The sequence below is a fragment of the Numida meleagris genome, chromosome 1 (assembly GCF_002078875.1).
Source record: "Numida meleagris isolate 19003 breed g44 Domestic line chromosome 1, NumMel1.0, whole genome shotgun sequence".
NCBI lineage: Eukaryota > Metazoa > Chordata > Aves > Galliformes > Numididae > Numida > Numida meleagris.
Genome location: NC_034409.1, coordinates 63,092,389 through 63,380,746, shown reverse-complemented (window position 1 = coordinate 63,380,746; position 288,358 = coordinate 63,092,389). Strand labels below are relative to the sequence as shown.

Genomic DNA, 288,358 nt, shown 5'->3' with positions numbered 1-288,358 from the left:
TCATGATTGAAGTGCATGAAAATGAGCTGCCTTTTACAGAAGCCATGCTGGATCTAGATTTGTTTGCTCCAGCAAGTATTTCTCTTTTTCAAATTCAAATGGCAAATCAAGAGGAACATTTGACTAACACTACTACTTATTTTATATGAGTCCCTTTAAAAGCTATCTATGCCTACAGCTTCATTTATAACAGTAATATCTCTGTTTAAGTGTACTATTTGGCACTGAAAACAGCCTGAATTGAAATTCAATAGAGCAAGTTCTGAGTTTGATCTGTCAGGAACCAATTTTACCCTTCTCCTCCTTGCTCTGTTGCAAGTACCATAGGTCACATACATCAACAACTCAATGTCTTGCCAGGTTCTTATGAGCTCTACTTGACATGGAATTAGAATCATAGAATGGCCTAGGTTGAAAAGGACCTCAAAGATCATCGAGTTTCAACCCCCCTGCTGTGGGCAGGGTTGCCAACTAGACCAGGCTGCCCAGAGCCACGTCCAGTCTGGCCTTGAATACCTCCAGGGACGGGGCATCCACAACCTCCTTGGGCAACCTGTTCCAGTGCGTCACCACCCTCTGAGTGAAAAACTTCCTCTTAATATCTAGCGTAAATCTCCCCTGTCTTTGTTTAAAACCATTCCCCCTTGGCCTATTATTATCCACCCTCATAAACAATCATTTCCCTCCTGTTTATATGCTCCCTTCAAGTATTGGAAGGCCACAGAGAAGTCTCCCCGGAGCCTTCTCTTCTCTAAGCTAAACAAGCCCAGTTCCCTCAACCTTTCTTCACAGGAGAGGTGCTCCAGCCCTCTGGTCATCTTGGTGGCCCTCCTCTGAACTCACTCCAAGAGCTCTGTGTCTTTCTTGTGCTGGGGGCTCCAGGCCTGGATGCAGTACTGCAGATGGGGCCTCACAAGAGCCGAGTAGAGGGGGACAATCACCTCCCTCTCCCTGCTGACCACTCCTCTTTTAATGCAGCCCAGAATGTAGTTGGCCTTCCGGGCTGCCAGCGCACACTGCCGGCTCATGTCCAGCTTCTCAACCACCAGGACCCCCAACTCCTTCTCCGCAGGGCTGCTCTCAAGGAGTTCTTCCCCCAGGTTGTATAAATACCTGGGATTGCCCCGGCCCAAGTGCAGCACCCTGCACTTGGCCTTGTTGAACATCATTAGGTTCACATGGGCCCACTTCTCCAGCCTGTCCAGGTCCCTCTGGATGGCTTCCTTTCTCTCCAGCGTATAGACTGCACCGCTCAGCTTGGTGTCACCTGCAAACTTGCTGAGGGTGCACTCGATTCCATCATCTATGTCACTGATAAAGATGTTGAAGAGGATAGCACCTGAGAAGACTGAAAGGAATGCACAACGGATAAGGCAAGGAAACATCCATCCTCCATGCATGCCTGCATTGAATTCTGCATACTGGGCCAAGATACCACAAACAACTGAGGCAGTATCCGCTGAGAATGGTAAGTCAATTCTAGTTCTAACTTTAGATAGTCTATTTCAAAGCTGGCCTCCTATGATGATGTACTATCTTTCAGTTAGGAACTGTTAGAGAAAGAACAAGAGCAGATTCCTTACTGAGAAGACTGAAGTCAGACAGAGCTTCAAGCAGCGCTTGGACTGAAATTAGTGAATGCATCCTATTAGCAAATAATCTTTTTACTAACGAAAGTTACCTCATAGTAAAAGCATACTATCATAGTAAAAGTCTGATGCAGACATTAAGAATCTAACCTGAAATGTGGAGGCAGTAGAACTCACCTGACACACCAGAAAGCTACACTGCAACAAAATTTACAATACTGTTAATACTTCTTAAATTTTGTAGTTTTAATCCTTGTATAGCTAGCTGTTCCTTCTATTCTTCTAAGCACTATGGAAGTTTTAAGCACATATTGCTGCATCTGAGAGAGACTTTTGCTCCTCTTGCCATTAACAGACTTCTGAAATATTTCTGACATCTTTCACTAAGTTCAGCTTGAGCGTCTTCCAGTTTCCAATTACTACTTTGAAGCTGTGAAGCAAGCTGTCACTGTGCAAAAACTAAATTAGTTTCTACCACTTGATTCTACTGCTACATTGCTTTCCACTTCTTCCTATAACTGTGGCCTCCAAAACAGTGCTCACTGTAGTAAGTTGATGGAACCTTGATCAAAATAGTAGGGCCTAACAGTCTTCAAAGAAGAGCTGCAGTGAGGTGGGGGCCAGCCTCTTTTCCCAGGTAACTGGTGACAGCACAAGTGATAATAGCCTTAACTTGAGCCAGGGGAGGTTCAGGTTGGATGTGACGAAAAATTTCTTCTCAGAAACAGTGTAAGATATTGGTAAAGGCTGCCAGGGAGGTGAAGGAGTCAACATCACTGGAGATGTTCAAGAAGTGTGTGGATGCAGCACTGAGGGACATGGTCTAGAGCAGTCATAGACATAGGTTGATGGTTGGACTAGATGATCTTAGTGGTCCTTCCAACCTTAAGGATTCTATATGTTGCAGGAAAAAGGGGAACATTATGTTACTGTTGAGACGTTTTTCATTTTGATCACAAAACTTCTGCACTTTAGAGTAAGACTGGGAATTCAGAATCAAGGTAACAATACCATGAAAGGCAATTTGATGCTGCAGGTAGTACTCTTGATGAATAAGACACTCTTGAAGACACTGTTTGGCTTGTCTCACTCAAACTAGAGAACACTGGTAAGCACACTGACAACTGAGAGGGAATCAAAGGTGCAGAACTTTCTACACTTCTACTTGTGTACAGTGTTATCTACCTATTATTATCTAAATATTTTATCCAAGTTGTATTTATAGCATATATCCAGGCTTCAGTCTTATGACAGTGATTGCCTTTCATAGTCAAGCTAGCTTTCCCCTCACACACATACAGATGTTACTACTTAAAATTACACACAGTCAAGCCTCTTGCTATGTTTAGGCCTCTATTTACTGAAAAACAGAGGGATTATAATATTATCTTTCCCTCTATAAAGACATCCCTGTTTCAAACTAAAAATGTTACAGGACCAGCCCACCATTATTACAGCATGGAAAAAGCAACCAGCTCTGAGGGTCCAACACAGAGCCTTAGAGCACCATCTAGATTCCCTCAAACAAGGAGATTGGCCTATAGAATTTAAATAGCATCTCACCACACAGAGGGAATGTTTTTTCCTCCCAATTTCCTCCCAAAGGATAGCATGTGCATGGTCAGATAACAACAAGCAAAAGTTTAAAGGCCATGCTAAAATATAAACTGAACCATAGCCACTACCAGAAGTAGAATTTTAAGAGAAAACTTTTCCAGTTACAGTATTTAATTTGCATCATTGCTGTCAACAAGGTGAAGGAAATTACCTTGTCAGGTCTTTGCTGACAAACTGGCAGGTTCTCCTGTTTAGCTTGATGAAAGCTAAACTGTACTCAATCTCCATAGTAACAAAAGAAACCAAATATCTGCAGAAAGGGATGGACAATCTACTACCATACTGGTTCAGTTTATATCCACACTGTAGAAACATTTCAGTGCTGGCTAAGTCACAGCTGGGCAACAGCAGCTAGAAGTTTCTGTCCTTGAATTGTACACTGTCACTCTCTGAAGTTTTCATCTTTCTTCTCAGAGCTTAACATCTGTTCAGGAGAGTTTCCAAGAAACATTAAAGCATATCTTTGCATCTCAGCTGGACATTTTCACCTGGCTTCCAAGCATGCTACCCAGTTCAAGAAATAGTTGGTCCTTAGCCATTCACTGCAAGATACACTGCTTACTAGGGTGAGTGTAAGTCAGAACATTTTTGATTTTTAACCTAAGGCAGGCTGCTTGCCTCCTAAACACACAAACTCTTCATTTTCTGCAAATCCAAGGAGTTTCTCATCAGATCTCCTACTAGAGATACCTAGAGTTTGTCAAGAAATCTTAATACCCCATTGACCAGTACCATGCTCTTTTTTAATGGAAAAATTTGCCTGTTGATGTTTGTAGCAGGTAGGCCTTCTGTCATCAGTAGGAAGAGACTATATGCTAACTTGCAGTCCTCAGCGAGAGACTCCTAATGCCATCTTAACTTGCCTCTGGAGAAGAAATTCTTGCTCTTCATCTGTAAGAAGGGGCATCCTAAGACTTACCTGCTGTCTAGAGTTAAATCAGACAACTTTTAGTAGCCATTAAGGTATGGAAGTCCCTTCACAGCTCTCTGAAAGACACTGATAACAGGCCACTAAATAAATGTTGCTTGCAGGAATTATCATTATAGATGTTTCTTCATTCTGAAGAGCAATACAGTGCCAGAAGCTGCCAAGCAGAAGTTGCACATGCAACTTCAGAAAAGTGCACAGTCTACTCATACTGCAGATCAAATACATTTGGAACTGGGGGCAAAGATACTCTCTGCTGCTTCCCAGGAGACCTTTACAACAGGATCACCAAAGATATGCGTATAGTAGCAGCCATATCATTAATTTGTTTGTACTCTAGCCCATCTAACAACAACAAAAAGGACAGCCAATAGCTACCAGGGAGGTGGTGGAGTCACCGGTCTTGGAGGCGTTCAAGAAACATTTAGATATTGTACTGAGGGACATGGTTTAGCGGGAAATATTGGTGATAGGTGGACAGTTGGACTTGATCTTGGAGAACTTTTCTAGCCTTGGTGATTCTATGATTCTACCTGAATTATAGTGTTGTTTTTACAGACGTATCTTAATATATTCCACATCCTGAAAGACTGGTAAGACTAGAAACTCAACAGCAAATTGCTAGGGTAATTTAAGATATTAATTTAACTACATATAACAAGAAAAACATAGCAGGACAACACTTTTTAATGCAGGACAAATAGTCAGCAGGTTAACTACTGGCCAGCCTGCACATGCAGTAAGTGATATGTAAGCATGAAATGGCACTCATCTGTTGCTTCTCTCCTGCATTCTCAAAGGATGCTGCATGCATTTCTTGTTCAGTAGAGTTCATCTTATGGCACAGATGAAACAGAGATAAGAAGAGAAGCTGAAACAACATGCTACAGCCTTAACTGCACAGTACCACCCAGTAAGGGCATAAGCTATATAACCTCCTTTCATCGTATATACATTTACTGAAGATAATTTTTAAAGAAGCAAATACACCTTCATTATTTTTGGACTGTAGTACTGACCCCAAAGCGGTGGGCTCTTACATCCCCTCTTGTGCTCCCTTGGTTTCTACTGTCACTATTAAAACGTGCTTTCAAAATTTCAAGATACATAAAGAAGATGTGTCAAAGTCACATATGGAAGACAACTTTTTTCAAACAAGCAAGCAAACAAACAAAACCTACAACCTCACCCACACTCACCTACACTCATCTAAAAGCCAAGTTCTTTCTCCAGCAAAAGGAGAACTAAATCCAGACTTCTAACAAATAGCAGAATTTCTTCTGTCTGTATCTCTTAAGCATCCCAGCTACATCAGACATTCACATACCTAAAAACTACTTCACAGAACACCGAATAAAAAACTAATGAAAATACAGCTTAAGGATACAGCTTAAATGAAATTTCAAACCCTTCACGAATAGGTCTGCTGTTCTTGTTTTGCCTCTAGCTACTAGCTCAAAGCTCACATAATTGCACTGCTATCTAATATTATATTGAAGATTCAGAGATGTAACAAAAATAAGACATTTCCTATCCTAGAAATAAGGGAAAGTAAGTGGGTTCTCTTCCTAGAGTTTGTGGCTTAAAGACAAGCACTTCACAACGGCTGATTCTAAGTAATGTTTAAGTCTTTGATTAGCAGTGATGTGTCATTCAGGTGAATTCACTTGAAAATCAACATTTTTATAGTTAACACTTGTGTAGTGAGGGTTTACAAATCCAAGAAATTATCCTTGATCTTTCATTAAAGTCAAAGGTGTTGGAGTTAAAAGGGAAGTAGGGAAGCCATGAGAAAAAAAAACAATACATAAACACAGAAACTAATTTTAGTTCAGAGTGTTTTTCCAGCAAAAACAAGCAGAATAAAAAAAAACAAAATGACAACAAAGCAATGAGTGATAAGTTTGTACTCCTTATTTGCAAACAGGTCATATCACCTGTTATATCATATCTACCCTGGGAAATTCCTGCTTCTCTATTTCTCTGTGCTCCACTGTCAAAATGGGTATAACACTTTTGCCTTGACTCATGAGCTTAGAGTAAAGACAAATCTACTTCCAAATGTAGACCAGCTGTGAAGCTTTGGTCATACACCTTAAGACAAAATGCTAAAGATTTTGTTGGGAGATGAGAGAATTAAAAGCAACGTGATAAAAAAGGCCCAATAACTTGGCCCTGGTTCCCTCTCATGATGATGTAGAACCAGCGAGTGAACAGAGGTAGATTATGACAGGCACACAAGATGTCTGAATTCCAGGAACACAATGATGTCAACATTAGAATGAATTGCAAAACAAATTTAGAAAGAAATTCAAGTGAAAAAAATAATCATGCATAGAGTGAAGTGTAGCTGCAACAGTACCATTTGCCCACTGCCTGCAGCAATACATGACACTGCAGGCAACACTTAGTGGGAGCAAGGTGTACTGCAGCCCCAGGATATTTCCAGCCTACCCCTCTGGCTGTGAGCTGGCAACCCTGCAGTGTGAGAGAAGACCAGTGTTGCTTTACACAAAGGCTACAGCAGACTCAGAGATTATTAAAGTGGCCTTGACACCAGAGAGGTACAAAATGCAATGATGTGCTGGCATGGATTACTCTGCAAATTGAAGGTGATTTTATTCAACCTATTAATTACCTAGATTGATGCAATCAAATAACATTCAGTGAAGGAAATCTGTTATAAATTTTTCAGAAGTACAAAACCTTCAGTGAAATCCCAGATCTACATCCTGGGCTGAAGGAAAATATTGTAATCGGAGTTACACATCACTTTTCCACAGTTAGCAGCTTCTTTATCCCGGTTTTCTTTGCAGTTAGATTTATTTGAAGTCAGAACTGTCTTAGCATTACTGACAAGCATATTACTAAAGGCCTTCTCTCCTTCCTTTAACCAAACAAACGCAGATTTGATATACGAGCCCTTGCAGTTTATTGATAGGAAACGAAGTGACAGAGTTGATGGAGACCATTCACTCCCTTCAAGTTGTCCAGCTAAGCAAAACAAAAGAAACTCCTATTTCTGCATCTGGGAAAAGGAAAGGCTAGTGTGAAGTGGCATTATCTTAGGCCACTAGAAGATACTATGGTATTTCCAGAGCAATGGCCAAACGCACGTCCACCTATCCATCATGTGTTTGATGAGCAGCAGGGGAGGTCCTGGCTAAGTGGCTTAGGGCAGGGACTGGCTTTGTGGTGCTCTGCAGGCCCCAGCACGGGTGGCACAGGTGTTCCTTAGGAAACCTAGCTGAGGAGCAGAGGTGCTGCACAAAATGGAGTGAGCAGATGTAGTGACAAGGGGTTGGGACATCAAACATCCAGGGAGAAGACTAGGAAATGAAATGCAAAGAGATGGCTGTCTTAACCATACTTACAGAGGCTAACTGCAAAACCAGTGGAAGAGGGACCTGAATGCTTCAACTTGACTGTAACAACACCCTGCTTGAGAGGACGGTAACTGGAAAAAGAATGGGGAAAGCCTTTCCAGTCTGCAGGTGGTTACATTTGGCTGGCAATCATCTCCTCCTGAACTGAGTGTTAACGTTCAAGATACTGAGCTGCAAAATATCCTTAGAGACATTTTGGCACAAATAGAATACCTTTTAGAAGGATCTTTCAGAATTTAGCATTGAGCATAACAAAAAGCAATCATATTATCACGGGGAACCTTACATATAAATTCAAGAGTCATACCTGACTTTTAGGGGGAAGGAGGGCGGGCATAGTTTAATTTTACTGTTTCTCAAGGAACTTTTTTTCACCATCAGTTTAGGAAGCTTTTCACTTCTCTTCAAAACAGGTAAGTATGTTCCCCTGGTTCTTCTTTGAATTCAAGGTTGATGATATATATTGAATTTGAGTGGTTCCAGTCAAATGAATCAACACATCTATACAAAAAAAAGAAAATGCAACCTCCCAGTTTAGAAGTCCTAATTCCTATCTCACACCTGACTCACTGGCAAATTACTTCAGAGAATAGGAACTTAATTTTTGCTTATGAAAAGTCATACCTATTCTCAAAGGAATGCCTTTATTTCTGTTGCCCATTTGTAAAGTCAGAATGTGCTGCACTGTATTGAAATGATCCGTACTTACTGTTTAAGAAAACAGTTTTTGAAATAGATCTAAATTAAGTTTAACCATCCCTCACACATCCCAGTCTGAAGGAGCACCCTAGCAACAACCTTTAGCATTTTGCAAACATTTGCTACTAATTATGGGTTCTTAGAACAATAATACATAGCTTCGTGCTTTCAGGAAAGAGGCCAAAAGCAGCCTCAAAAGTAAGCCTTAGCTTTTAATTTAAACCAGTGCCATACAAATTCTCAAATATACATTGCAAAATTTTCCCAAAACATTGCTCTGATTAATGGCTCTGAAAACTTGTAAAAGCTCAGCTGTCAAGCATTAAAACGTAGGCTGAGAAAAAGCTCATGTAGAGAAGCTAAATAAAAATCCTTTGAAACAGCTTCTCCCTGTACCTTAGAGAACAGCAGCACACAACAAAACTCCCAAGAGCCATAGGACTCAATACCAGTTCAAGGTTTCCCATACCTGTTTCTAGCAAGTAACTCAAGCCCCATGGCAGGGTGCTCTAACCTCATCTCTGAAAAATCCATCATCATCCATAATCCATCTGCTCAAATTCCTGTACATACAACTGTCCTCTCTAGCATAAGAACTCACCTATTACTGCTTGAGTGTCTTTTAGCTTTCCAGCTCCTTCATTCCCTGACAATAAGCAGACAAAAGAGACAAAATGAAGCAGGCACAGAAGAAACATTATCCTTTCTTGATTCCTGCTGTTTTCATTCTCAGATCATCATATCCTAACAAACACCCAAGCTGTACTTGAGCTCATCTGCCCTAGGTGACATTGCATGAGTGGGAGGGTTGGTTAAGATGACTTGTAGAGGTCCTTTCCAATCTCAACTGTTTTGTGATTCTTTGTTTCAAACCAGCCATAATTACAATAGAAATTCAGCATGGATAGCCCTTTTCTGAGAAGCAGAGTCAGGTATACTCAGCCACAATCCCTGTGATAATTAGTTGGAATACTTATCGCAAGATACTCTGGAAGATGCATCATCTGTTGAAGAACTATCAGCCAATAGGAAGTAGCTAAGTAACATGAGAGTGTTTTGTGTTTCTGTTGTTGTTTTGTTTTTCATTTCCTGCTCTTATCAGCCAGTAATGATTAACAGTTCCTAGATTACTTCTAGTAACTCAAATCTGTGGCCCCAATGTGATATCTTTTCAATTTTCTTGGGGAAGAAAGGCAGGCATTACAGAATTATTTTATTTATCTTCAGTGCACAAATTGCATTGGCTTAGAAATTTCTAACCTTATAGCAGGGAAGAATGACAAAAATGAATAAAGACACCAGATTATTGGCACACAGACTCCAGAACATTTCAATTATGGTGGCACAATTCTTTCTACTCACAGAAAATGAGAATATGAGAATTGTCAAGGAAGTTAAAAGCTCTATTGTTTGCTGAGGCTGGAGCCTGCTTCCAAGAGATTTAACAGTGGATTCCAGCATCACAGGCATTATAGTTCTCTATATGTTTAAAAGCCAAAAAGAGAATAGTGAAGCTTTTATAATGTGTAGGAAAATGGATGTTCTTTTCAGGAAACCAGCTTCTATGTCCCCTGCCGTGAGACTGAAGCCTGCTCATACAACTTCAAAACTATCACTAGAATAGACAAAATCACCACTGAATTTCTCTGGGCTTGGTGGCTGATTTACTGCTGTACATCCAGCATGACTCATGCAGTTTCCATCAGTCTATGCTGATGCCTGTCAAAGCACAGTGCCTCTAATATCCTATGGAACAGAGGGTTTAAGTCCAGTATCTCCCAGAGCTAAGTACCATGTGGCACAGCACTGCCCCAGCTTACTGTAAATCCAGTAAATGTGTGAAGGGTAGATGGGTGGAGGAGAGGACAGGAGGATCTGGAGGCAAAGAGACCCAGCTTTTGAGACTCATGTAAAGAAAAGCCCAGGCTTTAGTTCAAAATTTCAAGTACTGAACCTGTAACTGTTTGACAATTATACTGCTGGATTTTCTCATTTGGAGGATTTGGTTAACTATAGATAAGAAGGAAAACAAACAAACAAACAAAACCACCTCCTGTATCTGATCTTCCCCTAGGCAAAACAAAATCTTGGTTGTGAGTCTTCTGGAGCTTTGGGAAAATCTGGACTGCAATCCAAGTGCTGCAGTTTTGGCCAGCTCTCATCTAGAGCTAGCATTAACCTTCAATCTCCTGAGGTCTGGGATATCATGAGGTCACATAGATATTGAATTAAAAATTGATGGGTTTTAATAATTTCAAACTGATAGAAAAATAATTATTTTTTCCTTGTGCTGAAGGAAAACATGTACCGAAGAAACCAGGCTTCTAACCAAAGGCATCTTAAGATTACAAGAAGTTATAGGCTTTGTTTCATGAAACAAAAAGTGTGGTTTTAAATGACAAATATTTTTGCTTCTATAGCATACTGCAAAGTTGGCACAGATATTGTACTACTAAAGTTTCTTGCTGCAGCGCTTGGAAATTATTGGTATGTCTAACCTTTTAAAAGATGATGTTGATAAACTATTCAAGTCATGATCTTTGTGACAGTCAGAGAAGTGACCTTTTCAGGCCTAGATTTTAACAAATGCCACCAGTAAATGTACTGTGTGCAATTATTAAATCGTTAGGCAATGCAAAAGCTGAGACGGCACAGCTGTTAACAAGAGTGAAATACCCAGTGAGAAATACAAAAAGGGATAAAGTTTGCTGTCAGATGTGAATGATAATAATAATTAGATTTAAAACACACCTGATAGTACTCATTCTTTGAGATAGGTTAGTACTTCTTTTAATCTTTGGCACATTTTTTGGTTAAGCAAAAGCAGAGCTTCTGCTACAGCATGCTCTGTTGTTAATGCATATAACAACTTGCAGTTTACAAAGAACTCTTTCCTCTCCTGACGGTCTTCATCCTCTGTGGTTAAGAAAGTAGTGCTTCCAAACAGTCGGGGTCAGTATTCAAGTTGTGATGCTTCCTGTTATTTGTAGCTCATCATATGTCTCTTCCAGTGTTTCCAGGGACATTTTTAATTAACCAAATCCCACACCCAGTCAGCAGTAAGCACTAGTATGTGTTTTCCTGGTGTAATTCATGTGTGATCAGTTTTGCAGATGATATTAACACTGGAAATACAGACACTTATAAGGCTAAAGGCAACTGCGAAGCAAGCAGGTACCAATAAAGTCGTGGGAGCAAAGAGTCAGTAGAGATGGGTTACTAATGGTTGCAATATCTTTCCCTCAGAGGGAATAAAAATAAACAGCTCTGATACAAAGTAAGTGGGAGATAAAAACAAGCAAATGCACTAAACACTTTAAAAGGAATTGATTTCTAACCTGTCTCCTTCTTACTGTCCTCGGTTTGGTGTTACTCCTTTTTCTGTTGTTTTTTTTTCCTCCCAGAGCTAAGGAGGTAATGTTGCTGTAGTGCAGAGGATGAGGAATGAGAGAAGTTCTGTTTGAAATACCTAACCACTCTTTTCTACTGCAGCAAGTAAGGTGGGCTAGGATACAAATCAGAAGTAGTATGTTGTTCTCTGGGACAAGCACCAGTTTGAAGTATTGTTCGATTTATAGAAAAGGTTAAATTTCACACCCTTGTACAAATGAGGAGGTATTTTGCTAAGGAGGTGTACTGCTACGAGCATAAGAATCAGCATGAAACAATAGCATTCATAGAATCATAGAATCACAAGGTTGGAAAGGACCTACGAGATCACCTAGTCCAACCATCCTTCTGTCGCCATTACTACTCACTTATCTACTAAATCATATCTCATAGCACCTCATCCAGATGCCTCTTGAACACCACCAGGGATGGTGACTCCACCACCTCCCTGGGCAGGCCATTCCAGTACATGACCACTCTTGAAGAGAAAAAGTTTTTCCTTCTTTCACTGCTTCTTGCTGTGTCTGATTACCACTCATTACCATGTTCTTCATATTTTCTTTTGTAAAAGTGTGTACCGTAAGGAGAAAGAGCAGGGTCAGCAGATGACTCACATAAATGGTCTGCATTAAGGCGTATGGCATGTCTAGGAGCTTTTAAATGTCAAAAGCTCTCATGTTTTATTTATAAAGGAGTTTTAATAAGTATTTTAGAACTCTGTGGAAGTATGGTCCCAAAGCAACGTCATCTTTCCTAATTTTGTTCTCTGCACAGTAGACACGTTCCATAAACCCCAAAGAAATAAATGGCGCCCAAGTCCATATCAGAATATCCAAGGCATCGTAAGGTTTTGTGGTTCAATCTCCACAGTTGCCTCTGCAAGTCATCTGTTACATACTTTGAAAAGGAAATATGTTGAGGAAGTGGTGAAACAAAACATGTTAATCCCCTCTAAATTCAATACTATCAGTCAGCAGTTAGGAAAGGAAGGAAAACTAAGCAATATACTCAGATCTATGTAAGAATGTGAAGAGGAACAAGTTCTGTATTTTAGATTGGTTTTACATTACTAGCTATAGCTACCTGTGGGTGAATAAGGCTTAACCAGTAGAAGATCTGAAGATACCAGGAGCTGAGCCTCCCAGTGAGTATGAGAATAAATGCACTGAGATTACACAGACTTTCTTTAGCAGGTAGAATGTTAACCATAAATAAACGTATGTTGGTCGAATTTTCCCCAGACAGCATATATTTGTTCAAAGTGAAACAGTTCACAAAAATATATTTCCACACTACTTTTTCTCAGGGTTGGGGTGAGGAATATTTTTTCCCACATCTTTCAAGAGAAGCAAGACATCCAGTTAAGAAACTTTCAGAAGCAAATGTTTTAGTTTTATTAGTTGGAATATCTTTTTTTTCTAATCTTAAAAACTTTTTTTTCGCAACAATATTGAAAGGATAGAAGAAAACGTCTCACTGTTATTAATTTGTTTGACTGCTGCTGTAGAACCTTCTCTTCTGAAGTATTTTCTTTTTTGGTTAAGTTTTTTAAATAAACAACAACAATAACAAATAAAACCTTGATTTTCTTCTGTCTGTTGGAGAACTTCAATTGCCAGAACTTTGGATGGTTTATATATAGTGATCTTGGCTCAGCATAGTTCTGTATTCTAAGTGAATTGTTGAGATTCAAGTTTTTTTATATTTGATTTTATTATATGCTGATCAGCATGTTTAATTTCTAGAAATCTACCCCATTTGAACTCTGGAACGAGGTTAATGGAAACAGGACAATGCCGTGACGATAATGCACGTGAAAAGAAAAAGAGAAAAAAAATTCAAAGCTGTACGTAGTAAAGTATACAAGATTGTTCTTTGAAGATTTCCTATAATAACATCTCAACTATACACACACTTATCTGCATCAGCAACACTGCATGTTTTCACCATTCTAGTTAATACCTTACTATTATATTATGAAATATCTGTTGGTAATTCTAAAGGTGGGTCAGCTTATTTCTACTCTTGTAATTTCTCTTGTAATTTTTGCATAGGTAATGACTACTCTGTTGTCCCCCTTGAACTTCCAGCATGCCAGAACCTACAGAGTGTCACCAGAGTGGTGACTTATCACTGGGGAGAGTCTAGGATCCAGAGGTGGTCTGGGACCCATGAACCCAAAGGCTATAAATTCACAACTCAAATGCTCAAAGCCCTTAGTCAAAGGGCAGAGTAAACCAGGCTTGTAAATCCCTAGTTATGCTCTTTTGGGTTCCCACACCTGCTTCCATCTTTTTGCAACAGTATTTAGTATACATTTATCCCTATGGAGTTCCTCACTTTATTTTAAATGTGTTTTTCTTCATATGTCACAAATATTTAAATAATTCACCCATTGGATTCCTTAATAAATAGCCTATCAACAATGCTTAATCTCCCTTTGAGAGGTAAATTTCAAATAAATGACGATATGAAAGCTTACAGGTAAAATTATTATTTTGTATTTTTCCCTTCAATTGCAGTTCCAATTGCAGCAACAAAGCTGCATTTTTCCTACAGCAAGGTACTGCACTAAGCTGTGAATCAGCAACACTCTCAAACTACTCACTTGGGAAGTGAACCAGTCTGTGGACATGACTTGTAGGCTTCCATTAGCTTCAGTCGCAAGACTCAAAGATTTCATCTTCAAGATCTCTGACAACTTTTTTCTAAGCAGAGTATGAAGAAAAGCTGAATATAGAAATTAAAGTTTTTCAAAGATAAGAGATCATACATGAGTACTTTTTCAAAATAGGATAGATGAACAGAAGAAATAACCTTTTCAGCGTGTTTCCTGTGGATGTCAGATTTTTCTTCTGTATTTTTCTTTGTACATTATATTTAGGCTTACAGAATGAGACAAGACAGATTATGTTGGATCTCTTTGGTGTAACTTCTTGTGCCTCAGCATCTCAGTTTATGTCACCCGGAGCACTGGCTTGATTCATTGCAACAGTAGGCAGATACTGCTAGTGTCTTTATCCCCAGAACAGTATATATCAAAGCAGTATAACAATACAGTTTTATTTTAAAAGGGCTCCAAAAACAGCATCTTTACAGGATAGCTACCACTCACCTATCAGTACATTAGTTATCATGTTTGTTTGCTGGTGTATCATAGAATTGATCAAGTTGAAAAAGATCTTCAAGGTCATCAAGTCCAACCATAACCTAACCATTCTACCCTAACAGCCCACCGCTAAATCATGTCCCTGAGCACCGCATCCAAACGGTTTTCAAACACATTCAGGGATGGTGACTCAACCACCTGCCTGGGAAGCCTGTTCCAGTGCTTAACAACCCTTTCTGTAAAGAAGTTTTTCCTGATATCCAACCTAAACCTCCCCTGGTGCAACTTGAGGCCATTTCCCCTTGTCCTGTCACCTGTCACCAGTGAGAAGAGACCAACCCCGCTCTTGCTGCAATCACCTTTCAGGTGTTTGAAGAGAGCAATGAGGTCTCCTCTCAGCCTCCTCCAGTTCCGTTAGTCTCTCCTTGTAGGGCATATTCTCCAAGCCCTTCACCAGCCTTGTTGCCCTTCTTTGGACCTGCTCCAGCGCCTCAATGTCCCTTCTGTACTGAGGTGCCCAAAACTGAACACAGTACTCGAGGTGGGGCCTCACCAATGCTGCGTACAGGGGCAGGATGACTTCCCTAGTCCTGCTCACCGCACCATTCCTGATACAAGCCAGGATGCCATTGGCCTTCTTGGCCACCTGGGCACACTGCTGGCTCATATTCAGCCGACTGTCCATCAGCACACAAAGGTCCCTTTCCGTCAGGCAGCTTTCTAGCCACTCCTCCCCAAGCCAGTAGGGTTGCCTGGGGTTGTTGTGACCAAAGTGCAGTCTGTCCAGGTCCCTCTGTAGTACCTTTCTACCCTCCGGCAAATCAACACTCCCTCCCAACTTGGTGTCATTTAAAAAAAAAAAAAGTGAGGGTGCACTCAGTACCAAATTCCTCATATCTTAATTAGCAAGCCTGAGCAAAGGGATTGTCATCATGCAAAAAATAATCTTTTTAATGAAGCTCCGACAAAAGCCTCCTGCAGCAATGTCCTCCAAGAGCTCCTGCTTCCAGGACTCCTCAACTCAAATGCTACACCTTACAGTCATAAAGAAGGATTGTCACTTTTGCTGATTTGACCATCACCTCTTTCAGGAGTCACCAGGACCAAGAACTCATGTAGTTCAGACATCTCCAGCATGCGAGAGGAACCAAAAAAAAAATAGAACATCAGAAGATTACATAGCAATCAATCTGAGAAAATTTGCCTAACATAGGAAAAGATGACAGAACAAACTAGCATATACATTTTGTAATTTGCAGTGTGAGACAATAAAAATGTCATGCAGTTTCTGAGTGTTTGGTGCTTTGGCTACAAGGAATAGAGTGAGGGGGCAGGAGAACAGGGGTCATTTCTCATGTTTTTTTCCAGCAAGCTCCAGCCAAATGGTCTGCTCTGTGGGGAATCTTTCTGAATATGTCAGACTGCAAGCACATGCAAGGGTATGCTCCCACAGATGCTATTGTAAGACAGAGGCCTTTGAGACATGACTCAGTTATAGCCAAAATTGGTGTAAAATGTTCAATCCCAAGAACCTCAGTTCCTACTCAGAAATAAGCTGAAAGAAGAGAGTTCAGTGAAATAACTCTATATACTCAAGGTATGTAAATGTAAAAATTAAGGAAAATAAATAAAATTTAGGAACAGATTGTCAGATGTGTACACTGACACATCTTCACAGAAGTAAGAAAGCTAAGAGAATTCATTTAAGATAAATATCTCTCTCAATAGAACAGCAAACTAATTCAAGGCAGATCTGGAATAACATATCATAAGTACAAAAAGAACTGAAAAATAAAAGTTCAAAGTAAAAGAGAAGTTTGAAGTTAAAAAAGGGGAGAACGCAATCAACATTTACATGACCCCGGGATGAGGTGCTGGGAAGAGCATTCTCATATGCACAGTGCCACAGACGGAATGAAAAATAAGGTCCCTTCTTTGTAATTTTTCTGAACCACTCAGAAACCCTCTGAAGTTGGGAAATAATGTTTTTCCATGACAGCTGTGAAAAGAGGAATTCGCAAAACAGGTCTTTCTCACAGTGACAAGAAAAGAGCTACTGGACAGCGGGACACAGCATAGTCTCTAATGAGAGGAAGGAGCTATGAATTGTTAAAAAATAAAAATAAGGACCACTTTAATGGCTAAAGGGAAGTAACTGAGCAAAGATTAGATAAGGTTAAACAGAAGGAGCTGGGATCAATAGACTGCAGAAAACAAAGCAGATGTAATGTTCTTGTGAAAAAGAAGTGTTTAATGGCTTTATAGACTTATGCACCTTAAAAAGGGACTGAAGTGTGCTTCTGATGAATTGGTGCTTCCCCTCCCTCAACCCTCGTGGACCAATGGCAAAATGCTTAAAAGAGTGATAAGCTGAGATGCTTCTGAGCCATGTGTTGTCATTCCTGCAATATGCAATAGCAAATTTAAACTCTTTCTAAACAAGTTCTAGCAGAGCTACTAACATCAAATACAAATCGTTAAATGAGCAAAGACTAAAATATCTGCAAATGTCTTTCTTTACAGCAGTGACTTTTTAAGAAGTGCCCAGGACAGAAAGAAAAGCAGTGTGATGATGTTCATCTGGAGACATGTCAAACTGCTCTGTGGACATTTGAACCCAAACATTGCCAGAATTTAAAAGATCAGAGCTAACCTCAGATGTGTTCTAGTCTATTGTTATGTTTTATTCTGGATCACATAAACATCAGACAATTAAGTAACTACTTTACCATAAGTTTAACCCCCATTGAAAATACTGAAGAAAACTGCACTGGCTTGAAACAACTGCTTTAATCAGCCACAGGCAGGTGAGGATTTGGATTATGGGAAACATCCAAATGAAACCGGTTAATTCCAGCAAAACTCTTTACAGCTGGAAAGCTCTCTGGTGTTATTTTCAGGATTTCAGAGTTGCTGTCTATGAAAGCAATGTGATGACTGGACCAGAAGCTAATGCAGTGCATTGTGGAAAGGAGATATAATGATATTTGCATGATAAACAGGTGCATGAATGGAGCAACTTAGCTGAAGGTAATAAAGACTCCAGAGACCACCAGGTTTTTATGTGAGTATCAAATTGAAATTTCATCTTGTCTACTGCTTTCTGCAAGAGGAAAAAAGAAATAAAATTGTCTTTTCTCCTTCAATACACATCATCCTGCATGCTCTTTTTTTCCCCCTATATATCCTTTGGGGCTTGACTAAAGCACCTGAAATACTTTTATGAATCTGGCTGGAGTCAGTGATATTTACTAATGGACTTCATTGTTTAGAAATAACCATCAAAATTCATTAGAAATACACACCCTCACAAAAACAAACAAACAAAAAAAAACCAACACATGACATTGAGGGAGAATCTGTGCCATTTTCTAAGAGCCCTCCAGAAATATCTATTCTTACACATTTCCTAGGAGTAGCATTCACAGGAACCAGACTATCTCAAAGTCTGCAAAAGTTTTCTTTTAGTAACGGACTGCAGCTGTCAACTCAGGTGCTGTGCTTTGCCTGATCTCCCACCTACTGAGATCCTGAGCAGACACAGGTGGTAATCAGGAATGGATGAGATGCTGGCAACAAGAGCATCCATCACTTAGACAAAAGAGGAGCTTTATCATTGACTCACCAAGAAAATTGACCTTTTTTCTCCTTTCTTTCTTTTAAATTATTTTTCTGGCTTTCAATCTAACTCATCCTGTTGTTTAGAAGAGTCAAAAAAGTCCAGCTGCCTTCCTTGTTGTTATAAATGTATTCCCCCAAAGAAAACATCTTATAGAATGACATGGATGCTTTACTGTGACATGTCATAATGCAAAGAGTCTAGATATTGATCACTGGATTGAAGACAAGAACTCCAAGACCTTACCTGTTGCTGGTCTGGCTACATCATTGCTATTTTTCATTTTTCTCAGTCATAAGATGGGAAACTACCCAGCTCCAGAGCTGTTGCGATTTGGAATGTTCACTGAGTTCAGCTACACTACAAGACAGGGCCCGACTTAGTGTTGCACTCTGAGATGCTGAGCATCGCTTTTACTTTCAGCAAAAATACATACACTGCTGCAGCTGCAGCTACTGGGTCTATCCTGAAATGCTCACCCAGTCATTAGCAGGACAAGCTGCACACTGACCCTCCTCATATCAGATTAGGCGTGTGAAATATGATGTGTTTTTTTAATATTGATATAAAACTTTACATTACAAATCATATAGCATAGGCTGTAAAATATATAAAATAACAAAACACATAAAACACCTTCTAAATGTTAACATGGTGTGTGCCACATTACAATGATAGCATAAGCATTTTAGTATTGTAGCTGCATCGATTTTTTCAGATTATTTTATTTCAGGAGTTCTGTAGTATAAACAGCAAATATAATATGTCCACGAACTAGTCAGTCTTTAAAAGATTAGTCCCCTTAAGAGGAAATGTTTGAGATCTGCCATGAAAATATTCATAGCACTAGGTAATTATCAAATGCCTGGACAGAGTGAAGCATAGGGCTGTTTTCTTTGCACAGCTAGAGCAGAGGTCAACAGTAATCCATAACTTGGAAATAAGTGAATGGTTGAAAGGAGAGGGAGGAGGGGGCTGGAAGGGAGGTTGTTTGGTTTTCTTTTGCACAGGACATGCATTATTACATTTGAATCCTTAGAAATACTCAAGATGTATTTCAATACCCTGGGTAGATTTATAAACCAGGTTACTCTATCTGAAATCTAATCATCACAGATACTTTACTCCAAATGCTAGCTCAGAGATAAAGCATTGGAATAGCAGTTACAGAGTTTATGCCACAAGCAGGTCATATTATGCGCAGGCATCATAAAACCACATACCATGGCTGCTACTTTAATTCCGGTGAACGCATCTTTCATTCACTGATGCAGTTTCCAGATGCCATCACTGTCAGCTCGTTTCTTATTCCCTCTGTTCCTTCACCCTGGCCCTGTATGAATGGTTCTTTTTTTAATATTGTCAGGGGATTTCTGATAGTTCAGAAGTATACACACACCACACATGCTCCCCATAGCTCTACTATACATGAACAGCTGCTCGCAGAGACATAGAATAGGGGATGCACATGGGCAACACTGGCCTCTGCAACAAAGCATGCCAGATTGTTTCACTTTAGTAATGTCAGCTCAGCACCATTTGCAACCGCTTTCCTCTCTAATGGTGAAAACTGTGGGAAGGAAAGCAGGGACACTGTAAGGCAGAAGCCCATTGGATTTCACAGAGGAAACTGTCACCTTCCAATTCCATTTATTTCATTTTGGGAGGTTGGAAGGTACCAGTGCAAACAATAAAACAAAAATCCCATTTGAACACAGCCAGACTTCTTTGTAAACTCAATGAAAAAGTACATTTTTGAGCAGAGTCTAAAGTGACCATCTGTAAGCAGGGTCAGCCACAGAACCACAGCAAATGGCACACGTGTGCAGATCAAGAGCTACCAAATGGCCACATGTGATCTCTGTTCAAACTTCTTTTAATTGGTAGTGTGTAGTGCCAGAAATGTACAGCACTGCTGGATATCCATATCAAAGTTGCTTCAGGTCCTAAGACTTCATTGAAAAGTTAAGTTTATGGCATCTGTATTTACCAGAATTACTCTCCAAACACAAAGCATATCCAAACCAAAGAACTCTGTTGCCTTATTTACCTCAGCACTGAGGATTTCTGAAGTCTACTGAGATTATATATAGATGAATATACTTTATTATTATTATTCAGCATTTTTGCAATCCAAACTTTCTCTGGTAGATTCCCAGCTTCCAAAATCCAAAACGCCAAACTCACAACTACATTTTTTGACAAACAGTACCATGTAATTATGTGCTGGCAGTTATTCCAAAGTATTTTAAGTACCAGGAAATGTGGGAAGAACATAAATAGCGTAATACAAAAGAAAAATAATATAAATCACCCAGTGCATTTTTCATGTTAGCTGTGTGAAAGTGCTCCAGTGCTAAGTTAATCTGAAGCTGTTGCAAGATCTTCAACTAAGTGATGTGGAGTTCCATCAAGAATAACATGTCCTGTTACAGAACATTAATCAAGGTGAGACAAATGACGCACAGACTTAAATGTTATTCCTGTCTGTGACTGTCCCTTTCTACTTTTCATCTTCTGTCTTTTGGATGCAGAGAGTTTGTTCTGGCCAAGCAGAAGTTCTCTTTTCCCACAGCTTGCATTACTTGGGTGGAGACTGCAGAGTCCTTGCCAAGTGCCCTGAGCTCCAGGGATTTGCACCAAGTGCACCAAAGTTTTCCAGGAGGACATCACCTCACCATGGAGCTGTTTCCAGAATCCCACAGCAGCGTGAGATAAGAAGGTCCCTGACAACTGCTCCTTCGGCTTCTAAATATGGTTTGAAACAAGCTGGCTTTTTTTTCTGGAAGCCAAACCATCTGAATTTAGAATATTATCAGTAATTATGCTGTTAGTCATTTATCCTAAGCTTTTTTTAATATATATAAAGAACTACTTAAAATATCAGTAACTATACTTGGAATTGGTGGAAGAACAAATACTTTAGAAAAAGAGGAAACTGTCTGAATGGTTAAGGAGCATTTGGCTTTGTGTCATGGTTGTGAACATGACAAAAACTGTAATTTTTCATGATGGAGAAAACTTAAAATCTTGCAAGTCGTTCTTCCACACTTTAAATCACGTGAAACATGGACCAGTGTTATACTCTTCCCCTTTTCACTATTTCCTCTGCATTTTATAAAAAATTCTATATAACAAAGCCAAGCTGTGCCTTCTGCCAGCCTTGACACAGGCATAATCTCTTGGGCATTTTGAAAGTCAGAACATCTACCAAAAATAGCTAAGGGAGACTTGAATCATGAGGCAAAGAGATGAATGAAATCTCCAGGTAACTCAGCTTTTCAGCATGGTTGATTCCAACCACAAATTATCTTTAGCGGTGCTCAAAAATAACGTAGAGAGACTTGAAGTTGTAGAAGAACAGAAGGAAGAAGAAGAAAGAACATATATCCTGGAACTTAAAATTTGCCATGTAGATCTTCAGCCTGCACATTAACTTTGTGTTCTATCTCAGTTGCTATGTGGATCTGGGTTTCTTTAATTTAATTACTTGCATGTACTACAAACTATACAAAATCATCAGATATTAGAACACTGAAAGAAAACGACAAGAATTTTCTATTCTATTCTGTCCTCCTCTGGCTGCTGTGACAATGTTTTATCAGCGGTACTTAGAAATACTTAGAGGAAATTAAACTGAAGAGCTTGTGGTTGGGTCTCATCCGTACAAGACAGGAAGAGCAATGTTAGCCTAAGTGGCCCCTTTTGCTTCTTTCAGACGGCTCACAGAAACCCAGAAGGAGCTTCCTCTGACAACAAGGAACATCACTCATGCTGGGTGGCTTATTGCTGCTTCTGGTCCTCGCGCTCACACAAGAGCAGATGAATAAAGGTGAAGCTTGGCAGTGCCCAGGATTTGTTTCCTAGCATCACGATATGTCAGAAGACAGACAAACAGGCTCTTGTGCTTGCTACAGTGCCAAATGTCACAGACGGTCTGAGTAAATAGGGACAGGGTAAGAATTTCTGGATATAAGAACTCCTCTTCTTCAGTTTACACTGTAAGAGCAGAGTCAAATCCAGAGCAGCTCTAGCCAACTTAGGACTGCAAAATCTCCCGCACCTGCTCTTCAGCCACCCATAAAGTACCTGAACGGCTTCTTCTCAAAATTCCCATCATAAAAGAACCTTACATAAAACTGCCCTTTTCAGTAAAACACAAATTAACAAGCATCACAATTTCATCACAAAATCTGTGATGTCTCTGTGTCTCTCCTGCTCCTGCTATGTGGAAAACTTCTTATTTTGTCTATGTTCTTTACCCTTCCCTAATTGAAACAAAAACACCCAGTCCTTTGGAAAAAAATAAAAGAAAAAGCTCCATGTCTCCCTAGGGAAATAAAAACCAACACAATATACATGTGTTTTAAAAAATTACAGTGGTACTTCCTTTGAGGTTCTGCAGGACGATAAGCTAAAAAGAGCAGGAAGACAGCCAAGTTTTCTTACACGTTTATTCTAACTCATGAACACAGTGGGATAAACTGTACATTCTCTAGAGACACCCAAACATGTCATAAAATGGCAAATATAAAAGGTACAGATAAAATATTAACTTCAACAATTTTAACATTCCCAACGCAAACAGTTCTGAGTGGTACTAAAAAATTCCCATCTTTGAGAAAAACTATTGTTCATACAGGGCAGTTGCACAACACTGAAGTATCCCTTGTTATTCTTTTGGCTATTTGATTAAACATAAAGCACATGAATCCTCATGTTTCAGGTGAGACCCACATTTTAACCCTCCATGGCTGGGCACTGCTTCATTGGCACACATTTCTGCAGAACGAAAAGAAGAATCTACCAACACCTGTAACACTGTACAAGAGGACTCACAGTGGAGATCAAACCACAGAAGAACACAAATGCTTCTTCGTGTATATATGGTAGTAACCAAATGCAAAACAGAAGAAGGTTATTTGATCTGCTCAGTGTTCTTGAAATAAAAGCAGCTCTGGATTCAGAATTTGACTTACAGGCAGGCATTCAGGGATGCTCAAACAGTGGATTAATTTTAAATCTTTTGCAGAAAAGGTAAGATAAGAAACAATTTATTGAAAGAGGGGAAGTCAAAGCATGTTGAATGTTGAATTAAAAGTCTAAGTTGAGGAAAGGAAGAAAGCAATTTTGAACTCTAGTATAGTGATTAAGTGCCAGTCTAAACTATGAACACCTAGAGAATACCTGAAGTGCCAAACAACATCAAGTCTGTGGGCAAAGAAGTAAAAAACTAGGTGCATGGACAACCCATGCTGTAGAGCATGGAAAAACCTTAAAAAAATGATCCTGGAAAGCTGAGAAATCATTCTGAACCAAACAAATAGTGTAAGTATTGCAAACTGGTTACTCCAGATGACTTTCTGATAAAAAGACAATATTCCATCACACTTATTGTAGGATCTCTTTGCTAAGTGACATGCACACAGATGGAAAAAGAGAATTCACCTCGCCAGACTACAGCTGCACAGATCTTAGTAGCTTTGGCTCCATTTAAAGACCAGTGAAGGACAAACTTGCATAGGGTTTTATCTGCAGGACAGAGTCCAGCCACCTGCACCTGCACTCGGGCTGAGTCTTTGCATGGGGCTACTCACGCTCCTTTGCCTGCAGAAGTGTGTGTGAGCAAGTGAGATGCGTGATGTCTCAAAACAAGGAGGAGCACCATTGTGAACTGTTAATCTGTGCGGCAATTGAGTGGCATCAGCAGCATGAAAAGCCAGTATATGTAGGACCTTTGTTTTCCTATTCAGGGCCAGGAGCCAGATCCCACCCCAGCCAACGAGCATAGCTGTGAACTGCAGAAACACAGAGCTAAAGCCGGCTTAAAATAACACCCCTCCTCTCAGGAGCTGGTGCAACATCATTCCCCACTCAAAAGCTGTTCATGAGCTTTGAGAAAAGAGCAAAGAGTGTTTGTACAAACATACTGAACTTATTTAATGCTTTGACAACCTTTCTGAGAGGAAGGGCAGCAGAGTTCTGGAAGTGCTTCGCTATGTGCTTCAGGTTAGGGGTAAGCATAAGGAAAAGCTCTTTTTCCAAGGCATCTTTCTTTCTTCTGGGGATATCTTTGATCCATAATTCTTGGGGAAAAAAAGATACAAAAAGACACAAGGCATTCTTCTCCCTAAATACACTTTTCAATGCATTGTTTCAAACCTTTCTTCACAGCTTACTGCAAGACTGATAACGTCTGGATTTAAAATAAATAAGAGAAACAATCAATATATCTGATTTTTGCTCTTGCCTCTACTCTGCACTCCCCTGAAATGTGTGGAAGATGTGCCAAAATAACACAAAATTACTGCTCTTCATCTCATGCTCCCAGAAAGACAGGAAACACTGTGGTCTCATGAGAAGATTTTTTAAAAAACAACCGTGGCTTATCCTACAAAGAGCTCCATGGAAACGTCAATGGAACTCATTGCTGGAGTGTAGCCTAAAGCTGGGGTTTAGCTTTTTTTTTTTTTTAAATTTGTTCCTGTTTTATCCAAAACAGCCTACACATCTCTGGTACAGCTCTGCTGGCCTGTCAGGAGCTAAGCTGAGCTCTCCAGCTTCTTTTAAAACAAGATCCCAAGCAGCCATGAAATGGTAATGACTTTCAGTATTTGACCCAGTAACCTACAGGAGGAATGTAGGTAAAACTTTGTTGACTGATGCTGCATTATGTAAAGCCAGGATCAGATAAGTGCTGGTATTTTTTTCTATGCTTGCCATGATGAATAAAATCACACAAAGCTTTATTTCAAGATATAAATGAGGTTGGATTGAACAATTCCTGTAGCTCTTTTAAAAATTACACAGTTGGAAAAGAATTGTCAATCAATTCTGTAGGGAACAATGAATGTTAAACCTCATTCAAGACTGTTTCTGTACTGGCCTTATTTTCTTAGCAGAGAGTACATTCTAGTGCTTCACAAATCAGGTGGTATCTTTTTGCCCTGTGCTTTGAATGATTTCATCTCTTATGCATAAAGCCACAAGAGAATCCTGAAAACCTTTTCAACTTGTTGATCTGAAAGAGTGTTTGAAAACTGGAGAAGCCTAGGTATTTTATACCCTTGACTTCATTACTTCACAAAGTACAGCTACATGTGTTCTGTTTTAACCAATAAGTAGGCCCTGGAAAAGTGTAAATACGCCACTCAGTATGCAGGGCTTTTTCCCCTGTCTGCGACAAGATGTTCTGCCAACTAATTCACATTTGCATGACATTGTAATATTTCCATTAGCTTGGCTGATAGACATTTTGAGAGACTGAGTATGTTGGCAACATCCAAAAAATTTTTAAGAAACTTTGGCCTACATTGTTCTGAGGGGGAAGTAAGAAGACAAAACAACAACAAAATATTCAAGGACTGAAGATCTAAAGCAAATCATCATGACTTTGAAAAATGTGAATTTTAGTTTAGTTGGCCTCATGCTTTAGGTAGGAGAGCAATTCATTTTATTTTGCTTTTTATTTTCCTTGTCATGCTCAGCTGTTCTAAACGTTTTGAGGAAATCAACATTAGAAATGAAAAGGACATCCTGTAAAACTTGAGCATCAAACCAGAAGAGTTGGTCACAGTCAGTGTGAGTCCAACTCTCTATCACAGTTACTAATACAAAAGAGGAGTCAAACACTGAAAGCAGCCAAACGCTAGAAGGACAAGATAAAGGACAACAAGGAGACAATTCTGAGGAATTCCTACTTTTAAAATCCTAGGATTAGCTAGGAGTCTTTGTCCACAGAAATCCTACCCTAGGTGAGCAAATAGGGTCCACTAAAACAATTCTCATCCTTCAAATGATGAGATGCCAAAGAACCAGAAATCCATGCAGTAGAGAAACAAGAAATAAGGCAATATATACCTCACAGACTGAAACAAACAGGATGCTAAAGCCCCTACTGCTCTGATTAACAGGGGCCAGAGAAATCACACAGGGTCATGAGCACCAAGAGGAACAGCACTGTTCTGTTTGTACCCCCAGAGAAATTCAGCTATTGGTGGCCCTGAGAGAGTACAAATGCTGGAATCAGGAAATTACCTTTAGTTTGTCTTTTTTTCTTCTTCACTTAAAAAATAAACAAACATACAACAACAAGAAAAACCCACACCTAACTAAAATTGAAAACTTGGGTTGTAAGGATGGAGAAAATCATAAGTTCAGGGCAAGGAAAAGGACCTGGGCTGAAAACACCAAGGCATCCTGCTTCCTCCTCACTCACAGCTCCTGAGTCCATTGTTGGAAGGGAAAAGAACACCCCTCTCCCTTACACGTCCTGCTGTTGTTAGCCAACACTCCTACTTGCTTTAATGCACTGATTAAACACTGATTAAGGACCTCACAATTTAACCTTTAATTAGATCATCACCATCTTGCAATCAGCAAGGTGCAGCATTCACAATTCTAATCCTGCTCTGCACAAAGCTAACTTGGTCCTGCAGTGTATTTTGTGCATCAGTATTTGTAAGTGTGGGATGTTCTCAAAATTAATAAGTCTTACAGCGTGGGAGAAATGTTTTGTTTTTCTTCTGTAGGGTTACTCTGGAATAACTCTTGTGGCTTCTAGAAATGTTACACAGATGAGGAATTCAGGCTACCCTGTCTCATTAACAGGTTTTTTTTGTTTGGTCAGTTTTGTTTTTCTCAACACAAGGAACTGAATACTGATGCACATTCATAAAAAGCCTATTTTTAAAGCCCAAGTGTACAGTGCTGCAGGACACAGTTTACCTCCAAATTCTTGTGCCCATGTACTGCTCTATGTAACATTACAGAATCTCGTCAAGCACAACTAACCCTACTACACAGCTAGGTTTTTTGTAAGGTGGGCTGTTGGAGCTTGAATCCACATTTTAACTTAAGTAAGAATTTTAATGATCTACAAAGGCCTCTTCCCAGTAGAAGAAAGATTTATTTGCCTTCTTTCTACATAATCTTCAGAGACTTTGCACCCATTGTTACAGCAGATGGCAATGGGATGAATCTGCTGCAACTGCACTAAATCCACCCTCCCTTACTTAAGGAGTAGGAATAAACGTGTGACCTTAACGTGGCTTAAAACACCACGCAGAACAAACAAGCTCCAGAAGAACTCTAATTTGTGATCATGCAGAAACTTTTATAGGATGCAGATTAGAGGCTCATATTCTCATCACTGTAGGGCAATACAATGCCCATGTTAATTTAAGCCACTTTACCATTTGAGTTTGCAGTTCCTCATGATCTTGCTGCTAATTTGTTCACAGTGTTCTTAAGAATTGAAAACAAGCCTATCAGGGACCATTTCAAAGATCTTAACATTGTCATACCATTGACTCAGAGTAAGAATAGTTCCAATCTGTCTAAGCGCAGTCTTTAAAATCTGTAACAGCAATGGGTGACAAAGAGCTATGGCTAATGAGCCCCAGCCCACTCGAACATATGTTTGTTAGTAATGCAGACTAAGTGCCAGGATTTATAAAGTAAATTATTGTACAGCTATTTCTTGAGTATCCAATACTAATGACTTGGTGTGAAAGGAAATCATATGCAGAAAAGAAAATCAAGAAAAAAAACATGTTATTCATATCTGACTGTTTTTGTTTCTACCATCAACCAACCATTCTTTAGCATCAGCCAGGCTGTTTTTTGAGATAAACCTTTATTCCTGGACAGACTGCCAATGAGGTTCTGCGTTTGTGCCTGCCAAGGGGTGTAATAAGAGTAGAAGCATTTTGGTGCACACTGGAAACCAGAAAGAGAAAAAAAAGAACTTGCAACCCAAAAGAACATCTTTATACCCTTTAGATTCTGTACCAAAGTATTTTTAGACAGCTCATGGAAGATCCCAACTAATGATTTTCCAAATAATATGTAAATGAATTCACCACTCTACCCGAAGCATTGCAACATGGCCTGATATTTCACTAACTGTTCAGAAACCTCCTCTCCTGCAGTACAAATTTTGCATCTTCTTGGAAGGATTTCCCAGAAATAAATGAGTAAAAAATGTAGTTACAGCAGCACCCTTTTCACAGAGATGTAACACCCAACAGGGAAGCAAAGAAAAGCAGCATGAACAAAAGTGGAAAGAATACCTTACAGCGCTAGAGCTTCTTGGTGTGGAGCCCAAAGTACCATCGTCATAATTCAGCAAGCACCTACAACCAGAGTCACCCTTCTTATTTTTTTAGTTTTGTACTTGGAGGCTGAGTATCTGCTGCAAGAAGAGTGTGATCTGTCTCTTCCTTAGCTTAAAAATCACTCTAACTGCTATTGGAAAGACACATTTTCAAGTTAACAAGTTACCTTTCAAAACGATCCCACTGCAATCTTAAAAACGATTTACAGACAGGTAGTCCCAGCTCCCTCTGAGCTAATTTTAGGCATTTAACTAGAGTTACCCTTGCGTATCCTAGGAGATAATGAGGTACCTGCTGACAGCAGTTGAGATCTTAGTGGTACGAACAACTTTTTTCCCCTGCTGATTACAGTGAAGACTTAGGACAATTTTTCTCCTAAATGAAGTGCATCAATTATGTACCTAAAGTTAGGTAAGATGAATGCAGGCCTACAGAGCCTAACATTTAAAGAGAATCAGTGCAACTATGGTGCTTCTGAGGATGGATTGTTCTTTAAAAAGGCTTTTAGGCCTCATGGTGGGTCTTTAGGTAACCAGTTCCCACCAAATTCAATGGGAGTTGGTCCATAACTACCTTTAAAAGACCTTTCCCCTACAGAACATTTGAAAACTTTTCATCTGATTTTCAACTGTTTGGAGTGGCTGTGCACAACAACAGAGCAATTGTCTATCTAAGGACAACAGCTAAGAAATTACAGAGGGAGATGCAACTGGAGAAGAGAGAAAGCTGCCCTACTTTGTTAGATGTTCTGGCATGTCAGAGTGCCCTGGAGAATCCTGCTGGCTTTATTTGATTGACATGATTTATGAAGGTCAAGGAGCTGTGAGCAGCAGCCTCGGGTAGGTGCTATAGCTGACAGCGTTCCTCTTCAGTGAGGATGCAGAGGGGCACAAGGCAGTAACAATATGCAAACTGTGTCTTCACAATATGCAGATCTTGAGCCCTTTCTTAAAGAACATTTGATAAGGACTTGTGTATTTATTTGCAAGGCAAATATTTCCTTATTTTAATAAAAAGAATCTGCCTCAGTCCCAGCAAAACCTTTCTGAGAGGAAAGCAAAACAAAAAGCTTACAGGAGAAAGCCAGAAAAAGCACAAACAAAGCTGGCTGTTATTATTCGGCACACACAGTCCTGGGAGAGTTGAGAATTTACCAGAGAGCATCAGACCAGAGGACCAAGTGAAAGTGCCTGCCCCCGATATTCTCCCACATGTCATCAGAGAAAAAACATAAAGAACACCCACACCTTAATGAGCCTAGGGGATCTCCATTGCTGCATGCTGTGGGAAGAGGTACAATTACTTTCTCTCCCAAGACAGACAGTTTAGACCTGAAATATTTCAATTAGTTTAAAATATTGTTTTCACAGATAGGCGGACATATTCAGTAAGGAACACCAAACTCCAAATTTCCAGTTGCTTTCATCATGAAAAGAAGAAAACATCTGTAGCACCAATACTGATCCTTTTCTCATTACTACTGTTCAAAAAAATATTTTCCCATTGATATGAATTTCCAGTATATTTATTTCCACATGATCTTCCTCTTCCCCAACAGCAAGATAACATCATTCTGCTCAGAGAAGGGTCCTTCAACCTTAAAGATTTGAGTTGGGGGTTTCAGCAACAATAGCAGAGATGGAAGTGGAAAACATAGGCCAAATATGCTGAAGTCAGCAACTTCCTTCTTTGCCCACCAACTAACCATTTTGCTATCAGGTACAACTGTTATATCATTGATATACCATCATTACCTCCTTTTGGTATTTTCTACCATATCACTCCCTCTCTGATTGCAGAAGTATCTCCTGAATCATCACTTCTACAGGACTTTGTCCATTGAGTTGCAGGCCAAGGATTTGTACATTCAGAATGTCTCACAAGAAATGTAAAAATGGAGAATGAGAAGCAAAAAGGAATGATGACTACTAACATCAAAAGCATGGATGACCTAATCAGATCACCAGCGTTACTCATTTTTTAGAAAAAATCTGTGCCCACCTAGCAAGGTGTTGATCTGTGATCATACCTCAGCTGGACACTACTCATGTATGTGGTACAAATCTGGACTGGAGCTCTACTGGGTAATGTGTCCTAGGATCCACTGCAAGGCAATGTGAAAGGCTGACATGACAGCTTTGGGTAGCCTCTGCCAATATGTTTGTGAAAGTGATAGAACCCTTTCTAAGGAGAAAATCCACTTTATACGAAACAATTTGTCACAAACTTGAAAATATTCTGTTTCCTATTATCCAGCACAGCAAAATTGGACACATCGGACACATTCCTAAATGGGAAACAAAGGTGAAATGGGCTTCCCTTAAGATACATTTCCAGTTTAGTATTTATTAAATAATGTTCTTTATTCAGGCTGAGTCAAATTCCTGCATTCAGTCATGAAAAATTCTATAGCAGGCTTTCTGATCCTACAGCTGCAGTGTTAAAGGGTACTGTGGTTTGCAAGTACATGGAATATTAGGAAATGAAGTAGACGTATTTTATTCACAGTGGTGCCAGCAGTCAGGTCTAGAAAAGACAGCACTTCAGTACAAATCTATTGAATGTATTAAATAAATACTGAATTTTAGGACTGTGGTCCATTTTCTTTACTACATCATCTGATATCTGAGCCTAGCCTAGCAAACAAGAATACTATAGAGAATCAATGGTCCAGAGCAGATTATGCTTTTACTGCAAGAGTTAATAAAAATACCTAATGCCCTGTTCAGCTCTCTTAACCTCTCTGAACCTAATATTTCCCTTCCATAAAGCAGAGATAGCACGTATTATCTTTGCAAAGATCACTACGATAATGAAAAAAAATATTTTCCATACCTAATCCCTTTTCCCAGTGAATACTTGGGAAAAAAAAATTAGAAACCTCATGGATAAACAAGCTCAGTATAAGCTCAGCAACATTTTCTTTCATTATGGAACACAAAAAACATTAGCTCAAGTGGGACACAGGTTATGGCCTTGCTTCTGGTTTCTTCCTGTAAATGTACCGTATATTATAAATTCAAGGGAGTTTGGCTCTTTCTTGAGGTTTGTGGTGGCCTCTAGCGGTGGCCTCTAGCGGTGGCTATGTGAGCGGAACGTTTCCCTCTCCCGAATGCTCAGGTACTGAACGACGGCTGCGAACGAAGAATTTTTATTGTAAATTGTGTCTCCCAGTCTCTCATAAAGGAAAGGTGGAAAAGAGCAAACCAGCAGCACTTTCGTGTAGCTCACACTTTGAAATGAGAAATCTAAACTCTTTGAAGGTGAAGAAACACTGAAGGTAAGAGATGCCATCTGTAGAGATCTCTGAACAGGCTTGAAAAGTGGGCCCATGGTAACATCATGAAGTTCAGCAAGGCCAGCACAAGGTCTTGCACCTGCAGGGCAATCTCAAGCATGATAAAGGCTGGTCAGTTAGTGGATTGAGAGAAGCCCTAAGGAGAAGGACTTGGGGGTGTTGGTGGATGAAAAGCTCTACATGATCTGGAAATGTGTGCTTGCAGCCCAGAAGGCCAACAGTATCCAGGGCTGCATCAGAAGAGAGGTGGCCAGCAGGGCAAGGGTGGTGATTCTCCACCTCTACTCTGCCCTTGTAAGGCTCCATATGGAATGCTGTGTCCAGGCTTGGGGTCCCCAGCACATGAAGGTTGATCAGCTGCCAGAGATGGTCCAGAAGAGGGCAACAAAGATGATCAAAGGGCTGGAGCATCTCTGCTATGAAGAAAGGTTGAGGGAGCTGCGCTTGTTCATAGAATCATAGAACCGTTTGAGTTGGAAATGATCTTTATAGGCCATCTAATCCAATAATCAGAGCCCCAACCAGCCTGACCTTGAATGTTTCCAGGGATGAGGCATTCACCACCTCTCTGGGCAACCTGTCCCAGTGCCTAACCCCACTTATTGTAAAAATAAAAAATATATATTTCTTATATCCAGTCTAAATCTATCCTCCTTTAGTTTGAAATCATTTCCCTTTGTCCTGTTATAGCAGACCCTGTTCAGCTTGGAGAAGGCACAAAGGAGATCTCATTGTGGCCTTCCAGTATCTGAAGGGAGTTTAGGAGAAAAATGGAAAGAGACTTTTTACAAGGGCCTGTGGTGACAAGAACAAGGAGCAATGGTTTTAAAGTAAAATTGGGTAGATTTAGATTAGATATTCTGAAGAAACTCTTTACTTAGAGGGTTGTGAGGCCCTGGCACAGGCTGCCCAGAGAAGCTGTGGGTGCCCCATCCCTGGAGGCTTTCAAGGCCAGGCTGGATGGGGCCCTGGGCAGCCTGATCTGGTGGGAGGTGTCCTTGCCCATGGCAAGGTGTTGGGACTAGATTCTCTTTAAGGTCCCTTCCAAAGCAAACCATCCTATGATTCTATGAAACAATTTAATCTGTTCTATGTCCTTTGCAAGAAGAACATCTAAGCCCTGTCCTAATATTTCAAAGTAACCAAAAATAGCCCTTCTTTCCCACAGCTTCCCTCAAAGTCTTCAGGGTCTAGAGTTTTTAAGGTGAAATTCACTCTGGAAAAGTTATCTTAGGATGGACTTCAATATTGGAACAGTCTGAGAATGACACAACACAGAGCAGCCAGAAAAAGTGGTTTTAGTATCCAATTTTCTTCACAGAAGAAATGATCTTGAACTTCAGTCTTAATCTCATTTTCTAAATATTTATCAGGTTTCTTTAAAAACAATGACACTGCCCTCTGTTGGTAGAAGTACACTCCTTTTCCCCTAACATATAAGGGGAATCTTTGCACATACTACCAGACCTTAATGGTTTCTTTGCCAGATACTTTTCATCTTTTCTCTACTAGACTTTGCTATCCAAACTAGGAGTCTCTTTGCTACACCCCTGCAGAGAATCTTGTAATGGTTTCTTCTGTTCTTCCTCCTCCTTTCTTCCTCCTGACTTCAGACCCAAAGGAAAGACCACAGTCCCATGAGAAGCCCTAAAACTAACAGAGTGCTGATGTGAAGACATAGCAATAACAGCAGTAATTGCTTAAGATGCCACATTATCTGTGTTCGATAGATTTGACAGAATCCATTCTTGACGTACTTGCCAGCAGTAATCAAGCTTTGAGAGTGCTTATCAAAGGTGTTTGCACTAGACGTACTCAGAAAGGGCCCCTTGAACTATGAATATATTTGATACGTGGAGAGGTGTTTCTTCTTCTCATTATTTCAACAGCTGCTTCAAAACTCTCACTCTGCTAAGATTTTCAGTTTTAAATCTTAAAAGTAAAACAGTTAACAGTCAATTAAAATAATGATATCCTTTCATTCAGCTTTTTAGCTGAGTTCACCAAAGAGGCTAAGGCCTCAATGTGGGAATCCACAGAACAGTTTTAAATTGAGCACTTATGTGGACTGGGAAACTGAGGCACAGAGGGAAGATCACAGAGATGTGATATGACAAGGTAAGAAATAAAACCCAATTTTCCTAATTCCTAGGACCCTGTCCTAATTCTGGAACACATTTCTTTCTTTGCAAGGGGTATTTCAAAATGAATCATCAAATCCCACCACTGTTCTCATCTTTCACTGGACAGATGATATCCCATGTTGCTTTCATTATTGCTTTGTGCTATCCTTTGGCTCTCCTGTTCCACTCCAGCTCTCCTGGCTTGGCCCATAATCCCTTCAAAAGCACAGTGCAAGTATTATTCCTATTTCATGCAAAGCTTTCCTAAGTTTGTGGCAGGGAAAAGGCTGCAGAAAAACTGTATCGTGTGACTCCCAAATGAAACCAGCTGCCTATTATTTCCATGCCTGTAACTTTAGACCAAATTATGTGAGCTGGAAAGCTAATCTTTGGCCACTCTTTGAAAAAATGGAGTATTTTATAATCATTTTTATTTACATTTCATGCTAGTAGCATAGAAATTTGATTACAAATGTGACCTTGACATTTTCTCTTGCTCAACTATTTTGCTACTAAGCCAATTATAATAGTGACATAGGATATTCTAGTGTCTTTAAAGTGTAGCTGCAAAGTGTACTGACAAGAGGCTGATGGTCAGTGACAAACCACTATAGGTCATTGAAGTCCAGGTGCTTGTGACAACTGATAGCACTTGCAAAGCTCTCTTACAGCCACCCCTGCTTCCTGCAGGGTGTTGAGATGTCACACCAATCTCCATGCTATTACGGGCTGACTACGTCTAGAAATCATAATATCTAACTTAGAGGTAATTTGGAAATATCTATAGGGGTGAGTATAGATACAGCATTAGACTACACGCCAATACTGGCCTTAAGGGCCCACAGAGAGTAGCCAGCAGTCACTGATGCTACAAACTTATCTGTTAAATCATGACTGAATATTCTTCAGAATCTGTTCACTGAGGTAGAAACAGCACATCAGTGCTGAAAATGTCCTCTGAAACACTATGGCCAGTACTCAGCCAGGTGTAAGGGTAGGTAACTGCCACTGTCCCTTCAGTTAAATATGCATATATGCAGTCTTCTCTCGAGCCTATACATTAATAACACAGGTGCTCATCTTGCAGCTACCAGTGGGGAGTGCCTGGTTTCACCCTAAGCATTTCAGAATTGAATATCCTTCTTCACACTTCTTTATTCTAAGAGGGGGAACAGAGCTGGGAAGACATTGATTCAGATTTTTTCCCCTCATGTTCTGTCTGTCTTACACCCTTCATTTATTCTTAGTCATTCTGTCTATCTGGGGTCTCACACGTGACTGTGCCTGCCAGAGAACTGATACCAGTAAGTATATTTTTCAAAGTTAAGCTCTAGTGAGTGCGAATGCACGGAAGTAGCCACAACACTGCAGTATATCATGACTTTCACAATTAAAATTTCAATGCATTAGAAGCTGCATAATGTTTCTTCCTTGATTACCGACTAAAAAGCAAACTGCCATTCATATCTTCGACTGCCTGTACTCTTAAGTTCAAATGGGTTCTGTTTATGGCACATCAACATTATCCAATCTGCAAGTGAATTCTAATTGTTGAACTTTTTCTCTTTTCAACATTTCAAAAGCCACTAAAGTCTAATGGCCCGTGTATTCAACCTTCAAAAATGTAAAACAGCTTATGCAGCCTATTGAGAAATAGATAACTGTTTTCCTGAATAAAGCAACAGATTTCTTAGAGATAAAAGTAATACTTTCTTCCTTCAGAGAAACCAATAATAATGTTCCTAATAGTGTTCCATTGGAATATTGTGCAGCAAAATGTTTACCGCTAATATTATGGAAAATCTGAAGATCTAAAAATAGAAGGTGGCAGAGTCACTGTGCCTCAATGCCAGCCCTGAATTGTTATGGTCTATTCACACCCAGCATCTCAAGGCTTAGATTGAATCCCACAATGTACTTTCTAAAATAAAGTACATTCTAAAAGAATTTATGGTCAGGAAGAAAGCTGACTGGTGGTATGAAGTCTCTGTAAAACAAATACGTGCACAAATCCTGGTACTCTTCTAAGGGCAATGAATTCAAATCTACTTCCATCCAATTATTTCTTCATTTTCAGAGGGTATAGAGGAATGAAAGTATTCAAGCTTTATCTTAACTCTGTCAGATCTGCATAACAGAAAACGGCTTATAGCTTGAGGCAAAAACATACTTTCTTCTAGAATCTTTGGCTTCCTGGCTGCACATTTCATGAGCAATGTGCTTCCCACATCCTTGTCCTGCTTAAGTCTTTGCTTCAGTGAAACTTCAGCGTAATACCTTAGTGAAAGTGAAAAGACATTGACTAGCTAGTAGGGCAGGCATGCAACAAACTCTGTCTCCTTTGTCAGCTTGTAACTTCAGAAGATCCCTTTGGCTTTCCAAAAATAATTTTTATTTTTCACTTCCAAGAATATGCTGTATTTCTGACTTTCCATTCAAGTTCAGAACAATGGCAACAAAATCAAAACCACAAAAAGCTAGATCCTATACAACACTAACTGCACCATGTCTGCAGGTTTTGTCTTAGAGATAATTCAGAAGTCCCAAGTCCTCACGAGTCTTACAGATTTCAGTTTCCCAGATAACTTCAGAGTAGCAAGGGTTTTAGAGTTTGATTACTAGCACATGACTATCTTGACTATACTACATAGTGAAAGTCCGTCTGCGGTTCTAAATTAATTTATGTAAATTGGTATGTGTGTGTGTGTATTTACCTAAATGTCAACAGCTGTTAAATATGTAAACAAATCCTGCAGGGTGTAAATTATAGCATGCATCTGGGCAGAGTCAGTTGTGGTAGGTTTGCCTTCTGATTTTCTTTTCGACGTTGTGCAGTCACACTCATTATTTCTAAAAGGCTTTCTTTTATTATTATTGGTTGGTGTTATAGTATCACTTAGACTGAAGCCTTTCAGATGTTGTATGCAAAGACAGAAGTGTTCTATGATTATTTAAGAAAGGTGCAGTTCACACAATCAGACTGGGCTTCATGGGTTCAGCAATGCCCCAGTCAACCCATTCTACTGACTGAGCACCATGCAAGGAACAGAAGCGTGCTGGAGTTTTGGCAGGAGTTTAGCACCGTATAGTACCTAGAAGACATGCTACAACAGAGTTCACAGATTATTTTTATGGCTGTTTCCCAAATGGCTCTGTTCTGATATTTTTTAAGTACAATTTATTCAACTAATTAAAGTCACGTGGATCTAAAATTAATTTTCTTCATGCTATTTTTAAGCTTCCGAGGCAATCCAAAAATCAGAACTTCAGAAATAAGACTTAGCCTGAACTGATCTGTGATCTATCTTTTTATGTAAAACGTTAAGATCATGGTCAAACCCTATGTGATAATGTGAGACTTGTTCCTGATTTGGGGTGCAAGAAGCATCAGCCTCAGCTCCCATAAACAGAATTTACAGCTGATATTTACCATCAGAAGAACTGTAATGTGACCAAGCAGCAAATAATGAGTCGAGACAGGGTCGCCACCAAAGGCTTCAGCAATTTCCCATGGCATAATCAGAGGGCAGCACTGTGGTTTCCATCAGTGCAGACTCAATCCAGCATTTTCTCAGTTGACACAGCAGTGTGCAGCCATTATCATTGCACTCCTTGCAGCTGACATTTCATAGAGAAGAAAAGGTTGATAATAAAATTGAAGACTCTTACGCATCTGTCTAATCCTACACATCACTACAACATGTACTTGAAAGATTTCTTCTCAGAACTTATAATTGAGTGTTTTGAGTCTTTTTTTTTTTTTTTGTCCCAGATTATTGCCATTTTATCCTTTTAGTAAAACAAATAGAAACAAAGTTTAGACTGAGAAAGCTAGATGCCTTTGCAGCTTCAGTTAGTGTCTGTCTTAAACCAACCTCAATACAGGAAATTACTTTAATCCATGCAAGGTCAATGACAGTTTTCATTCTTTGGTGTCCCTATATGAACAGTAAAAATGTTGAAACAAGTAAGACTCCACAGAAACGGTGAGAGCTTTTCCTGTCTTGAAGAAAACTGAGGTTAATTCCAATTATTCTGGTGTCACAAAGGCATAGCAGAATATTTTCAACTTGGTTTTGATGGTATTCTGACATTTGGGAGTCCTACTTTTTCCATCAGTCATCTGTGAAGACATAAGTTATGCAAGTACCCAGGAGACCTTTGGCCCAGCCTCACAGCTGGTACCACTCAGAATACCACTGCCATCACAGAGAGAAGAGCTTTCTTCAACATATTTACAAGAGAAAATCTGACAAACTAAGTAAGATAATAACTATTTTACTGGTTTCCAGAATAGAGAATTAACTTCTTTCAGGCCACATTTCACAAAGACTACTGAAGCAAGCTGAAAAATCTCAGTTCCTCTAATAGCAGTAATTTCTAATCTGTACTTTTGTACACAACCTGAAAATGGGTTTGAATCATTGGGCTTCTCTAATTATTTCAGAGATTCAAGATACTGGAAAGAATAGGGAACAAAACTCACACTAGTTCTACTGCTTTACATATATCAGAGTTATTAATTTCATGCAGAGGCAACAAATTATAGAGGTCAGGAAACCTTGCTTCATTATGATATTTTTGGTTTGTCAGGCTGCAAGAAGTGATCCAGTTAATAAGCATGCTCAGCTAATAAACTTGATTTCTAAGCCTTAGCTCACCTTTAACACATAACAAATTAAGTGCTTGCAAGTGCCAAGTCATTCTGGTGTAGTGCTTTGCTGCTGAGCACAGCAAAGTTTACTATTTTTAACTTTCATATCAAACTGATTATTAAGAGAGGAAGCTTCTTACTACAAGTTACAGGCTACTGCTCCAAGTGAGCCCTCTCCACCAGCAATCAACCTGGAAAGAAATCAATTCCAACTGCACAGGAGAGCCACAGCTCTTCTTTGGTCCTGCTGTCTGAAGGAGCTAGGGGGAGCCCATATGACAAATTCCATCATATTGAGAGGATAAGAGTCCTGGGTCTATCTACTGCTAGTTTCAGAGGTAGCCTCAGTGCAACCAGATAGAGGCAGCATTTGACCACACTATTACTTAATCTGGAAACAAGTTGGTCTTGAGCTTAGGATCCCAGCCACAATAATATTCTTAGAGAGATGAATTCTCTTTCAGCTTGCTGGCTTTGTCTGGCAACTAGATGGAAGTAATTTTCTGCAATTTCACCTGGAGAAAAGCATTTCACTATTTTAGGCCAGAGATTAACTGGCAGTGATGGCTACACCGAAATCTTAACACCATCTTGATGCTGCATTCTCAGATTGTGTGGCATCTATATTACCTAAGAGAGGTTAAATCCAAAAGCAACATCTGGAAAGAGAACCTGGGGCTGTCTGGGCCCAACAGGGATTTGAGTATATTCTTCAGTCTACTGTGAGAGAATGTCATAGACTCTGTGCAGTTCCACATCAGCAAGATTTCAGATAAAATGCACAGCAATATTTACTACAAAAACAGTATATTACAGTATCAGAGCTTATAGTGTGGCTGACAATGGAAATCATAGTGTATTTCCTGAAGATTTGTAGCTTAACAAGAAAAAAAGCCATCATGCTGAAAGATTTTCAGACAACAAGAAGTGTCTGTTGTTCCTTGATATAACAGGGAGCTTGAAACCTCATGTTAGAAATTGGGAAGATTCATAGACCTTGAAAAAAGAGGTATCCACTGATCGTATGCCACCTCTTTATAAATAAAATGGACAAAGGAAGTCCCTTTAACAGCTATTAAGCCCTACATACTTTTATCATAGATAAATATGGTAGCACTGGTGAAATCTGCAAGATCAAGTGGGCATGGAAATGCCTTTCCTTTGTTGCTTTTTTGTCGTTTTTAATAAAGGTTTTAATAAAGATGTATATACAAGCCTTGCAGCTCTTCAATAAAAGCCTGAACCCACACTTTTCTTATAGACCTCAACTCCCCTGAAGTCAATGAGCAATTTTACAGAAAACAATCTTACGCTGGCTCCAAGGCAATGAACAATATTATCTAATATGTCTTTTCCCTCTTGAATCTCTGTGATTAAGTTTTTAATTATATCAGTTGGAGAATACATATGAACACAGGAGCAGAACCACTGACCCCAGCTCTTTGCTCTCCTGGTGCAAGAAGGGGGTGCACACTCCCCTTCAGTCTTGCACAGTGAGGCCTGGAAGGAAAGAGAGCTCCTGCACTCTCCAGCCACAGCCTTGGAGCCAGCCTGAGCCCATCTGCTGCTGTAGCACCATTTGAATTACTGGCTCCGTTATAGAACGGTGGCAGACAAGGCCTTAATGGCCAACAAGTCTGTTTGTTACCAGTAGTGCTAGAACCCAGATGTTCTCCTCCAATAGCTGGCAAATTGTTTTTCTTTTATTCTTTCCCCTTCTTCCCAAGAGAATCATCACAATAAATAATTTTGAAGCCAACTAAGTAAAAGATAAATAAAAAAAGATTAATTGTAAAAATAAGTATTTTCTATTTCAAGAGGGGATATCTGATAAATTAGGAGTGCCATTTACTAAAAATAAATTGAACTAGCCAATGACAGAGAGAAGCCTTGTGATCCAAATACCCACATACAATTTAGAATCATAGAATGTTTTTGATCTTAAATATAATCTAGTTCCAGACCCATGGATAGGGACTGTGGTACTTGAACATCAAATTCATAAAAGGCATTATGAAACACAGCGACTGTGAAAGCAGGAAAGTGAGCTAGCTGTTGTGAAAACCCAGCAGACATACCAGTTTCCCCATTCCTCAAACCTGCCTTCATGGTCTGCATCCCTACAAGCGCTGACCTCCTTGATGTCCTACCATCAGCCTGAGTCACCTCAGCACAAGCATCCTCAGCACATGGAGCTGTTCTGACTTCAGGCCAGTGGCAAAGTTAGGAATAAAATTTGGTTCCGTTTATGACTTCCCCCATATAAAAAGATTCAACTTGCATTACTTTTTTTTTTTTTTAAAGCATCTCGCTTACGTTTGTGATCAAAGATGTGCTCAAAGTTGATTTACATTATAATAAAGAAATGTTCTTTTTGCAATACTCTGCCTTTGAAGTTATCACTACTTTAGCCCCTATCCAACTCTATTAGCAGTGGCAATAGTTTCAACCAACAAATATTAGTAAGGAAAGCTGCACGTGGCTCTAAGTTCAATGAAATTAACACTTCAAATTTAATTGCAGATGCATTCAGTTAAAGAATTGACCAGACTAGCAATTTATCTCGGGGACTGATTCTTTCTAATGGTTAAATTACAGTTAATACTGCTATAAATAGCACAACATGCATACTTATGGATTTAGGACAGAAAATAAGAGGTACAAAACTGAAAAAGCAACTGATGGGAGATGGATTAGAGACATACACACACAAAGAAAGTGAACTCCAGACATCTATTTTTTTTTCTAGCAGTGTCTGGCAAGGCAGATAGTTTTCCTGTCATTTTCTTAAGCACTCAGAGGAGCAAAGCTGATAAAACATGAGAAAAATAATGATGAAAACGTGTTTGAGCAGTAAACCTGCTTGGACAACTGGTACTGCCGTCACTCATTTAACACATAGCCACCACAAAACAGGTACACACTGACTAACTTATAACAGAGACATGCAACTCTGTAGTTAGCGAGCAGCTAATGATGTAGAATCAGTGTTACAGCACGATTAAAGCATTGGCAAAATTACAGAGACCTTCTTTTCTGAGACTGACACATTACATGTAACACATCTTCCACATATCCCCCCTTGCGTCTTGGTCTTCCCATTACTGTGAGACAACTAAATGAGCTAAAACTACAGTGGGAGCACAGAACAGTTTGCATTAGGATCTCCTTCTCCAGCCTAACCTATTTGTTGAACACAGACGTAATCCTCTCTTTCTATCCTTTGCAATCATTTTAAATAGAAACTGGGAAAGAAATGTCCCCTTCAGAATGCTTGGCCAGAGGATGGAAGACAAAAGCAAAAAGAAGTCTCAGTTCCCTAACTCCTTCATGTCTACACTTCAAAGTCCAGCAGGCAAAGTTACAAAGAAGAAAACAAAATCATGCCATCGTTAGGGCAACATACTAAATAGCCAAAATAGTCACAGAACGTGAAATGTAAAGAAAAACCTATTTGCAGGTATGGCACTATAACTTACTCATCTTTCTAAAACCCAAGTTAAATGCAGAGAAATTGAAGGGTGTTACATTGAAAGCTGATAGCTCTCAACTGCTAATGTTATCTATTCTTGTAATGTTAATCTGCGTTCTCACAAGTCTATTCCAACAGATGGTGCATAACAAAAGATACATGCAAATCTACTTTAGGAATGGAGGTCAGCAACAGCATTAACTGGGAAAGAAATATTTCTACCTACCTATTCCATCTTCACTCAGTTGCACACCAATTAAAAGGCTAATCTACTATTTATCTACTATAAATTGAAAAGGGTAGTCTGTTCTCCGATACACGATTTTTGCAGCTATAGCTGCAAAGATTCAGCACTTAGGACATCCACAAAACCCATCACATGCACTAGATTTTACTTTTTTTTAACATATTAAGTTAACACACAGTATGGAAAAGGTACAGCTATTTTAGAATCTTATTAGAAGGCAAGGAGGGGGAAACAAAAAGATGCTTAGCTGAACTTCCAGGGTATACTCACAGTACTTGCAATCCTTGCTGCCACATGCTAAAATGGGAAGGACTGCGGGAAAGACCCCAGGTGGGGCTTGCCAAAGCCACTGAGGTTTATTTGTGCCCAAACTGCCCTGATGTCCAAACCTCAGATGTCTGTGCTCCCATCGTTTGGCTTATCCTAAGGTGACTACAAATGAACGAGTGATGTGTTGCCTCATATTTCTGAAACAGTCAATTCACTGTGTGGTATAGCACAGGAACACATGTGCTCTTCTGGTGTAGGAGTCTGAGTGCTGTTGTTGGAAAATAACATTTTTTTAATTGTGCTGCCTGAACAAAAACACCTGTGATACAATCTATGTTGTTTTTTCAGCTCTGGTGACTCACAACTGGGATTGTAAATGATGCATATGTTGAGGCAATTTGAATTTTCAGAGAAAAAAAAAGAAAATGATGCCCACTAGAGACTCAGGGCAGTAATTAATCTTTAGAAAACGCTCAGTATTTCAAGTAAATTTGATCTAGAAAATGACTAATTTGTCAGGTGTTTTCAAGACTCAGGGGACAGAAGAGAATAATAAGAGTCCAGAAAAAGAAGAAAAGTCACTGGCTACTTTGAGCAGAAAGACAAGAGAAGAATTTTTCTCCATATAACTCAAGTATGTAAAAACACACTGTACCACAGCCAGGCTCATAATATGGCCATCTCACCACTGTTATTTTTCATACTTGTGCATGTCAGACTCCCCGTCCTTAATTGCTTATAACCGGAGAGGAGAAAATAACAGCAACAGGTAAAGGGGGAAACAAACAAAAATAGGGTATCTAGTTTTGATGCTGCTGCTTTTAATTAAACCAGGGGAACAGCTTATGACAGAGATAGATTTCCATTGTGAGTAGGAACACAAGAGTTACTTGATGATCAAAGCGTTGTTTGATGTCATGCAACATATACATTCTTTTATCTGTATTTCATTATACTCCTAAAGAAATGCCAGGTGAACACAGGGCAGAAAAGGTGAAGGAGCAAAGCAGATGGGGCGACAGATTTCACTATTTTTTCAGGTGTCCTCTTGTGAAGTCATCTACACAGAAAGGTCCTTTGGCTGAAAGATCTTTTACAGTTGAAGCTGGGAAAGCTTTCAAAAAGGCATCAAAGAAGAGTCCCGTGGAAGGTAAAATAAAGGCTCCCACACAGCCGTGGCTGGCCACACGATGCCAGCAAGGCCTACGCAAAGGTCTACAGATTTGAGTGTGGTATTTGTGTGAAATAATGAAGACAACAAGGCAGAGAAACATCCTATGCCTAATCATTAGCAAACTTGACTAATATTTCATCCAGTGCTTGATACAATACCCTCATAACAATCACAGCATTTCCCATGGATTGCACAAATAACAGATCATTCCACAATACTTCACTGCATAATCTTCCCAGCAGTCTGTAATTACAAATATTAAGCGGTGGAAAGAATCAAGAGGAAAAAATGGCGCTGACAAATAGGATGAAAATAGACTATTTAGAGTGGCAAGAAAAAGGTTTGTATTCCTAGTGGATCAAGCAAGGACACCGATCCACTGATGGCAAATATCATTTAGACTGCAGCTAGCTAAGAACCATTTGCTATTTCATCTTCCTTACCCACCTACCCACCAACATTCATGACCTTTGCAAAGAGCCGGTAGTCATCATGTACAATTGATGTTATTATCATCAGAAAGGAAAATGAACAGATTTTTCTATTTTCTTTGTGTCTGATTGTAGCTTGAGAAGATTTGGACCAGCCTGAAAGAATGATCATAATCACATGCTGGCACATATTGTAAGTTCTTAGAGCAGCGTTGAAGTAACTGGCATGATTTTCAAGGGACAGACATTAGCAGTAGAGGAATCATTCTGATGCTGACCACTGTAAGGCAGACTGTATAAATATTACAAAATGATACTATGTGTGATCGCATACATGAAGAACAGGAACATGTGGATTTGTGAAGAGAGTAGTTTTGGGACTAATAGTGACATGGCAAGAATTTAAAATCAGTAAGACCATGAAAATGATTGGAAGGAAAGGAGAGAAAAAGATAAGATTCAAAAGTGTCAATAAAATAAAAATTTAAAAATATGTATTTGTCTGTATATTTTCATGTGACTATGAGTCAGCTTGCCATGGAAAGTCAGTGGAATGGAAAATGTAGTAATGTACACTGCAGGTAAGTTACAATAGAAAAATAATAAGCACCATTCTGGTGATGTGGTCAGTGCTTCAGAATCACATTAAAAGAGGCTCTATTACCTAAATAAAACACTACTCTCTGATAAATGTATCATACTCTGTGTATATTTTCTAGCCTGTACAACAAAACAGTTGAGTATTTTATATCAGCTGAGATTCCACTTTGCTTGTACATGTCAAATTAGCAATCCATTTTGTTTGCTTATCAGCAGTAGCGTACAGGAAATGAATTCCACACATAAAATCAGTTAATGTGAAATAAAAGAGACAGAATAACAAAGCTTTAATAAAACTGCACCCAGCATTTGGGGAAACTAATTATTTATGGAAAAGACAGACAAGCTTCTTCACAAGAATTCAGCAAAATAGCATTTATAATGTTCTGATAAAACATGAACAGTAGTGTTACATTCCTTTAGCTTACTGGAATGTCAACCAGTAACATTTCTCAGTCATTAGATTTTCAGCAGTAAGGAGGCTTGGAAGTGATATTTTTTTTAATTGATATAAGATGTTAATAGCAAAGTGGAAGTTTGAAGAAGACGCTAGTATTGATAAAGTTGCTAGCTTCACCACCAAGGCAAGGTCATATAAAAAGAGCCATCAAAGAGCTCTTGCAGTGCCATCCGAGGGCAGCCGTTCCATAGAGACAAATTATTCTCAGCCTTGCCAATTCTCAGACACACAATTGAGCCCTCCCATTCAGGTGTACTGAGTGTCAGGGAAATTGGCAGGGCACTAAGCAGTTAAAAATATTCAGATTATTTGCAGAAGACATACTATGCTTATTTCTTCTATGTTATTTCTTTTTTCCCTTGAGACACACATGATGTGATCAAGCAAGTGGCCTCTCTTTTACACAACAGACTTTTCAGTTGGAATTCCTAAAGTGAAAGGAAGAGAGTTGATTATCCTTTTAATAACAAAAATATAATTTTAAGATATAATGAATTTAATTTCTATGCAATGTTCAATATTTGACAACCATCAACTTCTGTTATGTAGGGAGGACACAAAATATCAGCATGAGTAATGGAAATTTTCTTCAGTAGCTGTAGATTTTGCACTGATTTTTAGAAGGAAAAAAAAAACAACTCAGTTGATGCTAGTAGTTACTTCTACTGGAACAAATATTGTTTGTGAAAGTTAGAAAAAGCATGCCATATCTCTTGACCTTCTTTGAAGGCACTACAGTGAGTTTATATTCATGAGGAGGTAAAAGTTAACTAATTTGGTGTAAAATTTCTGTGAAAAGTAAAACCTGTGTTGTTTTTATGTGGACTATCTAATTAGGATAAAATCTACAAAGGAGATGGGAATCTCTATTGAATCCTTGACAGAAATGAAAACTAACATCTGAGCTGCCTTAAATTTTACCACCCAAACATTCTGAAGTAATTTTTTTCATTAGCTAAAGGGTTTTTCTCTCTCTCTGCTCTGATCCATTGTTCTTTCATTCTGCCAAGTATGTCAGACATCTAATGGTTGGTATATTTGTGCGTATGCCTTGGTCAAGCTGTAATTCTAACTGGACTGACTACTTACCTTTGGGTGGCTCCCATTTTGAACTAGCTGTTGAAAAACAATAAGAAAATGTTCTTTGTACTTTGTTCAAAAGTTGTCCTTAAATGAACTTTAAAGGAATAGCTCTTCCCCCCTCCCTGCCATATCTGTCATTTTTATTTAACTTTCTTTGTCTTGTTTCAAAAAGACAGGCTATTCTAATCTCCTCTAGTAATACAAGCAGCCCTTCCTCATGCATGCTTCAACGTGATTCCACTTGGACTCCACCTTTCTAATCACTGTTGAGTAATCTGTATGTAGTGTTTCAGATAGAGACTTGCCATGCCTTGCAATGCCATTAATACTCCCACAAACTTCAATGAAAATACCTCACCTGACACATAACAGATATTATTCATTCCTTTAAAGCTAAATTGTACCACTGAGCATAGAACATATAGCAGAAGCGCAACCAGCAGTCACCAAATTAGAAGAGAACTGAGATTATAAAGTGTTCATTTAGAGAAAAGGCATTGATGCGTTATAAAAGCTTTAATTTTGATTCTATTCTCTCCAAAAGTTTCCTATACGTTCAAATCGTACTAGGTATGTTTGGCACATTATGGACAATAGAGGTACCATGATGTAACTCAGCAGTGATATGCTTTTGTGCAGCAAGTGAAAGAAGAGAGAGCAGATTAAAGACCAGACAACCAGAAGATTGGGCTGGTCCAAGCCATGTAATAAGCATCTTTGATGCCACAGTCAACTAATAAGTACCAGTCTGTACCTGATCCAAAACATACACAACTCAGTGGAATAATCTGCCCCAATTTCCATACTCATTCATCCAGGCCCAGGGAAAACTATGGCTCAGTCTCAAATAAGCCAGATAATAAATGCAATGCTGATGTTTAGGAGCTGTTTTATTTCAGTTTCAGGTACCTATAAATCTTTTTTTCAAGAAGTGTTTCAGGGAACGTCTGGATTCTGAAGTTAAGCAAAAATGAGAGTTTTGAAAAATATTATTGTAGCTCTGATGAGAAACTCCACTTAAGTCCTTTTTTCATTTCATGAAGATTTGTATATCCTGATATTATTAAAATACACAGGTGTGTTGTGCCCGAGACACCTTACAAGGGACTAAACTTCTCTTTATGAGGGCTTACTCTTTCAGTTGAATAGAAGTTTGATAAGAAGTTTGGTCCTTCTCTACACTCACTTCTTTCCTGCAGTTAAGACCAATACTTTTTGATTTAAGATGTTGCCAACTGGAATGAGAATTTGACTTAAGATCTCATATCTGTTTGCAAAGAAGTGCAGAAAGACAGTGAATCAGTGATTATCACAAAAAAAAAAAAAAAAAAAAAAAAAAAAAAAAACATGAAAGGATCACAAAATCACAGAATGGCTTAGGTTGGAAGGGATCTTAAAGATCATCGAGCTCCAAGCCCCTGCCATGGACAGGGCTGCCACTCACCAGATCAGGCTGCTCAGGGCCCATCCAACCTGGCCTTGAAGACCTCCAGGGATGAGGCAACTACAACTTCTCGAGGCAGCCTGTGCCAGGGCCTCACTGCTCTCTGAGTAAATAATTTCCTCCTAACATCTAACCTAAATTTCCCCTCTTTTAGATTAAAGCCGCTTCTCCTTGTCCTATCACTATCTACCTGTGTAAAAATTCCATCCCCACTCCTGCTTAAAAGCTCTCTTGAAATGCTGGAAAGTTGCAATAAGGTCTCCCTGCAGCTTTCTCTAAGCTAAACAATACTAACTCCCTCAGCTTTTCTTCATAGGAGAGGTGCTCCAGCCTTTTGATCATCTTTGTGACTTTCCTTTGGACCCGCTCCAACCGGTCCTGCGTCCTTGTGCTGGTGGCTCCAGGCCTGGATGCAGCACTCCAGATGGGGCCTCACAATGGCAGAGTAGAGGAGGACAATTCTCTCCCTGCTGGCCACCCCTCTATTGATGCAGTCCAGGATACTGTTGGCCTTCCAGGCTGCAAGCAGGCGTTGCTGGCTCCTGTCCAGCTTTTCATCCATGAGGATCCCCAAATCCTTCTCTGCAAGGCTGCTTTCAATGAGCTCTCCCAGACTGCACACATATCTGGGATTGCTCCTACTCAAGTGCAATACCTTGCACTTAGCCTTACTGAGCCACATTAGGTTCACATGTGATCCCACTTTTTGAGCTTGTCCAGGTCTGTCTGAATATCATCTCTCCTTTTTACTGTCAACTGCACCACCCAGCTTAGTGTCATCAGCAAATTTACTGAGGGTACATTCAGTCTCCAAAAGAGCTGGTTTTTATGCCATGCATGTTAAGTTCCCAAACAAAATAAGGCTGGGCAGTACTTTTACCTCTTCTTAGTCCATTCATTGTAGGAATCTTATTCCAGTATGAAGGACAGAAAGAAGGAAGTTGTTGATCCATGGTAGGAAACTGGAGATGCCTAAAAACACCTCAACACTCTCTCTTCAGTTACAGTTGAGGTACATCAAAACTCTGATCTGTGAACTACAAGAGGTTGATCTGTGTTTCTTAGCTCTTTGATGACCCTATATGCCTTGCAAGACACTGTGTGTGCCTGCCCTCCAGACTGTGTACATCAAAGCTTGGAAATGGTGATTCCCTGTCCTGCCCCCTAATGTAGAAACTGCACCAATCAAACCTCAAAACACATCAGAACTTCCTCGATGAAAGTCAGATAACTGATATAATGTCACTTGCTCTGATAGATACCAAATAATTACAGTAAAATAAAAAGTGGCCAAAATGAATGGCCACATGGAAGAGAACTCCATGGCAGAGAGGAGAGTATTTGCTTCCTATCGCTGAAGACACTGTGGCCAGTTTGCTAACAGAAATCAAGTGAAAATGCAATGGCAGTTAAAGGAAAAATCACCCTTCTCTCAATCTGATCATATTCTGATTTTGCAGAAGGCAAGGCTCTGGCTAGAATCTAGCCTGTCTGCACCTACTTTATAAAATACTAGAGCTTCTTTCACTTCTCATTCATGGAAATGTCATTTAAAAGATTCACTCTTTCAGCCATTTAATTCTTTAAGTTTCTCCATAGGTTGTGGCATATTGCACAGGCTCCTTTTGCCATAAACAAATCCTGACTTTTTCTAAACCAGGTATTCCTTAGCATGAAACCATCTTCTCCTTCAGGAGCCACCAGTTTGCAGACAGCTGTTGCATACTGGAAGGAAATCACTTTTAACTGGATTCTATGGCCCTGCAAGAAGTGACATTATCTGCATAGCCTATATGCAGCAATGAGTAGTTTACAGAGGAGGGAAAACACAAAAGCTAGAGAGTTCTTAACAATGCCAGGTATCAGAGAAATGCAGGATTTAAAACTCTGTCCAGATCTTTCACTTTCCACCTACCAAACTGAATCCCAGAAACACTAATGTTCATCCAGATCTGGAAATGGATTTCATAGATCAGGGTCTTCTCAGCTTTGCTGTAAACCATGCAGGTAAGAAATCTGTTTAAAATCTTGAACCTAAGGGGCTCCTGATGTTCCCTCTGTAGGGAAGGGTTTTTTTAAAAATGAGTTTAACAAATGACACTGCTGCACATCTGTGCTTACAGCTGCCATTAACAACGGCAGGGTTCCAGTGGCAGCAACACCTGTCTTACCATACTGTTGTCTTTTCAGGGCCCTTCCTCATCAATTCGCCTTCATAAACACAAGTAAATATGAAACAGTGGCTGTTTTTACAAATGGAAAATTCATCACAGAAACATAACTCAAAGTACAGGAAACCTTGCTGCTTTTACACATTGTTTCTTGTAAATAAGAGCTCCGTTGCTTACATAATTAAGACCCTTGGAGGCAGTGTGATTGGAATGAAAATTACGACCCTTATTTTTCTCTGTCTTTCTTCAGTATGCCCTGATACATATCTATTTCTGTTTTAGAATTCTTTATCCCTACTACTAATTCCATTTCCAATGGATGTCAGGTTGACAAATTTACATGAAGCTCTAACAGTACGTTTACTAAAACAGTAAGTTTCTGACACAGAAATGAAAGAATCAAAGACATAAGTAAAAAGAAAATAAATGCTGTGATTTTATTTCCTGGCAATAACTTTCATCAATTTTTATGCACTAAGATACACGGGAAAACCATGACAGATTTCTAAAAACATTAGCTAAAAATAGATACAGAGAAAAATTCCCAGGGAGTAAAACAGTGATTATGACTTCCTTCTTACCACTCTCAGCTTAATAAAGTATTAGTTAATACATTGTTGAAATATCACACACTCAGCCATTCCCCACCCTGTCCTGTCTGTCCTTAAAAAGATCTCCTCAAGCTTTATCCTGCTCAGGTAACTAACACCTGCACAGCAGTTCGTTTGGTTACAGACCGCAATCAGGCAGACTTGGTGCAGAGGGAGCTGATTCTGCTGTCACCTCAGCATGTGAGCAAATCTAAAGACACTGTTTTTTTTCTCCTTCATCTTTTATAGCTTTGTCCTAGATTGTATACAGGCTTTCTTGCATACTCCTTTCTGGCCTACATATAGTGAACAAGGAAGACTGCAGAATAATTTCGTGGCTCTAAGGCCTCTGTTACTTAAAGTATCATGGATTGCAGTATGCTATACCATTTCCTCCATAACACTGCATTGCATTGCATGTTTCCAAGTAATTTCACACAGTTAGAAGTGGGAGTCTCCAAGTAAGAGTAGGCCTCTTTTCCCAGCTAACAGTGGTAGGACAAGAGGCAATGGCCTCAAATTGCACCAGGGGAGGTTCAGATCAGGTATGAGGAAATATTTCTTCTAAGAGTGGTGAGGCATTGGAACAGGAAGGTGGTGGAGTCACTGTCCCTGAAGGTATTCAAGAACCGTGTGGATGTGGCACTGAGGGACATGGTTAGTGGGTATGGTGGGACGGATTGACAGCTGGACTGGATGATCTTAATGGTGTTTTCCAACCTTAAGGATGCTATGATTCTGTGACCTCCAGCCCTCCGATCCCAGGAGAAGGCCTCCATACTGCACGCAAGAATAGGCAGCTACTAGCAAATCTTTCTCTAAAATAGCCAAATATAAATAACAGTAGTCCTTAAAAAAGCTGTGGATGGGTACATAATATCATTTATCCATGATAAATTTGTGAAGAGCAGTGTTCCTCTTCCCTACCAATTAATGTAACTGAAGTTCTGTTCCTTCTAGCAGACCTAAACCTTGTGGTTCTTGGATACAAGGAACAGAAGGAGATTGTCATTATCATGTTAATGCAGCTATGATTATTTTATCCTCACATCACCTTTAAAAAATGCATCCACACACTTACTCAAATTTATTTAAAATCTTCAAATATAAATTACACTGTAATAAGTAACTATTTTGAAACTTCTACAATGAAAAAGTAACAGTGACAGGATGACATTTTTTTTAATGGTTTGCTTCTTCTCTTACCAACTCAGTTTTACAGAAAACGATTTTGTTCGTTCTCAGGCAAGTCACCATCTGAATGTAATGAATTATTTCTGAGGCCTCACAATAGGAACTGATACACACCACCAGGTACTTGTCCATCCTTATTCAGTAATTCTTTAAAATGTCTCTTAACTGCTCTTCACAGGACACATGCCAAGCAGACATCAAGCAACTGTTAACCAACCCCACTGTATAAAACAGACAAAAAAGTCTTTGCCCTTCTCCCAGCATTTTCCTATAATAACCAGTTTGTGAAACTCTATTCCTTAAATGCACCAGATCAGATTCTTTTTTTTTTTTTTCCAGTGGGATCAGGACTACCCTTAAGGAAGTTTTCCTCTTCTCTCTGGTATCACCATCATCCACAGTCATGCTGACCCTGAGGAACAAAACAGGACTTTAATGTAACAATAGCCAATTTGCATCTTGACACCCATTGAATCATTGAACCCTGATCACTGAAGAAGTTTTTACTACAGTCAGAAAACTAATGTGACTTGCTTAAAAGAAACAAAAAATTTACTCTTTGACCAGAAACGCAGACCAGCATTTAAGTACCTATCCAGTCTTACACAAAAATTCGTCACATGAATCTTACCAGTTTGCAAGTTTTCTCTGTGTCTAAACATATTGTAACCCAACCCTCTCTAAGCTGGAATGGAGCCAACCATAAGGGAAGAAAAAAACCACCACTCTAAACACTTCTATAAAAATGGAAAATTAGACATGTTAGACAAGTTTTACCACCATACTCTAAAACATTCCTGCACCTCTCCTCCCAGGTATTTTAAGCTTGAAGAGGTTTGCTTAGTAATACTGCTCTAATTTAATGGTAACAAAGCATGTGTTTTGATTTTCAGAAGAAAGTGGCTTTTGGGATAGCAAACAGGTTTTATTCCAGAATCCTCAATATTTCAGAAGAAAAAGCCTTTCTCCCAATCATAGGCTTCACACTTTCTGATGTTGAAGTCCTCTGCTTAACCGGTAAAAATAAAAAAAGTGAAATTGCTATAACATCTGGGATGTTTTCTTCCGCTATTTTATATACCATCATGATTGTGTGAGTATACGACAGCTTTGAGCTACAAATGAGCTCACAAACTGAAGTAGTTACAGGAAAAAAGTAGAGAGATTAAAAGTTGGAAGTAACTAATGTAGAGGAACAATTACACAATGAGATGAGATTGAAAGGGACAGAATATCCAGGAACTGGGCTAGGCATTAGACTTAGATATCAAAGAATAAAAGACTAGTGTAAATGAAATAGCAACTGCCTTGCTTACAACAATAAATGCTTTTATCTCTGGTTTTTCTACCATTTACTGTCTAGCAAGGATCATGCTACTCATGAAGTATTCCTGTAAGTTATCAGAAAAGCAAAACATACAGGGAAAAAACAGCAGTAGTCAGCATGTTATGAGCTATGTTACATGGAGATTTTGCACCATCTGCAGGTCCAGGGAGATATAAATATGCTACAGATTGTTATGGTTTTGTGATTTTTTGTTGTCGGTATTCCACATCATTACATCATGTAAGGTACGGGCAGTTAAAGAGTTAATTCCCCGGTTACTGTAAACTGCCTTTTTTGGTGTGGCCCTCTGAGGGGGAGGGGAGGAGGTGCACTCCCCAGGGGTCTTTGCGGGAGAGGGGGTGGTGAAGCCACGTGGGAGACGCGGGGTCGGTTCTTCCCAGCCTGGCGGAGAAAGCACGTGGTCCTCCTGCATTTTACTGTGTAAGATTTTCAGCCTGTAAACCCTCTATCGTAATTCTACTAGCCTCATTTTGATATATTTAGTAAAATTAGTTGTTCCTCCTCAGATCGGTGCTGCTGTTTTTGTGTTAGATCCGTCTACGGGTCCCCCTCTTCCCAGGTTGCGGCTCCGCGGCTTCTCTGCCGCTTTAGCCGCCGGACCGCCCGGGGGCTGGCTCTTATCGCCGGCGATTTTTTTTTTTTCTTTCCTTCCTCCTTTCTCGTTTTTTTTCTTTTGGGCCTGTCCCCCCTTCTCACGGACGCAGATCCTTAGACAATCCCGTGACACAGATATACTCATCAAATAATAAAATACAACAGCTGTGTGCATAATTTCCCATTCCAGCAATAATAGATTTTGTGTATTTTTTTGAATGTCGCATTTATGGGTACTGTATTTCTGGATGAGAGGCTGTTAGACCCTCTTGAGTACCCTCCAGCAAGATTCAAGCCGTGTATATATATAAAAGATTTTGAGGATTCCTTTATTCTTTAGCTGAGTAGACAGCATTATCCTGCTAACTTAGCATAGGGCACTTACTTTTTCTGGGCAATGTGGCAGTGGCCACAAGCTTTCTTCAGTTCTTATATTCACTGCTTGGAAATATTAGAAGAAAAGTGTTTTCTGTAACGAAAGCCTACAGCATATTCACCCTCATCTAAATGTAATCACCTTGTACTTAATTATGTATTGTTAGAGAGGCTTTCTTCACCAGGTACTATTTTATATTCTCAGTGTTTCTTGGCATGAGATGTTTTTGATGATTTAAGACTGAAAAAAAATACCAGTAATGGTACAATTTCTCGTAGAGTTAAGATGATTTCAGGTGAAGCACACTTTTTCTCAGTGTCAATTTGGAAAGGATTTTAAACACTACACAATAATATCTTCTTACTGTAAAAAAGAGGACAAGATGGGAAACCAAACAAATGTATCAATGTAATAATGCAATGAATATTCGTCATGTAAAAATCATTCAACATAATACACTAACACAAACATCAATATAAAATGATACAAGAAATTAAGTCAGTGGGGTTTGAAATTTTTCCTTGTAAGAGAGATATTCTTTAAAACATTAAAAGAGAAAAAACTTAACTATAGCTGACAAGAGAGCAACACAAATAGGGTATTTAAGTTGAAAGTTTGATGGATTTGGTTAAACCAATTATATATCAAAGTGCACCTTTATCTGATACATCTGCCCTGCTAACACGTTACAGTGCAGCAAATATAAACAAAGTAATTTACTGATGACAAAAGTTTGTGATGTTAAGATGTGCTGGACCTAGTACCAAGCGTATTAGAGGAAAATACTGCGTACTACTCAGCTGATGACTTCAATATGTGTTTAAAATACACAGTTGCTTTCAGTTGATTTTGAAACTTCTATTGATGTCAATAAGAAAACAATGTCAGGAAAAGATCTGTGATAAAATATGGTGAGTTTTAAGAGCAACTGTGCTTTTAGTTATTTATTTTTAAAGTTATGGCAACAATACAGCTCCTGCAGCATGTATTCCACCCACAGAGGAGCACCTATGAAGGACCTGCATCAAAATAGAAAGAAAAAAATTAAAAATATGTGCATGTTGTCTTTTGCATTGACCTACTATGTTTACTGCCCACATACATTAAATTTTTTGCTGTCTACTTTACAAACAGCACACACACATTTGCATATTCTGCGTTTAGTGTAGGTGGAAGAACTGCAAATTCTCTATTGGCTGCCCGAGGAGGTTGTGGATGCCCCATCCCTGGAGGTATTCGAGGCAAGGCTGGACGCGGCTCTGGGCAGCCTGATCTGGCGACCCTGCACTCAGCAGGGAGGCTGAAACTCAATGGTCTTTGAGGTCCTGTTCAACCCAGGCCATTCTATGATTCCATGATTGTTTGACGTATCAAATTATAATTTACATTTTGCCATGACTTATAGTTCTGCCAGAATTCTTGTACTGAATTTTTGCATAGTTTCTCATTGCCTCTGACTTAGTTTCTCTGGAGAGCTTGAGCAAAAGTGACTTGGTCATTCTGAAGCACAAAGATTGTGAAGAACAGCCAGTCTAATCTATGGTGAAAACTGTTCACCTTCTGAACATCTCTACCTCACTTAGAGCAGAATTTTAGAGAAAAGCCAAGCACTAGAAGAGTTACCCCCATTTTTGTGGAAATACACCCTGGTTGGCTAATTATTTGTTTTTAATAAATACAGAAGCACAAAGTTTAATGTTAACACACCTAGGTTCTGAGAAGCTAAGCAAGAAACTCAGACAGCAAAGAGTTAAGATTACCAATGGAAACGAAACAAAACATTGCCAAATTGCCAAAGCTAGTTTTTGGCTCCCAGGAAAGAAACGTATGTCAACCACTCACTCTGCAATTATAAATTGTCATGAGAGATATTTCTGGCATCACTGTTTTAAACAGATGACCTAAGTGTCTGGTCTTTCAGTTCAAACATCAATCCCAATCCCCTAGAAACAGGGAGGCTGTAATCTGGGCTTTTGCACAGCCCTTACACTCTTAATGCAGAAATTACTCATGTGCCATAATATCTAATTTCTGCTGCAACACGGGGTGGAATTTGGAAAACAACAAATTATCTCACTCACCCACACTGTTTATGCTGCGCACACTAAACTTTTAAGGTTTTGATCCCTAAAGATGTGAAGGAACTTCACTGGAGGAAAAAAAGTAGGGGGGAGATGGGAAGCAGTGGCAGCAGCCTGACTGCCTATTGGCTAACATAGAATTTAGAGAAACAAAACAACGAAATGCCAAAAAGGAAAAGGTTTATGATCTACATGGCAAATTGATTATATGGGACTATTTAAATCATCTGAGAAATATTTATACATCCTCACAATAGACAATGTATAAAGTAGACACAAAGTAGACCCTCAAGAAAGCCAAAAAGACCAAGTGTCAGCCTGTAGGCAAAATGTAGTGCGAAGTCCATTGTTTTGGTTGTCAAATCTAATTACTCCCGTTTGCAGGGGAAAATAAATGCAAAGTTAACAATACTGATTTCTGTAGCTCTCCAATATTAGAAAGCATTTGTGAACAAGTTGAAGAGTACTTAGGGAAGCCTTCTTGGGTCAGGACAAACACAAGACTGCAGTTAAGCATATTGCTCTGGACCTCAGTTTTTCATGCCACTTACAAACCTGATGTTAATAGTTTTCAAGCAAGGAAAGAAAAACTGAAAAGGAAAAAGAAAAAAAAAACGCAAAGTAAAGTAGTGACATGTTTCAAAATCATCATTCCATCACAAATTTGAAAATAATCATTCTACCACTACCAGTAATAATGTCAATGTACACATTGAAGCACTTGTAATTTTTTTTATTTGTAATAAAGTAAAAATGATGCCTACATATCTTTCTCTACTCTTTTCTGGAAAAATTCTGCAGTAGTATGCACTACATATGAATATTTATTAGAGGAAAATAATGGTGATACCCATATTTGAATTTTAATCTGAGATTTTGGATATTATTAACTTCCCTGGCAGTATTAAGAGGAATAATTCCATTTTCTCGTACTGAAAAAACTGCAAATGAACAACAAGTAAATAGAACTGAATTGTCTTTTGTAAAGACCTGAGCGAGACTGAGGGTATGCAGGCTACATGTGAAAGCTTACAGAAAGCCAGACAGACTTAAAGTGTCGAGGACCTCTTTGCCTTGAGTTCTGCCCCAAGTTGCCCAACTCCAGGGACAGATCTGCGGGCCCTGCCTATGTGCCTGCAGCCCTATAATATGGTTCTGTTACAGTCTCAGAGGTGTTTTGATTTAGTTTCACATTGTTTGCTCTGCTGAGAAAAGTTTTGGCCTTAATGGCTGAAAGGAAAAAAGTCTTGAAAACTGAAACCAAACGAAGCCTGTGGCAAGAGCATTGGCCTCCATCTGCAGGGTTGTGACAAGAGACAGGAGTGCAGGAGAGAGGACTATGTGCAGTTCCCCCAGCTATTGGCAAATTCCCTTTGGAGAAGTACTGGGAGACCTCCTGCATGTGTCTGCAGCACTCTGTGGCTGAAGGGTGTCCCCATGCAATGAGGTTGTCCCTGTCCAAGCCGCTGCCGTCAGGTTCATTATGTGAAGCAATGTTGAGGATACAAGCTGGATTCCTCTTGAATAAAACAGACCCAGAAAATGTTCTCCAGAGTCACTCCTCAAGCATCCTGGCTGCAAATTGCTGATCAGAGTGTGTGGGTATCAAAAATTTCAGGACAACAGTAGAGAAAACATTAAGAAGCACCAATGGAGTTCTCCATGTGAACCTGGAGGCAATCGCTGCACTGTATTTGAACAATTTCTCTCAATTCTCCACTGACTTGAGCAAGTGAAACATACTCTATGTCTAAAATGCAGTGGCTGTCGCCACCGCACCTCCTCCCACCATGACATGGCAGTGACATGGCAGCTGCTACCTGTTGCCACTAGAACACGGCTGCTGTGTCTCTATCCCACAGTGACACAGCTTGCAAAGATGCACTTGCCTCTTTTTACAATTAATAACTAATTAATTAAATAAAAGCATATGACTCATCACTGTTCTGGGTGGGGGTAAGTTAGGGTAGGTAAGGCTGGATTAAGTTGTGAAGAAAAGCGCACAGTTTATTGCTGTGTGTTGCTGGAAAGTGTTTAGCAATTGCATTGTGGCTCTACGTCGCGTTGTCATTGTGCTCTCATTGCCTTTTTTGTCTTCTGTCTTCAAACATATTATTTATTTCTTCCCACCTGGTCAGTTTCATATCCAGTTCCCTCCCTCATCCCACTTCAGTAGTCTGATCAAAGGACATTGTGGTCCTGAGTGGCTGCCAGGTTACAGCACACCAAAGAGCCCACTGGCGCCCAACCTCTGCTCCTCTGAGTGTCCTTGTGTGCTGGAAAATGATCAGAATGTTCATAAACGTGGAGAAAGGTTGAGAGTAGCCACACTGCTGACCACGGGCACGGAGCATACGCTCTGCAGAGCAGAGGTGAGGGACAGCGCTCCTCAGGCCGAGAGGTGCTGCATTCCTTGCCCCCCACATAGCTCAGGCATGCCTGTTGGCCTCACAAACAGGCTGAATTGCTGCAGAACACCCAGCAGAGGCACGGTTCCATAGATGAAGACAAAACAGCAGCAGATGGGTACTAACGGAATGTTTCTAATACTGCCATCCCAACCCTGCCTTCAGCCCGCACCTGGGGGGCACTGCTGAGGCGAGCTGCGCTGGACAAAGCCCCTGAGACTGGCTGAGGGGCACGGAGAGTCCCGGATTCAGCTGAAGAGGGGCTAACACTCCACAACTGGGTGGGCTGGAGCCGCTGCCATGAAGGGTAGCAGTGGGCCAGGCCAGGCCAGGGCCGCCATTGGGTGGAGCTGTTTCGTACCCTGTGACCTCACACTGATGCCTTAATGCTGTGGGCGGAGGGCAGTTGGTGAGCAGTTGGGGCTGCTGGCCTGCAGAGTGAGCTGCTGGATAGCAGTTGGCACTGCTGATTAGCAGTTGGCACTGCTGGTTTGCAGTGAGAGCTGCTGGAAAGCAGTTGGAGCTGCTGGAAAGCAGTTGGATCTGCTGGATACCAGCTGACACAGCTGGTTTGCAGTTGGTGCTGCTGGTTAGCAGTTGGAGCTGCTGGATAGCAGTTGGAGCTGCCGTATGGCAGTTTGTGCTGCTGGTCTGCAAGTGTGAGCTGCTGGTTAGCAGTTGGCGCTGCTGGATAGCAGTTTGAGCTGCTGGATAGCAGTTGGCACGGCTGGCAACCAGTTAGCACTGTCGTATGGCAGTTTGAGCTGCTGGTTTGCAGCTGGCACTGCAGTTTAGTCTCTGTGTTGGTTCTGGCCTTGATCAGCAGTATCTATGGCTGTACATCACTTAGTGACTGGTGAGTAGTTGTGGTTTTGTCACCATTCTCCTCTGCCTCTGTGGTAAATAGCTCGTATCTCAGCCCGTGGGTTCTACCTCATTTCCAGTTCTCTCCCTCATCCCACCCAAGGCGACAGAGAAAAGGGCGGTGTGGTGCTGAGCAGCATAGAGCCACTGGGGCCCAGCCTCTGCTCCTCTGCCTGCCTGTGTATGCAGGAAAGTGGTCGCAATGCAAAAACAAGGTTCTTCTCGGGCCCGGTTGTTAGAGGCCGAGGTGGTACACACCTTTGTAAAGTCAGGTCGTTTCTTAAAATAGAAAATAACCCCTCCAGTAAAACCTTAAATTGCAAGGCACCATCATGTATTGCAGAAGTGTAGGGAACGGTTGAAGAGCAAGTACAAAACTTAGCATCATCCCTTCACTGGGATGAGGATTTTGAAGGAAGTGCCAAATATTTGTCCAAAGTTTTCTTCAGTGGTAACTCCAGGTGGACTCAGGGTCTCTTTCTTGCCCCTTTACGTAGGTCTAACCAATGCACTTCCCCCCAGCTCCCTCCCCTCTAAGAGCTGTATCAGAGTATGATTTTCCCCAGTGGATAAGTAATACGTCCAGCATTTGGGCCTCAAAAGGACCTTCATGGCCTCTGCTTCTCGCTTTATTTCTGTGTGTTAATGGAAACAAACACTAGAAACGGGCATGCATAGGGTTTGGTTCTCGGATGGGCGGCTGCCCTGAGCACTGCTCTGTTACTGTACTGCCTATTATGTGAAGGTAGGGACACAGCAGTGACACGGTAGATGCTCAAACAACACTTGCTATTGTGACAGGGCTGCTGCCTGCCGCCCGGCTCTTCCGGGCATCTACTACGCCGCCTAGCTCTTTTGGACATCTGCTACGCTGCTTGCCTCGTCTTGTAATCTACTATGCTGCCTGCCTTTTCCTGGCATCTACTACACCGCTTGGCTCTTCTTGGAAACTACTACGCAGACTGGCTCTTGGAATCTACCGTGCTGCCTGCCTCTTCTTTGGAATCTACTGTGCTGCCTGCCTCTTCTTTGGAATCTACTACGCTGCCTGCCTCTTTTTTGGAATATTCCACGCTGCCTGCCTCTTTTTTGGAATCTACTACTCTGCCTGCCTCTTCTTGGAATCTGCTACAACACCTGCCTCTACTTGGAATCTACTGCGCTACCTGTATCTTCTTTGGAATATACTACGCTGCCTGCAGCTTCTTTGGAATATACTATGCCGCCTGCAGCTTCTGTGGAATATACTACACCTCCTGCAGCTTCTGTGACATATACTACGCCACTTGTATCTTCTTTGGGATACTCTACGCTGCCTGCCTCTTCTTTTGCGTGTACTACACTGCCTGCGTCTTCTTTGGAACACACGACGGCATCTGCCTCTTTGGAGTATATTACGCCTCCTGCCTCTTCTTGGAATATGCTACACTACCAGCACCTTCTCGGAACATATGATGCCATTTGCCTCTTCTTGGACTACACTGTGCCGCCTGCCTCTTCTTGGACTATACTTCGCCGCCTGCCTCTTCTTGCAATATACTGTGCTGCCTGGCTCCTTCTGGACTATACTGTGCAACCTGCCTCTGTTATGGAATATGCTACGGCACCTGCCTCTTCTATGGAATATTCTGTGCCACCTGCCTCTGCTATGGAAGACACTACACAGCCTGATGGTTTTACGTAAAGTACTATGCCAGCTGCTTCTGCTATGGAATACGCTACGTTGCCTGCCTCGTTTACGGAATATACTATACCACCTGCCTCGTCTATGGAATATACCAAGCTGCGTGTCTCCTTTTGGAGTACACCTTGCTGCCAGGCTCTTTCTGGAATATACCACGCTGCGTGGCTCCATTTGGAACACAGCATGCCGCCTGACTATCTTTGGAACATACCATGCCAGCTGGCTGTCATTGGAGCGTAGCATGCAGGCTGGTTCTCTTTGGCATATACCATGCAGCCTGGCTCTCTTTGGAATATGCCACACCGACTGACTCGCTTTGGAATACACCGTACTTCCTGGCTCTCTTGGGAATAGAGTACGCCGCCTGGCTCTCCTTGAAATAGAGTACACCACCTGGCTCTTTCCATTAAATTTGCAATGTCTCTTTGTTTACATAACTGTACTGCATTTTCCTTGTTGTATCATAGAATGGCATGGTTTGGAATGGACCTCAAGAATCGTCAACTTCCAACTCCCCTGCCGCAGGGGATTAATGAGGCCATTTTGTCCATCCCCTTCTTCAAACCAGATCGTCTCAGTTGAGGGATGGTATGCAACCGCATGCCATTTACTTGCATTTCCTCTGCTGGACCTATCTGTGTACCAGCCATCCTCTGAAATTGGATATTTTCCCTTATGTGTGGGACTCTTCTGTGGTGGAGTGACGGAAACCTCCTGGGGTGCATCGCCAGTGGTATGTCACTGGGTCAAGTATTTTCTGCAATTGTTCCTTCAGTGGTGAAGAGGACAAATGGCTGCGTTGTCCGGGATAGGTGACTTAGCGTGCTGCTGTTTGGGTTTGGGTCGCCTCTGGCTTAGGAATACGAGCCACTTATTTCTCCCACTCCTGAACTGGCAGAATTGTTGTACCTCTTCTGTTTGTGCTGGTGGTTCTACCACCTGCAATGCAAAACAGTTAGCCAATAACTGCTTCTCAGTCATGCAGTAGCTCTCTTCTGCTCCATGCCCCAATTAGTTTTGCCAAAATCGATTACACCACACAGACACTAATACTTCTAATTCATAACCTGAACTCTCCAATATCAGTTAGAAGAGTCAGTCCCCATAGTGTGTCTATACACAATATATATTCCTGAACTGGGGCTATAGAAACATTATACTTCTTGGGGGGGGGGGGGGGGGGGGAGAAGGGGTTGGGGCCTAGGCACCCAACACCTAACTTCAACCGAGTTTAGGTTACTGGAATCATTTTCCCTCCAATCCCTCCTATAACAGTACACGTCCCTGGAAATCGTGATGGATTGTCATAAATTAGAGATGTTTTGGCTCCATTATCTAGTAGAGCCATGACCTGTTGTATATTCTTTTGGGACCACAGATTGTTACTTCACTGTATGGCCTCTGGTTCCCCCAAGTTGGCCCAAACCGTAGGAGGACCTTGGCCCTTATTTCATGTCATTAATGTATCTAGACACAGATCTTGCTCCAAAGAAGCCTTGGCAGCAGCCAGCTAGGCCACCTGGGGCGGATGCCTTCACATTGCACAATCCAAGACATCATTTAAATTCCACGGCTTGGTGAGGACTTGCTCTGTTCTTCTTACACCTTCCTTTCTCGTTGTGATGGGCTTAAAACATTAAGCTGCTGCCATAAATTTAATAATCCATGATTTGGTTGTCTCTCTCTCTTTTGGGAGCACACTGGCCAGCGAGATACTCTCACCAGCCATGATTGTGGAGCCCTTCAAACTAGTCTACGAGGTCGTGCCTCTCTAGTTTCTTAGGGCGCAGATTTTGCCTGGATCTTAGGCATTCTGCGTCCCGTAGGTCAGCTATTACCTGTGCTGCTTGTTGGACAGCTGCATCTCCAGCTACCAGAGGGTTCAAAATAGCTACAATGGTGCCATATTGATGAGAAATAATGTCTATTTGCACACATAAATCTGCCTAAAGCACTTGTAACTTTTACTTTGTAATAAAATAAGAATGATGCCTACATATCTTTCTCAGTTTCTTTCTAGAAAATCCTGCAGTAGTATGTTCACATGGATATTTATCAGAGGAAAATAATGTTATACCCATATTTAATTTTTAATCTGAGATCTTGGATATTATTAACTTTCCTGGCAGTATTAAGAGGAATAATTTCATAATTTAGTACTGAAAAGAACTGCAAATGTACCGCAAGTAAATAGAACTGAATTATCTTTTGCAAAGATCTGAGAAAGAACTGGGGGCATGCAGGCTGCATGTGAAAGCCTACAGAAAATCAAACATATTTACCATGAGGGAGACTGTCGATGCTACAGAGTGCAGAGATCTGGATCACTGCCATGCAAGTGCATTTCCTCCCACATGGAAGCTTCCCAAAACTCTTCCATGACCAGGCACTACCAATCTCTTTGTATGGCTTAGCCCTGGCAATCAGAGCTGTCAAGGCACTTACCTGGACCTAAGGTGCTCTCTCGGCTTTTTTTCCCAAAGTAAACATCTATAGAATACCTCCAAATTTTATAAGTGATGAAGTGCCCTAACAGTAAGGAAATCACAACAGCAAACGAACTGCACAACTGTTGAATTGAAGAAAGCGTTCATAGAATTTAACACAAGGCTCTTCTTTTCCATGGTTAAAGTACACATTTCTGGAGAAATATGACATATTCTTGGCTTTGAATTCATTGGAGCTCTGGTCATTTATGTCTAAAGAATTTCTTACCCTGGTCTTCAAGGTTTGGTGAAAATTTCCATTTTGGTGTTGGTAAAACTGGTATCTCATAGGTACCCCAGAGGCAGCTTCTTCAAGTAGAGATGTTGTTAAGCACAGAAAAATCCATTACATACTGCTAAATTTGTGTATTGTCCGCCTTACTCAAGAAGCCAAAACTACTCAAAACTTTTTAGATACACATGGCTCACATACCCAACTTTCATCACTGCTGACGAGCTGCTTCATATTGACATTGCTAGATCCATAAGCACAACATGGTGCAACAAAGACTGGTAGTAGTTCTGTCTCCATAAGAGCAGACATTTCCTGATAGAATATGTTGAGGGTTGCTTACCTTCATTTTTAAAGGAAGGCTGAAAAAAATAGAGCAATTCTAAAATACACCAAAGACTGGGAGTGTCAGCATGTATAATATTGAACTAATGATTATATATTAAAAGAACAAAAGAATAAAATAAAATAAGAAATAAAATTTTGCTGACTGCCACCATTGTCCTACAGGAAGCCCACCTAGAAACCAGTGGCAGGTGAGCACCCAGCGAGGTTACAGCCATGCTTTGGAAGCCATTGCCACACATTCTGCTCCTGTGGGTGAGTCCCTTCCTGCACTCATACATTCCGGCTCAAAGAAGCGTGTAGCTAAGTGCCCTGGCAGGACTGCCAAGCTGTGACTCATCTACAGCACTGGGGTGAAAGTGCCTTGATCTTCATCCACTGAAGAAAAGCCTGGAAGGCTTTTAGATGCCCATAAAATAAAGAGGTTTTATTAGAGAGTTTACAACAGTATTTATCTTTTTTTTTTCTACAGAGATAAGACCATTAGTTAAAACAGAAGCATAAAGATTTTATGAACTATTACTCCCTGCAAGCTCAGTAGCTTTCTGAGCTACATTAGACTGCCCCTTCATCCCTAGGAAATACTTTCCACCACACCCAAGGCCTTGTTAGCTGCAAGCCAGACCCCTTTTTTCCCTCCAAGCCCATTTTCTTGCAGTGTCCCCATCAAAGATATGCTATAGTGCAGTGTGCTGAGGTGTGGCCCATTTTAGCCCACTGCAGCTGGGCAGGCACCAAACCAACATCAGGGGCAAACCAGCTCCACCTGCCACCTCTCAACTCAGACTTTTGTTACAGCAAAATGAGAGATGCCCTAAACTACTCAATAAAATAAATTCCTATCTCCACCATAGTCAAGAGCTGACCTTCTATAGCTCTCTCTGAACACATACTAGAAAGAGCAGATGCTATTTTGCATGATAAGAAGGTAGAAAACTCTGTTCACCAGTTATTGTTTTCAAGATACTCTCCAGTCACCTGGTTGTACAGCTGTTTGCAGCAAGCCCCCAGTAAGCTCAGGAAAGAGCTCATTATTTATTAGAACTCCTATGCCAGAGGCATGGCAGGGGTGTAGCAGGAAATAGATTTTCTTCAAGTCCATGGCTGCTCCTCCCCAGGCTTGAGTTAGTATTAAGGAAGAGGATTTCTGGAAAGCTTTGGATAGTGTTTCTCACAGTATCCTACTGGATGAAATGTCCAGCATACAGCTAGACAAAACCATAATACAATGGGTAAGCAATTGGCTGATGAGTAAGTTTCAAAATGTTTTGGTAAATGGTTGTTGGCCAGTCACTAGTGAGGTTCAATGGGGCTTCATTTTAGGGTCAGTTCTCTTTAATGTTTCCATCACTGAATTGGACATAAAACTTTGTCGCGGTTTTGTGATTTTTTGTTGTCAGTATTCCACATCATAACATCATGTAAAGCACTGGGAGTTATAGAGTTAATGTCCTGGTTCCGTGGACTGATGTTTCTGGGTGCTTGGTTCTCGGAGGGGGAGGGGAGGAGCTGCATTTCCCCAGAGGACTTTGCGCTGAGAAGGGGAGATGAAGCTGGCTGGCAGACCTGGAGTCTCTCTCTTTGTTTACTGTGGAGAAGCACATGGTCCCCCTGCAGTTTATAGAGTAAGGCCTTGGTTTTGGACACTCTCTCTCTCATTTTGTTTGATTTGTTGGCCCCAATTCCAATCGTATTGTGTTGTATTGTGTTACTTTGCATTCCAATATCATATTTAGTAAATTAACGTTCCTCCTCAGATTGTTGTTGCTGTTTTGTTTTAGACTCGTCTACTATTTCCCTACCCTTCCCCTTTTCCCTTTTTTCCCAGGGCGTGGGTCCATGGGTCTCCTGCCTCATTAGTCACGGGACCAGTCCGGACCGGCCTGTAAACCACTGACACCCATTTTTTTTTTTCCTTCCCTTCTTTTCCGGGCCAGTGGGCCTGTGGGCCTACTGACCCTCTGTCATGGACACAGATAGATCTAGAGATAACTCCATGACAAACTTGAAGATACTAAATTTGCAGATTATGCTAAATTAGGAAGAGCATCCAAAGGAGGGCTATGAAGATGGTGAAGGGTCTGGAGGGCCCTCACAAGGAGAGCGGAGGGGCAGTGCTGAGCTCTGCTCTCTGGTGACAGCGACAGGGCCCGAGGGAACAGCACGGACCTGTGTCAGGGGAGCGGCAGCTGGGGGTTAGGGACAGGTTCTGCACCAGAGGGCAGTGAGCATGGAACAGTCTGCCCAGGGCAGCGGGCATGGCCCCAGGATGCCAGAGTTCAAGAAGCATCTGGACAGTGCTCTCAGACATAGGGCTTGGATTTTATGTGGTACATTGTGGAGCCAGAAGTTGGACTCCTTGGTCTTTGTGGGTCATTTCCAACTTGGGGTATTCTATAAGGCTACTCTAAGGCAGGACACACCTGTCCAAATATTAAACAAGCAGAAAGTAGAGAATTATATATCTGTGGTAACAGACTTATCTTAAGATACAAAAGTGCACAAAGAAGTATGATAAAATATATTAGTTCAGGACAGCAGCAAATTGAACTTTGTCCCACAGTCTGTGGGTGTCCTATGGGGATGAAAAGGGCTTAACAGCAATGAAAAGTTCACCCACTCACATTTTTCAATGAAAGCAAGTTTGTTGCAGGGAAATCCACATGCTGGATCATTTCTGTTCTGAAGGCCTGGGACCCAGGTAGTTCCTTATGGCCATCTCTCTCTCAAGCAAAGCTTCATCTGTGGCCTAATGTATGAACATGCTCCCAAGAGGCGTCCCTACACTTTGTTCACCCTGTAGATGTGAAACCAATGGCCCAGCCTCCTCCTCTTCCCAGGCTATCTTGGCATGTGCTTGCTGCAGGCAGCTCTCCATGAGTGTTGGCATTCAGATCAGGAAGGCATTTGTGAAGTGATTCCAAGTAATCACCACTACTACCCATGCTTCATCTCCTACTGCCATGGAGCTGCCTTGTCGTTGATAAATTGAATCCCTTCAACTGAAGTGAAACAAAAGGCTATCTGCAGCAGACTCCTACTATGTAGTACTTTTTCTTAGCATGGCCATAACATACGTTTGCATTAAATTGGCACCAACAAATAGTCAAAAGATTGTTCAGGCAAATAAATGTTAAGAAACACTGACAGCCTTGACAACTTCCACAGATCTCTAAACCTGATTAGCACATGGCCTTTCATGTGCTTGAAAAGACTTTGCTGCAGATCCCAAAGGGTAGGAAGAAATTTTGTTCGTGCCACCCATGTTGCAGGGTTAGTAAGAAAAGATAGTTGAAAAGGCAGAATAGCTGAAAAACAGGTATCATCCAAAAGCAAAACGGAGCGTGAACCAGCCAAGAGGCTTCAAGATCCACAGTGGCATGATACAGTTATGCTATTTTTTTCTGCCAGCAGGCACAAAGAAACCCACTGAGCTGGGGAGCATGGAAACACAGACTGCCTTGGCCTGGGAGCCCGTGCAATGGGACCAAAACCCAGAATCAGGTCTCCCAGAACCTACCAAACCAACAGGAAAGACGATTACCAAAAAGCCTCTTTTTTCTGCTAGGAAGCCAGGAAAGCTGGCAGATCTCCCAGTAACTGTTTCTTTCTGAAGAAACAGTGTCCTGAAAAGTCTCATCACAAAGTTCTCAGCCTGGAAAACAGTCATGGGCAGAGGAGCCTGACGTGATGTGGGGCGACAGGTCCATACCCACTCACGACCACACCTTTCTCCAGCACGGCTATGGCTAAAACCTCGGCACTTCTCTTTGCCTCTTCACTAGGAGGGGAGATTTACAACAGACTACTTGTTGTCAGTGTGGCAAAGGGCATTCATCATCTTTAAACAAGCACAAAACACAATCTTGCCAAACTGACAGCTAAGCAGCAGATATGCGTGACCACAGCAGCCGTTCTGCAGTAGAACAAACTAAAAACCAGGTAAACACCCAGTGAGGTGACGGCCACACTTTGAAAACCACAGTCATACTTACTATTCCTGTAGGCAAGTCCCCTCCTGCACCCACACGCTGCAGACTGAGTATTAACATGTCCCGGTGCCCTGGGAGGCCTGCCAGGGCTTAACAGGGCTGTGGTTCAGCTACATTGATTTGAGGTGAGTGTTTGGGACCAGAACGCGTCTTGGGTGAGGGGAGGATGAGGCAGCAGAGACGGATCAGCCTGGAGAAGAGGAAGCTCATGGTGAATCTCATCAATGTCTGTAAATACCTGAAGGGGAGGTGTAAAGAAGGCAGCGGCAGACTATTTTCATTGGTGACCTGTGACAGGACAAGAGGCCATGGGGAAAAATTGGAATACAGGAGGCTCTGTCTGAACATCTGTCATGGTTTTATGATTTTCGGTTATTGGTATTCCACATCATAACATCATGTAGTGTATGTACCTGGTTCTCAGAAGAGAAGGACTACTACATTCCCCAGGGGACTTTGCTCCTCTGTTACTGTTACTGTTTCCGGTCAGAGGGAAAGATAAAAACTCGCAGATCACAAGACCTTGTGCTCTTTTCGCCTGTCTCTCATCCTGGCAGCATCTCGCTCCCCAGCTGTCTTATCGTTGGCATTAGAGTAAGGCCTACTTTAATCTTGGATACTCTCTCTCATTGTATTGGATTTTATTAGCTTAAATTGTAATTATATTGTATTATAGTGTGTTGTTTTGCATTCCGATATCTTATTTAGTAAATTAGTTTATTTCTCCTCAGATTGTTGCTGCTGTTTTTGCTCTCAGACCCATCTCCCTACCCTTTTTTCCCTTTTCCCTTTCCTGGGGCGTGGGTCCGTGGGTCCCCCGCCCCATTTGTCACAGAACTGGGCCAAACGCCCATAAACCGTTGACAACATCAGGAAGCACTTCTGTGCTGTGCAGGTGGTGGAGCACCAGCACAGGTTGCCCAGAGAGAGTTTGGAGTCTTCCTCTTTGGAGATCTTCAAAAGTTGCACGGACATGGGCCTGGGTACTCTGCTCTCTGTGCCCCTGCTTGAGCAGGGTTTGGACCAGGTGGCCTCCAAAGATCCCTTCCAACCTCAATCATCCTGTGACTCTGTGGCTGTGCCACCATGCTGAGTTCTGCAAAGGTACCCACAAGGCTTTTAGACTCCCAGAAAATAACAAGTTTGGTTAAAATATTAATGGCGATGATTACCTTCTTACTATTATTTCATATTTGCCATTTCATTATTGTTGCAACAGATCCATTGCAAACAAGAAAGCTAGCTCACTCCATCCAGTATTTTGTCAAAGGCCAACCCTGAATGTCACTCTACAGGAGGGGCAGCTCAAAATCAAATGCAAGTGAGCATCCAGGGAGGAGACAACAATGCCTTGAAAGCCATGGCCCCACTTCACAAGGTTACAAGTGATTCACCTCCTGCATTCTCACACTCCAAATCACAAAATGACATGGCAGTTTGTTCCAGGAGAGCTGCCAGGTTTTCCAGGAAGCACAAACACAATGACTCAGCTAAAGGATTGAAGTAATTGGGTTTCATTCTTCAACCATATCGAGTGCAGCCAAAAAAAAAAATAAGTTGAAGGCTTTTCAATTCTCATAAAAGTAGGTTTTATAATGCTGCAGGTGATGACAGTTGTCTTTGTCCGTACAAATAAAGCAATCAAGTTAAACAGAACAGAAAAGCCTAAGCAGAAAAGCCTAGACATGTAACCACATCCTTCCAGCAAATCTTCCCAGCCAGACCCATGCTGTGGGCTCCTGAGCTGCCAAAACCTCTGCCTGCTCCACCGTCACCCCCAGAAATTTCACTCCAACCCCTTAAAGGCCTACCAACTGCAGGCCACACCTTGCTTCTCTCTAGAGGCAATGACCCTGCATGCCCTGCATCCAGGTAGCCACTGGGTGACCCAGACACTTCCCAGTTGGCACTGCCTTCTCATGGAAAGCCCCCAACATGCATAGAGTTAATCTCCTGCTAAACAAGCAGGAGGTGCCGTGAGAATTATTCCTGTACTCATATCTTAATGTATCCAGACTTATCTAAAGAGGAAAATGCACACACAGTTGTCACGTTAAGGGTATGAGTCTGATGCATGGCTAGTTAGGGAAGCTCTCCTGCTGAGCTGGAAGGTTCAGAAAGGACCGTCTTGCTTAATAAACTCCTTCTCAGAGAGCAGTCTAGGTGGGCTAAGTCCAGCCTTAGTCCCAGACTTGGTCAAAGATTTTTGTCTAAGGATCATGTGTATAATCACTTACCTTTACTGAAACAACATAAGGCTGTGAGGCCTCCACCTCATCCCAGGTGTCACTCAGTCACTGTAGCTGCTGGGCCTTATCTGAGCATTAAACTGCACACCTCCACATCTGTCAAGTGCTTTGGCCAGATAAGCAAGTTACTCAACTCCTGCCTTGGCTCAAGACCAGTGCAAGATAAGCATGCTAGTTAAATCATGTTCTTGTTCAAACCAAATTCAATTCTCCAATCTCAATCTCTCAATCTCTAGATTTCAACCTTTCGGCTTTTATAATTATAAGCATTAGAACAATTCAAATTACGGCATTTGGGTCTGAGTGGTAAATATTGAAGTTTGCATATTGTATATTGATCTGTATGGAGTCATACAGGAATCCAACAGTCCCATTCTACTGAATGCACCAGTCATTTCTTTGCATATAATACCAGTCACTGGGCTAAAATTTTGGTTTCTAAATTTTTATCAATACTGATAACACAATAACTCCAACCATAAATATTAATAGTCCTTGAGAATGCTCTAGCTCAGTGTAGATAAACCATCAACCCAGGTACGGGTTCTTAGCATTGGTATTCCTGTGAAGTACAAAGAGAAAATGCTTAGTCATAATATGACTGACAGATTTTAAGTTATAATTTGGGTCTCCTGTAGCCACTTCCAATGCAACAGTTTAATAATTCCACTCATTATTTTGCCTGTAAGATGTTACATCAGTGAACCATATCCCCATTAGGTCATTGTTTTACCTCAGAGTAGGTGCCTCCAGAATCGGAAACGGATTGCTTGACAGAGTTTGAAATAGCAAAGTGCAATCTATCTATATCTTTCTGCAATTTAGATACTCTACCTTCTGTAATAGGCATTATTTCATTGATGTCTTCCAAATGGACATACCATTTACAGTCTGTAGATTTCTGGGCAGTTCTTATTGGCAGTGCTGTAGCCTTGCAAACAGTATCTAGATGATGGATCCCCAAACGATTACACTGTCCTGACCTTATCTGTTCCACCTATTTCACCACTTACACTAGGAGCAGCAAGACACAGCTCCTGTTGCTGAGTATCACCTGAGGGCTTCTGACTCCCTTTTGATCTGTCTCCATAGAGTTGGTGTAAGAGGCTGTTTTCTCCAGAGGCGACAAAGCATTAGCAGTCCAAAAATACGCTGGCATCAACAGCCCCACCATAGGTAAGTCCATAGTCCATGGTCCATCACTGATAACCCACGCAGTGTGTCACAGAGTTCTGAACATATTATATCAGATGAGGTATCATTGCTAGCCGAATGAGACCAAGTGTCATGGATCGAGGTGGTAAGTAGTCAGGGGTCAATACCAAGCAAGAGGTCTATGGCAAGATAAGCAAAAGAAAACGGAACATTGTAGGAGCAGAGACTCCCTACTCTGATAAACACAAAGACCAAGTTCTGCAAGGTACAAGATGCCTAAGGTACAGCGTTGACACGGTATCGTGTTTATAGTACTTTCCATAGATGTCCACGGCTTTTTGTAGGAATCAACCATAAAACATTACTGAAGGTAAACATACAGGTAAAGGTACAAGGCAGTAAGACCAGCCTTTTGAACTAGATAGGTAGGTAAATATGCCCAAATGTAAGGAGAGAGGCTGTAGCAGAGGCTAGAGTAGAATGGGGCTGTGGCAAGGAAGGGAACTTATTGCCACAATTATCCAGTTCTCTACAGCAGCTTCTTGCGCTGCTGACCAGAGGGAGAACAATGCTCACACCTGCCTGGGGTCACAGAGCAAGGAAGGGGCCAGGCAAATGGATGCTGCCTTTTTAATTGCCCCAGGAGATGAATTCCTTTTTCAACTAAAATGCATGTCTGGTGTCTGAAATTTATGTCTGTTCTTGTCCTCTCTTGAACACAGAGTATTAAGAAAAAGTTGAAAGAACTTACGCTGAGAAGTAGTTGGACTCTGTGATTGTGCCAACACATGTTGAACAGAAACATGTGGGAAAGTGAAGGGAACATGTGGGAAAGAATTCAATCCATAATGCAGAATTATGGTGGGAAGTGTTTAGAGGACACAGCAAAAATGCATGCAATTTTATAGGTGATTAGAAAATCTGCCCTGAGAAAGAAGAAAAAATTATGGTTCAATTAGGATACTGAAAGCCCCTAGAGTACAAGAGGCAGGGGCCTCCTGTATGCCTAGAGAGATAAAATCCACTTGGTACAATGCTTTGATGCTTAACATGAAGTCTCTGAACCCATATTAACATCCATAAATAAATGACATCACTCTTGGAAGTGGTCAGCACACATAGCAGCTGTTGAAAGGCATTCAGATACCATAGTGACAAGCACAGTACAGGAAATAAAACTAGCTGGAGCCAGAAAAGTGAGGACCAAGGTGAACCCTTACTATTTCTCTTTTGGCAACCCTCTCATTGAATTTGATGGCCTGGGTTTCACCTCAGCCCCTTATGTGAAGCAACCCTTTACTGGATCTGTCTGACAGCCGTGTATCCTGGCCCTCCAAGACCTCTGCCTCTTGTACTGAGGTACAGCGGCTGTATGAGGCTCCCTGCAGCCTTCACACATCAGCACTCTGAGTGCGTGCTGACCCCACACCAGGTGGGCAGATCAGACTGAAGCACGCCTGTGGGCAAGCTGTGATCACAGCCCCATTTTTGCAGCCCCTGGCATCCTGCTGATGCTAGCCAACATTTCAGCTGAGTGCAGGGAACCAATGACCTTGAACACCCCACAGTGGTCCCACAGGAAGTGATACAGGAACCCATCCTTCTGCAAAGAGAGGGAATGCCTAAACTGGGTAAAGAGAAGCTCATGCTCCCTTTTAACGAATTCTTCTGAACAGTGGGTGAATCTGATGTTTTCTAGGAATAAAAGAGGGAAGTTTCAGGCCATTTGTCTGCTTGTAACTGAGGACATCTGTGCAGGATACCTCCTGCAGCAGTTGTCCCAACATTCTTCTGGCCCACAGCGCTTCAGGAGAAGGCATGCAAAGCACTGAGTTCACCACTGAATAAGGCATTTCCACTTCAACAAAAAAATAAATGAATAGAAAAATCCTTGGCAGCCAACCAAAACCTCAACATCGTGGGCCCCACGCCTTACGAAAGCCTGGAGGAGGCGGAGAAGAAGGCAGGGGCTGGGCTGGGCCAGGCTTTTTAAAGTGCCTGGGCGTGGCACTGGGCATGCAGAGCTAGGAGGTGGCCAACAGAGACAGGTGGGGACAGGATGGCTGTGCCTTGCATGGAGCTGAGCAATAAGATGAAGATGCCCATCCTGGGGCTGGGCACCTGGCAGGTAGTGGGGCTGTGGTTCTTGCGGGTGCTGCAGGGGTTAAAAGGAGAAGGTGGGGGGGGAGGGTTGGAGTGACGAAATATATCAAATCAGGTTCTGGAGGGCTGCCTCACTGGCGTAACTGGGCAGATGGGCTGTCAGGCGGTGGGCATGGGGCAAGAGGGGGGAAAGCGAAGAAAGACGGCAAAACGTAAAACGAGAGTAGAAGGAGGAGAAAATCCAAATAAAAGGGAGGAGTTGGGGTGGAGGGGAGGAGGATGTGGACTGCAAAAGGCTTCCTGTCCCAGCGCTGGCAGCTTCACCCTGTGGGATGGGGCTGCAAGTGGCTAAATTCCTTGGGTCACACTGGGGGGAAATGATAGTGTGTTAGCCTACTAGAAAGGGCAGGGTCCAAATCATAGAATCAGAGACTCATAGGGGCTGAAAGGGACCTCTGGAGCTCATCAAGTCCAATCCCTCTGCTAATTTCTGGCAGAAACGAACTTTCTGTTCCAGACCCAGTGCTGCAATCCTTTCCCTTCAAAAAAGGGGAAGTTAAAATTCAGTTTACATGCTGGTGACAGGGAGCAGGAGCTGGACAGGGAGACTCTGGGGAGCTGTCACAGTGAGTGCTGGCAGGAGGCAATGGGGGGGTTCATGGTATGGTTGTGCTTGTTTTCAGGCTCCTCCGGGAAAGGTGGAAGAGGTGGTGAAACACGCCATCGATGCTGGCTACCGCCACATCGACTGTGCCTATTTCTACCAGAATGAACATGAAATAGGGAATGCAATCAAGCAGAAGATCAAGGAGGGGGCTGTGAAGCGGGAAGACCTCTTCATTGTCACTAAGGTACAAGGATGCAGGAATGTTGGTGCATTTAATTTTTCTCACAGATAAACCCTTATTTCATCTATAAAGTAACCTAAGGACTTGTTCCCTTCTCCAGTGCTTATTTCATTATTGTGGGCTATGAATTCCATTCTTTATTTCAATTTTGACCGAACTTTATTAGGAACTGGTGAAAACTTTGGAAAAATAGCATGGCTGTTGCTAATCTGACAATTTCATTGCACCTACTGAAGGTTCATATGCATGCCCTATAGAAAGATCAGGAAAAAAATACAAATCAGATGTCTGAATTCAAAGACACTGTACTACTTACTGGTGTGCAAGATATTTGAAAATTATGTCATGTAGAAAATGTAGGCCCGAAAGCAAACTGAAGCTAAAGTATGTGACTTAAGTCTGAAATAGTTTGTGTTTGTACTCTCTTCCTCATGTCATTCACTTGTCTCAGCAATGCTGACCACCACAAAATGAGAACACATCAACTAAAAAACTTCTGACTTCTGGGTTTTCTAGCACGAAGCCATAGAACATTGAGCATAGATAAGCTTTTCCACATACTCTTCATTTTTGTTTAAGAACAATTTTTAATGTGAATAATTCTTGCAAGTTCTACTTAAACAACTTGAATTTTCATTTCAAAAATAATGAAGTAAAATTCAGAGCAGTCCTCACAGTGGCCAGATCAAAGGGACAGAAGGAGGGTACTCTACGGTGCTCATGAAATTTGGTCTATAAAAAAAAATAAGTGTATATAAATAATCTATAATGGTAGAAATTTTGCTGTGTCAAATACACTTTTGCATTTGGTTCTGAGAATCTCTTGATTGTCCACATGATTGTCCATCTTCACTACTAACTTCTTTACTTGTGTTATATTTGTCATATCCTACTATTAAAATATTAGCATCCTTGTCTTCAGAGAGCACTGAGTAGCTGGGAAGGCAATTGCCTTTCCTGACCAGAAAGGGAGAAGTTCTTCTTCTCTGATCTGGACTGTGTAAGTTGTAGAGCCACAGCTGAGTTTGGTTTCTCCCCGCAGTTGTGGAACACATTTCACGAGAAGTCTTTGGTAAAGGAAGGGTTCAGCAGGAGCCTTACTGCACTGCAACTGGACTACATTGACCTCTACCTAATGCACTACCCTATGGGATTCAAGGTAGTCCTGCTCTATATTCCTCTTTTCTCCTTACCTGAGTAGAAATACTGTTCATTCTCTCGTCTATGCTGTGTCCTTCTTCATAACACAGCTAGGATATGCTACGGTTCATTTTGCTCCTCCCTAAATCTGACAGAAGCAAGCATTCAGTTAGTAACTAAGCAGTGGTATGTTTGAGGGTGTGGGTCTGGCTGTCTGTTTCTGTTAAGAGTGAGATAGCTGTGGTTAGAAGCCCTCCTAATGACCTCTCTGGGTCTTCAGGGAAATTGTAACCAGAGCATGATGGTGCAGTTTGGGATCATGACCTTCTGCTGGGCCAGATCTGTGTGAACATCTCAGCTAGAGGTGTTGGCTTGAATTGGAGCAACCAACCGTGAAAAAATACACATAACACAGAAAGAACTTGCTCCTTTTTCACCCAGTCTGCACCAGTGTAAAATAAATAGAAACTCTAGAATAAAGGTAGGGGTGGGTCTGTTCCCTTCTTAACAGACCTGCTTAAGTTATTAAGATGTTTACTGCTAATCCCTGTCTCTTTGTAATGATTAGTTTGTAGAAGTATGGCTCTCACCCAAGAGAATACTGATGAATATGAATAATTTTTAGTTATGTGATATGTTTAAAGAAACTGCTGACTTCTGACCTGTAATTCCAGTCAGAAATCTAGTATATGGTGGGAAATTCAACTCTTAAGTCTTTGTGACTTCTGCCTTGAAATTACAGGCTGGTGAAGAACTGTTGCCTGCAGATGACAAGGGCATGATTATTCCCAGTGATACAGATTTTCTGGACACATGGGAGGTAAGTTAATGTTTGGTCTTCTGTGCATGTGTTTAAACTAAATACAGCAGAGATGTGCATGCATAATGAAAGTAGGGGATGGGTTTGGGCACCGAAGGTAGTCACAAATAATTATATTTCATAACCAGAAAACAAACAGCTGCTTCCTCTTCTTGTTTTGAGGAGCAAGAAGGGTATGTCTTTACTATAAATAAAGAGGAGAAACCTATCAGCACTGTGGATGCTATCACTAAAATAATATTTGAATATGCACAATGGTAGATCTGAGGTATAGGTTAATACAGGTGTGGCTGTTAATTTACTGGGAGTTTCACACAGATAAAGAATTCTTGCACTTTTCAGCAACGGGCTTCAGCATCCTTCAGTCCTACTTTCCTTGTGGACTGAGAGGATTCAGGGTCTGCTCCTGTTATCTGCAACACAGCAATGCTATGGCTCTGGGAATTCAGTTTTTCCCTGCCATAGTAGAGTACAATTTCAAGAAAGTATGTTGTATGTGTTAGCTTATGGCTAACATCCTCCCTGCTGTGTCCTGCCAATGCAGAGGTAGCATGCTGGCTCAGGATGAGGTGGAAGCATTTCCCTTCCTTTTTCAACCCTAGTAAAATGACTCCCAGAGGAGCCTACACAAAATATCTGCACCCTGTTAAAAAAAGGTTGGCCAACTCATTCTTCTCATGCTACTTTCCCATCTGCAATATGATGTAAAGTACTCAGATAATATGAGATGCAAAGATTTTCAATTTTTAAATTGAACATACCATTATTTAATCTATTATGAGTTGCTTATTGGTTTCTCAATAGCTTTAGTGAAATAAAATATCATGGTTGACAGTTAATATCACTTTGTTAGTAAACAATTGTTGTCTTCCTCATTAGGCCATGGAAGAGCTGGTGGACTGTGGCAAGGTAAAAGCCATTGGAATCTCAAACTTTAACCATGAGCAGATAGAGAGAATCTTGAACAAGCCAGGATTGAAATACAAACCTGTAGTTAACCAGGTAAGAGTTTGATTTTCATTGACGTAATCTAGCCTTGCAATATTCCTTAATATATTCCTGCTACATTTCAGCTCTTAAAGCTGTTTTCTGCCATGTCTTTTAAATAGTTTGGTGCCATGGAAAGAAGCAGTAAGGTATATTTCATTGTCTGAAAGGTCCTCCAGGTCAGTGCTGCCTGAAATATACAGGGCTTCACTACAACGGCAGTGCTAATGGTTTTTACCTGACAGAGGTCTCGAAAGAAAAAAAGAAAAGGTTTTTTTTGTAGATTTTCATGTGTGTAATGCTGTGGTGATTTGAGAATAATACCGTATAAAACATGAACAATTTGGCTTATTCCTATCACAGTAATATGAAACAGATGAGAATATTTCACTCTTTAACTTCAGAAAACAGTGAAAATATCTCTTGCCTTGTATAGGTCCTTCCAATTTTCTGCTGCGCATCCCCTTTCACGCTCCCAAGTACCACTCACATCACAGCACAAGTTGTCACAGGCCCACTTCTGCCAGCTCTGGGATAACCAGCCAAATCTCCGCTGCAAGCTACTGCACCAGTGTGGCAATGTACAGGAATGCCTCAGCATATTCACTAGATTTATTTATTTTTCAACACAAAAGAAAAGACTTTACCAAACTTCATTATAAAAAGTAGGGTTGAAGCAAACATTTATATCACGTTCACAGACTCAACAAATTCAAAAGTCCTTTTTTTCTGTGGAAAAATATTCTAGCAGCACGGCACAAATACATTGTTTTTTATTAAAGCACTAGCTTTGCACTGGGGAAAATAGGAAAGCTTATGCACATGCAAAGTATTATTAAACTTTATATAATGCTTCCGTAAGAAGGAATAAACAAGAACATTCTGGCTACGTACTTGAGTAGGAATTTCAGCAGCCAGGGAACAGACCACAGCAACTTTCTGAAGGTCAGAGAGCCTGCAGCAAAGCAGCACCAAGGACCCGTGCTTGTTTGTGTATTCAGCACATCATCTAGAAAATATCCAGAAAGGCTAAGCTAGGGAAGCTCATGCCCCCAGGCTTCTTTGGAATCAGGCAGACTCCCTGAGGAGAGGTTGGGTGACTCAGAGCAGAAACTAAACTTCAGATGTTCTGAGCTGCCCCTCTGAAGATGCAGTCCTGTTCTCCTGACTAGTTCAGGAAGGCTGATTCGCCTAATTTTTGCCACACATTGCTGTGATGTGAATAACTTTTTTAAAAGATCTATTTTAATCATAAACCTGGGAGTCTTTTCACATTACCTGTCACTCAAGAGGAATTCAAATGTTATGCTCTGGAGCCCAGTGCAGACTGCCTCCATGCCAACCACCGCGTTTCTCTGCTTGCAGATTGAGTGCCATCCATACCTGACCCAGGAGAAGCTAATCAACTACTGTCACTCTAAAGGGATCGCTGTGACTGCATACAGCCCCCTGGGCTCTCCTAATCGTCCATGGTAAGAAAGCATGGCAGCCTCTCCGCACAAAAGACTGCCACTTGCAACTAGAATCTTTGCAGCAAAGTATGTAAATGATGCAGCTACGATGAGAAGACTGCTGTTGCTTTGTTGCAGATTCTCTCTTCCTGCGGAGATGCTAATACATCTCTATCTTCAATGTCCTGTCTTTTGTTTTTAATAGGGCCAAGCCAGGGGAACCTATGCTGCTGGAGGATCCTAAGATTAAAGAAATTGCAGCAAGATATCATAAAACCCCTGCCCAGGTAAGAGGGGTTGACAGAGCAAACTGTTCTTCATCCTTAGAGTCCTTGCAGGTGCTGCCTTCTCTAGGGATACTATATAATGGAGTTGAACTGCACTTGACTCTTTGTACTGACCCTGTTCTTACTGGTATTCATATGAATTACCAGGTCTTTTCTATGAGATCTTGAGTATTGGGCTTGGGTGAGCTGGTCAGTACTGGTATGAGCTTACCTCAGGTGTCCCCTTTCCTAGGAAGATTCCTTCTGTTCCCAGAGAGAAGTGCTTGCTCTTCTGAGAACCCCTTTCCTCTGAGCTTTACCTACAATCATCAACCCATTACTCTTTTCTCCAGCTACTTTAGCTAAGTTATTCATAGAATCGCAGAACAGCTCGGGCTGGAAGGGACCCCAAAGCCCACCCAGTCCCAACCCCCTGCTGTGGGCAGGGCTGCCACCCAGCAGCTCAGGCTGCCCAGGGCCCCATCCAGCCTGGCCTTGAACGCCTCCAGGGATGGGGCACCCACAGCTTCTCTAGGCAGCCTGTGTCAGGGCTTCACCGCCCTCTGTGTAAAAATTTTGCAGACTGCTTGCTGTTTGCTCATCTTCCCAAAGAATCGTTGAAAATTGCTCATTTACTCAAGGTGATTATTTTTCTTCATTGCTAGTCCCACTAAAGAGATCTTGCCAGTGGTGGACAGGAACTGCACTTCAAACAAATCCATATGTTCACAGGCAATCAACCATAGTCATATTTGAAGACAGGCAGAGCAGGAAAAAATGCATGCAACAGTCTCCTGATGAGGGGGAAAAGTTTTAAATATATGTATATCATTTAAAGTCTTGAAAAAGCTTTGTGTAGGTGAGGTACTTGTGAGCCCAAAACAATCTGCAGTATTGTGCTTATTTGGCCTGAGCACCCATGTAACACAAGCCAGAAACAACATCGTTTTTTCTCCCCTCCACAACCCAAAAAGAAAGAAAAATCCTTGAGAAGCAAAGATGTAGGAAAAAAAAAAAGATGTAGAAACAGCATAAGCCAGAAACAACCGATCGTTTTCTCATTAGACCATAAAAAAATGCTGGAACATCAAAACTGGCCTGTGCAAACTTGCAGTCTCCCAGAAAGTGAACACGGTTGTAGAAAGAGGAAACTGTTTGTGAATAAAGGGGGAAAGAGGGCAGGGAAGAAGGAGAAAATACACAAAATGCATTTGAATAGCTTCCTAGGCAACTCTGCGCTCATAATCTTCCTTGTTCTTTTCTAGGTTCTGATCCGGTTTATTATCCAAAGGAACTTGGCTGTCATTCCCAAGTCTGACAAACAGCAGCGCATTAAGGAAAACATGCAGGTGACGCTTCCACCGGGACTACTGCAACCACAGCCATAGCTCCTCTGTGTTTCCAAGCAGCACTTGAGAGGCATTGGAAGAGGAGCACAGAAATGTAGAGATTAAGGCCTAGCACTATAACCAGACAGAATTCTTTTTTGGGGGAAAAAAGCATCTTGTTCCTGTCAAAAGAGAAATGGGTTACAACAGGGAGGTTGGAGATCTACAGTGCTGGAAGTAGAATCCCAGTTTGGGGCTTGCCCTTAGAGGTCCTCACTAAGCCCACTTTCCTGGGGCAAAAAGGAACCAACTGTAAACACCTGACCCAGTAATTGTCTGTCTCATTTTGAGGCTGTGGTTCCTCTTGGCAGGGAAGGTCATCTGGATGCTTGCTCTGAAGACCTACTATCTTAGATGGTATCTGTGTTACTTTCAGTTCATGCTGCAAAATTTGGACTCATTTCTCCTATTAACTATCAGCAATAATCCTTAGATGACATTAACTGAGATAATGATTTGCAGTTGGTACCCAGGAGTCCTCTGTCATAGCAGCAATATTTACTGACAGCTCCAGTATTTATGACACACGGAGTATTCTGCACTTAGCACCTAAGTTCTCTGTTAATGTATTACAACGCAAACAGAAGTGGTGTTTGCATTCAACCACCTACGAGATATTGCTATGAACAGCACCTCAGAGAGAAAGGACTAATTGGTAAATTGGTGTTTGGCTAAGAAACAAGAGGATTTTTCAGCTACCCCTAGTGTGCGTGCAGTATATTCCCCACTGAAGTTATAACAAATGAAGGAAGCAGACAGTATCTAACTACTTTTGAACCTAAGTAAAAAGAGCATTTTGGTTTTCTTTCTACTAGGTGTTTGACTTCGAGCTGTCTAAAAAGGAGATGGATGTCATCCTCAGCTTTAACAGGAACTGGAGAGCAGTTCCGGTGCCACAGTATGCTCCTTATTATCTTTATTATCCACTATGCCTGTCTATCTTTGTATTTTCATACCCTGTATCATGAAAGCATACGTATGAGAGGACTTTCATGTAAAACTCTGGAGGTCAGGTAACAAGACACTTCCTGGAATGGACACCAGGAGGAAGAGTCATTCAGGGTCTTCCATTCAGCATCTTATCGTTGCATGTGCTTGTTCTCAAGCCTGTGTTCCAACTAATGACAGCTGTTAGCTGCAAGTCGTCAGTATGTTGGCAGTGAAGAATGGAGACTACAGTAGGGAAATGCATCTGAAGACACTTGGTCCAACACTTTACTTAAATAACCAAGTTCTTTTTCTTCTTAGGTCTGCCAATCACAAGGACTACCCATTCAAAGCAGAATATTAGCACCTGTAGTTTCTGCGACCTCTCCACGTACTTCCTTCTGGATTACATGTCCTCTGTTGCTGAGTCCTGATTTCTTCTCTTGAACTCGACAATCATTGAGAGTGGTTTACTCATCCTCCTTTTTCAGGAGGACACCACTAGCTGGTGAAAGAATGCATCACTGGGAATGGGCCTCTTGTTGAGAGGGTTAGCAGAAATCTGTTTTTACTTTTTTTTTTTTGTAACTCAACAACTCATTTCTGTTTTTCCTTCTCTTGCTTAACTAAAAACATGTTTAGCAAATGAAAAAAAAAAAACGTTTTATGTAAGTAACCAGATTTTTTATGTTGTTTTCAATGTGGTAAGTCTTACTGGCTCAGGAGTGGCTGTTAAGGAATGTGGTGCTTATTTACTTTGCTTTTTATGTAGTTGTGATTTTCACAGTATGAATCATTAATGCTTTAAAGTTTTATATGAATAAAGATTGAATAAAAGCAAACCAAAAAAAAGTCTGAATAATCACAAAATATCAGTGTAACACTTCGATATTTTCATGTAGTTAATTATAAAAACACACCCGAAGTCCGGTTTTCAAATTTTAATACAGGAAGGAAAGTCTCCTGTGGTTCCTGTACCAGGACAACATGAAGAGAGGAACTAACTTGGGACTTAGGCATCAAACAGGGTAGAGCTGTACCTAAAAATGATCTTTCTCTGAACAACCTGAAATCAACTTTTTGTACAACTAAAGGTAAAAAAGTGAAGACAGCAAGAAAATACGCCCAGCGGAACACAAGTTCTGGAAATGTCAAACAAAATTAGGTTTTTGCAGTTCTGCTGGTAGGATTCAGCAAGCAATGTATCCAGACAGGATCTACTTTATCTAAGATAAATACAAAAAAAAAAATCTTTTATTTAAAAACACCAATGCAAGCACTGAAGTAGACTAAAAATTGCTTTGAATATTTTCAGATAGATGATTCTAGACCAAAGCAAAGGCAAGGTTTAAAAGTCTATTCTGTGGCATTGAGCGCACTGACGACAGAAAGTCTGACTGGGATGCCAGGTGAGGCATGAGTTAAGGTGCCAATTGGATAACGTCTCAAAAATCATCACCTCACCACAGCATCAAAATGCCAACACAACGTGCAGTACCACTGCCTCATCACAGGGATTCCTCTGCAGCCAATGCCATGGGGAGGGGTTGCCCGTTCAGGGGACAAGGCAGGAACAACTTGTATGACAGTATTTTCCTAAAAGCAAAACTGATTGTGCCCAGCACAGTTCCATGCTCTCGGGAAAAATAAAAAAATAATTAAAAAAAACATTAACTGGGAGCACATTTCCCCGCAACAAGAAAAAGCATCACTGCAGCCCAGGTGTGGAAGCACATCCCTGCTGAGCTGCCTCACCGAGGGAAGCAGGAGAAACATTACAAACACTACAGCTCACACAGAGAACATTTCACAACGCAGCAGAGCAGGCGCCATGGCACGAGGTCAAGTACCTGCTTTGCTGGGCATGCTGACTTCTGGATGTTGTCTCACACTGACAAGCACGACAGTCAAGATTTTTCTTTCTCCCTTTAAGAACACATATAAAGCTGCTGCTTTCAGGACTTAGCTCTCTGGTGTAGGATGGTGTACCAGAAAATACATCCCTTGAGCTTTGTGGCAACAACACTGTTTCACACAGCCTTAGTGGGGATTCCTACCTCAGTCACAACAACTGTTTCATTCCTACTCATTAACAAACAGGGGGCTGTTGATGGAAATATTCCATTTATTGTGAATGCAGTTTCAGAATACATCGTTTGAACAAATCCTTTTTATTGCAGCTATCAAATGTATTTGAAAGACTCAGAAGAGTGTTTACAAAACCCCCAAACAAAAAACATGACAACTCATAGACAATGTCAGGCATAGCTTCACCCCCTACAGATAACTACACGCATCTCTATGTAAACAAGATGTTTCAGCCAAGCAGGGGAGCTCATCTTTGGGTTAAAATATAACATTCTTCTCCGTTAGGAAGAAGTCAGATGCTGTAAGAGATGGAAGTGGTGAAAGGGACAGATCCTGGTAGTTTCGATGCACAACAAAGCTGTTAACAATGCACTCGGGGGCTACTTCAGCTGCTCAGTTTATGCCATCTATACACTGTAGGATGTTGAAGCTAAACTGTATGGCATGTACATTCAAACCAAGCTGACATCTTATAGCCACGTGGTTACTATATACAAATCAAAACATCTGTAAATAAGATATTTGGGAGAGAGAGTTAAAAAGAAGCACTACAGAGATAGAGGTTTACTTCATTTAGGTGGACCTGGTGTACGGCACTGATGAATGGCAAGATTTAGTGTACAGTCATTTGAAACAAGCTCCAACTGTGCTTTATTTTACTTTTTAATTACGGTAGTTTTATATAAATTAAACTACAATGTTTTATACAAGTGACCTATTTTTGACCCTCTATACCCTTACCTTTTCCTCTTTTAAAAACTATAACTTTCTTTTTAATTACCCATTACTGGGCAATTGACATTTAAATTTTTTAATACTTATCTTGCCATACCTCTAATGGCAATTATGAAATCTTACTATAGGAAAGTGTGTGATTTTGTCTTTATCTTTTTTAAGCTGTGATATTGGCTAGTTATGTATGTTTATTACTAAATATAATACTCTAGCATGTATTAAAGCATTCTACTGTTAGTAGTGCCTTTAGGCTAAACTTTGTGAAGCTATGTGTGTATATATTCTAAATTGCAATCAATTACTAGTCACTAACAACAAAAAGAAATATCAGTACCGCTGTCAGCTAACATAATCATCCAAATTTATGTATTAACTTAAACTAGAATGGAAAAATTGATACTTTAAAAAAAAAGTATAAAACAAAACAAAATTAAAACAAGTTATTGATGCAGTATTTCTCATGACATGGGCAACTTACAGAAAACATGACATTGTCAACTAAAGATATTTCTTCCATGCCTCAGTCTAAAGTGCAGAAGGAAAGACTTCTGTATTCCAAAAGTAACTATTGTTTTCATAGGTTTACTGCACACCTTTCTTGAGCAACTTCACTTTAAATGTACTTTGGGTTGACCTCTTATGCCAGCTGAAATCACTGTTCCGATCCATAGTTAGTTACGACTGTCAGTAGGAGGGTCTGTATATTTCACAGCATGGGTTTCTTTAGGAATAAAGGTTCTTGTGCAAAGGCAGTACTATTATGATGAATGTCTAGATTGACTATTAAATATAGTGCTAATATACATGGTTTTAACTGGGATAATGCAAAAAGACATTTTGGTAAATAAACATAAATATAAAAAGAACAATTTAGCACTTTTTCTTTCTTTCTTTTCCCCCAGCTGATTGGTCCAGCGTCTTTAGTAGCCTTCTATGGTTCTTTCTCAAATTGTCTCAAACCTGCTGAGAGAAAGAAAGATTAAAGATGGCTTGAAATAACATGAACGTATCTCTGAATTAGAAAGGGCATGGCTCTAGATTAACACACGGCATAGCATGGCAGAAGGCAGGACATGACTGGGATGTTGCTGTGCTTGGGCACTGGGCTCTCTTAGAGATGGTCTCCAAGAAGACAAGCAGGATTTCACTGTGATGCCACCCTCACCTCCAACCCTGGAAAGCAGCTCAGGAGCTTCCCACCGCAAAGGCAGTGCATACTGCACCCAGAACATTACCTCTCCCAAGCCATGAGTGGGTGGCTACCATAAAAAGCTACAGCGCTGGGCACACACACTCCAAGTCCACAGTAAAACAGAAATCCAACTGTTGAAAGCTTTCTACTGCTATTCCTCTGCTGAAGCCCTCATCTCAGCCTTCGAGAAGGGTTCAGTATTACTGTATCTGCTCAGCTGGACTGCTACTGCGGGGCTCAATGGCACAGCCATGGGAGCAGAGCTGCACTAACACTGAGCCAGTCTGAAAAAACCCTCTCAACACTGCTATTTGAAAAAGAAGAGGAGGTCAATTCTATTTTTGTGAGACTCTAAGCTGACAAAAAAATCATCCACAAGCATACCACAGCTCATGCTTCACAAATGACACAAATGAAGGTGAAGAAGAATGTGTAAAAAAACATAGCAAAGGTTTTCTACGTTTGATCATTTCATTCCTAATGAAAAAAAAAAATCAAGGGATATCGCAAGGTAACTGAATACTATTAAACTGATCAGTAGATCTCCACTCTTCCCAAGTGGTCCTTAGGCACATATTTCCCCTAACTGTTTTTCTTTGGAGTGTCTTAGATTAAAACAAAAAATTAAAAGACCACATACAAGCTAGGAGGGGAATTTCACTGACTTCTTGACCTACAGCTAGGTTGTGTTTCCTAGACTAGTAATTTCAACATAACAGTAGTAGGACTCTTTTTGCCTTGCGAAGACCAATGCACAGCTCCAGCAAAAGCAATGACACTGCTGAGTGCATCTGAGCTCCATCCCCATCTGGGTGTGCCAGAGCAGATGGGACTAGTGACCAGCAAGGTGAATTTTCAAACACTAACAGTGCGGAGTTTTCAGCAGGCTTCACTACTGCCCAGTGGCAGTACTTTAAATCAGATGTAGGGCTTGATCTCAGCAGTGCCGAGTTCTTCCATTTCTGCTAAAATAACGCAGCTTTGCTTTTTGGGTTCTCCCTTTCCTCTCATGAAAAGTATATCCATTCTCTCTGCAGCCTTTTAAAGAGCCTTTCCCAGATGCCTGGTATTTGCTGCAATTAGTTAAATGACCATCCCAATCCTCAGACCACTCAGTGTAATGATGCTCTTCAGCTATAGCAAACTTGATATCATGTCACTCGTACAATGCTTGCAAACATGGCTGGAGAGCTTCTTGTCCTCAGCCTTCCCAGATGTTTCAGGCTTATTTCTCAAAATAGTAGTCATATTTTGGTGATATTGCAATGGAACTTTTTTTTTTCCTTTATTTGGCAAAGGAAAAAAAGGTGGGGTTTTTTTTTTTTTGCATCAACATTAAAAACTGTAGCATTTTAAAAACTCAGAATTGTAGTATCTGTACAAAAATGCGCCAACATTTTTTCTTAATAGGCAGATGAATTATTAGAATTACTTACCATTAGTCTCTGATTTTTTCCCCATAGCTGTTACCTGTTTGAAAAAGTAATAACTCCTTATAAAAGTTGAATGTGGGGAAATGTAGTTATTTATAATAGGGGGAAAAAGTCATCCCAATGCTAAGGGCACAGTTCCAAGCACAAGTCAGTTCATCCAAATAGAAATATAGAAGTTTCATGCTATCTATGACTTACGGTGCCTCACTGCACTGCACTTTTATAGACAAAAAGGTACATTAATAACACAAGACATGTAGAGGACTAATTCCAGCTGACTGACAGTATGGCAAACAGTGCCTCCCCCAACCCCACAAAAAGCCCCACACAGAGATATCAACACCTCAACCATGTGCAAATGCGTTACCTTTGAAGAAGCAGCAGCTGGCTTTTCAACTGACTGCTTTTCCCAGAGATTACGTTTGCCGGATACATCTCCTGGTCTTAAGTCCTGTATTTTTAAATCAATGAAAGAGAACACGCAACAAAACAAAGCTTTAGTTCAGGTTTATCTTAATTTGACAGAGGAAAAGTTAGAATGCGACTTCCTCATAAGAAGAGTAGAGGAGCATCTACAAATGGTAAATATATTGTTTATCAAGTACAAATCTCTCCTCATACATACATGCTTTAACACAAAATCCAGACCTGCTGCATCTATTTGTTTTTTCACAGACAGGCTAAAACGTATTACATTTATCCCAGACAGTACAATGAAAAGTTACTTTTTTAAGGAAAATATAATTCTTTGAAATAATATTTCAGTCAAGGAGTAATTCTATGGAAGTTTATCTCAGGTACGTTCAATCAGAATCAAAATATTTCATTAAAATAATAGTTTAAAAATAGAGTTGGATTTTAATACAGCAGATCCTTCTCTGCATTCTTAAACACACGTTTCAAGATTTAACACAGTAGTCACTCATGTCCATTCGAATTTCCATTGTACAATGTCCACTGAGTTTTCTGCACACAAGGATTTCTAACCTAGCATAGAAAAACACTTAGTGAGGTACAGACACCTCTGGAAGAGGTGTTTGAACCCAACAGTGAAGTCATAGATTAACCAGCCTATTCTGTACCCCAAAAGGTGAGTTCAGCAGTAACAGGGAGAATGATGTAGCAAAATTGCAGTGGACTGTCTGCATGTCTGCTCTCAAGTACTTCAAAATATTTATTTATTGTGGGGGGATGGGGTGGCGTAGGGAGTTATTCGCAACTAAGAAACTACAGGTTTCCCTTTGATTTATCCTTATAGAAAAATAAAAACCACACAGATATGCATTATTCTTCAAGGTCAGTTATAGACAGATTTACCTGACCGACTTAGAAAACAGACCCACAAAGAAGAGGAGGACTGGAGGTTTCTTCAAGCAGAGATATTGAAAGAAGAAAGAAGAATCTATTGAGAAAGAGGGAAATGAAGACATGGATAGAAACAGTTGTCTGAGGAGAAAACTAGAGGTTAGTTTTATGATATCTAAAAGATGAAACTTAGAATAAAGAGAAAATGTGGAGGCAGATTCTGTACTCATTTTCAGCACTTGCAATTAAATAGAGCCACCATAATCATAGAATCATAGAATGGCTTGGGTTGGAAGGGACCTCAAGGATCATCAAGCTCCAACCCCTCTGCCGCAAGCAGGGCCGCCAACCTCCACATCTAATACTAGACCAGGCTGCCCAGGGCCCCATCCAACCCGGTCTTGAACACCTCCAGGGACAGGGCATCCACAACCTCTCTGAGCAGCCTGTGCCAGCACCTCACCACTCTCTCTCAGTAAAGAACTTCCCCCTGATATCCAACCTAAATCTTCCCTCCTTCAACTTAAAACCATTTCCCCTTGTCCTACCGTTATCTACCCTTTCGATGAGTTGAATGACTTAATAATGACTTCTTTTCTTTTTTATTACTTTCCATGAGGACACAGTCTCTATGCAGCAATCAGTAAATACGGACTTGAGGGACAACATCGCAAATTGCAAGTTCCTCTTTGGTACAAATAAGCACGTGAGTGAAGAAAGTGTACATCAAACTGCACCTTTTACAAAGGGCAAGTGAACCAGCAGAAACAAACTACACAAAGCTATGGGAAGAAACCGGTTATTTAATAAAAGCCTAAAGCTGAATCATTAACACAATGAATGATGTCTTTCCATTTCCCCTGGGGAATTGTATGCCTAGAGCCTCAGTTCCTCACCTCTGCCCTTAGCTACCCAACAATTACCTGTTTCTGTTCCTTTCCTTATCTACACTGTTGCTTCTCACTTTCCTACTTTACTAATTTGTTCACATTTTCTGCTCTGATTCTTGCTGAAGAAATAGGCAGGCTAAAGAGCCTTCATTAGAAATGACATTTATGCCCTAAAAGGATTACAGTATTTCAGCTATGTCTACAAAATTACTCAGAAGATTTTTACGGGGCAGGGGCCAAAGCACAAGTGTTTCATTCAAATTCTATGCCTGGTAATTTCTGAATTAACAAGGCCTTCACAGACAGAAAAATCCCTCTCTGCTAGGGGAGCACTGTCTCTCTAAAACACCCCTCAGTTTTAAGATCAGAATCACCCTGTTCCCTATCCTCTTTTCTAACTGTCCAAGAATTAACAGTGATGGGCCTCCAGCTTCCAGGAGAGGATGGGCAGTAATGTTCCTCTAACGGCCATTAATCAATTAAGGAAGCACCGTCACCACATCTGTCCCAGGAGAGAACCCGCTTACAGAAGAGATTGTTGCAGGTTAACTTACAGAAGGTTTTGGAGCAGGTGATTTGTTACCCTCTGGGGTCTTGGTTAACCATTCATTGATACGACTGGAGACACCAACTTTCAGTCCGGCAGTTTCCTACAAAATAATAAAAGCTAATCAGAAGACTTTCAGAATAGCTTCTGCTTTATTTGTAATGGTTTGGATTTAAAACCAAAGCCAAACCCGAGTTTCATACAGCAATCCTCACTATGGTTATGGCTGAGAGTCATTCTGTCTACTCTGAAGATACTACCACTATGATCTACACAGCACTGCTTCCCTCTAGTTTTCATTAATGATAAATGTGGTCTGACAGAATCATTTTCATTTTAGTGCTAACCCAAAAATAAACCCTAGACACAAACATTCTATTTCTGTCATAACTTCAGTCTCTAAGGAGAACAAAATAGCCTAAAGAAGAAGGAACACCAATAAGTTATTTGGTCTAGCTTTTTGGTTTGTTAAACTATCTTTTTTTCAAAAAAGTATACAACAGAGGAGTTAACTGGCCTAAAATTTCTATCATTTAAAGAAATCTTAAAAGGCTAAAAAATTACCAAAATTTCTTGGCTATTTGTAAGTATCCTCCTTTAGTCTATGGCTTGGTTTTTCCGCTAAGGTGAATCCTCATCAGCTTACATGAATTTATAGGAAGGAAATCCGGCCTTAAGAATTTATGTAAAGTAGATAAATGTCTCATGAACGCTTCTATCCATGATCTATAAAACATCAGTAGCTTGTCTGTTTAATCTTACTCTGCGCCTAAAAAGAATCTTTCCCAACACAAAGAATTTCTTTGTACCCAGCTTGAACTATCCAGATACATTTGTCTAAGATATCTGATGTGACTCTGGAATGTCTCATAACTTAGCACAGTGTGTCACTAAATTCTTCCATTACACTCAATATTGCAGCCACATCGTTCTGTGGATTTCTGAGGATTTCAAGATCCTTTGTGATATTCTTCACCAGTGATATGAAGAGGAGCAGTCAGGCTTACTCAACATGAACTGCAAGATAAGGTCCATAATATAATTCTATATAATTACCATGTGAAATTAAATACATACCTTATTTGGTGTTCCTGTTCCCCCAGGTGATGAAAAAACATTCCCTTTCTCCCACATGCTCTTGATATTACGGACACCCTCAGCTGGAACAGGAAGGTCAGAGGCTGCTGGTTTGGCTGGTTTTGCAGCCTTGTTGCCCTGCAAAAGAATTAAGGCAGCTGGCATTAAGAGACAACCTTGTAGTAAGTGCTGCAGAATGCAGTAGCTGTAAGTTCCAGCAGCAACCATGAAAAGACGGAGAGAAAAGACCCTGCTAAAAGATGCCACTGAGACTCTTCTCTTTCTGATTTGCCCTTGGTCAGGCACCCTTGACGCAAGAGGCTAAGAAAACTACAATCACGCAGATTTTTGCATTTCTTACACTTCTAAAGGTTGTAGAAAACCACTGCTCTGAATGTAACCGTTCCAAGGTTTTAATTTGTCTTCTTTTGAGTCACACCACTCAAATACTGACATACTCTCAGCATTTCTCTTTCATTATCATTGCTAGGGAAGTTGTTATGCAGAGGCAACTTTGTCATCCATCATCAGATTTGCTTTACCTGCCCCAAACAAGTTAACCTCACAGCTTGCGATTCTAGAGGTAAATTTATGTTGTTACATTATATTTGGAATTATGTGGGGCTTTTTAGGAGTGGGGTGGGGGTGGGTATCGATTTAGGGTTTTTTGGCAGTTTGTCTTTTGCATGGTTACCAAAAGAAGTGGGCCAAACATAGCCGGTTCCTTCTCTTCAAAATTCTTGTACATTATACATAACACAGACTTGAGAGGAGTAGGAGCTTATATGAGCTATCAGGATAATATCCCTGTTAATGATCTTTTTATTCCCATTATACTTATCACCTCAGGTCTGCTGCATTAACCAGTATCTTACACATTACCTGTACTCATTGTCTTATAAAAATAGTTTATAAACAAACAAATAAAAAACTACTTTTTCTTGAAATATGAAAAGAAAAAATAAGCCAAGTTTTGTTTAAAAGAACATTATTGGCTGTTCTTTGTCAAAAACACCTGGGATTGAATTCTACTTGTCTTCATTACTATTAACCTGTTTCTTCTTTGTCACTTCGTATCTTCCTAATTCACTGAAGTGTCTCACTGCCCAGAATTTTCACACTGAAGTGGCAATAAGCAAAACAGGCCCAGTTCCTCATTCTCCTAAATAAGCTGCTAAGTCACCCTAAGCAAATTAGCTCAGGATGGCTGTCATCTCTCTGCTGAGAGACAGGATACAGATGTCACTCAAGAGATGCTGACTGAATCCTTCAAGAGCTTTTCCAAGCTGACAAAGCAGACAGTATATTTTGTAGTTCGAAAGGGAAGACGTGAAGCAAAGACTATGTTTAAATGCATATATTCAGGTTAGTTATTGGCACACCTCAAGCATTTTGGTTTTGGAGTCTCTTTAAAAAGAGCTTTTGGGACAAAAAAAACACTGATATTTTTAAACAGTAAAATATAGGGTGATTATTAAAGCCTCAAAGCCATTAGTAAATAAAGCCATTGTGACCTGGAATTAACTTACCACAACTGCACTAGTGTATTGCTCAAGTCTACTGTCAATCTTTGAGACAACTGCTGTCGTGTGGGCAGGTTTCATACCACTTTAGGGAGCAGAAATAAAGAAAGGAATTATTATTCCCTCTGATTAAACATTTTGACTGAATCTACAATCTGTGTTGTTGTTTTTTTTTACCTCTTCTGAGCAGATTTGTTCAAAAATTCTGCTCGTTCTTCTATCTAGAAGAGAAAGAAACAAGAGTTACAAATTTTAAGGTAACACAGGCAGCTTGAACAAGACCAGAATAAAACACCATTTTAAATGACAAAAGATCAATCTAAAAGAGATGAGTTCCAACAGAAATCACTACAGACACACACAGAGGTTTATAATCAGGAGTCTCAACAGATGCATTAAGAGTGGATATAATTTTCTGCATTAATGAGTTTGTATTGTGTGTATTCTTTAGTGTTTCATTTGTAACAAGAGTTTAAATCAGCAATGCAGAAAGGAAAAAAAAGGGAAGAAGTTTATAGAATCACAGAATTGTTTGAGTTGGAAAGGACCCTTGAAGGCCATCTGGTCCAACTCCCCTGCAATGAACAGGGACACCCACAGGTAGATCAGGGTGCTCAGAGCCCCATCCATCCTGACTTTGAGTGTCTCCATGGACGGGGCACCCACCAGCTCCCTGGGCAACCTGTTTCAGTGCTTCACTATCCTTAGAGTAAAAATTTTTTTCCTTATATCCAATCTAAATCTGCCCTCTTTTAGTTGGAAACAGCCCCAGCTCTCAGCCTCTTCTCTTAGGGGAAGTGTTCCATCTCTTGGATCATTTCTGTGGCCCTCCTCTGGATGCTCTCCATCAGGTCCACATCTCTCCTGTGCTGAAAACTCCACATCTGGATGCAGTACTCTGGGCGAGGTCTCATCAGCACAGAGCAGAGGGGCAGGATCACCTCCCTCACCTGCTGGCCACGCTTCTTTGGATGCAGCCCAGAATACAGTTGGCTTTCTGGGCTGCAAGGGCACATTGTTGGCTCATGTCCAACTTCCCATCCACCAGTACCCCCAAGTCCGTTTCAGCAGGGCTGTGCTCTTTCCTTATGAAAGGAGCTGCCAAATTTCCATTTATATCCTTCACAAGGGCAAGAATATACCTCTTCAGGGAGACAGCAAATTTAATAAAGATTGTCTGAGAGATATCAGACTTGGCCAGGTTTGAAGCTTAGCCATGTACCCTTCTTCATGCATGTTTTTTTCAAGACATCAACAATTTGACTGCAAAAAAAAAGCCATCAGACTGTACTTTGCTCATGTTCAGCAGTTTCACCGTTGAGTCAATATCTACCAGCTGTTACTATACAAACTGGTATCTTACATATCATCATTATTTTCTCTTCTGCATATTGGAAAATACTGTAGCATTTCCAGGAAAAAAAAGAATCACGAAGGTATCATAAGACTTATGCCAAAGCTCTTGAAAATTTGAAAACATGAAGACTACCTCCCCTAATGAAGTTTTAAAACGTTTCATGAGAGAGGAATATATTCGCATTCAGGATGAGAAATATTTTAAACGATCAAGTCCCACATGTCTCTTCCACATTACGTTGTTCTATTTTTTGTCTCAGGCTCTATACCTTCACTTAAGAGTAAAAAAAACACAAGGATATCTCCAGGGGACAAAAATGACTATTAATAAGCCTGGTCATATTTCTAGGGATTCCCTGGTCTCAGTATGGGTTGCCCATTCTCAAATCACTTTAACAGTGACTTCTGCAGCGCTCCTGCCTTCAAGGTAAGGCAATGAGAGCCCTTCCTTTACATGGTTCCCCTCAGTGCCCTTTAGCATTCAGGCTGTATGAGACTCGTCAATCATACACCGATCCCATCTAAGAGCATGCATGTTTTCCTTCTTTAGATCACATGACCAAAAACTCAGGTGTTCCACATCAGTGTAGAATTTGCCCCAAAAGACAACTGGAAGAGCTCTCCAGCTGGCATCACATCCATCTCAAAAGCACCTCTAAAGTTTTAACAAATACATACAATTTACAGAGTAATTTATAGAGTTTTAGTTACCAATAAAAGATCTCAATGCCATTCTAAGCAGAAAGATGGGCTTTGGCTTGGACATGCACCAGCTGTTTCACATCACTCTCACAAGATGGCAGCAATACACCAGAGAGGAGCTGCAGAGCACAGCAGCACACATGCACACACACAGGGATGCAGCTCTGCGGCTTTTCCTCTTCCATCCTCACAGTGAGCAACTTAGTTTTTCCCGAAGGAAACATAGTCAGCGTTGCAATGAAACAAGTAAATTATTTGATTTAAAGTGGATTTAGATGGATTTATGATGTTAAAACACATCACCTCACCTCAACTATGGTATAGTACAAAAAGTTTCCCAAAGTACTGATTTCTGGACCATAAACAGCAGTACTCAAAATATGCATTGTATCAACGAGAGCTGTTGGTTTCTCCCATTCTCTGCACGCAGGAGTAAGTCCCCCAGCTGCATCAGTGAAACACTGGCTTGTAGGAAGAGTGATAAGGAATATCCCAAAGAATCAGACCTCCAGGTAACTACGCTATAAATCACTTACAGCATCTTCTAGTTCAGATCAACTAAGATTCCACTCGAACTCTTACAGAAGGGACAGATCTTAAAAGCTGTTCAAAATAAACTAAACACCAGACTCTATAGAATCTTCATACGTTCATAAAGGAGAGACATCTCTACACAGCAGGAAAACCCGGCTGGCACGGGCACTGGGAGAACAGGCTCGGGAAGAGGAACATGAATTACTGGGGTCATAGTAAGAAGATGTGGAATTATTTCTTACCCTCTTGAAACAATAATGCTCTGAGCACTTGCTGTGGTATCAGGAATAGACTGGGAACTGTTCAGAACAGGAGGATGGGAAAGCAAACCAGAAATTAAGGTAAACAGGAGAGTAGTTAGGAAGTAGCCCACAGAGCTGGACATGATCCTCTTCCTGAGGAAGCATGTGCCTTATCTGGATGGGTAACACATTTTCTGCACATTTATATAAGGACTTGTTTTATAGAGCATTTGCCTCAAAGCTCTGCATGCCATGCACTGAAGAATATATTGTATACATTTAGAGCAAACACACCTGTGCACACAAATGCATTCAACATACAGCTCAAATACATTAAGACTGCACAGCAACATCTAAAGGTTATGTTCTACTGCACAGCACACAAACTCCATGCAAATAATTTTAAACGTTTGACACATACAGTAAACAATATTACAAAATAGATCTGTAAGACAAATAGGGAAAGCAAGGTAGTTATCACAAAATGTAAGGTATTTCCTCAGTTTGAGATCAAGAAATAAAGAGAATCTTGTTAAACACTTTGGGACTATGTTTTGTCACCACGGAATACTTTCCATGCCTCTACCACAAAACACATATACTCTGAAAAGTCAACCTGCCAGTCTCTAATTAAACTATGAACAGAGAAAAAGAACATGGGAACTCATGCTACATCTCTCCCACCTAACCTTGGTTGCTTGAAAGTTTAGCATTTAGTCCAAACTACTCATTTTTCCCTTTATAGTCAGTGGAGAGACAGAAGATCTCACCTCACCCTAAGGAAGGCGGGCCTGCTTGTCCAACAAGGCTGACTCCTCACTCTGTCAACTGCCAAATAAGCCTAGACTGGACAACAAAATGCTTCGATGGACACCTTCTCTTCTGCTGGTAAAGTCAGACAAAGTGAAAACCTCTCCTGTTTGGGAACTAGCTCCTGCCTACAGCTTGATGATAACTCTGTGTCAACAAAAGCACCCAGCCATTTAACTGCATCCCTACAAAGTAGTAACATGCACCATGGTTTCCACCCTACTTCAGAGTGTCTTCATCATGGCAGTAGCCACCAATGGACATAAACGCAAAACAGTCTTACAGCTGACTGAGGCCTTTCTCAACAGGGATAGCACACACAGGTGGCAAGGAATAAATTAAGCAAGACATTACACAACAATATATGTATGGATTTATACATATTAAATATTTTATAGACACATTTTGCTCTCTGATTGTGCAAGAAGTTGCTTGCTTATTAAAAATCCAGTTTAAGTGTGGGAGTCAAAGTGTACTTTGTTCCATCTGTACATCCTCCAAGAACAGAAACTGAATGAAAAAGGAATGAGTTAATACACAGTTTGAGCCAACGACATGGGAAACACGTACCATCTAAATCTTTCCAGTAATGTTTATTTCATGCATAGTTTTTAAGTGATTATTAGGAATTTTAAATTGTGTATCAGATACTATGCAACAAGATTTATTGTAAACTGACATACTGAAAAATTATTTTCAGAAAAATGGGCCAAGAAAGAGAGGGAAGAAGAAACACACATAAAAACAGAAATCTCTTTCTTATAATTTCATCTCGTGTCTCAGAGGTAGAAGAACCTGGTGGAAATCCACTCTGTGTGACAGCTTGTAGTCTCTGGGAGTAAATAGCTTCTCCTGAGCCTTGCCTCCCATTCTCTTTTGCTTCTTTAAGCACTGCTGGGCTTTTTTCCCACTGTCAGCAGCATCTGCGCAGAGTGGGCAAACTTACTCCAGTCTACCTGGCAGATTATAGTGATGCTATCAGCAGCAAAGAAGGGAAAAACAAGCATCACAAATCTTGTCCTTGCTCCTCTGTTTTCCTGCCACAAGAACAGATCATCTCCTAGAAAGCACTGATGGAGTGGAGATTAATTCTTTCCAGTCAGTGCTCCAGTTCTCAGGTATTGAGCAACAATGAGATATGAGCAGACAGGTCTTTAAAAAAAAATAAAAATGTCAAGCCTGAAAAGTCCTGTTTCTTACTTAGTTGCCAGTGCTGCCTTGTGGAAAACTGGCTGCCATATCAGCCCATGCATGGCAGGAGATGCCTGCAGCAAAGGCAGGGGATATCCCCAGGCCCCTGGCCTCCATCTGCTGCTTCCTCCCTTCAGTACCTAACTATTTCTGCTTCTGAATCAAGCTTGTATTTACTTTGCATCCTTCTTTCTTACTGTCCCTTCTGAAAGGACCCAGCCCCTGTACCCTCTATGGAAAGACTCCATGCTGCACAGGCTCCAGCACTTGCAGCTCCCCTAAAATTAACTAGCAAAATCCCTGAAGCTACCATGTCAGTCAACACTAGCTCTTCTTTCCTATTCCATTCACTTCAAATTCAGTTTCCTAGCTTCTAGGGCCAGCAGAGCTCTATTCTGTCTCACATCTCAGACTCCCATTTTGATCATGACAGCAACCAGCTGTGGTGCCCTCTGTGGTTCTGCTGAAACAGTGTCTAAGCTTTCGGGGAAGTACTTATTTAACATAAAATAACAGGAGTTGTTAAACACCTTGTAGACTGTGATCTGTTATAGGCCAAACTAGATAATCACAGTAGTACTTTCTAAATACGTGTATTGATATTAATTCTATGTTTATATATTCGTGTATCTGCCTCTTCGAGCTATGTAATACATGGAGATGAGTTGTACATCTTGGTCTCTAAATTCTGAATCCACACATCATGCTACTCCATGCCTTGCTTCATGGATTAATGCAGTGTCCATAAGATGATAATATACCATACTATTTTCAGCTTATCTCTCTTCTTTCGTTTGTCCTTGTGGTCCTCCTGGTAAAAGAACACATTCTGCTCTCTTCATCTAAGTCATTCCTAGGAACTTCTTTTTCTTCCCTAAAGTTTACCACATCAGGAAGAACAGAGGAGAAAAAGATCTAGGAGAAGACAGAATGTGCACATGCATCATACAGTCTTCTACTACTGAGCCTCATTTTTTTCATTCTTAATTACAACTGCCCACCCACAACTGAGCATCTATAGCTCTCACATGACTCACAACACATCTAACCATTTATCAAAGGAGAAAATATGTGCCAGATGCTTTACCAGTTGAAAGATAACTTTGTCAGTGTATAACAACCAAATGAAAAGGCTGTACACTGACCAGGTTAGGCCAGCCGGGGAAGTCTGTCCAAACAAAAGGTGATAACAGATACTTTTTTCAAAAAACTGGAGTTTGGCATCAAGTTATTAAAATTAGATTACTCTCTCCTCAGCTATTGACCACAGAAGGCCAAGAAACCATTTGGGGCATGAAGGTCAACAGCATTACAGATGTATTCTGGCCACCCACAGACACCAGACTGAAATATGTACAGTATCACCAATTTCCCAGATAAACTGAGAGAAAGAAAAGTGTGTACAGAGATGTATATATCAGTTTTTGTAACAAAACAAAAAAATTCTACCTATCAAGCTATAAAAACAGCAGCGATTATCATCATAAAAAATGAACCTCAAATGCTTAACATTTGGAATATTCCAGCTTTCCTCTAAAAATACTTTTAGTAGCGTCAATCCAAAAGTTCTCTGAAAGCTATTAACCTCCTGCCAAATCCATTGTTTTGTCCCACTCTCCCCAAAGTTATGATCTGCATCTTGCTATTATGCATTTTCAAGTATAATTTTCTCTCTTCTGAGTCATCTGTGAACTAAAGCTCCAAATGTATGTCATAAAAGGCATCCTAATAAACAGAAGGAAGAAAAAGAAGCCCTCTCAGGAGGGACTGGGAAGAAGCTGTACAATTATAGTGTCCATTCCTGACACAGTCTTTTGCAACCAAAATTGCCAGACCAGGTTTATCTGATAGGACAGAGTTGTGAAGCTTGGCAATCTTCGTTTACAGCTGTATATGTTCTGTCCTCAAATTTCAGGCTCAGATGTGCCTGAGGAGTCAAAGCCCAGTCCAGCCAAAAGTATCTGGCCACTGTATTTGCTGGAACAGGACCCAAAACCATATAGGGCTGAAGCTCCACGTCAGTTCTAAGAGTGAACTTTGTAAGCAGAAATGTCATTCTGGTGAAATGCAGCTTGTTACTCAAGAATGGCATTTCTTCATCACATGCAGATTCACTTTATGATCTGATGCAAGCTTCTACCAGACAACTTCCTACCTGGTTCTTTTTCCTCCTAAGGCCTATTAAATGGTCTTTTTTGACAGACATTTTGGATTTTTACTTGATTAATACCTCAGAAGGAAAAAAAAGAAAAAGATAGGTCAAAATGATAAACAGGTCTGTAGCTTGGGCTAGTTTGGGCCTGAGCTGAGAAAGTATCTAGAATAAACACCAAAACAAAATTCCCAATAATAAAAACTGGGACTAAGATTTCTTTTCCATGCTGAAAGATCATTTTTCAGTGATTTATCTGACATGCAAAATAATACAGGCCACAGAAGACCACTTAGAAATTCCTGCAGCAAGAGAAGGTTTTGTTTTGTTTTTAAATATTATGTAAGAAAATTAAATTGAGCCCAGTATTTCCAGACATTGTTTCAGAGGGATTAGGCATAACATTGACCTCCCATATGAGACAGTTTCAATTAATGATGCTTAGGCTGAATGTACTTAAAAGAAAAAGTAATGTGGCAAGGAAGAAAGTAATTGAGGATATGGGAGAAGACAAAGAACATTTGCGATGTTTACTGCTCCAGCTCACAACTCAGTTCTATAATACTGAGAAATTAGCACTGTAACACAACTCTGAGTTTCCAAAATAATTTCCTCTTGAAGGTGATGAACCTTTTTGGACATTATTAACATTACAGGGTAACAGTAAAGTAACATCCCGTTCCCAGGCTACACAATTTTTAGAAAGGGTCTCTAATCTTCGATCATCCCAATGAATGAAGTCTTTCAGCTGTAGATTTTAGGCTAAGACCTATTTCAGAGCATTGGTCCAGGTGTGATATCAAGTATTTCCACAGTGCTTTGCTGTTTGGTATTTAGTTTGGACTACAACACCCATTCGTTTTTCTGTACTATACAGAAGTTAGCAGGGAGGTTACCTTGAGAGATGAACCTTTAGGACTGAAGCATTTAAATGGCTTCTTTTCTTCAGATACGCCATCTTCTGGCACTTTCTGACGTTTCTCAGCAGCTTCAGCTCTTCTCCTTTCAATTTCTTCCTTCATCCTCTTCTTTTCCTCCTAAAAAGTATTAATTTAGTCTTTCAGAAACTGCATCACCATTACAAGGCTTTGCTGTCCTGCAAAAATTTATCAGATTATCTAAGAATAGACTTTTTATGCTAGCCAAAACAGTTCAGGGAATGCTATCTGAATGCTAGTAACATACTGGTGATAATACATCATAGTATTAAGTGAAGAAGACAATTACTCCATGCTCCTTTAATCTCTCCTCACAGCAATGTCATCAGATTTACTGCCAAATAGTGTCACTTAGAGAGAACAAAGCACATTTATAAAAATGCTGTTTCATTAAGAACTCAATTTCAATTAATGTTAAATTCTCGTAGCGGTACCTGTATTTAAACATATTTCTGAAGAACACTTAGATGAGCTGAGTCTACATGTTGATGCAAACAGGTTTTCAAGTGAACTAGTCAACCAGCTTGCACAGACTCCTATTTGTCTAAACAAGTGTAAGAACCAGAAAACCCCATGATCTCATTTTGCTTCCCAAATTCAGTTTCTCTGTACCCTGAAGTATCACCTCTACACTCTTCTTCTCTTGATCTTCTCTAGCAATTGTGCAAAGGTTAATATTTCATGTGGAAAAATTGATAGATGCCCAAAAAGTGAAGAAGAAATGCTTACAGTTTTCCTTCCAGAAAGACAACATGACTTTTTACTTTCAGAGCTGCAAGTTGAACTACAAGCCCTAGAAGCATAACCACTGTGACTGCTGGTTAGCAGAGTCTGTTTTTGCACAGTAAGTCACTGTGCAATCTCAGCATCTATTTAATTCTACTGTAAAGAGCTTAGCATGTTAAAGCAATTGGCATTTATCTGCTAGCACTATTATTATTCTTCCATCATTTGTTTTCCAAACAAGTAAGATTCCTTAATGATGCACCAGAGATTTTAAAATCCTATTTATAAAGTTCCTTGGCAAAGGAAGCACAAGCAAACAGATGTGAATGGGTACTCAATATTTAAAGAGGCAAAAATATCTTCCTAATGAGATCTTGCCCATCGTAACTGTACATAACATTAGCATTCCAGTTCATCTGAGGCAGATGAATTTTTGCCACATCCTTTCTAACTCAAGTTGTGCAACATCAAAGGGACACTCAAAATAAATTAAGTCTGTGGCTATAAGAGTCTCCAAAATGTTACCCAAAAGAAGTATAAATATGCAGCTGCTGTAGAAGGCATCCTGACTAATTAAGACAGAGCCTTGTCTTCCTTGAGGCTAGAACTGCAGTTTTTCTTGGTATCCTTTACCTTGGGTTCTCACTAGAACATCTATGTGATGGGGTTGACTGATATGAAATACAGCATGCTTGCAGTTAAATCTGAAGGTTAGAGGAATGGGGTAATTTTAATGCCCATGGCATATTTGAGATCAGCATCCATTGTGATAGACCATCTCCTGACAGAGGCTAAGAAACAGCCATTCTAGTAGAGCACATAATCCAAACAGAGGGCCCAAACAAACAACAAAACCTGAAGCAAAGGCCAGCAGCAAATCCCCACACAGACCTCAGGCAGTATCAGGTTCATGAAGGAGAAGCACACTTTGGCCTCTATTTTGTTTGGGTTTGGTCTTGCCCTCATTGTCATATACTCCTTCCTCACCTATGTGCAAGTCTCCCGTGGTATCATTCTGCCTTTCTGCTAAATGCAGAATCATTCATGTCTAGCCTCACCAACTTCTTTGCCTAAAGGTGTCTGTACCGTACAGATGTTGCTGTAAAGAGTTACCATCTAATCCGAGGCAAGTGGAAGCAAAGGAGTAACAATGAGGAATTAAAATCAGAGAGCTATAGTTCGTCCTTTACACTTACCTCCTCTCTGATTTTTCTCTCAGCCTCCTCCTGTTTCTTCTTCTGCTCCTCTTCTTCCAGGACTTTCCGGCGCTCCTCCCGCCTTTTCTTCAGCTCCTCCAGCTCCACAGCTGCCTCCTGCTGTTTCTCCTTCAGCTTCTCAGACCCAGCCTCGGCATTCGCAGCTCCTTTCAAGTTGGAGCGGCTGGGAAAGAAAGGAAAGACAAGGTAATGCACCACAAGTTTTCCCCTCCTGGCCAGAGCCAACCTGATGCACCACGTTCACCAGCAACACAAAGATACTCCTTGTAAGATCTTTTGCTCTTTGTAAACTCCATCAAACTCAAAGCATTTTGGGCAGGAGCCAGGTAGGCCTGGACACTTGGAGTGAGGAAGAAGTGAGGAAGAAGGCTCATGCACTCAAGGCAGGGGCTGGACCACCCTGCCTGAGATCACCCAGGCCATTCTACGATTCTCAGGCCACTTCCATTTTCATCACAGCTCAACAACTAAGCTTGATATATTTAACATCGCATGTAACATCAGCAAGACATATCTTATCAGCATCTCCATGAGGAGATACAAGTGCTGCTCTGAAAGTAATACCTCCTATTTTAAGACGTTGACCCACAACGTCAGAGGCAGGTTTTGGTGGTATGGCAGTAGAGGTTGAAGCTTCCTGACAATACCCCATTACATATTGCTGCTGTGCAACAGATGGCAGCAGAGGGACAGTCTGACAGAACGGCATCTGACATGGAAGTGCCTATGAAGCAAAGGTGACACCAAATTCCTCCATGCGGAAAAAGTGGCACTCATTGAGATTCACTGACGCTTGCAAAACATTCCTGGAGACCAAACAATGGATGTGAACACAGTGAGGTGGTAGGTGGGGCGTTTCAACAATGGGGACAGTGACATGAAAAACAGGTCACATTCTGGACAGCCATGCACAGCAGTCACCCCACAAAGTGAAGTGCATCTTGATCTGCTCATCCACACGAATCAGCAGATTATGACCAGGGAACTGTTTGTGGAGCTGAATAGCAGTTTCAATGCCTTGAAAACAATGGTGGCAATGCTGGAATATTGCAAAGTTTGCGCCAAGTGGTTCCCAAGAATTCCCACACAAGAAAAGAAAGAACATCATATGCAAGTTTGTCAGGACCTATTGAACAAATACTAGGCTGAAGGCGACAGATTCCTGGATCACAACAATACTGGCGATGAGACGTGGTGTCACCACTATAAGCAAGAGTCAGAACAGCAGTCCATGCAGTGGCAACATCTGAATTCCCCATCAAATAAAATGTTCAAAACACAGCCCTCAGCAGGTAAAGCGATGTGCACTGTCTTTTGGGATAGGAAAGGGGTGATCCTTCTGGATTTCCTGGAGCCCAGACAAACAATCAACTCTGACTGTTGCATCATGACACTGACAAAGCTGAGGGCTCAAACTTCCAGAGTCAGATTGTCTTCTTCTATAGCCTTTCTCTTGCAACATGATAACACTAGGCCCATACTAGTTTGAAGACATGAAGCACATTGCCAGTCTTGGCTGGACTGTCCTACTGCACCTACTGTATAGTTCCAATTTGGTACCTCGTGACTTCCAACTCTTTGGGCCAATGAAGGGTGGTCTGCAAGGCCATTTTCCTAGCAAGTATCTTGGGGACCAGACCAGATACAGAAGGAAACATAGTGATGAGACTCATACAGTTTCAAAACCTAAAATGCTTTTAAAAGCCTAAAAAGGTTCCTGTGTAACCTAAAGCACCCATCACTTGGACTCAGCAAGCTTGTATGAATAGAAAGCTTCATCAGAACTTTTGCTGACAGTTTCCAGGGAAAATATCACTTTAGTTAAGGAAGTGGAAATTATTTATTAATGGCAACTTTCCACTGGAGAAAACCAGGAGTTTTCCAGCCAACTCTAATATGAGAGACAGACAGAAAGAATACAAGGGTCGAGCAGTGGGGAAAAAGTATTTGTATAGGTGAAGTGCGTACTTTCAGCAGAGTCAGATAGTATCATCTAGTTAAACAACTACCACAGCACTGTTTAGTCGAACGTCTACTCCCTGAGCATGTTTAGTATTACTGCTGACAAGGAGACAGGTACCACAAAGGTATCAGTGTGCTACTCACAAGGGACGGAAAAGGAATGTACTTACTGATTTTCTTAAAGATCTTTCTGCTCTGTTCTGTTGACATTCAGAAAAGTTGGATATTAATGACTTCATTAATGGAACCGGAGTGTTGTGGAATTAAATGCCACAAGACGGAACAAATCAAGTGTTCCAACAATAACAATAACTGTTAGAGATGATGAGATTAGAGATGACAACATGAAGAACAAACACATAAGTGTGCAGTCTGCTGAATCACACCCAATCCTGCAAAGACACTCTTCATTCAAATAGATCTGTCATCTAGATGGGGTTAGCCATATAAAACAGATTGTAGGATCAGAGCTGAATTATCTGTGGTTTCAATATCGCAATAGGATCTGTTAACACAGATTACTCTGCCCTCACATGGTATGACTGACTGGGAAAAGCTAAGCTGCAGAAGGGCAGAATGTATTATTTAGAAATTGTATTACTGAAAAAACATATGGTAAAACAGCGTAACCAAACTGACATTGTGATTTGAATCTCAGCTGTTGTACTTCATCTGCGAAAGTTCAACACCGATGTGGTAAGACCTGACATTTCTTTTGCAATGTGTTTATTTGGTTTCAGAAAGCCTTTTCTACGTATAACACCACAAAGCAAAGCTAAAGAAAAAAAAATTCCCAGAGGTCTGTGAATTTCTGTGTCCCCACGACATTCTCACACCTGGTTTTCTAGAGTTATAGGGACATAGTACATATTTCCCTAATATCACCTTATCACAATCCTTTTCTGCTCTAGGTCCTAATCCTGAATGTGTTTTTGCCATGGAATTACTTAACCCACTGAAGTAGAACCATAAAATCATCCTCCATCATAAGCACTGTGTAGTTGTGAGTAGTTACTAATAAGGGTTTGCATCAGGTAGTGATGTCTAATTAAAGAAAAGAACTCAAGTCCTTTTTTATTACAAAGTATAATTACATAGAACTAAAACACTGAGAGAAAACATTGGAAACTATTTGAATTTCCACTTAGCCTGCTCGAAAACAAAGTGAGGACCAAATCCTGTGGTTTGAGGTATGCTTTTGGGTTTTTAGCCTGAAATATTTCTAATATTGCTTGCAGAGATGACAAAAACCCATAAACTTTTACAGGGCGCAAGGTGTTTCTAAAGATCCAATTTACCTATCCTGCACAGGCCATTAGAAAGCTTTTTTTAAGGCTTTCCTGCTTCATTGCATGGTTGCAACCTCTGTAACAAACATCCGAGGAACCTAATTAATTAATCAATTATTTGCTCTTGTTATCTGACATCTGTGTTGTCCCAGACAGACCTGCAAGTTTCAGGCCCCCAAAATCCAAGAAGTCACTTCTAATAGACAGAATGGTCCAATTTTGGGGTGGTCCTGTGTGGAGCCACTTGTCGGACTCAATGATCCTTCCTTATAGGTCCCTCCCAACTCAGGATATTCTATGATTCTATGATAAAGGTATCACTCGCAAGGGCAAATACTTCACACTCAATATTAAAAGAACTAAGAACATAACATTTGCCCTGATTCTCTTAATAATCGCTCTGTTTTATATCAGTACACAAGAAAGGTTAGTCCTCAGTGACTTCTGTGTACACAGCCTCAAAGAAATCAACAGCTACTCTCAGCTTCCAACTCAAAAAAAAAACAAAAGTAGAATCCAGTCTTAGGATTTTTGTTTGAAGACCTCAGGTGACTCTTTTGTCCTCCTTAGGAAGGAGAACACTTCAGGTTTCCAGCTGATTTTATTCTCACAGAGCACACAGGACTTTTGCTTCTAGTTCTGCATAATCTGAAACAGGAAACAATAAACTGGCAGTAATTCTCCTTATTTTCCTCCACCTCCCAAAACTCCTCTGTTCTCAGCAGATTCTGGGAATCTCTGTTCCTTACTGTCAACATTGAAAAATCGGTATTGAGATGCTGGATGGAGGAAGAATTTCATAAGTACCTCTCTGGTGCTAAGAAATGAAGATGGTTGCCAGCTTCCAGACAAGGAGGAAAAGGAAAGAAGTGGTTTGTGGGAACCAAAATTATCAGAATAAATGAAAAAAAGCATTGCTTCATATTTAGCACTTTTTGCAGTCCTGTATGAGAATGGAGAGGAAGGCAAGTGGGAGGAGAGATGAGAAATGAAAGATCTAAAATGCCTTTTTTTCCCTGCAGTTTTCTGACTGACATGAACAAATGAGATGCAGATAAGATTTTCCTTTAGCCTCCACTACCCTATTTTGTTCTCAGTCATCACCACTGAGAGTTAGCCAAGTTACAATGCTTCTTAACGAGTCTCTGATGTGTTCATGCAAAAACAAGAAAGAAAGCTCCAAACGAAGCCTTACCTTAGACATCCTTCTTCACACACTTGGAAATTGTGAAAGAAAAACAGAAAAGGAAAAAAGGAGTGGAAACTCAAATCTACATGTTGCCACTAAGGCCTCTCTCCCACAGGAAGTCAAACAAATGAAAACACAAGAATATTTTCAGAAATCTTTTCTCATTTTATTGATGATGTGATCCCAGCCATGATGCAGGATAGTTCTAAGGAAAGACCGTTTCCTGCTATTCCATCTCCATGCTGCCTGACTCTCTCTGTCTTTTGGCCTTAGGTCAGGATGTCCCCAGGGTCTTTTCAGCTGCATTTTATTTTGAGAAAGTTTGATTTTCCCGGAAGAATCACAAGGGGAATGCTGAGATATAACAGCAAAATCCACCCGCCCTACACAGATTTCTAAACGTGCATGGAGAGCTTAACCTTTTCTTTGCCTGTGCCAATGCAAAAGAGGAAGCGAGGTGCAAAGGAAAAAAAAAAAGATTTCTAACAAAAAAAAATAGAACATTTTCTCATCTAACTGACAAAATCACTTTTGTAGCAAAAACATTAACTACAAGGTTTGCCTTGAAAGCAAGAGAGAAGTTCTATCTATCAAGAGTTACCAACTGAATTGTACTTCATACTGATATGCATTCTATCTAAAAGCAAGTGTGTAACTGGAAATTATTGAGATCCAATTTCAGGCTGAAGTTGATTTTAAAAACCTAGGGAACACAAAATCTGGAATGTAGTTATCACTGGCCTCTGTGGAGATAGTAGAATGAAATGACTCTCAGTGAAGAAAAAATCCAGCAAAAAAAAATAAGCTCTCATTTCTACCAAGGGAGAAAGGTTCTATTTACGTCTGCTTTCTGTACCTTGTTTTGTCACTGTAACAACGTGGGGGCAGTCTGCTAGACAACTGACCAACAGCCTTCAATCAGACCTGAACACCCAGTGAATGCTAGAGCCTCCTCTGATGGTGCCAGCCTAAGTCTTGCACACAGCTGCTACAAGGCTATTCACCGGAGACCCCAAGAAGGCCCCCTGCTCTGCTCTAACACAAACAAAGACCAGCATGCTTAGCTGGAACTTACCCAAAAGCATTTTCAGTAGATTTCAGTTTGGGGGCAGTGAGTTCACGTTCTCCATTCTGTACCTTTTGTTCTGGAACTCCCTTTTTACGATCCCAGACACTTTTCATTTCCTCCTTGGGTGCTTTTTCTTTATCCTTGTTGTCTTTCACCTGCTCAGAAGATACCATAAACCACAGGGGAAAAAATGTCACAGTGAGGCATTACAAATAACAGTCAAGGAGCACAAATTCATTGGTATTAGTGATTAACTCAGCAACTGTCTTCAAAATGATCATGTGCTTTAAGGCAGAAGTAGTCATTTTAACACTACAGTTCAAAAATATGATCATCCATCATCCTGCCTTCCCGATCCGAATTCACAACGAAAATACCTGAAATAATCAGTCTTCTGTGAAAGTTTGTTGCAGCTACCCATGAGGTAGCATGGGACTTGGCTACCATATCTTCTTTCTGTAACTGCACCTTCCTTATGCCATTCAGTCCTCCTCTTCTCTTCCACTGCAGCATCATTCACATGCTGCCGATTAAGATCCTGGGCCGCACACTCTTTGGGGCTAGGCTTGTTCTTATGTTCTTGGTAAAGAACACTAGAGCAATAGAAATCATTCATAACCTTCAGTCTGCTTGAACAAAGCTCATGCTATTTGGATGTACGCAGATCATTCTGCAGCACAGCAAGGGAGCATGAACAGAACAGAGCTAGCATTTCCAGTGCCTCAGCAGCTGGATGCCTCAGTGCTACAGGAATAATGACAAAGATAAAACACTGATCTTGGCATTAGAGTAAAAGTTACTCTGACAAAAAGCACAGTCATGCCAGAGGCTGGTCACCAATTGTGTTAACAGGCTCGAATATTTAATCCTGTGAAGAAGTGAATGTTCTTTCAAATGTTCTCTCTGAAAACACTAAAGCAAAAATTCTCCCTTACAATTTTTTTACCCTATAATTTTTAAGAGTAATCAAGTATATTTACTGCACGAATTTCATTCTTCAGTATCCCCCTATAGTTATGGGCTTGAAGTATTTACCAATACCAGAAACAGCCTGATCTCAGCACGCACATGATTGGACGCTGAGAAGAAGTGGAGTATGTGGACTGATTTAAGTCCTTTGTCTTCAGGCAGAATTATTCCCACGATGAAAATGAGTAGGACTAGCAGCCTAAATAAACTTTCAACAGCATCAGAGGAAAAATTTATCCCCAAAACATCTTTTTTCCCTGGCTCTACCGTGTTGGAGGAAGCCAACAAGAAAGCAAAGCAAAGGAAAAAAATACTCTTGTCTCTTGCCATTCCATTTGCTAATTAAAAAGAAAAATAATTTCCATAACAGTCCTGTCTGCAGCACAATTGCTTTTATGGCATTCCATGTGACATCAGGAAATAAAAACCTACAGCAGATGCTCAGGCGGCACACATTGCATGTCAGTACTGAGCAGTTACACTGCTCCAGTGAGCTTGCCATTGATGAGGGATGTCAGACACAACCCACAGAGACGTTTGCTCTGTCCCGAGAGCAGGCGGCAGCAACGCAGACGTTCCCCACAGGCTCCTGCCAATGCGCTGTAGCTGCAACCCGGCATCACCGCCCTGACAGACAGGAGGGGAGCTCAGTTTCCATGGCCATGCATTCTTTGGCTGTGATGCTGTGACTGCTAGCAAGCAAGGCCATTATTGCTAGCTGCTCCAAGGAAAGGTTTCCTGTCTTCTAGGAGCTGTGTTGAGACAACCAGTGCTATTCATTGAGTCTAATGTATGCTGCTGGACAGTTAGGACTTTTAGGCACACCCAAATCTGGGCAAAATTCTAGCTTGTGACATGGTCACGGCAAAGAAAGCTCTGCTGCCTGTTAGCTCAGGGAGATACTGAGAACAGCAATGCTGATTGTTCTAAGATCTCAAATGCCAGGATGTCTGAGCTGGGGCTTTGAGAGCATACGATTTCCTTTGCTGAGATTTTCATCAAGACCTTTCTATGTCTCATTAAAAAACTGATACTTCCAGTTGCCTGATGTATTGAAGTCCACTGGGGAGAGTCCTATCTCTTACATCTTAATTGACATTGCTGAGAAAACTAATATTGAAACAATATAGTTTAAAAAATAATAGGTTAGGAAATAACATTTCAGAAGCTAGCAGGATTTATGGCAATGTGCACACATTTGAGAAAACCATTAATGCAGCTTGGCTCCCTTATTCAAAAAGATGATAAAACAAGATATTAAAGAAATATTTCACAGCTTTCAGGTCCAATAATTCTCCTACTAATTTTAATGCCAAAACTGTGATTGATTAGCACAGGAACAGAAAACCATTATGTCCCACTCCAGAGGAATACAACAGAAAAAGTATTTTCCCTTGTCTCAGTGCTTTCCTGAATTACAGGCTGATTCAGTTTCTGCTGAATTTAGTGAAAAGGTCTGCTCTGATTCCAGCTGGAGTGGGTGGGTGGTATTACCTGAACTGAAAACAATGCACATCCTCCCTCAAATCTTGAGCCTCAAGTCAAGAGAGAACATGACCAAAACCATGCTTAGCTTAGCTAATTTTCAACATAAATGATTTATATTTTAATCTTTCTCCATACTAACTTCCTGTTAGGCTCTTATGCTAACATTTGAGTCAAGATTTCTAAATCTAGAGCTTGAAGAACTTCACACTACATTGGATTGATAACTGAGGTTGGAACTGTTTGACACATGGAGCTCTCACTTGGACTCCATTTCTAAGGCATTTCAGTGCCTTAAAAGCTGTGGGCATCTAAGTCTAGGCCTTCCATTTAGAGTGAACTGCTACACCCAAATACCATGAGAAAAGCAACTGCTGCAGCACGTCTAGCCAAACTAGAAGCAGGAAATACCAGGAGTCTCACATCATGAGAAAGCTTGTTCTTATGAGCTTTCCAGCACAGTTTTGAGAACCCAAAATCGTGGGGCAGTTCAGAGAAGGAGACAGAATTTGTTTGCTAATCTGATCAAAATCTGAGCTTTGAGGGCAGGATTTTAGTCACATTAAGAATGGATATGTGCTCGTGTTGCACAGTTACAGAAGCAAAATCTGGTTATGTGAAGAGAGTATTCCCTCAGGAATCTTGCTCACAATATTCTGCTATCCTCTTAATTGCGTATATGTGTCTAAAATAAGTCTCATTGAATTTTACTCTTTGCATGAGGGGAAGGAGTGGAGATAGGAACCTGATCACAACTTTGTTTGGAGTCTGAGATTGTCATTTTTTCTTCACAAGCTAAGAAGCAACAACTGAGATTTTCAAAACTGAGCAGGATATTTCAAAAGTTCAGCTTGACACACATGCAAAAGTTTCACCTTTCAGCATTGCACCAAAAGTGGGATTCCCTTAAATTGTCTCAACTTGAGCATCCCAAAATGGAAGCACTGAAATCACTTTCAAAAGTCATGACAATTTCCGGGAAAACCCAATCTTGTGGGCATGTCTTAAAAGGATGACAGGAGTTCCACTGACAGTTGAGTGATCTCCAGGCAAACATAAGCATGATACTGTGTCTTAAGCCCTCCCCACCCCCAAATCAACATTTGTGGTCAAATATTTATAGCCCGTTTTATGCATTTAATTGTAACATTCACAGATTGTGTGCAACGGTGAATATTACAAGCTGCTTCTGTCATATAACAATTTTTTTTAATATAATCCTTATTTTCTGCGCAGTTCCTTCCTCTGGTTTCACAATCAGGGTAATTTGGAGTACAGCGACTGTTAAGTTTTTCTAAAGCACTATTTTGATGTATGTCCCAGCTCTCATTGAACACTTTCCCTTTCTAGACTAAGTTATTTTAGCACATTGCCAGTCTCTCTCATTTTGGAACCTTTCTTCCAATCATCTTAATCACTTTATCTTTTCAATCTCACCTGTATTCTACTAAAAATATGGACAATAAGTCACGTAACTGGACCTAGAACCCTGCGACATGATTTGCCTTCACCTCTCTCTGAGGGGGAGCTAAGCTTCTACAGCATGTTCTAAATTGATCAAATTGCTTTCCAACAACTAAGGACAATAGAGAAGACCCCTCTGTAGCTCTCAGCACTCCCAGGCAGATGGACAGGCACAAACTACCTGTCACTAAATCTCTGCGTTGTGGCTCTTTAAGAGAGCCCCATGAACCTGTTTGAACCCATACTGGTGCAAACCTGTAAGATCCTGACCGGTCTCAATGTCTGAGCAGGATCAAGGGCTATTTTAATACCTTGTGCACTGACCCAAAAGCACAGGGGCTGCATAACATTGAACACAGCTCCCTGTTTGTCAGCTGTAACCTGAAGAGTAAGTGGTTCCCAAATCTTAATTACTTACCATACAGTAAAACACCATGGCACCAGCTCCTGTGTTTGGAGTGGAAATGCAATGCAGTAATTTTTGTAGATTTTCTCTTTAAAACAAAAGAAGAATCTTGGGTATGCACAGTTTATATTATGTGACATTGCAGCTTTGGGGAAAATGATTAGTCAAGTGGCCAAAGGGCCTAGATTATTATTATTACTATTTTAAGAGTAGGTCTCATAGGGGAAAAGTTCACAGTAAAGTGAGAGGAAACCAGGGAAGGATGATTAGTTGATACAGTCCTGAAAAATTCATCCCTAAGGTGCAAGCCTTCCTTGCATTATTGACAAAAGTGAGTTTGACTGAAATATTTGTTCTAAGACAAACAGAACTTGGTTCTAAGGCCGCAAAAAAACCCAAAATACTTAAGCATATACTTAATGCTAAGCACATAAGTAGCTTCATCTATTTATTTCAGCGGGATTACTCATGTTCTTGAAGTAAAGCACATGTTTAAGTACTTTGCTGTACAAGCAACATTCAGATATAGGTCCCTTATTTTTTTTCTTATCTCAAGTTTTCTTACAACAACTACATCAACAGTTTATAAATTACCTGATCTTTTTTGGAGGTAGGTTGAAGCTTCTCTGGTAAGCTTTCCTTCTTAGCTTCCACTTTAACCTCTTTTTCTTCCTGCTTCATCTTGGAGTTTTTAATAATTTTTGTTTAAAATATGATACGAAAACATCATTCTACAAGCACTTTTGTTTCTCCACACTGTGCTCATGTACCAATCCTGTGTGCAGCCACATGTCCTTCATGTGCTGTTGTGCCCACATCTGCGTGTACAGCCGTGCTCCCTCCACCCTCTACAAACGTTCCCATTCTCCCGTCTGGGCTTTTCTCACTTGCGTGGCATCATGCTCACATGTCCCAGCAGAGAGCCCTTTCTTGTGATTGCATTTAACACACACATTCCTCACACAGTTTACCAGGTGCTGATAATATTTTGTGTCGAGTTGTGTTTGCCTCAACCTTATGTCTTACTTCATCAGGCCAGCTTATAGCAACTGAGAAAAAAGGCAGCAAAAAACATGCGGAGGTCTGAACATGCAAGGTTTGCTCTGAGCAATGGAGTGAGAACAGGCATGTTGTGCATTTCATTATTGGTAAGCAGAAGCAAGGAGTTTTATTTCAAAAAGAAAAAAACGAAGAGTATGAGTATTAGTTGTTTAAATGCAGGAACAAATCTGTGAGGAAATCTCAATTCAATCTTTTTTTTTCTTGCATTACATTTCTCACAAACCACAGGTGTCTTATTTTGGTGCAAAATGTTTACTGTACCTGTTTTCTTAGGAAATCTGCTTGAGCTTTTTCCTCTTGTGCTTTCTTCTCTTCCATCTTTTTCTTTTCCTTTAATTTTTCTGCCTCTATCTTAGCCTTTTCTTCAGCTGCCCTCTTTTCCTCTTCTGCCCTAGCCCTTTCTCTCTCCTCAGCTGCTTTCCTCTCCTGTTCTGCCTTAGCCCTCTCCTCAGCTGCTTTCCTCTCCTGTTCTGCCTTAGCCCTCTCNCTCTCCTCAGCTGCTTTCCTCTCCTGTTCTGCCTTAGCCCTCTCCTCAGCTGCTTTCCTCTCCTGTTCTGCCTTAGCCCTCTCTCTTTCCTCAGCTGCTCTCTTCTCCTCTTCTGCTTTAGCCCGCTCTCTTTCCTCAGCTGCCCTCTTTTCCTCCTCTGCTTTCTGTTTTTCTTCAGCTGCCTTCTTTTCTTCTTCTGCCTTTAACCTCTCCTTCTCTTCTGCCTCAAGTTTCTCCCTTTCTTTCTCAGCCTCTTCCTTCTCTTTATCTACAGCATCAGTTATACTCTGCTCCCCTTCTAGGATAGCATTTGTATCATTCTCTGCATTTACCGCTAGAGGTTTTGTTTCTCCCACTTCTTCTTTATCTGTGGACTTTTCTACTGCCACATCTACCTGATTTTCCTCTGAGGGTACCTCCTTTGGTTTCTCCTCTTCCACGTCTTTTTCTTCTTTTTTTCCCTCTTCTTCTCCATCTTGCCTCCAATTGTTCCTTTCATATGATTTGGTAACTGTTTCTGTTTCCTCAATCTCACAGCGTCCTTGGCGTGTTTCAACCTTTTCCTCTTTCCCTGTGGTCTCATTTTCTTCCACATTGTTTACTTCTCTCCTGCTGGGCACTGACAAGCTCCCATCTGTGATCGTTGGGTCAAATTCCTTTTGACGTTCCAGGGCTTCCTGTAGACGTTTTTGGCGTCTCTCTTCCCGTCTTGCCAGTCTCTCCAACAATGCAGCTTCATCATCTGTACTACGTTTCGTTTCATCTTCTGCCACACTACACAAAAGTGACAACATAATTAGAAAAGCTTTCTAACAATGTATGCACTTAGCTGTTTCTAGAAAAGAAAAATCACTGTAAGATCGTTCTATGGTTTGAAAACACAACAGGTTCAATAATTCAAATTTTAGTAAAATGGTTCATGGGATTACTTTTGGCATATCTACATGTATAGGAATGTGGCATTTCACAATGTCAGAGTCTGGAAAGGTTTCCTTCTAGGCAAACCCTGACAGCCGCTCCGACAGTCCCCATGAGTCTAACTGACCTTACTGACCTGATGCTTGGGACAGATGAAATATAAACAAGCTTGAAAAATTCATCCTCCCACTCTGCACCCTGCAGCAGAATATTTGATAGATCTCAGCTATCTTTAAGGCCCCCTTCAGCTTTGCCAGAGGCATACACGAGAACTCCTTGTCATGCACAGACAAAATTTTGGAAGATGCTACACAAGGAAGATACCTTCTAACTTCAGTGACATTCTCTAATAATGAGAAAATGGTTAATCCCATCCAGGAGCAAATCCACAGACACAGTCTATAATGAGATAACCTGGCAATTTAGGGTGCAGTGCAGCTGTGATCTGTTCAGGGACATAAATTTCTTAGAGAATGGAGTGAGCACAGCTCTTAATTTAAGCTATGCCATTCAGCACTTATAGGTATCAGGACTGGATCTCACTCTCAGTGCGAGGAGGTTTTTTAACTCCTTCAAAATTCAGCTCTTTAATTCTCCTACATGCAGGTTTGCTCCTTCTTTCTAACTCTTTCTGTTTGTCTTATACTTGAAAAAGATTAACCTGTAATCAGATATGTTGCCATTTTCTTGTTTTATTTAACAATATGCTGCTTGATCTAAATATCTATTAGTTTGCTAATCTTCTATTAATTATGTGTTATGGCTAATAGAAATCTGGATGTATTATTTGTTACTATGTGAGACTAAACCAATAGTAGATAGACTGAAAGGCTAACACTGCCCTCTCAGTTTGTGACAAGCAGAGCTCACTCCATCAGCTTTTCTGTTGTTTAGAGCTATGTGACCCTGCCAGTGGCAGGTGGGGGCTGGTGTCCAGTGCTCACACCCTCCTTACAAGGCATATCCCAGCCATAGCTTAAGGCCTAGGAGTCTCTCATGTGCCTTTTCCCAGTGACACCATGGCCCCCATAAGCGGGATCACTACACTTTTTTGGCTGTCCATATATAAAAAAAAAAAGCTGGATTACAAGGAGGTTTGTGAGGCAAAACACCAAATGCAACCTAGCAGACACAGGCGTGCCTCAGGGAATGAGACAGCAGAATGTATTGGAGGCATTTCCCTCCCTAAGCTCCAGATGAGTTACCCATAGACAGCCTCAAAGACACTCTGGGAATGTGTCACAGAGCTAGGCCTCAAGCCCAGCCTCAGCAGTGCTCTCACCACGTTGTGCAGACTAAGTTGGTGGCACTTGTCATGGGGTTAGGTCCGTCTCACTGCAAGGATGGCCAAATCTAGTGCTTGAAATTTAAGCAGCAAGACAGGCCCTTTCAAAATATTTCTCTCCTCTGAACAAAAAGTACAGCTGGCTTGTCAGTAAACATCAAACATTTACCTGTTCTGGGCATTAACTTCTGATTTCTCTGTTACTTCCCCTGATGCATCTCCTTCTTCCTTTTGCCGCAGCCTTTCCTGTCGAGCTCGTCGACGACGTTCTCTGGCAGCTTCTTCCTCATCATCATCATTTCTCTGGTAGGACAGCCTGCAACAAAGCATTAGAGAGAGGGAAATAAAGGGGCTGTAGCACATAGGACAGTGTGACTGAAAAAATCTCAAAAAAGCAGATGACCACAGCGCAGTAAGCATGCCTTGCCAAGGCTGCTCCATATGGTGTTTAGAAAATAAACTATTGAGTTGAGACACCTCATTTCAAAGCTTGGTTTTGTGTTATTTTTCAAAAACAAAAATTACAAAATGGTAATAGTGAAGGCAGCAGCCTCATCACACTTTCAGCTTGCTCCTAGAAAATACCAAGACCATAAAACCCCAGCCCGATAGCTAAGCAGACATCCTGCTGGACTTCATCATGATCCTGCCAGAATGCACTCAACAGTTTGAGCAGCCTATCACTCAGGGCCCCATAACTGAAATTAGGACTTAGCTAAGTAGCTTTTCATTAGACCCCTCTAAATACAGAATCACAGAATCATAGAGTGCACGATAACATGCTTTAAATGCAGACAGTATTCTAGAACTGAGAGACTAGAAAGCAGGGAGACACAAGCATTAACGACGGCTCTCAGTGCTCAGTTCTGAGTGCCAAACATCTGACACCTACAAAACCTTTGTGAGCCCAGAGCCCTGCCAGGCCAAATCATACGAGATCTCTGCTGTGATGAAAGCCTACAGCTGAGATCCCATTGTGTTCTTCTAACCCAACCGATGATTACAATTAGTTTCATCCTACTTGAAAAAGAAAGCAAGACATTACAATCCTAATAATCCCATGACCCATTCAAATCTTTGCCGAGGTGCATTACCACTGTATGAGATAAAGTGAAAGGCCTGCATTCCTGTTATCTTTTTGTGCAAGGAAAGTGAAATAGGAAGCTAAAATGTGCCAAGCCCAATCAGGACATTCATTTACTTTGCTTCGAGCAGTGGTCTGAGAGATAAGATGGTTACAAAGTCACCCTTAATTATGTAGTCATTTAAGATAGCTCTACAACACATATACAGAAAAAATTGCTTGCACAGTCAAAACAACCACAGTTGTGATTCAAAAAATAACATTAAAAGAAAATGAAAATATTTTGATTTAGTCATGAATCAGACTCTTCAAGTCCAAGCCTCACACATTGCCTAGTGGTAGTACTGTTTTTTCTTTTCTGAAAGAAATACAGATTCTGCAGAGATTCAAATAGTCTAATTTTGCTTTAAAATGGAAGCTAAAGCCCAACATGGCTGAGCCATTTGCCAGGCCTTGAGCAGCATTTTCATCCAGTGCAACTTTCCTTGGCCTTAGTGCACTGAAGGATTTAATTTGTTACTTTCATGCGCCACTTCAAGAGCTTGGAACTCTCTGTGCAAAAGAAAGAGCTCCTCTCAAAGGTGGTGAAAACCAGGAGAAGCATACCCGTGAAGGGTTACAGTAGCGGGAAAGGGAGAAGAAGAATTAAAAATAGATGAGGCAGAGAAAGCAAGGAAAAACATTTTCTGTTGTCTGGAAGTGATTTTAAAAGGGTTCAATATTTCATTAAGGTCTAGGACAAGAAAGCATATAATAATAATAACAATATAATAACAACAATAATAATATAATAATAAACCAATGAAATCTTTCATTTTCAGAGGAAAGAGAATAAAACTGCATTGGCAAAGTGACCACAGAAGGACAATTCACTAGGAAGATTTTCTGTCTTCAAGAAGCCTATGATCTGTTTAGCTCTGAACTGCAAACATAAGGGCACAGGACCTTTGCTCCTAGCCTGTGGCAGCAGGATAATGGCCATGAATGAGTCAATTCCCAGTGCCTATGGCTCAGGAGCTCTATTTGCAGAGAGATCACAAGAGAATGAAGCATTTATCCTACTCTCTGCACCCACACAGAACCCTCCTAGATAGCAAGGAGAACAACTATTTTTAAAAGCCTCTTTAAAATGCCTTTTTGAAACCTCCAGTTGCTCAGAAAACTAAAAAAGGAAAGAAAAAAAAATACTCTGAGCCAAAAGCTTCCACCAAATGGTACTCATTAAATAAGTCAAATGAAAGCAGATATGTATTTCCTGTCCTTGGACACATCACATAGATCATCTGTTAAGAAAGCTGACAGTCTCTCAATATCCTTGTAAGTATGTACACTGCCTCACTGTGTATCAGAGAGGTTTCCTGCAGCAAAACAGTGGAGATAGGGGCTCCGCCTTTACAGATCACAGTATTCAATTCTTTTCACCAGCATGGATGAACAAAACATCCTACATAACCTGGAAATAGGGAGCAGCCATCACAGACTGACAGTAGAACAAGCTGAAAATGCAGGCTGAGGTCGGCCGTAACAGGCTCATGAGTGCGCTGTGAGCAAACCGATAACATGATCAATTATGAAGAGATTCAGCAGAGTCACCTTAACTGCAACTGGCTTTCCATGAGAAATTCGGTCAAAGGAATGATGGATGAAGCTTGACAACTACCACTTCTTCCCATGAAAAACACATGCTTCAGATGACAGTGCTCCTCCCACTGATCTCTTAGTCCTCATGCACTAAGGTCATTCACCGTAAGTTGGCTGGCATGTTGCTCCCCTTTCCTTACCTTTCTAAGTCCCCTTCTCCCTAGAGTGACAAGCTTATTTCACAAAGAGAGTAAAACATATGTAGGCATATAAATTCATGTACCCTCCACTGTACATTTTAGATCACAAGAAGATTGAGGCAGCTCTCCGTAACTTCACATCACAAGCAGTATCAGTCTTCCCAGATTCTTTATTTCCACTTGCCTACATCTTTTAACATTGTCTAGACCAAGAGTAAATAACAAAGCACAAAGCCAGGACTTCAGTCCTCTGTATCAGGCAAATGGATATCCAATGGTCCATGCTTGTGGTTTTTCTCCACCTTTGGAGCCTTCCTGCCTAGCATGGACACACCTCACAATCAAATTAAACTAACCTTATATCTATTTTTCACCTTCTGCATAACTGTTCAAAATCTTTGCAGACAAGTCCTTCTCTACAGTTAGCAGTTCCAGCTATCTCAGGCAATGAGAGCACAGCATGATCTCAAAGAAGTATGCCAAGCCTTCTGATATGTGACGCTTCTTACTAAACATTCAGGTAAAATGGTGACTATGCTTTCTTACCAAAGGTGGATGCTCCTGATTTAAATGACAATCAAAAGGAAAAAATAGCAGTGTTGACTATGTCTCTGTGTTTCTGACATGAGAAAAGACAATGTAACCTGCAAGCATTATTGACAAGCCATTCTGGTAAAGCATTAGTGCCAAGTCTATCATACTTCACATGCACAACTCAAGTAGAGGACACTGAGCACCACATCTGTGTGCAACAACATTTCCCACCACACTAGGGAAGAATAATTACAGACATTCTGCCTTGCTGGAGAGGCAGGATAATTACAAACATGTTGAAGTCAACAACAAATGTTCTAATTATTTCAGTAACACTATCCTGAAACTCAATGTGAGGACCCTACACTCTACAGCAGAAAGTAACTCTGCTGCATTAGGAATACAGGCAGTGACACCGTCTGCCTCAGATATTGCTCAGAGAGATTCAGCACCCTTTGAATTTTATGTCAAGCGCTGAATTTAGATAAAGTTATAACCCAGTAAAAAATTTGGTAATAGCAAATACAGTTATTCAGTCTAGAGAAGAGAAGGCTCTAGAAAGACCTCATTGCAGCCCTTTAGTATTTAAAGAGATCTTATAAACAAGATAGAGACTGACTTTTTACATGGTCTTATAGTGACTGAGACATGTACGGGATAAACTAAAAGAGGGGAGATTTAGGTTAGATGTTAGGAGGAAATTTTTACTCAGAGAGTTGTGAGGCAGTGGAACAGCTTGCCCAGAGAAGCTGTGAATGTCCCATCCCTGGAAGTGTTTCAAGGCCAGGTTGGATGGGGCCTTGGGTAGTCTGATCTGGTGGGTGGCAGCCCTGCCCATGGCATTGGGGTTGAGACTGTGTGGGCTTTGAGGTCCTTTCTAACCCAAACCATTCTGTGATTCTAAGATTACAAGGCTGAAACCATTTCATACAATCCAGCTTTGACTAGTTTCCATTTGAAATCACCAGTTAGCTCAAATATTATCTGAGGCACTTTGGTTTTAGAATTTCTTGCCGGTACTGCTACATTATTATTATTGTCTGAGTTATGACAGCACTGAAGTTTCCTGATCAAGCTCAAGGGCCTGTTATAGTAGGCATGTTATAAAGGTAGGGGACAATCTGGTCACTGTTCTAAATAGTGTGTGATACTGATAGAAGAAAAACAGAGTGATTTGAAACAGGACCTGCCCTCAAGGAGGCATAACATGATGAATTTTCTCTATTTCTTATAAAGGGGGGAAAGAAACACTAATTTAAGATGGTTAAACTGCTCGGTTCAAGAGGAGGCAGGGAAAAAGAAGAGCTGTGGATCTGACCTCTGATTCCGCCTTAAGGATGTCAGAAATACAGGGGGGAAATTTCAAACAACAAAAGCTGTTGAGCATAGATTTTTAGCTTAAACAGTTCAGATCTGTCTCTTCTTTCTCCCGTGACTCACTCAAATGCTAATCTGTCTTTGCTCTCCCATCTGCAAAAAACACTTTGCATTCATAGAACTGGTGACCAATGCATTGTTCAATTAGTTGCAACTGTGCTTATTTGGCAAGTTTTCCCTCACACCTTTGTTACCTGGAAGCCCTTATGGTTCACACTGCACCTATGCTACAGATTGATTTTTCTGTGGCCCAGCCCAAGAAATAGGATCATTTATCCCAAATCAAACTACTTAACCTCCATATGCATCCTAACCTCTTTCTATGAACTTCACCCTTCATTACCTAACAACACAGCACTGACATCTTTGCACTTGTGTGTCTCCTAATTGATGGCAGAGGGAAGACGTCAGTAAAATATCCTCGACGACAAATTTCACTGCCAGATTCAGTCTATAGCAGCTGAATTTGTTGGTCTTCTGCACTCTAAGAAAGCTTATCTATTTACCCAGGCTCTTCCTGAAAGGATGGGTGGGGTGAGGATGGGCTCTGCCATAACACCCATTGGAGAGTGCTCTTTGTGTCACTGTTGATATTTGGTCAAGTTTTATTTATGATTCCATCTGTTTTTTTTAATTGTTCATCTAATTTGTGTTATGAGAGGCATGCTTCGAAATGTGAATGTAAACAACTGATCAGTCCTCACCTCCAAGACAACAAATGTACATGCTTTCAGAGCATTAAATCTCTATCAAGCTTCACGTATCATAGATTAGCTGTATTTCATTCAAGTCACACCTAAAAATGTGGTGAATATTGGGGGGGGGGGGAACTATTTCTTCTAATCATTCCTCCGTAGTTCAAGGGGAGCTGCCAGCATTCTGCTCAGACCTGATAAAGAAGATTCATTTTTATGATGAAACAAGCAGAATTTCAATCCAAAAAGCTCATGTTTCAGAGAGATGTAGTGAGTGAAAACAGGGGATTATGCTGGAGACATGCATACATGCCACCGCAGTTCTCAGTGCAATGTCGTGCGTGAATGCTCTTATTAACACCCATATTTTTCACATATTTCTCAATTAGACATGCACCACTTTTTTCACATAGAACATAGGACAGACAAATGGATAAAATTAACCAGTGGATGGAAATTAAACCCAGACAAATTTAAACTGGAAATGAAGCACATGTTTCTAACAGTGAGGTTGATTAAATATACAAGAAATGATGGAATATTCATCTTAAGATGAATGCCTTTTTGGAAGTTATACTGCAGTAAAGTATCAATTCTTGGGCTCATTACAGACGCAACTTGGTGAATTTCCATTACCTCTTATGTATAGAAAATCAGGCTAGATGATACCGTAGCTCGTGCTGGACTTAAATTGTCTTCCACTTACAGAATGTACGTGCCTTCTCATTCAGTTCACAACTCATCTCTGTCTCACAAATACTTTTACTCTTTTCACCCACGCATTCTCCAGAGCTACGCAGCCAAGATTTCCTGACTTGGCATGTTACCCACAGAATGTATGCACATGTTCTCTTGGAAAAATAGAGAGACTGACACACCTTTCAATGTAGTCTTTTCTCGTTTACATCATTTTCACATTGTCAGCTTCTAGTATCTGTTCTTTCTTTAATAGCTCAAAAAAGTTCAAGGGATTATTTCTTTTTCCTCTGAGTAACCATCTATTCAGTGGGTTAGCAGAAGGATGTTCTTTCTGATGGGTCTTGGCATCCATATTTTCCTACCATACCTTTAGCAGCCTCCTTTATCCTACCTTAACTCATGATCTAAACTATCTAAAACATAAAACAATGTGTATTTTAGCAACTAAGATTTTGTTTCATCTGTGCAGAATCTTCAGTTGATCTACACTGGTTAAGGATCTGGCTGTGAGATTGTTGTTTTGTGCACATGACAAAAGAGCTACGTATGGGAAAGAAATTGGATTCTTCCATATATTCTTCTTTGTGGTTTCTTTCATTTGGTTGTATTTGACATTTTGTTTTGTTCACAGGTAAGGAAAGAGTAGGTGCACTGCTCCCTTTAACAGTCTGATTCTAAAAAACTAATTAGAAAGCAACTCCCCTGGAAAAATAAAAAGATTTAAAAAAAAAAAGATAAAAAAAAAATAAAAAGTGATTTGCAAGCCAATAACCACAAGTGAAATTGACTCCAAACTGATGAAAAGATTACCAAGTAATTCATGCCAAAAGTAACCAGGGAATTTATTTCACTGCTGAAGATGCCATTGAAGCTTTCAGGACAGATTCTGGCTTCCCGAATTACTGGTTTCTGTTGAAAATGTACGCTTCAGTTGCAGCCCAGGATTTCCAATGCCCTGTCTCATTTCTTGCAGCCTTCTCTTTGTGATAACACTGCTGCTTTGGTTTTAGATTCAGGCCCTAAAACCTGGGCCTTGTAGTTTGAGCCAGTCTGTAATATCACTGCATGGTTCTGCACAAAGGCAGAATGACTCATGCACGCGCCTATTTTTTTTTCCCTCATGGCTGAAAACTGATGATCTGTTTCATAATGTGAAATGCAAGCAGATTCTCCAACCACATCCAAATAACTCTGCTAAATCACCTCTGAATACCTCAGCATAAATCGCATGCAGGACCACTAACATGAAGGGTAAAAACCTTCAGCTACTGAAACAATGTTAAATTTGCCTCCAACATATATTATATTTAGATAAAAGAGTTTGCTGGAAATGTCCCAGGGAAAAGCATGTAATTCTCTCAATATGTGAAGTCTGTAATACTTTGCAGTTTTCCTTCAACCACGATAGATTTGACATTGACCAGTCAGCGAACAATCCAGTGTATTTAACCTGTTTTAATTTAGAAGTTTCTCATACACACACACACAGAAAGTAACTGGCTAGAAGAGTAATTGGCCAACCTCCTTCTGGTTGATAACTATTACTTTTTACTGCTTTTCTTGACACTTAGTGGAATTCTCACAGAAATCTGTTTCTCTGTACATAAAGAAGCATACAAAACCAGTTTACTTTTTCCGGCTTAAAAATGTGGAAGCAAAACCCAATTGCTGTGCATACCACTGTGGTTGATGCGGTATTTGCTGCCTCTGTGGCAAATTGCTTGCTGTTTGCTGCCACCACCTCCACTTTCTAGTGCTTTATTGCATATAAAATCCAATATCACTTATGCCACTTCCTTACCCAGTAATATTTCAGGCATCTCCCTGTTGATTATAGTGGGCATGTTGCCTAGCTGAGGCATAAGGAGTTACAGGACTCACCCCAGAACATACAATTCACAATTGCTACAAAGCCAAATCATAAATTTTCTTTCTTGTGGTTTTGGGCCCCTGTATTCAATAAGGCTTTCAAGGCACTTTTATACCCTCAAATTGCTAGCATACTAAATGTATACAAAGTTAAGGGCTAACTCCTCCTCTTTTGTATTGAATTGCAAGCAAAGCTCCAACTAATGTGATTGAGAGATTCACTAAAGACAGAAGGAATTAAAATGAAGAAAGAAATCAAGATTTGTAACTTTAAAAAGATCCCTTACATTCTGAGAATTATGGTCTTTCTAGAAAATATGTAAAAATTTTGAGGAATTAAATCAACATTTTCTTATGGCACCTTTAAGCAAACTGATGCCTCCAGTGTGTCATGCTCAAACTACAAAGTTCTGCATTTCCTCCAAGAATCATTTTAATCCATTCAAAATTTATGTTATCCTCTGCAATATCTATCACAGGTCTTTAAATGAAGGCAAGGAAAAGAAAAATGGCGCAAGGAGGATATCTGCACACTAATCCTCCATCACATTGCCCAACCTACTCACAATCAACTTCCAGCATACATCCATTCACCACACATCCTATCAAAACAAGACATGAAATTTGAGAAGAAATACGTCTTTTTTCTAAGATGACAAATCTTCTCAATGAGCAGAATCCCTTTTTGCATTCATGCCTTTTTTCCAGCTTGCCTGCTAGTTTTTGCAGGGTGTAAAGAAGAACCAAGGGCCAGGACTCTACACATAGGTGAATCCTGAAGGAAACAAAGTTCACAGCACGACATTGATAGATATCAGGGAAAACATTCACCAATAGCACTGAACCCAACTCAAAAGGAATTATTTCATCCATCATGGAAATGCAGCTGTGCCTAGGGTGGGTCAGCAACTACTCTATAGCTGAGACTCTATAACTGTAGCATCAGTCTCTGATTTAAGATTGACACTAAAACTCAATGTAGATTAGAACAAAGCTGGGAGAGAGGGCCAGTTGGGCAGGGAAGATGGAAGCAGGGATCATATAGGGAATGTGGCTGTAGGAAGGGGACTGGAACGACACACTTCCCTGGGCTGGGGAGAGCCAGGCAGCAGCAATGGGTGACTAGATGATCTCTGGGGTCTTTCCCATGGCTTCTCAGCCTCTGCTCCATAAGGACCTGGAAAGCCAAATTCCACCATGATTGACAGAATTGAACCAGTAGGACAGCAAGTCACAGTTACCCAGTCTATACATCGTTTGTTTACTCCTTCAGCCTTGCATTATCTGAAATGACTATCAGTGGTCAGTGATGGCAATTTTTATTGCTCGATTCATCAAAAGTATGGGTGTTAGCACTAGTCTGGGCTCTATGAAGCATTAAAACTCCTGTATATTTCCCTGGGGATTTAAGATTGTAACTAACTTACTATTGCTCCGAGCCAGAGAGGTCCCTGAAGATCTCTGCTGTAGCTTTCAGATATGCAGCAAAATCTGAACAAGGTAGAAGGCATGTTTTTGCACACAGGGAGCCTGGAAAAGTATTTCACCAGATAACCATACAGATAATCACAGAATAATCTTTTTTCCATCCGCTCTTCCTGACAGAAAATATGCAAGAGGAGGGCACAGCCTTAACATACCTCAGCAGACTAAATACTGAAATAAACACTTGCAAATGAGAAGGCAGCTGAAATGCAAGAGAAGGCCTTGCACTGAAACAGAACAGACTTTGAAGCCATATGCTAACTTAGAATAAACCACTTTAGGGGGGATACAGCATTACAAATACGTTCATTGCTACAGCATATGGCAAACAGGGAAAAAAATAATGAAAATCAGATGTCTCAAGGTTTTCTAATACTGATTCCCTGTACTCACGATCCATGGATGCTGTGCAGGTGCAGATTTGCTTTCAAGGGAAATTCATGACTGTTCACTTTTAACGTGGACAAGCATCTATCTCTTTCTCAGATATTTAAGAAACCTACTGTCAACAGCCAAGGTGATTAGGAGACATTTTCTGTGAGACAGAGGAGGAATTATGAGTGCAGATCCTGTCATTTGCTAATAGGATTAGGGGCAGATACATTCCATGCATCTCTCTGAAAGTTAATCCTGATCTGTCTTTCACCTTCATGAAAGGTAAAAACAAAAAACAAAAAAAAAAAAAACAACCCTCCTTCCATAAAACAAGCCTGTACAGATATGAAGGTCACGTACAGCACTTTGAACAGCACACTAATGTCACAATGATTTGCAGACATCGTATACCAGCATTGCGCAATTTAAACAGCTGGAAATTTGACATGTATCCATTGCAACTACACACGCATAAACACTATAAAATATTCTGGCTTTATTCTTTCAATTAGCTTTCCCGTAGACGTGCCTGTTTCCCCTTACATTGCTCCATTGTGATCCTCATTCCAGGAAAAGTTACTCATAAGAAACTACCAACCGATTCAGTGTAAAACTTTAGAGAAAGTCTGTGTAAAGTTGACTCTGAATTTGTGACAGGTGATCGACCCCACTGGAAATATAAATATAGAAGCCACGGTGCTTCAGAAAGGGTAAACAAACAAATGAACAAGCAAGCAAACAAGTAAAAAACAAAAACAACAACAAAAAACCACCTTCTCATGGAACTCTATAACCCAACAAAAACCTCTTCCATTTCAAATATTCAGTAACAAATTATTTGTGTCATGAGTTATTCATAGGAAATATCCAGATAAAAAACAGGAAGCAAGAAAATAACAATTTTTCTTGCCCTGACAGTGCTTGTGGTCCGTAGACTTCCAATGGAATACATGAAGCTGTTCAAGGCACATGGGTGCAAAAAGCTCACATAAATTACCCTGCATAGATACCGTACCAGTATAAGGGTCTTTTTCCACAATATATAGCGTGCTTACAAATCACAGCAACTACTATGGTATACATTTATTTTTCATTCTGGAACAGCAGTTCCATATACAGAGCTAGTCTGTAATAGTGACTGCAAAATGCTTCATTTCTTGCTGAAATAACCCTGCACAGATGAGCTCTGCAGGAACATGGGGGAGCTGAGTGGTACTGCAAGTGAAGGCAAAAGAGAGCCTAATTCCAAAGATGAGGGAACAAGAGAAATTAAGTTTTCATCACCAAGAAGCACAGGCTTTGTTGGGACTGAATTGACATTTTTAAGGAAAGAATAATTGAAAAATTGGTTTTTAAACACACAAAAATAATGTTTGAGCCAAGGCTTCTGGGATAATCCCTTACATTCCAGGAGTGAACACAGACTGATATCTATTTTTCCTGCCTCATCATATTAGCACTTGGCATTCACTAAGTTCTTTCCATCAAAAGGTCTCAACATACTTTACAAATGTTAATTAATCCTCACAACCCCTTCTGCATGATAGTTTATGGAATGGAAAAACAGGGACATAGACAAATGTACTTGTTTCAGCCTCAACCCCACAGCAGATAAGATTTGTGCTTTGGCTGCACTACCTCAGTCCTGGTCCAAACCCTGTGGAAGTTACCAGGAGCTTTTCTAGCAGCTTCCAAAGGCCATTGCTACAGGTAGGCTGAACTCTTCCTCCCAGGCCCATCACTGACAGCTGCACCTTGCCAACTTCCATCGCTGCACCCAAAAGTGTGTGAAAGCCACAGGCAGAACTGATTATCCTGGGACCATTTTTTGCTGGCATACAGAACAAAGAGGCATCCTCCCCTGAGCTCCCTCTGAGCAAGTGGCAGCCTGCCCCTCCTCTGTGCAATGCCTTCAGTTTCCAGGTACTTCCAAATCAGTAGTTTACATTTTAAAAAGAGCTTTGCCTGGTGGGAAATGGGAAAGGAAGCCCAGAAAGCTTCTTTACCCAGAGGAAACTTGCAGCCATGTCACTGCAAAAGAGCCTCAGGCTTCATGCATGGGTCAGCCTCCACACACCCTGGCAGCTCCTTGAAGCACTGGGCTGTGAACTGAGATACACTTCAGAGCCTGAAAATATGGAAAACGGGGTGCAGATCGCCAGCCTACCACTGAGTTTCCTGCCGAACCCTTCTGCTTCTCACGCTTCAACAGGCACAAAAAGCCAGCTTGGTGAGATGGAATTCCCAAAAGGAGATTAGTGAGAAAACACCTGCTCTAAACCTAGAGATTTTAGTTATGCAGAAACTCTTGAAGACATCACATGAGAAGGCTTCTGTGCACAGTGGCTCTCACTGCACCCTCGCCAGTGCCACGCAATAGATGGGACTGACCTGAATGTAGGCCAGGCCCATCAACAGCAACTCTTACCAAGCTACCTCTTGATTCAAGAGTAACATTTTCTGTCACGCTGCAAGACAGAAGAGCATTTTAGGAACCCACTGGAACCCCTAGCAGAAAGGTATTCACACAACCTAAGGAGCCTTCAGAATAACACCGCCAGAGAACAGACATTAGGCTTGACTCAGACCTGCCGTGATTCATCCAAGCATCTTCTTCCCAGCAGCCTGTAGTAACTATTCACACATGTATATCAAGCCAATTGCAAGTGAGATGCAATCCAATTTATCCTTCTACAAAAGTCCTTACTGAATTTCAGTTATGTGTCCTGAAAGGCACTGGAAAGAGCCAAGAAAACAAGCACTGGATAGCAAGTCTATGCTTAATACTCTTTTGTGAAAATACAACATTTGACAAATGAGGATAGAGCAGTGTAAATTGGAGAATATTTGGCACCAGAATTAGGACAAGAATAAGAAACATTGAATTCCTGCTCTCAGAGTGTGGTCCAACGTGTTACCATAACTCAGTTGAATGAGATTACTGAATAAATAAGAAAAAATGAAATGCTTAAACCCACTGGTGCATCAGTTCCCATCTGACTACAGCAGTGTTCAGTGAAAAAATCATCCATTTGGGGGATTCAAAAGTTGGCATGATGGGCATTACCTACACCAATAAGATATTATAAGACCAATCAGTCTAATACAAACAGAGACTTTAAACTAGACACAAACACCAGCGTTTGTCTGCCAGTTGGGCAATCCTGGATGTATTTATGAGTGCTTCTGCCAGCTTAAAATGAATGTGAGACAGGAGTATTGTCATTGTTAGTGCATAGCTATGAGTGTATACCAATAATTTTTCTGAACCCTCGCCCACAGTTTGATCAGAATACTCCTACAAAATTACCAAAGATTTAGGAAGCTCCAGGGCAGGCCCCACTCCCTACTTTCGCACTTTAGAGAGAAAACTCCCAAAGGGTTTTCTCCTCTGTTTCAGCTCCCCAGAAGCTCTTCCAGTTCCTTCTCCAATTTCTTCTCACATTCCAAGCATATCGTGTCACTTCTCACCTAATGGCACTTTAATGTCTCCATCTTCTTCCTCCACACCTGTGAGCCCTGCCTTAAATTCTCCCAAGCCTGAACATCCCTACTTCCTACCCTTGCAACACTATCCTTTTTGGATGATATTCCAAAAATGGAAAAATGCCAGTTTCTGCACCTGGGATGGAGCAATGCCGGACACAGGTACAGACTGGTGAACGAGTGGCTGGGGAGCACCTGTGCAGAAACTGATCTGGGGGTGCTGGTGACAGCAGGTCAGCTTGAGCCAGCAGTGTCTCTGGCAGCCAAGAGCACAAACTGCATTTGGGGTACATTAAACACAGCATAGCCAGTCAGTCACAAGAGGCAATTCTCCTGCTATACTTAGCATTGATGTGGCATTGCCTGGAATATTGTGCGCATTTCTGGGATTCAAAATATAAAAAGGATGCTAAGGTCCTTGAAAGCATCCAGAGGAAGGCCATAAACCAGTAACAGGACTGGAAGGCATATGTCCAAGGAGGCTTGGACTGTCCAGCCCAGAGAAGAGAAGGCCAAGAGGCAACCTGCAGAGGGGAAGCAAAAGGAGGTGCTGAGCTGTGCTCCAGATACTGATATTAAGTTGCATGGAATAGCACAAAGCTGCACCTGGGAAGCTGGGCATTTGAAAGTATTTCTTTACTGTGAGAGTGGTCAAACACTGGAACAGGCTTCCTAGAGAGGTGGTTCATGCTCCATGCTTGTCATGTTCAAGAGGCATTTAGACAATGTCCTCAACTGCATGCTTTAACTTGAAGAGGTCAGGCAGTTGGACTAGATGATCTTTGAAGGTCCCTTCCAAATGAACTACTCTATTTTATTATTTTCAGGACTCAAGATCACACTGAATTTGTCATGCATCTTGAGAAGTGCTGGAAAGAACCAAAAGCTAGGCACTAAACAGCAAAATCTCTGTTTGCTCTAGTGTAGTAAAGTACACAATCATATCTTTTTGGGGGTGAGAAAACAGATTGGTAATATTTCCAGAGCAGAACTGCACAGGGAACAAGCATACACAGAACGTAACAGAAACAAGCACTGTTTTATGCATTCAGGGCATTCATCCTTCTCATTCAGGAACTATAAGCATGGGACTAGATGGGATGTAACAAAGCTAGACTTTGTCTCCCACCTGATCACTCCTTAGGGTGTTGGGTGAGGCTGAAAGAGAAGAATCCAAGAAATCAAGCAAGGAATTAACCCAACGGCTATCTCCAAATGACAAAGGATCAAATGAAGCTATCAGATATGCACGAAAAAGGAATATTTGTCCTCAGCTGGGTGGGTTGCAAATTATTGCTAATGCACATACTGACAGTGGCAAGCTTTCATGGCCATATAGATAAGGACTGGCAGGAGAATCAAGATAGCTGTACTGTAGTAGCTTTTTAGCATGTTGTCAAGCCTTGAGGAAAAGTTGCATTTGCAGAGAACTTCCAAGATTTGTTGCTGTAGGCTTTATGGTAAATCATGGAGAAACTACAAGAAAAACATTTCTCAGCCTTAATCTTTCTAACTAAAGTAAAAACTTAGCTGACTTTGGAAACAGATGTTATGTCTGTTAATTAGGCTTTGCAAAATATCATGTCGTACAGTAGAAAGAGTGCTTAAAGGTAAGAATTAAAGAGAAAGGGAAAGGAATCATGTGGCAAAGGACAGGATACTGTAGATCCTGTGAGCTGGCAAGGCAGAGACTACCTGAAAGAGAGCAAAGTTTACAAATGTTCTGTTACGGCCATTTCAGTGTACGGTGATGGTCTCCATCATTTGGGGATACTTAAACCTACAGAACCGTACCTTGTGAGGCTCATCCTTCCCACAGTCCTACTACTCAGTTACAAACTCCTTCCCTACCCATCCCATCCCTCAAAAAAAAGGTGTAGTAAGGATGGTGCCAGGACACCAATATATATATGTGATGCTAGAAGGTAAATCTGTAATTACACTGAAGCAACTCCAGCACTGAACGTACTGCAGATGGAATTTGGCAAGCCAATAATCTCTTGTTCAGAAACATGTAATATATTTTTATGTTTAAAAAAAATCTGCAGGCAATTTGGCTATGACAAGACAAATGGAAGCCAAGATCTCACATCCTGTAGTGACAAGTGTGCTGGTCTCAGGGTTATATCTCTAGGACAGACCTCCACATTTCTTAGAGTAACCAGGGAAGGAAAACAAGTGCATGTGGACTGCCTCTGCAGGAGTGACTTGCTCAAATTTTCTGAAATGCACAGAAAAGCAGTCAGGAGATGTTTTCTTAATAAGAAAGCTGTCGGGAAGAAGAGGGATCTTTTTTTTGTTTGTTGCGCAATACAGCAACTATTACACAGAGGTTCCATACCAGGTCTGAATCTCCTAAACAGAAGTATAGAGCAGAGCAAAAGTGATCTGAGAAAGACTCAGAATTCAGAATCTAAACTGCTTACATGGAATTAATCTCTACAGGTTGGCATGCTAAGTTCTGCTGGAGTCACTTTTTGTTCATGAGAATCCAAATATTTCTCAGTATGGCTTAGTCGACGTAGGAAAAAGTGGTGGATGAAAAAAAAATTAAAAAAAAAAAAGATGACAACAAAGTCAACCAAATCCCTGATCTTCAAAAGAGGTTTCTGACTTTGAGGAAGAAAGGTCTGAGCACAAATAGCTATCAGACAAATATATATATATATATATACACACCCAAAAATGAAATGGTTGTGCAACAACCTTTTGGGCATAGCCTACTTCTAACAGCACATCTGTACATTTTGTTTAACGTGATCTGGTTCATCCAATCCCTGTTATGAACACTGTTTACTTTTCTGCACTACAATCATCCAAGTTTATCTTTCACGTGTTTTGCCTACAGTGAACTAACCTCAGCAATAAAAGGATATGTACTCTCAAATTATTATGTTAGGGAAAAAAAAGGAAAAAAATGTTTCACAAGGGGTAGAATCAAACTTATAATACTCTAAAAAAATAAATGAGTGATAGAAAACTGGACAATTAGTTACTAGGTGAATCGTTATTTCTCCTGAAGTCCAGGAGCCAAACGAGGGACACCAGGTAGGAAGGGACAGCACTCTGCATCATTTTTGGCCTCCTGATGCAGCGTAGAGTGAATTCTAAAACAGCCAGCACTTGGCTTGGCATTTCGTTTACCAAGAGACACACAGAGACTGGGGAAGGAAAGAATTTAGATACTCGCTTCTGCCCTTGCTTGCAACTTTGCTCATCGTAACTCAACTGAAAACCTGAGGAATTCTATTGAATTCAAATCTGTGCTGAAGCCTCTATTTAAGCCTTGGATGCATTGCTCATCCCTGGAATTTAATGTGAGTCTTCAAAGCAGTTTGAAAGAAAAACAGCAGAGCAGTCAAGTGTCTACTTGACTTACAGTGTCAACAAACTTTTGTAATTTGTACTTTCCTCCAGTGATGGATATCTGAGAAGAGAGAAAGTGGATTTTGATACCTTGGACCAAAGTGTGATTTTTTGACAACTTCACAAACCATTTAGATGCTTCAGATGTATAACAAACTCCATAGAAACCTATGTTTCACCATGCCTGGTGCTTGCTGAGAGGTGACTACAGTATGTTACGTTGTTAGGCTTGCAAAAGCTTCTCACTACCACCTCCAGTTTGTGTGCCACAGTGAGATTTTACGGCACTACTGAACACTTGTGAAAAGGAGAAGGACGAGGGGAGGGAGGAAGCCCTCCCTGACTGTCCGCTCTGCAAAGGATTTGAACTGCAGAAAAGAGGAACCATGTCAGCAAATGCCAAACCAATGCAATACCTGCCAAACCGCACCTTATCCTTCTCAATCAGCAAAAAAATTATCCGCTGCCTGATTTCTCTTACCTCACCAATACAGGGTTAGGTTTTTTCCCTTATTAGGACATTCCCCATGCCGTAAAATTCTGGCTCTAATAAGTGGCTTTAACAATATGTGCTGCACATCAGCACAAAAAGAAAGCAACTAATAAAAATAAAACACAGGAGGAGAGTAAAAGGGCTGAGTCCTAAATTAAAAGGGACGACATCAGCTTAGTTTGGGCTCCAAAATTTGATCATAGATTTTATAAAATAGAGAATTAAAATTGGAAGGGATAAATGCATGAAGGCTAACATTATACAGACATGTAATTATCATCTTGGCACTGCAGCTACTTATACATGTAAGCAGCCTTACTGAAGTCAGAGAAAACTCTTTATAAACTTCAATGCTTACAAAGCTCAAAGCAATTCAACCGTTAGAAAATTATAATACTGCAAAGAAAGGGAGTTTTTGTGTTTTCTTTAACAAAATAAAATCAAAAGGAGTGAAAAGTTATAAAATTTTTGCTGAGTTTTTCAGTTATTCAGCTTGAAGTATTTTGCTTGACTGGATATTTAACTGTATGATTTTATTATCTAGTTTACTGTATCTATTTAGTAGTGCATTTATTGCACTACTCACATTGGACAGAAGAGCAGAAAGAGCCTGAGATAATCAGCAGAGAATTTCTCCCCCGTCCTTCTGGACCTTCTTGTTTTGTTCCAAATGGGAAAAGGGTGGAGGAGGAGACAAGGGTCTGCAGGTTCTGCAGGGAAGGAAGGAGGGGTAGGAAGCAGCAGGATGAATTTCTGCTGCCCCCCATCCCACATCGGCACACCTATCTCAACAGGATGGCTGCAGAGGAGCTATCTGGATTTAAGATCTGCACTAGCACTGAATTCTCTATTTTTGCTGAAGCAGAAAAAAGAAAGCCCTTGACAGAGCAAAGTGATACAGAAAATGTTCAGGATTGTTTTATTTTAATTCAATCTGAAAGAAGGCAGCAAATCTTTAATCTTTTTTTTTTTCTTTCAACTTATTTTTTCTTTCAAATTTACGTTAGCTCAGTTTGGAATCGAAAGATCAGAAAGTTTTATTACATAAAAATTGCAAAGAGGCAGCTCAGTAATTTGCAATTTAGAAAGTGTCCAAAATGTAATTTTTTAAAATATGTATTTCCTCTTGCTCCCATTTAGTTAAAGCAAGTCTCAGAACCTGATGAATTCCCAACAAGTTCTGCTCTGCCCAGTACTCTCCACATTTTTCTTGGTTTTGCTAAACTTACTGTGCATGAAAAACAATTCTCATTACTCATCTCGGGCATTTGGATTACCAGAGATCAGCATCAGGTCAAGTCTGGTACCTCTCACCACTGCCCTGGCTTAAATCTTAGAAATTTGGTTCTTAAAAATCATGACTTCAAACTCAGATAGGTGTCCAAAACTCCATACAGGTTAATCCAACCCCACGCACTGGCCCCTCAGTGCCTTTCTTGTGCTGGAGCAAGCACCTCAGAAATTTCAGAAGAGTTTTCTTACAGAACTGTCCTTTCTCTGTCATAATGCTTCCTCCACTGTGAAGGATTATTTCATTCAGAAATGTTTCAACTGTTGTAGAAATTTTCTCGTGACGTTCTGTGAGGATAGTTCCTAAATCCAGCAACAAAATTTTTAAATGGACATTTAGTCTTCAACAGCCATTGTCCCTGATGATGTGTAAACCGTACACCAAAGCCTAAGCATTTCACTTAGGCAGTGAAAATTAATGCTCTGTATACAAGGAGTGTTGTTACCAGAGTGCTTAACATCAATATGGTCCAGGCAGAAAGAAACATATTTGCATCAAAAGCACTCATCTATTATCCTAGGTGTTTTGAATTCATTCTTAAGCATTGGGCACTGATATGCAACTTGGATATAAATAAACTGTACAGCTCAGAAATGGACAGGACGGTGTAGGGAGACGAGCCACTTTCAGAGGGTGACTTCTCAGTTTTTAAGACGGAGACAAACAACCTTTGCTACATTTTAGCACATCTGGTGTTTAGTCACATTATGCCCGTCTTATTTTTCCTCCGTAATATAAAAAAAAAGGCTTTTAAAAAGTAAGAACTGGTTATTTCCCACTAAGGAACAGAAATGAGATGTACAATCAGAAAAGACCAGAAAGAAAAAGATGGTTTTGAGTGAAAATGAACAGCACCAATTTTCAGAGCAGAACTAGCCAGATTCTTCAGCCCTTCTCCTTAAAAAAAAAAAAAAAAAATAGTCAATTATCTGTCCTGACCACCCAGGCCAGAAACAGAAAATCTGAGAATTATGTATGAGAACATAGAATATGAGGAACCCATCAGAAAATGCTGTGAAGGTCAGCTTCCAGCATCCCAGCTGTGAATGAAAAAATCTGTGAAGTTTGGACAAAAGTTACATTGGCTGGAAGAAAACATTCTACCTGTTCGCAAAGAATACTTCTGCTTTCCTTAGAAACTTGCACAGTAAATGCTTATTTTAGTGTCCAGTAAAGAGAGCCAATTCAATCCCTATACATTCACTTAGCAGTCTATATTTTCATGCCAACCGGAATGATTTCTTGGCTATGATGAGAGCTTCTGCTTTTAATTTCCAGTGTATCAAATGTTAACAGGATTATATTCAACTATTTAGCAATTACAGGATTTTCTACAAGCACACCAAGAGTGTAGAAAGTACCTTTAAATGATGCAGCTGAAACTATCATATAAAGGGGCCATTAGAGGACATTTGCAAGGGGTTAGAAAACTTACTGTACCTCATTCAAAGCAGCACAAGAACAGCCTCCTGCCTCTCCCTGGAGAGCCTCCAGAGAGTTAACTTATAAGAATTTTTATATTCCTTTTCCATTGCAATCTCCTGAGAAGGCATGAGCACTTGGAATGATTACATTATGCCTCCACCTGGGAAGGGCAGTATTTCATCATATATTTCACCAAGCAATGCTTTGAAGAAGTCTTCTTGGGTAATGCTAAAGGTGTCTTCCCCACTTTTGGCCTGAGGTCATGAGTAGGCTTGTTTAAAGGGAATAAACCAGTTTCCAAATTTTGGCCACATATTTCATTTCTCTTGAAAGCCCTACTCCCCACAAGAACTTTGCTACTCTTCTTCAGATATGCTACTGGAATTCTTGACAAAAGAAAATCTACGTCTGGTTGTCAGGTGTCTGCTTTTGTTTAGAAGGTGCTATGGGATACAAGTCTCCCAAGACACAAGGTATAGTAGCTAGTCATGTTTCATGAGAAAAAGATTGAATTGTCTTCATCCAGATATAATTTCACTGACTTCAGTGCATTTACTTCACAGAACATAATTGTGGGTGTTAAAGTGGACACACACTGAGACATTCCTCCCAGCATTTGCTTCAGAGACACACATGGCACAAAGCCAGCTCACTGCCAGTTCCCTCTCACACATGAGAAGACTGGAGAAGAATCTCCCTCAGCAAGGATATCCAAATACTTTTGTTGGTTTTTTAAGCAAAACAGCCAGACCCTGACTGATTTAGCTAATCTGACTGCAAAATAAGCCAGTGAAAAGGGTCTGAAGGTTATCTGAGAACCTCAAGCTCTCCACATCAGGTACCAAGCGTTCTGGTTTCCACCCGCCATAACAGCCTTAAAGTGCCAAAATCACTCCTTTGCTTTACCCTCAGTTGGAGTGGAACTAGCTTTCTGCCCAGGCAACTCTCCGCTCCCATACAGCAGTATGGGAGGGCTGGCTGCTGCAGCTTGTGGCTGTGTTCCACTGCGGACCAGCAAAAAACAAGTTTATTTGACACGCTCTTAGCTAAATTGTTATTTATTACTCAATATCTGAAATCACAACGAAGGATTTCAGATTCCTGGAAGGGACTTCCTGGGGGGGCTGAGTTTCAGAAATCTCTCAAGAGCACAAGATTTGATGCTGGAAACTCCAGAAACTAGCACTCAGAAATCTCAGTCGATTTTGAAAACTTCTCCCCAGTGTTAAACACCACCACTGTACAAATGACTTCACAGTATTTTATAAACATAGTAGCACCCTGTTTCCCACTCATCAACATATGAAGCAGACAAACAAAACAGCAAAACTAGACCCAAATAAACTAGACAATTTATTTGGCAACATTGCACAGGCTAACTGATTTTCTTCTCTTTCTTCCCTCCCACATTCAGGGATGAATGTGCTATGAGGACATTATTTACTTGGTGAATTAAGCAATCTGAGTTACAAGAAAGTTTTCGCACAAGCTATGAAACTTCTGTAAATTTCCCATTAATACAACTCCGATTAGCAACCAGTCTTTCTGACATATTCTTCTGCCACTGAATAAAGCAATTCAAATTCTGCAATTCAGATAAAAAATGACTGCATATATGCAAAGCCTTTTCTTTCAGACAACATAGCAAAAAGAGGAGCGAAAGAACCCAGTCTACGCCCAACAGCTAATCCCCAGTTCAACCAACTTCCCAACTTTTTACACCTCTTTGCCATCACCGTCATCCAGCAATTCCTATGCAACGCTGAAAGGCTAAATCTATACAGATAGCAAAATAAATTGACAACTCACTTGGAAAGACTTGACAAGTTCTGCCTGCAGTATGATCTGCTGATCATGTCTGTAGCGACTGAATCAGTGCAAACCGCTGCCAGCTCCAGGGAGAAAATGGATAGATGATCAGGGCGTGGAATGAGATAATAAAAATGCCATTATCCTTTTAGGCATGCGAGACTCATTGGATGCTCTTTCCACCCCACAGGTTAACCATTTGGCTGGTCCTGCAGCTCCTGTAATGACACTCTCTATTTGCCTATTGTGAGGCTCATTATCTATCCCGTATCCTCCTCCCCTTCCTCACCCCCCTCTGCTCCGAGATCATATGATTATTAGCTTTTGTGCTGTATTCTCTCTAATAGATGCTCTTTGGCTGGACCTCCAGTTACAGAAATTCCTGCAGATTTCTCAGCTGCTCAACTTGATCGACCAGTGCTTGCTCCCCATCCAACTTTCACAAAAAGTGCTTCTGTTTCAGCAAGTCAGTCCAAGCATGGAGCAGCCTGAGTGCTGCGCAGAGCTGCCTTCACAAGTATTTGCTTGTAGGGAAGTCGCATTCCAGCCTGCAGAGAAATGATGAGGGGAGAGGACCCAAATATAAAACAATGGTCCAGGAAACAGTCCTCCCTTTTCATCATAAATCATTGCTTGAACATATTGCAGGCACTTGCATCCAGTCTGACTTGTGAAAGGTCAAGCTGGATAAGGTAGCTCAAAAGACTAGAGGGTGACTGCCAAGCAGGAACAAATCCAGGGAAGTGGGAAGTAGCTGCAAGCTCAACGGCAGTTAGGATAAAACCATCTCGTCTTTAGCAATGGGATTAAAAACAGGTCTGGTGCCAAATCAATCTGAACAGGCTCCCCTCACTGTTCTTCCATCTAATCCAGTGAATGAAGCAGAAAGTAGAAATGCAAACAAAGTAATTTAAATGGAGGCACCATCGGTTCCTGTGATTTCACATGCTTGGCTCTCATACCTCTTCGAGCCCGCATATGCGAGTAAACTGAAACAGCTTACTGTGCAGTCCTGCAGCCATTCCACCCCAGGCCGTGATCTTGTTAAACCCCACAAATTACAGGGGTGGGTGTGGATGGATTAATTCTCCAAAGGGAAATCTGTCCTGTGAGCTTGCCCTTCTCTGAGAGAGCGCGAGCGGGCTCAGTAGGTGGCACTCTTCCCTTGGAGTGAGCTGAGTCAGCCCTCTTCCAGAGCCCATGGAGGATGCTGGGTGCCCAGGGAGGCACCAGCCTGGCAGCTTGCTGCTCAGAGTTTGCAAGAAATCTACGGCTGCACTTGGCACAGGGCACTGATGCTCATTTCTGTTCTGCTCAAATACTGCAGCCAATTTTATTCTTATTATTATTTTTTTTTCCCCTCCCCAGAACTGCTCTACAGTTTCCCGGAGATTACTTTTGTGAAAAAGGAAGTTTTGTGCTTTACAGATAAGTGAAGGATTCTCATGCAAGAATGTAAAGGCTAAGGTTTTTCACACACTTAGGAACAGGTTTGCAGTACTCCCAAGAAATTGCTATATTTTCATGTGCACTATCTGAAGACTCAGACCCCTGTTCCAGAATATGTTTAAAAATAAAACTTGCTTTATCCATCTTTTAGTGTATAAAATCCAGAGGAATTCTGGGCTAAAGCAAGAAAAGGTCTACACTGCTGAATGAAAATGGAGAAAAATATCAATTTTATTTCTGTGATGGTAGAGAGATCTGCAAATGAGATAAGATTACAGCAGGCAGTTCCTCTCCAATTCTTTTACCTTGTCCTCAAGTGAAGGAGGGCATGTAAGGCAATGTGAAAGTGTAGAATTCTTGTAAAATGCTAGTGAGAAGGGATGCTCCCGAGAAGACTCCTGGAAAAGGCATTTCATGACTGAGGAATTACAGAAGCAAAATTCTTCCCTCTAGAAGTGCATTAGTTAAACAGAGATTGTATCTCTGTTCTGCCAAAATATACATTTTAATCAGATGCCAGATCCAAGAGATGATGTTTGTGAAACTACAGACTGGGCTCCAAAGCAGCCCTACAGAATTCTAATGGAAGTCTGTATTTACTAATGTGTCACGGAAACATTTTTTTTTCAGGTTGAGTTGGTTCTAAACACTTTTCAATCCATTCTGGATTATTGGTGTTATTGCGCACGGCTCACAAACAAAACAGCTTCCACATGGAGTACAAATGAGAGCAAACGGCTTGTCTTCTAAAATCTTGCAGTACTTCTTCAAAGAAGAAATACTCCCTGACTGGACATGGGCCTCAGTAACCTTCTCTAGGCGGCCCAGCTTGAGAAGGGGTTGGATCAGATGGCCTCCAGGAGTCCCTCCCTATCTTGATCACTGTGATTCTGTGAGAAGTTCCAGATACTTCTTAATATCCTACTTTCCCTACTGCCATGCAGCTTCTGGCTGTGTGTGGCAAATCTGACCTATTTGGGGGGTCATTATGATCAGGAGAAGCCTTTTGTACTTGTAGGAAACCCTAGAATGGTTTTAAACTACCCTCCTTAAACTAGGACAGACAGAAGAATCCCAATTAAAATCCCAAATAACGTTTTGAATTAGAAAAGTCTGGAGGAGCATTTCCTGTCTAGTTGAATCAGTGATTTACACAGTCTATTTTTGACTTGAAGCAAGACTTCTAATACCAAATTGGGTCTTCTTGCCCACAGTTTTGATCTCTACAGCGCTACTGAGAACTGATGGCTTTTGTCTATTGAATTCTTAAACAATCATCAATGCTGACCACACAAGTGTATCCTCAACTCATGTGCCACCTTTGTCTACAAATGAAGAACTGAAGATAAATAAGGTGAGAAAAGCTCCAGTCCCAAACTGTAGCAGTCTCTCTGCCCAACTGCCTGTAGCGTTCATTTGTAAAAGGTACCCTTGTCAGTAACTGCTTGAGAAAATCTGTAGGTTCGCATACCAAGTATTGGTTTTGAATTCAACAGCACTAGTGTTGATTATTTTTTTCCATCCAGAAATTTCAGTAAGCAAGACTTATCCCATGTGCAAAGTCTCAAGACCCTGCATGCAATTCTAGACACAGTCCTGTTAAGCCTACTGCATACAGGCAATGACCATGCTGCCAAATGGGGCTGGGCTAACCTGTGCTTAGTGGCATAACATTGCACTGGTGAGTGGCCAAGATACTTCAGCTTCAGCTGTTCTCAGAGTTGTGCTCATCGTTTAAGTCATAAGGCCCTTCCAGCTGAGGGACATCACTGTTTTAATATGGACATTTTATAATTCAGTTTGCAATACAAAGGAGCAATCACCACAGCCAACACACGTAATACTAAGCATTCACATTCAGTTGGGTGCAGACTCAACAGCTCTGTAAGTTTACAGCAATGCTGAACTGGTTCTCCTGAAAGAGGCTGATACTGAACCAAGATTTTGCCATGCTTGCAAATGCCTTTAAAAAGAAGGGGTGGAGGAGTTCATCCTTGCACTTAATAATCACATTACATTAAAGTCAAATATAGGTTGCTTACTTTCTTCAGTAACTTAACTGAGAGGGTTACACAATCTCTTTTGTGGCCCTGAGGTGAAAATGCTGCATATGGAGCAGCAAGAGGCAAACTACCTTCCCTTAGAACATTTTGAAAATTCAAATGGGCATCTAAAGGATGAAAAATGATGGTGACAGGGCAGGCATGTCTCACAACCTGTTTTCTTTGTATGTTCTGATGTTTCTGAGATGATTACTTGCTTTAGAACACCAAGACCCCTAAGCAAGAAAACTGAAAGAAAAAAAATGTAAACACAAACAAAACTAGGGCTCTTGAAAGAAGTCATTTACGCCAATGAATTCAAGTCAAACAGCTCTGTGAGAGTTTAGGTTACAAAGAAGGGAACTGCAGGGCCTTTCATAGCTTGTCAACATTAAGTGCAGCAAAATGAGGAGGAGGAAGGAGACGTGAGAGCTTTCCAAAAGGAAATTATTACTGGAAGTTCCAGCGTCTCCTCATACTAACAATAGGAATGTCCAGAGGTCATCCAGAGAGCCACTTCACATTTTGTTTGTTATTTTTACCTTAACCATTCTTGCATGGGAGGCAGAGTTTTCAGCGGGCTGATCTCAATAACCTTTGGATCCTTTTTCTTCTGAGACTATAGAGTGTATTTAGAATCTGACAAAGGCACATGCATAGCCCAGAACATGACTTCCCATACGTAGCCTATTCCTCTCTGCATCTGTTTGTTGACAGTGGATTCTGTCTTTCACTGCTCTGCCCACTATTCTCATTCTGTATCTCAAGTACTTCCAAGTTTCTGTAGCTCTTTGTTAGTTCTTTCCCAAGTTGAGGCAGTTTTAAAACAGGAAGGCAAACAACTTACAGAAATATATCTGATTTGTTTCAGAGACAGTAAATAGCTCACCGTGCGCATCTCTCCTGTGTGCCACTAGTCTGAAATAAGTAGGTAGACTTGTAGTGATCTTTGCAAAGCTACTGGCATTTTGAAAGAGAAACAGAACTCTTGTTTTTCATGAAAATCCATTCTAATGACATCAACATCTGCTCCTTGTTTAAAGAATATTTTTAACTGTTCCCTCTCTGGGAAAAGGAAAGATGCCACAGTGTCTTTCATGTTCTCATGAAGCAGAAAAACTGCTGGCTTTTTTAAGGCCTGTTCTGAAATGCCCCAACAGTTTACTGCAGGGAACTCAGTGTATGCATCTTGCAGGGCAAAAGGGATCTGTATTCATCCTCCTCTAAGACTTCACTTTAGGACACCGGCATGTGAGCAGGGACTTAATTTAACAGATGAACAACACTTAACTCATAGGCAGTAGGTAGAGTCTGGCAACCTATACATGAGGTCTTGGAGGAAATCTCTTGAGTACTCATAAAAATAAGGCTGTGCACTTCATCATCAAATAATGCTGAATTGTCTCTTTACAGTTGTTTCTTTTCGGTCCAGTTTTAAATATCTCAAGTAATGGAGATTCTGCATTTCTCAGTGGGAAGACTTCTGCAGTCTTACAGAGTTCAGTAATAAGAAGCCATACTACAGCTATGACATCTATTTCTCCCCCCCCCTCCCCTTTTTTTTTTTCAAACCACAAGTCATAGTTATTTCTACCTGGATGCCTATGTAAACCACGGCAATGCCAGAAATTTGAATGTACTCAGTGAAATCTGCAACTAATACTTAACCTAGCCACAAGAGTAGATACATGCATTCAAATGTATACTGAAATTGGAATACGTAGTCTTGGTTTTGGGTATATGCAGGTGCAAATCATGGATGCGCATGCAAACAGGGTTTGCATGCTCACATAGACACATTACCATGTAGCTAATGACTTAGCAGACAATAGAACTGTTTGCATAAGCAGGTTCTACAGGATTGGAAACATAAACCTGAACATCAAAATGTGAGATCCTGAAGCCCCTGAAATGTTAAATACTTGCAGTAATGTACTTCCAGGTACTGAAAACCCATCTAGAGCCCACACAGCACTCAATCCTATTGGATGTCTGCTTTCCTGGAACAGGTTGGCCTTGAATAGTGCAGACAAGAGTTTTGTCTTCTGCAGAGACAAGAAGTGCATTTTCTCCATCTGTCCTCAGTTCTTGAGATATTTATATTATCCTGCTTCTCACACGAAAGAATCACTATTAACGGGTATGGCTTCAACAATAAACAAACTCAAAGACAAGAGCTAAAATGAGATTCCAAGGAAAGCTTCCTCTGTAAATTGAACCTTGATTAGAAAACCATATCTGCTGAGGTTTGCATTCCCTATCAATTACTTATGGGGCAATGCACAATTCAAAAATAAGAAGCATAATTTTTCACGGGTGTGATAGACTACTTCCACTAATGCATAGCTTTTGTTTCATGTTATGTTTCCACTGCTTTCAAATAAACACTAAGATCCAAACAACAGTCAAAGAGTAAGAGCTAGGATATAGTCACCTGGTCATTTGAATTTGTGAAATGGAGGAAACCATGTGTGAACAGTTCCCTCAAGGCTCTTTAACTTGTCCCAGTGCTCCCGCACTGTCGCTCCAGATTGACAGGCTCTGATCCCCCAGCCCTGAGCCACCCTTCAGAGGAGCCCATTTCTCTCCAGCCTCCAGCAGCAGCACAGGGCAGGGCCCCTGTTTCCCCACTCACTTCCGTGTCCATACCATTGTGCTTTACAAAGTTTCAGGGACGCCTGCCAATTCTCACAGAGATGAAAAGCAATACATTATTTTGGCTGGCAAATTTTAAAATTTGCTGCCTCTCATTTATACCTGAACTGTAGCGGGCTTGGAGCAGTAACTGCTATTAATAAATTTCAGCTTTCGCAGGGAGAAGGATAATATTCAAATCCCAGAAACTTGTGATTGGTCTTGTAGGATTTCTGCTTACAGCCACGTATTACAATGCTTGCAGAGTCCACAAAACAGAAAGCTGAAAAAGCTGTCAGTAATGTCAATACAAGACCTCTCCACCTCAACTGTTTCTGACAGTAGTTAATTTCAATAACACTTTCAACAACAGGTTGTATATAAAATTATTCACATTCTTTTTAATGTACTAACAGGCATGGTCTGAACAGTATTAATCGCTTATTAGCCACAAAAGACAGAAAAAGCCACAATGTGGTAGGTGAGATACAAGCACACAGAATAGCTGTATATCTAGCCAAGGGAATTTACAGCCTTGACTCTTCTGCTGAGTGGGGATGGGTTGACACCGATGCCTTGACAGATGTCCCAGTAAACACCAGGAAAACTGGGAGAGTTGAAACATAGGACCTGCTCACCCTTGTGTGTCACCACAATCAGTGAGAGTATCTGCTGTCTCACTTCTGTCTGAAGCCATGGTCTGAGTCCAGACTTTGGGTTTGGTCCTTCTTTGCTGGAATAGTTTATATAAATGAGTGCACAGGCAGACACACACACAGCTCTGGAAGGGGAAGTGCATTTCCTGCTGGGTCAATTTATGGAGACATTCCTGTACCAAGAGCTTCTGTCTTATTATTCTCTAAATTTTACTGGTGAACAACATCCAAGCCCTGGTCCAGATCTCAGCTTCACAAACAACCCAATAAACTCTGCTAGCAAATCTATCCACTGAAGCCATCGACTGTTCAACAACTTATGCTACTTGAACAGCTCAGAGGCATTCAAAATGAAAAACCTAGACTCAGAATGTTCAGCCTGGGCCTTCCTTGTCCCTGAACTTAGCTTAAATGTATGAAGTTGGAGCCTCAGATCAGGACTGTGCTTCATGCAGATTAATGTTCAGTTAAATTCCTGGCTAGATGGCTTGTTCGTTTTTAATATCTGGTAATGGCCCTTAGGTGTTTTGGAATGGACTTTATTTCACTAGCTGCACGGGGATTACCGACTAACCGGATGCTCCCAGGAACCCTCAGAGAGCAAACAGTGTCAGTTTATTTAATAACTTTCAAAGTGAAACTAAAATCTTGTCCAAATCATGTCTCCTCTGATTTAATTAAAACGCACCACACATACTACACTGCTCTGTTAATCATTAACAAAGTTAATTGAAGACAGAAGATGCGTCTTGTCTTTTCTTTCATTCAAAAGCCTCCAGCCAGTGGAAAACTTCAAAAAACATTCCCAAAAAAGACCAGTACAGTATGATTTTTGTTAGAATGGCCAATACGTCAGTATGGTTTTTTCCCCTTCTTCTGTATTTCTGACTTCTATAGGAATGTTAAATGGGAGGGTTTTTTTTCCCCTTGCTTGGCAAAATACCTTTCCCAAATTTTCTAAATATTGCCTGGTATTTGCGTCAATATGACAGTCATTGGGTTTGACAGGAATCAGATTGCTAAATCCACACAAAAATGCTTTGGAAATTAGGGGCTAGTTATACATTAAATTTCATTCAAATCTGCTTCAGCAAACTGGCAAGGAGTGGATCTGAACAATTTCTGTTATCCATTCAGTGCTGTGGTTCACAAGAGGTTTCTCCAGCACACTAACCTCGAGGCCAACTTTTAGACTGACTCACACACAACTCCTGCTGCCTGATAAACCTCATAAGTTCTCCTGTCCCAATCCATTTTCACTTTCCAAGGTGACCTAGCAACTCATGAAACATATTCTCCCAGTGCAGCAAGCCTTTCCATCTTCTTCCAGGAAGGAATCAAATAGGAAATGAAACAGTGTTAGAAGTACAACACTTTGTGGACTATTCAAGAAACAAAATACATCCAGCATCTATCTTTCCAACAATTCTCCTTTTTTTGGAGGAGGTGAGTAAAAAAAATCGCTTCATTCTTTACTGTCTTCAGGTCTTAGGAAACCTAAACAAAAGCTTCCAGTCTCATTGGTACAGTTGTTATCTAATGGGATTTCCCTCTTGAAAGCAACAAAGGGTCAAGGCTGAACACTTCCACAAGGCCTGTCATATCAGGTCAGGATAGCACTCCGTCAAGGCTGGATTCTTGCCTCCAGCTCATGCCTCATGTTTTAGAGGAAAGCAGTGGGAAGAGAAAAGAAGGCAAATAACACTGCACCTGGCCCACTGAGCAAAGCTCTCCCTACACAGCAAAATTCCTCTGTGCCTCCTGCAGGCAGGCAGCTGGGGCTCTGCCACATGCACTCCAGCATCTTTGAAAATTAAAAAAAAAAAAAAAAACTAATTTGTTGCAGTGTAATACACATAAAAGGGCCCAAGCAGCTAAAGTGAAATCATCATAATGTTCACTATTTGCATCACAGCATGCGCATCAGGACATAATGATCTGGGGCCTTAAATAAGTCCAGTATAATAAAAGACCAAGTGTATTTTCCTCAGCACCACCCATCATGTCATTACCAGTCAACACCACAGATGAGAAATCCTGCATAACAGACCTAAATGCTTTAGCATCTGAGCAGTTTGCCAGTCAGGTAGCAGAGTATGAGGAAAGCCACACAGCTCCGATCTACTCAGTCCACTGGAGCCTCCAACATGTGTACATGGCATTGGCTTCCCCCAGCAGCATAAAATGGTGAGCCACACAATAGGCAGGCCCACATGAAGGAAGAAGAGGGGCTGCTGTAATCCCTCGTGCTCTACAGGACTTGTTTTCTTAATTTTCTATGTCTGTTTTGGTTCTCATTTGTAAAAATTTTATAAGTTAAGGCATCCATGAAGAAATGCATTTGTAAGCAAACATCTGGGCGGTACTCTGAAAGCAGAGGTAGTCTCAATTCTTTACCACTGCTTACAGACTTAGGCAAGCTTCTCCTCCGATCCAGTGCCAGCAGTTGAGGTCTGAAGCAGCACTGTGCAGGTAACAGGCAAAGTCCCCCATCTGCAGGAATGCAGTGTGAGCATGTTTCCCCGATACAGCAGAGTCACATTTCCTCCTTCAAAATCTAACCATCAACTCAACACTCAAGAGATCTGTTGAAATTAAGGTAATATGATGAGGGTAACCTTGGAAACACCCAATCCACAATGGGGTGACAGCATCCCCACCTCTTCTCTTCAGTGGGCGTTACACATGAGCTTGCCACATGCCTAGGTAAGCATCCAAGCAGTTTTTCAGGAAGCTAGGTAACAGCATGAGAAAAGCCTCAGAGATCTGAGAGTAGGGAAAACAAATGTGTTCTTCTGTGTTTGTGACGCTTGTAGCACAGCAAAGTTTTTTGCTACAAGAAAGTGGAAAAAGGGCCTCAACCTCAACTGTTCCTTCACTAGACAACACAAAACATTTCCCCTTTGCTACTACTGTATCCAAGGAAGCCCCTGGCAGTCCCTGCTGGATGGGACAGTCTTAGATCCTATGCAATCTGCCACTAACCTGTACTCTCCCTTTCCCATTCCGTTCCTGATATTAAGATTGAAAAATTGTCTAGAAGTGACAAAATTAATTTAACATTTTCCCAAAAAGAGCAGACAAACTTGTCTTCAAGGAGATTTCAGTAACAGCTATCGAAAGTTCTTGGTAGCAAATTCAGGAGTACAACTTGCCAAGATAAATGTCAGTCACTGGCCACAAAGAAAATTCATGATCATTTGCTAATGGCAAACCTTCCTCCAGATCTGAAAAAAGCTGCAACCTTGTTTCTAGAGCTGTAGCTATAACCTCACAGTGATGTTTTCGTGCACTGAGAGATGGCTTCAGAACATCACGTTTTATGAATAAACTTTATGGGATGGGAAGGATTCCAGAAGCTCCTTTTCCATGGGCTCTTATGGGATTTAGATGTTCTGCAGGGATTAATGCACATGCAGTACTATAACCTTCTTTCTGAAATGAGTAATTATAGTAGGAACATACCCTTCCCGTCTAAACAACGTCCGTTCTGAAAGTGAACATTTTCTGTCACTCCAGAGTGCAGACAACTGGAAACAAACCAGTTCTTAGAGTACCATCTTTGCATTTACAAAGGGACAAAACTTCAGTTTTAAATACATCTGAGCTGGTGCCAATGTTCCAAACAAAAAAACATCTTCATCAAAATGAGAAAAAAATAGATGAATTGACAATCCTGTGCTTTTTCAAAAAAATCTTGAAACAAGCTTGACTGACACTTAAAGGTTTTTATAGAGAGATGATTGCCAAATTTTACTAAAATGGCCACTAGAAATTTTAACTCTCTAAAACTCTTGAGAACGATTAAAATCATATTTCCACTAAACATTTCAGGAGAATGTGAAAGAGAGAAATCGGAAGTATTTTCTGAAACTTGGCAGAGTTTCAAATACCTCTAATACTTGAGGACAATCTTTTTTCACAAAAAAGGTTTGCAGAATTTCCATCAACATTAATTCATTTGCTCTGAAACTGCTGTGAAATTCTGATCTTAAAACCAAAGGAAGACTACAGGAGTTGGTCAAACAGAAAGCAGAAAATCCCATCAGCTTCAAATGCCAAGCTAGAGCCTGAAAGTCAAATTGAAGCATTAAGCTGAATTCATCACACTCTGCCGACAAGATAACCAACTATTGATAAGATATCCTGTGATAAAACTTAGATCTTTTTTAATGTTGAATCTCTTGAAAAGACTGTTTCAGACTCTAATAAACTAGACGTTATCTCAGGAAGGGCTTCTAAAGCCTCCAAAGTGCTCTGAAACCAATCAAGGATCTTTGGGCTTTCACAATGTGTTTAGAAAAAGGTAGGGGAGCCAAGATACATACTACTGATATGCTCATTAAAACCACGAAGGACACCGATACTCATGCAAAGTACACTGCATAATCAAAGCCAAACAGCTCTTGGGTGGGTGCTTAATGGGTTCTTGCCTTGGCACAGGTATCAGAACAGGAAAGTAGCTCCTTCTTCACCCTGTGTGGCTCTGCTCCGGCTCTGGCAGCCTGCCTGAGGTAGTCATACTAGCAGATGCTGTGCAAAGGATACCCTGCTCCCTTCCTCCTTACTCACCATGCATCCCAGCCACCCTTCTGTATGTGCAAGGAGGATCTGGCAGTGGCACATGCAGCCCAAGGGGCAGGAAAACAGCACGTCAAGCCCTCACAGGGGAAGTACAGCATTTATGCAGCCAAAACAAAAGGGAAATGTGCAGCTGTGTGGGCTTCTTTTGCAACTGTGTGGCCTTGAACCTGCCCTGGTGGAGTCATAGGGGTTGGAAGGGACCAACAGCAGGTTCTACTTCTTGCAAACACCATCATGGGCAAAGATTCCTTCCGCATGACTTATTAGGATTTAAATGAACAACAGCCACACCAGGGATCCTATAAAAAAAAACAAGTGGCCCGAGCTAGATTTGAATCCAAATAATAGTAAACAGCAGACATTTTGGGAGAGAATGCAAGAAATTACAAAAAAAAAAAAGAAACTTCATGTGATCCTTCACCAGTATTTTCTTCCTATCAGAATTATTTAAACGTGTTCCTCTTAAACACAATGACTTCCCAAAACCCAGCTTTGTCCACATTTTTATATTTGAATCCCAAATACATTTTTTGAAAATGCAATTCTCAAAAAAAAAAACCTTAGACAATATACCTCTCAAATAACCCAATCAAAGGATGTGGTATTTTCTTTCTCCATTCTTTCTTAGGAGGGAAAATATGAACTATAATAATTCCCAGACTGAAGAATATTTTTATATTTACATTGTTATAATTTACAAAATCAAAATAGGAATGCTTTTTGAAACATTATAATCTTTTCTGTGTTTTATTTTTAAATTATTTTTCTCTAAAATCTTTCTGGAAAAAAGAGTCATCTCTGTTAAGTTGTGGCATTCAAAATTTCAGGGATACAAAATTCTTCAGAGAAAGTCAAGGGAAATTGATTCATCTTTGAAGATAAACTTGATCCTTGACTGTGACCTGGCTACTCATGATGCACATGACAAAGCTGAAGAGGTTAAATGTGATCCTCAGAGGAGTACGGTGCATTTTTGTTTTTAGAAACTCTACATTTAATTGAAATGAGAGATAAAGAAAACGATCCTTTGATGAACAGGGACTGGCTTTAGGCATTTTCTTATCAAGATGGCCATGTTCAGAACCCACCCACCAACATACCAGAAACCACAGTTGGCAAAGGCTACGTGCAAAGGCATTTCCTGAGTTCTGACTTTCTAGCTGAGGGCCAGATGCTTCATGATCCTCCCTTAAAAGCACAGTTAAAGAAGTGGGTGTACAGAGCCTTGCCCAATCTTGCACGCTCTATGTAAAGACCAGGCAGTATCCCAACCACATGCTCAACATCAAAGTGGCAGTGGTCCACTGCTATGTTCTCAGGAGTTCCCTGTTCCAGTGAAGAGTGGACCAATAGACTACATTTTTACCCCATCATATTATAAGCTACCGTTTACAACCTAAACCTGCTAAATTAAGTAGTGATTACTGTGGTCCCCACCTGTACAATGTACCAAATTTTCACAATGAAAGGAAGAGCAAACATTATTATAAAAAGTAAACAGCAGCTGAAGGGCCTAGAGGTAGCATTGCAGTTTACTTCCAACCTGTACTATACACTACCTACACCACTTCCAACAAGTTACTTCCAGCTTTCTCTCCTATTATCTCTAGTATATAATACGATAATTACCTGTGTGAAATTCTCCAAAAGCACTTACCTCCCTGAGAAGTGAAAGCCTTCTAGTAGGAATTAGAGGCCTTATAAAAAGGCTGTCCAAAACTTTCTACAGGCAAAAAAAAATTGGTAGTTATTAAAAAAAAAAAAAAATCAGCCCCTGCCCTACACAACAACCGAAGCAAGAATAGGCTAGCAATTTTGAGCTTGCTGATACTGAGTAAGGAAGGGTAGCTTTTAAACAGAGGTAAAAATAGACTAAGCTCAAGTGCAGTTTGCATGTAAAACTATTAGGCAGATCAGAAACAATTCCATAGCATGACTGGCTAGAGACATAACATGCTCTTTGCACACACATGTACATGATTCATGCTTATAATACCATCCCATGTACACTGGATCCATATTACTCAGTGTCAATCTGCAGTATGCCATTGTACATGTCTGTCTACAAATATAAAGCACAGAGTGAAGGAGAAAAGCATGTTATGGTTAAGAGTACAGCTTCAACAAGCTAAAATCAGATTCCTAGAGCATCCGTAATTCTGCTGTCTTGAGCTTGCGCATTACAGTCCTTCGTGATCTGGTGAACCCAGATGTAAGCAGTGTGATGGACAAGGAAGAATTAAAATAATGGAAATTCATTGCCACAGACCTTTTCTCTGTACACTGTCTTTCTACGGCAGTGTCTTGTAGGGCAGTTCTTTCACAGAAATTACCCTAAATCAACAGCATTTTTCTGCAAGACAACAGTGGGATCAGAAAACGATCCATCTACAGTAGCAGACGGATCTTCTTAAGGGAAAGACTAAAAAATGATTTAACACTATAATTAATTTCCTAGTAAGATAACTAGGAACTCTGCGTGTGAAAAGCCATCATTTGGTCCCATCTTTTGAATCCATCTAAATGCCAAATCTTGGCTGCATATGGTCAAAGTCAAGCAGAGGACTCTACAGGCAATTTCCTGCATTGAATAGGTGACTTAAGCATTACTTGAGGGTCCTCAGCTCTAGTAATTGTGCAGCTGAAGCAGGATTAAAACAGACAGGACCAAGATCTAAACAAGAAGCATAATCAGACATATCTTTGGTACCATATGCTAAGAACCTCTCCATCAGCCTTCTCATAAGAGACTGAGGCATGTCATATGAATTCAGAAAATTATTTTCAGCAAATTCAGCCTTATTCTTTACAATTAGGCTAAAGATTCAGTTGTATTTAAAACTCTCTGTTTTATTTTTCTTCACTTGTGAACAGCTTTCTTACAAATCTAGGTTGGAAAAAGAAGTTGCCTGAGTAAATCAAAGCAAATTACTATCTATCCCTTGCTATATGGCGTGCCTCTTCTCCAAAATTGTATGGGTGATGGCAATTCTAATCCACCTTTCTGCAAAGTGACGGTAGGCTGCCTGTAAAACGTCATGCCCTATTCCTACATGTGCACTTCTGTATCTGACAACAGCCTCCTTCATGAAGAACATACCTAGTGCAGGTAAAACAACAACAACTAATTGTCTCACAACACACAATATTTATTTGGACTGTTTGCTAGATGGAGAAATTTATGATGATAAAATGTTAGGGTACCTTCCCATCCCATCCTCACACCCCCATACACATTGTTTCACCTGAAGCTGGATGATAAATGTACCCAGAACAAATATTCTGGGAAGTGCACTCAAACCTGTCATCTCAAATTGATGGCTGTGTTCATTCCCTTTCTTGTAACTGCACCAGAAAGGAGACAATCATCTGTGACAACCACAGCTCTGTTGACAATACACAAAGCTGAGCAGAGACCACTATGCTTTCCCCCTTGTCATTTTGGTTCTCTTTTTGGCTAAAGGACTAGCCAGACAAACAGAACAGTTTATGATGGACAGGGAGATCTTGTTTTAACCTTGTTTTTTGCCAACATCTGCCCTATACTGATTTTGGTTCCAGACATATTATAGCACGGGAGAAAAAGAAAAAGAAAAAAAAGGGGAAAAAAAAAAAAAAGAAGCAAGAGTTAAACAAAGATTCTTTAAGTACTTAGCAAAACATTTGGATTCAGGCTCTCAGCCGTGCCCTTTAAAGCCATTATTTTAAAAATATTTATGCAGCAGAAGCATTTCTCCTACGCATAAAAAATACTGAAAAACAGGAAAAGGAAATCAATGCTTCCTTCGAAATTAACCATTATTGGTATAGTCTTTAGTCTGTTACTGTGATACTCTACTGTGCCTTTACCTTTATCTGTATTTATAAGATTCTGTCTTGAATTTTGAAGTTACGAGCTATCCAAAAGTTTCAAAGGGAGAATAAAGACAAGCACTATCACTGATGTAAAACATTTTTAAAATAACTTTTAAATTACCATCAAATTACACTGAACATTTGAATCAAAAAAGTGTAGTCATCTAGATAATATTTTCATAATTTAACACAGAATTTTAAGAAATTTGAAATCTCTCACCTGTGCACTCAGATGGCACAGATGTCATCAATACAGACCACTCAGCAAGGTTTCTTTTGCTTTGTCAGTGTTTCTACTCTATCAGCTTCCATCCATCTCACATGCAATCACCTTACTGTACTACAGAGAAGACTCTCCACACCCCTTCTGGCATATCCATGCAGTGCTAGAAATCGTATGACCCCTATACTTCCATTAGTGGAATTAAAACCGCGACAAGTTTGATGAAAACAGGCTGAACAGACTAAAACTTAACTATGACCTTCTGCAGATTTCCTGCAGAAATGCAAGGGGACATTGCAAACCTACTCAGGCTCCAATGCAGTAAAGCTCTTCAAAACCCCGCTTAAATCCTGTGGACAGCCATTCAAGTGCTGTAGCCCACGTAAGTCAGCTGGAAGCTGCCACAGAAATTTTGAAGTCATTCTTAACTAAGGAAAGTGTGGTGATGATATCGTCATTTCACAACACGCTGCAATCCAAAGATGCACATGTCTACTGCTATTAAAATGCTGGTATTTTTACAAGAGTAAAAGGCTGTTTGGATTAGGAGCAGCAGTGGAACACTTCTAGCAGACTTCTAGACTGTGCTGAAGGGACCACTGCCAACATGGTGTGCATGGAATGAAAAGGATTGCAGAGATAACTCCTCAAGCTATTACAGCTCATCCTAAAGAGACAACACTGTCCATTAAAATACTTTGTTTTCCCCCTACAGACTGGGCACAGGAGAATATCTGTAACACAGATTCTTCCCCACGTGTTAAATCAACCATTACTTGCCCTAATTGCTCCTAAAAACTCTAAAGAGAAGATCTGATGATGCACTAGCTATATTTTGTAATCTTCTATGTGTCTGCTTAAGTGTCCTTCAGTGAACTGCTATACATGAATGTCCCTGAGAAAGATCAAGCCAAATGTAATCGTTTTGCAGCTTCATTGATAACAGTGTCCCCATTCAATCATGTCCTGCATTCAGTTCATGGAAGGTAGCCCATACGCAGCAGATGAGTGGATATGACTCTTTGTTTGAAATGTATTTTTCAATTCTGAAGACGGAGTTGTGTCCTCTTGTCCAGAGAACCATGTCTCACCTGAACAGGAGGTCCCTTTAGCAACAGGTTTGTCTTTCACTTAAACCACTAAATTTGTTGTCCTGACATTCTCTGTAAATAGTCACAACCTTGCAACTTTCAAAGACAGAACACATTCCCAGACTCTGTATAGAGGAGAAAGACTACTAGATATAGAAAAATATGAACAAAATGACACATTTTACAGCTAGTGAGGTAGTCAGTTTGATGGCTTTCCTCTAGGTTACCATTCCTCCCCCATCAGTCAAGTCACATTAAAGCTTTTATTCTGACATAACTCCTGATATAGAAGCTGAAAACTATAGATGTAGGACTGGGCTGCTGAGACAGTGGGGAGGAATTAGAGGGAGCACATGAAATGAAGGCACAGAAACATCTTAGAAGACCCTATGCCCTATACACTTCTAGATATGCTACTTTTTAATTTCATGCTACTTTGGTTTAAAAGTCCCTAAGAATGCATGCAAACAGCAATATTAAAGAAATTTTGTAGTTACAATATTGTCTCTCGCCTTAAAACAACATGCCTTTTGCTTCCATCTCGCGAGTAAAAAAAATGAAGATACAAACACTTAACACAATGGGTCTAAAAATAACCTCATCATTCATGGATCAAGTCTCACGAATTACGTGTGCAGTAGCAAAATCCTGCAAAAAAGTCCTGCTGGGGTATTTTCATTTCCATGAGTGCAATACTACTAAGAGAGATGGATTCTGTTATTATTACTGTGACCTTGAATATTATGCAACTGCAGCCTGGGAGGGATTTTATTGTTGAAAAAACTTCATGTAAAAAAAAATTAAGCTACTAATGTTCATGACAGAAGGGGGAAATTTGATCTTGTCACATTCTAGACAACAGAGAAAGAAGTAAAATTCTAAAATTTAATGTACCCACAGTTTCATCAGATAAGAAAGGCAAGGTAACTGCAAAAGAAATCATTTGACTAAATCTCATAAAGTGAGAATGTGAGAAACTTGGTGGTCTCCAGTCAGATTTTAGTGGACACATTACACCTGGCACCCCTGAGAGCTAACTCAGCAAAGCTGCCTCTCTGTCAAGACTATGGCACATGCAGAAAAACTTTGTGACACTCCCTGCGCCTTTTTCTTGAGAGCAGAGTAGTCAGCGTGGCTGCAATCCACCAGTTTTCTCCTTGCTGATCTCTGGCAGTTTCTGGCCTCGCTGCTGGAATATCATGGCCAGTGCTGATCCTGGAGCAAGAAACAAAACTGAGTCCTGCATCCCACTGCTAGCTGTGCCCCATGGATTTTGCCCACCCAGGACAGAAGCCCCCCAGGGTAGCTGAGCTTACAGCATCCTCATCAGCTCTACTCCCTAGGCTCTTCCCCATGTGGATTGTTGATGGCTCTCACAAAGACTTCCCAGGACTACAGAAACCTGCCCCTGTCAGGTCATCAGCTGCCTCTGGGCAGAAGACCTCATTCCTTTGGCCTGGCTACTTGATGTTTACCGCAGTTTCTCCAGCCAGGCCTATCTGAGCACTCAGCCTCTCTCCAGTCACCAAGTAGTCAACATTTCCCCAGTGTTTCCCTAATGTTTACATCTGTTTTGAAGGTTACATTTTCTATTTAGTAGTAATGTTTAGTAACCTCTGATCTTCTGAAAAACAGCTTTACACATGGGAAATTAAACCCTGATCTTTGTGAACGTCACACTGCTCACTTGGCACGCCTTTCAAGTCAAGGTGCAGTCTGCAATAAAAAGCTCTTCCATCCTCGAAGTTTCTTCTCTCTCTGATTGTCAGCACTGCAAGCAGGCTGTGTGGCTGCCATCCCTTTGTCAGGGGTGTCAGAGTTCCAGAACTGCAGGGCATGTGTACACATCTACCTACATACTGATGCAACAAATACAAACACGGTATCCAAACCTGACAGAAACATGAGCTGCCAAAAATGCAAACACAATTTCCACGAAGTCAATGGCACTGTTTGTCAGACATGGAAGGCGGCTCATAGGCCATAGATCGTACCTACCCTCATCACCTCCACAGAGGAGGAGAGCCTTGAAACATGCATTTTTCACCTTCAAAATCACCATGGGCCAAAAGGATGCTCTTGCAGCTGACAGCAGTGGAAGGGAGCATGGGTGACATTATCAGGAGTGTGTGCAGATCTGCTTCTGCAAAGCCCCTGTAGAGATCAACAGAGGTTTCAAACAATCTCACAAGGTGCTTCTCTCTTTCTCTGTTTATTGAAATACCTTTAAAAATCTGGCTGTCTGGACAGGACATATCTCATCTGACTACAAGCATGAAATGCGTAATTAGCTGAAACTTCTTACTGATCACCTTGGCTTCACTTGCAAACCTACCTAACTTCCATTAACTGTGAGGCTCTAGTCTCTTTTAAGATTAAAAACAATATATACTTTTTAAGGAAAAAAAATAGTCTAACTTAGCTGCACAACTGCTCACAGGTCAGCTATGAGCTCCTCTCAAAGACTATACATTAAGTTGTGTCAACTTAGACCTGCTTTGAATTTGGCCCACAGTCTACACAGCACTTTCTCTCAACACAACATTTGACTGTTAGGTAGGTCACAATTATTTATTGAGTCATGTAGGATTGGCCTTTTCTGGGAACCATATTTTAAAGTTATAAGTACAGTTCAGCCTGATACTCCTTTTTTTTTTTTTCTCTCTCCCTCAGCATTAGCTTGAGTATCAGTACAAGTAGCAGCTCACACAAACTTGCCAAAAAAAAAGTGGAATACTTTCCATGGGAGTATAAAATAGATTGGCCACTGTTATTCTAACAAGCGCATTAGTTCCATGTGCTAGAGGAATAAAGTGCTCATTCATTACCCAAGTTGCGGTGACAGCTTAGTGAGATATCTCGTTTACATTCTGATAGCCCCATGAAATGAACTGAATTCCCACACAGTCACAAAAGGCCAAAGTTAGCATTTTCTTTAAAAAAAAAAAAAATAAACTCAAGTCTGCCTCTGGAGCAGATTGGCTCTAACCTTGAACCTTAAAAGAAATGAGAGGGAGAAAGAAAGAGCAAGGCCCACATCGTAAGAGGAGGTGGGGAAAAGCTAATGGCACCGGGAATGGAAAATGTGGGCATTAAAAGAATTTCCTATTCTAAACAACATGCAAAGTTAAAAATACCTTCTCTTGAGATTATCCTCAGCATAAATACTCACCACAGCTATTTTTAGCTGTCTTGTAGCCTATGACAAAGATTTTTATTCCAACAAAGGAGCTGTATACTAATGCACGACCTGTTTAAAGAACTATTAAAATGGAAAATAAACCACTCTTGCATCAGCTAGCCATATTGGTACCTGTTTCCAGTGCAGTCTAAACACAGCTTTCCTGGATGCTAACAACTGACCATTAAATATTAAAGAGAGGGAATGTAAAAAAAAAAAAAAAAAGAATTGGTATTTATCACAAACCAAATACCCATTGTCATAAAGGCCAATGTCGGAGTTCCTGCAAAGCAAGGAGCTGAGTTGAAATAAAGAGTGCGCAAGCTACTCAGCATCTCAGTGCAGAGAGTGACTGGCACAAGCGAGGAAGAGACCATGCTGGGACTCCCAGTCAAGCCATGTGCCACGAGTATAATCCTGTACTGCTGGAAAACCACATGGGGCACAGTGACATGGGCAGGGTTTGCTGGGAACCCATCAGATAGGAGAATCTTTAAAAATTTATTCACTTTTCTGTTTTTCAACATTTTAATTTTTTTTCCACTAATGCTGGCCTTTTGGAAGGACTGGGAAATGTGGGGAACCTGTTTAAATTTAAAAGAAAATGGAACACAAAGCACTGTATGTCTTCAGAAAGTGGAAGACATCTGTGCACTAAGTAAGCAACTGCTGGCACACGTGGAGAGCTTCAACCCCAGTTTTGAAGCATTTGACATTCAGAATAGAATGGGATCAGAGAGGAACAAACCGAGAGGGTTGACATGCAGCGCTTGAAAGAAAGAAGGGCTGATCACTTCCAGTAGTCACCAATATATATCCCTACTGTCTTGTTTGCCTTTAGATTTGAACTAGTCTAAACACTTTTTCTAAAGTCATTAATTCAGAAATATACTGTTGAAATCCATGGAAGATTTTGTAGAGATACCTCATGGTATCAGAGAGTAGGTACTGCCAAGCTCTTTCAAGGGCAGAGTAGACCTCTGATATGAATGGAGGAAAAGGCCTGTACCCTTACCACCTATACATGGTGAAGTGTACACATCCCATCAAATGAGTGTAACAGAGTGACCAACAGCCCACTGTACACTCTCCCAGGAACTACATCTTTTATTTCTACCTCCAGTCTCAGGCCAGCAGTTGTACCTTGAGGTGCAAGGGTAAGCGTCAGAGATCCTGTTTTGTCCCTTCTTAGATCTCCCTATGAAATCCATCTTTTAGTGTGCCTGGATCACATATGCTAATGGCTCCATAGCTTATTAGCTGAGTTGTTACTTGTAATTGCCTCACTCTTACTGAATGTTCAGCACTTCTCCATCAGCCATACTCACTCCCCAAGAATTTCAGAGCAGAGGCCTTTTCTTCACTGCCTATGTGTAAAGGAATTTGGGGTATAGTACTGATCATGAAGTTCAAGTAATGTATATTTTTAAGCTCAGCTTTGGTTTGGCTTGAGTCTGCTTCCTTCAATTCAAGTTAAGATTTGAATTAAAAAGAGACATTTCAAATTAATGATTTGGACTGAGTTTCATTTCAAGAAAAGAATAACAGCTTAAACTAATTTTAAGTTCAGATTCAGTTCAAATCTCTGGTGCTGGTTTCTAATTTGTGACTCCAGATAGTAATGAAACACCACTGATCTGAAGTTAAGAACAGCAGAAAAAGAGGGGTTGCTAAGGATGATTTAACTAACACAGAGAGAACCCAAGTACCGAAGTGATTCACATTGCAGCAGCACATGTTTCACAGTGATAACATCAATGCTGTTCTCTCCTCCAGAAACAGAGAGCATTTTGCCCTGTCTCAGGACATACTGTTAGCAGCTCAGTATTACTATGCAAGGTCCCTACCCATATTTCTTAGTGGAACAATTTACCACTTCAGAGAGTTTTCTCCATCCGAAGAAAACTGGAGTTGCTCATTGTCACCTTGCAGGAAATACAGAACTTTCCCTCCTCCCCAGTTTCATTTGTAAAAAAGGGTTTGAGATAGCTTTTCCAGTTTTCAGTACTCTTTTCTATCTCTCAGACACCAAAATCTCCTACTGTTATGTGGTTTAATGAAAAAACAATGTACGTTCATCCTTTTTTTTTTTTTAAGGGATGAAATCACTAAGAATTTTGTCCATAGAAGGAATAACAAACAGAAACCTCTGCCTGAATGCTAAGAGTCTTCACTTACACGTAACTTTCCGTGGAAGCAGAGGGAAGTTAGCACAGCAAAATAAACTGTTTTGAGACATGGAATTTTAATGGAAGTTTAATCTGTTGCACACAGTTTAGCAACGTAATGAGGAGCCTATAAACCACACAAGCACTACAGACTGACATGACATTTCAGTCATAGTATATGGTTTTAGACAAAGCAGCAACCATTGCTGGATAGTACAGTACATTCTGTTCTACCAATGGCAACTCAACAGCATCATCTACATCTGACTCTCATTCTTTCTGGTATCCAGTATTATGGCTTTTAGAACAGTATAAAAACCATTATCCCACCCCCTCCCCAATTCTGTGGTCAGCAGCTCAACACTCCTAGCATATTTAATTGATAAATAATGGGGAGTGTGGCTAGGGAGGAGGAAGTCTAGCAAAGGGAGTTGAATTTCATAAGTGACTTTTTTCCTATAAGTCTTGATTTGTTATTTGTTCACAGTGTTCACTAACAACTGCCACGTTCCCTTTCTCTGCATAAAGGCAGCAAACAGTTCCGTGTCTTCTGAGACATACTTCTGTAAATCAAAAGGTGAAGCTGTATTTGTCCTCGTTTACAAGATGCTGGAAACACAGCTTGCAAGCAAAGTGCAGACCAGGCTGCTCTGTAGGAAAGCTCACAGCTGTTCTCTGCCTTACTGAGATGATGGTCCCATGGCTGAGACATGGCTTCTATTCCCAGGTCTGCCACTAAGTGATTAAAGATGGAGCTTGAGGAAAAATGTATTATGACAGCCTAAAAACATGATGACAAAGAGACATTTACAAGAAACAGGAATGTGGTTCTGGTTTAAGAAAAAAAAAAAAAGAGCAAGACAAAAACAGGGAAAAAATAATAATCCGATATGACCATAGCTACTAACTGAGATGGTGAATCCAATTCACAAATGGCAGAAAAGTACTTTCAGTCAAAGGGTCTGGTATGATTTCTGCCCTGTTTTCTGATTACTTTCCCAAAAAAATCAGCATAGTGTTTGTTAGTCTTGGCCAGAACAAGTCTCCAGATGTCTTCCACGTCCCTCTCTCACACAGGCAGATCAGTAATACATTAAAGTGCCCTATCAACTGGCCTTTCAAGATGTGCCTCTAAAGCTTGCACAGGCACTTAAAAGACACTTCCGACAGCCTTAAACAAAAGCCTTGTCACATGAAAACTCATAAAATCCAGAGGAAAAGGGCTACAAGGAAGTGCTGTTGTTCATCTCCAGCCTCTGTAAGTATTTAGTGGATTAAGAGCAGGGCAGCCCCACAAACAGCCTACAGGCTGTGCAAAATATCTCATGCCCAGCACCCAACATCTAACAAGTCTAGCATTATCAGACTGTCAGCCCAGGAAATCACCACCACATGCACTGTAACATGTCCATATCAACATCCAAAAGTCAACAGTCTGTGAGTGGCAAAGATAAACAAAGGGTCTGCATCCGATTTTCCATGCCACAAAATGTACATGAAGTTTTAGTTAAATGTAATCAATAGATGCAGGATGTCCTGCAATCTAAAGACCATGAAACTTATGGAGGTGGATTATTGCAGCCTACTGTGAAAGATGATTTTTTATGACGACTACTTCTAAAAATGACCAACACCAAAATGCTGATGCTGAATATTCTGTTTGGTGATTCTCCAAATTCTCAAATTTCTACAGCTGTAGGTTGGAGAAAAATCCAATAGATAAATAGGCAAGAATAAAGGTTTCATCCATCCCACTGCTAGGTTTTTGGTTGTGTGAATGAATCGCTCTTAGCTCCCTATCAGCAAAGCTAAATGAATTGCATTACCATGTTACTTGGATGATGAAAAAAAAAAAAAGACAGTCTATATCTCGGTAAGTTTAGGAAGTATATACAAACAGCTTATGCCATAACAAAGGCAATCCAGTGCTAAAGGGAAGGGGTAAAAATAGTTATAATGGTTTTACTATTCCCTAAATAAGGAGTCTCCTCTAGCTAACCTTGAAGCAGTCCCCTCTGGCTGCATTTCGTTTTTATCCCTTATGCTTACAGACTTCCTTAATTTACTTAAGCACTTAAAGAGTCTGAAGTCTAACTAGAAAACTGATTATATTATTTTAAAAGTCTTCATTTTAAAACCCTTCTGCAACTCTTCTTATCCTGCCCTGCAGAGGATCAACTTAACGTCACTGTAAAAGTAGGCCATTGGGCACAGAACCTGAAGTATATCTCCTGTAAAAGTTGACAATTCAGATGGTAACAGCTTACATTCACACTTTCATATGAAAAGTGCATTGCAAACTACAGAGACACGTCTCCAGCAAAATGCATTTTTTGCTCGAGTAAAATGTGGCAGCCCACTAACTCATCATGTACTCCAGTAGGACAAGGAGACATTTTAGCTAAGAACAGTCAATGTCTCTCATAAAAATGGCACATTCTTCACCTCAGAACAGTGAAGAACTCAATATTTACCATATGTAATCCAAATAAAGACAACATTCAGAATATTTTTATTAAAAACAATTGCCTTGAATACAAATGGCCCAATTTACAATATGTTGGGTAGCAGCCGGATGTCGATAGAAAATGAACATATGCTGTAAATTCAGTGCTCAGTAATTAGGAAAATGTGTATGTTTCCCAAGTCTGCTTCTCGGTAGGTAGGACTAAAGGGCAACATTATGTCATTTCCCTTTGCGCAGGACTCCCTATTGACTTCCATAAAGAATTTGGCTTAAAAACTGATGACAGAGTACAGCCCAAGTTCTTCCCCAAGAGGAAAGAACAGCCAATAAATAAAGGAAGACAGGTTGGTGACGGAAAAGTCATTCCTAGTCACCAAGACATCTTACCAATATTTTCTCTTCCAGCAGTATAATGACGACAGGACAAATGATCTCTGCTCTCCGTTATACCAATCCCTTAAATTCAGAGTAATTGCTAAACACTCACAACCACTGAAAACAGGATTCATACTGAAACATGTGAGAGCAAGTTTCAAAATAGCGAATGCAGCATAACATGGAACAGCTATGAAAGAATGACACAGCCAACTAAATTCACCCTCTGAGTTTAACTGAGAGCCAACCTACCTCTTTTCTGCCTTAAAAAATACTATTCAATAATCATTTCTATTTCAGATTTCTTCTGTTATGAGCAGACGTTGACGAGAGCTTAGGAGCTCTCATTAACCAAACTGCATGTCTTGTGATCTTTGCTGCGCTCATGTGCATTTATGCCATTATGTTCTCTAAGCAAGATATTATATCCAGTAAAAGCATACAGCCAACAGACTGAGAAGTCACATTCCCTTCAAAGCCAGCGTAACCACAAACATGCAAGACCTATAATGATATCAAAGTCACTACATCAGGATCTCATTGTAAGTATAATATGAGCATGATAGGTGAAATTAGGATGGGGCCAGTGAAGCAACAGCTAAACAGATGAAGAAAGTTCAACTTCTAAGAGGTGAGTCACCAAAACACCTTCAAGTTCTTCTCCTTTCTCAGTGTCAGAGCTGGTGACACAATTAAAGTCTTTCATTGACATGGTTTATTATGTATTGTATTAGCCCATCTGACAATAATCAGTAGAAGAAAAATTAGATTACAGACCTATTGAATATGCCTAAACATTTCTGTTTTGCCTTGAAGATATATTTTCTTCATTCAATTTATGTATATCCTGTACATACATTCAAGCCTGACAAAACAAGATGAGATAGATTTTCATTACTTAGTAGGGGATTTCTCAAATTAAATTAATAGCCAATATATATCCTTTCTCTTCAGAAATATTGAAATGACTCACTCATTCCCTGAAATATTTTTGTAAGAAATAAGACAATAGCCCTGAAGGATCTTATTCAGCCTTCCAGTGTAAGAAGACGATTACATGCTAATGAGGGAAAAGACTCACTAACTTGTATGAAGAGAGGGGAGGGGAAATAAAAAATAAAAAACCCTTTTGCTTAAATTAATCCATCTTGTGGCATTGCAGCACAGACAACCCCTCCAGCCATCATAACTCACTGGTTTGAAAAGGTCATTAGCACGCTATCCCATATTGTTGCAAGAATGAAAAGCTATATTCATGGGCATGACATAAAAATTTGCCCTTGGTGTTGCTGAGGGATGACCTGAACTCTGAAACCCTACTGAGAAATTTTTCAGGGGGGCTTTTTTTTTTTTTTGGTACAAAATATCAGCCCAGCACACACACATTTCTTATGCACATGGCACTTACAGTTATATCCTGCAGCCACAGTGAACACAGCAATAGCATCCATACAAAACACAGAGCACTCCACAGTCTTTTTGCCCTTTTTCTATATTTCCCTACCAGCTATTTCTTTCTCTCCTTCTCAGAGCAGGCTGTACGTGTGGCACCATGATGCCTGCGCTCAAAAGGCAAGCTGCAGTAGGAAGCACTTTGTTATCCGTGTCACTGACCTTCAGCGGAATACCCCACTGCACAAGCTGGACCATAAAAGGAATCCATGTGTAGCCAATGTTTAGAAATGTCATCTCCTTGTCTTTTGTGGCTATTGCGCTGCCTTATTAAGACAGTGCACTACTAGCCAGCTGGAGAATCTTGGGAATGTTCTGAGCAACAGTGCCTAAAAAAGCTTGTCATTTTGTATGGTCTGACAATGAACTTGGAAAGCAGCAAGAACTGTTCAGCTTAGCAGGTGCAGGTTAGTAAAAAGAAACCTATTCTAAACAAACTGGAGCAATGCTATTCCTCAGGACTCCATGCTCTTGTGAAAATATCTGTTCAGCTATTTTATCTGTGAAAGCATACACAACTTTCTTCCTTTCAATTATTGTCATAAAAGTTTTCTTCATGGAGGAAAGGGAGAAAACTGGACTGGGAGTTGAGAATTTCATCTCAAGGCACTGCATGATGTGCCATACAAATGCGATGGAATAACCATCTCATGATGTGGCATAGGTACAAGTAACAACTACATACACATGATCAGAAGGGCTGTCCTCTTAAGCCTTCACAGTATTCTGGTCCTCTCACAAGATGATAAGCAGCAGGAGAAGTGGAGACAGTCTTAACTGGTTGTCAGCCTCACAACTGTAAGCTTTTTTGTGAAAATCTGATAGTTGTTTTTTGCTGAAAACTTTGAATTTGCATGAAGGCTACTGAAAAAAAAGTTTATGAGGTTTATTTTTATTTCACCAAAATTCCATTTCACTGAAAGTTGTTTATATCTACTCCTTCTTTTCTTCTGTTCAGAGAATGCAAGTGGAAAAAAGTTTATTTTCTATATCAAGAAGCTGTTCTGTTCCATGGATAGCTTCAACCCTGTATCTTTTCTCACTAGTGTGTTAAAATAGTGCTTATACCCAAGATTGGCACACAGAGCATGTGATTTTCCCCTTATTACTAGAGGGCAATGTTATAAATGAAAACAGTTTGCTCCTGTAAAGCACTATCTACTTACTAAAGTCAAGGTTTTGCTTAACAAAAGCATCCCCTCTTCCATGAAAAATAAGTAAATAAATAATAATGACATTTCTAAGAATTAAGCAATTATGCAAAGGAAATCCTTTTGTGGTAAGAGGCAGAATGTTTTTTGAACAAGTAGGTGCATATGTTCTCAGATACTCCTGCACTGCTTTTCTCACTTTAAAAGCAAAATTGCGATTTTTCTTTCTAGTTTCTCTTGCCATCTTTGCAGGATGTCCCTCTGAAACAGCTAGAAACAACAGTCCAAGCTATTGCAAGAAGCCTACTGAGGACTAGGAATAGCTGTAGCCATTTGCTGACTCCACAGTGGCTTGCAGCAAGTCTTGGAGCTGCCCTTCTTGACATGAGGTCAGCAGCAATTGGTGATGTGCATAAAACCTCATTCACCCATCTCATACCAGCCTTCTCCTGAAAGGGGTCAAAGTAGGTCAATTATCTGAGCCTACACATCCATGACACATACCTCCCACCTCTCTGCAGCTTCATGTTACCAGCAGACAAAAGCAGCTATGAGAGGAGACAGATCTGAATGGAAAATACCAACCCTGAAGATCAACACAGGTTCCTCATTGAGAATTCCAATACCAACATGCCTCTCTGCAGTCATGAAGGCCCTGTCTGTACATAGAAGTTGCAGAAGTGAATTAAATCTGTGCAAACCTCTCAGTCTAAACATAAAAGAGCTCACTCTTCCACACGGTTTCACAATAAGATACCTCCCTTGCAAGAGACTTGGCTGACAAGCAGTAACTTGAGCCACATTCATGTGGTTACTCTCCGCTGTGTGCACTTAATTGACTTAAAAATTTACCACGATATGCATCAGGTTTATATCATACAAAGAGCGCTCACAGAAGGATTACTTGTTTGAGTGAATCAGTTTAAACACCAGTAGACAAGATGCTGTCTCATATTGGTGGAAGAGGAAAGCACTAGTACAGAGAATTAATTTAAAATCACCGAAGACTCCCTGCTTTTCAGTACCAGTTTTTCAGCAACACAGCCTCAGCACAAGAAGAACATTTACAGCCTCAGCACAAGAAGAACATTGTCTGCCTAGAACATAATCTCTTGCTAGAGCAGTCCTTGCTGGTTTTTAGATTTTGTCTCAATTGAAAATGGGTCACAAGCTATCTTAAAGGAAACTGAAGTATGTATTCAGCAAATGTCAGGTTAGAAAAAAATATTATTTTTTGTTTGTTCATTTTTAAACAAAAAGTCACAACTAGCTGTTGAGTTATAGTCTACCCTTGATTTTCTATGTCAAACTTGCTGGCCATTTTTCAATGGACTATCCAACAAAGTCCCATCCAACAAATATTATCAATATGCAAGTTTTAGTCTCACCAACAGGTTTTGACATAAAGGAGAGAAAAACAGCATCTATTTATATTTTCTTAATGTCATCCTCAATGAGACTGACCTTTAACTGCTGAATATACAACCCATTGGTTTATACATTCCAATAAACGAATTGAAAAACATCCTGCTTACTTCTCCACTTCTCATCACCCTCACAGATTCTTAGGATGAGAAGGACTCAGCTGCAAGGCTGATAAAGCTACTGTTCTTTCTCACCTGTAGCTGTAACACTTCTGTTAACCAGCTCCTGGTCACTCTATGTACCAGCATCCACAGAGACTCTGCTGTCACCAGACTTCTTTTCTATGGGGCAGTTGCCCACCGACCTTATTTCTGGCAGGAATATTTCTGCAGCTGTGTGCTGATAAATTAAGTTGCCCAGAAAGCACATACACCTGATGTCTCATGAAAGACGTTGATCACACAAAGATAATCTGCTGGCATAAAGGAATGTATTTGTTTAGTGCGAGCTAATAAGTAGGTTATCATGAGAGAAATAAAGCTGCTTATAAACATTTATCTTCAGTAAGTAAAACTTTGTTTAAAGGCACAAAGCCAAAATGCAGGATCTAATTGACCAAATGTGATGCTTCTGCAAGTTGAAATCAGTTTGGAGTATAATTTACGCATCACATTTTTCCCTCTATGGTTCTTTGAAGTGAACAGTAAAAAGGTAACTTTGCCCAGGCTACCAGCAATTTGATAGTGCTTATATACGATGACTATTCATGTGAAGCATTTGACTTCATTTAATCAATTATCCCTGCAAACAAATTGGCCTCAGCTTTTTAAATAGAAATCTGATTTTCTGGTTTAATTTCAGATATCAGTTCATAAAGATGTTAATAAAATGTAAACTCACACTGATAAGCAGATGCTCCTAGAAACCCACTGGCTAAACTCATATTCATGTCACTCTTGAAAGATTCTCAGAGTTGGGTAATAACTACAGTTTCTTTTCTGTCTAATAACTTTTCCTTTTCTGAGCCCAGTATGCCCTGAAGAATAATGACACAATAAAGCAAAAAGTTTAACAATGTTCTTCTTCACTAAAAAGAAGGCATTGAGATGTAACAGCTAAAAGATCATTTGTACACAAGTCTGGAAATTTGAAGTTTTAGAAACTGGATTTCAGTTATTCTTTTCTGCTTTGAGCAAAAGAGCAAATTAAACATCACTCTCCATCTACAGCAGCCTATACTCAACACGTCTTCCAGATGCAAAGCTGTGTAACCACATACACAAGGCTTTTTTGGCCAACTTGCTTAAAAGTATATATATTTGTGCAGTAAGATTTACACAATCCTATGGCCTGGCAGTGAACTAAATTGACCTTTCCTCTTTGCTAGTTATGGACATTGGGCATGCTGGAAGTGACCACACAGCTGAGAGTTTGATCATACACTTACTGTCTAGAAAAAAAACACAGATCAATTGTTTTTATTTATGAACAGGCACAGGCCTAGGAACCTAATAAACATTAGCAATGGCTCTTGCAGGTTCATTGGCCAATTGACACTGGCTGTCTAGATCAATGAAGATGGGGCATTTCCCTATCTGAGAAAGAGTCTGACAAAAAGTAGACCCAGGAATCAATTAATTGAGTGTCCTTTATTGTGGCTTTTTTTTTTTTAGGACAGTAGCCATGGTCCCTGCCATACCGAGTTGACTGAGCTTTTGTAGAAGGTGACCTACATGAAGGGCTGATGCATTCATACGATTCTATGATTCCTTGACAAAGGACAGGAAATGCTGCCAGGGGCACTGAGGTGCTATGCCTGCCTCCAACGGACAGAGATACTTGTAGTCAAAGGCACCATACATCTCATCTGTGGCTGCTGCAGAAAGTTCAAAGTCTCTGAGCCTTCACAAACCTCAGGCCAATGTTAAGTTAATGTAACTTTTTGCATTTTGAATCTCTGAAGTCAGTTGCATGAGAAAATTCTGATGCTAGTTACGATTTACAATGTCTGAAGAAACAATGGCAGATGCACAGAGCTGCAAGAATGCTACAGACTGTTTTAGCTTAATTGACTTCATACTGCCAATTTGCACATAAGATATTAAAGAGATGTTATTTTTCACATAAATGTGATGGGACAGGCACTGACGTATATGTGCTATGCCAGCCACATTCCTTCAGCCTCATGTTTTCCTTTGTGCAGTGCCTATGCCTCAGTAATTCTTAAAACCATGATGAAATACCATACTGTTCTACGACTCCTGGTACGCTTTTAAATATGCATGCTAAAATTGTCAATAACAAGCACCAAAAGCCGTGGCTCAGTGCCTACATTTAGTAGGTATTTAAATAAGATCCAGTTCATCAAAGGCTTTAGACTCATTAAGCTAATAAAAATACAGTAGAAAACAGAAGGATATACCTATTTTGGGGGTAGGTGAGCTAGCTGGCTTTAGGATGGGAAGGGGGGCTTTTCACCCAAGAATTTCTAACACTCTTTGGTGTTTCTAAAGCAGTCTTGCCACTTTGCTGAAAGAGGTGAAAGACGTGGCATTTTGCCAGCTGTCTGGATGCTCTCCTCCTAAAAGCTTAGCTGCTATGGTAGATGTAGTACAGAGATTACAGAATAATCTTAACATACATGTGGGATTCATATGTGAAATACTAAAGAGCCCATTTTGTTGTCTGCTTAGGAGCTGTAGTGGGGTTAGCTCAGTAAAGTCTATGTTCTTCATGTCTAGCCATTTGAAAGAACAAAGCTTCTTTTATAAAACACTTCTCCATTAGGACATTTAAAGAAAATACAACCTGCAAAATGCACAGTTGCTGTAAGATTAAGCGGTAGGGCTCTACTCAATTTTGTGTATGTTTGGTTATTACCTCCAGGGCATCTGACATGCTACCATACCAAAGATTTGTCTAATATTCACGCTCACTTCAGAGTGACAACGCTAGGGCAGGCTTTAAGGAGGCACTGAATCATTTCTGGTTTTTTGCCTGTTTTAAGAATGAGCTCCAAGAATTCCAGGAATAGTGATGAGGATAATGTGCAGGGCCAAATTCACCTTGACAATCCAAATATTTTCTGTCAGTCCTGAAATGTAAGGGAGCTGGGAAGATAGATTAACAGCTGGACTATTTTGTCTCAATTTGTACTCAATCCTGATGCACTTCTAATCTTATTTATTCATTTTTTAAAATATTTAACTTCTGGGCAGAATATGTCATGTCTCAGCACTTGCAGAAGGTATTTTATGGAAAGACAAGCAGATACCTTTGAACTTGAAACTTCAGGATACATAAAGAGAATATGGAGAGATAAAGTCACTGTAGCTTGTGTTTTAGTACCAAAAGAAGGCTGAACTAAATAAGGCACAGTCCTCTGGAAAACAGTGGGTGACATTTTTGGAAGTACTGTTCTGAAATAAATCATGAACATTGGGAAATTCTTTGTTAAGTATATACAATCAGCCTCTCATATGTTTAAGCATGCACTCCTTGAAAACTCTTACTAAGATCATTCTCTTCATTCAGTTACAAAAGTCTGAATCAAAACACAATCTCTGAGAGCTGTTAATGAAAATGCAACCAGGCATTTAGTAACAAGACACAGACAACTTCTAATGTTTCAAAAAGTAGGAGATAATTAAAAAGTAGCCATTTATGTTCATTTTTAAACTTCCAACAATATTTAACATTTGTCATCAGTATACACCCTATCCCCAAGATAACTCTTTCAAGAATAAGAAGCAGTTCTAAAAGCTGTTTGTGGTCATTCAGTGTTGATCTAATATTAATACTCACTTATCCTCACCTAAGCTGTCTTAGACAGAATCAAAGAAATTGCCTATTTTGTGCCTCACAAGGATGACTTTTCCTTCCTCTACAGATGTATTAAGACACTGTGGCAACAAATATCTTCTGTCTTACTTGTCCAGATGATAAGCAACACACTTCTCATTAAGGCTTGCAAGGACACACTCTGTCTGATCCTGCTGGCTTTACCTTCTTAGCTTGTAGGTTCAGCCCTTGTTATGATTACCTGAGCTACATCAGCCTCAATAGAAGCACTCCAGGAGACTTGCAGCCTGCCGCAAACTGCCTCTGTCCACAATCTGCAAGCTGGGTTATTTCTGTGAACTTTCTCTAACCTATGTTCACAAATGGGAACCACACTGCCTCATGAAACTGTTTAAATGATAGGCTGGAGAGAGTTTGCGATTTAACTGTTACATGTTTTAAAAAATAATTTTAAAAAATCCTTACCTACTACATTTAGTAATTAATGCCATAATGAACCACAAAGCTTAATGGTAACCTTTCTCTGTAATACTCTAACCACAGCTTCCTGCTACAGTTACCGCGATACAAATACTAATTCAAGTACAGTAAGTGGTAAAATAGATGCATTGAATGGCGTGAAATGTTCTTCCATTTGTAATTATTTATACCGTAAATGCAGATGACACTTGAATTTCTCTCTTTTACCATATGTTTAGTAATACTTTATTGATCTGCAAGGAGATTAATCCTTCAGTTAAGACTGCTACAACTCCTGTCAGGAGATTCTACATAGCCCACAACATCATGGTTTTAGAGAGACTTTTTACTAGCTTGTGATTTGTTGTTAGATAGCCAATTCTCTACACTGTATTTCTATACCAGGATGACCCATATCTCTCCTTCACTGTGAAACAACTTGCAGTCCCTTGGGGAAGAGCATTACACAGAGCAGAGCTGTGGTTCAAATTCAGTTAGGCTTCAGCTAAATGGAGACCAGTCTGACACCAACTCTCTGACTTTCGAGAAGTCTTCAGTGGTGATGATATAGCAAGGAAGCAAATACAATCAGCTTGCTAGTATAATGTTTAAAAGAGTCCTGATACCAGGGAAAGGTGAAAATACTTCGCTGGGGAACTGGTGAGTCAGCCAATTATAAATTAATGGCTTATGTGGTAATTAGATTAACCTGAGAGCTATTCTTTAGAGAATTCAAGGGGCAAATCTTTGCTTGCAGTTTTTCTGAAGTCATGGGAGTAGGTCTTCTCCCACTTAAAGAGATGTTTCATCTCAATACTTCACTGCAGACTCACACATGCACACTCTAGCCAACCCCGGGCTGAATTCTTCCAGTGGCAACTACAACACCACCAAAATGACAAAACCTGATGGCCACAAAACATCTTTTATTGCCCAGGAAAAAGCCCAAAAAGCAGGTGGCATTTGCTGAACGAAGCCAGCCTCTTGCACTTCAGCTACAGATGAGATTTTTTTTCATCAGTAAGCACAAACCATTTCTGTGACAGCCCTGCCTGTGCAGCACGGTATGTACCCTGTGACTTGGAGGCAAAGTGTTCATCCAGCTCCTTCAAGGCTGCCGCTGAGATTGCCTCATAAATCATCTGGCTGGAATAACTCAGGTAGGGCCTAGTCCAGAGACCTGTGAAATAAATGGAAAGCTTCCAAGTGACTTCAGCCAGTGTGGGCCCATGCACAGGTCTCTCTCTACCACCAAGAATCAGGATGAAGACTCAGCTCCACCACACAGCAGTTCCAGAGGTCACCCGCATAGCTGGTACAGTCTGGCTTCCCCTGCCCTCACAGCTGTGTAGTAGAAACCACACACAAAATGCTATCAGGCTGGAGCAGTTAACAGTGCTGTACTTTGTCCTAGCCTGTGTCTGGAAAGTCTTGCAGAGTCCTGGCAGCCCGAGCACGTGCAGTAAATCTGATACACTGGGGGCAGGTCCCACACCCACTGTAGGACACATGCCCCCTAGACAGGCCTGTGCTTCTACTTCAAATAAGATGACAAACCTCCAGAGATCACAGGTAAACACAAAAAGCCAAAAAAGCAAATCCAGCTGGAGGATAATTCTGAGTGGGTATGGCAGACCTGTATGGGAAATCCAGGACAGGTAGGATACCTTGAAGTGATAAGAGCTAATGAAACACGAGATTTCTGAATCGGTATCTATTTATATCTGAGCTGTCACGGCATGAACTATCAGTGAAAGCACATGCCAAGGGTGAACCACTGTGCTGGTCTTTAAAAGACAAAGGTAGCTTCCTCAGGATCACTCCTGAGCATACCAACCCAAAACACCAGGGCTACACACCACAACAAAGCATCGTCATTTTCATCAGCTTTCTAGTAAGGAAGGGGAACAACAACAACAAAGCCTAACATCAGCCTACATGGACTGGACTCATCCTAAGCATCCCCAGAAGTCAGGCTGGTCATCAGTGGCTCCAGCATGATGGTCACTTGGGAAGCTGACAGTATGTGTACCCTGACCAGGTCTGATGCAGCCTCTGGGCCCTGAGGAAGAGGCAGAAGTCAAGGCACCCCCTCTCAAGCATGCTGTCCATGAGGCCATACAGACTAAAAGCCATCCACACCCCTCCATCTCTGGTGGGTGTGGTTGTCAGGCTGAGAAGATAAACCCTCCATGAGTCTTTAACCCAGGAAATAGTAAAATGCATCACTGCAGCTGGCTGAATTACAAACAGTGCTGTTGGATATGGTGTTTTCACTTTTGGGTTTACTGTCTGACTCAAAGAAGCCTAAACAGTTTCTGGGAGACCTAGGAAAAACGTTACAGCCTACACAGCAGGTACCGATGCTCAGAGCAAACACTGCATTTTCAGCCCCCGTGCTGCTCTTCAGGAACACACTATTCTCACTTGACAAAACACCCAAAAGTGTTCAGACCAAGGGAGATCTGGCTACCAGATTGCTATGGTTTAAGGTAGGAGAACAGACATGTACACAAACATGTTGTAGTCATACCTTTAAGGTGAGAATGATCTACAAATCCCCGAAATGTGAATTCACCAAATGTAACTCAGTGTCTCTTATTCATTTGTTAATAAATGCCTAAATCCTGTTGGCCCTCGGCTCCATTTGCTATGCAGCAAGGACCAATGCTCAGCTCCTCCCTGACCTTGCCCCTGCTGGGATGGGTTTCATGAAGTCCCAGCTCCAAGAGTCACATTCAAACTTGAGAGTCAGGCTCTGTTATTGTTATGGCAAACCCAAAATAAAAAGGCCAGACTAAATTATTTTTAAGATCTCAAGATTTTTAAAGCAGTCTTGTGACTTTCAAGGGGTCTGACTCATAATACTTGAATGCTTGAAGTTGGCAGCAGCAGAGGGAGTGCAGTAAGATTTAGTGAACAGCAATTTATTGCTAAAAGTCTTCAAATGTGTGGGAAAGGGCATGGAGTGCTTCTGCAGTGACTGAGCAGAAAACAGGGAAACAGACCCAAGCCCTGCTCCTCCAGCCAGGCTTGCATCAATTTTGTCTTCTCCACGAAGGTTACCCCACAAAAAGACACCACCACCACCACAACATTAAAAAACAGCACAGCTGCCCCAAACATTGCAAAAACAATTCCCAAAAGGATGCATGGGTGGGTGAGTTGGGGCTGTATCCCACCTCAGAGGCCATCACTCTCTTGCCCCAGCAGCCTTACTTCCTGAGCACATAAGGGAAGCAGAGGCATCAACCCTCAGGGCTTCCCAGGGATGGGTCCTTCAAAGGCCACCACTTTTCATTGCAGCTTTTGTCCCCCAAGAGCTCCAGTTTCCCCCAGCATGAACAGAGACAGCCCAGCCTATGTGTTACACAGTGACTCACTGACACAATGGATATACTGGATTTCTATTTCTATGGCAACAAGGGCCAACCCTATTATCCCCCGTAACTGTCACTGCATCCACAAAATGGACACACAGCATCACTGGCACCCAGATCACTCGGCAGTCTCAGCACACTCATGTAAGAGTTTGAATGATTTCACAGAGAAGTACATGTGACTTTTTCCATGGTAGAAAATACCTCTTAGACTACATACCCCAGAATCCTCTACACCATCTGAGTAACTGTATTAGCAATAAACCTTAAGCTCTTAGCCTTTCTTTTAAAAGCATGTTGTTTTTTGTACAGAAGTGTACCAGAAGTATATGAGTAGCATGTGTTCTCATTATACAATGCTGTTAAAAATCTGCTAAAATGGATATACATGCAACGAATGTACATTCAGTGTAAATGGGCCTCAGACCAGACTTCCAGCATGCAATGCATCTGAGCATTTTTGACTTCTCAAATAAACAGCAGACTTCTTTCCAGTTGGTGTATGTGCCCAGCATTTATGCCCATATCAACAGCTACAGCACACATCTCCCTTCATTTCATCTCATTTCTGCCTAAATAAATGCTGCAATAGGAAGTGAAAGCCAGATACCGCTGGAAGCAGAAGCTCTGCTTACCCAGCAGGCCAGGCTTGCGCTTGCACTGGCGCAGGCTCTGAAATTCCTCCCACACTATCCAACCAAAATATATCACTACTGGCCTGGAGAAGAACCTTCTGGGATAAGAAGGTCACTTTGTGACACGGCACATTTGCTTCTCTTTCTTCTGGGATTAGTCACAATCCGGGTAATGCTGGTTTGCAAAGGAAGACTACCTCATTTCCCTTTGGTTACCATGCTCCATGTGAGTTTATTTACCTGCAGGCAGTGCTGCTGTCTTCCGGAGCTCATGGATTCTGCTTATAGCCTGATGAGAGCTCAGAAGCCCAGGGCAATATTTCCTTTCGAAAGAAAGGTCACTATTCCATCTCATCTGTCTGGGAGTTCACCCTAGATACTATCAGGGTCCATCAGAGAGCTCTGCTATGTAAGCAAGGCTTTATTAAAAATCTCAGTGCAGACATACAAAATATATTTGGTATTGCATTCTGCTGACTTCTGATTTCATTTTAAAACTGCTTAGGAAAAAGAAGTATTTTGTCTAAAGCACGCAAAACCTGAAACACCACAGTGTTGTTAGTGAATGGAAAAGTCAAGAAAAAAATGAAGTCCATATGCAAAATTGAACACAAAAGTGAGAACAAAATATGCTTAAACCTAAGTTCCATTTTTTAAAATCACTATGTCGTTAATAAACTACATCAAATCTTTATATCAAAATAAGTGTTACAAAAATAGAGCCTGACTTTCTCTCTACTTGCTCCATTGCAAAACATGGAAAATCCTATTAAAGCAAATGCAACTGTACAAATATGAAATGGGAGTTCAACAAATATCATTCTGAATATTTTCATGCTGCTTCTTTTCATAAATAGAGATCATCATACACAGTCAAGTTCTGTTCTCATTTGCACTAAAGTAAAGCTGTAATCTGTAATAACTGATAGGAAATGCTACCCATGTTGCCCATATGAAGTGGCTGTAAATAAATAATGACAGGCACAACAAACATAATACCAATTGCAAAGCAGTAGCACACAAGTCACAGATATGCTATACCACATCCACCAAGGGTATCTCAGCTTTGAATTGATAACCTGTAATTTTAGCTCAGTATCTAAAAACACAAAATCTCTTCTGCACAGCAAACAATCCCTCACATAGCATCTGAGCATGAGTTTTCTTATCAATAGTTTCACATTACCATAGTCCACCTTCACTATTCACGTTCATCCATACAGCAAAATAACTGGAAGTCAGTTTATAACACCCTAAGGGAAATAGGCAACAGACACCACTGACATCCAGCTTCTCCCATGATATTAAATAAAGCCATTTTATGGCAGACAGTTTTAGCAAGGACTCTTCAGTTAGCTGCAGCATACTTTAGAATTTAAGACAGAAAGCCTCAAAACCACTTCTAATAAAAGTCAAGTCACTGACACCATTTTCCATACAACCTCACCTCTCTGCTTCAAGGCGCATTTCCTCACGCTTTTGCCTCCTGAGTTCTCTACGGCGTTCAAAGTCATCCATGGTGGGTGTTCAAGTGTTCAGAGCTCTGGAACGATCCAAATCTAAAAGGGAGATGACCACTCAGATCAGAGAGAAAGCACAATGGATGCATTTAAACAACTGAGTTCATTTAGTTTTGTTTTGCTTTCTGAACTTCACTGTAACAATTTTCCTTTTCTATCAAAAAATTTAACTTCCTCAGTATTGTTGAGATAAACAAGATTAATGAAATGCCTTGTAGGATAAACATAGCCCATGCCTGAGCTTAGTTTCCTAGTTAAAATTAAATCAACATGCTTTAAGTAAAGACTGTATACATCTGCTAGCCGCAGACTAGCTATTTGTAATGTCACAGGTCTTTTCCTACAAACAAAAGCAACAATTCAGCAGGATTTTAACTTTTAGCTTCCAGTTTTTTACTGGAAGCAGTAAAAATGCTGCACAAGAGATTTCTTGTTTTCTCTAATTGCACAGATAATGAAAAGCTTTGCAAAAGCTAGTCCCCGTCTATTTGTCCCCATCCCCCCTTCTAAAAAGAGGGAAAAGAAAAAGAAAAAGAGAAAGGAAAAGAAAAAGAAAAAGAAAAAAGAAAGGAAAGAACATAAAAAGGGGGGAGAAGGGGGGGAAAGAAAAAGAGAAAAAAGAAAAAGGAAGAAAATAAAAAGAGAAAGAGAGAAAAAGAAAAAGAAAAAGAAAAAGAAAAAGAAAAAGAAAAAGAAAAAGAAAAAGAAAAAGAAAAAGAAAAAGAAAAAGGAAAGGAAAAAGGAAAGGAAAAAGGAAAGGAAAAAGAAAAAGAAAAGGAAAAAGAAAAACAAAAAAGAAAAAGAAGAGAAAATTGAAAAAAGAAAGAAGAAATGAGAAAAAGAAAAAATAGGAGAAAAAAAAAGAAGAAAAATAAAAGAGAAAAAAAATGAGAAAAATGGGGGAGGGGGAGGAACAAAATTAAAAAGAGGAAAGTAGAAAAGAAAGAAAGCCAGAGCTTTTAAATACCACCCAGGAGGAGCAAGGTATATATAAATCTTGCTCAAAAAACAAAAGTAGAAATATTTTTTTGTAGTTTAATCCATGCGTTTTCCCCGTGCCCTACCTTCTTCTTTATGATTTAGTCCATGAAATATTTTCCCCTTTACAGTTCTTCATATACAAAGCCTTTTCAGCCTTGGTTTATATCCCATCAAGCCGAGTATTACAGAATTCCCCTGCAGCCCCCAAACCAAAAATGACTACCAGAAAAGGGAAAGCTGTTCTCTTTTTGTCCCTGCTTTGTTTACAGAGCTGTCAGTGGTTAGTTAAACTCTGCCTGGAATCTGGCATTTAAGGCCTGCTCTAAGATTGCTTCCTGTGCAGGGCTGGAGGCCTCAGCTTCCTCTGCAATCCTAGCCTCCACGCCGCACTCACCCCCCACGCCCCCCCCCCACCATTTTCCAGCCCAGCAGTGCGGGGCTAGCCGGAACGCCGCACAGCCAGCCTGCAGATGCAGGCCAACCTTCAAAGGGGTCTTAATAACTGCTTGCAGTTTACAGGGAGACAAAGCCAAGGTGCATTTGAGAACTATTTGAAGTGCTCTGTTTGCAGATACGGATCTGTCTTGCGGCTTTCGAACCCTGCCCAGCGGTGAAGCGTCCAAGCACCCTCCCTATAAAACCACCACTGGCAATAGCAAAGCCTCCCATGACTTAAGGGAATCTGTGGCTTTCTCTGCCCCCCTTTTTCAGATTAAAACACTGCCGAGGGCAGGGATTTTGCGAAGATTATTTTATTAGTTTACTTTTCCTGGGGGTGTTTTTCTTTCTCATTTGTTCCTGGATTGGGGGATTTAAAATGTTGTTGTTGTTACTTTCTATGTGTTTGGCTGGCTGGGGTTATTCTGCAGAGGTTCAAAGGGAATATTAATTTTGCAAATCTGATACTGGCTTTACAATGGCTGCACCTCTTTTTTTTTTTTTTTTAAATACACAGACAATATACTTAAAAAGCAGGTTGCAACAAGACATTTTTTTGAGTCATGTGTTTGTTTACTCTTAGCACCACGGATACCTTGAAGAGCAAAGAACACCAAACCTGCCATTCTCTCATTTCATCTCAGCCTGCCCATGCAGCTAAATCCTGTCCCTGCTCCCTTGGCTAGAGAGGCCACGCGTTGCAGGAGCAATGTGGTTCTCCCTGTTGGAAGGTGGGGATCAGAGGGGGAACAGAACATGGCAGACAGCAAGTTCCAGGCAGGGCCCTGGTTTCTGTGCACAGAGGGCAACCTGCAGGAGGTGGGCCTGCATCAGGCAGCAGCGTTTGCTCTGTGGAGGGCAGTCGCCATCAAGGCCTTAAAACAGAGCTGACTCCTAGGGCGACACCTCACATGCTAGAAACTGAGAGTTCCAAACTTTTCTTCCTCTCTGTCTCCAGGGCAGACATACATTGTCATCCGATTTATGTGCACCTTCATCCCTTCTAACTCAGTGAGGTACGTCCCCTTCTCAACCTCTCCTGACCAGAGTATGTTCCTTCTCTCCCCAAAAGTGCAGCACTGCGTAGTGAGTTCCCTCCCCATTCCCTCCTCACATGTCCCAGCCAACAACACTTTTGGCCCTTCCCACACAGCCTCAGCACCTTCTCTCATCTCCAAAAGCTCAAGGTGTCTTCCTCACAAGGAAACCTGAGGATGACGAACACCACCACAAAACTTTCAACTATTTCTCCTTTTTTCTGTTCCCAGGGGTGCAGGAGAGATTACACAGGGTAGTGTTCTTTGGTGCAATGACTGGGTGCTTTCCTGTTTTTTGACACTGTTCAGATCAACAAGCCTCTTGGGAGTACATCTGAGGTTTGTTAGAGTCTGCTACCTTCTCTCCAAGGACTGTGGGTTTCTTCATTGCATTCAGATGACTCTCAAGCCAAATCACTTTTTCAAAACTGAGGAAGATACACAGGAGACTAAGGTCAGGTCAACAGTCCAACCTTTAGTTAGCAAAGCCACATCAGTGCAAGATGAGTCATCAGATAGACAGATGGTCCCCTTGAAGAAGTCAACTATTCAGTGCTGTTTACTGTCTTCCCCCAGAATGATTTGTTATCTTTCAGCCTTTGTAAGTTACTAGACAATAACTTCATCACAATTAATCTCTCTAAAAATGTTTCCTGTATCCTCAGAAAAGGAGTATAGTTTCTCAAAGTGTTTCATAGTTTCTCAAAGTGTTCTAGCCTCTCAGAAAATTCAAAAAACACTTTGCTTATAGATGGATGTACCAAATATTTGAAGTATTTCCTACAAGCTATTTTGAGGAATGCACACATTTTGATGTTCTTTTTTCTAAAATGAAAATTGGTCATGAGTGAAAACATCCTGGGTCAAAGCATAGCATTCCGCACAGCTCCAAGGCCTGCCTGCAGAGACAACTGTGAAAACATCTCTGCGTAACCTTCCCAAACCTAGGGGGTATACTGGAACAAAAACAGTAATAGACCCCGCATGTCCTGATAAAGGTGTGCAAAGATATTTATTATTATTATTCTTTGTGTCCATTTTTTCTTCTGTTACACACTTTTAATCATTTGGTATCAGACAAAAAATTTTCATTTTTCTCACAAGAGGAGAACTGTCCCTAAGAAAATAGTACTTTGTGTTTATTTTAAACGTAAAAAATTTGTTTTCAGAAGTACGATGGAAAATGTTTTGATATTGCCTTTTTTTCTCTGATTTGTTTCCAAATTCAACAATAAGTCATCAAATTTTAATGAATATCTTTTTACAGCAAATAGAAAGTGACATCTGAAACTGTTTCACCTGTTTCATCATCAGTTGCATTCCCCTGATATCCACATACATACACAAACTGCCAGAATACAGGCTACTCATATGGTGAAAGAGTGCACCATGAAAACTGTCATTTTGCTGCGCCTGCATCAAAACAAAACCCTCAGCACTACTTCAACCTTTATACAACTGAAATACTACTGAAAGAATCGTAGTGAACTCTTAAGAGTAAAGTACTTATGGAAAAATATTATAAATATTTATTTTTTCCCATATTTATATATATATATATTTATTTATTTTTAAATACCTCCCAGCAGTTATTGAATGCAATTCTTGCTCAGGACCTCCTATTTTCCATACTTTCACATAAGTGGGTCTCCTCAGAACCCCATCTTTTGATTCTGAGACTGAACCTTTAGATCCCAGGAACCCCGTGCTCTTTCTGAACAGATGATAAGACTGAAAAGGGGCAGATAAATGAAGTGGTTTACGTGCAACATTTACCACCATTGCCACATTACTTGCATCAGATTCACAGTAAAATATGTACCCTGCAAATAATACCATCTCCGTACATAAGCACTCTTCACTTCCAAACTAATACCAGTCTCTCCTTTTCATCTGTTCACTTCACATAGTGCCTTTGATATTCATTTGACTAGTGTTTATTGCTAAAATGTGTTGTTTTTCACTGTCTTGCTAAAGAGTGCTTCCTTTGAGGACAGACACACTCAATCCTTTTTGGTACAAAACATGCATGCAAATCCCTCTCCCCTTTATGCCTCATCCCATGACAGAGTTTAAAATATTGTCTTCTTGCAGCTTTCAGCAAGGTGGAAAATCAGAGGAATGCACAGTAATTGTAAATATATGACAAAATACTTCAGTGATAATTAACAGGAATACTTTTTGAAGGCAAACGGTAGTTTGGCTAGGTGGAAATACGTACACAACCACACATCTATATCGTGCCAGCGTGGTCAGCTAAATAACCTCTTGCTCTGGCTGAGGTTTAACACTGTCCTCACCCTCTCTCCCCAGCACTGGTGATGCAGACAACCCAGCATTCAGCAGGCCTCAAAAATGGATAAGCCTGGCTTGTAACAAGAAGTGAAAACGCAGACTGCTACTCAGGTCTTTAGCCAGTGGAGAGGCCTTTCTTTCAAGCCCTGCCACAACACCTTTCCATTACACTGAATGAGTGCTGAACCCACGATATTAATGCCTAATCCTGTGCACCAGCTTCAACCTAGTAGAGCCAAGAAACATCAAGCCAGAGCACATTCCCTAATATAGTGTGGCTGCTCATTGCACTGGGCTGTAAGCTGGCCATGTCTGGTGACAGCATTGTGCAAGCACATGCAATCTTGCTTCACTCCCAGCACAGAGAAACAACTGCAGATTTCCTCTTGGTGGCCTTTGGGCACAAACTGCCTGAAAGTCATGCCCCTTTCTTCACAGCAGGATTGTTCTCACTAGTCTGCCACTGTGACTGCCCAGAGCAACCTTCACCCGCACAGCTGCTAGGCAGATGGCAAAGTGACTACAGCCTATGTGAGAGCTCATGGTCCAGTGCTCTTGCTGGTCTCCCCTCTCAGCAGGTTGACATACATATTCTTCATTAAAACATGAGAGCAGAATACAGCTTTATTGGTGGAGGGGACCATGGGGATTTGGCCTTAGGTTCCTTTATAACAGCAGAGATTTTCTGCTAAATTTCCTTTCTCCTCTACACCACATGCATCCCCCTTCCTTCCACAGCCCAATATGCCCCTCATGCTAGTGGCTGGAATGAGGTATCAGAACAGATGAATGTTCCATTGCTTTTAGAAAGAAAACAAAGAAAAGGGCTAGATTAGTAAAAAGGATGTTTCCCAGTTTCTTCGTGAAAGAAACCGTGACCAGTTTCTAGCCTCTCTTTCTGCTATCCTGAGCAGCTGGAAGCAGGAATGGGGCAGGATTTCCGGAAGAAAGGAAATAATACAGTACAGAATAGGGAAAGCAATGAGATGTCATGGTCCGCTACCTAGCATTCAGAATATACCCAGCAACTGTGGATACTCCTGCTCAGTTCTACCTCTGTTTTACTTCATGTCATTAGATACTGAGCCTTAGTTTTTGTGCCCGTTAGTCCTTCTATCATCTCGCCTGTCTGCAAATTCTCACTGTGCACTTTCAGAATGCTACAGTGACAGAGCACTGGAACAAGCTGCCCAGAGAGGTTGTGGAGTCTCCTCTGGAGTTGCTCAACACCCAACTGGACACCTTCCTGTGCAACCTGCTGTAGGGAACCAGCTGTAGCAAGGGGTTGGACTTGATGACCTCCAGAGGTCCCTTCCAACCTCTAAGATTCTGTAATCCCTTAGAGCACAACCAGGCCCTTCTTTTAGTCACAGAAGTGTAACTGTAACATCAGTACTGAAAAAAGCCATACCCTACAGATAAAGGGAAATTCTTTCTGGGCCTTTCCTACAGATGGTTAAGAAAAGGAGGGATTCTGGCCCAACTACAGCGTTTTTCTGCATGCGTGCAGCTGAGACTTCCAACCTGTCCTCATTGCAGGATCAGGTGGTAACACAAAACCCAGTTACTCTGTCATCACCCTCTTTCTTTTTTGTATTCCTACAAAAAGGATTAAGTGTCTCATAAAATCTCAACATAAACTTGAGACTGCAAACAGCTTTGTGAGTTGCACCCCATTAAGTCAAATATCCTACTTTCCCATCTGTCTCCACTTCAGTTGTCCCAAATCCCTGGCTTGGAGGTGTGGCTCTTTTAAATGTCAGTAAAAGACCTGCCAGTGAGAAGCATGAAGAGTACGTTGCTTCAGCTGGATACATGCCATGACATCCACTGTCTCCAGGACAGTCACTGCGCTCTTTTTCCTGCCTCCCCTGTCACAAATATGAAAACAGAATTTCATTGCCCCTCTTGTAGCTGAGAGCAACTCAAAAGAGCAACTCTCGTTGTCCAAGTGCAACTTGTTTAATCTGGCACCCAAGAAATGCAGGTATGACAAACATTCTACTGCAATATCTGGGAGAGTTAGAGTTCCTTAATCTATGTTCAGTCAAAACAACTAAATCTGTTTTCTATGAAAATGTGTCAGAAAGCATTTGGAAATGATTTTCCTCACTCCCCTTTTAATTTTGTATTAGGAGCATTCATTGCCACTCAGATCTTTCAGCAACAAGCACAACTTCATTGAAGTCAATAAATAGAATTTGATTGATTTAATACAGTTTTATCCCAATCTATTCTGTGTTTTGTTTATCTGACCATGCCTTTTAGGTCTGAAGAACGTAAGGTGGAAGTCCACTTATAGCCCACAAGACCACGTCATGATCAAGGCCCTTGATTCCAGTGGGTGCTGACAGACATCACTCACCCTTGCTGCAGTGTACACTTCCATAGTGATTGTCACACATCTCCTGGTGGCAGGCCCTCTGTCAGTTCCTGCTGCTGCAGAGTGAGCCATATGAAACTGCTGTCATGGAGCTTTTTGTAAGACATTGTCCCTGCCACAGAGTTCACTATTTAGAATTGCAAATAAAAGACTCATATCTTGAAGCACATCTGGTCAGGTAGCCACTGAAACAACCTTTGAAGACTTAGGTACATGTTTAGGTCCATATCAGATATCCACACAGCACTGGGAAAAGAGCACCACAGAGCTGCACTGTCCTGGATGTGCTAGCAAACATCTAGCTTGCTGTTGCTACCATTGCAGTACACTACTACATTTGCTGCAGCAGAACCAGTCAGTTGCAATGGAAAATGTCCATCTGTCTTTAATCCCTCAGGCAGATTGAGTGTGAGTGTGCCATTTCTACTCCTTCCACTTCCTCCCTCATCTTTCTCCTACTGCACTTTGACATAAGGTCCGGGCAGAGCTTTCCTCTGACACCTCGATTTGCATATACAGGTTCCACCCCAATCCTCAGTGACATTTATCTATCATTTCCCATTAGCTGACAAAGGAAGAAATAACACTTAGCTGGAAGCTGCTGGCACAACCACTGGTTCTCATGTTAGAAGAATTGACCCTTGACTCTCCCCATCAAATGTCCTCCAAAATATTTCAAATATGTTGTCCCTAAAGATCAGAAGATACTGAAATATTATTTATATACAGATTAGAGTTGAAATCCCAGTCCTGTCCCTGGCAGATTTCCCAGAGAACTCAGTCAGGATGGGATTCCATCCTACCAGGCCAAGTTTATCAGTAATACATGTTAGAAAAGATCGGTGAGCTTACCTTGCATGTCAGAAGCTGGTATGCTTTCAGATTGTGCCAACATAGGCTATTTTGTCCTCTTGTACACTTGTGCACATGCACGCAAAGGCAGAATTTATTTTATTCTTGCAATGCTTATTTGTGAGAAAAGAATATTTTTACTCACATTGTCATCACTGAGGAAATAGCCTTTGCTGCAGATACAAAGGGCATCTTAAAAGTGCATTGACTTTTCTACTGTTTAATGATAAGTAAGATACCATAGGTAATGATAATAAGACCCTATCCAGACGGACAAAACACTCTAAAATAGGAGAGATTTTATATCTACAAAACAGTTTGTAAAAGTGCTTAGATCCAAGAAGAAGTCAGGCTTATACTCACTGCTTTTCTGCATTTAAACACTAGGAAACACGTTCAAGGGCTGTCATTCACTAGTTACCTTTATCTTTCAGCTATTTTTACCAGCAAAGACATTCAGCTTCATCATGTTAATGTAATCACAAAAATGCCCACATCATTATCTTGCCCACATGTATTATCTTCTCCTGCAGGTTTTGCCACAAATCTGTGGCCTGACTTGATGAAACTCACGGCAATGCCTTGGCTGTCAGCCAGCTCCATCTCCCACTGAAATCTCTGAGAGCAAAAAACCAGTGCTGAAGCCACACCTTCCAGCCTGAACTTTTTTGTCTTTTAATAACAAAAAACAACTGACAAACATCACCAAGAAACAGATTAGGCCCAGCTCAGGTAGCCAAGGCCATACTGAAGATTGAAAATGCACTGGCAATATGCAGAGGGCCTGGACTAGTAGCTGGGCAGGCATCAGCCAGGGAGAATGCTGCTCTGTCGAAGTGCAGGAGCATTTCTGCAGCACTGGACCTGTCATGGAAGCCAGTAGTAGTAGTGCAGCTCTCCATGCATGTTTCTGCTAGGAAGATAGGTTATACCTTCCTAGGCAAGGAGTTGATCTGGGCCAGCAACCATTAACACTGGGAATGACCCGCCTCTGCCTTTCTGACATCTCCTGCTCTACTCCCATCTCCTTCATTTTGTGCTTTTCTCTTGTCCTACCCTCATGCCACCCCTGTTGACCTTCATCTCCACGTGCAGTATTTCAACAATACATTGTGTGAACTTATTTATGTCCAGGTATGTTGTATGAGCACTTCAGCACTCTGTTCATACTTTTTCTCTGCATCTCTCAGGTCCTGAATTAGAAAGCTAAAGTAATGCCGTTAAAAATAATAAAATATCCAACTAAGTCTAAGGTAAAGCTCCAACAGCAACATTCACTCAGCCAGACTGCAAACTCCGCATGTTTTCTGGAACACTTTAAAATACAAAATCATGATACATTAAGCTACACAGTCAGTCATAAAAATGTAATAGAAAATAATATGAAGATACAATACAGCCAGCTTACTGTGGCTTTGGTTTTGCTTTTTTCAAGTACTTTTCCTGTTAAAACCTGCAGCCCTAGGACCCAGCTCTGCCTAATGCTGTGCATCGTAAACTCTAATGAGAGTTGAGGACTGTTTCTTGCTTTACTGAATCAGCAATAAGCAGCAATACCAAGGTTTTGTTGTCATCCCTGCAATTTTAAACAACAACAACAAAAAAAATACCCCTAAACTTCTTTAGTTTGCTGATCTTACTTGTTGCCCCTTCAGTGATACAAGGCATTTTGAACCCAAACAGTTCCTTGGAAAAAATGAAATACAAATACTGAATGTACGTATGTATGTACAACTCTGTCTCTTGCTCTTTAATTAATTAATCTTCCCTCCTGGTTTCTATACATTAACTTAGCAAAGACACAGCACATGCCCCCATGATAGATACATTGCAGCCAAAAGTGCAGCTAGTCCATGGCAGAACATCATGGAAATTTGTGCAGACCTTTCTAGTGGGCTTTTCCAGCTCACGCTTTTAAAGTCATCTTAACAAATGAAACATGGATTGTTCCAGCCAAGTGACTACAGTAATTTATCTCTAATAAGCAGCAATTCTGTGTCATTTCAGTTAAGAACCGAGGCATGATGTCAGCACCAACTTTAAAGAGGTAAAGTGGGGCAGCAAAAACTGCAAAGTATTTTGACAGGACAAATCAAACAGGGTACCACAAAATAGAAGTGCATCAAACCATTTCCCATGTTTGAAATGTATATCATAGGCCCATCTTTATGCTGAAAGCCAGGGAACAATGACATAACACCACCACCAAGCCAGGGGAGCCAACAGCAGTGAGACTTTGGTACAACAGAAAACTGATGGGCAAGATGACACCCACATGCTGTGCATAAACCAGCATAAAATCCAACACAACATAATTGAAATATTTCCAGTTCTCCTCATAAGACTTGTACAGAGAAGCTGCTAAATAATCTTGACAATAATCTGACCGCTATCTAGACATTCATGCACAGATGCTTGTTGCCAGCAAGTATGGTGACAGCAGTACATTGACACATCACTAATGCTTTATGCAACTGTGCTTTGCTTCTCAGGGAAATAGCATTGGCAATACTTTCAATAGAACTTGGCTCCGAGTCAATTAAACAAGACAGGTGAGGCCTGACAGTACCTTGTACACTTAACGCTGAGAGCAGACAGACATATACACTTATTTTGTAGGAATGTGATGAAGGAAAGTTATGCCTGAGCCCTATATCAAGCCAATAAATTTTACAGTTGTTTAATTTTTTTTTAGAAACAGTGTTTCAGACAATGTCTGTGTGGTCCAGAAAAGAAAATTTTCCTCCAAAAAAAAAAGAAAAAGATCTCTGTATCGTGCATGATCTGCTACCTTTCCTTAAGACCTCCACCATAGGAATTCAAAACCCCACGGGGCTACTCCAGCCTCTCTCATTGCGGTGTTATGTCCATCCAGCAAAGAATGAGAGACAGAACACACATGCTCAGTCACAGGCTCAGTTCTGAGCACTGAAGGCACATAAAGCACCTTTTTCACTGCCAAGAGCCAAAGCCAGATAGTATGTGTACAAAGTGTTAGCCAAAACCAAAGAAACAAGGGTGAAACTGAAGGGAAGACAACTTCCAATCTGTCACAAATGTTCTACAAGTAGGAAAGCAGCCTGTGTTTACTACGCACATTACTTTTCACAGCTCAGTAACCTCATCTTTAGTTATAAGCTTGCTAGAAAAAAAATTGGTTGACCTCCACCTTCAAATTTTATGCCATCTTCAAAATGATGCAAGTAGGAACACAACTGCACTTGTGACTGGCACGTGTGCATGAAGACCTCCTCACTACTCATGAGACCTGATGGCATAACAGAGGTGGAGGACAGGACAGCTAGAGACAATCTCTGTACGTATGCCCTATTCAAGATGTGGAGGAAGCACTAGGAAGTCAATGGAACAGAAGGCAAGGACGAGAGAAAGAAAAGAACAACAACAAAAAAGAATATCCCTGGAAAAGGAATACAGAAAAGGATCAATCTCAAATCTCATATCATCATGTTTGAAAACTTTAAGGATTTTTACAATTTGTACTCCTCGTAAAAATCCTAAAAAAAAAACTTGCACCCTTAAGGTGAACAAGGAAATTAAAACATAGATCTAAAATTTATAAATTTATAAATGACATGAGCAAATTAGCCAGATTATTCAATGCTTATGTGGGCCAAATCAAACCTTCACAACTTGTGAATACTGAGAAGTGTCACTTTGGATGTTACTAAAGGATTCACTATACGTAAAAGACAGGTTGGTCTACAGTTAAATCATTTCTCCCTTACTTTTCCAACGCTGTAAGCAATTGAAAACACAAGATGTGCTTCTTGATGTGTTCCAACTTTTTAGGAACAGAGAGTACAAATACTAGCTATGTAGCTGCACTTCATTTTTGCACCCATATACCTTCACACAAAGCAAGGTTAAAAAAAAATACATGAACATTTATAGGCCCATAAAATGCATGAGCAATAGACCGTAAAGCTGTTAAACGCTATCACTTGGAAGACACTGAAAATGAAAATCCACGCAAAGATGGCACCAGTTCTCCTGGCCAAGACTCCTTTGCACAATCTCATAATGTATTTCTGTCAAATGAAATGGTGTGACAAAGGACCTTAGGAAAACTGCCCAAAGCAAAGTGTTGTATAGGGAATACATATGACCACAATGTCTGAAGGATGCATACATACTTCAGAGAGGGCACATTGTGGAGACAGATCTGAACTTTCACTATCTTATACTCCTGCTTTATGTATTCATTACCGCATTTGCATTTTAAAAAGGGAGACAAATATCTCTGGAGATGGCTAAGCAGTTTCTTGATTTCTATTAAGTACCAAAAAGCAGTCCTGCCAATTTACTAATATTTAAGTTTCTACAACTTAATATGAACCTTGTTCCAAGAACTACACAGGTCTCCTTAAAGTATGTGTAGCAAGAAGTCAACACTGCGCCAGCTGGCAGATTAAACAAGCCATTAAAGTAGGCTCCTACTGAATTTAAAGGATTGTTTTTCATCTTTTCCCTCTCCGTTCCTCTACATCCAGATGTATTATTTAGGGAATATTTTCCAGTCCCAGTAAGAAAAGTGAAAGAAATGCCCTTGGCACTTGGAGAGTTTTTCCTCCAATGTGGTCTCTTGCTGCACTTGGAATTTATTCCATTACTATACGGCTTGCAAAGGTCCCACAATACCTCTAACAATATGAAAAGATGTGAAAAGTATGTTTGGGGTAGGTACAGTTTTTCATTCAAAAGCAGGGACAGCCTGAGGTGAGTGATCGAAATGTATGATTTTGTTCAGACTATCATTATCCGGGTATGTCTCTCTACAACCCAAACCCTGCAGTCCCTTGTGCAGGAGAACAGCGCTATTACCCATGTGTTACAGTTGGGAAAAGCAGAGCACACTCAGGTTAAGGACAAAGCCAACACCAGCCTCGAACACGATGGCAGGGAAGATCCAGTTTCTCTGCAGACCGCACAGGGCCTCAGTGCTGAGAATAAATCTGTAGTAAAACCCTGTGAATTCACAGAACGGAGGCCTTCTGCATATCGTTTTTCCTTCAGAGGTTCAAATGCTTATTTGAACTTTGTTAGAACTATCTGAACTTCGTGACCTAGCAGTATTCATGGGAAGAATGAGTCTACAATAAACTGTGGTATTAAACCTGCCCTAATATAATCTGCACTGTATAAGTTACATAATATTTCAGCTAAAAACACGCCCTATAAGAGCATTTCAGAGAAAACCTTCAAAAGATCAGAGTTGTGTCTACTATGGGCATTTCAGAATGACTGGAACTACTGACAGCTGAAGGAAGAACACTGGCTTTTGAAATGCCTGGAAAATACTTTTTATTAAATTGTAATTAAAAAAAAAAAACACCACACATACTCCTCTCAGAATTTCCACTTCTGGGTAGTGAAATGAGTTCAGTCCTGTAAACTTGCTACTGAACTAGTAAACAAAAGGCCTTAAAACCAAGTACAGGCACACAGCCAGAGAATGAGATGGTCAGGTTTGGGGTTGCTGGTGACTCCAAACATCTCCCTCGCCACAGGTGAGGAGCTTCTGACTCCTGCTCAGGCCTTGCTTGTCCCACAGGGCGAGCGGTCCCCTCAACACCAGCAACAATCCTAGCCCATATACTGACTTCAGAATTTGGCTCAAACAGTTTGATTTACTGAAATTGTTTCAGGGGTCACAAAGATTCCTTGCCCCCTTCTTTGGGGGCAGTTAATTCTAAATTGTATGAAGTGTAAAAACTGTATTTTGTACATATTCTTTGTTTCTAATACCCAGTATCCTCAAGGGGACTCCCTTGCTTGGCTAGCAGTTGGGATTCATTAGACCTTTTATAATGATTCTTTCGGGTGTGCAGAGATATGATGAATCTCAGATGTTTAAATAGCATATAACAGTGCTCCATTGACCTTGCTGAATACAGTTGGAGGGAAATAAAGGTAATTTTCCTCAAAGAAATTTTAAAAATGTGTCTCCAGTACAGCACAGATGCGGAGGATAAAGAAACTCCAGAGGGATTAAAATATTTTAGATTAATTTGGAAGAAGGCCACATTGTGTAAAGCCTGGTTAGTTTGGGCCTTTCCAATTCCACGCCATATAAACAAACCCATTTAAACCACATTTGTTAGAAGGAATGCTTAAAAAAAATCCCCCAAAGTAGCTGTAACTCAAATGACCTCCAGTTCTGTATTCTCTTCTCACTGCATAAAGAACAAACATATGAACAATATATTCTAACCAGAGCTTGTGCAGTTGCTGTATGATTCGTATTGCTTGAAAATTAAGTCATTGAAGGGATGCTGGTTTCCTCAAGCAAGGTATTAAAGCAGAAACAAGGTTAGATATGGTACGTTCTGGAGCCTGCTTCCATACTCGGTCCAAGATCATTGGTTATAAGCACAGTTTCCTCCACCAGTATGAGCTCTTTTTTAATAGGAAGCTCAAATATTTTGAGATATGCATCTTATCCTTCCTTATTTTTGTGGGAATGTGTTGGGGTTTTGAGCTTTTTTTCTTTGATTGGTTGGGGGATTTTTTTAGGTTTTTTTTTTTTTTAATTTTATTTTATTTTATTTTTAAATTAGAAGGGTAGGAAGACTTTTCTTTGGTTTTGGTGGAAGAAGAAAAGGGAAAGGGAAAGGGAAAGGGAAAGGGAAAGGGAAAGGGAAAGGGAAAGGAAAAGGAAAAGGAAAAGGAAAAGGAAAAGGAAAAGGAAAAGGAAAAGGAAAAGGAAAAGGAAAAGGAAAAGGAAAAGGAAANGAAAAGGAAAAGGAAAAGGAAAAGGAAAAGGAAAAGGAAAAGGAAAAGGAAAAGGAAAAGGAAAAGGAAAAGGAAAAGGAAAAGGAAAAGGAAGGGGGGGGGAAGGACTTGTATTATGAACACAGCTATATAAGGATTAACCTAATGTTTAATGCACCAGTGAGAAGATGGAAGACCCATTCTATGGAATAACCAAGTCCTTAGCATTTACTAATTTTCAAGGATCAAATTTACCTTTTTCTACCTACCAAATTTTACCTTTTTTGCCTGCAGAAGCTTCCAAAGAGACAAATCACAGAGTGTGATACTATACAACCATGAAAAATAAACAATTTCTGACCCTTCTAAGTTAATCAAGTTAAGACACAAATGAGGGTAGCGGTGAGCTACCCGGAGGAATAACAGCATGGAACACATTATGAGTCATTTTGCATGATTATAGCTTCTGCAAAACTGTGAGCACTTAGTGGGACTTTCCTTATCATAAACTATACATGAAGAACACATCTGCCATATGAATGAGAAGTGGTCTCTTGTAGTCCCAGTCATCCTTGAGTTCTTTAAATTTCTCTCCCCTCAGAGAACATGAAGCAGGTGGCACAGGACAATATATGGCCTTCTCTCTCACAAATACTCAAAGGAGTCAACATCATTCACTACTGAATATGACCATCTTGTAGTGCAATATGGCAATTTTATTAAAGTTAAGAACAATAGAACTCAACAGTTTAGAGTATAAAATGAGAGAAAAAGTCAAGTTCATTACAAATAATTTATTTACAGAGAGTAAAATGTTAGTTTAAATCCTAAGAGTTGAAAGTTAGCATCTTACTGCAGCTAGTATGAGATGCTTTGGATAAGATATTGTAAAAGGTGCTATGATGGTTCTGGCATCATACCTATAAAATTCAACAGCGATGAAGGCTTCTGCAGCTATCGGACATTAGATAGCACATCATTTTCTTGCTACAATGTTACTGGTTTAAATTTTCTATGTGATATTTTTTCCTACGAGTTGTTACAGCACATTAGCGATAAACATGTTCTTCAGCATCTCCTGTCCGTTTTGATTGTGATTGTTTCCATAACCAGTACTGTGCTCCCACACTCAGCTCATAAAAAAATCAATTCAGAATGTAGAACTTCTCATGGTTGGGTTCTTTCTTTGAATGTCACGGATGGACCTTTGTTGACATACCATTCTACACATTCATGAAAACAAGATGTTCTCTAGTAGCATAGACTATCTTGGTAAAGCAGATTTTAAATAAATACTTCATATAATTTCAGAAATATATGGTATGTAGTAAAAGTGCATGTTTGCAACAGAGATGGCTAAGACCTGTTTATTAGCACTTGGTATTTTCAATTTTGTGCTTCACTTTATCACCAGTGATGCATCCTAAGCTTTCCTTTTGAAATGTATTCAAGTTTATTCCAGTAAGTTTATGGGTAAAAGTATTTTGCAACATCCTTAGCTCTACTTTTTCATTCACATACCTGCTACAATTCTATGTCCACATATTGTATTTTCACTGCTACTTCAGTAGCATTTGCATTTGTCCTCTGTTCCATCTCATACAGGAGTTACAGAGGCTTCTCTGCTCGTGTGGAACTTGTGTGATAATTTCTGCCACAGCCAAAATACCATCAAATCATTCTAACATGCACCTGAAAGTATGCTCTATGGAGAAGTTTTCCATTTTCACCTTGGCAGTGGCATCTTTTCTTTAAGGAGAACCACTTAAAATTTGGAAGGAGCAATTTCCTTCACATTCCTCATGGGCCTAAATTTACTGTATGGTCTCCTATAAAAAATTAACTCTGAAAAGAATATCTTTTCACTTTTTCAGTTTAACACCAGCATTGGTAACCATCAGTCCAAGAAAGTTTGTAAGATATTCTGCCAAATTTTGTTTCTCCTACTAATTCTAGTCTAAATGTTTTTCCTCTTAGTACTCCTAGTTAGACAGCAGTATACTGATACTATGCCTCCCTTCTTGATATTACCCGTATTGGTTCAAATGGACCATGTATGCTATCTGTAATACTACATTTTGAACTCCTACGAATGATTTACTGGCTCTTGGTCAAGTGGTAGAAGTAAGATTAATTTGGCTGCTTAATAAATCACAGAATTTCAGTTTAGTTACACACTACAGCCAATTTTATGTTGCCTGAAGTATTCAGAGGATATATTAAGGTCATACAGAGATACGCAGCAGGAACACAGATGTACGGTGATGTGAAATCACACGAGCGCCTTTGCTCAGAGCTGTTTTGGTTTATGAATGGACTTTATGAGTGTTGGTAACAAGGGAAGCCCCAGCTGCTTCCACACTGAGCTCCCCAGCTCCGCATTCCCACCCTCTGGGCTCCCAGCTCCACGTTCCCACCCTCCGGGCTCGCAGCACCCACCCTGGTTGGGCTCTGGACATTCTAGGAAGGCTACATGCAGCCACTAAGCACCAGAAATAAGTTTAGACCCAGGATGTGTCTGCGCACAGCTGGCTCTGGTGTCTGTGCTATCAAATAATCAGCTGTTGGTTGTTAGCTTGTTAAAGAATTCTGCATGTAGGCTTAGTTTGAAATGAAAAAAATCCTGAAAATTCTGGTAAGTTAAAAATAACTGGTGGGAATCGAAGAATAGAAAATAATTAATGAAAGTAAATATGACTTTGAAATTTGTGATTTCTTTTTTTCAGACTTTTCTTTGGTTTTGCCATTCGGTGTTTTCTTTGTGCTTGGAAAGAAAATAGCATTTAGATTATCTTCCATTTTAACACAAGGAGAAAGCTTGACAGAGATTTGTCTCTTGGTGATAAAGCTAGCAAAAATAGAACGCTTATGATAACCCTGCCTTTGAAAAACATCAGCAAAGAGCCCCCCGAGCTCCATGAACATGTTGCAGACTGCACATGTCACATAACTAAGGACTACAATTTTTTGCCTGAGGCTCCCACATTTAACAAAGGGAAACACTGCTTTCAACAAAAGATGCTGTTCTAGTTATGTGCCCTTTTACCCTGACAGAGAAACAGCTGGTATCATAAAGTCACAGCTAATTTGTATCATGTCTGTGCTAACAGTCAGATTCAGTTTGTATCAAACTTTCAAAGTTAGACTTAATACCAGTTGATGGATGACAGCTTTTCTCGCCTTCCCCTTTCTCAAAGCTTATTTAAACATCGCCCCTCATAAAAAAACCCAGTTCTCAAAATATAAATGGAATCTTTAATGTTTTACATAATGAGCATATACAAAAAAAGTTTAAAATTAAATTGGTAAGTCAAAATTCCTGAAGAACAGTTAGAAAATTACACCAGCGGTTCTGCAGATCTGTGACAAATAAATAGAGCTTCAGACAGACATGTGGGTACCAAGTGAAGTGGAAAAAAGTGGGGAAAAAAATCTCTTTTTAAAAAATACCTTGCCTCAGGTTATCTCTTGCATTTGTGGTATCTGTTGTCCTAAAAATATTTCAGTTTGCCTGCAGAGACTTTAAGGGCTTTTTCACGGTCAGCACTCAACAATTCAGGAAAGGACAATTTTACTTCTTTATTTTTCTTTTTCTTCTTCTTTCTTTTTTTCTTTTAAAGGGACCTGTTTCTCATTTAAGCTATTAAATGTCATCTACTCCCATGTTAAGATCCTCAAAGCAGAATGCCTGAGCTGTGTAAAGGGACTCCTCTGATAGGGAGATTCAGGCCCTTAACAGCCCCAAACCCACAGCGTTCGTGTGAGAAAGAGCTGCAAAGATCAGGCTCTTCTTGGAAAATAGACATAGGGGAGCTTCCAGACTCTGGGAGTTCAAGCTCAGTTCAGATAAACATCCAGCAGCGCTGGGGCACTCCCGAGGCTACCCTGCACAGCACCTGAGACTACAACATTTTCTTTAGACAAGATGTTCTCTTGAGGCTTCAGATACTTTCTGCTTCCCAATGATCTAGAATTATTGGACCGAGCCTCTTTCCTCCTGTGATCCAAAAACACCATCAAAATGCATACAAGGAAAATCTCACAACATCCTGAGAAGAGAGAAATACTGCTTTGGGAGTTTTGTTTCCTAACACGGTTCAGTAGTACGATTATCTGGGTTCCGAACAATTGGCTCCAGGTTATCTGAGATAAAGTTTTATGTAGGGGACCCATCTAAGTACTTCTAGCAAACAACATCCCTGGGAATTTCAAAGCAGCAGTATTTGTAGTGCAGTTTTAAAGTGGCAGAAGTGCTTATTGTGACTGAGCTGAGAAAGAGCAGTTGTCAATGAAGAGTGAGGAATCCCAGCTCCCAGCCTATCCTTCCCTCAGTGCATGCATTTCCTGCCTTAGAAGGTTAATATTGCACAGAAGACAGTAAGATACAGCTTCTGCTGTGCCTAAGCTGTGCTTGGCACTAGTTTCTGATGTACTGCTTGCCAGCTAACAGAGCCAAAGCACAGCAAGCTCCTGCCACATCCTCTCCAGCGAGCTATATCTGCTCCCTACCTACTGGGAAGATGCAGATAATCAACTCCACTCCCTTCACTCCGAGTGCAGCAGTGAGTCTGCCCCTATGTACGATCCTTGAGCTTGTTCAGTTTGTTTTTTTCTTCTGTTTTCAAACCTCTGTCTGGCAAGGCACAGTTTATTAGAAGCAGATTTCTCTTCCACTACTCAGTGTGTCAGTTTTACAATTCTTAGGTGGTGTAATTCCTGGAAAATAAAAAATGTTCTTCATCCAAAATTTTGGATGAGTCACAGCAGGTTTACTTGTTTTGATTCACCCTTAAACGCGGCATGACTTTCTACGTCAAAATGATGCTATGGTTTTGTTTCAGCTGCCTCTTAGCTACAAATTTCTTCCAAGTGATAAGACTTGTAGAAAATGACACGCACAAACTGGGCTCAGCAGCCACTGACGGGCAGCCACTGGATTTTCATGGGTTTGTGAACTGCATCAGGAAGAAAGACACTCCCCAGGCTTGATTCCCTGGCATTAAACCAAGCAAAACTCCAAACCATTGGCATTAATGCTTTTTCAAAAATGCAGTGCTACACAAAAACTACCAGATTCTCATCATACCAAAAAAATGCCCCAGCTATGCATAGAAGTTGCCTGAAGTTCTCACACCTATGGGAAAGCTCAGGCCAGTTTTGATGCTGTATATCCATTTCCCATCAGAGAGAATGGATAAGAGAAAGAAGACCTCACACTCATCTTGGTGTAACTCACCACAACAAAGCCACAGAAAAAAATAATGCTTGGAGGCTATACAGAAGTGCTTTCAGTCCTGAATATTCAAGAGAAAGGCTAGAGAAAACCTTTCTTACACAATGTTTCCTAATGGCAAATATCTTAACATAAGGTACATTTCCAAGGAAGATGAAAAAGATAAAAACCAGCCATCACTAGCCAGTGTGTTTGAACCTTAACCTTATATGGTATCACTTCTTTCTGAAAGTAATTTAAAGAAGCATGTCTGTTTGTCTTCCAAAGTCAGATTTGCCAGTATGCAAAAATTAAGAGTTACAGATCCACCACATGGATACCAAACTATACTAATGTATTTCATACCTAGATACAGAGATATGCCCAGTTTCTAGTACTGTATTGAGATAATACTCGTTTTTGCCTTTCCTAATGATTGTAATGGTCCACACCATCTTCTTCAATGATTTTTCTAAAGGCAACTACTGGCATTTTTTGGTGGTATTTTCCATGTCCCCTAGAGATCATGCTTCCATTTGGCCAGAATTGCAATTTGGAAGAGAAGGTTAAGTGTGGAAGTTGCTACCAGGTTTTGCTTTTTATTCTTGACAGAATTCTTCAAACACTTTGACAAGTTCAGTGCAAGTGCTGTAGGATTTCAGCATTGACAGATGGAGCAGATGAATTGATCACTGAAGGACAGTATATTTTCAGATGTAACTTAAGCATCAAAATAAGACACCAGGTCAGAAACACACTGAAGAGCAAGTCTCAGTTTTGAACAACTGAAGTGCTTGTTTCAGCACCACAGTCTTCATACTCAGATGTGTCTACAAACACAACTCCAGTTGCCAAGCTGACAGAAAAACTCTGGAGGCTGGAAACCATGTCTCCTCTCTCTTTGGATCAGATTTTTAAGGAATTCACATACCTTAAGAATGCACCACCCAAGGAAGCACATTGAAAAGAATCATAGAATCCTTAGAGTTGGAAGGGACCTTTAAAGGCCATCTAGTCCAACTCCTCTGCAATGAACAGGGACACGCACAACCAAATCAGGTTGCTCAGAGCTTGATTCAGCCTCACCTTGAAAGTCTCCAGGGATGGGGCATCAACCACATCTCTGGGCAACCTGTTCCAGTGCCTCACCACCCTCACTGTAAAAGACTTTTTCCTTATGTACAATCTAAATCTACACTCTTTAAGCTTGAAGCCATTTCCCCTTGTTCTGTCACCACAGACCCTGCTAAAGAGTCTGTCCCTTGGGATATGGGAACATAAGTTCAGTGATCTCACCGGAATAATAGTTTCATGAGAAATTTTAGAACGTTTAGTCTAGTCCTGAATCAGAATTTCTCAACTTGAAATATCAAAACTTTTGACAAACTGTAAAGCCCAGCTTATGTCTGGCTTCAGTCTTAAATACTCCCACAAGGCTCAAAAGTAATGTAGAACTCCAAAACAGCAATTAGGGCAGAGAACAGCCTGCAACAATTGTCAGTCCATTCAGCACTTGCACAAACTAACTCAGAAGCATATGCAAAGTTAAATTTGCTTCCCCAAGGAGAACAACAAAAACAACTAAAAGGGGCCCAGACCCAGGATTCCTGATCGAGGGAGGCTACTGGAGATGAAAGGAAACGCAACAAGTCTTCAGTCTTCTCCTCCTTCTCACTGCTCTTACCAAAAAAAGGAGGAACAGAGCAAAGATACAGTGGAACAGGCATATGGAGAGCACGGGCACCCAGCAGAGAGAATTAAAAGCTTGCTATACCCTGAATTAACAAAGATGGTGGTACTTAAGGGAGTTGCTTTGACCCTGGTGCAATATCTGTGACCCTTCCAGGCTGCTGTCACAGGCATTGCTTGAACTTGGAGCTGGTCATCTGTATGTCTTCAGTCTGGAATTGCCATGTATTCAAGGGGGTAAAGTTTATGCACATCATAAACACAAAGAAGAGAACAAAAATAGAGCTAAGAAACACATATTCGAAATAGTCAGCAAACATGGTTACCTGGAATCTCAGGACCCCTCAAAGCCCACACTTGCTCCAAAAAGACAAGTGAATTTGATTTAAATACAATGTAAGACTCTCACAGCAAGCAAAAAACCTGCTGAAATCCAATGAAGAAATAAAAATAGCTACTGGAAGAACAGCTGTATGCCTTCAAAGTGATTCTTATAAAATTCAAAGATTTTTATTTGAAAATAAAATTCAAAATAAAATCCTTTAGCATCTACTCTGAAGATAGATTGTGGTGACAGAGGCCCCAAAAAAATAAACGTTCAAGACCTGACTGCAGACCTGCCTACTGGTTTGGATTAGCCCCCGAAGAAGCAGGTAAAGGACACAAGGGAAAAAAACAGAGAGAGAGAAAGGTTTTAAGTTTAAAAAAAAAAAAGTGCTGAAATACTATTAAATTTCCACTGGCAAGGAAGTCTGAGGTAAATACTTTAATCATACTCACAGGAAAGCAATCAGAGGAAATATTCTGAACCTTTCAGTAATGAACCAGATGCTGATGAATTCCAAACGCCGACTTGAGAAACTAGAGGTGATCACTGTAGAGAAATGAAAGTAAAGAATGTCATTTAGCATATTGCAGATATGAAAAAAAAATACATCTTTGGTAAAGTTTTCCTCAGTAAAAACCCAAAAACCTTTTTTTTTTTTAATACAGAATAAAATAAAAGTAGTAGAAGAAAATAGAATAATATGGAAAAAAACTGCAAAATAGATGAAATGCAGAATCAACAGCTCTATAAGCTACAAATTGACAAAGCAGACTGATTTCCCAAAAGCACTCAGTCACTAAAACCTCTTGAAGAAGTGAAGCTGTTGTAGGCTAAGCAGAACAATATTTTTGTGATAAATAAGAGACAAAGCAAAGCATCATGCTAGTGGTAAGCTGCCACAAGAGAGAAAGGTTTCCAGTGGACCTCCCTAGGCATTGGAACAGCTGCCCATGGAAGTGGTGGAGTCACCATCCCTGGAAGTGCTTAAGGAAAGGATAAATGTTGTACTTAGGGGCCTAGTGGGCAATATTGGTGCTAGGTGGAGGGTTGGACTGGATGATCTTAGAGGTCTTTTCCAATTTTAATGATTCTATGATTCTGTGATCTATACTGTGGTGTTCAACGTCTTCATAAAAGCACTCTGCAAAAGCAGATGAACAGTGATACAGAATGATTCACCGTAATAAAATCTGAAATCAACACAAAGAGCTAGCCAAAGTGTTCACAGAAATTAAGGTTCAAGAAGGAATTAAAAAATGATGAAGGACTGTTCCAACAATGAAATGAAATCAATAAAATACGGTAGTCTGGATGTGACCTCTACATCAGAAAGTCCCAAAGTAAAGATCACCATACTCTTGGAGAGCATTTAAAAGGAAGAGCCATTCCATGCTCACCTGCTTTCAATTGCTTTACTGCAACTATCTCAGTGTCTCAGTCAGAGAGGGATGCTGGTCTTGATAGAGCTTTGCTTTGAGCCAACATGACAGTAATTCTTTAAACGTCAGCTCAGAGAGCAGAACAAATGAGCTGCTGTTCTGACATGAAGGCAGTACAACAATTTGTGGATGATCTAGTAGAAATATTTAATAGACACCAGGAAATACAGTAAGATCAGGTTTCATTGAAACAGAGTAGTTTTTTTTCTGTAGACTTCCTCTGCATTCATCTACCATCTTGGCATACATGCACACATTGCAGTAAAAATAAAAACTGTAAGCTTTCTTCAGAGAACCCTGCATGGTCCATTCTCTTTAGACCCAAGGACCTTCATACGAAGCATCCTGTTGCCAATAGAGGAAATATATGATTAAAATCACCAAAGCCTTTCTTCAGCAAGTTAGGATCACAGTGTGGGACCATATTAATTTCTTGCTATTTACAGGAAACTCACAGACTTTGTGGGACTCTTGATGTAAATAGCTATTCAATAATTTAAAAAAAATGATTTTACAGTCTGATCTCTTAAGTTTTATAGGCACCTGTCTGTGATTTATATCATTGATAATGTTGAGGCTGATCAAAAGCAAGATTTTGATTAATTTCATTAAAACATTCCATATTAGAATCAAAAGAGACCAGAATCCCCTTTTGATGCCTACTGTCACTATGCGTGTATCTCACAGCAGAATATAGCACAGTAAGGGGAGATGTCTAACCCTCAAGGTCTGAGAAGAACAACCAAGAGCTTCAAATCATCATCATCTCACTGGTTAATCCGGCTTGCAAGCAAAAGCATGTATGGGCTATATCAGTTTGCAAGGTTATAACTTATGCATAGCATAAAACCCTTCCAAGTCTCCAAACTCAATTGCACTTTTTCACCAACTAGAAAACTTGCTTTTTGCCCATTTCTGTTTTTTTTTTTTAGTATGCATCACCTGATGCACAGCATAGCAAGATATCAGACATGGTCTGAATGTTGTGAAGGTATACATTACATGGGGTCCTGGTTATAACAGGCTTTTTTGGCTTCAGACTTTGCTTTCTTCTAAACTCTTCAAGATTAAAAATAAACAAACAAAAAAAAGGAGACAGCCCATGTATAATTTTTTCTTACAGTCACAAAGACCTCTTCTGCTATTTTTCTTTAACTTGCTCAGTCTTAAAGCATCATTTTTCTGAATTAAGATCAACATAATTTTTATTATCAATAAAATAGCTGAAATATGTTTGTTCACTATTTGTTATCCAAAAGAGAATCTGTTATACCACAGTTCCATTGTGAGCTGATTATGAAGGCCTAAGAAAATTTAAACAATCAGGAAATTTCCATAGATTTTAAGCATGAGGGAAATTCAGGCTGAGGTCAAAAACCAGACTTTGTTAATCTAAGTCCTCCAATCCAAGAAACATCACTAAGGTTTGGACACATTTAAGACTGTAATTTTCTGTGGTAAAAAATGGCAGATTTTTTTTCTTTATACCAATTTTTAAGTCCTCTAAATTCCCCCAACAATAAACACTATATTATACCTCATATAGTCCCACCCTACTCTACTGATGAAGTCAGTTCCATTTCACCAGGTAGCTTTGAATAGAAATGAAGTTACAGAGCTCAGTTACCAAAACTGTATTCTTCAGGTGCTCCAGTTTCTCCATTAGCTCAATGGCTGGGGCTACAATAGGGCTTGAACCAAATCTCTTCCTGGATGGATTTTAGCCTACATCTTCCTAAAGAACACTTTAGCACTCGGATGTACGTCCTAGTCCTTTCCTGTCAGCACTGGTGTTAAGAGTATAAGAGAAGCTGTAATACAATAAAGGCCCAATCAGCTCAGTATCCTGTCACTGATAGTAGGTAGCCTATATTGAATCCTTAGGGTATAGCATAAGAACAGGGAAAACATAGAATAATGATTTCCACAAATATTCCTCCAGCTTACAACTGGCAACTTCCAGAATGTTTGATTCAAAGGTGGAATTTCTGTATTTACTTATCTCCATGGCAGCTTTTTTCCATTATTATTTCCAGTAGCTGCAAACATTCAGCAAAATCCCACAGCAGAGAGTCCCACAACGTAATTATGTGCTATGTGAAGATATAGCTCATACTGGACATGTAATTAAAGCTCCAGAGTGACACTTAGGCTCAGCTATGCCACTTCCCTGCTGAAGGATCACTCACCTAATGGACAGTTAGGTGTGGTACACAAATAGGAAGCATTCCTCATTGCACCACATATAATGGAGCAATCCCAAATTACCCAATAGCAACATAGTTAAGAAGCTGTTTTGGAAATAGGACATCTGGGTTTCAGTCCCAATTACATATTTAATCACTTAGGAAAGTGAAATAACATCAGTAGAAGAGAGTTGGAGCACCATAAAAATAACTGTTCATTACAGTTAGAGAGTGGACTCCAAAATTTCTTTGAACAAAGGAGGTAACCCAGTCTAATGGACTATGCATTAGTAATCAATTAGATAAAAGGATTCCTGAGGTCTTTAAAAATAATATTTCATCAGTTCAGGTTGCAAGACACCTGTGGAGATCAGTTAGTCCAATTCCTTGTTCAAAGTAGCTTGCCCAGGATCGTGTCCAGTCAGGTTTTGAATATCTCAAAAGATGGAGACTCCACAGCCTCTAAGGGCAAATTCTTCCAGTCGTTATCATTTAAAGTTATATATACGTATTATGTTTAAATGTTATTTTCTGGTTTTCAATTTGTGTCCCATTCACCATGGCCTGTCACTGGGCACCACTGAGAATAATCTAGTTCCATTTTTTTTTGCCATCTTCCATCCTCATTCCCTTGAAAAGGCAGAGAGCAGCTGTTAAATGTGAATCACATTCCAGTTAACAGCAGAAATTTTTGTCCATAGATTTCAGCATTGGCTCTTGTGCAAACCATGCTTAAATAAATTGTATAGATGAAGTATTTCTTTGCTTATCCATTCCTTCCAGATCTCCTTTTCCCCTTTTGGTCTTTATTTCAGGATTGACAGATAGTTTATTTACTTATGAAGACATCACAGAGGGAACTATATGCTAGTGCACAAAGGTGGGTTTTCATTAGAGTATTTAGCAAATAAGCATTGTCAACAGAAGAGGGGCAAAAGAAACCTCATACACATCCCTTTGCTATGCAAACAGGTGCCCAAGGTATTTGTTTTCCAGGAACAGCTAAAATGGGGAGGTGTGTCGTCTCCTGTGCACGGCTCACCTAACCACTTCTGAGCAACTTATCAGTACACAACATCAGCAAAGTAAATAAAAACACCTAGTAAGTCTCTTGCAGCAATACTCTTAAGTGAGAGTTTAAAGTCATTCTTAAGGCCCGTTGACTTCAGGCTAAGTACACACTTGCATGTTCTCTTGAATGCAGGCATTTTGCCGTATCTGATCTCTACTTCCCAGAAGGCAGCAGCCACCCTCAAGTTCTCAATTTCTCTGTCAATGTTATGACACTGTTATGACACAACCATGACTGCAGTAGTATTGCCAAGCCCCAGATTTCTGGGTACTATACAGACAACAGGACAAAAAGGTAGTTCTTACTCCCAGAGAGTTTATAATCCAAGTACAGGAGAGACAAAACTACACATTATATATCTCTGATCCAATACTATTCTCGGAGAACTTAATATAACATTATTACATTAACACATTATTAAAGAAGTTTAGAGTTCAACTGCTATCTTAACCTCAGCTAAAAAATGATCACTAGGACTGATTTTCAGTGAAATATTTTCATCTTCTAAATAGGTGGCTCCATGTATGTATCACTTAGTTTTTAAAAGTTATGAAGCCCTCAGTCCATTACTTTATCTTTCTGCAAAGAAAAAAAAAGGATTTTGGTGATGAAGAAAAGCTTCAATAAGTACAGGTTCATATGGAGAACATGAACTGCAGGAAAAAGTTTCCTACTCTTATATTTTCTGGATCAAAATATAAGTTCTGGTTTCTAGATTATGAAAGACACAGGCTGTGTAACGTACAGCACTGATGGTCCTGGTTGTCCAGTTGTGTTCAGGGTCTGGAGGTCAGAGAAGAGGAAAATCATGCTGTCAACAGTGCTTCTTCCAGCCCAACTAGAGGATATATCAGATATCTGAAGAGCAGGGAGAAAACAATTCTTGTCTAAAATCCACTTGCTCTTTGCAGTTCAACATCTTGAACACTTTCAATCCACTCCCAGTGTTACGGACATAGCAGTACCCAAAATTGTTCTCCAGAAGAGGGCTCTGGGAGAACCTGAGCACGCTGCATCCCATGTGGCAAGCTGCTCAATGAATGTTCTCAATTACAGCTTGAATTGGAGCTTATAATCATGATTGTTTTTTTTTTAAACAATGCCAGACAGTCACATACATTAGGTGAGAGAGTCTGTGAAGGAGAAAGATTAATCTCTTCCCTTCAGCCAAGCTGCTAATATCCTTTCAACAGCAGCTCATCTGACCTACAAGGTTTCAGGAAATAGCATATTTCTTGTGAACCATCTTAAAATTCCAGTTTTCCTTACATTGATCTCAGCAATAGAACATCCTAAGACTCTGGTGAACTATCACAGTTCCACACACAATATTACTCCCTCAGTGTAAGTGAGCAACTTTTTGATATATATACGGATATATTGTCTTTTGTTCGTCATAGCCTGGCATGAGACTGGAAAGACAAAAGAACTGGAGTTAAACATGACCAAAAAGCAGGACTAGATATGGCTCATAACTAGTGGAAGTAAACTTCAAGTTCTTTGCATAGTTATTCCTGAAAGTAGAAGCTAACAAATAAGCAAAGAATGTGTACATCTGAACAGATGTGGGCTGGAACATCATCCTCTGCCACACAAATATAGCACTTGCTTCCTTCTTTGGCCATGTGCATGCTACTAAGCAGAAACCATTTGCTAACCACACAGCAGTGGCATCCACGTGAGCAGAAAACCAGAGTCCTCATCTCTTCCTGCTTTGTTCAGCACTTACTGCCCACAGGAATAAACAGAGGGTTGTTCTCTTTGCTCACTCCACACAGGGTCTACTGTCACATAGACATCAGTGGCAGCAGGAACAGATCAAATGTGTTCCAGAAGATTTGTTCTCATGTAAGCCTGTCCCACCAACAAAGCAGCAACATGTGCAGAAAGGAAAAGCTGATTCAGGGAAGGTTTTTCCCTTCATCTGGAAGGACGAGCGTTTTTAAATTTAAAAATCAAAGCCTGCCATGTTCCTTTTTGATCATCTGGAGATTGAACATGAGCTCCCCTACATCATCAGCAGTTCACACAGGCATGTCTGCTACATAACATGCTGTCAAAGGAAAATATTTCCTGATAATAAGAAGTCTCAAATTCCTTGCAAATTTACATCTCCTGAGATATACACTCAACTGGCTGCTGCAAAGCTTTTGAAGTGTCTGCTATCAACTGCCATTACAACTGCAAGAAGAGTGGGATTCATTGTCCCATTTCAAAAAAGTTTGCAGCAAGATTAGAGCTCTGATCCAAATATTAATAATTCATAAAAAATCACTGCATAATAATTCAGAAAATAGTATTGCAACAGACAACAAATGGAAACCAACTGATTTAAAGCATATTTTGACAGCTGCTAGCATCATTCAACATGAAGAATGAAGGAATTTGCTCAAAAAAAATGTAGAGAACTGCAGAAGTGCAGCTAAAAAATATCTGTAACAACAAAAATCTTGTCTCTTGTGAAAGCTCCAATTTTCTCCACTTTTATGTCTTTTTAAGTTATTGAACATGAACATACTGCTGGGATGGGTGTCAGGAGAGAGGGAGTTACAGTTGTGTCCTTTTCAGAGAATTCCAATTAATGGCATTTCTGAGAAGAATTCTGATTGACAGGATTAGTGCCAGCACTAAAAGTTACTATTTGGGGATCCTGGAGCTCATAGCTCCCATAAAAATAAAGCAGTTTAGAAAAGAGCTTTGTGCAAATGAAGGCATTGCCTCAGCAGGGAAAGTTCATGTGAACCTCTTTCTGTGGCTTCCCTTCACATGGGTTTTTCACTGGAGATGGGATAATGGAGTCCCTGGAGGATGGTCTCCCTGGAGTGCAGAAGGATGGATTCAAGTTTTCTACGTTAGTCCTTGGGGAACATTTCTATAATGAGACAAAATGAAACTCAAAGAATGAATGTTCCCAAACTTTGTGGAGGGGAACATATGGTTCCACTTTCTGTGCTTCAGGATTTATTTTGTGTTTGTATTGGATACCTTTTACTTTCGTTTTTCCAATTCACACCACCTTCCTCCTAATACATTCTTCTAGTATTCTCCTACTAAAAGTCAGCCCAAAACACATGATTTCACTACTACTCTAATCCATGATAAAGAACTTGGGACAAATCATTCAACTGACCACAAGCATTGCATTTTATTTGATTACTATCAGATCTTTAAATACTAACCCAAAGTAAACCATCTTTTAGAAGGGGAAAAGCATTACATGCCAAAACAATAAACTGGAAATTATCAAATGCTGCCTTTTCCAGAAATCTCCACTCTCCTCTTGCAGCCTTAAAAATGCATGGGTAGCAATATTTCTTCAGATTAGGATTATTCACATTCATCCTTGCCTTTCTGGATTCTAACTAAGGCAAGATAAGCAGAGCTCTCAGAAGAAAAATATAGTACACTAGAATGCTACCATTTATTCTAGAGTAACCAGTGCAAATAACTTTTAAATGGCTATATTATGTATGGAAAGAATGCAAATTATGCATTGTAAAAACCATCCTGGTAGCAACATTGTTGGCAATCAATACATGTAGTTGTATCTTCTTCCATGGTTTGGTTCCAGTGACCCAACAAACCACTGCTTTTTTTCCAGCAACTACATTTCTGTTTGGGAATAACTGTAGCTTTGATGCTGTCAGCTCCCTTTGCTGCTGGCACTCCTGTGTGAACCCTTAATGCTACAGCATTACCATCTCAGCTTTAATTAGCTTAACCCATACTCCTAACTAGTCAGAAACCTCTAAATATCCACATAAATCTTACATTCTAGTTCACTCAAGGAAACTAGATTGATTTTTACAGAGAGACGGTACCTTCACTATACAAGTCATCAGCTCTGTCGTGACTTGCTGAGAAATGGATCATCATCCCGAGTTCTTCCTGTTCTGCCTGACTGAAGGAAGAAATGAAGTTTTTGGATGAGGCCTGTAAGCATGCCTATTTTCTACCCTTTCAGCTAATGCTTAAACACAAAAACTGGTAGTTTGCAATCACTCACCTAAACAAAAACCACCAAGGCTGCTCGTCAGTCTTCAAACACTACCTGTGTGCTCAGAGATACCTGAAATTTGCCAAACCCAAGTCATTTATTTTAATGAACTACAACTCATAAATTCAATATGCAGTTTAAATCTTTCCTCACTTGGCAGCCATATAAAACAGAATGGAATGTGCACATAAAAAAAAAAAGTTGTTATCCTGGTCACACCTGTTACTTTTCCAAAAGGAAGGGCATGCTCAGGTACTGTAGATGAGAATCTAGATAACTGAGCTCCAGCTACTTGTTTAGACTGCTAGCTTTATTTTCAATGGTAGGAAATATTACATAAAATCCATGTAACACATACAAGCTAAGTGCAAATGATGAAAGAAATCAGCAAGGGAAAACAGGCCAGAGAGCTGTTGTGATGGAAGAATAGCAGCTGGGAAAACTGAAGTCAATCCAGCTATGTTATTTTTTAATTAAAAATAAACACGGGCTTTGTTGCCAAGGGATTGGTTAGCATTCCATTTAAAAAGAAAAAAAAAAAAGGAATGTTATTTTATTTCATTCTCATTCCCCTCCTTCCCTCCCACCCTCTCCTGTCCCTCCCTCTTCTCTCCCAAAGTATTTATAGATTCTGTAGAAAAAAAAGTTGTAAAATTTAGGTCAGTATGCAGCACCACACAGAGCTATCTAATGTTAAGGCTTTCTCATTCTCTCACATGAATGTTTTCTTGATAACCAGAGAATATCATTTTTAACTCTTGTTAATTGTTTCACCTTCAGTGCTGACATTGCTAGTGATACAAGTATTCATGACTGCACTAAGGCTGCACGTGTGTAACTGATAAAGGCTGTCTTTGGGCAGCACTTTTAATGAAGGTTTCAGCAGACCCACATTAACCCTTCCAAGTTCAGCCTGACTTTGATCAAATAATAACACATCATTTATTCAGGCCTGAACTGGAGTTTGTCCCATTTTTATGCAATTTGCTCATTTCTAAGAGCAAAGAAAATTAGCTACTAATGGTCTTATACTGTTTCTCTGCCTTTATCATGCCTGACTTCCAAGAAGCTTTCTTCTACCAAGGCCTTAGCTGCAGACCAGCCTTATCATAACCATTTCACTACACTGCTTCCACATCACATTTCAAAATCTGCCCTTACTTAATCAACTTTTACATTCTCTTGCCTCATCTGCTTTTCTAGTTATTTCCTTGCTGTTGTTGTAGTTTTAGGACAAAATTCGTAGAAAATCAGAGTCGTAGAACGGTTTGGGTTGGAGGGAATATTAAAGCCCATCCTGTTCCAACCCCCTGCCATGGGAAGGGCTGTCTCCCACCAAATCAGGCTGCCCAGGGCCCCATCCAGCCTGACCTTGAATGCCTCCAACGATGGTACATCCACAGCTTCTCTGGGCAGCCTGTGCCACTGCCCCACCACCCTCAGCATAATGAATTTCCTCCTAATATCTAATCTAAATTTCCCTTATTTTAAAGCCATTACCTCTTGTCCTGTCATCCCTCGTAAAAAGTCCCTTCCCATCTTTCCTGGAAGCCCCTTTATGTGCTGCAAAGCCACTACAAGGTCTCCCTGGAGCCTTCTCTTCTCCAAGCTGAACAAACACAGTTCCCTCACCTTTCTTCATAGGAGAGATGCTCCAGCCCTCTGATCATCTTTGTGGTCCTCAGATACACAACCAGAGGCAGTTGCTATTGTTCTAAGAAACATTATATAGGAGTTGATGTGGCAATTCCACTTTCCACTTCCCAAACAAATTACTGAAATGCAAATTTTCTATAGATATACACTTCTTCAATGTCTCCTTTACTGTGCAGGTACTGAAGCATAGGCATAATTTGCCCAGAAAGGCTGTGGACTCTCCTCCTCAAAGACCTTCTGCTCTGAGTGTCCCTGCTTGAGTAGGAGTTGGACCAGATGGATCAATGATCCCTTCCACCCTCAGCCATTCTGTGATACAACTGAACTGAGGTTGTTGTTGAAACAAAGAAGCATCATTATCATTCAGCTGGCTGCTGAGATAAGAGGATTCAGGTGAATAAAGAACACTTGCATCTACCTCCTGCACCTCAGATAAGTACCATCACGCATAGCAAATCACCAGACTAAGTACTGTTCTGGAGTAGGACTTGCTTGCATCTAGTTGGAGCCATTCGTTCACATTTTTAAAAACTCAACTGACAAAGAGAATAGAATATTTTTTATTCAGTTCTGAGAGGCTCTCAAAAGAGATCTGAATGAAAACAGTGTGCTGCTGGATGGTCAATGCACCCATATTTTCACAAGATAAATATTCCACCTCCATCCCTACTATACAGAGTGGTATTTAAATCTTCAATCTTCAAAAAGTAAAATGATGAGGCTCTGAAAACATCTCTGCTTTTCTACCTCATGAGGTCTTTATGCATTCCACTGCATTTCTAGAAAGATTCTGAATTTGCAAAGACTAAGATAAAAAATAATTTTTTATGAAGCCACAGTCACTATATGCCAACTCACATCCAGATTCCCCAAGTATTTGAATCTTCCATTAACTCCAGACAAAATCTAGGGTTCACCACAAAACATGAGGTTAACTACCCAAATAGCATAATGTGCATTATTTGCAACGTAACAGTAAGCACAGGAGAAAGAAGATACTGGGTTGCAAAAGAGTTTTCTCTACGCTTTGCATGTTTTTTGGAAGCAGAAAGAAAACCACATTAGGATAAGCAATATATTTGTTTTGTCTCAAGGACACTGACTCAGAAAGAAATGTTGCTGCAACCAGTGAGAGTTCAAGTTGTCGTTACACAAACCATATTGAAAAAAAACATATAAAAGGCTTTGGAACTCAAAAGTTATTCCTTGTTACAACCAAATATAAATAATTCAACAGTTTAGTGACCAGCACTATACAAAAGAGAATGATTTTTTCTGGGTAATTAAGCATTGAAGTAGAGCTGAAACTAATTCTGGGAAAATTAGTTCTCTTTTGCAGCAACACAAAATTGGATTCAGCAACAGAACATAAGAGAAAGGAGAAAAATAATAGTTTGACACTGGCAGAACCTAAACACGCTGTGCTTCAGGCTCAAGTTTTACACCAATTCCATGTAAGAATAGAATTTAGTTGAATTAAACATGATTGTAGGGGGAGTTTTGTCTGTCAGATGGTCAGTTGTATCCTGAGTCTATGTGAAAGGAGAGATGTGAGAGAAGAGCTTCTCAGTTAAACTTTTCCTTTTCCCGATAGGGTGACTATTTGACTACCAAAATAGCAACATCTTTATTCTGACTACTGAAGAGGATTCTGCTCTCCTCCTTACAGTATTTTTGCTTTTCTCCAAGATCTGCAACAGCTCAAAAACCAAAAGGTTAGAGAGGCTCATTTTATTGTCTGTGTAATGGCACGTGATGCACTCACACAAATACTGAAGACAACAGGGGAAACAGAAACTCAAAAATACGAATGGAAGATAAGAGATCTGTCCAGGAGGAAAGATTTGTAATAAAGTTACTTAGAAATGCTATTGGCCTTTCGAAGAAGAGCTGTTATATCAGTGATATAACAAATACATCAGACAATGATTCTGCTCAGTTTTAAATGAGTGGGAGGCTCTTCTTGTCACTGCTATTTCTTTTAAGACTCAGACCAAGAAGTTAGGCCATTGAAAATGCAAGCATGTGCCAAAATGGATAAAACATTTAAAACCATCCACATGTCCCATCTTCATCTGGCAAACAGAAAATGGAATGTTATTTACAGCCCTTTGATATTTCTTTTTTTCTCATGGGAAACTAGTTGATGTTGTCTATTGTCAGCTCTCATTGTTAACAACACTCAGGGAGAGTTTATTAATCTTATGTCCTGATGCCATTTGTCCAAAGAAAGCTTTCTATAAGGGTTGCATTAGACCAATAAACAGCCATGTATCAAATAGACATCATGATTCATTCACTAAGTGGAATTTAAGAAGACTGATGCTTAAATTTTATGTATTTCTTATTTTAAAACAGAACCTTCTTGTCAGCCTCAGGATTTCCTTGATCTTTATGATGCAGAAATATACCAAATCAAACAATAGCCTCCCGCTCCACTTACTTCTCCTACCACATAATGTAACAAAACCACATTTCAAAGAATATTATTCCAATTTGAGTATGTTCCATCTTCGTTTTCCAGTCCAATTGGAAATCTGGGAATTAAGTATTTCATATATAAAAGCAATGCCTAGCTTCATACATTCAAAGAATGCCAAGTTATGATTTCTCTGCTCTTCTCCTCTAGCTGAACAGCAGAGACCTACACTTCCAGAATGTCACACTGTGACACTGACATGAAGTTGTCAACAGCTGAGTTTCATTTTTGTTTTTGATACAGTACAATTTATAGAAAGAAAATTTGTCTGTAATCCCAATGCGTTACCTATAAGACCATCCTACCTATCACAAATTGCATCTACTTTATGCAGACTAGGAATAATTTTCTCAGTGGAAGCTGAGTGAAAAAAGCTGACAGAAGGAGAAGTTACAGAGAGAAGTCCACCCTATGCTTGGAAAACAATGCACTGAGAACACACAATGTAGTGTACATGGAAAACTAAGGTGCTGGGAAAGAGAATGTTAAAAAAAAAAAAATACAGGACGAGTGGCAGAAGCATCAAAGATGAAAATGATGGGAAGGACAGTTGGCACAGAGAGAACAAGACCAATGCGAGAACAGGTTAGCAGGTAGATGTTTAACAATAAACTAGAGCTGGGGCCATCATACTTGAGACTCAAAGCAGCTCTTACAGTTCCTCCAGTTTAAGGCTAAGGCTGGCTGAACTGCATGGTGTCACACTGAAGATACTACCATGCTATTCTTATATTTTTTGTATCCTCAGCGTTGCTTGTCTCCTCTACAGACAACAAAGTCAGATCATCTGCACAGTTTGATTTTGCATCTAGAAAAGAGGCCTGCATACTAATGGAGAAGGAATTCATGCAGATTTACTGTCAGATAGATGTACTGCAGAAAAAGCCTTATGATAACAAATATGCAGCAGGGCTCATTCTACCTTTCTTTCCAAAAAAAAAAATGAGATTAAAGAAAGATAACAAAAGGGGGAAAAGAAGAATGAGAGTTTGAGAAGTTATATGCCTGGTGTTGTAGCTCTGAGTGTAATTGACAAAACAGCTTTCGTCAAAACAATTAGATTGTTCTCTTCCAAGCTATTCATCATCACAGATATTTTTCTAATTTTGAATTTTACCCACTAGAGAGCAGAAACTTTCTGAATAATTATCATCTAGGGATACCTTAGCTGGAATTTGGAATGGTCAACATAATTCCTCCAGACAGTGCTTCTCGACTTTTTCCCATAGACTTTGATATTCCAGTGAAATGCCTAGCATGCCGATTCTGTGCTGCAGAAATTACCCTTCTGTGTGACCTGTCAAATTCAGTCGTTTGGCAGCAAGACTGAAAGCTAATAATATGCTCCCATTTGAGTGATTATCTATTTCTAGAATGCATTTGGAGAGGAAGGGGTGCAGGGCAACTGAACAAGTAATTATGAGTTTTCCCAAGAGATTTTAATGTTGATGTTGGGTTATTAGCCTCATAGAACAAAATCTTCCACTGATCTACAAAGCTAATAGAGTAGTGGTAATGGCAATAGCAGCTACGCCAGCCAAATTAAAAATGGACTGAACGGATCCTGACTCCCGGTTAATGCTTGGCTACCCTGCGTTTTCCATCCAGAGTGCCAGAGTAGGGCAGTAGCTTTAGCAGTCTTTCTTGTAGCAAACCACTTCTTCCATACCTAGAATTGCTCTCTGCTTCCCAGCTTGAATGGAACATAATTGAAATTCCACATTGGGAAGGTTCCATGTTATCATTATCTCTTCCCATGGCTAAGTTTGTGTGGTTTCTTGCAACACAGACTCACAAATATCTCACTCATCACCTTCAGTCAACATTCAAACACCGTAAAATGTGCATTTCTGTCTATGGTATACATATGATGTCCATTGCAACACTGAGTGATTCACAGCTTTCAATTTTGCAACAGCCCTATAAGGAAAGGAGTCATTTCTATTTTCATTTTACAATAGGTTGATTGTAACAAAGGAAGAATAAATAACTTATACACAGTCACAGACTTGTTGTATGAATGAAGAACTTACATGGACGCCTCCTGGTGTGTTAAATAGTGAACCAGCTTTTTTTTCCATCCTTTTTTTTTAACAGAAATAGATTGCAACTTTCTTTCTATCAACGAAAAAAATGCGTCACTTCTTAGAAACACAAAACTGATTTCTGTCAAATTCTTTCAGAGGTATTCCCTGAAAAGGGAGAGAGGGCAGTGACAAATGTGACAGAATTTGATAAGCTGCTGTCTATGCTAGAAATAACAATTCTGTTGCTGACAACTTCCTTGTTTGAACCAGAAACAAAGCACGCTCTTTATAGAGATTGAATAGACTGTTTATCCAGCCATAAATAACATCTAAACAATTAAAATAATGGGAGGACAAGAAAGGAAAAAAGAGTGGAACCTTCAGACAAGCCTCAAGTTAACATTATCCTTAGTGCCCTATTAGAACTGCAAGTAGGATCACCTGCAATTTCACCAAAAGTGTGAAGATCATACATGGTTAAATATCTGTTTACTTGATGTAGAGGCTGTGATTGTTGTTAGCCTCCCAAACTGTGCAACATCCTCACTTCAAGACGGATCTAATAAAATGATAGACATACATCAATGAGAAAGCTGAAAAACTGATTGTAATTTAACATTTCTACATGTGCCATGGTCTGAAAGGCTGTTGCTGCACTGGAATTCTTGAAGTCACAAAGTTCAAAAGTATACATTTATTTAATTTCTTCTTTCTTCTGAAGAGGAAAATATTCCCTGAGTACCTTCAGAAGTGGCATATGTTATGTATATTTACATTCTGACATGAAATCTCTATTTGCGCTTTTTCCGTGAGATCTTCCAAAAGATTCAGGAGCAGACAGATCAATTGTGAACCAAGCTCTCCTAGTTTTAGGGCAAACACACACAAAAATGATTTAGTCCTATTCCCATAGGTGCAGATTTTCCTGTAGATTGATTTGTCACCATTTTCAAATATCTGCCTTAATTGAGAGACGAGTAGGTTATTCTTAGTAGTCACGGCAGTGCTTTTTCTTTTCAGATGCCCCATGACTCTTCTCCATGGTACCATTTTCACAGTCAAATAACTGTGGTCCACACTATCTAAGTAAGCTTTCTTTCTAGAGCAGAAGGACAAAAAAACACGAAAGGTATAACCAGTTCAAGCTTGCCCTTACATGCGCAGCTTTTGCTTGGTATGCAAACAGTCCCTTCTAGGAAGGGAGAGCTGAACTACTTCAATGAGAGGTACAATTCTGAACAGATGCAGCTAAGCCCTTACAAATCCCTGGGGAGACATAGTTATTTCAATTTGAGAGCTCAGAGTGTGACTAAAAGTCTGAACACTTTGAAGATGACATAAATCAAAGTTGCCTCTTCTTCAACACAGCAATTTCCCCTGCTTCAAGTTCCTTCCACTTTAAGCAAATGGAGATAAATCAGTCTCTCAAAGTAACCTAGACTGTCCACTAGATTGTGTGAAACACTTTTTTTTTTTGTTGGCTTAAATAAATAAATAAATAAATAAATAAATAAATAAATAAATAAATAAATAAATAAATAAATAAAAGGAGAAGCTCTTTTTCCTCATGTCTGCTGGTACATCCAAAAAGCTTGTTATAATCACATGGTGTTGGGTGACTATTTGGCTGTAAAACTTGTACAGAATGTCATCTTCTTTCCAATTTAGACACAAAGGGAAGCCTCAGCACTGTGGTAAGAAGGGAAGTGTGGTGACAAACGACAAGAACTCTTGTGCCCGCAAGTATGCACCAACAGTAGAGTTTTCAATACCTTGTTAAGAATAACAATGTTAAAAAAATGAAGTCATGGAAGTGTCCCCATGTGTTCTGCTCCCTCCTCAGTGAGCACTAGTGCAATCAGATGATCATCTCTGCTCCCTTTTGGGTATCTCTGTGTGCTCTACATGAAGGTGGCAAGCAAAACTTCTTGCACAGAGATCATTTCAAGAATGTGAGCAGTGAGGTACAGCAGACACATCACTCAGCCTTAATAAAGCACATTAGTCTCATGACCACAGCTACAGTTGGTACCCCAGCAAGAGAAATTCTGGGACCACTCTGTACTAGAAAGAAATGACAGCAGTGTGCATGTCAGATCGGTCTGAAGGGTGAATACATCATTTTGATCCTTTCCTTAATCATTTGTCTACTATAGAATACCCAACAACACACAGATAATACAACACAAGAGGCTCAGTCTTTGCCACATACTTCGTACTGTCAAAAGACTTATTTTGAACCACCAAACTACAAGTGACTTTTGTCTACAAGACGTAGTCTGAACTCTGTTAATATACTAGCGTTACTACTCTCAGTGTGAAGAGTTTTGTTCTGGATTTAGTGTAACAAAAGACAAAATGGAGATAACACTAATATTAAACATTAATATACAAGCTAAGAGCTATCAGCGCTCTAGTCATAAATAGTTTATAATGGGCTAGAATATATTCTTAAGTAGAAATCAGCATTTGAGTGGGTTGCTGTATATTACTAATGAGCAATGTTATGTTCCACTGGTATCTATAAGATACATTAGTCATATCAGTAATTTGACTCTAAATTCCAGTGATCACTTGAAAAGTAAAGTTAGAAATAAGTTACTAAAGGGGTCTTAATTGAAAAGCCTTGATCATGAAATTGTGGAAGAGTATATTTAGTTTCACAGACCACCCATGACTTGCTCTCATGCTCCAAAATTGTTTTGACAGGCAAGAACTTGGCTTGGTCAATACACAGGTTACTAGGTAGAAACAAAAATATAGATTTCTGAAGACATAAAGTGCCCAAGCATTACAGAATTTAATGAGATACATTGCATCCAGTATTTTGGAAAATTTCTTTGGCAAAAGTTTATCACCTTCAAACTGAAAAAAAACTGGATGCAAGCCTGAGCAAACCACTCTAGCTGATGCTGCTTTGAGCAATGGCACTGGACTACAAAATCTCCTCAGTTCCCTTCCAGTTATGATTGCTCTGTGATAACTATACACAGATACATCATGCAATATATGCTGCACATATATATAACATGCGAACACAGAAAACATATCATCTTCTATAGTATAACAGTAGAACAGATCAATTCCTTAGGTTATAACCTATCTATTGGAAACTAGTCCTGCATATTACAATTTGCAGCAGTTGAGGATACGAACAATGCACATTAACAAAGTTTTGTTGTAAAGAGTAAATTTCAGTGGTACTCAGATAAAAATGCTTCTACCAGAAGATTTTTCTCCTTTTTTTTTTTTTAACTGCTCAGCATCTTACATGAATCTGCTCTAATTATTGCTATAATCAACCTCATAATTTACAATACAACATGCGATTAACATATGGTAAATAGCATTGGCCAATTAAACTATCATATGCACCATACATCTGATTTCTGTTTTCACTGGAATGCAGCTATTTGTGCTGGATCTTGTCCAGAGTCTCTGCTTTGGCTTCTAATGCTCTTTGGATGAGCAACCCTCAACTTTCTGCTATAGTTAAGTGGAAGACAAGATTTCTGCACATATGAATTAGGTCATAGATATGAACCTTGAAAGGAGGTTCGTTAGTCATTTTTAGAGCTCCACTACTTTAAAGTTGAGGAAAATAAATCACAGTACAGATCCCCTTCATCACTTCAAACTGTCACAACAGACAACAATAGACTTCTATGGATAACCAAGGATTCACTGTTTCCAAGGCCATCAGCAAATTCTCAGCATCTCACAGGTCTGGATGTTTTATCTCAACAAATCAATAAGAAATTTGCTATTAATAATCCTTTCCTTCAGAGGTGCTGCTTTCACTAGAGCAAGGATTCTTAAGTAGCAAAGTATCCCAGAGTCATAGAATTGTGTGAGTCAGGAGGCACTCTTAAAGGCCATCTGGAACAACTGCCCTGAAATGAACAGAGACATCCACAGCTAGATCAGATCACTCAGAGCCTCATCTAGCCTGACCTTGACCAGGGATGGGGCATCCACCTCACTGGGCTACTTGTTCCAATGCCTCACCACCCTTATCATAAGAAACCTTTTCCTCCTCTCCAGTCTAAATCTCCCCTCTTTTAATTTGAAACCATTTCCCCTCGCCCTGTCACAGCATACCCTACTAAAGAGTCTGTCCCCTTCTTTCTTACAGCCCCCCTTTAGATACTGAAAGGCCACTATCAGGTCTTCCTGGAGCCTTCTCTTCTCCAGGCTGAACAGCCCCAGCTCTCTCAACCTGTCTTCATAGGAGAGGTGTTCCATCCCCGGGATCACATTTGTGGCCCTCCTCTGGACATGCTCCAACAGATCCATGTCTTTTCTGTACTGAGAAATCCACATCTGGACACAGCACTCCAGGTGAGGTCTCTCCAGTGCAGAGCAAAGGGGCAGGATCACCTCTCTCATGCTGCTAGTCACACTTCTTTTGGTGCAGCCCAGGATACGGTTGGCTTTCTGGGATGTGAGAGCACACTGCTGGCTCAGGTCCAGCTTCTCATCCACCAGGACGCCCAAGTTGTTTTCTGCAGGACTGCTCCATCCTTATATCCCCCAGCTTGTACTGATAGTGAGGTTTGCTGCAACCGTGGTGTCAGACCTTGCAGTTGGATTTATTTAACCTGATGAGGTACTCCAGGACCACTGCTCTTGCTAGTCTAGGTCTCTCTGGAGGGCATCCCATCCTTTGGGCATGTCAACCACACCACATAGCTTGGTGTCATCCACGAACTTGCTGAGGGTGCACACAATCCCAATGTCAATGTCATTAATGAAGATGTTAAAGAGCACTGGCTTCAGGACTGACTGCTGAGGGACACCACTTGTCACTGATCTCCATCCAAGCATATCACTGTTTCAAAGTGGTATATGCCTAGAGGCTAAAGGACTGACTTTTCCTTTTATCGGCCTTACACAGAGCCCCCAGCTTCTGCTCCTGACAGGAGCACAAACACATGGTGCTCAGCAAACCACAGAACAGAGATATCACATATGAAGTCTCCTCTTGCACAATAAAAAAGAAAAAGAAGAAAAAAAAAAACTAGGAATTCTAAGCAACATGACCAAACTTTGAAGGAAAATTGAGAATCATCTTAGAACTTTGATAAGCATTGCTTATGAACTTTCCAAAATTAAAATCAAAGGAAGACATTCCAAATTGAAGAAACCACCACAGAAATTCTTTGCTTTTACCTGCCTCAGTAATATATGCTAGAGGAGCAAAAGAGATCTTTGTCCAATAGTTTCTACTGCTGGTCGACTGACAATTTTATTTATGGTCCAGAGGAACAGCATGCTAAGGAGGCAGTCACTGCCACCATTATTACTCAAGCTACAGAAGAGCCTTTGAAAGATATCCTGTTACCAACAAAAGAAAGCTGTATGCTAAGACTCAAGAGAAGACTTCTCTGCCCACCTCTGCCATGTAATTTGGGAAAGGGTTTGGAATGAGATCAGGGATGGGGGTTTTCCTCTGTCCTTCTCCCTTCCTGCCCTTTGATTCTTATCTGGTCAGATGTTAAGTCTGAAGTCCAGGGATGTTTTTCATTATTAACAGTTCTTAAGTTCTTCATGCATGGAGTATAAAACTATTAACTCACTTCAGATAATGTAGCATTTCAGTTTCTTTGCTCCAGGATAAATTTAGAGAAAATACCGACAGAAAGTCAAAGGAAACAAGCAAAATTTTTTATGCTGAACTAGTGACTGCATGTTAGAGTCATGAAAAGGATCCATTATGAGCAATGGAGACTTTTCTTCAGTGTGAAAGGCAAAACTCTGTTGCCATTTCCACCTGTGTCATGTATGTGGCAAGGCCTTACATGCAGGATTCCATCATGTGCTCTTGTTGCTGTCAAATAAAGAGGGAAGAAAATGGAAATATGAATCAATGAAGTCATTTTCCTTCCCACATACTACCTTAGGCTGAGATGATGTCAGGTTTCACAAGCAAAACAAGTTTGAGAGGCACCAATCAGCCTTTTACAGGAGGAAATTCAAAGGAAAACTATGTCCATCAAACTGTGGTGCTGATGACTCAACAGGCAGCAGCCCTACTGCAAAGTCAGTAATGAATCAGTGTCTATGTGATGCCAGAGGGAAAAAGTGTACAAGGGACCCACTCTGCCCTGCCAAACAAACTCTGAAGGACCTGTAGGTCTGGCTCCCTTTATTTTCAAGTCATCCAACCTCCTGTTGATTGATGCATAGAAATCATACTGTTCCAGTGACAGCTGTAATTTCTGACAGATCTCAATAATTTCCACTGAATTATGATCCATTTATGAATCAATGTAAGAGGAAAGTCCTCAGTTTCCTTGGCCTTTCAGACTGTTGCTGGAGTAACAATGGAGAGGCTGGACACAGAGACAAGTTACACTGGTATTATACCAGTTGGGGTGCTGCCTCTGTGAGGAAAATTCTGGAATTGTAGTTGGATTGCATCCTTTTTGCACCAAAGTAGACAAGACTGGGACTGAGAACATAACCTCAAATTTGACCTCTCTTACCCACTGACAGTCCCATGGCAATTTATCACAAAAGTGGAAGTTCTTGGGAGAATTAAATTCAAGCCCCCTTCATTCTGAATGCATCTTCTCTATAGACTAAAATGTACTATCTAGACTTCTAAGAGCAAGCTTACAAACCAGGCACCACCTGGTCATAGCAGAACAGAGATCTGCTACCTTTTCCTTTCCTCCACATAGTAGGTTTTAGCAAAATCAGAGTGTTCAAAACCATCAGGTGGAAACTGCTTCCCCCTTATTTTGCTCTCCATGTTCCTCGTTTGATACCATTTAACACGCCATACAGAAGCCTCTGCTCGAGGTATGATTTGGAGGGGATGGAGGAAAGAGGATAGTGGGGAATTTTACCCATTTTTCCTTTTGCTTGTCACTTTCTAGAAAAACAGGTGAGAGGAAGGTACATGGCACCTCAGCTGTCATTTTGAGGTAACCTTAGACTTGGAAGGAAATGTGGCAAGATTGAACCACATTAAAGCCATGATTTAGCAAAGTGCTTTGAAACACATGCTTACAGTTAAGCATATGCCTAAATGCTTTGCTGAATTAGGACCTATGTTGGTAAAAGGGGCAATTGATTAATGGTTTCTGACAACCACCAGAAACTAATGAGCCACAGACCTCCGCTTTTTCCTCCAAATGACTGTACTTAAACCTGAAGGAAATTTCATTATGGAAACAGAAAACACAAATAAATCATATGTGTCTCCTTTGCAAATATTAATTTTTATCTGCAATTAGTGGTAAACCCAAACTTCCTTTCATACAGTAATCGGAGATGGTGCCATTTGCCCTATGTAACTGGTTACTCATTCAAACCCATAAATTTCTAGAACGGCATGTTTTACAGAAAGCTGTATGAACCCAGCTAAACCAACCATGAAATAGGCAGCATCCAACGTACTAGCCAAAAGGTTGCCTCACTGCGATATAAGCTTCAGAATGAAACAAGCCAGCACTCTGCAATCTACCTAGCAATAAAAAGCTCAGTAACAAAGTGCTGAAACGCTCTTTCTGCTGCTGTGTGCTCAGCCTCAGTGAGACACTATGGGGGCAAATCTCAGGGAATTAACACAAGCTATTCAACTTGCATGTGAGAAAGTGAAAAGGTCCAAAATCAAGAGAAAGGGACTTGTCCAAGGTAACCTTGGCCTTCTAAGGTGTGATCCAGCTCTCTACTTGCCAAGTTGTACCCCATCACAGAATTTTTTTTAACTAGCAGTGTGTTTTAGCAGACTTCACTTTATTTATATTTAGAGAGACAGGAAAAACCTGTGGCCAAGACACATCTACTGGAGCCATGGCATTCAGCACTAAAGTCAACTTTATCTAAATCCCATTAGAAAACTCATTTTTCCTAGCATCACTGCTGTTATTGCAAGCACAGACAAGTAAGGACTTCTATTAACACTGAGGTCCTAATCTAACAGATATACATACAAACTGCAAGACCACAAGCTAAAAAATAAGCATACTAGTAACTGAGGTTTTCTTGTTGTTGAAAAACATCTAAAATTATTCTCCCTTTTTCCATGTGTATTTTACTCATCCTAACCGGATTTCACGAGTAGACAGATGCCATATAACTAAAAGAGTATTAAAAGTATTCTATCAGTGACCTACACCAAGATTTTAATGGGTGTTTACATGCTTAAAGGGCAGAGATGGAATGAGTCTTCATACAAGATGAAAACTGAGAACAGTTTATTTCACTCGCATACTCGTTCTTGAGAATACACTAATTCACCTACAATTCTGAAGAAAGTAGTTTGAGTTCATAACTGTGGCTGACTAGCTACCACCTTAGACTCAGGTTTCACAATCAGCAGGTTTGCGCACAAACATATCAAAAACTGCAAATTCAGACATCTGTGATCATATTTTTGTCCTTTTGTCTGCAGCGCATTACACTTTTATACAAGCTCTAAGACAGCTTTCCAAAAATAGGCAATAACTAATCCACCAAAAATCTTGCCAGTAGAAAATTAACTTGTCAGTTTGCTTGCTAGCAATTTCAATCAGTAGAGAGAATTTATACCAGACCTGCATTATACCATCCAACTACAATGTTATTAGGAGCACTAATGTACAATTTACTTCATCACTGAACCATGACCTACTAGTAAAAGGGGGACTTCAACTTCTACACTGCTGCCTAAATTTTTCTTGAATATCCATTATGAGTTCATAACAGAGACAAGAACTCAAAGACAGCTCTGAGAAAAGAAAAGTGACAGGGCTGACATGCCTGAGACTTGGGGAAATGACTAAAACCTATCCAGTCAGTGGAAAAAAAAGTGTTTCAGTTCCCTGGGTTTGGATCAGATCAAATATGCACACATACTAACAATGCCCCAGAGGAAAGGGTGGGAAGGGAAAAGGAAAGCACTTGATTTATTTTCTTAAGTCTATACAAATAAGATATTACATTATTAAGCAACTATTTGATGTGTTTACACTCCTGTTAGACTGTGGAGAGGAAAACAAGTATTTACCTTTATAAAACTGACAGTTTCCCATGTCTTATTATAATACAGATCCTGACACAAAACCTATTTCAAAGCCCATTTCAGGTTTCCATGGATTTCAATTAACAGTTTGTAAAAGCTCAAATGATCTATGCATATAACACAGTAATGTGCACAAGATATTCTTAATTTCAGACAGAAAACTTTATGTGCATTTTGAAAAAGCAAGACAAGGTGGTGAGCATAGAAACAGATGTCCTTACTCAATCAGTGCATGGGAAAGTTTAAAACATAATTTATTTCCGATTCCTAGCACAGTGGAAGTCTACAGGGTATCAGTTATCACTCTAAGAGGTAAAGTCTGATATTTGTAAAGGTAAATACTGTAGCTAGGCAGCTACCAATGCAAGAGAGTTTCTCCATTTAGTAGGCCTCTTATTCTCAATACATCAGCTTGAACCACACAGAGCCCATTATGACAGCAGCACCACAGATTGTCTGGTCCCATCAGTTACACTCACACCTGGGCAAATAATGTTAAAACCCTTTTTTCTTCAAACCAGAATTTGCTTGATTATAGAAACACATTGTGAACTCTTACCATTATGTTTCGTTATAGAAAGAAGTCTGTTTCCTTAGTCTTGTATTTCCAGAGATTTTTTCTCTACTGCGTAGTTATAATGATAGATACATTTTTTCCTCCTTTCTTAAATGAAGTAGAAAAATTTGGTTTCATTTGAATGAATGGTTAAAGAACACACATGAATCTTCTGTTACAAGGTTGTTATTCTGAATTCAGCATATTCACACCAAGACAAATGGATGTTAGAAACTGACATTTTCTTTGCTTCAAGCACAGTTGTCAGCTTACTATTTTAGGTGGTGTATTTGGTAAGAGTTGTCATCTTCTTTAGCATTTGTCTGAATGTCTAGGAAACTTCCAGGAGGCCAAGTGTAAGGACATCTGGATGATTCTCTCACTGCTATGGTAAATTCACTTCAAAGATGCCAACAGTCTTTCAGTTGTGGGGAAACAAAGCTTAGAGGAGTAAGCACCTTGTCTTAAGTTGTTCCTCTTACGAGGAAGGAGCATGGCTTTTACTCTAATAACATGACATTTCCACAGGACTCACTCCACTTTCAATAAAGTATGTTTGCTCATCTGTCATAGTATTGCCTGTTCTCAAGATTTCTAAAACCAGATATTAAAAATGAATATGAAGCACACCCATAGGTGCTAAAGAAACTTGTCTCCAGATCCATCCTGCTCTCCTGAAGCATTTCTCTAATTGCTGTTCTCCTAATCATTTTCAAAAACTCATTGAAGTATTTCACGCATGTATTTCCCTCATCACTCCAGGGCTTGCCTCCCTATTTCAGTCCATTTTGTTTTCAGCTTAACATCTCTTATGAAGCCACTTGGTCATGATGTGACTGAACATATTAGGCAGCCTAAGTTATTTGATCAAAAAGATCAAGATTCTCCACTGGAAGATGAAATGCACAGTCATTACCTTCTCCACAGAAGCACTTGCAGAGAAAAATTCCTAAAGATTCAGCTGGTAAGTCAGCATATCCTTGTAGCCAAAAGGTATCGAAAATCAGTGATAAATGTAACAAAACCAAAACCCAAGATACTCTGACTGTGGACACTGTATTAACCACAGATAACAATCAAATCAATATATAAAAATTCCTATCTCATGCCAGATTGGGATAGCCATTTTTTTGTTATTATTATTTTTTTGCCGAGTAGAGTTTTAAAGTTCATTAACTCAATTTCTTACCAACTTTTTTCTACCTTACCAACTTGAGTACTCTGACCCCAACAGCGGCTATGAAATATTCAGAAGATAAACCCATGATTCACCCATCAAATTGTGCAATAGCAAGCAGGATAAGACAGGTTAATTCTTCTCCAAATCCCTCAGCATTCAGCTTACACTCTGGAGCATGAGATCTGCTCACCCTTAACTTCACAGGCAGCCCTACACATTTTATTAAGTCATAAAACAAAATCTTTTATATCCAAGCCACTAATCATATTGCCAAGAATTTGATTAACTACAATTCTGGAAGAGATAGAGAAAGAAAAAAATACAGCAGTAGGAAGACTTCTCCCTGAAACACAAAGTAAATGTGTTAGTAACTCTTCAGTCCACTTTATGTTACATGACACAGTGAGACATGTGGAAGAAGGTTTTCAGAAAAAAATATCAAAGCAACACCATAATTCTGTCCCAAGGAGAATATAAGTGGGCCAGACTCATTCAAAATATCGACATTTTATACACATAAAACTGGAGGTTGGATCCAAAACATACACAGCTCTCAGCTCTGTAGTGCTGGCTCACCCCTAGAAAAACAAATAAAACCCCCAAATCTCCTGCTGTTTTGTTTAGAAGTTCATTGAATCCTCTGAAATTTGGATCTATGCTGTAGCCAGATCATCCAAACTTGTGTTCAGGCTTAGAACAGACCTGAATTTTCTGTGGGCCAGCTACCTCATCTTTCTGCTGTCACAGCTTTCATCTGTCACAGATGTGTTCATTTCATACAGGTGAATCATTTAGCAAGGGAGCTTTCAACAAAAATGTTTCTATCTCCATCCCCTCCCTATTTCCTACGAGTGAATTCAGCACTAAGGCTGCACTTCCATCTATTTTGTCTTAACCTGATGTGTTGTGAGGAATGCAGAAGAATTGCCACCTGTAGCGTCCTTGCTCTCCCAAGAGCTGATGCACATTAACACATCCTCCTTGAATTTTCAGTTCTTTCACAAACCTTTCAGTCCTCATCCAGGGCTCTGGTCTGTGGAAAAACCCTTCACTTAGGCAGTAACACTCCCACAGCTGGTTTTGTAATCTTTGAGTCTCTGGACTATAGGCAGCTATATACACCTGAAGCATCTCTAAGGAGACTTTTTTTCCAATTAAATATATCTCCAGCCATCTCAGAACATTCACTTCCGAATACAATCTTAACTTAGTTAAGTCACAGATCACTGATGTATTTGTAAGCCTCAGCAACCGTCACTGAAAATTTCCCAACTCTCATAAGCATTGCAGCACCTGATTTCCCACAAACCGGCCTGGCTCTCAGATATGTTACAGTCCTCAAAGAACTACTCAGTAGGTATATACCACCAATAACACCAACTCTTCACAAATTAACATTAACTGGATATTTTTGCAGTGAAAAAACTTCACCAACTTTGTATTTCACAAAGTCAACAGGCAGAGGAGAGTTGGATAAGTCCTCCTTCTGGCTGTATCTGCTTCATAGAGGAGAGTTTTATCACAGTTTTCTCTAATCCAGCAAAACCACATGCTGTGCCAGGAAATGGATTATCAGCCTGGGTTCAGAAGCAGCACTGGTGTCACAACGTCATTCACAGGATTTCAGAGTACATGTGAAATTAACATTTTATTCTCTCTATGTTCCATTCCTTCCTCTGTTGTATTTTTTTTAAAAACAATATTGCACTGATATAACCACACCTAAACAAAAGACAAGCTTGCTTCCCTTTCCAAGATTTTCACTTGATTGTTGTATGTGCAGACCTCTCAAAAATAAAAAGGAACAGCTGGGCAAAATAACAAAGCAAATTTGGATATGTTAAACCATATTCTCAGTGGGCCTCTATGTAAATTCATCACCTTCCTTTATTTTATTTCTTCTATTATTTTAGCAAACAAGCTGATAAATTATTATGCATGAATAGAATTTCTAATCATAGTGCTCCTCAATTTCCTCAAGTCTGAACAACATAAGCTTACAGGTAATGTCATGTGGTTTGCTGCAGCCTTTTGCCTATATATTTTACATTTCCAGTTCTTTGTATTTTCCAGGCCACATACAAACTTAAGTTGACCCTCACAGCAACCTTACAAAATGAAGCTACTATAATGTTATCTTCTAGCACATATGGACACAGGGGGCAAGAAGTTAAATGACTTGTGTAAGATCACATACCATTGACACAAAACAGGACCAGAACTCACACGATGATTCCAGCCTCCTGACAGCATAGATCTGACTTTAGCTACAAATTCAGGGCACATTCCAGCCATTTCTGCATCTTTGAATGTTGTCAACATTTCCCATCAAAATGATTAAAAGGCTTAAAGCTAGACATGTATATTTCAGCTCCTTAGGAGTATGTATCAAATCAGTGCATGAAATGGTAGCAGAAAGAGTCCAAGGAATATTAAATGTATTGATATTAGCATTAATTATAAAGGCAACCTCACAGGGCAGAAAGGTAATATTGCTAACAGCTTTGTGGTGTTCACACCTGGAATACTGCACTCAGTTCTGGAGAACTCATTTCCTGGATGATAACAACAATCCCGAGGAAGATCACAGGAGAGCCATAAAAATGCTAAGCAAGCAGAGAGGGACTAATCTACAGAGAGAGATTAAAAAGAACTAAGGATGCATTGCCTGACTTAATCCTGAGTAGTGGATGTGACAACTGTCTGCGCATATTAGAAGAGCATTAGTGAGAAGAATCATCTTAGTAAAGCAAAAGTGAAGAATTATACCACACATAGAAGTATTACATTAAAAATTATGAAAACATTTACTGATCAAAAAATCATTGCCATAGCAAAATCTACTATATTGTGGAGGTAGACTTGATATAGTATTAACCAATATTTCTTCTTTTTTTTTTTTTTTTAACTTTAGTTCTTTAAGAACCCCAAAATTGTCAGCTAAATCCTGAAAAAAATGTATATATTTTGAAGTTTTTGGTTGAAAACAAGTTTTGATATTTCCCAAGAAAAAATGTTTTCCCCAGTTGGAGGGATTTTAGACATCCATAACTCCAAGGCATTACAGACATGTCAGGCTCACTGCTTTTGTTCTGCTTGTGGTACAAGTATCAGTTTCGATTAGGATCATCCCGAAAAGTAAACCATCCTGTTGTGTACTAATGAACATGTCCCACATTGGAACACTGATGAGTGAATCCTGTCCCTTCTATCTATCTCAACAAACAATTATGAAAATAAATGTTGGATGCCATGCCAGAACTTATTTGGGGTAACTTGCAATGATAAGGAAACAAAAAAACTCTTATTTTTCCTCTTATTTTCTCCAGAAAACAGTACAGCAGTGGACCTTGAGGACAGCCCATCCAAATGGAAAAAGCTCCATTTTCCAAACCTGAGCAATGCTGGAACCATTTAAAGAGCTACCGATACACTTGTTCACTTTGCCTTGATGAGTCTGCCAAAGAGAACAGGTCTGCTTGTGCCTTAGTCAGGTTCACTGCACTCTCATTTTTCACCTGAACAACAGCCTAATATTTAACTATTAGGCTTTTACTGAGATCTGATTTACAGAGTGATAAAGATGGCTGGATGAAAAGCATAAGGGAGTCACTGACTTCTGCTGTAATAATGTCAACTTTTGGTTCTCTTGTCCTAGGAAATGCCCTTTTTTACTATCAAAGTTTAATGACAATATTTAAAGGGTTCCATTTGTCATATTTTATTAAACCTGCAATTTCTTAAAAGCGCTGGCTGTCTACTCCGTGAAACATGTGCACACAAACAATAAGCACATCAAAAGCCTGTTTCTAGTTGGCCAATTTCCATATAGCCTAATATGGTTAAGAAAACGTTTGACTGCAGCCCAGAACTGGCTGCCAAACTTAACAACTCTGCAGTAAGCAGAGTGCCACAGAGCCCTCTGTTTAGCCTCACTGTAATTTCAGTCTGGTGCAGTTACTACCTACTCACATGAACTAGACCATAATTGTACTTCTACACAGTTACAAAACACAGAATGCTTTTGCTCTCTCTTTCCAGCCAATGAAGATTAAAGCTAGCTGCCGTACAAGGCTTTCAGAGATGGAAGTGCCTTGGAGTGTTTCCCTTCTTGGGCTCGATACACTAAGGAAATCCTGGGTTTCCCAAGGATATAAAAGAACACACACTGTATGAGGCACACTGGTGTTTAGGTAAACATAGCAGAAAGAGGATGTTTACACAGCTCTTGCTGCAACGCAAGAAAACACTTTCGCTATATCCACAGCTAACGCATGCACTACAGTTTCAGCAGTATCCACTCTGTGTGAACTTTTTTTGCTACTGTCACCATTTATGAGATTTGGCATGACACAGATTGCTTATCTGCCTCCATCTGAACCCACTGCAAAGTAAACCTTGTCCACTTGTGTTACGTGTTTGCATTTCCCACTTTCAAATTCGGCTGAGCAGCAAAGTTTAGGATTTTTTAAATAGATGAGACAAAAAGGGATGACAACACAAATGAATAACACGATCAAAGCCAGTCTTTAAGTCACACTTCAGTCCTCTCACTCTCGAACCTAACACCACTGAAATCATTGTGAAGTCTGATAACGGGGATTTGTCGACAGACAAAAAGTGGATCATTGAGCTTATATAAGCCAAATGAGTCACTTTAGGCATTAGAAGAACAATGCCACCTTGATTACGCAAAAGGCCTAGCTGGCCTCTCTCACATCATTTCCTATGAGATCATATGCAGACTTGGAAACAGAGGGGACTGGTTTCAGGAAGTTTGGAAGCCTTTTATGGATTATATTAACAAGGCACAGGCTCTTCCCAAGAGGTGACTGTACATCAGATTCCAGTACTGCCACGTGCCCTTGGCTGGAATGACTTTAGTGTCTATGATAGCACTAACAACGAACAAAAAAGCAGCAAATCTGTCATTCAATCCCTGTGATTTTTTAGTTATTTTTTTTCTTTAATACTGGCTAATAATTACAGTTTTTAGGTGTGGGCAGCATTCAGTTAAAAATGTAGATTTATTAAATTATTTGAAAAATATTAAAATTCAGGAAAAAATGTGTACATCAGTAAATGACATGGTAGTTTTAACTACCATTAGATATTTATTTGGTTCCCTAAGCTTTAAGGCATCCTAAAGAGTTCAGCCCCAACTTTGTAAGCAGTTAATTACCTGCCTTACAGAAGTAGAAAAAAAAATGCCACATTACAGGATTTTGGAATGATACCTGATAACTATTAGATGCTTATTTTGATTTCTTCTCTACAGTAAGTAGTAATAGAAGAACAGGTACCTACATAAAAATTCTCAATATTTGAAAAAGACTTTTTTTGTATTATTTGAGATCTTAGCCCATAGATGTACTACTAAACGTATTTTAATTACCATTCTTTTCTGATACAGAAAGAAAGCAAATCAGTAACTGTACTTCTCTAAGAATTAATGCTATGCATTATTTTTATTTTCTAAATGCACCCTGGTGGTGCATATGAAGAGGCAGATGCCTCATGCACCAGAACGGCCCTGTGGTTCCAGGCTGACCCTTGAGTTTATAAACACACCTCAAAAGCATTAACACTATTTGAAAGAGTCAAGGCATTACTAAGGCTCTGCCTTTCAGACTCTTTACTGAAGCAGTATAAGGCTTCTGCATCCATTCTGTTTCACGTTAATTCTTTGGTGCTACGTAAGTTGCATGCTGAGCTTTTTAAAGACAGCAACTGCAAGATGCTGAATTTCACTGTAGGAAGCAGATTCATCTGTCAATTAAACTAGCCGAAATTAATCTATTCAGCAGAATTGACATCATCAAATTTTGTTCTCAGCTGAAGTAACATTTTTCTTTCCCCAAACAGCTGCTCTCAACAAAAAGTAATAATCTTCCCTTATATTTACAGAGGGGAAAGAGAGGCATGGACAAATGCAGTTATTTGCCCAAGCCCAGTTAGTTCTTCAGCAGCAGAGTCTACTGCACCCCATTTAAATGTTTCCCTCCACAAGGGTGCCCTTTCTCCTACCATCTGCACATGTCAAATGTGGATATAACCTACATCATCACTGCTGTGGATGGAGAATCAAAACATTTAAAATAATTTTTTCCCTAGTGTCAAACTGCCATTTATTATTACAAGTAAAACACATCTTCTTTCTTGGGAAGGAAGAGAAATAAGAGGCACTTGGGGAATGAAAAATTCACAGTACATCACAATTATTTGCTATCTGCTTAAGGAACGCTCTATGCCAAAATAGATGCAACAATTAAAGGAAATAATTGCCGGTGTTCAGCTCTGGGAATAATAACCCCTGATGCAATCTCCCAGGAATCCATCCTTAGAGTTTTGCCTGTTGCTATTTATAACTGAGTAAATGTTAGAAGGATTCTCATCTCTTGCCCTGAAAAAACAAGACTTTTGGCCTTTCAGAGAGGATTGTTACTCTGCAACGTTTCCTTCCATTAACATTTCCTCTTAAATTATATGGCCCAAAAGAGGAACACCAGGCTTCAAATATACCACAAATATGGACAAGTCTGCCTGCAGGCATTTGAAGGCTGGGAATTTGCCCAAAACACTATCCTTACAAAATCAACCAACTCTCTGTTAGTCAGCATAGTCAGCAGCCTCAAAAAATAATTCCACATAGGCACCTTCACTGGGACGACTCACTAACTGCATATTGCATTGTTTTCCACTGCTTAAGGATAAATGATTCCTGAGGACTGAAACTGAATCCCTTACACTACTACATGCAAATAAAAAGTGTTTGGGATACAACTCTGTCTAACCATCGCTTTTAGGTTTCTATTACTCCTGACATTAGCCTAGCTCACCATCTTCCCTTGCCCTCATTTTCTGACACAGGCTGTGATACCCAGAGCTCAGAAGAACAGGCAAGTTACAGCTGACCACGTGAACTCAGCATTGCTTTAAGGACTTTGACAGAGTGAGGGCGGGAGACGGCTGTGATGAATGCTAGTTATTGCGAAGAGCTATCTAAAGGAATGGCACTGAAAGGCAACATATAATTGAAAGGCAAGGTTTTGTCTGCTCTTCACTCACTAAAAGCTAATGCAGACATAGCCACCAGTTCCACTGCGTGTATCACCTGACTTGCTGAGATACACAAAGCCTTGCCCTCATGGGAAAAACTGAGAATAAAAAAAATCAAGATCAGGTCTCAACCAAGGCCAGTCCTTGATGGAGGCCTGTCAAATCAGAGGGGGCTTCAAACTCCATCATAAGATAGACAAAGCATTCAGTGCAAGTCCATTCATCATCAAGGCTGGCTTCTTCACTTAAGTTTTGAGTCACTATTGTAACTCTGCATTGTATGACTGTTTTATATAAATGCCCCATCCTTTTGGATCAGCGTGGTAATAACATTTGCTACACATGGCATAACTTTCACCCATGTGGTTAGAACAAAAGAATTTCCTCATTTGGAGCAATTTGCACTAAACAGCAATTACAAAACAAGTATAGCCTGAGAATGTTTATCATTAGCAAGTCTTCCAACAAACGCTGAAGCAACAATCTTATGAAAGGCAAATTTCCTCCCACCTGGCAAGGAGAAATATTTTACATGTCCCTACCAAACTAAAACCAGGACACTTAAGAAATATAGTCATTCTCTTTGCTAAAGTATTCAGCAATATTACCTTAATGACATATAATAGTCTCCATATTCATAATCTTCCATTAGTGCAAAGACAAGTACAGCTGTCGAGCTGAAATGGCTACCTGTGTGAGGCATGTGTACAAAGATGACTGTATCTAGGTTTAATGACAAAGACAAATGAAAATTAGGTCCTGTCAAGGGAAGAAATGCTCCTTCTCAAATTAAAGGTGGTGTCTATGGATCACAAGGGCCACAAGAAGATGAATTTCTCTTTTCCTTCAGAAAGATAACGATACTTAGAATCCTAGGAGCATAAATTCTATCTAAAGGAATCTATCTGGAAGAGTTTCATGTACACAACCAGTTTCTGATAATCAGCTAAGAAATACCGTAAAGTACTGTGTAAATTAAGCCAGCTAAATAGCAGCTTAGAATGGTCTCTTTCCACACCAGACCTTGAGTTTTGATGGAAACGAAGCTAAAACTAAAGAGCTGCTCATGACAGTAAATACCTCCAGAAAAGAAAAACACACAGTATAAGCATCAATAGCATATCTCATCAGAGATGATGTCTCTGAACCTGGAAGATGCTACCTCCTCAGCTCACAAAGGATTCTTTGAGTAACCAAAAGGTTATCATACGCACTGGAATGACTGAAATGTTTACAGCTGGGAACAAAGATGGCAAAAAAGGCAGCAAAATTTTAAAGTAAGGATGATTTAGAAATCAGAAAACAAATCTTGGTCTTGCTGCAGTTACTAGGTACTGTTGTACCACTGATTAAACTGACTTGCAGCTCCTTTATTTCTCCAGCAACCTCTCCATGAGAAAGAATGAAATTCCAAGTGGGAAAGGGCAGTTCTGGCAAATTCTGCACCATGAATCATGAATCTTAAGTCCAATTAAGTGAAAAGAGTGGCAGGGAAAACAACTCCATTCACCTGATCCTGCTGCCATGACCGTAACCCAATCACAACGTAATGCAATCCTGAGAACAGCTTGGGAAGCATCAGTCTCAAAGCTGAGAATTTTAATAGGCCAAATGCAACGATTAATATGGAGCCAAACCTGATTATGGCCCCATGGTTAATTTTACAAAAAATATCTGAGGGAATTCCCTATTTGTTTTGGCTGCAGACCAGCACATTTCCTTGATTGCAGCTGCCTCCAGTCAAAAATGCAAAAATGTTTGTCTATTTCTTCATCATTGCTGAAGTGCATTTACAGTCTTTGGTGGCAGGTTGATTGTCTTTACAGATACTTAGCCACTTTCTGACTGTTGAAGTAAGAGAGCAGCCACCTCCAAGTAGCAACCAGAATAAATTATACCAGCCTGAGCTGTGCATGGTAAGACTGGATATTGCCCCTGAGAGATGCCTCAGCAGGAGGACTGGAGGGAGTTGCTTGGGGAAGAGACTTAGAAATCCCACTTGGATTGAGGTAAGCCAGCTGGGAAACTGCTCATGGCCTCTGGGGGCTCCTATTCCCTTTCACCTACAAAAGTGGCAAATAGACAAAACTTCCAAACGTCTGTACACCCCAAAGGCTGGTATCTCAAGGTCCAGAGCAATTTCATTTTTCTGTTAACCTAGGTGGAGCAAGAGCTCTGAAAAGTGAGCTGAATTCACAAGCAGCCTTTAATTAGACAAAAACAGAAAGTTTACCTTTCTTATTCTCCACCTAATCCGCATAATCAGAATATGTATTCAAGGGTATTAGATTAAGTGGCTTGAGCAGGAGATCTGACTAACCTCTGTCAAACCACCTTGGAAAATATGTGATGCCTTTTTCAGCAACTGCACTTTTGCATCATTTCTTCTCGATCTCTAAACAGTGGTTTTGGGGGTGGGGGTTCAGGAATTTTGGGGACTTTTTTTTTTACAATTCTATATCGCCTACCAATTGAGGTTTTATTAAGATAGCATGTCAGTGATGGAAGGATGAGGGAATCAAAATCTCCACAATAACAGTAGCACAGTACTCCACCATGGCTGAACACAACTTGTGTCCTTATTGTTTTATAAAAAAAAAAAAGAGAGAAAAAAAGAAACAACTTTGTTGGTCCAAGAACTGCCAAAACAGAAAATCACAGCTAAGGCAGCAGTTCCAGGAAAAGAAAAATACTCTGGAACATCCTAAAATTGCACTGCAATCAGTGTTGAAGCACTCTATTTTCAGAGGTGCACCACACCCAGGATCTCCGTCCATTATAGAGATCCAGGTTTCCGGATTATCTCAGCCTCATCAAAACTGCTACTAAAATCAATAGCAGTTGGATGTACTAATCCATAGAAAAGTCTACATCTACCTTTGCACCAATAAAATGTAAAATTACTCCAGTCATCTATAAAATCCAAGGACTGACATGCCTTCCAAGAATTATGTAAATTCACCAAGTGATCCAGTTCTTTCAAGGAATGATTCACCTTTTGCACTGCTTACATAACTTACGGTAGCCATGAAAAACTGAAATGCACTATCATTCACATAGGATGAGGAAAATAAAATTCAGTGATGCAATAGTAGAGCTTAACAGCATTAACTTCTGGAACTTCCTGGTTGCTAAAATATTTCAGCGATAAAGTTCCAAAGGTGGACATGAGTAGTAATCAGAAGAACATCTTATTTCCATGGCTTTCATTTTGGCTCATTTCCTGTGGTAAAGTGCCCAAATTTACAAGGTAGTCAAGCACACTCTTAACCAACGAAACAAGACTATTCACCTACTTAAAGTTAGGCACACGTTTGTAGAGTCAGAGCCAAAATGCACATACACATACTTGTCCAAGTACATGTTTTTTCTTCCATGAGCTGTTTTCATTCTGTAGTCCAACGCACAGTGGAAAAAAAAATTCATTGTGTCACATCTTCAGGAATTCCTCAGTGAAACTCAGTGACAAAGTTAATATATTTTACATAATTTATTTCCTAATTATAATGAAATTTTCAATTCATAAAGACTGCTTTTTTGCTGTCAAAGCTACCAAAACTTGAATTCTCTCCTAAAAGAAGAGAAAAGTGAAAAATCTATCTGAAAGACTTTGCAAACAAGCTAACACTGATGACAAGGCAGGATATAAGGCAGAGAAATAGTTTATCCACTTGTCAATATGTTTTCATAGTGCTTTATACCACGACATACCAGAGCTACACATGTGGCACCATGATACTTTGAAGACAAAGCAGAACAACCAGGTAAAAGTTGTTTCCCTTCCTCCAAATAAATAAATAAATAAATGCACACACACAAAAAAGTCTTCTAAGCTACTCCTTATAAAAATGAGTGCCTACTAGTTGTCCAGATCAAATTAGAACATAATATTTTAATGATTTAGGCCGTTTGGGCAACATGAGTGAACACAGTACCTCAATTCACTGTTACACTGCTTCTTATATCAGTACCACCCCACTTGCGTGACTACAGGATCTTCAGAATCAGGCCCAAGCTATTATCAAGATGAGCTGCAGGGATTCGCATGCATCCTATTTCACAAACATTGGGGCCTACAGACTGGCCTCTTCCCATTTGGTATGTGATAGCATTGAGATGCTACACACTGATTGGAAAGCGGGCTAAGGCGCTGTAGTCACTCATAGCACGGGAATCCCACTGGGCCTGTTCTGTGGTTTTAAGCATACGAACACTTAGATGGTAAGATGACATCAAGAGCTGCTTAAGTCCTTTCTTCCAGGAGGGAACTGATCTTTTCTACCACCTAAACTGTAGAACCTGCATTGCCACACCCATGAAATGCCATACCTTTGAAGTTTTTTTTGGCCAAAACGCTGAGGACAACTCCACCCACTATGGCACAAGAATTTTAATACCTGTAGAAATCAAACTTGAATTTCTGAAACTCCTTGGAATCCTGGTTTAGGGCTATTAAAACAGGCAGTACAAACAGCAGCCAAGCAACTCGTCAGAACCACATCAGGTATGACACTGATTCAGAGGAAAGCATTATATGTACTGAATCACTCCTTTTTCCAGCAATTTTGACTGCCCTGGGAATTCATTGTCCTGGTTTTATACAGCTCAAAAGACTTCATAACCCAAGAGGATTCAGGCTACAGACATTTAAAATGAGACAAACGACAAAAATATCTTCCAGTGCAGCCAGCAACACCATAGTCCGCTTATGATCACCTGAAGAGAGGACAATAAATCCAGCACCTGTCACAGACAGCAGTCCCACTTTGATGTTGTAATAGCAAGCAACCCAGCTTACAGACTTTCTCAGGTGCTTTTGAAGATTCTCCATCAACACATCATTTTTCAGAAGATTAATATTATGAAGAAACATAATTAAGAAAACTGCAATCAAAAATGAAGCTGGATTTCTGACAACTTTTGTTAACAGGACAATAATTTGATAAAAACAATATGCCATATGCAACTATGGAATGCGGAGGAAGCAGCAGATTGTGTGTTATTTCCTTGACAATTTTCAAAGAAAAAGTCTATGCATGGATGCTGCATGTATAGGCAGAATCCTGTTTAATAATCTCTAATCAGACATTTTTGATTAAAACTCCCACCATGCACCCATCTATCCAATTGCCTCTATCAATTATGGAATCAACAAACATTTGCATTTTAGAAAAGAATGGCTTTTTCTTCTTGTTGAGTATCCTTTGATTCTTGCATATATTTACTTCGCAGAAGGTCATGTCCTATTTTACACATTTTTCCCCTGACATCTTCGTTTCATATTTTTCTTTGTAGGAGACAGAATGATAGAGATTCTGTACATTTTTGTGGGACAACTGTATCAGGCAGCCAGCCAATTCCTAAGCCGATATCAGCGGTGAATTTATAGCTCAAAGGAAAGAAAATTCTGAAGAGACAGGGGTTTGTAGGAGGGTGGTTTTGTTTGGTTTTGTTGTTCAAATCAGCAAAGCTGTTTTTGACGAGTTTGTCACTGGACTCATAAAGAAAGAGTGGAATTTAAAGCATCATCTGCTCTAAGGGATCTTTACCACTCAGTCATGCCTCTCAAAACTCCTCATCCCTACTCTCACTCCCGGCTCTATGGGTATTCCACCTTGGGTCATAGTTTTACATCTCATCAGTGCCCTCTGCACGTTTAAACTGACCACTGGTAATCTATATTATAAAACATATAAAACTTTTTATTTGCTTTTGTTTGCATAACTTAATTCTCTGGAGTTTCAGTCTGCGCTGATGTTAAGAATATAATACAAACCACACAAATTTTTGCCGACGTAAATTTTGCCACCCCGCTGAAATTTAGCCTCTGTTCACAAAGATACAAAGTTTTTAAAGCAAAGGTCATCGAACAGGCAACAGGAGGACAACTGCAGTTCTGCAAGTGGAGAATGCATTGAGCATTAAATACTCAATTTTAACAAACGCTGTGTTGACAGCAGGCACCCAGCACTGCATTAGGACAGGCTGAGAGCTGGATGGGACTGAGGGTTGTGTCAGCAACATGGAGACATATCACTGTCATGTGCATCTAGAGATTAAAGCACATCCCAAGATATGGCAGCAAATTGGTGGCATAGCCTTGCAGCTTGTTGCTCAAGGGCGAGAACTGCTAGAAAAGCGGCCATGGCAGTGAGGACACATGAGTGTTAATGAATGTTCACACTCTGGCTGAGACCGCTCTGGCCTCAGCTCATTCCCACACACTGCAGTAAGGGAGCCAACAGTGAGTCATTTTTCTTTAGCGCAGCTCCTGATCGATCCTAGCAGTCAAGCACACATGAGCATTCAGGACATGCTTTCTTGCCCTCTTATCCATGCTTTTTCACATCCTTGCCCAGTGCAAGGAAGGCCCATGAGGCAGCAGGGTCATGACAACCCCTGTACCAATCCCCCACATCCTGCTTTTGTGCCTCTGTACAGCTCTGGTTCTGCGCTAAACACCAATTCCAACAGGATAATCTCTGTAGTCCTTCCAGAAAACAGATGCTCATGCCTGTCTTCAGGCTACAGACCAGAGGCAGGCAGCTCTTTCCTTGTTTGGCTGCTGAAGATCTGCTACTTTTAAAGGACACCCTTTAATTTTTACTCCTGCTTCTGACAGAAGCATGATTCTGTATTACCTAATCATTTCACAGAGGAGCCAGAATATCCCTGAATCACATCTCATGTAATTAAACATATATTTTTGTTGTTTAAAGCTATTTAAGTCACACCAGTGGCTACAGAATAAATCATACCCTCCTTTATCAATGCAGGCACCTCTGAAAGACACAAATTTCACTCTTTTCTTCAGACTGGTACAGTTCCCAACATATTAATGAAAATGCATCACATCTCAGAACATAAAAGTGAGAAAGTCTCTCACAGGATCCCTCAATTCCATGAAAAGTACAAAGGCAAGCACCGCCAGCAGCAACCAGAAGCAACTCAGACACTGTTCATGCAAAAGAGGGCAGCATATAACAGGCATTCTAGATTTAAATGAACAAGCAAATAGTGTCTTGGAAATAGGAGGGGGAAGAAAAGGAAAACAACACTTATTGGAAAAGGGATCAACTGAAGAAAGTTTGTTTTGAGATATTTTAAGCTAAAAAATGTTGGGGGAAAAAAAAATGAACCATGAGAAAAAGATGCAGCATTTTCTGTTGGTACTACATTTTTTATCTGGTAAGAGTCTCCTTTATTCTCCAGATTTTAAGACATGTTTAAGATTCCATAGGTTTAATATTACATCAATAATGGTTCATAATGAAATTCCAGGCAGTAGCAAAAAAAGAGATTTCATGATAGAACTGCACAAGATATGGTTACGGGGCCCTTTGTGCAGATTTACTGATAGGAATGTTGAATGTAGTTTAAAATAACATAGTTGTCTGGCTCACTTGTGCGTGCTAAAATGCCATATGAAGAAGTACAAGCTATGCTATTTCTTGAATCTTTTTTAAAAATTAATCTAATTCTGCCCTTTAATGGATTTTTTTAATAGATTAGACATTTGCTACTACTCTATTTATGATTTTTTCTTGTAAGAAGTATTTTTCCTGTATTCACATCCCATCCATCCCCTTGATGAATAAACTCTCAATGGCGTTAGTAGCATGTTTGGTACTACTTGGAGTGTCAGATCATTGCCCTTCCAAGCGCAATGTGGCAGAGTGAACAAAGCAGTTGGCTGGCATCTGTTCCAGCCTTGTGCTGATGCTGAAATCATTTTTCTTTTTTGTGCTTCAGTTTCTCAGACTGACAAAAGGGAAAACAATACCAAGCTCCTTTTTGAAGAACTTTGAGATCAACACATACAAAGCAATGCCTAACAGCTAGATCACACTGTAGTTTTACCTTATGGAAGGGAAGGCTTCTTTTAAAGATTTCTTTAAAAATAATTTAAATGGAAGATATCTAACATCTTACAGCTATATAGGGCTCACAGTAGCTGGAAGTAACTGAGACTAACTGTTCGTTCTTTACAGGTGGATAACCCAAGTCTGGAAAGACCTATCAGAACCCAAAGTGCAATCAGCTGGCTTCGCTGGATAGGAATTATTCTAAACCCAAAGACATCCACTGTAACAACACTCTTAATTTGGGACTAAAAGAGACATTATCATCTCAAATTATCATTTCATCAAGCCCTAACCAATACTGTTGATCGGAAAGCGCTGTTCAATTTCATAACATTATGTCAAGGGCAGAAAAAGAAAGCAAAACCATACAGAAATACTGAGAAAAAAAATGCTGGTGGAACAATAAACTCAAGGAATAACTGTTGCTTTAAAATGCAGGATGGAACTATGCTGTCAGAACTGTGATAAATCATGAGTAATCCCAGGCTGATATTTGAGGACCAACATAAAATAAGAATAAAAATAATAATTAAAAAAAAATGAATAAGTTGCTGAAAGTCTCATCCTTTGCACAGAATCCATGGGTCTCCCCCTGCTCCATGTTGCAGTGATTTTAGAAGAATCAGATGGACTGATTCTCTAGTAGGTTTCTACATTCTGGTTCTGACAATGCTATCTAGATTTTCACAAAATAAGGTCCTTTACCCAGAGAAATTCTCCTCATCACTGATTTGGGGGGAAGTAAACAGCCCACGTTGATACAGCGGTCCAAATCCTGCAGCTCGAACTCCCACACAGTTCAGCTCCTGACTGATATGAATATCACAGAAGCATAGCACACAGCTCTTCAGAATTTGTCTAATTATATATATACACACATAAAAGAGGATGTAAGCTGAGCACAGAAACAGGCTTCTGATACAGAAAAGGGTGTATGGAGGACAGCAAGAAGGACGACAAAGTGGACCCCATCTTCAGCTCTTTAAAGGTTGTATTTTTCTTTTTAGTTAAAACGGATAAGTAAGAAAAAAAGATATGAATATGCTGTTAGGTTTTTTATTAGGACCTTGCTGTTCTGTGAAGTCAAACAAAAAAATGAGTAAGTTTAGATGAAGCTTTTCAATAGCTCTTAATTTTGGCTGTGTTAAGCCGTTGTAATGGCATCTGATGTCCAGGGTAATGACAGTCAGGTCTAAAATATCCTAATCGGACATCCAAGAATCAAGGCATTTCAAAAATAGCTTGGAAAATAAACTGCCCTTTGTTTTGGCCTCTTTTCTTTGACAGAAAGAGTGTCCATTTGCCAAATTAAGTAAGGAGAAATATGAAAGCGTAAACAGAACTTCGACCTATCACAAGAGCCAGACTATTGTTCTGCATCTCATGACTGTGACAGTATAAAATGTGAATTTAACAAGACTCTTTGGGAGCTTTAAATTATGCACACACACTCAGCCTGGCAGGGTCAAGATTTGTATGTTTGTTGTTTCAGGTTTTTTTTTTTTAACTAGTACATTTTACTTGAGAGGAATGGTGACTTTCGATTAAACCATTGCAATTTCTCTGCAGAGTTCTCAAATCTGCCAGTAATGGCAAGTCAAAACAAGTAGATCTGAAATATTTCTGTATTAGAATTATTCTCTACTGCAGTGCTTGACACTGTGCTCTGTTGGAATGAATCTGAAGCATCAGGCATAATGAACACGCAATGAAAACACTCAGCACGCAAGGACAAAGCATGTTTACAGAGTTTACAGACATTCAGTAGCCTGGGGTACCAGACATCCAAAAAACTGGTAAATAACAACCAGAGATTATTGCTAAAAACAGTCAACAGCTAAAAATGAGTGTGGCTGCCAAACCAGTGAATGGACTACAACTAGATAGGAGAGCAGCTTCGTCATCAGCTTCTACAGGGCCAAAATCTCAGCGTCTATTTCTAACATGCAAACTTCCACTTTTCTTAGAAATCACTAGAATAGTTTCATTTCTTGACTTTAAATGAATCGTGATCACTTATGCTGACCATATTTTTGATGTTTTGGGGCTTACTCTCCTATAAAATCTATTTTAAGTCTAAATTCCTTGATGTTTCATAGACAAACTATTTAATGATCGGATCCAAAATTCTCTGATGTTCTTCCATCACGCCCCTCATCTTGTGCCTACTGAGAACAGGTGCTGACAAATTATACCCTTACACCTTTGTCTCTGCAATGCAGTCAGGACTGTCCATGCTATGGAAAGGACTTTGCCGTACCGCAGAGCCTCAGACTCTGGCTCTATTAACACATCTACAGCTCCTTGGAGGGATCCTCTGCATTGTAAATTAGGAAAATAAAGGTGAAATATATGCTTACAGATAATAAAAGCGAGGTTTTGTTCCACTTTAGAGCAAAGATTAAAGAATATATATGCCACAAACAATAAAACAGAATATACAAACCCCTAACCAATAAAGGGTTATGCACCATGGAGCTGTTTCTGGTCAATTTTCCTCACAGCAAATGAAAAATACATCAGAAATGCACAAAGTCAGCATTCCTAATAGTCGTCAACTTCCCTGTACCATCTCTGTACACAGCAGACACATATATTAGGGTGTTTTTTCAAGTGACTCCAAAAAAACCTGCCAAGACTGTCATACGTTCACACAGGGCTAGCCTACTTGTCCAGAATCTGGTTTCTGGGTTGCCTTTCCCAAGTCATGTGTAAGTTAAAATTAAATCCTCAGGAGTACTATGCCTCAGTCTCTTCTTTGGAATCCCAGTGATACTTTCCATGAAGTTTGGCACAAAATTCAGCTGTGTCTGATCCTTTAGATCATTTACGCCAGAAGTGTTTTTACAGGTAATGTATGGCATTTTTAATTAATTGCAGTTTACCAAATATAAAGGGAAGCAAAATTTGAACATCCACATAATTAATAATATAAGCTGTTTTTTAATATACTTTTACTGTTAACCTTCAGCAAGCTAAGAGCCTGCCTGAAAGCATCAGGTCAGCTCTAATTTCTGATCCTAAAATTTCTGAGGACTCTAACTACTTCAACAAAACTCTTAAATATGCTGTACACCTTCCATAGCGCCTAGTTTTCTGAAATAGCCAATACCTTACATCAAAACAAAATTCTTACCTCTAAAACAGTTTATATAAATATATATACACTAACAGTTGATTCAAAGAGAGAAAAAAAATCAATTTCAATAGACAATTATGTCTCAGTTTCCTGGACACTGATTACCTGCTCAGGAAAACTTACTTTCTGCTCTTGGAAACTGAGCTATTCATCAAATTTTCCATATTCAAGGTATCCTGATAATTTTTCTGTTCTGTTTTTAAGACAATGCAGACTTACTGCTGACTTTCACACTAGCTCTCACCAAGTAGGAAATACCTTCCTACACCATTAAGTCTTTCTCTGCACTTCAGAAAATACATCTTTTTAGATGAAAGTTGTTGCTCAACTGAATTTACTTCATACAGAAAGAAATTGCCAATAGGAGAGAGAATATTTTCAAACTCCAGGGCCATGGGAGTTGCATATCTCTACATTATAATGAATACGAGACAATGAAACATCCGTCTTGGCAGGAGGTCTAGGAATGCGTCATGGCTGAATGCTGACCCAGTCTTCAATTTATATGCATGCAAAACAGAGCCTGATTGGGCATGACAAAAAAAAAAAAAAAAAAAAAAAACCTTGAATAATTCACAGCAACAGTGGTAAATGTAGAATAGCAAAGGCTCAGACATTCACTCTCCCATTCCTCTGATGCTGAAGCCATTAGAGAGGAAACATGCTGCTAAGGTGTCTACCACAGGCCTTACCATTCACAAGCCTTTTTCCCCTTAATTCCACTCCCTGGTTAGCCAGTCTAACTAACAGATCCTTTCCTTCTTTTGTACTCTCTTCCTTTCTTCTGTGAACCCTTGCTTTCTTCTGTGGTATCGCAAGCCCCACTCTACAAGTCTGCAGCTTCCCAGAGCAACAACTGTCTTGCAGAGTGAGCACTATCAGCCTGAGATTCAGTCAGTTTCCCAAACATGCAAGCCACTAAGCTGTCTGATAAAAATCATTCACCTTTCACTTGATGTTTTTAGCAGTAGAATGGATGCCACCTGCAAAAGAGAAGATCTTGGGTTCTGAATCTGAAGACAGTGGCAATGCCTCTGTATGCAAGTGGTCAAGGAGACATGGACTTTAGAAGACCTCTATGCTTAATGCTTGTTATTAGCAGGTCTTCTTTGGAGGCTATCCTTTCTGCTTAACTCTGCCCATGCTATACATAAGCATTACCCTCAGGTACCTAGAGATACCTAAACATTAGGGAAGAGTAATCCAACATCCAAACTGCCCCTACCATCCTTGACATCAGAGGTAGTTTTCAAAAATGTGGATTCTAGCCATATGCCATAGGATTCAGAAGAAAACTTGAAGGGAAACGTACTTATGCCCAACTGTAGTCAGTACTTTATTCATTGAATAACACTGAGATCTCACAGTGCTTTGTTGTTCTTTCTTGAGGGGGAAGGAAAACAATTACAAAGCTTTGGAAGAAAAGTTCTGCTTCTGTTGCTGTAGAAATGTTAACGTCACAAAGAAATCTGTATGTTTTACTAATGGCATCATATATCTTCCCAGGCATTTCTAATTTACCCTTTGTTGAGCTATCTAGGTACTTTATCACATAGGGTTACTCTGTGTCATGTATTAATATTAAGATACCTTGCTTCATCTTTCATAGGAAAGTACACATTCTTATCTAAATTGCTGAGACTAATAACTTGAAATATTGTCCTTGCAAAACATACTTCAATGCTGTGTATTCAGATAACTAGCGCTCTTTTTTTCCTCCCCTCCCAAAGAGTGAACATAAATTAAGTCTCCACAGGAACTAACCCAAGAATAAGCTGCAGTCCCAATTTGGAGGCAGAGAATTAGGATGTATCATAACAAGGAAATTCATTCCTCATCTGACTGGGACCACATGCCATACCAGGCAGAGCTCACAACAGTGGCATGGTCTCCTTGTTCCCCAGCAAACCCATCCCTGCAGAAACATGCACTAAAAAACAGAGTTCTTTTCCCCCTGGAAGTTTCTTCACTGCAAGTAGACAGTATTGAACATTCGGCTATGTATGTGCTTTAAAAATCAATACTTGGTAGTTAAGATTGTTTTCGGCTGATAACAGGCCTAAGGATGCCCCTTTGATTATTACTTCTTTGATCCAGATAAGCATTTGGCTGTTTAATCAGTCACAAAGCTAAAGAAGAAAAAGAGAATACTCAAAAGCCTTACAATCTCACGTACTTAATTTAGTCTAAAAATAATTTCTGGGCAGAAAGAAAATTTAATTAACTCTTTTCTATAAAAATGTATGGTAAGATGTGTAGCAAGATCTTATGCATTCTTTTGAAGTTTGTCATACATTCCTGAATACCTTTGACAGCCTAAGAAGTTGTGTGTCTGCTTCTGATTAGATAATTGAAATAAATCTACACCAAATAAATTCAGATCTCTTAAAATAAACTGCAGAGGTACATGAACTTTGTAAAACGCATGTAGTACTTCAACGAAAAGGCATTTCTACAAAAAACAGCTAACAAGAAGGAATTCATTTCTGTTTCCATGTGTGTGGAGTGCAGTTGGTATCCCAGGTTTAATCCAGCTTTAACACCAGTAAGCATCACATACAGTTCCTATGTGAAGTGAAAACCACTACAGCAGAAAGAAATCACCTCTTCTACACTTACTATTTTCTCCATTTCACCCCTTGGAATTAAATGTTCATTAAAAATGGAGGTATCTTCCATTGTCAAGCCATGTCCATTGCCATGTCAAGCACCCACTACAATTCCAGCAAATATTTGTCCACCACTTAAAATTGAGTCTACACTGACAAATCTGGCTGATAATATGGAGGAAAGAACATCACCTCATGTGATCAATCCCCATTCATTACATCCAATCCAGCAAACCACCAAAACTAATCAGCTTCATGTTATTGTTCCTACCAGCATACAAAGTTGGGAAAGGTATATTTGTAATATATACTACAATGGACAGTCCAAAGCATAGCTGGCATTGACAAGATGTACACAAACTCACTGGAATGTGCTGGGGATACCAGCTCTGCATGGAAGTGCATGGAGTCATAGAACTGATGAAGTGCTTGATATTTACAGGAAGACATCAAGAAAAGTTGATAAAAGATGCAGAAGAGAAGCTTAGGCAAATGCTTGCTTTAAAATCTTCAAGTCAAATGAGAATAATTTAAAATATGTTGCAGAGTCTTATCGAGAAGTTAAGTCTCATCCAATTCTTGGGTAAAAAATGGAAGAAAAATTCCAAAGATACAGACAAGATGACAAATTCCTACACTACACATGGAACCATCTCCTTTCAGTTAACTAACAATTATTAATAAAAGCTACTTTCTGTTACTTTGTCCTATTTTGGAGAACAGAGTTAGAAATTTACATAAAAACACATCTAACATCATATAAATGATTTGCAGTATTTTTTCTACCATTAGAAAGCATTACTACTTGCTCTTGGTCAATTACAATACACTGGAGGGTTTTTTTCCCCACTTAATCTCTTTCTATCATCAGATATGTGAAGTGTTCATGCTAAAAATTAAAAATACGTTTTTCATCAGGTGGAAACAACATTTAAATTTAAAAAAATGACTCTACTAGGCTAGTATTATCACATCCAAACAGAAGCACAACAGCCTTCAAAATCTGAAGGTGTTTTATCACTTCCAGTTTTCTAATCTCAGCTCCCTAACTACCATCCCCGTTATCAGCTCATCTTCTGTTCTTTCCTTCCTACTGTTTGTCATGGCTTTACTTCAGACTGGTTCTTTAAAACTGTACCTATCTTTCTCCTTACCTTTCCTCACTGTCACTCTTGATAGCTCCTCCTTGTCTCTCCACAAACTTGGGGATCCAATGCTATCTTCATCTTTTCTCACCTCTCCTTTCAAATTCAACACCCTTTTGCTAAATTCCACTATGTTTTCTCACATCTCTGTTATTTTAGTCCTCTCCACAGGAGCATAAATATAAATAATAATAAAAAAAAACTTTGTTGATTCACCTCTGTGGCTGCTTTTCTTTGCAACCTTCCACGTTACTTGGGATTATAAACACCACAGCACAAATGTTTCTTTTTCCTCCCCATTTTCTGACCACATCACACACACGCTCATTTAAACCTTTCACAGGCTTTCCATCTCCAGCTGATAATTAAAGCTTTGTTTCATTTTTTTTTCATCTGTCAGTCCCTTATTCTCCACTTCAGTCTTCTCGATGTGTCCCCATACAATCTACTCAGCCCACCAAGCTCCCTCAACCATTTCCGTAAAGTGGAAAACAAGGAAACACAGCAATTTCTCTGATCAAACAATGACTATTTGCATTTGCCCCCCTGAGTTAGTCATCCAGATTCTATGGACAAAAATGAAGTGTTATTAGCTATATTTAGGATATAGGATGTGAACTATGGGGTCTTAAAATGGCTGTTTCTTTACCCTGATTCTGTAAAAGGAGCCTCAAGGCAACTAACCAAGGAGACATCTTAAGACAGGTAAGATGCTGTTTGAAGTTGTCAGTAGAAAAATACACTAAAATGTGTCTGCCCTGATTTCTACTGAAAAGTTAGAACATTTATTAAAGGGTTTAAAGTCATATCTGCACTTTGCTTTAGAACAGTTAGTCATCAGTCACTAATTGAGCCTAGTGATAAATACATAGTGCTCAGTGGTGATTCTTTAGGTCTAAAATTCTAAACGCAAAATCAATATAAAATGCACAGACAGCTCAAAGTAGTGTGCTTTTTTTCTATTCTGCATAAGCTGTGGATTAAAGTATTACATAACATTTTCTTGTTCTATAATGTCAATGAGGTACCTAGTGCCTACTGAAACATTTTGTAATTGGAGATTATATCATTAGTGGTTATTAGAATGGCTTGCTCTTGTACTGGAGATGTAGCAGAGAGGCAAATCTCTCATTTGATGTTATCTTTCCCCAGTATATGCTAGTGAGTCATTCATGTGACAGTAAAACCTACCCTAAATTTCAGTCTAAGTATTTCCATGAAGGCATCCATTCAGAAGGCCCTCCAGCTCACACGTTGCTCATCTATCCCAGTCTTTGGCTTCCTAATGTCAAGGATCACCAAACCATTCTGCAGCCGCTAATATCAGTCTTCCCGTCTCTTCTGTAAGAACTCATTATTTCCTTGCACTCTATTTTGTGTTTCTTACCTTACCAGACATCTTCTAGAAACATTCTTATAAGAACTCCTCCAGACAGAGACTACCACACAGTTTATGAATCACTGTAAGAAAGTATTCCTATTGGGGTTTTAATTATACAAGCTCAATACTTTTGTTACAACACACTCAAGCTTCCATCATGATCATTCTAATATGTCTAGCAGGATTCATGAGCCTAGTGCACACACAGTCCCCGGGTGAGTTTTTATGTAGCACATTTGAGGGGACTACTGAGCTGAGAGAAGGACAAACTTCAGGCTACTGCAACATAAAAGCAGATGTCACATTTTGTTAACAGCATCAGGAGATGAAGAATCAACCCAACTTTATTCTTGCAGTCATTCACCACCTTGAGAATAAAAATGTGTGTCTAATTTACTTGTCTGGCTTCAGGTTCCAGCTACTAGATAGGATTTTCTCTGGTAGAATCATAGAGACTTTTAGTAGCCAATATTTCTCCCTGAGGACATACCAAAATTCAGTTTTTATTAGTCTTCTACATGGTTCATACACAGAAGATACAATCCTTCATTCTGTTTTTCCTGTTCCTAGATATATGATTTTGTGTTTGGCCGCATTACAACAATTTATCTGAATGGAATCCCTTTATTGAGTGATACAGATTGCACTGTACAGCTGCCTTATCTTCATCACTGCTCACTATCCCCCACCATCCTGATCTTTGCATCATCTGTGTGTTTTATCTGAATCATAAGTAGTAGCAGCTGTAGTATTTCCCAGTAGTAGCGCTCCTTAACTTTTGCTTCTTGCTCCTTTTCCTGAGTTTTCCAGTTCTGGTGTGTTATCATAACTGTTCAAGAGAGACCAGAGTGTTTGATACACGTTTCACAAAATCACGTCTGAATTCAAGAGGGACCATCTGCTTTAAGGTTACTGAACAGAACGGCTGTCAGTAAGAGCCAACTGTCCTTTACTAACCCATTTCACTTCAATAATCCCGGTGGAGCTGTGGTACTTTCCATATCAGAAAGGAGTGCTCATGGGAGTTATGGGTTACAAAAGTAGATCCACAGTGTATTTTGTTGACCTCGGAACATATCCCACCATTGATTCCACGTAGAAATCTCCCAAGGCCTACTTCTTCCCCAGTCTGTAAAAGCCCTCCGATCTTTTTTCAGTAGGAGACACAGTAAGGACATTGCTCCACATTAGTTCCAGTACATTTTTTCTTTATAAAATGCATTATTTTGGAAATTCATGAAGTAATTACTAAGCAAACCTCAAAAATCATAGATACAGAACAGGGCAGACCACAGAGATTCCACAACCACTAAGTAAGCCCAAGGAAATCTTTAAAGCATCGTTCTTGCAAATGATTTGCAAGTGGGTGGATAAATGCAAATATTTGATAAGTACTTGTATTTTTCCCTAAGGTTTCCATCACAATAATGAAATTGTTAACCTGGAGAACCTGGAGCATTTCTAGTGCCAACTGGACACACTTAGCTATATAAATGTGTAGCATATTTGCTGAGTAGATATTTATATGCACTTCCTGTTTCAGTGTTAACTTTTTAGTTATTGGAAAAGAACCAGAAGCTCTCTATTCCCTTGGGAATCATTTTCCATTAAAGAGGTTTTAGATAGACGTATTGTTTTTTTCAGATTTGGAAGGAAAATCCAACTATGTGTGTATTTTGAGTATTTTTAGTCTTTTTACAATAACAAGCAGGGGCTAAATGACCGGAAAGATTTGCAGATTTTTTTTTTCTGATCTACCTCATGACACCTGATAATGCTTTGTACCAGTGGAACACAAGTTCCTTACACATGTCCCCGACAGTTTTTTAACTTGACAAAAAAACCCCACAAACTATATTTGTTATAAACAAGCAGCCCTGCTGGCAGTCTCCCTATAAAAGTCCAATGGCTGAATGAGTGTGAAATCTGCATGCAGTTCTTTCTTCTTCCTAACAGCTGAACTCTTTCAGAGCGGGAGGTAAGTCTGATAAATGCTTCCATTTGGGCTATCTTCTTCTAGACAGAACATGAATTTCATTTCAACACAATTCATCCAGCATTCCTCATAAGCAGGCTTATATTCTATCTTTTAAAATATAAGAAATGTGATATCACCAACAATGCTAAGTACCTGGGTATCTTACCAATGAGATGTTCTGCCCTGAGGGAAATCAGAGAATATAAGACAATCAAGTATTGACCAAAATTCTGACTGCTTCATTTTATTACTGCCTTGGGCTTGCCAACATCAAGATCCATTGTAGAAAGAACTGAAAAGCTAAAAACGCTAGGAAGGATTGCAATGAATCAGCAGTCTAAAATAACTTTGCAGGTATTGTTTTAAGAGAATATTCCAAATAATAACATCCAGAAACTTTCTCGAGTGACAAGGATTTCAGAGGAAAGACAACAAAGAGTAGAAATTAAGATATGTTCTGGTGATTTAAGCATCCCCATCTGGAGGAATATTCCATCTTTGCTTATTTGGGTACAGACCAGAGTAAACTGTACTTTAAAACATACATCTGGATCTCCACCAGCAAAAGCAAGAAAAGAATGTCTGCTTCTGGTGAGGTGTGGCTCCTGACAAACCCTAATTCCACACCCAGAATGCCACTTCACTTAAATTTGTTCATGATTTTAATGGTACATACAGAAATATGAACACCACATTCAGCTGCTAGTAGTGGATGCATTCCCCTGTAAAAATCTGTACCGATCATATATCAGTGATTCTGTGCATCCTTTTTGCTTTGGATTTTCTCTAACCTGCCAGTACTATCGTGCAATTTCTGAAGATTTAAAGAAAAGAACAACAGGTTCATACACTGTCCAGACACTTTTAGCAGAGGGCAAAATTTGGTCCAACAATAGAAGGTTCTGCATTTAGATGAATATTTCAAATGACACTGTAAAAACAAAAATCAGCAAGTTGCTTCAAAAGAAAAGAAGCCAATCGTGTCCTATGCAACCATAAATGCATCCATTTAAGTATATGCATAAGTATAAACACTTTCTTCCCTGTGGAATCTGTCTGACTTTGTATCATTTTTTTCACAGCACCACAGGTTTCACTTTCAACAGAAAACTGAAAAGAACCTCACCAAACATGCACTCTTACGAGATTACTGAAGGATGACAAACTGAGTGAATTTGATGCTGATGAAAGATGCTAGATAGACAGACCTGAAGGTGAAGTCCTCTATTTAGAAGTTTTGCAGAAGCCAAGCAATGCAGAATTCATAATACTTTCCTAAAGACGTAACTAAATCCTGAGCTACTAATGATTAGAATGACTATAAATGGGTGTAAGGGAAGAATATGTCCTAGTAACCCAATTGAAAAATATTTCCTGAACATTGCTGGAATATATTGTTGTGTATTCCTTAACTCACAGAAAAGCTGTCAGACAGCAACAGCTTTTGGTATTTTCTCTGATATCAGCTTGATCTGGCCTTACAATTTTGCATCATGCTCTGTGCCATGCAGTCCCAGAACTTCAGATCTCGCAGTCTCATTCAGCAGACATCTCTAAAAATGAGCCATCCAGCTAGAGGTCACAAACACATCTCGGTGGGAGTCTGTAATTACAAGATCCTGGTATGTTTCAATATTTTTTAATTATCCAACTCAATGAAATATTTTTCAAGACCCCAAGACATCAGAACAAAGAAAGATGAAGATTCAGTAAAAGTTTTGGAAGTGAATGCCTTAGTATCCTGCCAAAATCTCTCTATAATTACTCTCAACACAGGCTTTGAGTGCCCACTGAACATAAAGAATGTGGAGGTATTGTTTTAGTTCAGACACATTTAGAAGGCATATTTTGCTTTCTCCTCTTGGATAGGGAAGAAATGATTTAACAGTGGTCAATTTCTATTTATGTGCAAATTTCTTCTCCACACAAACCCATGCACCCTCTCACCAAATGTAATTTATCTGACCGAACCTAAGTGGATAAACAAAGATACCCAGGGAAAGATGAAACCTTCTTCCAAGCCCAACATGCACAGCCATGGTGAGGAAGGTTGAGATAGAATTTTGTCCTGACATTTGATGGGAAACTTCCAGCAAATAGAAGGATTTCCAAAGCAACTAAACTCCAAATATATAAATCATAAGATGAATTCAAGTGAAAATGTGAGAGAAGTGAAAATACAGGGATTTCCACTGTGACTTACACAACAAAGCCACCAATTCTAACGCCAACTTAATGCCAGCTACAGTGCCAGCCCTCAAAGGTTTTTAATTCTGAACAGCTGATTCCATGCTGCAGTCAACAGTTGTATTTTCAGCTGAATCCTTTATCAACTTCAAGACACTGTTCATTGCCTCAAGGACAAAACTCCTAAGGAGGAAAAAATAAACATCCTTCCAATTTTTATTTTTTGATGTAGGAAGTATAACAGTCAAAGTTATATTCTTTTACAGTAGAACGACAAAATTGTATCTTTTCAAGGTGTTTCTATGAAGGAACACGAATTCAGCCTACACATGCAAAGACTTGTTTATTTTTTATTCCAGTCTTTTCTATGTAATCCTATGAGGCTTTGGGAGAGTACATACTGTTCGGTGACTTGTCGTCATACACCTATTTATGATGATGCTTGATAAATACTGACAGCATAGCTCCTGCATACATTAGAAGTGCTTTGGGTCTTGTAGAAATCAGACTTCTGAGAGGACAGGCAAGACTAGAAGTCAGCAGCTAGCTATGTTCCACCCAGTTTTCTTAACCTAAAATACTAATGATTTTCCCAAAGCATCAAAGTGCAGTCTGTTAAAATCAGACAATTTATACTCCCTCTTAAAAGTGTTTCCTGTACTTACACATATGGAATGACTGAGGAGTGAATTTAAATTCCCTGGAATTCTTTCACTTGAACCCCAAATCCACTTCATTTTCTGCTAATTATGGGGGTCAAATGTAGTCTCCAAATTTGCTTCAGATTTCTCCTCCCTACCCTTGACAGTAAGCTGTTGTAGCCCACATGCATTCTGTGCTGCCTGTATGTGGTTTTCCTACAGAACCCGCAAAGTGAATTCTTTCTTCCTGAAGAGCAGAGTAAACACCTTCCACCAGCAGACACAATGGCACACTGGCAAACTATACCGTTCAAATGCTATGTCATTTGGAAAGAGCAGGTGGCCTTCACATCACAGAAGTGCGGGCTGGATTAGAGCAAACCAAGATGTGGTAATTTTAGTGGTACACAGACACTGCTTTTTTCCACCCATTCCATCCAAAGAGTTATAATAATTTAATATTGTGCCTGGATATGTATAAATTCATTCAGCAGGTATCACAGAGGCAGACTTTTCTCCTCCCCCAAATTAGAACTACCTCTGCATGTTCCTTTCTTATAGAAAGACACAAAGGGCAATAAAACATCCTTCTAAAGTCAGCAGACTGGACACAACTCCTACCTAGAAAAGGCCTATTGTTCTCATTCATAAAAGCATAGCATAAAAGCAAGCTCTTCGATGGGCAAACTTCAATAGAAACCACATCAGTACAAAGAAACAGAGTAAGGCAGCTAAGACAGAAGTCTCAAAGGGTAGGCATTACTTCATTTGCCCGTTTTGTTTTAAAGGCAAATGCTACAGATTAGAAATTTTAGAGTTCAAGCTACAACTCATCTACATAACCTCTATCAAAACCCATGTTTTCATGGATCCAGAGCAATTGTGTAAAATAAAAAACAACCAGATGCCCAATGGATGTAAATCAGTAAAGTCCTACTGAAGCCAGAGAAGTTGCAGTGATTAATATATGCGCAGGAATTCAACTTAGAGAAGCTTTCTGCACTTGGCATTCTCAGAGCACACACTATTCTCTCCCTTTTCCTCCTCAGATTCCCATCAAACACAGCTCTATAACAGAAGTGTTCTTTTCCTAACTTGGCTTCAAGTCATGGCTACAGCTCTCAATAGCATATAACCTGTCAAGATAAAATATGTTTTGGGACATAAAATCTCTTCTGAGCATTTTATTGACTTAGCTCTACCACTTCTGAAAGGCAGCCAAAATTCCTTAAGATTTTCAAAGGACTTTGTTTTCTAATTATTACCCATGAACAGATAGAAGAACACAAAAATCCTCAGCTGTTTGCGAAGTTTGGCTTTTGTGCCATGCATTGCCCATCATGATATATTAATTTTCTCTTGAAAGCAAACAAAATTCTCAGCTACGAGTTGTTTGGGCTTAGGGACCATATAAGATGCAGAGTGCCCTGGGAACCATTCAGAGCAGGGACGTTGCCCATGTAATGTCTATAGGTTACTCAAAAACTACATTTTTTCTTCTTAAAGTAAATAAATAAATAAAGCAGTACAAAACAAAACACCACAGAGTTTAGGCCTCTACTAGAGCTTTTCTTTCCAGATCCTGCTTGAGAGGCCAAGGGATTAAAAGCCAGCCACAGAATTGCTACTAACTCCACAAAACACTCAAAAGTAGCATTTCACAGGAGGAAAATGCCACTTAGAGAGACCAGGTTATGTCAGCACAAGAATGAGACCACCTCTCAAGAAAGGTCCTGTGTTCCTCTCCCTCTACTAACTTCCCACGGAGTTGGCCCAAAAAGGACGAGACACGCATTCAACCCCAGCACAGCAGAGGTCAAGTTCATCCCAGTCCCAGAGCCAAGGCTGGAGCAAACAGAGACAGCAACCTGAATCAGAGACAGAGGATTCAACGTGGCCCCAGCACAAGCCAGGGGACCCTTCGTGTTATTGCTTATGCTGCTGCCACCACGGCCTTCTCAGGGAACAGAATTACTGCAGAGGTAGGAGATAAACTGGCTGCAACTCCTTGCATCCCTTTCTCAGTACAGACCACACACCGAGAGTGATGCCTGGTGCAGTGCTGAGAGATTATGACATCTGTCTGCAGGAGCACAAATGCTAAGGTTACAGCTGCTTCTTGCAGAGCTCTGAAATGCATAGGAAGTCTCTCTGAGCCCACTCTTCCTGTAGCTGTCACACCGCTGGGCTGGCTTGTAATGCCAGAAACCTTGGCTTTACTAAATCCAGCATTGTATTTCTAAGAGGAGGGAAGTCATTTAATTAGTCAATGGGCTAAATAACTAGTTATTTTATTACTAGTTTTGTCCCTGTAACCTACTCTGGCTACTTGAAGCAGTAATTTCTAAAATGTTATTCAGTCTCCCTAAGTGGAGTTCTAAGAGAAGCTTGTGCTGTAAGTTAGGATTTAAATTGTAAACCTAATAATTTATTCCAATTGTTTGGATTAATCACCCAAATTCAATTGGCCCGCATCACTTCAGAAAGGCACATTCTTTGCAAAGAGGAACTTAAAACTATGCTGAAAAAGAACAATTAGAAACCTGCAGGATCAAAGAGCAGGAACTACGAAGCTTAGCAGCTGATGTTAGCATTATCTTCCCCCTGCTTCTTGTGTCTGTTACTTCAGTCAACAGTATCACAATGCACTTATCGCTCCCAGTGCACATTTCTGTAAGGGACATCTAACCACTTTGTAGACACCAATTAAGGGTGAAGTCACCACACTCCTATGAGAAACAGATCTCTACCTGCTGAGATTTCCAAAGATCAGGAACAAGTTCACTTTTGCAGCAGATGAGTAAGGTCCTACCCATTCTAGGAAGCAACACTTAAGTTTGCTGAGAAGAATCTCCAGAATAATGGAGAGCTACGCCCACGTAAGTCACACTTTGTGCCAGTGGTCCAACCAGATGGAGATCTTCCACAGCCTTTCATGAACTTATCATTATCACCACATCAGTCACTGACCTATACCAAAGTGCTTTGCTGCAGTCAGTCTTTCAGCTATGGAAAGACTATGGAAATCTGAAACGCGTCTTTTAGAGATAGGTAAATAAGACAAGACCAAAAAGTCTGTTAAAATCATACAGAAAACTAAAGCAGCAACAGAAATGGAGCGCTTAATCCTGCTATAGCAACACCATCACCTTAAACGAGGTTAGTGAAGGCTTTCAGATGCCTTAGGTGTTCTTGAAGATATTATCAAGTGTTCAATTTTGAAGCATCATTTAGCTACAATTTTACCAGAGCTTTTGAAATCAAAAAAGCTACCCTTACCAAGATGCTTTAAACAGAAGAAAATAGTGGGAAGAAATGTCAAAGGCCAGAACCACAGCTCACTTTAATTCATTTTAATGTGCACTCAGAAGAATGCAAGCAATATTTTTTCTCCTCCATTCTGTCTGCGTAGTGCAGCTCAAGCCATCACCTCTGTCTTTTGACACTAGTCAGCTATAAGAAACGGGTATCTTAGCATTAAACCTGGCCAGCTGTAATACATTTGCTAAAGTAATTACATTTATTTTTACAGATTACATGTGCTTAGGTTTCACTTACTGATGTACTAGAGAATCAGAGGTTTCAACTTTTCAGATAAAGTTCAGCACTGTTATAATCAAAGACAGCATACAGTGCTCAAAGCTGCTAACCATACACACTTTAAAAAAAAAATTGTAGTTGTACTACAGAATCTTACGTGCTAGCTCAAAGAACCTTGTTTTGTTTTCTCTCTTTCCTCATCACATTAACAATGTTATGATAATTAGATAGCAATTACCTAAATATACAAATCTGTGGGCTCCTTTAATTGAAGGAGCCACATAATTTTTCAAGCCACATAATTTTATGTGCAAGCAACAACAATACTCTGAGCCAACAGCTGAGGTTCCTAACAAATCTGGTACCTCTGTCAATACAGCAGAAACTGAACAGCTTGATGGCAAAGAAGCATTCAAAGTGAAGCTTCAGGTCCTCTTCCCTTCAGCTGCCAGTGGTGAGCTCAACTATGAACCAGGCACTATAAGCAACTGGCCACATACAGATGGGTAAAAGTCAATGCCAGGCATGTGTTTCTTCTGTCAGTCTGCATCAACTGTTAGTAGAAATACTGAAACAGAATTGAACTGTCATTGATAAAAATGCCAGCAGAGAACTTGCAGTCCAAAATCTGACACTTGAAAGTTCCTAAAAGCATCATATTGTGGCATCTCAGATTTTATTGCACATGTATCCAATACTGGATTGTTTAGTTTAGAGAAGAAGAGGCTTAGGAGTTGCTCTCTACAACTGCCTGAAAGCTTGTAGCAAGGTGGGGGTCAGCCTCTTCTCCCAGGTATCAGTGATAGGACAAGAGGGAATGGTCTTAAGTTGCACCAGGGGAGGTTCAGGTTGGGTATTAAGAAAAATTTCTTCTCAGAAAGAGTGGTGAGGCATTGGAACAGGCTGCCCAGGGCGGTAGTGGAGTCGCCGTTCCTGGAGGTGTTCAAGAAACTTGTGGATGTGGAACTGAGAGACACGGCTAGTGGGCATGGTGGGGATTGGACTAGATGATCTTAGAGCTCTTTTCCAACCTTAATGATTCTATGGTTCTTACATGCAATACTTCCAAGAAGGCATTTAACTGAGTGCACTGTTCCTGAGTAATGTGCTGGCCATTTTCAGAAAACCCTTTTCTCTCTATTAAACTCTTACTTTAGTACTTTACTAAGCACATGAACTTTGTTTTCATCCTGACAGATGGGGAGAAAAATTGCTCATTCTATGTCACTTCCAGAAATGTATTCTGTACTATCACAAGTGGTTAGAAATAAGCTCCAACCATGGTAAAACTTTCCTGAGATTGTGAGGGCTTAAAATGCAATAAAAAACACTGCAGTACAGTTGCCCACAACAGCTTAAATAAATTGTCCAGAAGCTTTATAATGCTATAATATTATTAAATCAGAATTAATATCTGATCAATGAAGCTCAAGTGAAGCAAAACACATACAAAATAAGACAATCAGGTAACAGAGGAAGCAATCTGGGATAATGCTGGGACCCACCACCGTACAAAGTGGCATGATTGAGACCTAAGGCACTGTTAGTACTACTGTACCCCTCAAAGTTTTGGCTGGACACTCTTGCCTTGTCCTAATAATTTGCTGAGAGTGCAACTGGTTCCCCAAGAGAGTTTCTAGAGATCGCTAAATTGAAAAAGTGAGTGTTGGCCAGTGATTTTATTTCAAGTCTTTAGATTCTATACAACAGACTAATTCAAGACTTAATCCCTCAGTTGTTGAATAGCATCTTATTTCTATTTATAGTCTCCTCTATCCCCTACCTCCTGCAAAAAGTAAACAATCCAACAAAGCCCTCCTGATACCACCTAAGGAGCTTAATTCAGCTTGGCAAAACTTCATATTTACATTGGGAATTTGCACTTAACTTTGGACATCGTGGACAGATTTTTGCATGATGTGTATTGTAGGTCATGTTAAGAAAGCATTCAGTGGATTGGAACAAGATTCAGCTGATGCTACCCACATAAACATTGCAAACCACTAATTACATTTCTATTTAATGAAGAAAAATGTATAAACAATTTCCATTTGCAAAAATCAGTGATTTCAACTGGGTGGAATTCTGCAACTGCCTCTTCATCAAGCAGCCAAGCTGGGTAGCCACTGCCTTCTTTATGAATACTGAATAGGGGCATTATATCCTTACAGAAAATGCATATGGGTAAGGACAGGTCTTCTTTTATGCACACAACAAGAACACCAACACAAGCGGAGTGTGTTTGTTTTCTACCACTCATGTAGATGTCAAGAAGTAATTTATACCAATGATATAAATGAGACATTCCGTCGTCTCTCATCAAAACAGCCCTTCAGCTGAAGCCAGTTGCACCTGTATAAATGCAAAATCACATGTGGTACATAAAGTTTTCTTTCTGGTATTTCAGAAATAGGTTTATGTTCCCTGTGGAGCAGGTGGCATCAATGCTGCATGAGGAACAACTATTTCCATGTATGCTACTGTTCTTCTCAGCTGTAGGCATGTTTCAACATGGAATCATAATTTTTCATTCCTGAGACCTATAAAGCAATACTTTAAAAAAAAAAATGGGTGCAAAACCCATTGGTCAGAGCTTCTGCTATGTCTCCATCCCTGTTTTCACTCCTTTGCTGATGTCCAGCTTTTCAGACTGCACCACATTTGCATTCTGAAACCAGTGAAACCAGATATACTGCCCACTCAGTCCATTAGCTATTTGCTAAGCATATCTCCAGGATATTAAGTAAAAAAAAAAAAAACTCTCTGCAGATGTAGACCATGTAAGTATCTCTGGCAGCAGCAAGTTTCCAGCAAGTGGTTCAACAGCTCTTGCCATGTATTTCTACTAATCAAAAATAAGACCGATCAAGGGTGGCCAGACTACTTGGGACAGAATACCATAACACTGCATTCTAACCTTGGATTTAACTAAGTAGCAAAGGGGGAATTCAGCTTCTAATAAAAGACATCACCTCATAACTTCCATGTCAATAGACCACATCTATCTAGGTCTTTTGCCAGTGAAAACCTTCACACGGGAGAATGTTCAGCAGATAAATCTGTATTCAATACCCTAAGCTTTTTTTTCTGCTTCTTTCATTTTAATGCTTATAAATACGTTTAAGATATTCTTAAATTCTAACCATGCTTCACAGAATAATTTTCCTGTTTACTTATCTCTTCCTTTGTGGTTAATATGGCAGTCCCAGTAAACAGTCCAAGGAGCTATGAGAGAGGTTAAGTAAACAGAAGGCTTGTGAGTATGCCTTGGTATGAGAGCATAGAATCATATAGGTTGGAAAAGACCTCTGAGATCATCTAGTCCAACTGCCCACTTACTATCAATACTGCACACTAAACCATGTCGCTAAGTACAAGATCTGTCCTTTCCTTAAACACCTCCAGGGACGGTGACTCCACCACTTCTCTGTTTAGACCTATGCATTTTGGTGTAGTAATCACAAGTCCTGGTCTGCAGCCCCAGCTCTTTCATTGACTTTCCACACAACAATGGCCATTTTTATTCCAAGGAAAGTACCTACAGTGCACACAGTATCATTCAGAGTATATAGGTCAGAGTGGACTTGGCAAGCTCTGTTCAGCTGAAGACAGTACTGAAACAGCAAAAGGAATGTGGGGGTTTGCTTTGTTTTCTTCAAGGACAGAAGTACACCGGAAGCAAGCAGGATAAAACTTGCACATACCCTATTCAGATAAGGGCTCTCCTACACATTTCTCTCATCAGTACCTAATTTGCTCAGGAGGAAGGTCCAGAGAAGACTAAAAAGCTCCAAGTAAAGGGCCTTTCCTTCACACTTAACCACTGTGAATGTGGCAGAGCACTGCAGCTGGAAGTCATTTCTGTCTCATGGTACACCAGTATGCTGCATGAAGCAGGTTGGCGTTCTCAGATCAGCTCTGTGGGGCACAATGCTGCATCATCACCGGTAGTAATTAGCGCTTGCAGGAGTCACAGGAGTGTTAGCTTCTGTTGCACTTTTTGTGGACAATATCACTAGCTTCACCTCAGATAGTGAACAGCAAGAACCCAGTAAGAGACTGAGAAAAGACTTCCAACCAAGTGTGAGTTGAGAGCTCCCTTTTAAAGAAGTGGGTAGGACCATTTAAAGCATTTCTCATATTGTACTGCCTTCTCTCCCGCCAGTTTTGGCCAATAGATTGCCTAATTATGATCATTCTGCTTCTTCAGTAAAATAAAAATGAAAATTAACACAGTTAACACTACATAACTCCACAGTCTTAAAATGGTTTTCCTCTGTCAGCAGGAGTGCCCCAAGCCAAATTGCAGCCACATTACAATGAATCTTTCTGTAACACACCTGTAAACTTAACCCTTTCAAAGTCTGAGTAAAGCAAAAATCATCTGTAACCAGTGTTTACACTGCTAGGAAATCCTGCTACAATCCAGGGAGCTGTGTTAAATTCAAACCCTAAAACACATTTCAAAGTGTGCACAAAGAAGTTGTAGACCGTGGTTCTGCACACACTAGAACTTCAGGTGCTGCTGTGCTGGAGAGCAGGGAACAGGACCACCAGAACATGAGCAGCAAGAAACTGTGAAGACAAAACCTTTCCCCCCAGACTTTCTCCACTCTTAATCAATGTCTGTCACTTCTTTAGCCATGTTTCCTCATACACCACACAAATGCAATGCTTACCTCACAGCTGTTAACTGGTGCTATAGCGTCTTACTAACCAGCAGGCAAAGTAACATCTCTGCTGGATTTGGGAAAATCTGAAGCTCTTTCTTCCTTACAATAGAGCACAGATGCCTTTGAGAGTTTTGCAAGATTCAGTTAAGTTGAAGGCTGAGCTAGGAGGACATAATATTGTGCAATTCTGAAGAACAGTTTGACTAAAACATATGATTCTTATTTCACTGCTTGCTTTGATAGCTTCAAGGCAGAATAATTGTACAGGTGGTGCTTTTGTCTGAGCTGGATTGACAATAATCAACACAACTACTCTTTTAATTTGATACGGTTGAAATGAAGAACAAAAATACTGAAGCTAGCCACAGAACAGGCTGACTCTTCCGTATTTCTTACCCATCTCACTGAGGAAACATAAGAAATCCAGTCAGGAGGAAACTCATCACAGCACTCAGAAAAATGAGATACTTCTCTGACCCTTCCTGGCAAGTTATCCCTTCCTTTCATTTTGGATTTGCACAGGTGCTATTAAAAGCAGAATATGACCCCCATCTCCCAGGTGGCCTGATGCATTTACTGCGATGTGCAGGTATGCCCATATAATTTATATGGATGCAAAGTACATTCCCCAAACTAAAACCCTCTCCCAGAGAGTATCCCTAGGTCTTTGACTGATTTTGGCCTCATTTACTCCCTTGCAAATGAAAACCAGTTCCATCAAAGTCAGTGAGGTAACACTTGTATTAAACTAGTGTGAGATCATGTCAAAGGTCCACAATAAACCAGCTGCCATTAACTCTTCTATGAGTTTCCATTCATTAGGTATTTTTTGCTTGAATTCATATGTGCAATATCCATAGGCCAAGAAACACATTTTAGAATGATAGCTATTTCCGCCTGCTAAAAACTAGAAAGTGTAGCAAACTATCCCAATCCTCACTGAGAAACTACAGCTTATTGTATTTTGTTAATAAACAGAGGTGTTTATGGACAAAACACGTGTGAATATACTTTAGGGAGTCATCTCACACTGTACAGAGAATGGGACAAGATGACCTAATATGTCTTTCCCAGGTTTTCAGTTTGGGATTTCCTTTTTTTTTTTTTTTTTTAAATGCCTATAGCCTCTGGTATTTTATTTTAAAATGGGGGGAAAAACCTTGAACTTAAAGATTTAAATTCAGCCTCAGCAATACTTAAGCACTGAACCAAGATTGATTAAACCATTTCTATGCCTTCTGATGCCAACAGACTTTCCATCAGTGCCTTTCCATTGCCATGAAGGGTCACAGGAGAGACAGAAATAACATACTCAGATTGTAATGTTTTTTCCAGTTCACCACACTGTTTCCAGACTTTCACAACTGTGTAACTGTTTTGTCATATAAGTCAGATTCACAGTCTGCCACCACTTCAATCTGTTCATCAAAACGAAACCTATTTCCTACACATATAGTAAATTCCTTTTATTTCTTACTAACACACAGTGATACTTATCAGACACTGATACAGAAGTAAAACACCTCCCCTCGTATTAATATTAAATTTTCTATATACTGACTCCAAGAAAGGAGTTCATATCTGTTACAGAAGGCAGTGAAAAAAAAATAAGTACTGCTTCTTTTGTAACACCTTTTGGTTTGTTGGAGCAGATGGTCTAGGAAGGACAGTAACTTTTTGGTTTGACGGGTGAAGCAATAAACATCATTACTGACTGTGGAAATTCTTTGTTGGACAACAGACTAAAAAATCTTAAGCCAATTCAAAAGGGAAGAGTATTCTTCTAATAAACAAACATAAATAAAAAGCTTTTCTTGTACAATGACAACTTTGAAAGTCTTTACTAAAAGACACCTACAAGTAAAGGAGAACTCCCAGTCATGGACAATGCAGAGCAGCAGAGTTTAACTTCTGCAAAGCTTCTCCACTGGCAGCCAGTATGAGACTGCACAAACATGAAACTCAGACACAAATCTCTTAGACTCCAAAGTATGCATCATTTACCTGTCTCTTAAAAGAGGAAAAAGGAAAACAAAGTAGCCTCACATATTATTTTTGGGCTCAAGAAGACTGAAGATGCTAAAAACCGAAGAAATAAAAATTTCTTCAACCATGCAAGAATACTTATTGTTCTCAATTTGCTTATTAACCAAGGGCTTTTCACAAAGGTTCCAGGAGGCACTTACAAGCTGATATAATAGAAGGTCTCTCACTGTCCAAATCCTGGGTGAAGAAATACGAAAGAGAACTGTTATTTAGTTATTCTGGTCTCTAAATTGGTTTTCCGCAGATCCTTTCAATAGCCAGAAAACAGAAGCAGCAATCTGTATTACTATCACACAACTGGGCTGTCAAAACCTGTCAGTGCTTCTTTAGCCACATTAGGGTTCCTCACTGGGCATCAGTCTTATAAACCACAGCTCCATGTTAACAGTCAAATGATGTTTCCTCAGAAGAACCGCCATCCAGAGATGAAAAGCAACACTATCTCAAAGTAGGCCTGTACCCTCCAGCTCTTTGACATAAAATATCGTGATCCTTCTGATGATGCTGAGGGTGTTGGTTTCATCTTTAAGAAAGCAATACATTGAAAAGAAAAAAGAAAAAAAAAAACTTCTCAGTGAAGGAAAGTATCAGAAACTATCACAAAGGACCACATGTTGTGGTTTAAGCCAACAAGTGGCTGAGCACCAGTCTTTTGCTCACTCCCCCTCCTTCCCAGTGGGATGGGAGAAAGAATCAGGAAAAAAATAAGTAGAACTCGTGGGTTGAGATAAAAGTATTTACTAAGATAGACAAAAGGAAAAGGATAATAGTTATGACTACATATATGTGTATATATGAAGAATGTATATAACAAGTGATGCACAAGCAATTGTTCACCAGCCCCCAGCCAATGCCCAGCTAGCCCCCCCAGCAGCAGAAGAGAGCAAAATGAGCTCCCACTCCCTTCAAAATTCATTCTACATGACATCATATGATATGGAATATCCCTTTGGTCAGCTTCAGTAAGCTGTCCTAATTCTGTTCCCTCCCAGCTCCTTGGGCCCTTCGCTGAGAATGGTCTTAGCTCTGTACAGCACTGCTTAGCAGCAACTGTAAACATTGGTGCATTATCAACATTGTTTTTCTATTAGAACCAAAAACATAGCATGATACCACTCTAAAGAACATGATTCCATCTCAGCTGAAACTAAGACACCACCAAACAGAAAGACTAATTTTCCTTACCACTAGGAACAGAAACAATGGTGTGCGTCAAAAAAACAGTGGTGATGAGAAGCTAAACCATCTGAAGTCTGAAAGAAAGTCTACTTCACCAACACTGACAAAAAAGTCATATTACCAGTTACACTGATTGGAAGCTGCAGAGGCCCAGATGTGTATGAAAACAGATGTTTAACTACAGATCTGTCACAGGGCCATGGTACTTCTTGAAACTAACACTACAATTTTTGAGGAACAGAAGAATGAATTCAAATCTAGCCAACTGTCCCATGACCAGCTACATCATCTGAAGAGTCAACCACATTAATTTAAAAATACTCAAAATACGAGTAACTGGATGATGCCAACAATGTAAACCCATAAGGGTTTACATTAAAATGACAGCAGCTTAAAGGATCCCATCTATAACCTCTAAATCTATCAATATGACACAAACATCATATTTGTAAGGCTCATGACAAATAAAAAAATGCACAGGAATCTTCAGCATGGAGGGAACACCATGTAGTTCCATTGCTGTTGTTGCTTATGTGTCCTTGGGAAATGAAAAGCAACTAGGCTGACTATTTACTCCCCTTGATTTTGATGTCAGAGAAAGTACTAAACCGTAAAGAAAACAAACTGAAAAATGAGAATGTAAACACAACTGTGTTCTAACGACTTCACATCTTAATGTCATCTGCATAGGGTTTCACTGCAGGAACTGATGTGCTGGGAGGAAAATCCCTCAGGGTGCATGCAGCACTTGGGAGCCCTAATACAACTCCCATCCAAAGCACGCTGCTCCTGCCCTCCCCCCAGACTCATCTCTGTTCATGCACACCCGTTTCCTATTTGATGCACTCCTGTGATCCTACCGCTGTTTCTGAAACATTGGCATTTAATCATTGCTTTTGTTAATGTCAGTGTTTTATACCTGGGGTGAGAATAAGATTTTGTCTGCTAATCCCAGCCTGTAGTCATATAAACCCACAAGAGATATGCTGAAGACAGAAGAGCTACATTTATTTATACTGTTAGAGGAAATGTCTTTTTCTTGTTTGGGTTGTGTAAGGCGAAGGAGAGGAAATAGGCTCGTGTGTCTGGTTTTATGGAGGGAGGATTAAGTGGCAAAACAAACCTACTGCCGTTTGCATGGATCTAAATAAAGGAACAAAAAAAAAGAAAATAGTCACAGAGCTTTTTAATAACACACAGTGGAGAAAACGACAAACAAGCTGCAAACAATAGTTGCTGCTTTTCTTTTTTATTGTCCCAAACCCTTGCTCCTTGACTGCATACTGTATCCACTGAATAAGACATTTACTATTGTGGCTGCAGTGAATGAATGTCCGGCCTTTCCCATTTATGGCAGGGCCTTTTAATCACCAGGGAGCAAATGAGCAGTGGAATTTATACTGGCCTATTGGTTTACCAGCATCCTCTCTTTTATGAAATATCATTTCCCTATCCTTCATGGGATGTATAGAAAGCAAAACAAAAAGGGATGGATTCTGAAACTCTGATTTACATTATGATAACTGAGATCAGACCCAATGTGTATTTTTTAAAACTGAAATAAGGTTTACAACACCACACAGCTGCTGAAGTAAGATCAGAATCAGACCAGCCACTGCCCAGGTTAAAACATCTCCCTCCTTTTCACCAATACAGTGACAGCAGAACTCAGACAACCCATGTGTTAAGTTACAGGGAGTAGCAGAGGGGAACTCTTCAGCTGGCCTGCTTTTGTTAATGCAATATACATTAGCCACATAAATGCTTTTGTCCATCATCAGAATTTCCTAAGGACTCTTATTCATATTTACAGCAATTAAAATGCTGCACATCAGTCTTTATAACCCAGTTTATTTGAAGTCGGTTGAATTAGATTGAAATCCCTAACTTCCATGGCAGGATGTGGCCATGTGTATAGAGTATGCTGTTCCCACAGCACTACAAAGTGGCAAACCCTCTCCTTTCATCTCCCTTCCCCTCCCCTCTGGACCTAGAACCACAGCACAGCCCCTGTGCAGGATGACATCCTGGAGCACCAGCAGCAGAGAGGCTCAGCTCTGGAGGTAAATGAGAGTTGGCCTAACATTTCCCTGGAGCTCAGAGCTAACACAGCTCACTCTCGTTTCCACAATTCATGGCCAAGCCCAAGGAATTTCTTTCCCAAACTTATGAGCCTTAACCAGACAGGAATGAAGCCAAATTCTCCTCATGGCTTTGAATCTGCTGAGAAAAAGCAGGTTATCACCAGATCATTATTTTAGGGGAAAGGGAAGATGCAGATTGAAACCGTTCTAGATACAAGTTCTTGTACTAGACAGCAGTGATTTGGGCTATGCAACAAGTTCTGCTGGGTTCTCTGGAAAGGTGAGGAATTAGAGAAGTCCTGCCTTTGCTTCTGGGATCAGAGAGAGGTTTTACTGGTGTGAACACTGTGGCTGAAATAAAAAAAAAAATGGAGAAGGGAGGAGGACCATTTTACCATTAGAGAGCTCACTGTCAAAGAAAAGAATGAAGTGGGAAGAAGTTAGTAACTAACATGCCCTGTGGCAGTCACAGAAAGAGAAGGGGAACATCAAAGCCCTGCAAATAAGAAACAAACAGGGACCAATCTCAGTCCCTCCACATGGGCACAGCTCCCTTTGAAGCCGGCTGGCAGAGACTTGTGCCAGGCCACAGGGCCTGGCCCAGCCCCACAGCCACTGCTGCTCCGGGGTGGGAGGCGAAGCGAGCTTCCGGCACATCCTGAGTCCCACAGACATGCGGGGATCGCGAAAGGCAACTTTTCCTCATTCCGAGTTACTCAGTTCCTAGCGGTGCACAGTTAGCCGTGCCCCATTGATCCCCACACACACTGAGGAAGAATGATGACCTGTGCAGACAGGGGACATGCATGTGCACACACGCCTGTGTGTGAAGACATGGCCTTGCTGCTGTTAGCAAGAGCCCTCCTTTCCCATGTATTTGTCTGCCTACACTGTCACTTTCCTGAATAGATCCCAAACCAGAGCATTTACAGCGAAACCTTATCTCCACAAATCTATTTATAACCCTTCTATGAGCTAAATTCCAAAGATTTTTTTCCCCATTTAAGGACATGAACCAGAAAATGTGGAAACAGGTGGGTTCCACTTTGCCTCACACCCTCCACAGCAAGTCCCATGGGAAATTCTCTTTATTTGTATTCTGTACACAAGAGGTTGTGGAAACACGCCATGATTTCCATTGCTTGAAACCTTCCCCTCCCATTTTCCCCACTGCAGTCCACCCCCAGGAGGTACAGTATTGAATGCTCCCATAACATGAAGTTGGGCAAGCAGACAAAGACTAGCAGCATGGCCAGGAGTTTCTGTTCCAAGCTGATGACACTCTAACAAGGCTGTCAGCAAAAGATGTCATCTTGCGGTTCTGGTACCTGCACAAATACTTCACTGGAGGATGCAACACTCTCAGGTGCAGCAAGTGCACTTATATCTGCAAATACTGGAGAAATCCCATCCAGGCATTTCAGCTCAGTGTCACAGCACTGAGCTTGGCCCACTTTCAACTGCTTTCACTGTGCTTCTGGGTTTTTATGCCTGCACTCTAAAAAAAAGAGTTCTAGGGAAATATGTAACTGCAAACAAGCCAAAATGTGTACGTTCTCACTAAGAAATAAATTAAAAATAAGGTATTCCAATCAATCAAAATTGAAATCAATCAAAAATAAGGCCAGTGCTTAAACTTGGATTACAGGATTACAAATTATTTATAAATGCTCAGTAGCCTCATGGGCTAAATAGAAAACAGCAAAGATTATCCTGAGGCCTTAAGACTCAAAAACAGACACACAGCCATTAGGTGACTCACCAGGTATTTATGACCACAGGAAAAAAAATCAAATGACCACAGCAGTTTGAGATCTGGCCTTCTTTTTCCTCTCCCTCTTTCCCTCATTTACCCAGTTATTTGCTACTGCAAGTCAGCAGAACAGACCCAGTGAGCACTTTGTTCTGGCTTCAGCACAGACCCCCTAAACACACCAGCAGGCACGATCTTCTGCTCAGGAGGTTCCAGTTAGCAATGCTTGAGAAGAGGGACTGCTAATGCTACTATTTGCTTGGCAGCCCAGCTGCCAGCCCCACACCACTTATCAGGACTATGCACAGATCCAAAGAAAAATGAAGTAGTTTCCTACTCTGGATGTAAACCATATTGCTAGCATAGCAGGGCTAGCAGCTAGCTGACAGCGCTACATGCCCTAATCTTGGTTAATCTAATTTGTTTCAAGAAAAGAACAAGCTCCCCCGGGGGTGGGAGGGATCCCAAATTACAATGTACTGTGTGTCCTTCCCCACTACGCTAGCTGAAATGTACCAGAGCTTTAGGAAAACCAAAGAGAAATAGTTACATAGTCCAACCATCCTATGACCTCAGTGTTCCACCCCAAAAGGTCAAACCTAATCTGATCTTCAAATGCCTCTGAGTCAAATTTCAGCCCTAGCAAAATTCTTGACAAACCGTTTGGAGGCATGCAACAGCCACAACCTCCTGGAGAGCACCAGCACCCCAGGAGAGGTTCTGGTGTGTAGGTGGGTGACTTGTTTCCAGCACAGTTGTGCTCCAAATCCATTCTCAGCAGCCCTAGAAACCCAGGGGTTTCAAACCACACAAGAGCTAGGAACAAAACCAGAAGCTGGCCCTTGTGTATGAACATTTCTAAAGGTGAGCAATCGAGTGAGGAACAGTTTTCCTGATATGAGCTTCCAGGAGGTAGTTACTAAGAGGAGACAATTTTAAAAGAATGGACGTTTTCTTTGAAGATGGACTCCTACTCTTTGCAGCCACAGGCCTGTCTGCCTCAGGCTTTGTGCAGCTGGAGCCCAACCCTGCAAGCTCCCCATAAAGCTCCCTGGAAAGGCAACAAGAGGCTCACAAGGCTATGCTTCGCATTCTGCCCAGTTACCTTTTTTGGTGCTTTCTTAGGTGCCCAGGAGAGTCCAGACAAGCCCTGCAGATGGACAGCTAATGCTACTGTCTGGCCCTCTCTTTCTTATGCATATATGGTTTCCCGTCCCTCTTGATGTGTAGTAATTAAATGCACTAAGCTGTCCCCTTAGCAGATAGAGGTTAACATCTCCACTGGTCTCTGGTAAAAATTTGAACATGAGCACCCAATTGAATGGGTTTCATGTGAGAAGCTACAGAGAAATCAAATTATTTTAAGTGGTCCCAAGGCATTCAAAATCCTGTTTGTCCTGCAGGAAGGAAGGGAGAGAGCAAAGGCTCACCTCTCTGCAATAGAACAGATCCCCTTGGGAAGCAAAACCTCTTCAGGGCAAGCAGCATTTTAAGCCTCCACAAGAGCAAGGAGTGGTTTTTACACACGACAACACAGATTAAGGTGTACAGCAGCACCACACAGAGCACGTGTACACAGTCACCTCTGCCAGACAATAAAAAAAGCTGAACCAGCATCAGCATTACCACAAGAATACAGGTTGCATTGCCCTTTTCCACCTGCACAAGCCACCCAAAGCCTGGAAAACCACAGTCACATCAATTAAGAGGTGCCCTAATGCACATCATTCAGAGTGGAATTTTTTTTTTTTTTTTGCTTTGGTTTTCATTCAAGCACACAAAAAAACAACTCCAACCCTTCTACTGTGTGGCAGTGTCTGGCTCTGCAGTGATCACCCCGTGCAGCAGGGCTACTGCTGCACACAGAGAAGGGCAAAACAGAGAGCACTCCTTGCCTGGCTTTTGATAGACTCTTCCTGGCATCTTACTCCTTGTGCAACAGAAGCTACATCCCAGCAGGCAGCCAGCAAAGGGAACCTTGCCATATCTTTCTGGTCTCACCAGCTGGAATCAGCAGCACCGATAATAACGCTGTCTAGGTTCAGATGGTTGCTGACCAGCATGTCTCCCTGCTGTGTATGGCCCTGGAACTGAGTCTTCAAGGAATAAGAAATCTTCATGTTTTAATGGACCTCAATTTTTCCTCTAGTGTCAGCCAGCAGAACTCAGAGGCACCCTTTCCTTTCAAATCACTTAGCTTTCAGTGATGTGATTGCGTGGTCTGCCAGTGCCAGGGAATAAATAAAAGCACTAGCAAAGTTACCCCTTTCTTAGGCTGCCCTGCGTCAGAAAATTACTGTGAGCATCTAAAGTGGCAAATACAGAAAATCCCTATTCTCCTAACGCACCCTTAGGCTACTCATTGTCAAAGAGCATTCAAACGAGACGTGACCCTCCTAGCATCAGAGTCTGCATCTGTTAGTGAAGGTATTGATTTCACCAAGACTAATCTAGTGAATGAAAGGTGTGGAATTGATCTGCTTGTCATCACATGCTGCAACAAAGAGGACTCTTCAAAAAATATATATTATTTCAATTTCATATCTTGTTCACAGGGAAGCACAAAGTGTTTCTCCCCTCACAATAGTTATTTAGCTATTATGTTAACATTTGCAGGCTTGCTATCAAAGATACCTGCCTATCAGAAGGCTTCCCAAAGAAAGGCAGACCTGCACTTTCGCAAGTATCTTGAGAACAGAGCTCAGTCCTGCTTTACTTTAAAGGCAAATTAATTTGGCAAATAGACTGCTTACTTCCTTGAAGCATCACTCCACTTGGTAATTTAGGTTAAAACAGTCTGTTTGATTGGTTTGGGTGTATGCAGTTTTAGAATCCCACCCTGTCTCTTGATGGCAGGAGAAAAGGGTATGACATTCATCTGGAGATGCTCGCACAGCAGCCTACTGCTGTATTTAGTGAGACTGAGAAAGAATGGATACAGGGTCTCAGGGTTCTTTGATGGCAATTCATTCAAGCACAATCATTCACAGTATGATATCTAAAATAGACAACTTATTGCAAATACATATTTTTCACAGAAGAAACACTCTCCCAGCCTACTTTCTTTGAGCTGCAGCCAAGGAGGGAACGGGTTATTTTCACAAACTGTTCTCCTATATGACTATTAGCAAGAGCAGAGTTCACAGATAGACAAAATTACATAAAAGCTGCATACTCTGAAAAGAAATAGTCCACAAAAAGTCATTTTAAGAGTTCTCTTGTTCAGTTTTCCATATGATATGTCATATGACATACGAGAAGAACCAACTCTAGCACTAGCCAGGGGTTGGCAGTTTGGTCAATGTCTGTCTCTCCCAAGTATCAGTCTGCAACTAGCATCATTCCTCCCTTCATTTTCCCAGCCCTCTCCCTGAGAAGTTCCCTACTGCAGAGAACACCATGCCAGCAGCAGCCAGCCTTGCACTATTTGCTGCAGACTACCCAAGCATAGCAAAGGAGCTGGAAAGGAGTGCAGCCTGCTCACCGGCTCTGCAAGCCATGGTCTGACTGACACCAACACAGAGCAAGACTTTTAAGAGCTCCAGTCCCACCCAAGAGCATTTTTTTCTCCCCCTTTTAGCAGGAAAGACAGTTTCACAGGAAAATTTCTGGCAGTGCGCTGCTGTGCATGCTGAAGGCTGAAAACAAAAACGGATGCTGTCTATTGTCAACAATATTTCTGTGAAAAGCTGCCATGACAGACATCTGCTGCAGCAAGCATCGGATCGGTTACGCTAACCAGAGCTTTACTCTATCCATATCAGTTACAGAGGGAGGCTGCCTTTGCAGTCTGAAAGCCCGAGTATTAAGTTGCAAAATAAAAGCAATTCACTGAGCATTACCACACCAAAGACCTTCTTATTGCAATTCCTTTCTTATATGTAAAGAAAAAATATGGAAATTGTAGGCTGTCGTCCCGCTGACAGTCCCGCTGCAGGATCCCACACAGAGTGGGACCCTGCCCTGCTCCCGGCGCCTTGCCCCGCATTGGAGTCTGCCAGTGGGTGAGTGAGCAGCCCTGCACAGCCCAGCACAGAACTGCCCCCTCGGCTCCCCGTGAACATCTGGACAGAGGGGCAACAGGGAGAGGAAGAGAGGAAAAAGAGTATCTGAGCCTCTCGGAGCGTTTCCACGGCTCGTCAGGTTTTGCATGCTGCTTAATCTCTAGCCACGACGCAAACGCAGTCAGACCAGCTCACTCCCCGACAAATACATATGGTAAGCCCTTACCTCTGCGGTGAAAAGTTTTCAACTAGTAGGAAGGAAATGAATAACTGGCTGCTTGGGCAGGAGCGCAGCAAGAAAGGCACACCAGCAGCCTCACACACAGCCCTATTCAATAAAACTACAGCCTTGCCTTGGCCCCTCCCAAAAGTCAATGCTAAGTGAATACATATCCCTTATGTTTACAATTGGCAGGCAGCGGTATGCATTGTCCTCAATTTATTCTAATAGGCAGCCAATGGCTACGCACAAGCCAAGGTGGGTTCAGCCTGCCTGCAGAGATGCCTGTCATTCCCTAGGCATGCTCAGGAAGCCACTCATCAGAAAACCAAGACCTAAAAAGCTCCGAAAATTCATGCAAGCTGCCAAAACTGTCTTGCTACATGCCCTTTTTTGGTTATCCTTAGCAGGGCCTCTGAAAGTAAATCCTCTGTCAGGAACAATCATAAGAAATGTTAATCTTGGAGAAAGAGGCTGTCTTGTTGAATGCAAACGGAGCTTAAAAAAGGAAGTACACTGAATGGAAAGGAGCACAGTAAACATACTTACTTTCTGCACCAGGTTTTTAAAAATCAAATATATAATTCCTCTATAGCAAAACTTTATTGTGTGTGTGTGTGTGTGTGTGTGTGTGTGTTTTTTAACGAGCACCACATGTAAGAGGGAACACAGAAACGCTCTGCTGTGCAAGCTTGATTCTGCAGAGACACACCAGTGGGAAAGGCACATGAAAGATGAGTTGGCAGGCTCCACAGCCTGCTTCCATCTCAAATAGTGCAACAGAAGTAACATATAGAATATCTCTGTTCTGAAAAGAAACTTTAAAAGGGATTCAGAATTACGACAATGATTCTTGGTAGTTGGAGGAAGGGGTTTCATTTCCAGGAGTACAGCTATTTCTCTATATATTTAAACAGGTTCATTTACTATAAAGGCAGCCTTACGTCTATATATTCTGTACAATACTTTTCAATATTTTTCATTAGCGTGGATAAAGGAAGTTTAGAATGTTTTTTTTATACTAATATTTATTTTAATTTCTTGTTTTTGTTTTTGTTTTGTTTTTTGCTTTTGGGATCATTATTGGTAACTTTTCCAAATTACAGACAGCTTAAAATGAAAGAACAGATGCAGACTGATGTGGGAAACAAATTAGCTACATAAATTAAGAAAGTGTGAAAAGAAATGTGAAAATTATTGCAGTGCACAGACCCTAACACATGTACCAGCCGCTAAGCAACGCTGAAAGACAAGTGCTGACTGCTCCAGAGAACAGGATTCCAGACCAGGAGATATTCTGCAGATTCATATTTGACAATAACATACACAAAACCAGTTAGGGTGAAAATATGTGTAAGATGACTTTGCAGCTGAGCAGGCTAAACTATTTTAATGCCTTTCTGGGTCTTTATTTCTGGTCACTGGGCCCCATGGATTTAGTCACATGTGTAATGCAAGAAGGATTCAGTCCACAGACAGTAAACTAATCTTTACAACACAAAAAATATTTAAAGAGCCAAAACTCTGCAGATTTACACCAAGCAATCCCAATTTTACAGTGCCATTTTAAATTTCACAACCTTATTAGAGGAAGTAAAAAAAAAAATGTTGCTGGATTTTAGAAGGCACTTTTTTTTTTTCTATAGCCCTTTGGAAACTCTCTAATGCCAGATGTCTCCCATTATGTGAATATGATGGCTTCAAATATTAAAAATAATATATACAGTACGTATATAGATTGGTTTGCAGGATTTACTAAACTATAGAGAACAATATATGTGTTCTCTGTCATTCCATTAACTACAGAAATTATTAGCCTATGTGTTGATGACCAAACAAAAAGAGGAAATAGCATTGCTTAGAAAGAAATGACAAATTCATACTGGATCCTACCATCTTCCAAGATTTTCAGAAGGTAAAACATTCAAAAATCCAGGCTAAAGAGTAAATAGGTTTAAGGGATGCTGATGGGCAGAGCAGAAATCTGGATGTGGATGCCTCATCCCTGGAGACACTCAAGGTCAGGCTGGATGGGGTTCGGAGCAACCTGATCTAGCTGTACTTGTTCCTCTTCATTGCATGAAAGTCGAACCAGATGGCCCTTAAAGGTCCCTTCCAACTCAGACAATTCTATGATTCTGTGTTAGATATAGCTCAAGATTCTTGTTCCTGCATAACCACCAACTGTTGCAGCCTCAGTGCCCACTATAACAGGGAGCTAGCCTTCCTAAGGCTGAAAGGAGCTGTGTATTTTGAAAAAGACTTGGCATGAGTTTTGATGCTCCCTTGTCAAAGCATCCCAGATGCAGCGTTCTAGGTCACTTTTCCATCAAAATACTTCAAAAAGTCCAATTTTGCCCCGGGGAAATGGCATCATGAAAAGTAAAGGTTTCATCCTTCTAGCTGAGCTGAGTTTCACCTGGAGAAACTTTTGGATTTCAAGACTTAAAACTTCCAAACCAATGAGCTAGCACAGATCTCCTGGAGATATTCTTGAGAATCTGAGCTATTGAGAATGCTGATTTAAATTTCTAGTGGATGTCCCATGGCATCCTATGACCAGGAGCAATCTGCAGATGGCTGCTGTAAATACACAGTTATAATATGCCTAAATCTAAAACAGCAGGAACTACCCTGGTAGTCCTTGCCCTCACCACCAAGGTTGCCACTCTATGCACAATTTCCTATCCCCTCCGGTTTGACCCTGACAATCAAACTCTTTGTGTCACAGCACAATGTGCTGAAAATAGCACAAGGCTGAAAACCTTTCTGTGTCTGAAGATTCCAACTCCTGATTTATGACTGCAGATGTAAGACATTGAAAAAACAGCAAGTGTAGAAATCAGGCCCCAAAACGAGGCATCAGTATTAAAATTGGTCTTATCATGGGAAGTAAGGGCCCTGCAATGTTCATTGCTCAGCTCTTGAGATGATAACTCAAGGCAAGGGTAGGACTGCTGGCAATAAGAGCCAAAGCATTTATACGTGCTGAGCTGCCGAAGCATTCTCAGAGCCCAAGCGTGCAGTCACTCTCTCAAAGAACCATGTTGGAAATACCTGGAAAACTGTCAAGACTATCATTCTCTAAGGTTTATCAGTTTTTCCTATGAAGTTTACAATCAAAAGCTGAGGTAACGTTGTGGTCTAGAATGGACCTGGGAGACAGGTCTGGTTGCTGCATGCTGCCACTGCAAAGAGCTTACATTTTGGCTCCACAAAGCCCTCAAGGCTCTGCCAGGAGCAGTGACCATGGGCCACTGGATTATTGCTGCTCCAGTCCTTGGAGTGCCCTCTTCCCAAGGCAACTGTGCAGATAGAGCTGTGCTCTCTGTCTGGGAAGCATTTAGGGTATTTGGGAAGGATAACTTTTGGCTTTTTAAAATGAAGTCACTTTTTGTTCTTGAATTTCTTGGGTTTTGGTTTTTTTGTTTTTTGCCTTGGCGTACATTACTGCTCCTGAGTAGCACTGAGTCTCAGACAACCACTGCCACTGCAGCATGTGTAGCTGCCATTTTGGACTCCAGAAACAAAAACCAGGTACATCTCCACCCCAGCACATTCCCACAATACAGCAAGATACAAAAATGCAATGGAGAAGACAATTCTTCCAGTTTGTTTCCAGCCCATTTAGCCATTACCTCATATCCCCAGAATCTCATGTTTTGGTGGCTGCCACAGCTATCAGTGGATCTAACTGTCCTACTGCTCACAGCACATCTTTAGAAGTTAGCTTCCATGCTGTAACTGGTACAGATGCTCTGTGTTTACCAAGGTGCCGCTTAAGAGAAACATAGCATTGAGGTTGGTGTTGGGAGTAACTGACCCTCTTCCCCAGCACAGTAACAGACACAGGCAAGCTCCTCTGGTCCCCAGAAGGGCACAGCTTCCCTAGGGATTGGGTCAGGCGAAAAGCATGCTCAGAGTAATGCCAGACTAGGAGCAGCCAAGCTTGACATTGACCTATGCTCAGTGGTCTCCACACCTCGGTCAGCGCAGTACAAGAGGTAGGTGCACACTCTCTATCAGATCTGTCTTTTTTTCCTCCCTTGGTACAATACAGAAGTCATCAAGGCAACATGCTGTACATCTTATGCCAGCTCACACCTCCCCTCCTGCTGCAGGCTAGAGTGGAGAGCGTGGCTTGGCTCTCTGCACGTCTTCTCATATCCCCTCATAACAGAGAGAGCACAGTGTGTGTTCCCCCAGACCCAACAGATGAATTCTAAATGATGCTATGGCTGTGCTGTTTCCACAGCTCATCTGAGGTCAGTCAAACCTTATATACAGAGGATATAGCCCAGATGGCAACACTCACATCTGCGTGCGTCTGACATGAAGGTGAGTAAGCTGAGATTTGTGAGCAAGCCACCCAGCTGGCAGGTCTGTCTGGGGGACTGCCTCTAAGCGCATGAGGGAGAGGCCCACACACAGTGAGCAGATTTGATCATCCTTCTAGTTACCTCCTGGGCACAGGCAGGCTTCTTCTATATTAGAGAAGCAGAGGTAACTTTTTAGGAAAATTTTACACATGTTGCTTCAGGCAATATACTTCGGTCTGGAACAGCACAATCCATAGGACTTCAAATCCATGAATGCATTCAAAGTGGGTGTAAAAGCTACTACAAAAGAGAGCAGAGGAATATGAGTGTTTCTCCAAATGCAGGGCTACGTATGGTTAGTCAGAAGTAAAGAGCTAGCGCTGTTTAGACATAGTAACAAGGACTGCAGTGTGTAGATAAAAGAGGGATATGTATCTTTCTTAACACAAATGCCAGCTTGTCTCCCTAGGGCTCTTTTGCGTTCAGTGGAAGAGACAGATCTTTCCAAAGGGCTATTCGCATCATGTGTGTTGGCAGATCCAGGAGATCCACTGATAAACAGGAAACTTGAGGCATGAAGCCCCTCTGTCCAAAATGCTGCAAATCCCCCACAAGCAGTACAGACTGTGTTCGTTCTCTTTCCTTATTGAAAGGCATTCGAAGTCTTCTGCTTCCTAACAAAAACAATACATGAAAAGGCCAATGGATCCTGTTTAAGGTACAGGAATCAAGCATCACGTCATGTATCAGTCCATGCCATGATAACCAACCAAGGGATGCAGTACAGAAGGTGGTACCAGTTTCAGCTTCCACAAATGTACCGAGAAAGAAGAGACACTGCTGGTATGGGGAAGGTGTTGCACCATGAGAACAGGGACCATTCCAAAGTTTCCAACAGCCCTCCCTCACCTTGGGTCAACTAAATGAAACAGTAAGCATATAATTATGTGTCATTCCCGTTCATTTTGGTGTGGAGTATCTGCCTATTTCTGCTAGGTGTGGTATTCTATTTCTCTTGGTTTAGCCAAGCATAGCATATTTATGCACTAAAAGAAATAATCAAAACAAAAAAGGCATCCCAAACCTTTTGGAAAGTAACAGTCTTACCCGCAGCAAGAAGAATTAATCATGGACACTGTGACTTTACCTTTCTAAAAACAAAACAATCAGCATAGTGGCCCATGTTCCAAAGAAAACAGAATACCTGCACATTTTCAGTATGAAAATAAGCATAGCTACAAGCACACAGTGCCCTCCAAAGAATAGAGACCTCACAGCACTTTTACTCATGAGTGGAAAGGGGGAAAAAAAAGCTCTTCTGGACTGCTTTGGGAAGCAGGACATTTACACACTTTTTCTGCAGGCTAACATATGGTAAGAGAACTCTGCCCTCAGGGACACTTCTTTTCCTGAAGGGCATGCCCACTTCTCTTACATAAGCTATGAACAACAGATGTGTATCTTTTTCCCCAAACACCCTTGTTTTCCATTGCCAGACATGAAAAATTATGTGCAATGAAATTAACAGTGTTCAGAAAAATTGTGCACATTCTCAGACTGGTTTGAGAAAAATCAGTATATCTGCTCAAAAACAATGGCACTGCATACACTCCTTCTTTACAAGATTGGCATTATTTTGAGTATTGTTTTCCATGCAGAAAAGATGGTACCATCACTTACTTTAGCAACCGAGCTACCAATTGCACCAATTGTACCAATTTTGAGGGTGAGGCATATTCCTTGGCCTTGATTCTCCTCTCACTTAGACTAGGGTAAACCAAGTGTCAGCCTAATAAAATCAATATTGTCTGACATAACCCATTGTTACAATGTGAGAAACAGGCCATTTCTGCTCTGATGCTAATAAACTATTCAGCTTCAGCAGTTTAGTTCAGGCAATAAGCAAAGGTTAGTTCTCGGTTATTAACTTGGACTAAAATGAAAAACAAAACTTCACTGGGCAAACTCCATTTAAGCTCTACACATGTCCATGTCTGCAAACAATGCTTTTGATCTTCTCCTACGTCTGCTGCGCAACTCTGGCTGCTGTAACAGAGTTCAACACTTCCAGCTGCTTCTCCATGGCTGTGTCCTTAGGAGTGGAAAGCCATGGTAGGGAGCAAGGCACATCAGGCAGCACTAGCCAACAAAAATCTCTGCTCCTGCACTGTAGTGGGCTGTGGTTGAAAGCAGGTAGAAACAAGAACAATAGCAAGGAAGGAATACCTATGCCTTTTTATAGATGGGAACCAGATACAAAAGGGATCCATGTAGATCCAGATTAGATCCACATAGGTGTTCAAATATTCAGCTCTTATTTATGCAGTTCATAAAAAGAAAGGACTTGTCAGATATGTCAGCAGGCAGAGCACTAAGCAGAATGAAAGAGTGAAGACTGGAGGGTGCAAGGGCACTGAGACCAAATTTTCACATTCCCATTGCTATTATGTGCAGTATGGCAAAGCTGTACTATCTGAGCTCGGAAATAACCAGTTGTGGCTTTGTGCCATACTCTAAGCATGCATATGTTGTGCAAGTGCTGCACGATAGAACAAAAAACAATAAAGTTGTTTAAAATGAAATCTCTAGTGACCTCCATCACACCCTCTTAGCTTGTGCATGCAACAGCAGAGCCATGATAGGAAGCCAACTGGAGCTGACTGTAGCTGTGCCAAAGCAATACAGTGGTTCTGTAGATGGAGTTACAGGTGTCAGTCAGAATACAGCCCTCCTTCAATCTTCCAGCCGCATACTCCCTCTGGAAAGAGCAAGCCTTTGCCACTTCCTTGGAAAAGCCAAAATTCTGTCATCACCACTGACAAGGAATCTATAGGAAAGAGTAGCAGGCACAGAGAGAGACTCAACAGCAGTCTCAGACATTCCACCTACCCAAAATCTCCATCTGCCCTTGGGTTTATCCAGTGGAAATAAGAGGAACTGCAACATCTACCTCAAGAGAAATGAAAAAAGTGGAACCAGAAGAGGAAGCAAGTGAAGTAACATTAGCAGTACAGTCTGTCTAATACTAGGAACCAAATCTGAGATTTGGATATAGGAGTGCAGCGAGTCTCTAACATTCATCCAGCACAACAGACTGCCAAGCCATGTTGTCGCAAAGTTGTGAAAGAGATCACTAAATAACTATTCCAATTACAGTACTGCCTGATAATCTCAGCTGGTAGTCAGTTTTCCATGCAGTAGTCCCTCTGTTTGTCCCACAGCACAAGGATGTGGGAGATGCCTACGCAGGTGGGATCCCCAGATACACAAATGTTCTTTCACAGGCATGGCTCCACTCCTGCAACCCTAGGAAAGCTTGAAACCTAGCATGAGTTTCTCTGAAGAATATGGCGTGGTGGAATGCCTTTCCCTGCTCCCTTGTCTTCTGGAAAGAGGGATTGTGGTTTTGTGTTAATTATTCAGCATGACATTTGCTCTTCTCCAAACCTAGATGACACACCCAGCTTCCTTTTTAGAGTGCTGGGTAATGTCTTCTGTCAGGCAATTTCCTGTAGAATCTGCCTTTAAATTAAAATTAAATATGAAATAATAAAAAAATGGGACCAGTACAGAAGCTTCCCTGCTTTGTATTTTGAAGTTGTAATTCATCGTACATTTCTTACCCCCTTAATTTTTCCAATATGTCTCAATTGTCTGTATTGACAAATGAGCATGGCAGAATTTCTAAAGGGCAAATTATCAGAGGGCAGCTGGGGCTTTGAACTGCAGAGAGCTATGCTGACTGTCTATGTGAGCTAAGCCACTGGCAGAACACGTGATGAGGTAATTACAGAAGTATACAGGAAAGAGGACTAACAGCTCATATGTTTCTCATAGTTTTGGTCTCTAGTTCCTCCATGTTCAAAATAGGTTTGCTTCCAAGAGATTAAAACTACGCTTTGCTGTGCAAATGGTATAGACACAGTTCATCCTACAGTTGGGGTTGATGCAGGATATGGCTTGGTGCTTTGAGCATATCGAGTCAAACCTGCTTTGGTCTGCTCCTTGGTCAGAGGATGGAATTGAAAGTACTAGGTTTAGTTCTCTAGGCAGGGGTCACGCTTACCTGAAAAATTACATTGTGACCTTATGGCTCTCCCGTAGTCAGAATTCATCAAATCCTTATTAAAATATTTGACCTCCTGAGTGGCTCCAATTTCCCTTTGGCCCTTCCCTTTCCAGAATGGCCCATGTTCACCTTCTATGGCATGCTCTGAAAGCCTGGAGATTAGTGTAATTCTCAACACACTGACACACGCTCATCCAGTGCAAATGTCCTATATTTTCTTCCTATTCTTAAAGGGCAGAAATCACAAAAAGTCAATTTTTCTGTTATTTGTTCTCTCAAGACTAATTCACAGCAAATGAGCACTGTCAGCTGTATGGAGTGCACAGATATCAGTTAGAAATACCTTATGCTACCAGAACAATTCCCACTCAGCCCTTTGAATTTATGTTTCAAGCCCTTTCTTAAGTGGTCATAATGATCTTCCTCCAGTTCTGTTTCAGGTGCAATGGAAATGTGACGCTAATGTAATGTTCCTAGCAGGTTTCTGGAATTCTTTGGTAGGTAATGGTATCTCATCAGATACCATTTCTTCAGACAAGCCATATAACATCAAGGAACACTGCAATGCTCCTATGCCCTTTCGCAGCGGTAATGGTAGACACAAGGATTACTCCCAGATAGCTTGAATAGCTGCTGGAAGGAAGAACTGCTTATCTTCTTTAGCAACTGCAATGTGAACATGGCAACATATGCAAGTCACAGGTTATTTATAGGTATAAAGCATGTTCTTTGCCATCACACATGCTCTGTTTTATATTTTACCACAAAAGATAAGCATGAGGATGCCCATATGATTCACATGTTCAGAGTATCCCTCTCAAAGCACCTTAGCTGAGCAAAACGGGGTTCTCAGAAAGCATGCAAAGCTCAAAAAAAAAAGCAGTCTTTGAAAGTTTGCACTTTCTCTTTTTGAAAACAAAAAAGATGCATCTTTAAGAACATTTTGCAGAGCAATACATTTTCCTGTAAATAAAATAACTTATTCTTCCATGAAACTCTCGATTATATATATGCTGCTCTTTACTAAGTTAGCACCATTACCACATTCTTCTCATTGCTAATGCTCAGCTTCACACACTATTAGGAGAGATTCCCAGTGCTGCAAGTTTAGACCCTGATGATGTAAGCCAGTCAGCAATGGGTTATGGTTAATATCTTTATTATTTTCAGTCACAAAGATAACTTCCATAAACAAAAAATAATCGATGAACTTTAAGCACAAATACAGGAAGAATTATGTGTGCTGTTACAAAAGTCTTTTCATTGCTGTTAAATGCTTTAGGGTAAAGAAAACGGACCTCTTTGCCAGAATCTACCACATACAGTATTCTAACCCTTGAGATAAATATGCACGTGCCACAAGACAGAGCTTCTGCTGAGCATCAGAATGCATGCAAGCATTCCTAACTAAAAGCTATTGTTTGCATTCATTCTAAGTATCACTTGCCTTTGACATTTTCCAGAACTTAACACGCTATTACATCACAAGCAAAAAAAAGTCAGTTGATTAGTTTCCTAAGAAGTGGCCTTTGTTTTAAAGAGGAACAGTTTTTAACGTGGAACAGAAACATGTTGATGCATTTGGTTGAGATCTTTTAGTTCAAAGCTAGTCTCAAATACTCCATTTTTGACTGAAAAAAGTACTGTTGTTTGGGTTATTTAATTTGGCTTCTGAGCAGTTACTAGATGATCTTTAAAGCCCCTTTTAACCCAAACTATTCTATGATTCTATGTTATGCAAATGAATGCTTGCTAAGAATCACAAGTTGTTCCCTTACCCGGATTCTTGAAATGAAAATATCAGAGAAAAACATCTTGTCCCAATCTGTCTGACTGATTTGTTCATAGAATCACAGAACGTTAAGGTTGGAGAAGATCTCCAAGATCATCTAATTCAACTGTCTACCCACCACTAATGTCACCCACTAAATCATGTTCTTTAGTACCACATCTACATGTTTCTTGAACACCTCCATGGACAGTGACTCAACCACCTCCCTGGGCAGCTCATTCCAGCGCCTGACCACTCTTGCAGAGAAGATTTTCCTAATATTCAAACTGAACCTCCCCTGGCACAACTTGAGGTTATTCCCTCTTGTCCTCTCATTAGCTACCCTGCAGAAGAGGCTGACCTCCATCTCACCTCAGCCTTCTTTCAGAGAATTGTAGAGGGCAATGAGGTCTCCCCTGATTGTCCTCCTCTCCAGACTAAATCCCCGTTCCCACAGTCACTCCCCATAAGACCTGTGCTCCAGACCCTTCAGAGCTTCATTGCCCTTCTCTGGACACAGTCCAGCACCTCAGTGTCTTTCTTGTAGTGCTGGGCCCAAAACTGAACACAGTACTCAAGATGCTGAGTACAGGGGGACAATCACTTCCCTGCTTCTGCTGGCTACACTATTTCTGATACAAGCCAGAATGCCATTGGCCTTATTGGCTACCTGAGCACACTGCTGGCTCATGTTCAGCCAAGCACTGACCAACAGCCCTGGGTCCCTTTCCTCCACATAGCTTTCCAGCCACTGTGCCCCAACTCTGTAGTAACACATGGGGCTGTTATGACCAAAGTGCAGGACCTGATACTTGGCCTTGTTGAACTTCATCTCACTGGCCTCAGCCCAGTGATCCAGTCTATTCAGATCCCTCTACAGGGTCTTAATACCCTCAGGTAGATCAACAATTCCTCCCAACTCAGTGTCATCTGCAAACTTACTGAGGGTGCACTCAAACCCCTTGCCCAGGTCATCAATAAAGATATTGAAGAGGACAGGCCCCAATAATGACCCCTGGGGAGCCCCACTCATGACTGGTTGCCAGCTGGATTTAACTCCATTCACCAACACTCTCTGGGCCCAGCTCCCCAGTCAGTTTTTCACCCAGCAAGGAGTGTACCTGTCCAAGCCACGGGCTGCCAGCTTCTCCAGTAGAATACTGTGGGAGACTGTGTCAAAGCTTTTGCTGAAGTCAAGGTAGACTAGATGGACACCAGATCAATCTCTGACAGACCTTGAAGCAGACAATGTAACAGTTAAGTTTCTAGTTGTAAAACCAGGCATGGAATAGCTATACACAGCAGAACATACAGCTCTGTTATTCAAAATATTGCATCCAGTATATGTCAGGAACTCATAAAATCGGTGAGATTTGTTTATTCTTGTCAGCCCATATAACCAGTGCTTACTCCTCAGTTTGCACTGCACTCAGCTGCAGAATCCCAGAGGCATTCACTGGGCCCAGCATTCATCTGAAGACATGAATAGCTGCTGTGAAATACCAGCAAGTGCAATCTAAGTGAAGAAGTCATACGCTCCCTCACACAAGATGCAAAGTGTTCCATTCCCTACCTACACCAGTGAGGCACACTGGTGTACTATAACTATAAACTATTATTTGCTCAATGTTATGAATGGGTAAAATGCTATTCAAAAAATTCTCTGCCCTGGTCAAAGTCCCAGATGTCTGTTTCATGGGAAATGCCAACATTTCAGAAGTATAACTGATGTAATTATTTATTTGGAAACAAGACCAAAAAAATCCAATTAAATACAATTTTGGAATTACATTTGCTTGACAATGACATCCTTTCTAAATCCTCACTGAGCTTTATATTAAAATCAGATAATTAATAGATGAATGTCAGACAACATGCTATGCATACTTTCAAAATTTCTTCAATAATGTTTAGACAAAATTTATTCTTGTGAAATACATTCCCACAATACTCAAGAAATCTATTTTAAAAATTTAGTTTCTGCAGTAATATTGATAATTTATTGTTTACTACAGCCTCTTTTTGAAATCACAAAGGACACACAAAGAAGCAGCCGCTAATATCCAGAAAAGTGTTTAGCTTAAGATTTTCTGTACAGTGACCAATTTCCCCATTGCTTAGTTATTACTGATTATAAAAATCATGAGGTACAGGTTCTGGCTTTTGGACGTGAACTTCATATGCTCAGAAGGAGTAGAAAAAGACATTTTGATTTTTTTTTCCCCAGGAGAGAGAAGATTTTTATAATGTCTCTTAAAAATATATATTTGTAGTTACATAGTGTAACAGTATGGGAAATTGGGATCGCTTATTGTTTCAAGCCCAGGCCACCCAAGATTTGAGAGGGTTTGGCAGTTCTCAGAATACATCATATGAGACACTGGTGAAAACAGACAAACAAAACAAAGACAACCCAGATGGCTGTGCTTCCCCCAGTTACAAGGGAAAACCATCAGAGAGAGGCCCTTTCCCACACAGAAAACATTTCAGATCAGATATTTTAAGAATGTCCATCTTTCATAAAGTCTTTCCACTGATTCTATTTTTATCAAAAATCATGTTTTCCTCTTAATTTTCTGCAAATAAATTTATGTGAAATCTGCAGGAAATCTCAAAGAAAAACTCACAAGAATTTTCCCCAGTCTCTGTTTTCTGTATGCCTTTAACAGATGAATATTAGATATGGGAACATATAAGGACAGAAAATACAGTTCCTTGGACTTGACCATGTGCGTAGACAGTTCAGTTATCTCTGAATTTTCTGTGGCTTGTTACATTTATTTTTATGTTAGTATAGAACTGTTCATTTGAGGTATATTTTATGCCCTCTGACTGAAAAATCATGAATATTTGTAAAAAGTACAGAAAACAGTCTACCTTTCTCACAATATTCCCTAATAATAACCATTCTGATTTCCAAAGTCACTCGACCTTCACTCAGCTTTAGTACATCCTTCATGTTTAAAGCCATGCATCTCTGCAAGCACCCTTTCCTACCTCACTGCCGCAAGCTCAGATCCAAACTCTGGGCAGACCTTATCAAACACAGTTGGAAGGCCTGGTATATGGTCAAGGAAGGAGGCAGAATTTTGACTCAGTAATTACTTTGGTACATGACTACATGCCCTAAGCAATGCCTTACCTGTAGCTATCTATTCTGATGCACAGATTTGCCCTACCCACTCATTATTTCTAAACAACGGTGAGAATTTATGCATAGCACTGCTTGCCAACAAACATCATCACAGTTTTGTTTCGTTTGTATTTTTTTCATGGAACAAACTTCCCCAAACTGTATACCACGGCTGTAACCATCTGCACACCCACAAATACACTCTCTAAACTGAGTTTTCATTCATCTTTTTGTTATCTTTCCTGGCTTTATAGCCTATAAATATTCCACTCTCAAACAATCATTCTCTGGAGACAGGAACACCAGGGTTGCTACCTACATGAATTATTTCTAATCTTTGTTTAGCTTGTATGGCAATCAGGAATATTAAGTTTGTATATAATATGACTAGGTAGTGCATAGAGGAAAAAAGACATTTACAAAATCTGCTAAAGCTACAGAAGACATCTAGTCTATCGAACATCTAGGCAAGGGTTAGGGAATCCAAATCCCTCCCACTATAAGAGAAGAGCAAGTTCAAGAGCACCCAGTGAGATTGAATGTGTGCAAGTCTATGGTGCCAGATGACATGCATCCCACAGTCCTGAAGGAACTTGCTGATGTGGCTGCCAAGTCACCCTCCATCACAGCTGAGAAGTCATGGCTGTCAGGCAAAGTCCCAGTGACTGGAAAAAGGGAGAGATCACTCTGATTTTCAGTAAAGGTAGAAAGGAAGATCTGGGGAACTACAGGCTGTGAGCCTCACACCTGTGTCTGGGAAGATCACAGAACAGATCTTCGTGGAAGCTATGTTAGGGCACATGCAAGATGAGGAGGTGATCCATTCCGCCAGCACAGCTTCACCAAGGGCAGATCTGGTGGCATTCTACGATGGAGTGATGGCTTCAGTAGAAAAAGGAAGAGCAACTAACATCATCTACCTCAATTTCTTTAAGGCCTTTGACATGGTCCCACACCACATCTTTATCCCTAACCTGGAAATATATGGATTTGAAGGGTGGAATATTCTGTGCATAGGCAATTAGTTGGATAGTTGCAACCAGAGGGGTCTGTCATGCAGATGCTCTATCCCTGGAGGCATTCAAGGCCGAGTTGGATGGGACCCTGGGCAGCCTGATCTGGTGGGTGGCAACCCTGACCACAGCAGTGTTTGGAACTGTGTGGTCTTTAAGGCCACCTCCAACCTAAGCCATTCTACAATTCTATATTAAATGACCTATCCATTTTATTACTGTCGTATGTGCAGCATGGGCACAGGAGTTAATCCATGCCCGGGATTTGTGCAAAGGTAGGTCATATGTGCAGATGACCCAGTCATTAAGCTGTGGTAGAGCAACAGCAGTTGTCAAGAGTTGCCGTTCTGTTTCAAACTCAAGGAACCTGCTGGTCATTGACTCGGTAATGGCAAAGAGGTTCAGGTTATATCAAGTTAGTGTGGCTAATTCCCAGGGTAAACAAGAGGGAGGAGAAAAGAGCCTTAAAATGGCTATTGGAAGAGCAACCATTACCACACAGGTGTCTAACCTTTTGTCTTTCCTGGGCTGCAGTAAGTGAAGAAGAATTGCCGACGTCTGCATCCACAAAGGTTGTTCCAAAAGTAATGCCTCCTATTTATTTCCTTGGAAATTACAACGAATATAAAGAGCACAACAGCACAATTTAATTGAGCAGATTCTCACCTACAAATCACTCTTTTTTTAACAGTCACCACCATTAGCTATACATTTTCATCAGTGATGAACAAGAGCTTCCATGCTGCACTTATAACAATCTGCACCAGTGGAAGTGACCCACTGTCACCACCGTTGAAACACACCTCTCACGGCCTCACTATGCTCACATCCACTGTGTAGTCTCCATAAACATTCAACAAGCATCAATGAATGTCAATAGGTATCATTTTTTCAACATGGAGGCATTCAGTTGCACACCTTTGCTTTGTACACGCTTCCATGTCAGATGCCATTCTGTCAGACTGCCCCTCTGCTCCAATCTGTCACATAGCAACAAAATGTAACAGAATATTGTTGGGAAGGTTCAACCTCTAACGCTGTACCACCAGTATCCACCTCTGAGGTCATGGGCCAACATCACACACAGAATCAACAAGTTTAAAGGTCAATGGGCTACTAAGCTAAAAACAGCAGCTAAATACACATACTACTTAATGGAACAGCTCCATTAACACTGTAGCTCTGCTGCTGAGTGCTAACTAGCAGTACAATGTAATGTTATCATGTCTCCAGTGAGTACAAGAAATTATTTACAAATAAAAGCATTTATTTCAGATATCATACATACTGGGAATAAATCAGTCAAGTCAGACAATTTCCACCCTCTTTCCTTTTTAAAACATTTGAGCTGTACTTGTTAAAAATATTTTGTTCCTGGTTTCATCACTACTAAGCTACACCGTCTCTTTCCACAGGAGTACAGAGCCTAAACCCTTCAAAAATGCATAGCTCTGCTTCTTGCCTGTTTCACGCTTCCTCTGGACACAGTGAGCACATGAGAAAGTCTTTCAGCCCAAACAGTTACAAACAACACTGTAGACAAAGATGTAGAAAGAGATGTAGAAAGATGCCTCAGATGCATTTCTTTGATCACTAAAGCCCTTAGCAGAGTATCAAGTACTTCAAAGTATATGCCTAAGGAAGACATATCTACCAATATTTTTAATTTAAAGAATAACAGCAGATCTTCCAGCCAGCAGGCTTTGCTCAGTCAAGTAAATCCACTTCCCTAACATTCTCTGTTAATTCTCCCACAAGTCTTTGTGCTCCCCCAGGATACCCAACAGTAGTTTACCTATTACAAGCAGCGTCCAAAGGGTGAAGAGTTGCTAACAAAATATTTCAGCAGGAATATGCACAAAAGAGTAATTCTCAGGTGAATTATCACTTCAATCAGCAAAGCTTAAATTTGTATTTCAGTTTAACGTTGTTGTGTTTCCTCTGTGCTACAGCAGAAGTAAACATCTCCTGCCACTGACCAGAGGTGTAGATGAGGCGAGTCCAGACCCTGCTCTAATTAGCCTGGAAAAGTCTGGGAGAAAAAGCTGTGTCCTGAAGCAGGGGGGTAGAGACTTGAGCCAGTCTCTCCCAAGTCCTAGTACCTTAGCAACCCAGCTTGTCTCTCCAAAACAGTACCTTTTGCCAAAATAGAAACACTCCAAAGTTTTGGTCAAAATTGTCATGTGCTACTAGGGGCCAGTACAAAAGCAGGGGTAGGGGGCCACCAAGGTCAGTGCAATTATGTATTTAGATAGTGTAGAGTAGCATATAATTTACTTTCTTAAAACAATAGCTATTTTCTTGCTCCACAGATGCTGCTCACTCAACCCCAGACACCTATTCTGTGAGTTAGACACATGGTGAGAGCTGTTTATGCTGGTCACATCCTCTGTGTACAACTTTTATGACTTTTTTAGCTTTTTATTGTTACATATTTGGCTATCATAGCACTTGAGTGAGGCTGGCTCGCCTTAGCATAAATCAAGTGGGACAGTAGTGAGTGATGAAGGATTTTATAACTCTAAGGAACTGGCTGAACTCTTTTTCCCTGTTGTTTTAAGATATTTCTATTCCCTCTCCTGAAGGTGAAGAATACTACTCAGCAAAGGAAAGCTGGACTTTTGTCTTCCCTCACCCCTGTGCATGGAGTTTCCTGGGATTATTTTCAGCTTTGTCTCCTTCCTTAGAAAACATGCACGCAAATGTGACAACTAAGAATAGACAGACTAATTCTCTAGATACAATATCCTCTTCCTGTTAAATAAACAGCACACATAGATTTTCAAGTTGATTGATTTTTGAAACTCTTGGATGACTGTCTGTGATTTATAGGACTTCTCAGGTGGTCTCCCATCTAGACATCAGCAACACTGAATTTATTTATTTATTTATTTTGCCTTATAAAGAGAAGGAAGACGCTTTCTGCCCAATAAAGGTGAAGATCAGCTCTCCAAAGGCCTCCAATTTTATTGTGTTTGGGACACTATTTTTCATCATTTCACTTGCCTTGTTCCTCGTCTGTCACATTCAGGCCTTATTATATTCAGTGCAGACTCCAATAGGACTCCCCACTGGAGATGAGAGAGTT

General features: G+C 40.4%; 2 protein-coding genes and 2 long non-coding RNA genes across 8 annotated transcripts; 2 read left to right on the top strand and 2 right to left on the bottom strand.

Annotated features, from left to right (window-relative positions):
* On the top strand, positions 56,836-64,532 carry LOC110395775. Its single transcript, XR_002436624.1, has 3 exons — positions 56,836-59,329; positions 60,139-61,754; positions 64,250-64,532. It is a non-coding gene; the product is annotated as an uncharacterized LOC110395775 (long non-coding RNA).
* Positions 73,453-82,247, top strand: LOC110395770 (aldo-keto reductase family 1 member B10-like). The gene is made up of 10 exons (XM_021390583.1): positions 73,453-73,608; positions 74,267-74,434; positions 75,474-75,590; positions 76,314-76,391; positions 77,271-77,393; positions 78,744-78,850; positions 79,035-79,116; positions 80,361-80,444; positions 81,299-81,381; positions 81,732-82,247. The coding sequence occupies exons 1-10, from the start codon at positions 73,540-73,542 to the stop codon at positions 81,772-81,774; spliced, it is 954 nt and encodes a 317-aa protein (XP_021246258.1). The 5' UTR covers positions 73,453-73,539; the 3' UTR covers positions 81,775-82,247.
* Positions 83,516-271,227, bottom strand: CALD1 (caldesmon 1). Of its 5 annotated transcripts, XM_021390571.1 has the most exons (16): positions 270,972-271,227; positions 198,310-198,403; positions 175,838-175,949; positions 115,823-115,969; positions 113,225-114,224; positions 112,496-112,576; positions 107,584-107,732; positions 102,048-102,231; positions 100,084-100,224; positions 92,378-92,421; positions 92,207-92,285; positions 90,678-90,815; positions 89,608-89,703; positions 87,226-87,309; positions 86,862-86,895; positions 83,516-85,193 (listed from the first exon to the last, which is right to left on the bottom strand). In XM_021390571.1, the coding sequence occupies exons 3-16, from the start codon at positions 175,906-175,908 to the stop codon at positions 85,165-85,167; spliced, it is 2,277 nt and encodes a 758-aa protein (XP_021246246.1). In that variant the 5' UTR covers positions 175,909-175,949; positions 198,310-198,403; positions 270,972-271,227; the 3' UTR covers positions 83,516-85,164. The 5 variants fall into 5 exon arrangements, with proteins under 5 accessions (XP_021246246.1, XP_021246206.1, XP_021246226.1 ...); XM_021390531.1 differs by lacking the exon at positions 112,496-112,576 and having other exon boundaries at positions 83,516-85,196; positions 113,846-114,224; positions 270,972-271,174; XM_021390551.1 differs by lacking the exon at positions 112,496-112,576 and having other exon boundaries at positions 113,846-114,224; positions 270,972-271,173.
* On the bottom strand, positions 154,775-166,491 carry LOC110395773. Its single transcript, XR_002436623.1, has 3 exons — positions 166,370-166,491; positions 155,644-156,110; positions 154,775-155,171 (listed from the first exon to the last, which is right to left on the bottom strand). It is a non-coding gene; the product is annotated as an uncharacterized LOC110395773 (long non-coding RNA).

Excerpts from the sequence above, each read along its gene's own strand:
- LOC110395770 (XM_021390583.1), top strand. The coding sequence starts at position 73,540 with ATGGCTGTGCCTTGCATGGAGCTGAGCAATAAGATGAAGATGCCCATC. Across the intron at positions 75,591-76,313 it reads ACTACCCTATGGGATTCAAG|GCTGGTGAAGAACTGTTGCC; the intron begins GTAGTCCTGCTC and ends TTGAAATTACAG. Across the intron at positions 79,117-80,360 it reads ATCATAAAACCCCTGCCCAG|GTTCTGATCCGGTTTATTAT; the intron begins GTAAGAGGGGTT and ends GTTCTTTTCTAG.